Consider the following 262,443-nt stretch of genomic DNA (forward strand, 5'->3'; position numbering starts at 1 on the left):
CAAAGGAAAGGACTTCCTAAAAGTTCTGGTCTTAAGCATTGCTTACAAAGAGCTTTCTTAGGGCCTTAATGGTGACCTGATCAAGTGCACATGGTTCCACATTGCTCTGCAAATCCAGCTACTGTGGGAAAACATTGTGCAAGGGCCCTTGCCAAAGCCTTTCAGACCAACACACATGCTGAAGGGGAGTGGGGGCGCTGGGCCAGGCCCGTCCCAGGTGCTGTTGGGAGCAGGAGGTGCAGCCAAAATGCCTGACTCAGGAACCAGTGGTGGGTCCCACACAGGAGGATCTTCATGATGCCCCAGGAATGGCAGCAGCTATGGGTGCCATCAGGTGGGTGTGTGGCTGCCACATGTGCCCGCCTCGGGGAAAGGCTCGGTGGCTCCACACCTGGTCCCGGGGCTTTCCTTCTTCTCTCTGGACAATCCGAATCCCCTTCCATTTAATCTGCTTCATGCTTCACTGCGTGTGCAGTCACTTCATGTTCTGGCTGGAAGGTCACGGATGCAGGGGCAGGTCTGGAGGACACAGACCCTCCCCAAAGAAAGGGCCTAGCACCTGGAGCATCGCAGCAGCTCTGCGAAGGGCAATGGGGTGAGTGGGAAACCTGGGGCAGGTGGTGGGCGAGCGCCTGCCAGAAGCTCTGGTCCTGGCCCGGCTGCTCCTGGCGCTGGCCTGAACTTAGAAACGCGGACCAGCACTGACTATGTCCACACAGGACCGCAGGCCCCTCAGCATTTGAGGCTGATTCCAACCCCACCGGGTGCTCAGGACAGAGGACCATGCGGGTCAGGTAACCGCCCAGCTGAGAGCACATTTTGGAAGTTTGCCAAAACTTACAAATTTTAACAAATACTTTCAGAGTAGCTTGAAAACTGCACTGGAAGGAAATCCTATTAGTGTAACTAACGTACATGTAAGCCTGCTGCAAATGAAGTCACATACTCCCCAAAACTCATAGTATTAAAGAAGTTCTCTAAGCTTTTGACATATTTGTTCATTATCAGTACTCATTCTTTTTTTGTTAGTTTCTTTAAATTGATGCTTTAGAGCAGCCGTGGGCAAACTACGGCCCACGGGCCGGATCCGGCCCGTTTGAAATGAATAAAACTAAAAAAAAAAAAAAGACCGTACCCTTTTATGTAATGATGTTTACTTTGAATTTATATTAGTTCACACAAACACTCCATCCATGCTTTTGTTCCGGCCCTCCGGTCCAGTTTAAGAGCCCATTGTGGCCCTCGAGTCAAAAAGTTTGCCCACCCCTGCTTTAGAGTGAGGAAGGCAGAAAGAAGAAGAGGGAAACATTGATGTGAGAGAGAAACACTGAAGGGTTGTCTTCCCTGTGCCCTGACTAGTAATGTACCCTGACAGGTATTGAATGAATAGGCTCTACACGCCTGTATATTCTTTTTAAAAATATATTTTATTGATTTTTTACAGAGAGGAAGGGAGAAGGATAGTTAGAAACACGGATGAGAGAGAAACATCGATCAGCTGCCTCCTGCACACTCCAACTGGGGTTGTGTCCGCAACCAAGGTACATGCCCTTGACTGGAATCAAACCTGGGACACTTCAGTCTGCAGGCTGACGCTCTATCTACTGAGCCAAACTGGTTAGGACCTCTTTTAATTTTTCAACTGCACTTGATATTCACTTATATTCACTATTATTTTAGTCAATAAGTATTTGCCGTGTATTTGTACATAGTTACTGTTCACTAAAGAGTCCCCTTGTGTATTATATTCATGTTTGTGTGTTGCTTTTGGCTGGGAATTGTGCTATTGAGTTCACATTAAGGAGAGAATATTTTAGTTTGTTTTTCTCCTATTTTGTCCTGCCAGTCAAGAATTTTCTCAAAACAGCCAGCCACTGCTTTCATTCCATTGATGTTGGGTGTAAGCTTTACAGTTGTTCACAATTCAACATTAAAGATCCAGCATAGGTTGGCTTTTCCTGCAAGCCCATAAGTGTCCACCAGGCAACAAATGTAGACTGTCATGGTTGAGGCTGTTTTCTGAAGGGTATGCACTGTTCTCTAGATTACATTTGCTTGAGGTCTAATTTGACTAGTAATCATCTTGTCCTGTTGGTACTATTGACTATGATTCAGATGCCACTGTGACAGCTGCAATGGTGCAGTGCCAAGGAGCCATGTGCCAGTTTGTTCTTGTACCACCCTCTGCAGTGAGGGCTCTGAGCCAGTCCTCCCATGTGAGAATCGGCACTTTCCTCATTGCAGGCAGACTCTGATGTGGGCTGTCACTCAGAGCTGAGCCTAATCTCTCAGTGTTTTCAGTTATCTTGGGTTGTATGTGATTAAAATTATGTGCATTTTTTTCTAATAAATGCTTCTGTAACTTAAAAATTTTTTTTTTATTGATTTCAGAGAGCAAGGGTGAGGGAGAGAGAGATAGAAACATTAATGATGAGAATCACAGATCAGCTGCCTCCCCTGCTGGGGATCAAGTCTGGAACCCGGGCATGTGCCCTTGACTGGAATCAACTCGGGATCCTTCAGTTTGCAGGCTTACGCTCTATCCACTGAGCCCAACCATCGAGGACAATGCTTCTGTATTTTTAATGAAATAGGAACTGTTTCTCAACCACTCTTATGCTAAGACATGTTATGGGTGTTTTTTTTTAAAATTTCCTGAGGATGTATTTAATTATCCCATAGTAATTATGTATTTTCAGATCAATTTGTCATTTTATCCATTTTATCATTATACATTCTGAGTCATAAGTGTCATGTGTGTACAAATTCGGATATGGTTTCCTCATAGAAAACATATTTTTTATTATCATTATACTTATATTGTCTGGCACAGACTAGTTTCTTATTCTTTCAAAGTATTAAAAACTTTCGTCATGTATTTTTTAGTCCCCTCCAGCCAAAGATCAACACAATCACATCTGTAGTAAAAGTGAAATGAGATGGAATGAATTGAAATAATAAGCATGATCAGAAACCATAAAAGCCTGGGATGTAACAGTAACAGCAGCCTTTAAATGATTTCTTGTTATATTTTGCCTTGTGAGAGACAATTTGATTTCCATCCAAGGAAGCCATGCATTTTTCTGCATTGAATTCTGTGAGGAAATGAACTTCATTCTATCTTGCATAATGATAATCATTTTTCTTTAGAATGCAGAAAAAAATCAAGCTAAACCAAAATTGTAAGAAGCACAAATCATATTAGTGAGAAAAGCAATATTTGTTATTTTTATTCCTTTGAAACCTGTTTTCCTTGATCACATGTGCAAGCATGAATGCCTTTGCTTTTATCTTGATTCATTGTGGTCATGGAGTAGCTCTGTGTGATGATGGATGTGTGACATTTTCTTTTCAACAGAGTATAAGGCCAGGAACCAGTTGTTGAATAGCATTTGCCTTTCTTGTTACCTAAATACTGAAATATTTACTTTGCTGTATTGGGTACATTTCCAAAAAGTACCTCAGTTAAGTATCTATATTACATATATATTAATATAAAAGCATGTGCTTCTTAACAAGATATGTAACTGATGAACTCCTCTATGGGTTAGCAGAGGTTTATAAATTTGGGAATATTGTCAACGAACACAAACCTAGCAAGAAAACAAAGTTAGGATCTCTCTTCCAAGAAGCTGTCCTTGCTGACAGAATTTCACTGTATTTCCCCCCGCCACACACACACACTTTTAAAAGAAAGTTGATTTGAAAGAGAAAGAGAGAAGCATCAATCTGTTGTTCCAGTTATTTATGTAATTATTGGTTGCTTCTTGTGTGTGACCTGTGAACGAACCCACAAACTTGGCATATTGGGGCAACGCTCTAATCAACTGAGTTGCCTGGCCAAGGAGAAGTATGATCATAATGATAATGTCAACATCCCACACGTGCCAGGCAATTTACATGGAAAACATGCCCAATTTAGCAAACCTGTCCAAGTCATCATATACAGGCATGAAAGGAAAAAGTTCTTGCATTGCTGGTGCTTAGCTTTTGTGGGAAAGGAGATAATCCTATATATAGAAAGCCAGGGCCGTCATGATGAAATAACCGGATGGAGAACTGAACAGCACACTGCGTGGGGTGACCAGGCCGGCAGGGGTGGCTGTTGGGGGTGACCAGGCCGGCAGGGGTGGCTGTTGGGGGTGACCAGGCCGGCAGGGGTGGCTGTTGGGGGTGACCAGGCCGGCAGGGGGGCAGTTAGGGGTGACCAGGCCGGCAGGGGTGGCTATTGGGGGTGACCAGGCCGGCAGGGGTGGCTATTGGGGGTGACCAGGCCGGCAGGGGTGGCTATTGGGGGTGACCAGGCCGGCAGGGGTGGCTGTTGGGGGTGACCAGGCCGGCAGAGGGGGAAGTTATGGGTGATCAGGCCAGCAGGCAGAGGTGGTTAGGGGTGGTCAGGCTGTCGGGGCAGTCAGGGGCAATCAGGCAGGCAGGCAGGTGAGCAGTTAGGAGCCAGCAGTTCCGGATTGTGAGAGGGATGTCCTATTGCTAGTGTAGGCCCAATCCGACATCCTCCGAGGGGTCCTGGATTGAAGAGCGTGCTGGCTGGAATGAGGGGATCCTCCCCTTCTGTGCACTAATTTCATGCACCGGTCCTCTAGTGGTTAAATAAAAAAGCTTTGATTTCTTAGAAAATGAAGGTGTTGCCAGGTGAGTGTGGCTCTATAGTTGAGCATGGTTTGATTGATGGTCGGGCCACATGCCCAGGTTTGGGGCTCAATCCCCAGTAGGAAGTATGCAGGATGCAGCTGATGTATGTTCATTCTCTTTGATGTTTCTATCTCACTCTGCCTCTCAAAAAAACAAAAAATAAATATCTTGAAAATAAAAGAAAAATGTTGATAATAAATGCAAACACTGACGAGAGTTAATTGGGAATGAGGGTGGATTACATATCTTCATTATGGATGGTAGGGGCCTCAGTAAATGGGGGTGTCATCATTGATCATCTTTCCTCCATGTAATACTTCTTAAAGAGTTGTGGATCTACTAGAGCAGTGATGGCGAACCTATGACACGCGTGTCAGAGGTGACACGCGAACTCATTTTTTTGGTTGATTTTTCTTTTTTTAAAAAAATATATTTCATTGATTTTTTACAGAGAGGAAGGGAGAGAGATAGAGAGTCAGAAACATCGATGAGAGAGAAACATCGATCAGCCGCCTCCTGCACACCTCTTACTGGGGATGTGCCCGCAACCCAGGTACATGTCCTTGACTGGAAGCGAACCCGGGACCCTTCAGTCCGCAGGCCGACTCTCTATCCACTGAGCCAAACCGGTTTCGGCTGATTTTTCTTTGTAAATGGCATTTAAATATATAAAATAAATATCAAAAATATAAATCTTTGTTTTACTATGGTTGCAAATATCAAAAAATTTCTATATGTGACACGGCACCAGAGTTAAGTTAGGGTTTTTCAAAATGCTGACACACCGAGCTCAAAAGGTTCGCATCACTGTTCTAGAGTGTAGATTTGAACAATGGGCAAACATCCCCAAAATTCTGCCTTCCTGGGATTCACATCAGTGGTTTTCCAGAAAGCTCTAAACATGGGTTTAGGTTTCATTTGATTAAGAATATGGACATGGGTATGTGACATGAGGGACTTCTCACTGCTTTAAAACCAATGGAAATAATTTGAAAGTCATTTTTGAAATGGCATACTATTTTGCTGCTATTCAAATGGAGTGACACTTTTTTTGAGTTCCTCCCAGTTGAAGAAAGTTCTGGTCATCTGCACATCATGGGTTTTCTGTAATTAGAGTGATTCCTGTGCATGTCTAAGGTGGTTTTCTGATTAAAACACCAGGAAGCCATTGCTGTTCAGAGGATAATGATGTAAAGAAAGTTTAAGGTGACCTGCAGGCAGAGTATCAGCAAAGCAAGTATATTTGATATCCCCAATGAGGGACATTTTCTGTGCCTTTGATAAGAGGAGTAGCTGAAAGTTTTTTGTTTCAGGAGAAGGCACCAAGCCGTCCGTGCTCATTTTTGCTGTTTTCAGGGATCATTTCCATGTTTACACTTCCAGGAGATGTTATGAAACATTGGGAAGAAGCTGTTGCTTTTATTTCTTTAAAGAGCTAAGGACGTCCAGACTTGGTCCCTCTTCTTTCTTTCGGTGCTAATTTATGTTTTCTTAGCGGTGTACATATTTTATGATATAATCATTGGTATCTCCTATGATCCCCTGCCCCCATCATCCCTCCCCCCATGCAAATGAAGACAGGCAAGCAGAAATCTTGTCCAGATTTACATAACTCATAATAGTAGAATCTCCATTTTTGAAGTCCTAATGTGTGCCGCATTGTCCAAAGTCAAAAACTTTCACTCAGAAGAGCGCTGCCAGCCTTGTATAATTCTGTACCATTGCAAATGCAGTGTCAAAGTTTATAAACAGGACTTAAAAGACCACATGGTGATCCACTGCGTGACATTCCGGAAAAGGTCCAGGGTCGGAGGAACCTGTAACAAATCCCTGTTCAAAGGGGATACAGTATAAACCGCCACCACAACTGTGTTCCTTTGGGTTGATGGAGTGCTTTCCGTCTTCATGGTGGTGTAACTGCATTCGAGAAAACTCATAACTGCTCTTGAAACAGTATGTGCACATATTAAAAAGAATATGAAACAATAAAAGTGTTAAACTTGGTCTGCATGTGCAACACTTTCTTCCACACCTTGGCGTCCATCTGATAAAGAACTGAGAACACAGTCTGGAGAAGAGCACAGGCCACAACAGGACATTTGTTTGTTTAACTTTAAATCAGTTTATTGACACTGTAACACAGCACACTTGCCTTCCGAACACCCCCACCCCCTCACCCAGATTAGACCTCTCGCCCTTCCTCTCCCTTTAGAACAAGATGTACCTTGAAAACAGAAAAGGGCAGGCCACCTCTACAACCCCAGGCGCTGAGTCGCCATTCCTCTTCCTCTCCGCTCTTTGTGACCCTAGGAAGGAGATGCTGGGGCCTAGGCCGTGCAGCCAGTAGCAAGAACTGGCCATGATCTGAGAATTGGACTTGAGTAGTGTTTTATAGGGGCTCAGGCACCCCAAAGAAAGCCCTGGTGGTGGGAGTGAACTTGAATGTCCCTCTGCAAAATGCACTGATAACATTTCACAGATGAAGCCAGTTTAACCAAATGCCAGAATAGCACTAAGCTGTAAAGAAAGAGGGTCACGTGTTCGCAGCCTCCATCGCTCTCCAATGCCTGCACCGCCTCCAGCTCGCCGAGCTCCAGCTGAAGGAGAAGGGGGGTAAGTGAAGAGGTCTCTGTACCATGGATCCTTCCAAACAGACTGCCCTGAATTCAACAGGGGACAAAGTGCCAAGGATGCAGCTGGTTACCAAAGCCGCTCAGAAGAGTGTGCCCTCCACCAGAGGGGTGAAGAAGCCTCATTGTTACAGGTCTGGTACTGTGGCACTTTGTGAAATTAGACGTTATCAGAAGTCCACTGAGCTTCTGATTCGCAAACTTCCCTTCCAGCGTCTGCTGTGAGGACTGCAAGACAGACCTGCGCTTCCAAAGTTCAGCAATTGGTGCTTTGCAGGAGGCAAGTGAGGCCTATCTGGTTGGCCTTTTTGAAGACACCAACCTGTGTGCTATCCATGCCAAATGTGTAACAATTATGCCAAAAGATATCCAGCTAGCACGCCACATACACGGAGAACGTGCTTAAGAATCCACTATGATGGAAAACATTTCATTCTTTAAAAAAATTGTTTTCCTTTTATTTGTAGTTCTAAACATTAGGTTGTTGTTTTTTTCCATGGGCTCAAAAGGTACCTAAGTATATGATTGCAAGTTGAAAATAGGGGACAGAAATCAGGTATTGGCAGTTTTTCCATTTTCATTTGTGTGTGAATTTTGTAAATATAAATGTGGGGACATGAAGCATTAATGCAAGTCAAATGTTTCAGTGAACAAGTTTCAGCAGTTCAACTTTATCACAATACTAGTGGCCCGGTGCATGAAATTTGTGCTCAGAGGGGGTGGGGTTCCCTCAGCCCAGCCTGCACCCTATCCAATTGGGGACCCCTTGGGGATGTCCAACTGCCGGTTTAGGCCCACAGGGATCGGGTCTAAACTGGAGGTCGGACATCCCTCTCGCAATCTGAGACCGCTGGTTCCTAACCATTCACCTGCCTGCCTGCCTGGTCACCCCTAATTGCCTCTGCCTGCCTGCCTGATTGCCCCTAACTGCCTCTGCCTGCCTGCCTGATCACCCCCAACTGCTCACCCCTGCCCACCTGATTGCACCCCCAACTGCCCTTCCCTGCTGACCTGATCACCCCTAACTGCCTGCCTGATCACCCCTAACTGCCCTCCCCTGCCAACCTGATTGCCCCCAACTGCTCACCCCTGCCCGCCTGATCACACCCCCAACAGCCCTCCTCTGCTGACCTGATCTTGCTCCCAACTGCCCTCCCCTGCTGGCCTGGTTGCCCCCAACTGCCTTCCCCTGCTGGCCTGATCTTGCCCCCAATTGACCTCCCCTGCCACCAATTTTGGTTCTGATTGGTCGGTTTCTATACCAGTCAGCATCAAAAAGTCCACCTCCTAGGCAGCCATTAGCTCCTCACAGTTGACCCAGATTTGGTTCTGATTGCTCGGTTTCTACGCTACTAAGCGTCTCTGGGCCTATCAATGGGGCCTGATCAGAAAGGTGGGGCGGATCAGCAGCCCAGGTGGAGGCCTGGAGAGAAATGGAGGCAAGGCTGCTGGCCAGGACCAGAGAGAAAGAGAGAGGCAAGTGCTGACCAACAGCTGCCACAGAGGCTACAGATCAGACCCTACTTCTCTCTTCAGGCCTCTCTCTGGGCCCGATTCGCAGCCCCATCGGGAGTCAGTGCTGGGTCACCTCGCCTGCAGCCACAGCTGACTGCAGGACTGACTTCTGGTTAGTGGAGCCTCTGGTCTTTGTGGATGTGAACAACCAGGGTTTTTATATATTAGGATAAATAAGCCTGTTAAATTTTTCTGGACAATGCCAGCATTTGGATTTTTTTTAAAAACAAGTAAATTTCTTATTGATGGCAAATAAATGGTGTTTGTAGCATTTTTATCTTACAGTAGATTCCACCCATTTACTATACTTTGCTAACTTCGTTGTCCTACATGCAAGTACATGTTTTTAATGTTGTCTGTTTTCTGTACTGTTCCTGTAAGTTTGCTATTAAAATACATTAAACTGAAAAAAAAAAATGAAAAGAAAAGAAAGAGGGTCAGACATACTTTCTCCAGGCCGGACACAAATGCACACAGAAGCCCAGGTGGGGCTTCAAAAAACAACTCGAGGACACGGCTGCCCATGGGGCTGCACAGCCTATTCTCAGGAGCTCCTGGGGTGACAGGAAGCAAGGAAAGGAAATACACAAGTCTTAATAGCTGGGGAGCCTGAGGCTGACAGTGCTACCCACCACCCCTCCAGGTCTTGCCCCAGACCCAGATAGTCCCTCCCCCTCTAGGCAATGTCCTTCCCGTAGGCCAGATAGAGCACATCGCACAGCGCAGTTTAGAAAGCTTCGAAGGCCACTTCATAAACATCTTCATTTACTACTGGTGGTCACATGTGAATAATACGTTTATACTGTTCCTTACGGAAAACAATTTCAACGAGTCAACACCAAGAATACAGTAGGCAGCCCTCGCCCTGAGCCCCTCAGCGTCCTTCCCTAGTCAGCGAGGAGCCCCCTCCTCTGTCCCAGGGCTGCCTAACCCCCTCTTGTCCCCACTGTGGCTCTTGGGCAAAGCATCCTCTGACCGTTAGTGCTCATGGGACAAGTTCTGGTCCAGCGGGTAAACCATGAACATCACATCTGGCTGAGAGGGTACACAGGGATGGCCTGGCCGTACAACCTGAAAGCCCAAGAAGCTGAAGGTCTTCAGGAGTGGAGCTCTGTCTTCCCAGCCTTTCCTGATGCAGATGGAGACACAGTTCGCTTTCATCTTCTCTTCGGCAAACTCCAGCAGTGCTGACAGCCCGTCTTTGCTCCCACCAGCTAGTACTCCACCTGGGATCTTTATAAAAAGGCTCTGGCTGCACAGGACTGCATCCCAGGGAGAGGCCTTCCCCTCGTGACCTCGTACTGGAAGCGGACGATGTGAGGTTGTCCATCGTTCACGGGAGGTCCTGTCACAGTGAGCTTCTGGTCCTTAGTTATTAGAGCTGAGAGAGAAGGATCCCTGCCGCCCCTTGCCCCACGGGGATCTTCCTCAGTGGGTGACGGGCACCAGGAGCAGCACTAAGGCCCGGGAACAATGTGCCTGTAGCACTGGAGCTGGGTAAGAATACAGGGCAAGACCCAAAGTGTAAAAGAACATTTAATGGTTAATTACAGAGGTAGGAGAAGTATGTCTTAGAGGAAATGGGCTTAGGAAAGGAGTTAAGGAGGTAACAGAAGTGCCCTTGAAGCTTGGGAGCGCAAGCTAATGGTAACCTGCCTGGGGGAGGAGGAGAAGGAGGGGAAGGTACAGATGTGCTCCAGGGAGGGAGAGCGCACTGGGTCATCCTTTGTAAAGGTTTTAAGGGTGGAGATTTCAGGGGAGGTCCCAGGGGAAGAGCTGAACGGAATATTCTGTAGCTTCCAGGTGTGTCCATTCAGGGATGTGGCCTCCACTGATGGACAGGCTGGCACCAGGCCAGGGGTCATTATTCAATGCAGCTGGTCCTGATGTCAGCCCTGGCATTTTGCTGCTTATCTGGGCCTGGAGCTAGAGGAGGAAAAGTCACCCTGGGGACCAGGCCCCACCCTACAATTGGTTGTCCATTGCTAGACACCTGAGCCTTCCACCCTGGCGACCTCTGTGCCTGGCCCATATCCTTGCTCTGGGTAGGTCTGTGAAACTGCCCACAAGATAACCACAGTAAGGGTGGCTCATGGCCTCAGAGTAGTGTGACTGAATCACCTGTGGGAACATATTTTTTCATGTGAAAAACACTTGCTTAAAGTTAACCATTCTAAACATGCAGAAGTCACTTTTCACGCTGGAAATCATGGCTTGTTTCTGGTTTCAATGCTCTTGTTGGGAATCTGATTGTGGTTCTGGAAGGATAACACCCTAAGGCAGGGGTGGGCAACCCCTGGCACGCGTGCCAAACATGGCATGTCAGTAACTTTTGCTGGCACGCGAAACCCTCTCTTATAATCTTCCATTTACAATTTTTGTGAACATTTGAATGACTTAAATGTTAAATTTCAAGGAACTGTCAAGACCCTTGATGTTATATTTGGTTACATAAAGGCTTTTGAAAAGAAACTGGAAGTCTTTAAGAGGGATGTGGATGGTGAGAGATTTAGATATTTCCCAAACCTCAAGAGGCACATCAAAGACCTCCCAAAAGATGACAGAACAGACTGTCAAAGCCTTCAAAAGCTGTTTTTAAACATCATCAAGTCAACTGTTGAGCAGTTCTTCTCAAGATTTGCGAAATTCAGAGTACTGGAAGAGACAGCAAAATTCATGAGGTTTCCAGACAGCATGAAACTGAAGGAACTAAACTTACAAATGTTTTCATGGATAGACATGGCTGACTTTGAAATGCAGTTGATTGAATTTCAGAGTAGCTCAATTTGGAAGCAGAAATTTATTGACCTTAGAGTTGACTTGGAAAACATTGAAAAAAAAAAGCGATTAGAGATAGGAGTACCAGAGAGAAATGCCAAAAACGAACTATTGAAGACTTGGAATGCCATTCCAGAAAATTTTTTCTGTTTAAAAAGCTTTGCAACAGCGTTACTCTCCATGTTTTCATCCACATACGCTTGTGACTCTTTGTTCTCAGTGATGAATTTTGTTAAGTCTCGTAATAGGAGTAGCCTGACGGATGAAAGTAGTAGCTCGTGCATATCTCTGAAGGTCACGAAATATAAACCTGATGTAAAATCTCGGTCATCAGTGATGCAGCAGCAAAAGTCCCACTGATAATATCAAACGGAGTCCTAAAGTTTTCTGTCGAACTATCAGTGTACATGTATACATTAAAAAATAAATTTATTTTTCATCATCATATACTGTTTTAGTCGCTCGAATGAATTTTATTATTTCTTCAAGGTTCTTCACATACGTACACCTTAAGAGATATCAAGTAGGCGTAACATGTTCTCAAAAAATTAGGGTTGGCATGCAGAAGAATTTTGAGTCAGAGATTTTGCTGGTTTTGGCACGCACTCACAAAAAGGTTGCCCACCCCTGCCCTAAGGCATCCCTGATCCCTCAGCCTGTGCGCCTTTTTGCAAATCCACACGTCAGACTCCAGGTGTCAACAAAGATGAAAATGGAGCCAGATTCATTAGGTGCCTTTTCAGTGTGTGTGTTTGCAAGGAAGGACCACTGTTCCCTGGGGACTCTCAGCGCTGCCTCTCCGTGCAAAGGTCCCTGGACAGGAGATCTGGCTGCTTTGGGCTCAGGCCTGTGCACCTCAGGCGCTAGGGGGCGATGTCGTGAGAAGTGTCTGTCCTTTCGGGAGCTGCGCGCCAGGTGGGTGGGGCTATTGGGGGTCAGGTGGGTGGGGCTACCCTCTGCTACTATGCGGAAGTTCACTCACGTCACATCTTCCTTGCACTTCCGCCATTGGTCCATCTGCGACCAGTAAGGTGGTGGGAGCTTCAGGCGGGACTCGGGAGGCCCAGGAACCAAAAATGGTGAGTGTGCGGCCGGGCGCGGGGACGGGGAGGAGGCGCGGGTGGAGCCGCCGTGGCGGGAGCGTCTCCCCACGGTCAGGTCCGGAGCCCGCGGACCCGAGGCGCCGGGGGCTCCGCTGAAACTGCAGGCCCCTCGGGCTCGCAGGGCGGGGCCCAGCCGGCACCCGGGCGTCCAGTGTGTCCCCGGCTCCGCAGTCGGTGCGGTGACCACGTGGAGGGTCATTGGAGGCAATGGGGACTCGGTCTCCGCGGTTCGTTCATGGGAGTGTTATAATGTACCCCGCGAATCACAGAAGGACGCCTCAAGAAGTTGAATTAAAGAGTCACATTTATTGCAATCCGGGACTCCTAGGAGGCATTTTGCTCTCCCAAATCTCTAAGTGATAAGATGGCCGCAACACCAGATTTATATAGGCAAAAATCACAAAGGTATTGATTACTTCCCAGGGTTTGGAATGAGGAACCTAGTTCGCAAAAAAGCAGTTTACAGAAGCAGAATTAAGCATGTTAATTATAGTTTTGGGTCTCCGGATCACTGAGTTGACAGGAACACATTATCTAAAGCCCTTGGGTCTTGAGACCACTGAGTTACCAGGAACACATTATCTAGAGCCATTGAGGCAATTTAGAGTAATTGTGCTGTCCTGGTCTTGGGACCACTGAGTTGACAGGGAAGCATTATCTGGAACCCCCAGGTCTTGGGATAATTGTGCTGTCCTGGTTCCCAGGTACAAAGTAATGTGCTTTCTAAAACCAGTAAGATCACAATCAATGGGATAATAACATTACAGTCAATAAGGTATTCAATCAAATGGGATGATTTATACAATTCAGAAAATCAAAGTAACTTTTCTATTGTTAAGCCAAACAGCAGGGTTAGAGTTAAACTACAGTGTCTACCTGAGATGATTGCTACCATACTTTAGGATGAGCTGTGGTCTGTGGGGTCCCCTGTCCCTCCTTCTCCCCAGAAGGACCCCGTTTTCTCCTGAGTTTTGATGTTTGTGGAACAGGCTCTCAAGTCCACCCCCTGCCCCCCAGGCCTAGCTCTGCAGCAAATGCCTGCATTTCCAGTCTCTCCCCTGAATCCTAACCGCCATCTTCCCTTCTCTGAGTCACAGCATGTTTATCGGCTATTTGTTTTGCGCTGCTTTTCAAACGGTTAAAAACAAACTTCAGCTGCGTAAGTTGGAAGGTTAACTGGCTTGATTCCCGTTCACGAATTGGGCCTCATCCCATCTAGTAAATAGAATCTCAGAGCAGCTGTTCATGATGGAAGGCTTTTACAATTGGCAGAAAGGAAGTGGCTTTGAGAGGTAGAGAGGATTGCTTCAGGCAGGGTCACCCTTGCTTAGGGGAAAGAACAGCAGGAGTCTTTTAGACCAGTGGTCGGCAAACTTAGACTCACGAGCCACATGAGGCTTTTGGCCCCTTGAGTGTGGCTCTTCCACAAAATACCACATGTGGGCTCGCAGGTACCGTGCGATTGAAACTTGGTGGCCCACGCGCAGAAGTCGGTTTTCGGCCTGGGCGAGTCTATTTTGAAGAAGTGGCGTTAGAAGAAGTGGGGGATGGTGGTCGGTGGGGCGACGGGAGACGTGTGCCATATATGCACGCGTTGAGTGAGTGAGTCAGTCAGCAGTCTCATTGTGCAGTGGTTAGTGCTAGCGATAGACGAAACAAGTATACAAGACGAGTGTGGATGGGAGAGTTGGAAGGGGTCAACCTCAGCGAGCATACCTCAATCAGATTGAGGACATTTTTAGCAAAGGCCAGTTTAGGAGTACCCTAATTAAGTTAATAACCATATACCTACCTATATAGTTTAAGTTTAAAAAATTTGGCTCTCAAAAGAAATTTCAGTTGTTGTCCTGTTGATATTTGGCTCTGTTGACTAATGAGTTTGCCAACCACTGATGTAGGGCATGTGAGGCCTGTGTGATTTAATCAATTTCATTTTAACATTTCTTTCTACCGACTTCTTATAACTTCCATGGACATTCTTACAACTTTCAGAAACATTCTTATAACTTTCAGAAATAACCACCTTTAGAAACCACCTTCTTTTTCATTCAAAATGCATAACCATGCCTCATAACTTTCATTAAGTATTTCTACTCTAATATTCTTTCTTTTAAAAAAATTTTTTTCAATCTTTAATGTCTTTATTGGTTAAGGTATTACATATGTGTCCTCATCCCCCCATTAAACACCCCCCCCGCCCCCCCCCCCCCCACACACACACACTCATGCTCTCATCCCCTTGTTGTCTGTGTCCATTGGTTGGGCTTATGTGCATGCATACCAGTCCTTTGATTGATCTCACCCTTTACTCCCACCCTCCTTTATTTTTTTTCTGAGGTTTGACAGTCTGATCGCTGCTTCTCTGTCTCTGGATCTGTCCTGTTCATCAGTTTATGTTGTTCATTATATTCCACATATGAGTGAGATCATGTGATATTTATCTTTCTCTGACTGGCTTATTTCACTTAGCATAATGCTCTCCAGTTCCATCCATGATGTTGCAAATGGCAAGAATTCCTTCTTTTTTACTGCAGCATAGTATTCCATTCTGTAGATCAGTGATGGCAAACCCATGACATGCATGTCAGAGGTGACATGAGAACTCATTTTTTGGTTGATATTTCTTTGTTAAATGGCATTTAAATATATAAAATAAATATCAAAAATGTAAATCTTTGTTTTACTATGGTTGCAAATATCAAAACATTTCTATATGTGACACGGCACCAGAGTTAAGTTAGGGTTTTTCAAAATGCTGGCATGCCGAGCTCAAAAGGTTAGCCATCACTGGTGTAGATGTACCACAGTTTTTTTAAAAAAACTCAGTTTATTTTTATTTTTATATATTTTATTGATTTTTTACAGAGAGGATGGGAGAGGGCTAGACAGTTAGAAACATCAATGAGAGAGAAACATCAATCAGCTGCCTCTTGCACACCCCCTACTGGGGATGTGCCCGCAACCCAGGTACATGCCCTTGAGCGGAATCGAACCTGGGACCCTTCAGTCCGCAGGCCGACGCTCCATCCGCTGAGCCAAACCGGTTAGGGCAACATTTTAAAATATTATATTTTAAAGTTACCCTGCTAAATATTCTGATGTAGTTTAAGAAGCACTCAGCAACCTCATTCTGCCAGGCTCAGGGACAAAAACCTCTTGCTTCCCCGCTTATAAATAAAAGCCTCCACCCCTTCTTTCTTTCTTTCTTTTTTTCTCTCCCCTCCCATTTTACCTCAGGTGGGAAAGATAATGGTTTGTTAATCATAGGCCGGCTTGGATTTAGCTGGCCTTTGTTTAAACTTCCCTGGGTTGTGACCTTCATAAATTTTACATTTTCAAATTAATTTTAGAATCTTAAAATTTTAGCACAGCACAGGAAAATCATGAATCAGAGAAAGGCAAATTAAAATTACAATACAGACGCCGAGACCGGTTTGGCTTAGTGGATAGAGCGTCGGCCTGCGGACTGAAGGGTCCCGGGTTCGATTCCGGTCGGGGGCATATACCTGGGTTGTGGGCATATCCCCAGTGGGGGATGTGCAGGAGGCAGCTGGTCGATGTTTCTCTCTCATCGATGTTTCTAACTATCTCTCTCTCCCTTCCTCTCTGTAAGGAATCAATAAAATATATTTTTAAAAAAAAAATTACAATACAGACATGTAGACAGAAATCTCACTAACTAAGAGTTTTTGGTGGCCTGGGAAGAAGAGAAAGAATTCTTGGCAGCTGCTTGGAAATTCCTTCAATTCCTTCTATGAGGTTTATCCCACTACAAGTAGCTTCAGCCTCCAGTAAAGTGAAATATGAAGTCGCTTTCACTTTCGGCCATAATGGCAGGGCGGCTTCAAGCAAAACATTTCTCATTTTCTGAGTCATCCCGCTCACGGTGACGCTTGTCCCTCTCCACCTCAAACTCTATCTCCTGCTCATAATTAGGAGGTAAAACTTTATCAGGCGGCTCTTGACTGTGGTCACAGGAGCAATGGGAAGAGGAAGAGGTGGTGCAGAAGTGGCAGGTGGTGTTTTTAGAGATTCACACTCTACTATAGGCTGTAAAGTCATGGCCACACCCTGCTTAGACATCCTTAAATTCTTCTGCGCTGGATCAAGGCAGTCATGAATTAGAGACCATAGTGTGAATGTAGGAATAGGAATCTTCCCTGTACCTTCTGCTGTGTATTGGTCACGCAACTGCTTTCCGGCATTTTTCCAGGTTTGAAAGTTGATGGTTCCCTCAGCAGGAACCCAAGGACAAGTTTCATTAACAAAATTTAAGAAATCAAGAATTTGACTATGCTTACCAGAGCATCCTTGAGCTTTGACCATAGTTTGAAGCATTTGAGAGTAGAGATCCCTTTCCTGAGACCCTGAATTTCCCATGTTTTACACCCAGCTATTTCAATCCATTACTTACCTTACTTCTTGAGTTTGTTGTGCGTCCACTCCTCGGAGCCATCCCCTCACCTGACGTTTAAGAGTTTCCCTGTATTCAGGTCCCTGTTCGGGCACCAGATATGAGTGTTCTCTCATAGCTGCAGCCAGCACGGCTAGAGAGTGGACGAGTCCTGAGTAGGGGTGACTGGGAATTGAGAAAAAGAAAGAGACAAACACAGGGATAGTAGGGAAAGCTGAGACCAGGTGGGACACTGTTCTCGGATGGAGAGACAGTGACCCAGAGCTAGTGCAGTGTGTTTGTTATATACAGCATGATACCAGAAAGTTTTACTACAGTGTAAAACAAAGGAAATTATGTGAAATCATGCTTAAAGATCAAGCTGCAATATTCATTCTTGTGGAGTCTCATAATCGTCAGGCCTGACTGGACCCTGATAATTGCATCTGCACCTGGCACCTGGCTGAACTTAGATAATTACACCCACCCCCTGGCACCTGAGCTAAAGGTCAGGACTGATGACATCCCTGCCTTTGGCAAGGTATATCTGTAGGACAGTGATGGCGAACCTATGACACGCGTGTCAGAGGTGACACGCGAACTCATTTTTTTGGTTGATTTTTCTTTGTTAAATGGCATTTAAATATATAAAATAAATATCAAAAATATAAGTCTTTGTTTTACTATGGTTGCAAATATCAAAAAATTTCTATATGTGACACGGCACCAGAGTTAAGTTAGGGTTTTTCAAAATGCTGACACACCGAGCTCAAAAGGTTCGCCATTACTGCTCTAGGACATGGCTTTGCTGATGCTGCTGGACTCAGACGTCCACCCACAGCTCAGGCACTCTGTACAATAGTCATTAAAACTTTATGCAGATATGACAGTATGCTTCATGGACTGCTGTATCAAATGGTGGTTATAATGGAGATGAGTCTTCTCACAAGGAATCGATAGGCTTAAAATAGGAGTATTTTAATTTATGAATATAGAAGTTGTTCAAGGTGCTCTTTACCCTGACATTAGAGAACAATGAAGACTTGAAGTGATCACAATATCAATAAATTCCATGTGTTCATGAGGAAGTGAGTGTGGCAAATAAATAATAGTCTTATAATCAAGTCATAGATTGAATGTTGGGCACCACGTGTCCTATGTGAACGTCTTATGAATTATGTATAGATTCCCCAGTGCTGTCTGTCTCACCCATGGTCCTATATGCGTATGTGGGATGCTTTAGGACTTGGTGGCCTTTGAGGATGTTAATGTGGAGTTCACCATGGAGGAGTGGGCTTTCCTAGATCCGACCCAGAAGAAACTCTACGCAGATGTGATGCTGGAAACCTTCTGGAACCTGGCATCAGTAGGTAGGTATCACAAATTCTTTTTTTAAATAATATTTTTATTGATTTTAGAGAGGAAGGAGAGGGGGAGAATGAGAGAAATATCAATGATGAAAGAGAATAATGATTGGCTACCTCTTGTGCCCCTCACACTGGGGATCTAGCCTGAAAACTAGTCCTACTGGGATTTGACCTGTGACCTCCCATTTCATAGGTTGACCATCAACCACAGTGTGAGTCTGCCCTGCAACAATTTATTACTTATTTAGTCAATTAGAAAATTAGTGTTGCTTGCTCATCAATGCTGTTTCAAGAACTAAAATATGGGAAGGGAATACATCCTATATAATAAAGAGGTAATATGCAAATTGGCCATCACTCCAACACAGAAGATGGCCGCCTCCATGTGGTCAAAGGTGGCCGCCCCTATGTGGACATAAGATGGCCACCACAAGATGGCTGGCAGGGGAGTGCAGTTGGGGCTGATCAGGCCTGCAGGGGAGGTCAGTTGGGGGAGACCAGGCCAGCAGGGGTATGCAGTTGGGAGTAATTAGGCCTGCAGGGGAGGGCAGTTAGGGGTGACCAGGCCATTGGGAAGGCACTTAGGGGCAATCAGGCTGGTAGGGAATGGCAGTTAGGGGCGACCAGGCTGACAAGGGAGGGAAGTTAGGGGTGACCGGCCCAGCAGGGGATAGCAGTTGGGGGTGACCAGGTCTGCAGGGGAGGGCAGTTGGGGGCAACCAGGCTGGCAGAGGAGCAGTTAGGTATCGATCAGGCTGGCAGGGGAGTGGTTAGGCGGTGATTAGGCTGGCAGGCAGAAGCGGTTAGGGGTTATCAGGCAGGAAGGCTGGCGAGCAGTTGGGAGCCAGCAGTCCTGGATTGTGAGACGGATGTCCCAGATTGGAGAGGGTGCAGGCTGGGCTGTGGGACACAACCCCACCACCCCCCGTGCACGAATTTGATGCACTGGGCCTCTAGTTGGTAAATAAATTAGGAATGATCACAGCTCATTGTGTACCTACAACTTAATGATTTCTTATATTCCTTAATACTTTATAATGCTTTTTCTAGCATGTATTTTAGAAGAAAAATGTGAAGGTCCTGACAGTGAAGATCAGTATGAAAATCATGGTATGAGTCTTAGGTGAGTCGCATTGACATGAGAAAGCATTTAGAGCATCTTTTTTTTTAATAGGTTTTTATATGCAGTGGGGCCTTGACTTATGAGTTTAATTCATTCCAAGACAGAGCTCATTAAGGAGCTCATTAACTCAAGTTACTCTATCAACTCAATGCAAAAAATCGGCCGAGAGACAGCTGGTATCTCAAAAAACTTGTTAGTCGGGACACTCATAAGTCAAGGCCCCACTGTATTTATTTATATATTTAATATGTTTTTATTTATTTCAGAGATGTAGTTAGAGGGAGAAAGAGAGACAAACATCAATGACGAGAGATAATTATTCACGGCTGCCTCCTGTACACCCCACACTCAAAATTAAGCCCAGAACCTGGGCATGTGCCCTGACTGGAAATCCAACTGTGACCTCCTGGTTCAGAGGTCAGTGCTCAACCCCTGAACCACACCAGTGGTTCGAAAATATGTTTTTATTAATTTCAATGTATGGAGGTGAGGGGGAGAGATAGAAAGATTGAATGGCTGCCTCCTGCATGCCCTGTACTGGGGTTAATAAGTCTGCAGTCTAGCCTTGGTTTCTTTTGGGGAATTGAACTTGTAACCCCCTGGTGGGTGGGTTCATGCTCTACCACTTAGCCACAAAACAATCTTAAAAACAGGTAATCCAGTTATATCAGCCTAGTTTGAAATTTATTGAATCTTAGAATAATCTCATCAAAATGTTTTTTTCTGAAGTATGACCTAATGTTTATTGTATAAAAAAATAATTACACTTGGAAACAATATACAGAAGTACCATCAATGAATATAAGTGTTTTCATAATATCTATGACCTAGTCTATTTCAGAGGTTTTAGGATATCCACTTTTAAAAATCAGAATGTACAGAAACCTGGCACTTTCCTTAAAAACAGTAAAAATGTCATTGTCATACTACTAATAAATATTAAATTGTTAAGAGAGTATTAATAATATGTTTCTAATTTTTACAGCAGTCATATGGAAGAGAGACGTTGTACAAGGAAGGATGATAGTCAATACAGAGAAAACTTCAGGCAGGTACCAAATCATAATGAAAAGAAGGAAACACCTACTGAGATAAAGCAACCTAAATCCAGGTTGTGTAGGCAAATCTTCATGCATTATTTATCCTTGAATAACCACCTGAGCTCTCACATTGGACTCAAACTATACCTGTGTCAGGAATATGAAGAAAACCCTTTTAATTGTAAGGAACCTATGAAAGCTTTCAAGCATCACCAACATATTCAAAGCCATGAAGGCAGACCCAGTGGGAAAGCTTTCCACTATTCAGATTCCCTTAGAAATCATGAAAAAATGCATATTCCTAGGAAACCGTATGAGTGTAAGCAATATGGGAAAGTCTTTATTTGTCTCAGTTACTTTAAACTTCACAAAAACACTCATAGCAGAGAGAAACCATATCAAAGTAAGCAACGTGGCAAAGTTTTCAGTTCGCCCAAGTACTCTGGAGAAAATGAAAGAGCACACACTGCAGAAAAGCCCTATCAATGTCAGAAATCTGGGAAAGCTTTCAGTTCCACTTGTCTAAGAATTCATGAAAGAACACATACAGGCGAGAAACCTTATGAATATAAGGAATGTGAGGAAGCCATCATTTCTCCCAGCTCTCTTGGAACACATAAAAGAATTCATGACAGAAAGAAGCCTCATGAATGTAAGGAATGTGGTAAAACTTTCTCTTATCCAAGTGACCTCCGATATCATGAAAGAACTCATACTAAGGAAAAACCCTATCAATGTGACCATTGTGATAAAGCTTTCTCTTATCGAAGTTCCCTCCGACATCATGAAAGAACTCATGAGGAAAAACCCTATGAATGTAAGCAATGTGGGAAAGCTTTCAGACATTCCACTTTTCTTAGATATCATGAAAGAATGCACACTGGGGAGAAACCCTATGAATGTAAGCAGTGTGGGAAAGCCTTCAGTTCTCTCAGCTCTCTTGGAAAACATGAAAAAAATCATGATGGAAATAAGCCTCATGAATGTAAGGAATGTGGTAAAACTTTCTCTTATCCAAGTGACCTCCGATATCATGAAAGAATTCATAATAAGGAAAAACCCTATGAATGTGACCATTGTGATAAAGCTTTCTCTTATCGAAGTTCCCTCCGACATCATGAAAGAACTCATAATGAGGAAAAACCCTATGAATGTAAGCAATGTGGGAAAGCCTTCAGTTTTCTCACCTCTCTTGGAAAACATGAAAAAAATCATGATGGAAAGAAACCTCATGAATGTAAGGAATGTGGTAAAACTTTCTCTTATCCAAGTGACCTCCGATATCATGGAAGAATTCATAATAAGAACAAAACCCTATGAATCTAAGGAATGTGGTAAAGCTTTGTCTTATCCAAGTTCCGTCCAATATCATGAAAGAACTCATAATAAGGAAAAACCCTATTAATGTAAGCCAGAGGGGAAACCCTTTATTCATCCGAGTTACCTTCAAATCCACAAAAACACTTCTAGTGGGGAGAAGTCATAATGAATGAAAGAACTCACACTGGCCGAAACCGGTTTGGCTCAGTGGATAGAGCGTCGGCCTGCGGACTGAAGGGTCCCAGGTTCGATTCCGGTCAAGGGCATGTACCTGGGTTGTGGGCACATCCCCAGTGGGAGATGTGCAGGAGGCAGCTGATCGATGTTTCTCTCTCATCGATGTTTCTAGCTCTCTATCTCTCTCCCTTCCTCTCTGTAAAAAATCAATAAAATATATTTAAAAAAAAAAAGCTGAGTTCCTTGTATAAAAAAAAAAAAAGAAAAGAAAGAACTCACACTGAAAATAAGTCCTATCATGTAAAGATTGTAGAAAAGCCTTTGATCCTAATTTTTTTTCTTTTTTAACCCTCACCTGAGGACATTTTTCCTTTGAGAGTGGAAATTAGAGAAAAAGACAGAGCGATATTGATGAGAGAAACACATCAATTGGTTGCCTCCTGCACACACTTAGACATGAAAGCACACACAGTGGAGAAAAGCTCTATGAATGTAAGGGATGTGGTAAAGCTTTTCGTTTATCCAAAACTCTTAGAAAGCATGGAAGAACACATACTGTGGAAAAACCTTATGATGTAAGCAATGTGGGAGAACCTTCAGCTTTGTTACACATCTTGGAAGACATTATTGAAGACATGATGGAGTGAAGCCTAATGAGCTGGCCTCGCCTGGAGCACAGCATTGCAGGAGGAGGCACTAGGGTGGGGTGGTGTCCTGTCCAGCTGGCTTCTGCCTTATTTTCCCAGGTATGCTCCAGGGTGGGCTGCTGGGTGGTGGCTACTGAGGTGCCAGAGCCCATGGAGGTGCCCAGCCCACATGCAGAGCACATCTGCTCCCAGAACTGAGCGCTTCACCTGACGTGCACCTGGCCTCACAGTCCTGGCTCTGTGTGCATCCTGCTGGGGCACATGGGGCAAATCTCCCCTTCTTGCAGGTCTCCTGCCTCGGCTCTGAAGGGCTGTGGTACCTGGAGCACTGCAACAGGCAGGCCAGCTGCCAGCATCCCATTGACAGACCTGTGGCTATCATCACCAGGAAACCGACTTTTTTTTTTTAATTTTATTTTTTAATTAAATCTTTATTGTTCAGATTATTACATTTGTTCCTTTTTCCCCCCCATAACTCCCCTCCAACCAGTTCCCACCCCACCCTCTGCCCTCACTCCCCACCCACTGTCCTCATCCATAGGTGCATGATTTTTGTCCAGTCTCTTCCCGCATCCCCCTCACCCCTTTCCCCCCCAAGAATAGCCAGTCCATTCCCTTTCTATGCCCCTGATTCTATTATAATCACCAGTTCATTCTGTTCATCAGATTATTTATTCACTTGATTTTCAGATTCACTTGTTGATAGCTGTGTATTTGTTGTTCATAATTTGTATCTTTATCTTTTTCTTCTTCTTCCTCTTCTTAAAGGATACCTTTCAGCATTTCATATAATCCTGGTTTGGTGGTGATGAACTCCTTTAGCTTTTTCTTGTCTGTGAAGCTCTTTATCTGACCTTCAGTTCTGAATGATAGCTTTGCTGGATAAAGTAATCTTGGTTGTAGGTTCTTGGCATTCATCACTTTGAATATTTCTTGCCACTCCCTTCTGCCCTGCAAAGTTTCTGTTGAGAAATCAGCTGACAGTCGTATGGGTACTCCCTTGTAGGTAACTGAGTTTCTTTCTCTTGCTGCTTTTAAGATTCTCTCTTTGTCTTTTGCTCTTGGCATTTTAATTATGATGTGTCTTGGTGTGGTCCTCTTTGGATTCCTTTTGTTTGGGGTTCTCTGCGTTTCCTGGACTTGTAAGTGTATTTCTTTCACCAGGTGGGGGAAGTTTTCTGTCATTATTTCTTCAAATAGGTTTTCAATATCTTGCTCTCTCTCTTCTTCTGGCACCTCTATAATTCGGATGTTGGTACGCTTGAGGCCCTCCCAGAGGCTCCTTACACTATCTTTGTATTTTTGGATTTTTTTTTTCATTTTGCTTTTCTGGTTGGGTGTGTTTTGCTTCTTCGTATTTCAAATCGTTGACTTGATTCTTGCAATTCTCTAGTCTGCTGTTAGGAGTCTATATAATATTCTTTATTTCAGTCAGTGTATGCTTAATTTCTAGTTGGTCCTTTATCACAACCTCGAGGATCTCATTAGATTTCTTGTAGATCTCATTAAGTTTATCGGCAGTTTCTAGAAAATTATTGAAAAACCTTAAAGTGTGGTTTTGAACTCTATATCCAGTAGTTTGCTTTCCTCCATTTCTGTCATTTGTGACCTGTTTCTTTGTCTCCGCATTTTATATGCTTCCCTGTGTTGATAAAGTGGTTTTCTGTGCTACGTGTCCTCTAGGGCCCAGTGGTTCAGCCTCCCCAATTTCCTGAGGAGGACCCTCTTGGTGCACCCCCTTGTGGTCTTTGTGCACAGTCTTATTGTAGTTAAGCCTTGATTGTTGTAGGTATCACTGGGAAGAATTGACCTCCAGGATAATTGGCTGTGAGAATCAGCTGTGTCTGCAGTGGGAGAACTTCTGTGCTGGAGACACCCCTCTGGGGCAAGACTTGCTTCAAGGGGGCTTTGGTGCTCACTGAGTCTGCCCCCTGAGTGTGTCCTTTATGGTTCCACGGAGCTGCAAACTGGATGGTCCTACTGTGACCTCTGGATTTCCTGGCTCCTGGATCTCTAGGGAGGTGCTAATCTAGCCTTTGCCTGAGGCTATCCAGCAAAAGCCTCCCTGCAGGGCTTGGGCGGGGCGGGTCCCACGGGATCAACAGGGCGGGGCTAGCTGTTATGGCTGCTCTCAGTCCTACCCTCAGAGGCTCTGCTTCTCAATGTCCCAGTAATCGATGAAACCCCCTCAGAGAGAAAGCTGCCCTCGAGTTCCGACCGATGCTAGACAGTCCAGCTTCTCCCATATGAGTCTGGGTCCCTAGAGACTCACCCGGAACTGGAGCTCAGAGCCTGAGACTCCCTCCTGATTGAAAACGACAACCGCGCCCTCAGCCACCAGCCCTCTCCGCATGCACCTCCGCACCTTAGCATTTTACTTCCACACTGCGCCTCCTCTGAGTCTCGGTATGCTTTTCTCTTTCCTTCTAATTGTAGAATTTCCCCTCAGCCAGCCTTCCTGTGGTTCTGCATGATGTCCGTTCTGTCTTTTAGTGTATTTTTGAAGTGGTTGTTCAAGGCAGCAAACTCCGGTGTTTACCTATGCCTCTATCTTGGTTTCTAGGAAACCGACTTTGGAGAAAAACAATGGGTTGTTTTAAATTTAGGCAGGTATGGTAGGAATGAAAGAATTTTTGAGTCTCCTTCCTTAGATGGTTCCAAAGCAGATTACTAGAATACAGTGCCCTATTTTACAGTGTATTGAGCAATAGCATAATTGCAAAAAAATCTTTTCTTAAAAATATTGCAACATTTTTAGTGGAAACATATTTATGCCTAGATTTAACTGAGTTACCCTGATGGCACAAAATAAAATGAGTGACCATGAAAAATCCAAAGTTGAGAGACATTAAAAACTCATTTTGATTAATAAATTAACAGAAATATTGTGATTTTGTCACTGAATGAGGTCCATCAGGCAAGACTTGAAACACAATTCCAACCCTATGAGGGCTTAGATGGTAAATAGTTACCATGGAGCCCTAGCTGGTTTGGCTCTGGATGGAGCATTGACCTGTGGACTAAAGGATCCCAGGTTCAATTCCAGCCAAGAGCACATGCCTGCATTGCAGGCTTGATCCCCCGCCCAGTAGTGGACTTGCAGGAGGCAGCCCATCAATGATTCTCTCTCATCATTGATGTTCCTATCTCTCTCCCTCTCTGAAATCAATTAAAAAATATATTTAAAAAATTACCATTGTTCAATTAATCTTGAGTAAATAATGATGAAACAATTCCTAATAAGACTAAAAATTTCTCCTTTTTTACCTGGAAGTAGATTTGAGACTCATTTAAAGACAATGTGGCCCTGGCCAGGTTGGCTCAGAGGGTACCAGGTTTAATTCTGGTCAAGGGCACATGCCTGGGTTGTGGTCTCCAGTTGGGGTCGTGCAGGAGGCAGCAAATCACTAATTCTCATTATTGATGTTTCTATCTGTCCCTCTCCCTTCATCTCTGAAATCAATAAACATATTTTTTAAAAGCGTATCTCTGAGAGAACGAAATAAACTTTAAAGACAATTTGATTCTAAATTTTTAAGTGTGGCATTCATCAACTGACAATATATGGAAATAAAATGAATAAGTAAATTGAGAGACTTACAAAAATGCATGCAGTAAATTGTTCTTTTTTTATTATTTTTTTTCTTAAAACCTACTTCATTGATGCTAAGCTATCCCATAGTTCTTGGATCTGTAGCAACAGTTACATAGCTAAATCACTTTCAATCTGAGCAAGTTGCCTGCTTTGGTATTTTATGGATATGAATTCTACCATTCAGTAAATAACTAAAAATGATCTGCCATGCCATAGGGCCAGACACTTCAATGACTTCAAAAAGTTGAAGGCTTTTTAGTGGAGGTTAATTGTTTGCAAGCAGTGAAACCAACTCTGGCTAATTTAAGGATGGCAGGCATTTCTCTGAAATGGGACAGATGAACACAGGCCTCTGAAAGAACCCAGCAGGGGCAGCTCAAGTCCTGTCAGGGTTTGCCCTGGAATTGATCTGCGTTAACCAGGGTCTCCCTTGGCTTTACTGCCGACAGAGTTGAATTGCCCAGATCTTTTTAGTTCCATGACGAACCCAAGGCCAGAGGAGGGTGAAGAGTATTGAAAGATGTTCCCATTGAGACTTAATATAGAGGTAGATGGTGGGTCCCCAACGAAAATAGAGTTATTGTCACAAAAGAAGAGAGGACATATGGTGTGGGCAAAAACAAGAGATATGTTCTACAGGTAGGAAATGAAATTATTTGTATTTGGAAGGCATCTGCCCTGTCACTTGCAGATGTGAATTAGAAAATGATGGGGTTCTATTCATATGAATTTATTATATTTCCTGTCAGATCCCTTAGACAGTGTATATGATACAGACATTATGTATTTATTGAACATCAAATGGGAGATAGAAGACAGTATATTGTAGGCCCAAGCCCTTCAATGTAGTCATGCAAAATAAGACAAGGTAGCATGAGAAATATTGCAACTAAATATTAAGGGTATTATGTTTCATAGGAGTTTTAAAGTAGAAAGAAAACACTTTTCTGGATAAGTTTTACAGAGAACAAGTTTTGTTTGGCTGGGATCCTGAAAGATGAGTTGAATTCTAAAAAGAAATGAGTCTTTTTGTGGGGCACTCCAGAAAACTCAGTCAGGCTAGAAGAAGAGCATGAAAGGGAAGTCGTGGAAGATAGATAAACAGCCATTCCACGTCAGTCAGCCCAGTGCACTCTACTACCTTACTTAGTAGGTCTTTGAATGTGGAATTGTACTTGGAAAATGCGGTTATATTAGCACTGAGTTTCTTTTCAAGAGCCTTTTCTTCATCAGCTAATCTTGAAAGATCTGCTTCTTGATCATGTTCTAAAAACTGCCTCAGGTGCTCAAATTCAAAGAGCAATTCCAGCCTTTGGTTTTCCACCTTCTCTCTCAGTTCTAAGAGTTTTGTTTATTTTTTGCTTTGAATGCTTATTAATTTCTGAACATCTGCCACCTCTGCTTCTTCAGGGGCTCAATGTAACTGTGGAGCCTTTGCCTATGGTGAGAGGCAGCCTCCTCCATGGGCCTCACCTGGTAGCCCTGGTGGTCAGGGGGCTGAGTGCACAGGGAACACAATGTCTCTAGGTCCTCCTCAGAAGAGGGTCATGACCTTGTTGTACTTGTCCTACAAGCACTTCTCTTCCTGCCTCTTCTTGCCCCTGGTGGTCTGGAGGAGCTTGTTGATGTCAACCATCCTTCCAACCTGGCTGCTCCTCACATGCCTCTCTTCGCATGGATGATGGCACACAGGGCAAGGGAACCTGTCCTGTAGATCAGCCCAGGGCAGCTGGATGCAGGAGTGATAGACATTTTGTCCACTTTCAATGGTGACAGGGCCTCTCAGGTCATCCAGTCAGACGGGATAGTTGATTTCTTCTAAGAGTCCTGCCAGAGCTTCTTCAACTGCCAGTGGGCCCTGAATGAAGGACTGGACTGAGGTGGGTTTCTTCAGGAAGCTGGGCTCTGCACTGAGAAGTGGATGCCCTGGAAATCTCAGTCCTCACTTTTCTGGTGGCCTATGAGTCCTGCTGGTCTCCTGACCTTTGAATTCCAGCTGCCAAGAGAAGCCCATTTCCCTACCTGCAGCCAGTCACAGCTCAGCTGGACAACTGCTCCTCCAGATTTGGAAGGTCAAAGAAAATGAAGGCAGCTAAGCAGCTTCTTGGTCAGAAAAACAGTCCTTACCTGAAATCATTAGTTGCTGTTTCTGAGAAAATATTTCTTCCTTCAATCCCTGAGTTTACTTCAAACAGATTTCTCTCTCCTAACCCCAATCTTCCATTCTCATGCTTTTATCATCAAGCCCATCTACTTCCACCCACTGGACACCACCACCCATGAAACCCAACTACTATCCATTCACCCACCTGGGGCTATGGAAAGGGCACCGGTTCTGGGACAGAAGGATGGACCACACCCATATTACAATGCAGCCTTGGTCACCTATGCATGTAGCATGAATAATTTATTTTACATCCTGAAGGGGTTCAGAACATGCCACCTCAAAATATTCCATTGAAACTCGAAAGTTGGACTGGAATGTGTGGTGTTTTTCTGGACAGCATGATTCCCAGGTCCTTGTCCAGGTGGAGTCCAAAAATGAAACCATGGACAACAGATGGTATAGTAAAGGATGGAATTTTATTGAGCAACAAGCACAGACTCCCATGTGGGGAGGGGGAGAGAATCCAACTATGTCCTTTTTTCTATGGCTTATAAAGGGTGTACTTCTTTGTGCCTTGATATCCCCTCTGATTGGTCACTATCCCCTCTGACTTGTCACTATAGCAACTCCAGAGCTCAAACCGCATGTGAGGTACCTGAGGTTCTCCTTTTCTCCCTTATTGTTTTCCTAGTCCCTTTGGGCTTTCCTCGCCCCTCTCTGAAGGAGGGGCTCCCTTCCCTTTATTTTTTATTTTTATTTTTATTTTTTTAAAAAAATATATTTTAATTGATTTTTTTACAGAGAGGAAGGGAGAGAGATAGAGAGTCAGAAACATCGGATCAGCCGCCTCCTGCGCATCCCCCACTGGGGATGTGCCCGCAACCCAGGTACATGCCCTTGACCGGAATTGAACCTGGGACCTTTCAGTCCGCAGGCCGACACTCTATCCACTGAGCCAAACCCGTTTTGGCAATTTTGTAAGTGTATTTCTTCTGCAGCTCTGGGCTCCCTTATTCTATGGCAATGTGTTCCTTCTGGCAGCTCCCTTATTCTGTGAATGTATACTTATTGCAGCCCAGTGCTTTCCCTATGGAACCCTTCATTTTAAAAAATTTCCTAAACCTGTATCATCTAATATCATCAACAACACAGTGACCAAGGTTTTCTGCCAGGAAGGGTGGTGGATACAGGGGAGGGGCGACCGGAGGACCAGCAGGAATGGCGCCAGATTCTAAATACTCAGCGACCTAACAGAACCAGGACCCGACACATCACTTCCCGCTCATGAATCCCACCAGCACAGCCTTCCAGGGAGGGGGGGTCTGCTGTGATTCCCAGAAATGTAACTATGGGCGCAGGTTGATGAAACCGGCCCTCCGTTTTGGCCCCTGCCCCCTCAGGCACCTGAGTAGTTGCTCAGGAAGGGGAACGTGCACACTCTCCGCAGGAGCCTTGCGTCTGAGACATCCTGAGCCAAAACCTGCTGCCGTGAGGAGAGATGCATTGGACGTGGGGTTAACGCTGTTGAAAGTGACCGGACTGCGTGAGCGCACATTAAAAAGCAGAAGAGCGATTAAATAAAAAATAAATAAAAGTGTCTCCAAACTTACCCAGACGTGGGGGAGGGGTGGGGGGTGGAGCACAGGCCTCCAGGGGGGGTGATGGAGGGGACCCTCTGAGGTGGGGCTGGCCAGGTGCTGAGCTGGAGGAAACAGCAGCTGCAGGCTGCCCTAGGGAACTGCTGAGCCCCAGGGGAGGAAACGGCTCAGGGAGGGATGGAGGGACTCTGAGCCCTGATAGGGATGCCTGTGGTCCAAGCCCTTCCCTGGGTCCGAGGGAACCAGGGCACCTGTCACTGACCGAGGTCTGTCCCTCATGCGGGCTTTGGCGGGCAGAGCTGAGAAGACAGGCATCGCTGCCCAGGGTGGGACCTCCGCTTCTCACCCTCTGCTCCTCCAGCAACGCCTGCCGCTTCCTGGGCTCCCGGTCTCCCTGGCTGTGCTGAGAGCTGGACATAGAGGGTCTGGGGGTGATGGGATGGGCAGTGCAATTGGTCCTGGCATCTTGGGTCCAGGTGTTTTAGTTGGTGCACAGTACGCCCTCTATTTATTGGACTCGATTTAATGGACATTGGTGTTTTTTTTTTAATAATATGTAATTTTTTAATTGATTTCAGAGAGGGAGAGAGTGATAGAAACATCAAAAATGAGAATCATTGATCAGCTGCTTCCTGCAGTCCCCCTACTGGGGATCGAGCTGCAATACTGGCGTGTGCCCTTGACCAGAATCAAACCCAGGACCTTTCAATCTGCAGGCTGATGCTCTATCCACTGAGCCAAATCGGCTAGGTCTGACTAGCCAAATCGGCTAGTCAAAATTTCTGGTCCTTTGTCATATGTGAAAATTAACACCCTGTTAATTTTAAAATGCTCTCAACCAAGATTTGTTTATAATTAAATCAACTGGTTATTTTTTTTTTTATTATTTCCCTGGGCGCCAGTGGATGCCGTCAGGGTGAGCCTCTGGTGGTTACTGAAAATTCTTTGCCCCCACACGCTGAGGTCCTGCCCAGTGCTTGCACCTGCTGCCAGCACCAGCCCCACTTGCACCTGCTGCCGGCGCCAGAGCTGCTGCATGCACTCACTGCTGGTGCCCAGTGCCAGCCCCAATTGCTAGGTGCCATCAGTGGGTGTGACCGGCAGTGCCGGCCCTGATTGCCCCTCAGGGCTTCTCCACCTCTCCCTGCTCCCGAGGGGCAATTGGGGCAGCAGCTGCCACTTGCATCTCCTGGTGGCGCTGGCCCCACTCACACCTGCTACTGGAGTTGGCCCCAATCACTCCGCGCCTTCATTGGGTGTGAGCCTGGCCAGCACCTTCAGTGCATTGGAGCAGTGGCAGCGGGATTGGAGGTGCTGGCACACAGGGGGCCAGGGGGCCAGAGGGTCGCAGCGGGAGGGGCCAGGCAGGGGCGAGGAGGATGGGCTGAGATCCGCCCCTGTGCCTACCACAGCCTCACGGCCATAGTTCCTTTCAAGGTGCACGATTTTGTGCACTGGGCCCCTAGTATTGTAATAACTGGTTATTTTTTTTTATTATTTCCCTGGGTGCCAGTGGATGCTGTCAGGGTACTAGACTTATTGAGGGGATCACTCTTTTAATTATATGAATGTCTAACCACTATGTGATATACCTGAAACTATTATAAACTAATACTGAATTATATATATAATTATATATATTATATATAGTATATATAATATATAATATATAATATAATATATAATCATGTAAAATGGCTAAAAAGAACCTAAAGTGAATGTAAAAGGTATTGGGGAAGACAGAGCCCAAATAAGCAAGAATACAGTTTATAGGGGACATCTAAACATAAATAAGATAGACATCATCAGAACACCATTTTGTAAATGTTAAAAGAACGCTAACACTCTAGCTGGTTTGGGTCTGTGGATAAAGGGCTGGTGTGCTGACTGAAGGGTCCGGGATTCGATTCCCATCAAGGACACATGCCAGCGTTGCAGGCTGGAACTCCAGTGTGGGGCATGCAGGAGGCCAATGATTCTCTTTCATCATTGATGTTTCTATCTCTCTCTCCCTCTCACTTCCTCTCTGAAATCAATAAAAACATGTATATATAAAAAAAAGAGCCGAGACCGGTTTGGCTCAGTGGATAGAGCGTCGGCCTGCGGACTGAAGGGTCCCGGGTTCGATTCTGGTCAAGGGCATGTACCTGGGTTGCGGGCACATCCCCAGTGGGAGATGTGCAGGAGGCAGCTGATCAATGTTTCTCTTTCATTGATGTTTCTAACTCTCTCTATCTCTCTCCCTTCCTCTCTGTAAAAAATCAATAAAATATATTTATTTTTAAAAAAGGAAAACTCACATCAAACCAGAATTCTATACCCAGAAACAATATTGGCCAAAATAAAGATGCCTTAGGAAACACTTTAAAATGCAACACTTGTTAGCCAACTAATTAGAAAAAAATACGCAAGTGAGTTATTAAGTACAAAGGAAAATAATCCCAGATTGAAAACCAGGAATGCAGAAAGGAATGAAGGAAAACATAATTTATAAGTAAATACAAGTACATTCAGTTCTATGAAGCAATTCTTGAAATCTCTCACGAAGATGAAAATATATGTAGAATTAAAATGCATGACAACAGTAGTGCAAAAGTCAGGAAGCTTAAAAATAGACTTGAAAGGGTTCTAAGATATTGTATTTGGGGTGGTGGGAAAAGTAATTAATTGTAGTATAGTATGTTAAGTAAAGGATGCATGATTTAATCATTAATGTAATTACACAAAGATTTGTACATGGTTGCAACTAACAAGTTAAGAGAGGGAACAGTGGAATAAAGTAGTTAAATCAATGTCAGTGAAGTATAAAGTAAAGGAAGATTTTCTAATGAGGTTAAAGGGAAGGAAAAGAGTAAGATGGTTGAACAATCTCAAATTTATCAGAAATTAGGTGAAATGCAAATGTACGGAATATTAGTTTACTTTTTGTTGGTGTTGTTCCTCCTCACCTGGGACTATATTTTTTTCCATTGATTTTTTAAAAAGAGAGAGTAGAAGGGAAGCGAGAGACAGAGAGAAACATCAATGTGAGAAGGACACATGGATTGGTTGCTTCTAGTACAACACTGACTGAGGCCTGAGATCAACCCTGCAACCTAGGTATATGCCCTTGAGTGGAATGGAACCCTCAACCCTTCAGCCCGAGGGCCAATGCTCCAACTCCTAAGTAAAACTGGATTAGAGCTATTGGTTTACTAGGAATGGCTGTATCATATAGAATTATTAATAAGTATTTTGGATATTCTCTTAATAAACATTTAAACAGTCTCTATGCTCTTCTATTAAGACACAAATTGCATGAAAGTGTTTGTGCAAAGAAACTTCCATTCCTGTTCGTTTTAAAAAGAACACGTAAGAATTATTTGATTCATTTTTTTGAATATATTTTTATTGATTTCAGAGAAAGGAGAGGGAGAAATCAGTAATGAGAGAGAATCGTTGATTGGCCTCTGCCTCATGCTCAATCCCCACATGTCCCCCACTGGGCATAGAGGCTGAAACCTGGACATGTGTCCTGACTGGAAATCGAGCTGTGACCTTCTGGATCATAGGTCGACCCTCAGCCACTGAGCGATACTGGCCAGGTCCATTCTGTTCATGTGGAATGTAGCCATAGTGGGTCATAAAATCATTCAAATGTTGATAGGAACTGCAACTACCATCCCATCCACAAGTGCATTACTCTTTGAAAACAGTAACAGTATTGAACAGTGTCAATAATCCCATCTTTTCGTTTTTGTATAAAGATTTAGGAACAAGGTGGATATGAGACAGGTTTATCTGCTGATGGGATTACCCACTCCCTTCCTCCATAAAAGGGGAAGCAGAGGAGAAAGCCACTGCAGTTTTGAGCAGGCCACAGGCTGTGTGCATGTCAGGAGTGGGCCAGCAACACAGCTCAGCAGCCCTGGGGGAGCCTGGATCAATCATGAAGACAAACCAGCCTTCTCTGGTGCGTACAGATTCCCTATCAGCAGCCAGACTGTCTGCTGTATATTTTTCCTTTAGTGAAACCTCGGGAAATTAGTAGACTGTTGCTCTTAAATCAAGAAAGTGTCTTCCTCAACGCCATTTCTTAGGTGTTAATGTTTGTTAAGTAATGTTCAAAGTCTTGTACTTTTTTGTACATAAAGCTTCCTTGGGTTAATAGGCCTGATGTTTTGCTTTATCTTGGCTTTGTGTTTCATTGGTTGATTTTTTTTTTTTTCTTGGGAGAGAGAGAGAGAGGAGAGTGTGATCAATTGGTTGCCTCCAGTCACAGGGATTGAACCCACAACCTAGATATGTGTCCTGACTTGGAATGGAACCCACAAACTTTGGTGTATAGGACCATGTGCCAGCACCTGGGCCATGGCAGCCAGGGGTGGTTTTGCTTTGTAGTTTTTGTTGTTGTTGTTATTTTAAAAAATATATATATTTGTATTGATTTCAGAGAGGAAAGAAGGAGAGATAGAAACATCAATGAGGAGAAAGAGGGTCATTGATTGGCTGCCTCCTGCATGCCCACACCGGGAATGGGCCCACAACCCAGGCATATGCCCTAACCGGGAATCAAACCATGACCTCCTGGTTCATAGGTTGACGCTCACCACTAAGCCACACAGGCTGGGCTTTGCTTTTTTTTTTAAACCAACATCCATTTCACTATAAATTGGAAGTAGTTTTTGACCCTGCACCGTTTAAATTGTGCCCATCTCTGGAAAATGTTTGCATACAATATGCTTGGTCATTTAAACCAAAATGTAGGCCCATGCTGGTTTGGCTCAAGGGATAGAGCCTCGGCCTGCTGACCCAAGGCCCACCATAATTCAATTCCAGCTGAGGACATGTTACAGTCCTACTTGGCCCGGGCCCTGGTCGGGGTGTGTGCAGGAGGCAATTACCGATGTGTTTCTCTCACATTGATATTTCTCTCTGTCTTTCCCACTCTCTCTAAAAATCAATGGAAAAATATCCCCAGGCATATTAAAACGAGAGGATTAAAAAGATAAGTAAATAGCCCTGGCCGGTTTGGCTCAGTGGATAGAGCGTCAGCCTTCAGACTGAAGGGTCCCAGGTTCGATTCCAGTCAAGGGCATGTACCTTGGTTGCGGGCACATCCCCAGTAGGGAGTGTGCAAGAGGCAGCTGATCGATGTTTTTCTCTCATCGATGTTTCTAGCTCTCTATCCCTCTCCCTTCCTCTCTGTAAGAAAATCAATAAAATATATTTTTAAAAAAAGATAAATAAATAAAATCAGTTCTGTAATCAGATAACATGTAATCAGTTAGTTTTTCCTTAATCTCTTTGGCATCAATAATTGTAGTTCTTTTCTTCTTTTATCCCTCCTAAAGCAATGAATGCACAGGGCTGGCGCTGGCTTAGCATAAGTGGGAACATGGGCCTTCACCCATTAAAACTGCTGCAGAAAGTCACCCCACAAGACAACAGAACCAATTACCTTGTGTAAAGTAGTGGGATCATGTGCTAATCATTCGGTGAACACTGTTGACCAGCAGTGATTCTTAGATTTAAATATGAAGACTATCATTGTAGATATGTAGTATTTTTTTACGTTGGTAAAATTGATTTAGTGTTTTTTCCAACATTTGGCCTATTCACTAGTGATAGGGGACGTTGACTCGTTCTGACTGCTTCCAGCTGACCAGGGACTTCGAGAGGGGGTTTTAAAGGCCAGGGTCAGGCAGAGGCAGGTCAGAGGGGAGCCGGGTGTAGGGATGGAGCAGGAGCTGATTCACTTGAGGAGGCAGGGCGCTAGGAGAAAAAAGACACAGATGAGAATCAGGGGCCCTATCATGGGTAGGACCCAGGTAGCTAAGGGGCTTTGGAACCAGCCGAAAGGAGAGTTGTCCTGGGAGTGTCTTGCATGTAGTTCTTCACTCAGCTTAGTCAGGGTCTGCACGTTTTGTTCCACTACTCCGGACTTGATGAAGTAGCAGCATTCTTCCTGAAGGAATATGGAGGTTCCTCCTTTTTCTGCAGTCAGAAGGTCTGAGGTGTGCTGGTTCTGTAGGGATACTTGGGTTACTGATGTTACCTGTTGCTGTAGGGAGGCTAAAGAGGCAGTAGTGGACTCCAGGGCTAACTGGAGCTTGTCATTAAAGTCCTGAGCAGTGACCAGACTGTTCCCGAGACCCCTCCCACCCCCACCCACGCCGCGAGGTCTATTGAGGTAGCGATACCCCTAACATGATAACATGACAGGCAGGAAGGCGGCCAGCAGGTCCAGGGGCGGGATGGAGGGAGCAGCCAGGCGAGCTCTGACTCTCCATATAAGGTTAGCTGGGGAACTACCGTGAGCACGAAGCAAAGGCCCAGGGTCAGAGGAGTTCATGTAGTTGCTTAAGGTGCCGTTGCGCCAAAAGAAGGTACCCGGGCCGGCCTTGGTGAGACTGGCTGCGGTGTGGTTTTGGGTACAGTTCCAAGTGACCCGTCGCCCAGTTACCGGATTACTGGTCCGGCAGCACCTATTTACAGAAGTCATGCTGCTCCGGGGTCCTCTTGAGCCTGGGGAGGTGGTGCCACGACGGGTCGCCGAGCAGCTTGGCCGCGGCGGGGGCTGTGAGGATTCCAGTGTGAGGTCCCATCCACAGAGGCTCCAAGGCTTGTGGATGGAGGTTCTTAAGGAGGACCGAGTCACCAGGTTGAAGGGCTGGTCCTCGGGAGTCCTGGCCGGTTGGCTCTGGTTTGGGCAGAAACCTGTTCTCGTGTTCTGGGAGCAATTGCCTGGGTAAGATACGGAAGATAAGTACTCAGGGGAGGGGGATCAGAAAGGAGATGGTGGTTGAGCAAGACGGGTCAAAAGCTGTGGGCTCAGGCCTGTGTACCTCAGGCGCTAGGGGGCGATGTGGTGCCAGTGTCTGTCACCTGAGTGGGCGCCAGGTGGGTGGGGTTACGGAGGGGGCGGGTGGGCGGAGCTACGCTCTGCTAGTAGGCGGAAGTTCACTCAGATCGGATCTCTCTTCTTCCGTCCTGTAAGGCGCTGGGAGCTGCAGGCGGGACTCGGGAGGCCCAGGAACCAGAAATGGTGAGTGTGCAGCCGGGCGCGGGGACGGGGAGGAGGGGCGGGTGGAGCCGCCGTGGCGGGACCGTCTCTCCACGGTCAGGTCCGGAGCCTGCGGACCCGAGGCGCCGGGGGCTCCGCTGAAACTGCAGGCCCCTCGGGCTCGCAGGGTGGGGCCCAGCCGGGAGCCGGGCGTCCAGTGTGTCCCCGCGGCAGGGCCTTGGGCTGCGGAGCGCGTCTGGGCAGCTCTGCACCCTCATCCCCGCGGCTCCGCAGTCGGTGCGGTGACCACGGGGAGGGTCATGGGGACAATGGGGACTCGGTCCCCGCGGTTCGTGCATGGGAGGAGCTGTGGTCTGTGGGGCCCCCTGTCTCTCCTTTCTCCCCAGAAGGACCCCGTTTTCTCCTGAGTTTTTTAAAAAATATGTTTTATTGATTTTTTACAGAGAGGAAGGGAGAGGGATAGAGAGTTAGAAACATCGATCAGCTGCCTCCTGCACACTCCCCACTGGGGATGTGCCCGCAAACAAGGTACATGCCCTTGACCGGAATCGAACCTGGGACCCTTCAGTCTGCAGGCCGACGCTCTATCCACTGAGCCAAACCGGTCCGGGCTCTCTTGAGTTTTGATGTTTGTGGAGCAGGCTCTCAAGTCCACCCCCTGTCCCCCAGGCCTAGCTCTGCAGCAAATGCCTGCATTTCCAGTCTCTCCCCCGAATCCTAACCGCCATCTTCCTTCTCTGAGTCACAGCATCTTTATCAACTATTTGTTTTGTGGTGCTTTTCAGACGGTTAAAAACAAAATTCAGCTGAGCGAATTGGAAGGTCTGACTGGCTTGATTCCCCATTCACATGTTAACGAAAAAACACACACATTCAAACCTGTTGTTAACGTAAAAAAACCATTGAAACCTGTAAAGAATTTTTATGAGTTTATTTGAGCCAAACTGTCGACATATGCCAGGAAGCAGAACCTCAATGAACTGAGATAATTCTGGCGGGTTACATTTGTATTTATACATTGCAATCAAGGGAGGGACGTAGGTGGGTTACATGAAATTCATTGGTGATAGATTAAGGAGGAGGGATAAAGAAACCCCTGGGATTGGATAAAAAGTAAAACGATGGACACATACTTAGGTGGGTGCAGGATCAATTAACATGATAATGAAGGAATTTGTGGTATCTGTTCTGGTGCCCAACCAATTTGGTTGTGCCCCAGGGGCTCCAGAAAAAAGGGAAGTTACAAGTTACCCAGACAGTTCAAGAGTTTGTTATCATAGATGCAAAAAGACAGGCTCAGTTAAGGTAAAGGTTGACCTTGTCAGTGAAGATTCTGGCCTAGGAAGTAACTGCCCACCATAACTGCTTTAGTTAAAGTTTAATTTCAGACCATCCTTTGTGGTTACTTTAGGTCTCTGAGTTTGCAAGATTGCCATGCAGGCCTCCCCTGAGCTTGTCAGGTCAGCATGTGGCCCCTTTTGTTCACACTGTTAAGAATTTTCGTGAGTTTATTTGAGCCAAACTGTCAGCAATATCAGGGAAGCAGTATCTCAATGGGTTGGGATAATGCTCCAGGGAATGGCAGTTTCTCTTATATTTTTATATTTTGAAATCAAAGGAAGGGACTTAATTGGGTTACATGAAATCCATTGGTGATTGATTAGAGAGGCGGGAGAAAGCAAAGGGCGGGGGGACTCTGGGATTGGATAAAGTGTATGATAATGATGACGGAATTTGTGGTATCTGTCCTGTTGCCTAGGCACTTTAAGTTGTGCCCCAAGGGGTCTGGAAAAAGGGAGGTTACAAGTTACCCAGTCATTTCAAGGATTTCTATAATAATAAAAGTATAATATGCTAATTAGACCAGACATCTTTCCTGAGGACATTCCAGACGAAGCCAGGGCTGAAAGAGAAGCCTGGGTCCCAGGTGCCTGCTGGTAGCGGGAGGGAAGCCTGGGCCCCAGGTGCCAGAGCGAAGCTGGTGTTGGCAGCCGGGGAAGGGAGCCCTACTCTTGCACGAATTTCTTGCATCCGACCTCTTGTGTTATTATAGATGCAAAAAGACAGATGGGTTCAGTTAAGGTAAAGGTTTACCTTGTCATCAGTGAAGATACAGGCCTAGCATGTAACTACCCACCATAACTGCTTTTAGTTAAAGTTTAATTTCAGACCATCCTTTCTGGTTACCTTAGGTCTCTGACTTTGCAAGACCACCATTGAGGCCTTCCCTGAGCTTGTCAGGTTGGCATGTGGCCACTGTAGCCCACACATGAATCGGGCAGTATCCCATCTAGTAAATGGAATCTCACAGAAGCTGTTCAAAATGGAAGGCTTTTACAATAGGCAGAAAGGAAGTGGCTTTGAGAAGTTATTAGCAAAAGAAAAGAAAGGATTGCTTCAGGCACGGTCACCTTTCCTTAGGGGAAGGAATAGCAAGAGTCCTTTAGACAGATTAGTGTTGAACAGCAAGTTGCAGAGTAACTGGGTTAAAATTTTATTCCTGGGAGAAGTTGGAACTTCAGTTACATACAGTCATGCACCCCTGAACCTGGGGAGGACATCCTGAGGCAATTTTGTTGTTTTCAGTTCTCTTACACAAACCTGCATGGTGTAGCCTGAAAAATCAGACAGAGGCCGAAAACCAGGACTACAGGCTTTATTAGAAGGAAGCACCTGCAGGGCTGTCTGGCAAGGGGAGAACAGCAGCATGTGCAGAGGTGGGCGCGCAATGGGAAGGGGTGGGGGGTTAGTGTACTTGGCGCACACTGATTGGTAGCTTACTGTATGGTCCATATAGGAACAAGGGTTTAGGGTATTTGGCAGGTGTGGATTGGTGGTCCAATGTATAGCCAGTGTAAGGTACATGGTTAGACACTCCGGTATTTCCGGGCTGCAGGTTACGTCGTACTCCGCCCACCAGTTGAGGGAAGGAAGGATCTATCATAGCCTACTACACACCTAGGTTATGTGGTATGGCCTGTGCGTCCTTGACAACAGACCTGTACAACATGCTACTGTTCTGAATACTGTAGGCAATTGTAATGCAACGGTAGTTAGCATTTATCAGAAGGTGCAGTAAAAATGCGGTGTGCCTGATAAATGGTACATCCCTGTGGGGCACTGACTCCTGCTCTGCAGGAGTCAGTGATTGGTGAGTGATTATGAAGACCTACGACATTACTGTACCCGACTGTAGAATTTATGACACTGTATACTTAGGCCAGGAAATTTACAAAAAACAGATTCATCAAGCCCAGGAGGCAATGATGCAATCAGAAGGCACAGTCAACACAAGACCTCTGAGGCTGCTGCCCGCATAAAACTGTTTCACAGCAAAGTTTTCTTTCAGTAAGTAGACTTTTATGGTTTCATGACTTACATTTAAGTCTTTTATCCATTTTGAGTTTATTCTTGTGTATGGTGTAAGTTTGTGGTGTAGTTTCATTGTTTTCCATGTGTTTGTCCAATTATCCCAACACCATTTATTGAAGAGACTCTGTTGACTCCATTCTATGCTCTGGCCTCCTTGGTCAAATGTTAATTGAGTGTAATGGCTTGGTTCGATTTCTAGGTTCTCTGTTCTGTTCCATTATTCTAGTACTAGAGGCCCGGTGCACAAAAATTTGTGCACTCGGGGGGTGGGGGTGGGGTCCCTCAGCACGGCCTGTGCCCTCTCACAGTATGGGACCCCTCAGGGGATGACCATCTGCTGGCTTAGGCCCGCTTCCCGGGGGATTGGGCCTAAGATGGCAATCAGACATTCCTCTGGCAGCCCGGCAGCCCTCGGGAGATGTCCACTTGCCAGCGGGGAGCAGACCTAAACTGCAGTCGGACATCCTTAGTGCTCCTGAGGAGGCAGGAGAGGCTCCCACCACCACCGTTGTACTGGCACCCATCAGCCTGGCTTGTGGCTGAGCAGAGCTCCTCCCATGTGAGAGTGTCCTGACCACCAGAGGGCAGCTCCTGCATTGAGCGCCTGCCCCCTGGTGGTCAGTGTGTGCCATAGTGACCAGTCATTCCCAGTCCTTCTGCTGTTAGGGTCAGTTTGCATATTACCCTTTTACTATATAGGATAGAGGCCTGGTGCACGGGTAGGGGCTGGCTGGTTTGCCCTGAAGGGTATCCCGCTTGGGTGCCTGGCCAGCCTGGATGAGGGGCTGAGGGCTGTTTTCAGGCTGGCGGGTGACTGAAGCTCTCAACCTCTCCTTTTTTTCTTCTTCTTTTTTTTTTTATTCTGGGATTTATTTACCTTCTATGGCTGTCACTGGAACTGAGAGCCGGCTTTAGCTCTGAGGCCGGCTCCAGCTCTGAGACCTTGGCTGCTGAAAGCAGGTATCTGGTTTTGTTTGGCTTCTATAATTGAAACACTGTTGCAGCTCCAGCTCCCAGCCCGGCTGGCTGAAAGCAGGTTTCTGGGGTTTGTTTAGCTTCTATAATTGCAGCATTGTTTCTTATTGAGTGCAGCTCAGAGGCTGGCAGCGGCAGGCAGGGAACCTTGGCTTCCTCCATCACTGGAGCAAGCAAGCCTCCTGTTCGCTTCAGCTGCCTGGCTGCCAGCCGCCATCTTGGTTGGCAGTTAATTTGCATATCACCCTGATTAGCCAATGGGAAGCGTGTTGGAGGCATGGTCAATTTGCATCTTTCTCTTTTATTAGTGTAGATATGCCTATTCTTGTGTCAGTACCAGGCTGTTTTTGTTCTGAGATGGGACTCTTGTAGACAGAATATAGTTGAATCATGGTTTTGTATCTGTTCAGCTGCCCTATGCCTTTTGATTGGAGCATTTAATCCATTTACATTTAGGGTTATTATTGCCTGGTAATTATTTATTGCCATTTTAAATATATACTTTATTGCTATTTTTACAGAGAGGAAGGGAGGGGGATAGAGTTAGAAACATCGATGAGAGAGAAACATCAATCAGCTGCCTCCTGCACACCCCTTACTGGGGATGTGCCCGCAACCAAGGTACATGTCCTTGACCTGAATTAAACCGGGGACCCTTGAGTCTGAAGGCTGATGCTCTATCCATTGAGCCAAACTGGCTAGGGCTTTATTGCCATTTTAATTCTGCATGCCTAGGTTTCTCTTTTTCTTATTATAGCAATCCCTTTTGCATTTCTTTTTCTTTTCTTAATTTAAATTCTTTAGTGTGTGAGTTATTACATATATCTCCTTTTTCCCCCACTGACCTCTCCCCAGCTCTCCTATCCCCAGCACATACCCTCACCCCCCCGTCTGTGTCTATTGGTTACGCTTATATGTATGCATACAAGTCGTTTGGTTGATGTCTTATCCGCCTCCTTCCCCTGCCAACTCTCTGAGGTTTGACAGTCTGTTTGATGCTTTTATGTTTATAGATCTGTTTTTTAAAATACTTTATTGATTTTTATAGGGAGGAAGAGAGAGGGATAGAGCTGTTTCCTGCACACCTCCTACTGGGGATGTCCCCGCAACCAAGGTACATGCCCTTGATTGGAATCGAGCCTCGGACCTTTCAGTCCGCAGACCAGCGTTCTATCCACTGAGCCAAACCAGTTAGGGGGCTGCAGATCTATTTTTGTTCATCAGTTTATGTTCATTATATTCCACAAATGAGTGAGATCATGTGATATTTATCTTTCTCTTACTGGCTTATTTCGCTCAGCATAATGCTCTCCAGGTGCATCCATGTTGATGCAAATGGTAAGAGTTCTTTTTTTTTTTTTTTTTTTTTTTTTACAGAGAGGAAGGGAGAGGGACAGAAAGTTAGAAACATTGGTCAGCTGCCTCCTGCACACCCCCTACTGGGGATGTGCCCACAACCAAGGTACCTGGCCTTGCCGGGAATCAAACCTGGGACCCTTGAGTCTGCAGGCTGACGCTCTATCCACTGAGCCAAACCGGTTAGGGCTTTTTTTTTAAAATTTATTTTATTTTTATTTTTTAATTGTTTTATTGCTTAAAGTATTACAAAGGGTATTACATATGTCTCCTTTTTTCCCCCGCCCTTGACAATCCCCTGGCTTCCCCTACCCCCCAGTGTCTTATGTCCATTGGTTATGCTTATATGCATGCCTATAATTCCTTCGGTTGATCTCTCACCCCCCCCCCCCCCCATTCTGCCCCCTTTTCCTCCCCGGCCTTCCCGCTGCAGTTTGACAGTCTGTTTGAGGCAGCTCTGCTTCTGTATCTATTTTTGTTCATAAGTTTATAATGTTCTTTATTATTCATGAATGAGTGAGATCATGTGGTATTTTTCCTTCATTGACTGGCTTATTTCACTTAGCATAATGCTCTCCAGTTCCATCCATGCTGTTACAAATGGTAAGAGTTCCTTCTTTTTTATAGCAGCATAGTATTCCATCGTGTAGATGTACCACAGTTTTCTAATCCATTCATCTACTGATGGGCACTTAGGCTGTTTCCAGATCTTAGCTATGGTGAATTGTGCTGCTATAAACATACAGGTGCATGCAAGGCCGGCGTGCCCCCCTCCCCGCCCGCTCACGGGGACTCAGGGAAGGGGTACCGGGGGCCTCCCACTTATTCTACACCTCTCATGTGTCTTCACCATGCCAAACTAGAGTCAAGTTCAACAGGGTCTTCTTTCCCCGCTGATTCTGCCAAGCCTATTCCCTTGGTGTGGTTTCGCTGGATAGTAGGTAAGGACAGTGGGAATCTTGTTCATCCATTCATCTGTGTCACTAATTAGATGATGAGGCATTTGGCTACCTTAAGAGAGTCATAGTTACTCCTGCCATTTACCCGCGCTTCATTGAATTTCTTCACTTTGACATTCAGAGCACTGGGCAGAAATCACATCGCGTCAACACCCGCTGCGGGCCTTCGCGAACGAGTTCTTTTTTTACAGCAGCATAGTATGCCATTGTGCTGATGTGCCACAGCTTTTTACATATTATTTATTATTATTATTATTATTATTATTATTTTAAATATATTTTATTGATTTTTTACAGAGAGGAAGGGAGAGAGACAGAGAGTTAGAAACATCAATGGGAGAGAAACATCGATCAGCTGCCTCCTGCACATGTCCTACTGGGGATGCGCCCACAACCCAGGTACATGCCCTTGACCGGAATCGAACCTGGGACCTTTCAGTCCGCAGGCTGATGCTCTATCCACTGAGCCAAACCGGTTTCGGCTATTATTATTTTTAATAAATTTTTTATTAATTTCAGAGAGGAAGGGATAGAGGGATAAAAGCATCAGTGATGATAGAGAATCACTGATTGGCTGCTTCCTGCATGCCCCCTGCACATGCCATTGATTGGAATTGAACCTGGGACCTTTCAGTCTGCAGGTGGATGCTCTATCCACTGAGCGAAACTGGCTAGGAATACCACAATTTTTTAATCCACTCATCTGCTGATGGCCACTTAGGCTGTTTCCAACTCTTAGCTATTGCAAATTATGCTGCTATGAACATAGGGGTGTATATATTCTTCCTGATTGGTGTTTCTGATTTCTTGGAATATATTTTTAAAAGTGGGATTACTGGATCAAATGGGAGTTCCATTTTTATTATTTATTTATTTATTTATTTATTTATTAAAATATATTTTATTGTTTTTTTACAGAGAGGAAGGGAGAGGGATAGAGAGTTAGAAACATTGATGAGAGAGAAAGATCCATCAGCTGCCTCCTGCACGCCCTCCCTGGGGATGCGCCCACAACCAAGGTACATGCCCTTGACCGGAATCGAACCTGGGACCCTTCAGTCTGCAGGCCTACGCTCTATCCACTGAGCCAAACTGGTTTGGCGAGTTCCATTTTTAAATTTTTGAGGAAGCCCATACTGTTTTCCACAGTGGCTGCACCAGTATCCATTCCCACCAGCAGTGCACCATCCTCGCCAGCATTTGTCATTTGTTGATTTTTTTGTTGGTAGCCATTTCAGGTGTGAGATGATACCTCATTGTCATCTCTCGATGATTAGTGACTTTGAGCATGTTTTCATATGTCTATTGTTCTTATTTATGTCCACTTCCGAAAAGTGTCTATTTAGGTCTTTTGTCCCCTTTTGCATTTCTTGTAATGCTGGCTTGGTGGTGATGTACACCTTTAGCCTTTTTTTTTTTTTTTTTTGGTCTGGGGAGCTCTTTATTTGACCATTGATTTTGAATGATAGCTTTAGTGGATATAGTAATCTTGGTTTCAAGATGCTTGCTTTCCATTACCTTGAGTACTTCATGTCATTCCCATCTAGCCTGTGGAGTTTCTTATGAGAAATCAGGTGTCAGCCTTATGGGAACTCCTTTGTAGTTAACAGTTTGCTTTTCTCTTGACTTTAAGATTCTCTCTTTGTCTTTAAGTCTTGGCAATTTAATTATGTGTCTGGGCGTGGGCCTTTTTGGGTTCTTCTTTCTTTAGTTCTCTGTGCCTCCTGAACTTGTGTGACTTTTTCCTTTTCCAGGTTAGGGAAGTTTTCTGCATTATTTCTTCAAACATGTTCTATATCCATTTCTTCCTTTCTGCCTCTTCTGGCAGCTATTCTAATATTGCTACATTTCACTTTGTCCCACAGCTCACTTAAGCTATCCTCCTTTTTTTGTTTTAATATATTTTTATTGATTTTAGAGAGGAAGGAGGAGGGAGAGAGAGATAGAAACATCAATGATGAGAGAGAATCATGGATCGGCGGCCCCCCACAAGTCCTCCACTGGGCATCGAGCCCACAACTTGGGCATGTGCTCTTAACCGGAATCGAACCTGGGACACTTTATTTCACAGGCTGACGCTCTGTCCACTGAGCCAAAGTGGCTAGGGCAATCCTCCTGTTTTTTAATCATTTTTTCTTTTCTAGTTGAGTGATATATTCAATTCTGTCTTCTAATTCACTGATTCCATCCTCAGTTTCCCTTAATCTGCTGTCTATTCCTTCCAATGTTCTTTATTTGTGTTATGCCATTCTTTATTTCCAACTGTTCTTTTTTTCAGTTACTATATCTTTTTTCATGTTGTTGAGCATCTTTTTTTTTTTTTATTGATTTTTTTTTTACAGAGAGGAAAGGAGAGAGATAGTCAGAAACATTGATGAGAGAGAAACATCGATCAGCTGCCTCCTGCACATCTCCTACTGGGGATGTGCCCACAACCCAGGTACATGCCCTTGACCGGAATCGAACCCGGGACCTTTCAGTCCGCAGGCCGACACTCTATTCACTGAGCCAAACCGGTTTCGGCCATGTTGTTGAGCATCTTTATCTTCATACTCTGAGCTCTGTTACAGATACATTTCTTATTTCTGCTTCATTTATCCCTCTTTCTGGAGAATTTTCTTGTTCTTTCATTTGGGGGTTGTTTCTTTGTCTCCTCATTTTAGCTATTTGTGACTATGTACTAGGTAGATACTCTACACCTCTCAATTTGTGGTTCAGGACAGTGTTAAATGTTGTTTCTGACTAATTAGATCAGGCAAAGACTCATTCTCCAGAGACAGCTTGTACCTACAGAAGGATAGGATTTGGACTTGACTTGTGGCCCCAGGCAGTGGTCCTGAGGTATGGTGAGAATTTTCCAACGTGGTGGGGCAGTTGCTTCTGCCTGGAGGGTAACTGTTTTGTTTTATTTTTTATTTTTTTAGTTTCTTAAGTGGCCTCAGGGCAAGGTGTTTTCCAATAGGGAATGTCCACTGTCTTCCCCCGAAACAAGGCAAATTTCTATGTGGGACAGATGTCCTCTGCTGTGTGAGGGAATGACTCACCCCAGGAAACTGGGGATTTCTGACTTCTGAGCTCTACCCTCTGAGTCCCCAATCCTGGCTTCTGCTCACACAGCTCCAGTCCACTCCACTCTCCCTCTGCCAGAGCACAAGGTGGGTGGCTCCACAGGGAATTTTTTGCATTGACCCTTTCAAGGGTGGCTTAATTTTCAGTTGTGCTCTGTACTAGGGGGCCCATCTTGGGGATTAGGTCCCAGAGATCTCTGTGGCAACCTGCCATAGCTGAGATATCTCTGCAGAACTTCAGTTGTTGTCTTCAGTTGCATGGCTGAGCCTGTTGTGCCTCACTTCTATGTACCAGAGTGGGCAGTTTCATGCATTTCTAGGCAATAGGCAGGCAGAGTATGGTATTGTACCCACTTTATTTTTTTTTTTAATTAAAAAAATTTTTTTAAATTAAATCTTTATTGCTCAGATTATTACATTTGTACCTCTTCCCCCCCCCCCCATAACTCCACTCCACCCAGTTCCCACCCCACCCTCCGCCCTCACTCCCCACCCACTGTCCTCATCCATAGGTGCACGATTTTTGTCCAGTCTCTTCCCGCATCCCCACACCCCTTTCCCCCCCAAGAATAGTCAGTCCATTCCCTTTCTATGCCCCTGATTCTATTATAATCACCAGTTCATTCTGTTCATCAGATTATTTATTCACTTGATTTTTAGTTTCACTTGTTGATAGATGTGTATTTGTTGTTCATAATTTGTATCTTTACCTTTTTCTTCTTCCTCTTCTTAAAGGATACCTTTTAGCATTTCATATAATACTGGTTTGGTGGTGATGAACTTTAGCTTTTCCTTTTCTGTGAAGCTCTTTATCTGACCTTCAATTCTGAATGATAGCTTTGCTGGATAAAGTAATCTTGGTTGTAGGTTCTTGGCATTCATCACTTTGAATATTTCTTGCCACTCCCTTCTGGCCTGCAAAGTTTCTGTTGAGAAATCAGCTGACAGACGTATGGGTATGCTCTTGTAGGTAACTGATTGTTTTTCTCTTGCTGCTTTTAAGATTCTCTCTTTGTCTTTTGCTCTTGGCATTTTAATTATGATGTGTCTTGGTGTGGTCCTGTTTGGATTCCTTTTGTTTGGGGTTCTCTGCGCTTCTTGGACCTGTAAGTCCATTTCTTTCACCAGGTGGGGGAAGTTTTCTGTCATTATTTCTTCAAATAGGTTTTCAATATCTTGCTCTCTCTCATCTTCTGGCACCCCTATAATTTGGATGTTGGTATGCTTGAAGCTGTCCCAGAGGCTCCTTACACTATCATCGTATTTTTGGATTCTTTTTTCTTTCTTTTTTTTTTCTTTTTTACAAAGAAGGGAGAGGGATAGAGAGTTGGAAACATCGATGAGAGAGAAACATCGACTAGCTGCCTGCTGCACACCTCCTACTGGGGATATGCCTGCAACCAAGGTATATGCCCTTGACCAGAATCGAACCTGGTACTTTTCAGTCCGTAGGCTGACGCTGTATCCACCGAACCAAACCGGTTTCGGCTTTGGATTCTTTTTTCATTTTGCTTTTCCGATTGGGAGTTTTTTGCTTCTTCGTATTTCAAATCGTTGACTTGATTCTTGTGAGCCTCTAGTCTGCTGTTGGGAGTCTGTATAATACCCTCCATTTCAGTCAGTGAATACTTAATTTCCAGTTGGTCGTTTACCATAACCTCGAGGGCCTGACTAGATTTCTTGAGGATCTCACTACATTATCGGCAATCTCACCAGCCTTTTTGAGGGTCTTACTGAATTTATCGGCAGCTTCTAGAAAGCTCTTGAAAAACCTTAAAAAGTGTGGTTTTGAATTCTATATCTAATCGTTTGCTTTCCTCCATTTCTGTCATTTGTGTACTGTTTCTTTGTCTCCATATTTTTTATGCTTCCCTGTGTTGATAAAGTGGTTTTCTGTGTTAAGTGTCCTCTAGGGCCTAGTGGTCCAGCCTCCCCAATTACCTGAGGAGGACACTCTTGGTGCACCCCCTTGTGGTCTTTGTGCACAGTCTTATTGTAGTTAAGCCTTGATTGTTGTAGGTATCACTGGGAGGAATTGACCTCCAGGCCAATTGGCTGTGAGAATCAGCTGTGTCTGCAGTGGGAGAACTTCTGTGCTGGAGACACCCCTCTGCGGCAAGACTTGCTTCAGTGGGGCTTTGGTGCTCACTGAGTCTGCCCCCTGAGTGTGTCCTTTATGGTTCCACGGAGCTGCAAATTGGATGGTCCCACTCTGACCTCTGGGTACACCAGCTCCTGTATCTCTAGGGGGGTGCTAATCTAGCCTCTGCCTGAGGCTCTCCAGCAAAAGCCTTTGGGTGGGGCGGATTCCAAGGGATCAACGGGGGGGAGAGGGGGGCTAGCAGTTATGTCTTCCCTCAGAGGCCCTGCTTCTTAGTGTCCCAGCAATTGCTGCATGCACCTCTGAGCGAAAGCTGCCCTCGAGTTCCAACCAATGCCAGACAGCCCCGCTTCTCACGTATGAGTCTGGGTCCCCAGAGACTCGCCCGGAACTGGAGCTCAGAGCCTGAGATTCCCTCCTGATTGAAAAAGACAACCACACTCTCAGCTGCCAGCCCGCTCCGCATGCACCTCCGTACCTTTGTATTTTACTTCCGTACTGCACCTCCTCTGAGTCTCAGTATGCTTTTCTGTTTCCTTCTAGTTGTAGAATTTCCACTCAGCTAGCCTTCCTGTGGTTCTGGATGATGTCCATTCCGTCTTTTAGTTGTATTTTTGAAGTGGTTGTGCGAGGCATAAAACTCCGGTGTTTACCTCTGCCACCATCTTGGTTTTCATGAGGTTCTCTGTCTTTTATTTTTCTATTGTGCCCTCTTTAAAGTGGTCCTGGAATCATTTGCTCTGGCTCTTCCAGTTAAATAAATGTGTGACCAAATATAGCAGGCTAATTTTTAAGTTGATGATATTGTATGGTCCATGAGTGATGTCATAACTATCCAGATGGTCCTCGGTAGAAATAAGGTTCCCAACCCCTGCTCTGTAGAGAAAAATAATCAGGGCTCAACCAGGCAGCTTATGTTACTCCTTCCTCTCCCTGGACCTAAGACAAGAGAGGTTTTCCTGTTTTGTCATTACTCTACTGAATAAATCATTGTTTTTTGTTGCATCACAAGTGGTGATTGGGAACCTTTTCTCTGTTTCCTACACAGTTGTTATTTCTGTCTTTCTGGCAGCAGTATTTAGGGGAATTATGCTGTTGGGTATGTCATAGGCCTTGGATAGACTGTCTTGCTGTTGGAACTCACAGGAGAGAACAGTTGGGAGAAGAGCCTCTAGAGTAGCATCAAGTTTTTGGAGAAAATCACTTTTGTAATTTTTATGTCTTTAAATTATAAAATTATTTTTAACCTATTGGGATGACATTGGCTAGGAAAATTATATAAGATTCAAGTGTACAAGTATATAATCCATCATGTGTATATGTTATTGTGTGTTCCCCACCCAAAGACTCCTTCCATCACCATTTAATCCTCCACTTTACCCTCTTTTACCTCCTCACACCCCCCCTTTTCCTTTGGTAATCCCCATGCTGTTGTCAGAGTCTAAGAGTTTATTTGTTTTGCTTAATCCCTCCCCAGAATGAGTTATTTATAAGTTCTTGATAAATTTTGGGTATTAACCCCTTTTCATCCAGTCTACCAACAACCATCCCTCTGACAGCTGTCAGTCTGTTCTCTATATGTGAGTCTTTTTATACTTTGTTAGCTTTTTTCTTCCTTAGATTCCACAGGCAAAGGAAATCATGTGATATTTGTGTTTTTCTTACTAGTTTATTCACTTAGCATAATGCTCTCTGCATTCATCCGTGCTGTCACAGAGGGTAAGATTTCCTTCATTTTTACAACTGAGTAATATTCAGTTGAGTTGGACCACAGCTTTTTATCCACTCACTTACTGATGAGCACTTAAGCTTTTAAATTGGGGCTGTTGCAATTAATGCTACAATGAACACAGGGGTGCCTATTTTCCTTGCATTAGCGTTTTCATTTTATTCAGTATATTCCCAAAAGTGAAATCGCGGGGTCTGGAGGCAGTTGCATTTTTAAGTTTTGAGAAACTTGATACAGACACTTGTCAGTTGTGCCTTTATTGATGATAGGCATTCTGACCAGTGTGAGGTAATTTTTTAGTGTGGCTTTAACTTACATTTCTCTGATGATTAGTGTCAGAGTGCATCTTTTCATATGTGTATTGCTTATCTGTATGCCCTCTTTGGGGAAGTATCTATTCAGGTCTTTGCCCATTTTATTTATATATATACACACATATACACTGAGTGGCCAGAGTATTATGACCGGCCAGATTATTATGACCACCCCATTAGTACAATGAAGTGAATTAGTTATGCAAATAGTAATAATAATAAAACCTTGAGAGTATTTGCTTAGGAAGTTTTCAATATTCAGTATTTTTGGAAGTGTCAATGAAGTACTGATGGTGTGGTCATAATAATCTGGCTATATATATATATATGTGTGTGTGTGTGTGTATATATATATATACACACACTCACACACACACACACACACACAAGAGGCCCAGCATGCACGAAATTGTGCATGGTTAGGGTCCCTAGGCCTAGCCTGGCCTCCGTCACATGGCCTCTGCCTCCCTGTTACACTACAAGAAGCTCCCTGCCCCGGGACACTCTGCGATGCTCGTAGCCCCTCGACTGCTCCTCGAGGCTCTCCCTGCCCTGCCACACTTTGCGAGGCTCCTCTTGCCCTGCTATGCTCTGTGAAATTCCCCCTGCCCCGCCATTGTTCTGGGACCCAGGGCTGACTTCCGCTGCGGGTGGCTGTGGCCCAGAACAGCAGTTCAGCCCGCTCACCAGTCCCTGCCCACCCGAGCCTGCTGCACATGCTGCCTGGCGTTTGGTCATCCATTCAGTCATTTTGGATGTTACAGACCCTGGCTCTCTCTAGATATAGATATAGATTAGATATAGATATAGATACGTTGGGTGCTTTCCTTTTTTTATTTCATACTTTTAAATCCTCACCGGTGCGTATGTTTTTATTGATTTTAGAGAGATAGGAAGTGGGAGCGGAGGAGGGGAACATTTATTGGTTGACTCCCTTTCATATCCCAGTTGGGAATCAAACACTAAATTGGGACTGGGGCCTGACTTGAAACCGAACCCACCAACTTTGTGTGTGTGTGTGTGTGTGTGTGTGTGTGTGTGTGTGTGTGTTTAGTTATATAAATTCTTTATAAATTTTGGGTATTAACCCCTTTTCAGATATTTCTTTTCAATTATTTCATTGATGAATATGTTCTCCCTTTTAGTTGCTTGCCTTTTTATTTTGTTGATGGTTTCCTTTTAGTTCGATGTAGTTTCATTTATTTATTTTTTCTTTTGTTTCTCTTTCCCAAGGAGATATATGAAAAGTGATATTGTTAGGAGAAATATCCAAGGTTTTACTGCCATTGTTTTTATCTAGGATTTTTATGGTTTTGAGTCTTACATTTAAGTCTTTCATGCATTTTTCTGTATTCTGGTGTAGGTGTAAGAAGCTGTTCTAATTTCATTTTTTTGCATTTTCCCAGCAACATTTATTGAATATACTATCATTATTGTATGTTCTTGCCTACTTTGTTAAGTAAGTATTCCTTCACTGTAAAGGCATGTGTTTATTTCTGGGCTCTCTGTTCTGTTCCACTGATTTATATGCTGTTTTTATGCCAGGACCATGCTGTTTTGATTACTATGGCCTTGTAGTAAAGTTGGATATTAAGTAGTATGATTCATCCACATTTGTGCTTCTTTCTCAAGATTGCTATTGCTATTCAGGGTGTTTTGTGGTTCCATATGAAATTTTTGAGTATTTGTTCTAGTTATGTGAAATACACCATTGGTATCTTGATAGGAATTACATTGACTCTATAGATTGCTGTACGTAGTATGGACATTTAGTGATATTAATTTTTCCTATCCACAAACAACATATATGCTTCCACTTATAATTTACATTTAATTTCATTTTGTATGTTTCAGGTGTAGAACATAGTGTTTAGACAAATATTGCAGAGTTTTCTGCCTGATATTTTCAGTACCCCCCGCCTCCTAATGTATTTTGTCATCATGTGCCGTTTCAACATAAAAATGTAGCGGATTTTAATAAAGGCCTTATACATGCCAAGTTTTAAATTGTTCCTCAGGGCCAGGCCCTGGTTACATTGTTAAATTTTGCCAGAAAGACTTTTTTGCGTGTGATTTATGGTTTCAATATATGTGTCTATATGTCCTAAAAATCATGTGTAGAAGACTTTTGTAGAGGGCTAAGTTGTCCTGTTTTGCTCATGCCTGAGCTCTAACTCTTATCTTCTTATCTCCATGAAATGAAAGAGGAAAAAGAAGGTCAGAGTTACTAATATAAAAACAAATGATCATTCATACGCCTCCACAAGAATATTTTCATTCATTCACGTGTATCTACTTCTAATAATCTGGAGTACTTCAGTACAATATGGCCAGGCACATTTTGTTCCATGTTGAATTTCCACACACTGCTTGGCCTCTCCTGTTTGGTGATGAGAATGGAAGAGAAAGCTACCAGGCCTTTATTGTATTCAAAATCATGAAAACTTTATGCAGACATGACACTATGTTTCCTAGACTGCTGCATCAAATGGTGGTTATAATGATGAATTTTCACATAAGGAATCGATGCTTTCAGTATAGATGTATTTGAGTTAATTATATAGAACTTGTTCAAGGTGCTTTTTACCCTGACATTAGAGAGCACAGTAAAATCATATCAATAAATTTCATGTGTTCTTGAGGAAGTGAATGCAGCAAATTACTAATAGTCTTACAATCAAGTCATAGACTGAATGTTGGGTACCACATGTCCCATGTGAACTTCTTATGAATTATGTATAGATACCCAGTGCTGTCATACCCATTCTTCTATATGCATATGTGGGATGTTTTAGGACTCAGTGGCCTTTGAGGATGTTAATGTGGAGTTCACCATGGAGGAGTGGGCTTTCTTGGATCCGACCCAGAAGAAACTCTACACAGATGTGATGCTGGAAACCTTCTGGAACCTGGCATCAGTAGGTAGGTATCAAAATTCTTCCTTCCTTCCTTCCTTCCTTCCTTCCTTCCTTCCTTCCTTCCTTCCTTCCTTCCTTCCTTCCTTCCTTCCATTTTTATTGATTTCAGAGAGGAAGGAAGAGGGAGAGAGAGAGATAGAAGTATCCATGATGAGAGAGAATCATGGATTGGCTGCCTCCTGCAAGTCCCCCACTGGGGATCGAGCCCACAACCCGGGCATGTGCCCTTGACTGGAATCGAACCTGGGAACTTTCAGTTCGGAGGCCAACCCTCTATCCACTGAGCCAAACCAGCTAGGGCACAAATTCTTTTTTAAAATATATTTTTATTGATTTTAGAGAGGGAGGAGAGGGAGAGAAATAGAGAAAAATCAATGATGAGAGAGAATCACTGATTGGCTGCCTTCTGTGTGCCTCACACTGACAATCTGCAAACCAGTCCTACTGGGAATTGACCTGTGACCTCCCGGTTCATTATGTTGATTGTCAACCACAGAACGACTCTGCCCTGCAACAACTTGTTACTTATGTAGTCAATTAGATAACTAGAGTTGGTTGTTCATCAATGCTGTTATGCTATTTCAAGAACTGAAATTTGGAAAAGGAATACATTGGTAATTAACTGGGAATAATCACAGCTCTTTGTGTACCTAAAATCTAACCATTTTTAATATTCTTTAATAGTTCATAATGCTTTTTCTAGCATGTATTTTAGAAGTAAAATGTGAAGACCGTGACAGTGGAGATCAATATGAAAGTCATGGGATGAATCTTAGGTGAGTCACTTTGTCATGAGAAAGCATTAAGAGCATCTTTGTGTTTTTTTTTAATGTTTTTATATATTTTATTTATTTATATACTTAATACTTTAAAACAATAATTTCAGAGAGCTAGGGAGAGGGAGATAGAGAGACAAACATCAGTGGTAAGACAAAATTATTGATTCCTGCCTCCTGCATGCCCCACACTCGGAATTAAGCCCAGACCTGGGCATGTGCTCTGAATGCAAATTGAACTGTGACCTCCTTGTTCAGAGGTCAGTGCTCAAGCACTGAGCCATGCCAGTGGTGTAAAATATGTTTTTATTGATTTTAGAGTGTGGAGGTGAGAGGGAAAGGTAGAAACATTGATTGGTTGCAACCTGCATGTCCTGTAGTGGGGTGAATAAATCTGCAGTCTGGCTGTTTCCTTTTGGGGAATTGAACTGGCAACCCCCTGGTGTGTGGGTCCATACTGACCCACTGAGCCACATGGGCCCAATGCAAACAGAATCTTGTATCAGCCCAGTTTTAAATTTATTGATTCTTCAAATAATCTCAACATGTTTTTTTCTGAAATAAGACCTAATGTTTAGTGTATAAAAAATAATTGCATTTGGAAACAATGTACAGAAGTACCATTAACCCTTTTCGGTCCAACATGGAGGCTGACTCGACAGACCAGGTGCTAGGAGCAGGTCCAACATCAAGGCTGAGGTCAACACCGCAAACCGGTTCAACATTCAATCCCATCAATTAATTTGGACCAGACTGTTTGAATTCCAAAAATAAAATTGGACCGCAAAGGGTTAATGACTGTAATTGTTATCATAATATCTATGATCCAGCCTATTTCAGAGGTTTTAGGATATCCACTTTCAAATAATAAGAATGTACAGAAACCCTGAACTTTCTTTGAAAACAGTAAAAATGTCATTGTCATACTATTAATAGATATGAAATCATTAACGAAGTATTAATAATATGCTTCTGACTTTTACAGCAGTCATATGGTAGAGAGACTGTGTAAATGGAAATATGGTTGTCAATTCAGAGAAAACCTCAGCCAGATTCCAAATCATAATGAGAAGACGGAAACTCCTACTGAAATTAAACAACCTAAATCCAGGTTGTGTAGGCAAATCTTCATGCATTATTTATCCTTGAATAACCACCTGAGCTCTCACATTGGACCCAAACTACACCTGTGTCAGGAATATGAAGAAAACCCTTATAAATGTATGGAACCTGAGAAAGCTTTCAAGCCTCACCAACATATTCAAAGACATGAAGGCAGCCCCAGTAAGAAATCTGTCCACTATTCAACTTCCCATAGGAATCATGAAAGAATGCATATTCCTGGGAAACCGTTTGAGTGTAAGCAATGTGGGAAAGGCTTTAGTCGTCTCATTTACTTTAAACTTCACAAAAATACTCATACCGGAGAGAAACCATATCAAAGTAAGCAACGTGGCAAAGCTTTCAGTTCTCCCAAGTACTCTCAAGAAAATGAAAGCACACACACTGGAGAAAAGCCCAATCAGTGTAAGAAATCTGGAAAAGCTTTTGGTTCCACTTCTCTTAGAAATTCTGAGAGAACTCATACTGGTGAGAAACCTTATAAATGTAAGCAATGTGGTAAAGATTTCTCTCATCGAACTTCCCTGCATTATCATAAAAGAACACATACTGGGAGAAAACCCTATGAATGTAAGCAATGTGGTAAAGTTTTCTCTCATTCAGCTACTCTCCAAAAGCATGAAATCATTCATACTGGGGGGAAATCCTATAAATGTCAGTATTGTTATAAAGATTTATCTAATCGAACTTCCCTCCTACGTCATGAAAGAACTCATACTGGGGAAAAACCCTATAAATGTCAGCATTGTGGCAAAGCTTACTGTGATCAAGGTGCCCTCTGTCGTCATGAAAGAACTCATACTGGGGTAAAACCCTATGAATGTAAGCATTGTGGTAAAGGTTTCAATTATCCATCTTCTCTCCAAGAACATGAAAGAATTCATTCTGGGGAAAAACCCTATGAATGTAAGCATTGTGGAAAAGCCTACAGTTATCCACAGTCCTGTCAAAGGCATGAAAGTACACACACTGGCAAAAAGCCCCATGTATGTCAGAAATGTGGTAAGGCTTTCAGTTTTTCTGCATATCTTAGAGATCATGAAACAGTACATACTGGGGAGAAACCTTATGACTGTAAGCAATGTGGGAGAGCCTTCAGATATACCAGTTCTCTTCGATATCATAAAAGAATGCATAATCGGGAGAACCCCGACAAATGTAAGGAATATGGAAACCATGAAAAATTTCATCCTTGGGGAAAACCCTATGAATGTATCCATTGTGGTAAAACTCTCTCTTCTCTAAGATCCCTCCAATATCATGAAAGAACACACACTGGAAAAAAGCCCCATGTATGTCAGAAATGTGGTAAGGCTTACAGCCATTCTGCAACTCTTAAAGATCATAAAACAATACATACTGGGGAGAAACGCTATGACTGTAAGCAATGTGGGAGAGCTTTTAGATATTCCAGTTCTCTTAGAAATCATAAAAGAATGCATACTGGGGAGAAACTCTACAAATGTAAGGAATGTGAGAAAGCCTTCTATTCTGCCAGATGTCTTAGTGGCCATAAAGTATCTCATCATGGAAAAAAGCCTCATGAATGTAAGGAATGTGGTAAAACTTTCCTTTATCCCTATTTGCTTAGAAATCATGAAAAACGTCATGCTTAGGGAAAACCCTATGAATGTAACCATTGTGATAAAGCTTTCTCTTATCCAAGTTCCCTCTAACATCATGAAATAACTCATAATAAGGAAAAACCCTATGACTGTAAACCATGGGCCAAACTCTTTATTCATCCCAGTTCCCTTCAAAATCACAAAAACACTAATAGTGGAGAGATATCAAAATGAATGAAAGAACTCACACTGAAAATAAGCCCTATTGTTTAAAGATTGTAGAAAAGCCTTTGACCATCCTAGTTTATTTCCTTTTTTTTTTAAATACTCACCTGAGGATATTTTTTCATTGAGAGAGTGGAAGTCAGAGAGAAAGACAGTTCCAGGATACACTCTGGTTACCCAGACTCAAACAGGGAAAAACTGGACTGTCTGGCATTGGGTCAGAACGTAAGGGCAACTTTCTCTTGAGTTGCTCACAGTGATCATTGTTCCTGTGGTTGGGGGGGGGGGGCGGCGCGGGATGTGGAGATACGGGGACCTCTCGGGTGTAGAGCTGACTGGCAGCTATTGCTGTTTGCCCCGCCCTTGTGATTCTCTGAGTACTCACCCCACCCAAGTTACAACCCCACCCAAGCTGTGCGCCGTGGCTTTTGCCTATGAATTGCCTGTCTTTTCTCAGCCTGGAACCTATCAAAGGGCAGCTGGGTCAGAGAGCACCAAAGCTTACAAAAGAAGGCCTAAGGCTTGGCAGCAGCCTGCATTACTACACAGCTGGGCCTCATCCAGGCACCTCCAAACCCCAAAGAGGAGGAATCTGCAGATGTCTCTGTAGCTCCTGCTGGGTGGCCTCAGGCAGTGGCTGACTTTGCACCTCCGTGGAGATCCAAGTCCCAGTGTACCCAGTGGTCAGTGTGAGACCATACCAGATTATAACTATTCACATCCATAAGCGACACACTCAAGTGGCAGAGTGAGTGAGCACCAAAGCCTCACTGAAGCAGTCCTGCCCCATTAGGGTGTCTGCTGCATAGCAGTTCTTCCATTGCAGATACAGCTGGTTCTAACAGCCAATTGGCCAGGAGGTCAATTGCTCCCAGTGATAGCAATAGCAATCAAGGATTAACTACAATAAGACTGTGAACCCATCCCACAAAGGAGTGCACCAAGAGTGTCCACCTCAGGTGATTGGGGATGCTGAGCCAATGGGCATTATAGGACACCTACCACACAAGGCCACTATCAACACAAGGAAGCAGCCAAAATGCAGAAAGAAAGAAATGTCACAAAATAAATAAATGGAGGAAAGTAAACTACTGGGTATATAGTTCAAAACCATGGTTCTAAGGTTCCTCAAGATTCTTCTAGAAACCTCTGAGGAACTGTGTTCTATTATAGTTTCTACGCATTATATAGTCATTGTGTCTATTTTCTCTACCATATTATAGATGAAGGAAATGATCCTCACTTGAGGTAGTAATAGCTATCATGTAATGTGTTCTCTCCAAGTTCCAGGCACTGTTTTTAAAAATTGGCATATATATATCCCAGTCAGTGTAGCTCAGTGGTTGAATGTCAACCTACATACCAGGAGGTCATGGTTGGACTCCTCCTCAGGGCATATGCCCTCTTTGGCGTCTTGATCCCCAGGATGCATCCGATCAATCATTCTCTCTTATCATTGATGTTTCTATGTCTCTCTTCCTCTCCCTATTTGAAATCTACAAAAATATATTTAAAAGATATAAGAGAGCCCTACCCAGTTTGGCTCAATGATTAGAGTGTCAGCCTACAGAACAAACGGTCCCTGATTTGATTCCAGTCAAGGGCACATACCTTGGTTGCAGACTCCTCTTTGGCAGGGCTCATGCAGGAGGCAACCAATCAATGTGTTTCTCTCACATTGATGTTATGTCTTTCCCCCTCTCTTCCATTCTCTAAAAAAATCAGTGGAAAAATAAGAAAATAAAAAAGGTTAGTTTGGTATTTCTTCTTTTTGTCCTATGGCCCCCCATGGGAAGCATTGAATGAATGTGCCTCACCTATATTCTACCTTAACAGAAAAGTGCCTTTCAGTGACCCAAAGAGGTTTACTCCATTTTCTTGTCAATAAATGTTTCTGTAATATTTCAATTGCAGTTGGCATTCAGTATTATTTTAATCAATAAATATTTGTTTTCTATTTGTAAGTTTGTAAAGTGCACTGTAGAGTCCAGTGTGAGTTATTTTCATCTATATCCTTGTCACTGCTTTTGGCTGGGTTTGGACTATGAAGTTTGCATTAAGAGGAGAATACCTGTGATAGGACAATAAGATCTAGAGTCAGAGATGACCCTGACTGTTAGGTCAATGTGAGGAATGTTGTGAACTACATTTTGCACAATCTGGTGCTTCTATGGTTCTGTGTTAGAAATCACCGAGGCCTCACTTCCATGTAACTTGAATGCAGAGGTGAAATAGGATTAGATTGGTTTTGAATCCTCTTGTATAAAGGAGATGGCCAGAAGCATAGAGCTTTTGTGTACATTTGCTTTGAGTTTGTTTTCCTCAGTCTTTGCCCAGCCAGCCAAGAATATCCTCAAAACCACCAGCGACTGCTTCACTTCCCTTGATGTTGGGTGTAAGCTTTACAGATGTTCACAATTCAACATTATAGACCCAGCATAGGTTGGCTTTTCCTGCAAGCCCATAGGTGTCCACCAGGCAACAAACATAGACGGTCATGGTTGAGGCTGTTTTCTGAAGGGTATGCTCTGTTCTCTAGATTGCATTTGCATTAGATCTAATTTGACTAGTAATCATCCTATCCTGTTGGTTCTACTACTGACTGTGATTCAGATGCCACTGTGACAGCTGCAATGGTGCAGTGCCATGGAGCCCTGTGACAGTTTGTTCTTGTACCACCCTCTGCAGTGAGGGCTCTGAGCCAGTCCTTCCATGTGAGAATCAGCACTTTCTTCATTTCAGAGACTCTTCATGGTGCTGTCACTCAGAGCTGAGCCTAATCTCTCAATGTTTTCAGTTATCTTGGGTTGTATGTGATTAAGGTTATGTGCATTTTTTCTCTCTAATCAATGCTTCTGTACATTTTAAAGAAATATGAACTGTTGTCCAATCACTCTTATGCTGGTAGCTACTGCATTTTATTGTTTCCTGAGATATGTTTAAATGTCCCAATGTAATTATGTATTTTCAGATCAACATCTAATCTTTTTCATTTAATCATACAATCTGAGTTACAGTTATCACGTGTGTATAAATTCAGACATGTTTTCTCAAGGAAAATATTTTTTTTATATTTATTTGATACAGACTGCTTTCTTATTTGTTCAAAATATTAAAAACTTCCATCCTGTTTTTTTGTTTGTTTTTACTTTGTTATTGTATTTTGCCTTGTGATAGATCGTTTGTTTACTATTCAGGGAAGCCAGACATTTTTCTGCATTGGATTCTGTGATATTCTTTAGAAACCTGTTCTCATCAGGAATACAGACATGAATGCCTTTTTTGTGTGTGTCTTGATTCATTGTGGTCATGGAGTAGCTCTGTGTGATGATGGACATGTGTGACCTTTTCTTTTCAACCGTGTATGTCTAGGGCTGGCGGGGAGTGCAAGGCCTGCAACTCCTCTGGAACAGCTTTTGCCTTTCTTGTTATCTGAACACTGAAATATTTCCTAGAGGGTATTGGGTGCATTTCCAAAAAGTTTATATATATATTTTAATTATTTACTCCTTGAAAAGTTATCTCCTCTATGGGTCAACTGGAGTTCATAAATTTAGGAATATTGTCAAAGAATACAAACCAAGCAAGAAGACAAAGTCAGGGTCTCTTCCAAAGAAGCTGTTCTTAGTGACAGAGTATGACTTACTTTTACAGTTTATTTTTAAGTATATTTTTATTGATTTCAGAGAGGAAGGGAGTGAGTGAGAGAGATTGAAACATCAATGATGAGAGAGAATCATTGATTGGTTGCGTCCTGCCCACCCCCTATTGGGGATCAAGCCTGCAACCAGGGCATTTGCCCTCAACTGGAATCTTACCCAGGACCCTTTAATCGGCAGGCCAACACTCTCTCTACTGATCCAAACCAGCTAGAACTCTCTTACTTTTTTCTTTTTTAATATAATTGATTTGAGAAAGAGAGAGACAGAAATATCAATCATTCTATTTATTTATATTCATTGGTTTATTTTTGTGTGTGACCTGGGATTTATCCTACTATCGGCATATTGGGATGATGCTCTATTCATTCGAGCTTCCCAGCCAGGTTGAAAAACAACATGGTGATCCACTACATGACATTTTGGAAAAGGCAAAGGATTGGCCTGGCTGGTGTTGCTCAATGGGTAGGCGTCAACCTATAAACCAGGAGGCCATGGTTCAATTTCCGGTCAGGACACACACCTGGGTTGCAGACTTGATTTCCAGTAGGGGGTGTGCAGGAGGCAGCTAATCAATGATTGTCATCATTGAGGTTTCTATATCTCCATTTCCCTTCTCTTAAGTCAAAAAAAATATTTCAATAAGAAAAGAATAGGTAAAGGTTTAGAGGGGCAGTTCTCAACCTGTGGGTCGCGACCCCTTTGGGGCTTGAATGACCCTTTCACAGGGGTCGTCTAACACTATCGGAAAACATATACTTACATACTGTTTTTGTGATTAACCACTACGCTTTACTTGTGTTCAATTTGTAACAATGAAATTGGGGGTCACCACAACATGAGGAGTTGGCAGCTGAGTGAGGACATGTGACTCTTTGTTATCCTCCCTGAGCTTCCAGTGGGGAAGCAAAGTGACGAAGGGCCCGTGCTTTGTCTCAATTGAGATGATCCTGTAATCTTTGAGGTTTATTCTATTAATGGTATGTTACATTAATTCATTTTCAGATGCAAAACCAACCCTTCTTTCCTGGGTTAAATCTCACTTGGTCATGGTGTATAGGTCATGTTAGATATTGCTCAGTTCATTTTGTTCGTATTTTGGTAAGGCTTTTGCATGTATATAAAAAGTGTTCTCTGATCCTAGTTGGTTTGGCTCAGTAGTTAGTATGTCTGCCTGTGGACTGAAGGGTCCCAGTTTCGATTATTTTTCTTTTTTTGAAGTATATTTTATTGATTTTAGAGAGGAAGGAAAGGGAGATAGAATCATCAATGATGAGAGAGAATCATTGATTGGCTGCCTCCTGTACACCCCCCTACTGGGGATTGAGATTGCAACCCCGGCATGTGCCCTGGGTCGGAATCAAACCTGGGACCTTTCAGTCCACAGGCCGACACTCTATCCATTGACCAAAACCAGCTAGGACCCAGGTTTGATTCTAATCAAGGACACATGTCTGGATTGTGGGCTCAGTTCCCAGTTGAGGGTGTACAAGAGATAGCTGATCAGTTATTCTCTCTCATCATTGATGTTTCTATCTCTCTCTCCCTCTCCCTTCTCTGAAATGAATTTAAAAAAACTGGTCTCTGTGTATTATATTATAATGTACTAGCGGCCCAGTGCATGGAGTTCATGCAAGGGTCTTGACCCTTGCAGCCCCGGCTACGTCTGGAAGGTCGTTTTTCCACCCAGTCTAATTAGCTTATTATGCTTTTATTATAGATTATCTAGAGAAAAATTACTATGTACTAGAGGCCCGGTGCACAAAATTTGTGAACCTGGGGGGGGGGAGGGCGGTGTGTGTGTGTCCCTCAGCCCGTCCTGCGCCCTCTCACAATTCGGGAGCCCTCAGGGGATGTCTCCCTGCTGTGGAGGTGGGAGAGGCTCCTGCCACCACTGCTGGGCTCACCAGCCATGAGCCCAGCTTCTGGCTGAGCAGCACTCCACCTGTGGGAGCACACTGACCACCAGGGAGCAGCTTCTGCATTGAGTGTCTCCCCCTGGTTATCAGTGCATGTCATAAAGACCGGCTGTTCCCTGTTTGGTCTATTTGCATATTAGCCTTTTATTATATAGGATAGTGTGTATCTATATGCATCTGTGTATGTATGTATGTATGTAGAATGTGGTGTATTTAGTATATTTTATAATGTTGGTAATATATAGTACAGTAAGATATCTTAGCATATATTTTGGATCATTAGAAAAGTTATATAATAAACATATAATTTATTTTACAGGGTTTCGTATAGCATAATTTTACAGAATAGTATTGCAGTCTTCTCAGCCTACAGTGTAGTGGGTGTCATTTCCATGTCTGTGCACAGAAATATTAACAACCCTATTACATCCTCCCATGAAGCACAGGGACACCTCGCTGTCTTGATACTACAACCTCGGGTTCCCTCACCCCTGTTTTTCTCTCTACTTCTGAGTGCAACTGAAGTGTCATTGTGTTTCAGAAACTTGCACTAATTTTTCTGGCTATGATGGAAATGAAGCCCTGCGGTTTCATTTGTCCCCCGTGCAGAGATGTGTGGCATTCCCTTCTTTTTGAGTAATTATGAGTAAAGTTATTCCAGAGTGCTTTATCCCAAAGGGTGATCTTCGATTAGGAGTTGTTGCTCTTGGTGCTAGACAGCCAGACCATTGGCAATGGCCTAAAAATTGTAAAAATGTGCAGATGAGGTCAACTATTTGCCAAGGCATCCTGTGGCATGATTGCCTGGAGGGTGACTAATCTTGCTGTTCATTGGGTCCCATTTCAGAGCAGGGATGGCTGGGTTAGGGTCAGTCGCAGCAGCTCTCCAGGGATCTCTTCTCCATCACGTCTGCTGGTGGCACAGAATCATGGACATGATAATTAGAGCAGGATTTGTTTTTAAATGAACGAGAGAGGAAAAGCATATTTCAAAACATCTGTGGAGAGAGAACAGTATACTTTACATGGTGTCCTTTTGCATGAACACTGAAAAGATTGAAAAGAAATAAACTCTATTGCTCTCTATAAGGAAACTAGCCCCCTTTGTTCAAGGATAAGCTAGAAGTGTTTCCTCAGGCACACTTTTCAATCTCAGCTTTAGTTTTTGACACTTGATCTTAAAATAAACAATTGATGATGGAAAATGTTGTATTACCCATACTGTACTTCTGATTTATGGGTTAACATTCAACCACTGAACCATGCCAGCTGGGCCACTCCTGAGTTTTAAGTGGCAGTTTTTAAAAAAATATATACATATTTTATTCGTTTTTTACAGAGAGGAAGGGAGAGGGATAGAGAGTTAGAAACATCCATGAGAGAGAAACATCGATCAGCTGCCTCCTGCACACCCCCCACTTGGGATGTGCCCACAACCAAGGCACATGCCCTTGACCAGAATCGAACCTGGGACCCTTCAGTCCACAGGCCGACGCTCCATCCACTGAGCCTAACTGGTCAGGGTTAAGTGGCAGTTTTAATAAATAAAGGAATTTCTATACCAGGGTGGTCTTGGGTGGACAGAAGAGGAGTAAACCTCCACTCTGCCCACCAGATAATTCAAAGTTTACCTAATCGCCTTCACTGGGTCATGTACACAGTTCAGGTGGGGTCAGCAACACATTGGTCTCTCAAAGCTGTGTCCTTTAAATGGCTTTAGTTCTCCATCCATGGGCAGAACATATATCCCAAGGACAAGGGTGGGAGGAAGGAATCTCATCGCCCAGCTCATGGGTTGACCAGCTGTCACGTTATCTCAGTGACCCTCCCACAGAGCAGCTGCTTGAACCTTGTGTAACGCTTTCCATTAGAGCCATATGCCAAGGCTACGGGGGAAATCTCTCTGTACATACAAGGAACTCCTTGTGCCTTTTCAGTGGAGCTCTTTGACTGAAAAGACCATCTTGTAGGGTGAGTCTTGTGACCTCATGGTTTCCATGGTGCAGGTGGATGCAGCAGCACTAAGTCTATTCTGGCCCTTGTGTTTGCCAGGTGAGCAGCATGAATTGGCCTCAGCAAAGCGACCAGCTTTGATGTGAGAAGTGGAGCATTCTCTACCCAGATGGGGTCACAGCTGGAACTATACGATTCCCACAGGTGCAAGTACCAGCAGGGTGTGGAAGGGCAGGGATGGGATGTAATTTCTGCAGCAGCAGGTTCCTGAAGTTCAGCCATGTGAGAGAAGAGACCAAACATGGGCATCTTCCCCAGTGAACTCGAATTCTTAGTAGGAGGTCATTTATTTGAGGTTGAGATGAGAGCAAAAACAAAACAAAAAACCAGAGGTATTCCAAACTAGAAAATCAGAATGATTTCTAGAAAAAATGCCCCGAGACTATTGTTTTTGAGATAGCTGTGAAAAGGAAGGTGAAAAAAAGGTGATGAAATGCAAGTATATTCTCCATCTCAGTTCTTCATGGTGAATACCCACAGACCTTTTTTTCCTGCTGTGTATGGTGATTGATGCTGCTCCTCCCCGTGTGGTCCTCCTGGTAAGCTGAGTCCTGGGTGAAACGTGTGCCCTCCTTTTCTCTCTCCGTTGAGGTCACCTGTGGTTCTGTGGCTCTGCCCTCAGGCTGCCTGTGTCAGATGGCCTCCAGGTTCTTCTGTGTCCCAGGCTTGATGGGGTTATTGCTGCAGTTTGGGTGGGGCTGTTTGAGCATTTCCTCAGGGACTGGAGAGAGGCAATGGTCAGAGCCAGAAAGCTGTGCATTCTCTATGGAGAGGATGCCTGGCAGGGAGTGCTTCCATCATGGTTAGAATGAATGTTATGCTAGTATCACAGACTCACCAATCAGGGGGATTATTATTGAGATTGGGGATGAAAAGAGTCCACATGCTAACCTGCCACGTTCAGGGAAGGCCTGTGTGTGATGGCCTTGCAAATTAAAAGACCTAAAATAACCACAAGAGATGGTCTGAAATGAAAATATTTTAACTAGAGGCAGTTTATGATAGGTAGTCATGTTCCAGAGTAGAATCTCCCTAACAAACGCAGTCTTTCCTTTCCCTATGCTTGTCCATTGTCTTTCCCATATATGGTTACATATCTTGGCATTGTCAGGGTAACTCCCCCTATTTCGGACCTTTCAGTGCTCAACCAATGCAGAAGAAATGAGACCATATCTCCTCTCATTGTTATTATGTTAATCATTAACTATTACCTACTTTGTACCCACCTATGTAAAATATATATGTATGTCTATCATTTTACTTTTCATCGTACCCCCCGGGTACCCTGCTTTACTTTCTTCCAGCTCCCTAATCTATCACCAGTGGATTTCATGTAACCCACTTGAGTCTTCTCTTTTGATTGTAATGTATAAAATAAAGCACCAAACTGCCATACTCCGGACATTATCTCAATTCATTGACACTTTGCTTCCTGACATGAACTCATAAAAATACTCTATAGTATTTACATTTATGGGAACCAATTTTCAGTTAAATTTCATTATTGCTGGATTAAACCGTGGAACGGTGGTGGCAGCAGGAATGGCACCAGGTGTCTGATTGCGCTCAGACCAAATGTGAGTTCAGCAGCCTGGGTATTTGGGTTTTGGTAGAAAAGAATTCAGAGCAAGACCCAAATTGTAAGAGAACATTTACTGTTAAATTACAGGGGTGTGAGAAGTAATTCTTGGAAGAAATGGGCTTAGAAAATGAGTTAAGGAGGTAACGAAGCGCCCTTAGAGCTTGGGAGTGCAAGCTAATGGTAACCTGCCTGGGGGAGGAGGAGAAGGGGATGGAGGGAAAGGTACAGGTGTGCTCCAGGGAGGGAGAGCACACTGGGTCCTCCTTCCTAAAGGCTTTAAGGGTGGAGATTTCAGGGGAGGTCCCAGGGGAAGAGCTGAATGGAATATTCTGTAGCTTTCCAGGTGTGTCCATTCAGGGATGTGGCCTCCACTGATGGATTGGCCGGCACTAGGACAGGGGTCATTATTCAATGTAGCTGGTCCTGATGTCAGCCCTGGCATTGCTGCTTATCTGGGCCTGGGGCTAAATACAATGAGACATAGATGTTATCTCTAGGGAGGAAGATCAGGGGGTTCAAACCGCAGGACCAGAGATCTGCTAGAGGAGGAAAAGTCACCCTGGGGACAAGGCCCCACCCTACAATTGGTTGCCCATTGCTAGGTACCTGGGCTCTCCACCCTGGTGACCTCTGTCCCTGGCCCATCTCCTTGCTCTGGGTAGGTCTGTGGAACTGCCCACAAAACAACCACAAGTAATGGGTGGCTCATGTCCTCAGAGGAGCGTGACTGAATCACCTGTGGGAACACATGTTTTCATGTGAAACACATTTTCTAAAGTTAACCATTCTAAATGCACAGAAGTCACTTTTCGTGCTGGAAATGATGGCTTGTTTCTGGATTCAATGATCTTTTTGGGGAATCTGGCTGTAGTTCTGGAAGGATATCACCCTAAGGCATCCCTGCTCCCTGAGCCTGTGCACCTTTTTGTAAATCCACACACGTCAGACTCCAGCTGTCAACAAAGATGAAAATGGAGCCAGATTCCTTAGGTGCCTTTTCAGTGTGTGTGTTTGCAAGGAAGGACCACTCTTCCCTGGGGACTCTCAGCGCTGCCTCTCAATGCAAAGGTCCCTGGGCAGGGATCTGGCTGCTTTGGGCTCAGGCCTGTGCACCTCAGGGGCTAGGGGGCGAAGTCGTGCAAAGCGTGCGTCCTATGAGTAGAGGTGGGAGCGGACAGGTAGGACTACTTTCTGCCACTACGGCTGTTCCTTTGCTTCAGCTGCATTGGGGTCTCATCTCCCTTGTTCTGTCCTCATCTGCGATCTGTAAGGCGGTGGGAGCTGCAGGCGGGACTCGGGAGGCCCAGGAACCAGAAATGGTGAGTGTGCGGCCGGGCGCGGGGACCGGGAGGAGGGGCGGGTGGAGCCGCGGTGGCGGGACCGTCTCTCCACGGTCAGGTCCGGAGCCTGCGGACCCGAGGCGCCGGGGGCTCCGCTGAAACTGCAGGCCCCTCGGGCTCGCAGGGTGGGGCCCAGCCGGGAGCCGGGCGTCCAGTGTGTCCCCGCGGCAGGGCCTTGGGCTGCGGAGCGCGTCTGGGCAGCTCTGCACCCTCATCCCCGCGGCTCCGCAGTCGGTGCGGGGACCACGGGGAGGGTCATGGGGACAATGGTGACTCGGTCCCCGCGGTTCGTGCATGGGAGGAGCTGTGGTCTGTGGGGCCCCCTGTCCCTCCTTTCTCCCCAGAAGGATCCCATTTTCTCCTGAGTTTAGATGTTTGTGGAGCAGGCTCTCAAGTCCACCCCCTGTCCCCCAGGCCTAGCTCTGCAGCAAATGCCTGCACTTCCAGGCTCTCCCCCGAATCCTAACCGCCATCTTCCTTCTCTGAGTCACAGCATCTTTATCAGCTATTTGTTTTGTGGTGCTTTTGAAACGGTTAAAAACAAAATTCAGCTGAATAATTTGGAAGGTCTGACTGGCTTGATTCCCCATTCCCTAATCCGGCCGCATCTCCTCTAGTAAATAGAATCTGAGGGTCTGTACAACAGGCAGAAAGGAAGTGGCTTTGAGAGGTTATTATTGAAAGAAAAGAGGGGATTGCTTCAGGCAGGGTCACCCTTCCTTAGGGGAAGGAACAGCAGGAGTCTTTAGACAGATTAGTGTGGAACAGCGAGTTGCAGTGACTGGGTTAAAATTTTAGTCCTGGGAGAGGTGAAACTGCAGTTACCTACAGTCCTGCACCCCTGAACCTGGGGAGGACATCTGGAGGCAGTTTTGTTGTTTTCAGTTCTCTTACAAACCTGCAGGGTGTAGCCTGCTACACACCTAGGCCATATGGTGTAGCCTGTGGGTCCTAGGCAACAAACCTGTACAACATGCTACTGTACTGAATGCTGTAGGCAATTGTGATGCAGTGGTAGGAAGCAGTTATGAAAAGGTGCAGTAAAAATGTGGTGTGCAAGGTAGGAAATGGTACATCCGTGTGGGCACTGACCCTGAATGGGCTGCAGGACTGGAGGCTGCTCTGCAGGAGTCAGTGATCGGTGAGTGAATATGAAGGCCTAGGACGTTACTGTGCACGACTGTAGACTTTATCACACTGTACACTTAGGCCAGGAAATTCACAAAAAACAGATTCATCAAGCCCAGGAGGCAATGATGCAATCAAAAGGCACAGTCAACACCAGACCTCTGAGGCTGCTGCCCGCATAAACAGCATACTGCTTCACAGCAAAGTTTTCTGTCACTAAGTAGAAAGCACACAAAGATAAAGAGGATAGTATAGCAAATACATAAACCAATTTCTCATCATCAAGTATTCTATGTAGTGACTGTAACTGTATGTGCTGGACTTTCATAGGACTGGCAGCATAGGAAGCTTGTTTACACCAGCATTATCATAAACATCTGAGTAATGCATTTCCCTATGACATTGTAATGGGTATGACATCACTAGGTGAGTGCTATTTTTCAAATCCACTGTAATCTTTTTTCTAGAAGGGATTTTATTATTGTTTATTTCTTTTTTAAAAAGTAGTTTATTGATTTTAGAATAGAAGGGAGAGGGAGAGCTAGATAGAAGTATCAATGATAAGAGAGAATCATGGATTGGCTGCCTCCTGCATGCCTCACATTGGGGATTGAGGCCACAACCCGGGCATGTGCCCTGACTGGGAATCGAATCCTGACCTCCTGGTTAATAGGTTGACACTCAACCACTGAGCCACGCGGGCTGGGCTCCTTGTTAAATTTTTATATGGAAGATCTATCCAGTGAAGTCAGTGGGGTGTTGAAGTCTCGTTCTATGACTGTATTATTGTCAATATCTTTTTTAAGTCCTCCAGAAGTATTTTTATGTTTTTAGGTGCTCCTATATTGGGTGCATATATGTTTAACAGGGTTATATGCCCTTTTTGGACCGATCCCTTTGGTATTGTGCAGTGACATTTGTTGTCTCTTGTGATGGCCTTCATTTTTAAGTATTTTGTTGGATAGGGTTATTGCTACTTCAGCATTTTTCTTTTCCATTCGCATGGAAAAATTTATTCCATTCCTTCACTCTCATCCTGTGTGTGTCTTTTGTTCTGAGGTGGGTCTCTTGTAGATAGCATATAGTTGTGTCATGTTTTTGTATCCATTCTGCTACCCTATGCCTTTTGATTGGAGCATTTAATCAATTTACATTTGGGGTTATTATTGCTAGGTAGCTATTTATTGCCATTTTCATTCTGTATGCCTAGGTTTCTCTCTCTGTTTCTTCTTCTCATTTACAGGAGTCTCTTTAGCAATTTTTTAAAATTTAAATTCTTTATTGTTCAAAATATTACATATATCTCCTTTTTCCCTCATTGAACTTTTCCTCGCTACTCCCACCCCCAGCACATGCCCCCACCCTCCTCCTTTTTGTGCCCATTACCTATGCTTCTATGCATGCATACAAGTCCTTTGCTTGATCTTTTATGCCCCACCCACCTTTCCTCTGAGGTTTGCCGGTCTGTTTGATGCTTCTATGTCTATGGATCTATTTTTGTTCTCCAAATGGCTTATTTTGCTTAGTATCATGCTCTCCAGGTCCATCCATACTGTTGCAAATGGTAAGAATTCTTTCATTTTTACAGCAGCGTAGTATTTCATCATATAGATGTGCCACTTTTTTTAATCCACTCATTTGCTGATGGGCACTTAGGCTGTTTCAAATTCTTAGCTATTGTAAATTTTGCTGCTATGAACATAGAGGTGCATATATTCTTTCTGATTGGTGTTTCTGATTTTTTGGTACATATTCCTAGAAGTGCAATTACTGGGTCAAACAGTTCTATTTTTAATATTTTGAGGAAACTCCATCTTGTTTTCCACAGTCGTTGCACCAGTCTGCATTCCCACCAGCAGTGCCCCAGGGTTCCTTTTGTCTACATCCTAGCCAGCACTTGTCATTTATTGATTTATTGATGATAGCCATTCTCACAGGTGTGAGATGGTACCTCATTGTCATTTTGATTTTCATCTTTCAGATGATTAGTCACTTTGATCATGGTTTCATATGTCTCTGGGCCTTCTGTAGGTCTACTTTGGAAAAGTGTCTGTTTAGGCCTTTTGCCCTTTTAGCATTTCTAGTAATGCTGGCTTGATGGTGATGTACACCTTAGCCTTTTTTTTTTCTTTCTTTTTTTTTGGTCTGGTAATCTCTTTATTTGACCGTCTGTTTTGAATGATAGACTTGCTGGATATGGTATTCTTGGTTTCAGATCCTTGATTTTCATTACCTTGAGTACTTCATGCCATTCCCTTCTGAGGGGGTATAGTTTCTGATGAGAAATCAGGTGTCTGCTTCATGGGAACTGTTAACTCCTTTTTAGTTAACAGTTTACTTTTGCTGCCTTTTAGATTCTCTCTTTGTCTTTAATTTTTGGCATTTTAATTATGAGGTGTCTGTGTCACAGTCTGTTTGGGTTCTTTTTCTTTGGGGTGCTCGGTGCCTCTTAAACTTGTGTGACTTTTTCCTTTACCAGGTGAGGGAAGTTTTCTGCCATTATGTCTTCAAACAAGCTCCCTATCCATTTCTCCCTTTCTGCCCCTTTGGCACACCTGGTATTTTACTATTGTTATATTTCATGTTGTACCACAGCTCCCTTAAGGTATTATTCTGTTTGTTTGTTTTTATTGGTTTTTCTTTTTGGTTCTCTGATTGAGTGATATTTTCAATTCTGTCTTCTAATTCACTGATTTGATCCTCAGTTTCTCCTAATCTGCAGTGTATTCCTTCCAATGTGTAGTTTATTAGTGTTATGTAATTATTTATTTCCAACTGTTCTTTTTTCATAGTTGCTATATCTTTTTTCATGCTGTTGATCATCTTTGACATCATACTCTGAACTTTGTTACAGATAAATTTCTTATCTCTGCTTCATTTCTCTCTTTTTTCTTGAGAATTCACTTATTTCATTTGAGGGTTGTTTCTTTGTCTCCTCATTTTGGCTATCTGTTTGGGTTTGTGACTATGTACCAGGTAGATCAGTGGTCAGCAAACTGCGGCTCACAAGCCACATGTGCTCTTTGGCCCCTTGAGTGTGGCTCTTCCACAAAATACCACGTGCAGGTGCGAATGTACAGTGTGATTGAAACTTCATTTCCCATGTGCAGAAGTCAGTATTTTGTGGAAGAGCCACACTCAAGCGGCCAAAGAGCTGCATGTGGCTTTTGAGCCACAGTTTGCCAACCACTGAGGTAGATCCTCTATGCCTCTGAAACTCTAGTGCAGGACAGTGTCAAACACTGTTTCTAACTAATTAGATCAGGCAAAGACTCAAAGTCTCCAGAGACTGCCTCTACCTACACACTGATATGATTCTGACTTGAATTGTTCCCCCAGGCAATGGTCCTGAGTTGTGGGGAGAGTATTCTTCAACAGGGTGGGGCAATGTCTTCTGCCTGGAGGCAAATTGTTATTTTTTTAGTCTCCCAAGTGGCCTCAGGGCAAGGTGTTTTCCAATAAGGTCAACTGCCTTCCCCGCAGGCAAGGCAAATGTCTATGTGGGAAAGATGCCCTCTACTGCGTGAGGAAATGACTCAGCCCAGGAAACTGGGGGTGTATGCCTTGTGAGCTCTACCTTCTGAGTCCCCAATCCTGGCTTCTGCTCACAGAGCGTCAGTGCACTCCACTCTCCCTCTGCCAGAGCACAAGGTGGGTGGTTCCACTGAGAATTTTGTGTGTTACCACTTCAGAGTGTGGCTTAATTTTCAGCCATCACTCCCTGGCAGACAGCAACTCTGTTGATTTTCACAGTCAGATATTATGTGGGTACCCTCCTCAGTTGTGCTCTCTGCTGGGGTGCCCAACTTGGGGATTAGATCCCAGAGTTCTCTGTGGCCCCCCCACCTCCCCCTCCCCCTCCACAGCTGAGATATGTCTCCAGAACTTCAGTTGCTGTCTTTGTGTGCCTCACCAGTCCTTTGCACTTCTGCCCCACCTACCAGTCTCTATGGGGTCTCCACTTTTGGTCCTCGGGTATCAGGGTTCTCTCCAGCAAGTCTTCCATTGATTATTCAGGAAGTTTTTCTATATATTAGTTGCTCTTCAAGTTTGTCCTGGGACCATGTCTGTGCAACATCAACTTACTAGTACTCTGTCACCATTTTTAATCTTACCAATTTGTATTTCTTAATTCCTTCTCCATTTCACCCATCCCCCAAACCTATTCCCTTCTGGCAACCATCAGTCTGATCTCTGAGTCTTTCTATTTTGTTTGTGCATTGATTTTTTTCTTTAGATTTCATATATAATTGGAATCATATGGTAATTATCTTTCTGTCTGACTTATTTCACTGAGTTTAACCTCTAAGTCCATCCATGCTGTTGCAAAGGTAAGGTTTCATTTTTCTTTTTTTAAAATATATTTTATTGATTTTTTACAGAGAGGAAGGGAGAGAGATAGTTAGAAACATCGATGAGAGAGAAACATTGATCAGCTGCCTCCTGCACATCTCCTATTGGGGATGTGCCCGCAACCCAGGTACATGCCCTTGACCGGAATCGAACCTGGACCTTTCAGTCCACAGGCCGACGCTCTATCCACTGAGCCAAACTGGTTCCGGCAAGGTTTCATTTTTTATTATGGCCAAGTAATATTCCATTGTATATATCTACCACTTCTTCTTTTTTTAAAATATATTTTTATTGCTTTTAGAGAGGAAGGGAGAGGGATAGAGAGATAGAAACATCAATGATGAGAGAGAATCATTGATCGGCTGCCTCTTGCACGCCCCCTACTGGGGATCTAGCCTGCAACCCAGGCATTTGCCCTTGGCCGGAGCCGAACCTGGGACCCCTCAGTCCACAGGCCGACGCTTCATCCACTGAGCCAAACCGGCTAGGGCGTACCACTTCTTCTTTATCCATTTGTCCATTGATAGACTCTTGGGTTGCTTCCATGTGTCGGCTATTATAAATAATGCTGCAATGAACATATATTCATTTGAATTAGTGTTTTGGATTTCTTCAGATATACACCCAGAAGTAGAATTGCTGGTTCATAAGGCAGTTCCATTTTTAATTTTGGGGGGAACCTCCATACTGTTTTTCTATAGTAGTTGCAGCAATCTTCATTCTCACCAATAGTGCATAAAGTTTCCCTTTTCTCCACATCCTTACCAGCACTGATTGTTTGTTGATTTATTGATGATAGCCATTCTGACAGGTGTGAGTTCATAGCTCATTGTGTTTTTTTCCTTGTATTCCTCAACCAAGGATTTGTTTATTGATGAGAGAGAGAGAGAAAGAGAGAGAAAGGAAGAGAGAAAGAGAGAAATTTGTTGACTACTGTACCATCAACTGGGGATCCAACCCACAACCAGGATATGTTCCCTGACTAGAATTGAACCTGCACTCTTTGGGGAATTATGCTCCAACCAATGGAAAAAGTTGTCATTCCAATTTGTATTTTTCTGATGAATAGTGACACTGAACATCTTTTCATATGTCTGTTGGCCATCTGTAATGTACGTCCTCTTTGGAGATTCAGGTCCTCTGCCCATCTTTTTATTTTATTTTAAAAAATATATATTTTATTGATTTTTTACAGAGAGGAAGGGAGAGGGATAGAGAGTTAGAAACATTGATGAAAGAGAAACATTGATCAGATGCCTCCTGCACACCTCCTACTGGGGATATGCCCGCAACCAAGGTACATGCCCTTGACCGGAATCGAACCTGGGACCTTTCAGTCTGCAGGCCAACACTCTAGCCCAGCCGTGGGCAAACTACGGCCCGCGGGCCAGATCTGGCCAGTTTGAAATGAATAAAACTATTGAAAAAAAAGACCGTACCCTTTTATGTAATGATGTTTACTTTGAATTTATATTAGTTCACACAAACACTCCATCCATGCTTTTGTTCCGGCCCTCCGGTCCAGTTTAAGAACCCATTGTGGCCCTCGAGTCAAAAAGTTTGCCCACCCCTGCTCTAGCCACTGAGCCAAACCAGTTAGGGCTGCCCATCTTTTTAATTGGATTGTTTGTTTTGTTGGTGTTGACTTATATGAATTCTTTATAACTTTTGGATATTAACCCCTTGTCAGATTTACTAGAGGCCCGGTGCACAAAATTTGTGCATGGTGTGGGGGGGTCCTGCACCCTCTCCAATCTGGGACCCCTCAGAGGATATCCTACTGCTGGTTTAGACCGGATCCTGGGTATCGGGTTTAAACCAGCAGTCATACATCCCTCTCATCATCCAGGACCACTGGCTCTGAAATGCTCACCTTCCTGCCTGCCTGCCTCATTGCCCCTAACTGCCACCCCTGCTGACCTGGTCACCCCAACCCCCTCCCCCATAGCCCCCAGTCGACTTGGTCGCCCCAAACTGCCCCTCCCTGATGGCCTGGTTGCCCCTTACTGTCCCCTCTGCCTGCTTGGTTGCCCCCAACTGCCCCCTCCTGCAGGCCTGGTTTCCCCTAACTGCCCGCCGCTGGCCTGGTCACCCCTTACTGCCCCCTCTGCCAGCCTGGTCACCCCCAACCCCCCCCCCCTTCCGCCAGCCTGGTCGCCCCTCACTGACCCCCTCTGCCAACCTGGTCATCCCTCACTGCCCCACCCCTACCACCGGGTTGCCCACAACTGTCCCCCCTGTGGACCTGGTTGCCCCACACAGCCTGCTGCTCGGTCGTTTGGTCGCCCCTCACTAACACCCTGCCGGCCTGGTCGCCCCATGCAGTCTTAGGTTTTCAATTAATAAAAATGTATGCAATCATTGCAACTTAAAATGAAGTATAAAAATATTTTCAAGTGTCCCCAATACAAGTGCCTCTCAGAGAAATAACACATTTTTTTGTTACATTGCATATATTAAATTATTGTTCGGCTTGTTTCTTCCCAGTGTGGATAGGAATATTACAAGGTCTATTATTTTGAGTGAGTCAAATGGATTTTTAGAGCTTACACTGGAAGTGTTGAAGTATGATTAATAGTTTATAAAACAAATTCTTGCCATGGGAACAATAATTCATTGGCATCTTTTTTTGAAATGCAATAATAGATACTTGTGGATTTTCTTGTTGAGCTAGCAAAGTGCCTTACCATTTTAATCCCTTCTTTACACATGAACACTGGGTTTAAGCCTGTTTGCTGAGTGTTCCAACACAGGCTTTGTGTCGCTTGAAACATCAGTGGTGGCCCAGAGCAACCTCAGGGGGGAGCAGAAGTCTGAGGCCAGGTGCTTTAAGCTAAGGAAGCCGCCCAAGCCCTTGAGCCTGCCGAAGGAAGTACTTGAAGGCCCACTGACCCTCCTGGGGAGCCTCTCCCTGCAGGTGTCCTACCTGCTCACACCCTCCATGGAGGGAGCCTTTACAGTGAGAGAAGCTACCGCCCTGGAGAGCTGGGGAAGCAAGTGCCCCTGCGGGAGGGGGTGATGCCCCTTCTGAGGTTTTAGTTGTGGTCCCCCTGGGCCTGTTTATAGGCATCGATTGAAGTTTTGCATCAGGGTGTGGGTGCACATTGAGAAAATCTGGGAAAGTCAGGAGTGTGTGTCCTGGGTTAGGGACTGTGACATTGGGAGTTCATTTGGGTCAGAACCTTACACTGAATCCAACTGAGCACCCCTCACTGTGAGCTGAAGCCTGAGAGAGGGAGCACGTCTGTTGGCGGAGGCATGGTGGAAACAGCACCTCATGTTAGACCCATGGGGTTGAACCGGATCTGCGTTCAGCAACATAGGTGCTTGAATTCTGGATGGGAATGAATTCAGAGCCAAGACTCAAACTATAAGAGAACATTTATTTGGGAAATCACAGAGGTAGAAGAAGTAATTTTTAGAAGGCATGGGTTTAGGAAACAAGTTACAGAGGTAATGGGCGGGCCCTTGGCTCTTAGAAGTGAGAAAGGTAGCTGTTACATGCCTGGGGGGATGGGTGGGTGAAGAGAGGTTGGGACATGCTCCCAGGAAGGAGAGCGAGCTGGGTTCTCTGTCCTAAGGTTTTAAGGGTGGAGATTTTAAGGGAGGTCCTGGGGAAAATCTCAGTAGAATATTCAGCAGCTTTCCAGATGTGTCCCTTCATGGTCTGGGTCTCCACTGATTGATTGGTTGTAGCCTGGGCCTAGGTCATCATTCAGTGCAGCTGGTCCTCAGGTCAGCCCTGGCATCGCTTTTCTGGTTTTGCTGCTTTTCTGGGCCTGCAGCTAAAAAAGAAGTGTGGCCTAGAGGTTATTTCTAGGGGGAACAGGTCCGGGGTCTAAACTGCATGGCCAGCAATATGCTACAGGATGAAAGGTCTCCTGGGGATGAGGTCCCAGCCTTCAGTTGTCTGTTGCTGGGCATGACCCTCTGCCCCTGGCCCATTCCCCTTGCTCTGCTCATGTCTGTCTAACTGCCCAGCACATTTCCATTATTCCCCAGGGAGAGGGGAGTATTGGAGCTCCCAGACTTCATTCCTGGGGTGGCTGCTCAGGTGTCCCTCCTCTGCTTCCCCAGGGACTGTAACACTCCAGGGGTTCTGTCTCGGCCGGGAGAGTGAAGAATGTGGAACCTTCTGAAAGTGGCTTTCCTCTGTCCTGTGGGAAGAAGGCTGCTCATCTGAGCTGAATCCAATGGATGTGTTTCTTTCCTTCAGATCCTTTATCCACTGACTAGGGAAGCCCTTTCACTCTAGTTTCCCTGAGAATGAAAATGTCAGTTGTTTGCAAGAGAGCCCTATCTGGTTTGGCTCAGTGGATGGAGCCTCGGCCTGCGGGCTGGGGGGGGGGGTTCCAGGTCCAGTCTGGGGCATGTGCCTTGGCTGCGGGTCGATGTTTCTCTCTCATCGATGTCTCTGATTCTCTATCCCTCTCCCTTCCTCTCTGTAAAAAATGAATAAAATATATTTAAAAAAGAATTACAAGAGAGAAAGATACAAGATGAAAAAAAGCAAGGACATTTGTGAAAGCAAATAATTTGTGTTTTTTTCCCTCTTTTATTCAAGACAAACTCTAGATGTAAAATGAATATATTTAGGATTTCAGGCACTTCTTCTTTTTTTTTAATCTTCATCCGAGGGATGAGGGATGTGACACACCACCATCACTCTCATCCACACCTCTGCAGGTGAACATAACACTTGAACTTGCTGCCAGGAACAGCACATCCCAACATTACCAGCTGCGTGGGTCTGTCTTCTGTTTCTCAGCCTTGCTCACCTGCGGCTGCCAGGCAGATGGTGCTGGAACTGTGCTGCCCCATGTGGCATTGCTGAGCCTGTTGTGCCTCACTTCTATGTACCAGAGCGGGCAGTTTCATGCATCTCAAGGCAATTGGCAGGCAGAGTATGGTATTGGGACCTCTTGAAAGTGGTCCTGGAATCATTTGCTCTGGCTCTGCCAGTTAAATAAATGTGTGACCGTCAAGGGGAGAAAAAAATAGGAGACATATATAATACTCTTTGTAACACTTTAAGCAATAAAACAATTAAAAATAAATAAATAAATAAATAGATAGATAGATAGATAGATAGATAGATAAATGTGTGACCAACTATAGCAGGCTAATTTTTTTTTTTAATATTTTATTGATTTTTTACAGAGAGGAAGGGAGAGAGATAGAGAGCTAGAAACATCGAAGAGAGAGAAACATCGATCAGCTGCCTCCTGCACACCTCCTACTGGGGATGTGCCCGCAACCCAGGTACATGCCCTTGACCGGAATCGAACCCGGGACCCTTCAGTCCGCAGGCCGATGCTCTATCCACTGAGCCAAACCGGTTTCGGCAGCAGGCTAATTTTTAAGTTGATGATATTGTATGGCCCATGAATGACGTTATAACTATCCAGATGGCCCTTGGCACAAAGAAGGTTCCCAACCCGAGCTCTGTAGAAAAAATAATGAGGGCTCAACCAGGAGCTCGTCTTATTCCTTCCTCTCCCTGGACCTAAGACAAGAGAGGTTTTTCTATTTTGTCATTGCTCTACTGCAGTGGTCGGCAAACCGCGACTCGCGAGCCACATGTGGCTCTTTGGCCCCTTGAGTGTGGCTCTTCCACAAAATACCACGTGCGGGCGCGCACATACAGTGCGATTGAAACTTCGTGGCCCGTGCGCAGAAGTCCATTTCGGCCTGGGCGAGTCTATTTTGAAGAAGTGGGGGGTGTCGGTCAGTCGGTGGGGCGAGGGGAGACACGGCGCAGGCGGGCCACAGGATACGCAGTGCGGGGGAGGCGCGCGATTCCTGCAGGAGGTGAGTGAGCCAGTTAGCAGTCTCTTTGTGCAGTGGTTAGTGCTAGTCGCGTCTGCAAATCGCGCGCGGGTGACAAAAGTACCTACTAGAAGCATAAAGTTATCTGTATTTTTCCAACCAGCTGCAAATCCTACAGGTATTTTTGTCAACAGTTTAAGAATTGTAATTCTTTTGTGTTGGTGGCTTTATTATTATAAAACGAAACATTTTTTTAGGTGCCCTGTTTGAGATGGCTACAAAGAAGAAGCAAAGAAAAACAGAAAACGAAAACCGTGAATTTAAAGTTGAATGTACCTACCTATATAGTTTCAGTTTAAAAAATTTGGCTCTCAAAAGAAATTTCAATCGTGTACTATTGATATTTGGCTCTGTTGACTAATGAGTTTGCTGACCACTGCTTTACTGAATAGATCATTGGTTTTTCTGGCATTGCAAGTGGTGAGTGGGAACCTTTTCTCTGTCCCCTACACATAGACATCAGTGGGTATGATGTCTCTCTGGGAGCAGCATTAGGGGAATTATGCTGTTGGGCAGGTCCTATGCCTGGGATAGACTGTCCTGCTGCTGGAACTCACAGGAGAGCTCAGAAATGAGACCAGTTGGGAGAAGAGCCTCTAAAGTAGCATCAAGTTCTTGGAGAAAATCACTTTTGTAAGTTTTATATTTTCAGATTGAAAAAATTGCTTAACCTATTGGGATGACATTGGCTAGGAAAATTATATAAGATTCAAGTGTACAATTCTATAACACGTCATGTGTACATTGTATTGTGTGTTCCCTACCCAAAGTCTCCTTCCATCACTATTTAATCCTCCCCTTTCCCCCCTTCTACCTCTGCACACCCCCCTTTCCCTCTGGTAATCCCCATGCTGTTGCCAGAGTCTGTGTTGCTTAATCCCTCCCCCTGTTTTCATCCAGTCTCCCTTCTGACAGCTGTCAGTCTGTTCTCTATATCTGAGTCTTTTTATACTTTGTTAGCTTTTTTTCTTCCTTAGATTCCACAGGTAAATGAAATCAAGTGATATTTGTGTTTTTCTTGCTGGTTTATTCACTTAGCATAATGCTCTCCGGGTCCATCCGTGCTGTCACAGAGGATAAGATTTCCTTCATTTTTATGGCTGAGTAATACTCAACTGAGTTGGACCACGGCTTTTTTATCCACTCGCCTACTGATGGGCACTTGAGCTTCTTCCAAATCCGGGCTCTTGTAGATAATGCTGCAATGCACGCAGGGGGGCCTATTTTCTTTTGAATTAGTGCTTTGAATTTCTTCGGTATAATCCCAGAAGTGAAGTCACTGGGTCAGGAGCCAGTTGTATTTTTAAGTTTAGAGGAAACTGCATGGTGACACTTGTCATTTGGGCCTTTATTTGATGATAGCCATTCTGACCGGTGTGAGGTGATTTTTCAGTGTGGTTTTAATTTGCATTTTTCATATGTGTATTGGCCATCTGTATGTCCTCTTTGGGGAAGTATCTATCCATGTCCTTTGCCCTTTTTTAAAAAAATATATAAGCTATTTTCTTTGTTGTTTTTTATTTCATATTTTTAAATCCGCACCGGCAGGTATGTTTTTTACTGATTTTGGAGAGATAGCTAGGGTGGGAGAGAGAGAGAGAAAAAAACATATGTTGGTTGACTCCTATTCACACCTCAATTGTGAATCAAACACAAAACTGGGGCATGTACCCTAATCGGGAACTGAGCCCACCACCTTTTTAAAATTATTTTTTTGGTGTTGGGTTGTATAAATTCTTTATAAATTTTGGGTAATAGCCCCTTACCAGGGGTGTCATTGGTGAATACGTTCTCCCACTGAGTTGTCTGCCTTTTTATTTTGTTGATGGTTTCCTTTTAGTTTGATGCAGTCTCATTTGTTTATTTTTTCTTTTTTTCCTCTTTCCCGTGGAGGCATATCAGAAGAAGTATTGCTAGGAGAAATGTCCACGATTTTATTGCCAGTTTTTTCGGCTAGGATTTTTATGGTTTTGAGTCTTACATTTAAGTCTTTTATTCTTGTGTGTGGTGTAAGATGCTGTTCTAGTTTCTTCTTCTTCTTCTTCTTCTTCTTCTTCTTCTTCTTCTTCTTCTTCTTCTTCTTCTTCTTCTTCTTCTTCTTCTTCTTCTTCTTCTTCTTCTCCTCCTCCTCCTCCTCCTCCTCCTCCTCCTCCTCCTCCTTTTTTGCATTTTCTTAGCATCATTTATTGAATATACTATCTTTACTTTATTGTGTATTCTTGCCTCCTTTGTCAAATATTCCATGACCATAAAGGCATGGGTTTATTTCTGTGCTCTCTGTTCCGTTCCAATGATTTATATACTGTTGTTATGCCTGGACTATACTGTTTTGATTACTATAGCCTTGTAGTACAGTTGGATATTAGATAGTCTGATTCATCCACATTTGTTCTTCCTCATGATTGCTGTTGCTATTCAGGGTGTTTTGTCGTTCCATATAAATTTGTTGAATATTTGTACTAGTTATGTGAGATACACCATTGGTATCTCAATAGGAATTGCATTAAATCTATAGATTGCTTTGTGTAGTATGGACGTTTTAATGATTTTCATTTTTCCTATCCATAAACACCATATATGCTGCTGCTTATAGTTTACATTATAATTACAGTTTACATTTAATTTTATTTTGTATTAGTTTCAGGTGTGGAACATAGTGTTTAGACAAATTTTACAGTTCTCTGCCTGATATTTTCAGTACCCCCAAGACCCCTTATGTATATTGGAATCATGTGCCACTTCAACATAAAAATATTGCAGATTTCAATAAAGGGCCCTGCACATGCCAAGTCTTAAATTGTTCCTCAAGGTCCAGGCCCCTGTTAGAGTGTCACAATTCTACCGGAAAGACTTCTTTTGAGTGTGAGCTTATGACTTCAATATACGTGTCTATGTGTCCTAAAAATCAGTATGAAGTAACCCTCAGGCTCAAGAGTAGAGGACTTTTGTAGAGGGCTACGTTGCCCTGTCTTGCTCATGCCTGAGCTCTAACTCTAACGTCCTATCTCCATGAAATGAGAGAGGCAAAAGAAGGTCAAACTGAGTTACTAACAAATATTATAAAAACAAATGATCATTCATACTCCTTCATAAGAATATTTTCATTCATTCAGGTGTATCTGACTACTTCTAAGAATTTGGAGTACTTCAGGACAATATGGCCAAGTACATTTTCTTCCAAGTTGAATTTCCACACAATGCCTGTTGGTGATGAGAATAGAAGAGAAAGCTACCAGGCCCTTATTGTATTCATAGTTATGAGTCTTCTCTCTTAGCCGAGACCAGCGCGGCTAGAGAGTGGATGAGTCCTGAGTAGGGGTGACTGGGTGTTGAGAAAAAGAAAGAGACAGTAGGGAGAGCTGAGACCAGGTGGGACACCATTCTCGGGTGGAGAGACAGTGAGAGACCTGAGCTAGTGCAGTGCGTTTATCATATACAGCAGGATACCAGAAAGTGTTACTACAGTTTAAGACAAAGGAAATTATGTGAAGTCATGGTAAAAGATCAAGCTGCAATTCTTCATTCTTGTGGCTTCTCACAATCCTCAGGCCTGACTGGACCCTGATAATTGCATCCCCACCTGGCGCCTGGCCGAACATAGATATACACCCACCCCCTGGCGCCTGAGCTAAAGGTCAGGACTGATGACATCCCTGCCTTTGGCAAGGTATGCCTCCAGGACATGGCTTTGCTGACTCAGCCGATGACCCTTGGCTCAGGCGCTCCCTACAATAGTCATTAAAACTTTAGGCAGACATGACAGTATGCTTCATGGACTGCTGCATCAAATGGTGGTTATAATGGAGATGAGTCTTCTCACAAGGAATTGATGGGCTTAAAATAGAAGTATTTTAATTTATTAATATAGAAGTTATTCAAGGTGCTCTTTACCCTGACATTAGAGAACAATGAAGACTTGAAGTGATCACAATAAAATAATATCAATAAATTTCATGTGTTCATGAGGGAAGGAGTGTGGCAAATAAATAATGGTTTTACAATCAAGTGGTAGACTGAATGTTGGGGACCACATGTCCTATGTGAACTTCTTTTTAAAAAAATATGTATTTTATTGATTTTGTACAGAGAGGAAGGGAGAGGGATAGAGTCAGAAACAGCCCTAACCAGTTTGGCTCAATGGATAGAGCATCGGCCTGCAGACTCAAGGGTCCCAGGTTCAGTTCTGGTCAAGGGCATGTACCTGGGTTGTGGGCATATCCCCAGTGGGGGGTGTGCAAGAGGTAGCTGATGGATGTTTCTCTCTCATCGATGTTTCTATCTCTCTATCCCTCTCCCTTCCTCTCTGTAAATATCAATAATATATATATATTTTTAAAAAAAGAGTCAGAAACTTTGATGAGAGAAAAGTATTGATTAGCTGCCTCCTGCACACCCCCTACTGGGGATGTGCCCGCAACCAAGGTACATGCCCTTGACCGGAATCGAACCTGGGACCCTTCACTCTGCAGGCCGACGCTCTATCCATTGAGCCAAACACTTTAGGGCCTATGTGAACTTCTTATGAATTATGTATAGATCCCCAGTGCTGTCTGTCTCACCCATTCTCCTATATGCATATGTGGGATGTTTTAGGACTCAGTGGCCTTTGAGGATGTTAATGTGGAGTTCACCATGGAGGAGTGGGCTTTCCTGGATCCGACCCAGAAGAAACTCTACACAGATGTGATGCTGAAAACCTTCTGGAACCTGGCATCAGTAGGTAGTTATAGCAAATTCTTTTTTTAAAAAAATATTTTTATTGATTTTAGAGAGGAAGGAGTGGGAGATTGAAAAATCAATGATAAGAGAGAATCACTGACTTGCTACCTCCTGTGCACCTCACACTGGGGATCTAGCCTGCAAACTGGGACTACTGGGAATTGACCTGTGACCTCCCAGTTCATAGATTGACCGTCAACCACATAGCGACTCTGGCCTACAACAACTTGTTACTTATTTAGTGAATTAGAAAACTAATGTTGCTTGCTCATCAATGCTGTTTCAAGAACTGAAATATCGAAAGGGAATACATTGGTAATTAAATTAGGATTGATCACAGCTCATTGTGTATCTAAAACCTAACCATTTTTTATATTATTTAATAATTTATAATGCTTTTTCTAGTATGTATTTTAGAAGAAAAATGTGAAGGCCATGTCAGTGAAGATCAGTATGAAAATCATGAGATGAATCTTAGGTGAGTCTCATTGACATGAGAAAGCATTAAGAGCACCTTTGTGTTTTTTTACACATGTTTTTACATATTTATTTTATTTATTTATATATTTAATTTTTAAAATTTATTTCAGAGAGATAGGGAGAGGGAGAAAGAGAGACAGACATCTATGATGAGAGAGAATTATTGAAGGCTGCCTCCTGTACGTCCCACACTTATAATCAAGCCAAGAACCTGGACATGTGCCCTGACTGGGAATCGAACTGTGACCTCCTGGTTCAGAGGTCGGCGCTCAACCACTGAGCCACGCCGATGGTGTGAAAATATATTTTTATTGATTTTAATATATGGAGATGAGAGGGAGAAATAGAAATATTGATTGACTACCCCCTGCATGCCCTGTACTGGGATTAATAAGTCTGAAGTTTGGCCATGGTTTCTTTTGGGGCATTGAACTGGCAACTCCTTGGTGGGTGGGTTCATGCTGAACCACTGAGCAGCAAAACATTCTTAAAAACAGGTAATCCAATTGTATCAGCCCAGTTTCAAATTTATTGACTCTTAGAATAATCTCATCAAAATGTTTTTTTCTGAAATATGACCTACTATTTAGTGTATAAACAATAAACACACTTGGAAACAATATATAGAAGTACCATTAATGAATATAAGTGTTTTTATAATATCTACGATTCAGCTTATTTCAAAGGTTTTAGGATATCCACTTTCAAAAATCAGAAGGTACAGAAACCTGGCACTTTCCTTGAAAACAGTAAAAATGTCATTGTCATGCTATTAATAAATATTAAATCGTTAACACTATTAATAATATGGTTCTGATTTTTACAGCAGTCATATGGTAGAGAGACTCTGTACAAGGAAGGATGGTTGTCAATGCAGAGAAAACTTCAGCCAGATTCCAAATCATAATGAGAAGAAGGCAACTCTTACTGAAATAAAACAACCTAAATACAGGTTGTGTAGGCAAATCTTCATGCGTTATTTATCCTTGAATAACCACCTGAGCTCTCACATTGGACCCAAACTATACCTGTGTCAGGAATATGAAGAAAACTCTTATAAATGTATGGAACCTGAGAAAGCTTTTAAGCCTCACCAACATATTCAAAGACATGAAGGCAGTCCCAGTGGGAAAGCTTTTCACTATTCAGCTTCCCTTAGAAATCATGAAAGAATGCATATTCCTGGGAAACCGTATGAGTGTAAGCAATGTGGGAAAGTCTTTAATCATCTCAGTTACTTTAAACTTCACAAAAACACTCATAGTGGAGAGAAACCATATCAGAGTAAGCAATTTGGCAAAGCTTTCAGTTCTTCCAAGTACTCTGGAGAAAATGAAAGAACACACACTGCAGAAAAGCCCTATCAATGTAAGAAATCTGGCAAAGCTTTCAGTTCCACTTCTCTTAGAAATCCTGAAAGAACACATCCTGGTGAGAAACGTGATGAATATAAGGAATGTGGGAAAATCTTCAGTTGGCTCAGCTCTCTTGAAACACATAAAAGAAGTCATGACAGAAAGAAGCCTCATGAATGTAAGGAATGTGGTAAAACATTTTCTTATCCCTCTTTCCTTAGAATTCATGAAATAATTCATACCCAGGAAAAACCCTATGAATGTAAGCTTTGTGGTAAAGTTTTCTCTTATTCAACTTCCCTCCAATATCATAAAATAACTCATAGTGGGGGAAAACCCTATGAATGTAACCAATGTGGGAAAGCCTTCAGTTTTCCCAGCTCTCTTGCAAGACATAAAAGAAGGCATGACGGAAAGAAGCCTCATGGATGTAAAGAATGTGGTAAAACATTCTGTCATCCCTATGCCCTGAGAAAACATGAAAGAACTCATATTGGGACAAAACCCTATGAATGTAATCAATGTGGTAAAGTTTTCAATATCCGATCTTCCCTCCGACGTCATGAAAGAATTCATACTGGGGAAAAACTCTATAAATGTGAGCATTGTGGCAAAACTTTCTTTGATCTAGGTGACCTCCAACGTCATGAAAGAATTCATACTGGGGTAAAACCCTATGAATGTGAGCATTGCGGTAAAGGTTTCTCTTATCCAGATTCCCTCCGAGATCATGAAAGAACTCATACTGGGGAAAAACCATATGAATGTAAGCAATGTGGAAAAGCCTTCAGGTATCCAAAGTCCTGTCGAAGTCATGAAAGAATACATAGTGGAAAAAAGCCCTATGTATGTCAGCAATGTGGTAAACATTTTAGTTTTTCCACATCTCTTAGAAATCATGAAAAAATGCATTCTGGGGAGAAACCCTATGAATGTAAGCAATGTAGGAAAACTTTCAGATATTCCGCTTCTCTTCGAAATCATGAAAGAATGCACACTGGGGAGAAACCTTATGAATGTAAGGAATGTGAGAAAGCCTTTTTTTCTACCAAATGTCTTAGAGAACATGAAAAAACTCATTATGGAAAGAAGCCTCATGAATGCAAGGAATGTGGTAAAACGTTCCTTTATCCCTCTTTCCTTAGAAATCATGAAAGAATGCATACTGGGGAAAAACCCTATGAGTGTAACCATTGTGGTAAAGCTTTCTCTTATTCAACTTCCCTCCGATGTCATGAAAGAACTCATAATAAGGAAAAACCCTATGAATGTAAGCATTGTGGGGATGACTTTCTTCATTCCAGTTCCCTTCAAATTCACAAAAATACCCACAGTGTAGAGAAATCATAATGAATGAAGGAACTCACACTGAAAATAAGCCCTATCATGTAAAGATTGTAGAAAAGCCTTTGACCATCCTAATTCTATTTCTTTTTTTTATCCTCACCTGAGGATATTTTTCCTTTGAGAGAGTGGAAATTAGAGAAAAAGACAGAGCAATATTGATGTGACAGAAACACATTAATTGGTTGCCTTCTGCACACACCCAGACATTTAAGCACACACAGTGGAGAAAAACTCTATGAATGAAAGGATTGTTGTAAAGCTTTCACTTTCTCCAAGTCTCTTAGAAAGCATGGAAGAACACATACTGGGGAAAAACCTTATGATGTAAGCAATTTGGGAAACCTTCATTTGTATCACACATCTTGGAAGACATAAAAGAAGACATGATGGAAATAAGCCTCATGAGAGGGGCTGACCTGGGCCCTGGGGTTGTAGGAGGAGACACCAGGGTGGGATGTAGTACCCATCCAGCCAGCTTCCACCTTATTTTCCCAGGTCTCCACTGGGGTCAGCTGCTGTGTGGTGGCTGCTGGGATGCCCGGGCCCAGGGAGGTGGCCAACCTATGTGCAGTGCGTATCTGCTCTGGGAACTGAGCGCTTCACCTGACCTGCACCTGGCCTCTCAGTCCTGGTTCCATGCACATCCTGGTCACTGAGCTCCACTCTATCCTGCCTGGACACATGGGACGAATCTACCCTTCTTGTGGGTCCCCTGCCTTGGCTCTGAAGGGTTGTGGGACCTGGAGCAGCTACAACAGGCAGGCCAGCCACCAACGTCCCATGGGCAGACCTGTGGCTATCATCCCCAGGGAACCGACTTTGGAGAACAATGGGATGTTTTGAATTTAGGCAGGCATGGTAGGAATGCAAGGATTTTTTGAGTCTCCTTTCTTAGATGGATCCAAAGCAGATTACTAGAATTCAGTGCCCTATTTTACAGTGTACGGAGTGATAGTGTAATTGCAAAAAATCGTTTCTTAAGTATATTGCAACGTTTTTAGGGGAAACATAGTTATGCCTAGATTTAACTGAGTTACCCTGCTGGCACAAAGTAAAATGAGTGACCTTGAAAAATGCAAAGTTGAGACATTAAAGACTAATTTGGATTAATAAATTAATAGAAATATTACTGTGATCTTATCACTATATGAGGTCCATGATGTAGTGGGATCATGTGCTAATCATTTGCTGAACGCTGTTGACCGGCAGTGACTCTTAGATTTAAATATGAAGACTAGGGAGAACCAAGATGGCGGCATAGGTTAACGCGGGAGTTTGCTGCTCTGAACAACTACTTCAAAAGTGAAACCAAAAAACGGAAGGGACATCACCCAGAACCACAGGAACGCTGGCTGAGTGGAAGTCCTACAACTAGGAGGAAAGAGAAACACATACGGACACTCAGAGGAGGCGCAGTGCTGAAGTCAAATTCTGAGGTGCGGAGTGCACGGAGCAGGCTGGCAGCGGAGGGCGCGGTTGGCGTTTTCAATCGGGAGGGAGTCGGAGACTCTGAGCTCCAGATCCGGGCGAGTCTTTAGGGACCCAGACTCAAACGGGAGAAGCGGGACTGTCTGGCTTCGGTCAGAGCGAGTGCAGCTTTCTCTCTGAGCTTTGCAGCGGGTGCTGGGACTCAGAGAGGCAGAGCCCCTGGGGACAGGACTGAGAGCCGCCATAACTGCTCTCTCCGGCCCACCCTGTTGATCCTGTGCGACCCGCCCCGCCCAAGCCCTGCACACAGGCATTTGCCGGATAGCCTCAGGCAAACGCCAGATTAGCACCTCCCTAGAGGACAGAAGTTCTCTCACTGCTGACACAGCTGATTCTCATAGCCACTTGGCCTGGAGGTCAAACCCTCCCTGGAATTAGCTACAACAATCAAGATTTAACTATAAGACTGCGAACAAAGACCACTAGGGGGTGCACCAAGGAAGCATAACAAAATGCGGAGACAAAGAAACAGGACAAAATTGTCAATGGAAGATATAGAGTTCAGAACCACACTTTTAAGGTCTCTCAAGAACTGTTTAGAAGCCGCCGATAAACTTAATGAGATCTACAAGAAAACTAATAAGACCCTCGATCTTATATTGGGGAACCAACTAGAAATTAAGCATACACGGACTGAAATAACGAATATTATACAGACTCCCGACAGCAGACCAGAGGAGCGCAAGAATCAAGTCAATGATTTGAAATGCGAGGAAGCAAAAAACACCCAACCGGAAAAGCAAAATGAAAAAAGAATCCAAAAATGCGAGGATAGTGTAAGGAGCCTCTGGGACAGCTTCAAGAGTACCAACATCAGAATTATAGGGGTGCCAGAAGATGAGAGAGAGCAAGATATTGAAAACCTATTTGAAGAAATAATGACAGAAAACTTCCCCCACCTGGTGAAAGAAATGGACTTACAGGTCCAAGAAGCGCGGAGAACCCCAAACAAAAGGAATCCAAAGAGGACCACACCAAGACACATCATAATTAAAATGCCAAGAGCAAAAGATAAAGAGAGAATCTTAAAAACAGCAAGAGAAAGAAACTCAGTTACCTACAAGGGAATACCCATACGACTGTCAGCTGATTTCTCAACAGAAACTTTGCAGGCCAGAAGGGAGTGGCAAGAAATATTCAAAGTGATGAATAGCAAGAACCTACAACCAAGATTACTTTATCCAGCAAAGCTATCATTCAGAATTGAAGGTCAGATAAAGAGCTTCACAGATAAGGAAAAGCTAAAGGAGTTCATCACCACCAAACCAGGATTATATGAAATGCTGAAAGGTATCCTTTAAGAAGAGGAAGAGGAAGAAAAAGGTAAAGATACAAATTATGAACAACAAATATGCATCTATCAACAAGTGAATCTAAGAATCAAGTGAATAAATAATCTGATGAACAGAATGAACTGTTGATTATAATAGAATCAGGGACATAGAAAGGGAATGGACTGACTATTCCTGGGGGGGAAAGGGGTGTGGGAGATGCGGGAAGAGACTGGACAAAAATCGTGCACCTATGGATGAGGACAGTGGGTGGGGAGTGAGGGCGGAGGGTGGGGCGGGGACTGGGAGGAGGGGAGTTATGGGGGGAAAAAAAAAGAGGAACAAATGTAATAATCTGAACAATAAAGATTTAATTAAAAAAAAAATGAAAAAAAAAATATGAAGACTATCGTTGTAGATATGTGGGCCGTGCCAGCACAGCCAAGGGTGATCCTGAGTGGGGGTGATGAAAGGATTGAGAAAAGACAGACAAGAGAATGAAAGCTGGGTCTCGGTGGGATGCTGCTCCCTGCTGGGGAGACAGTGGCAGCACCCACAAGCCGTGTCTTTATTTTATAGCAGATGCCACGAGGCAAAGTAGGGGCGTGATCAAGTTGTTTACAGCATTCTCGTGAGTTCCAACCCTACTCAACTACATGCACCTGAACTCTAGCACAAGGCACATGGGGCCACGTGTTCGGACCATAGGTTCAAGCTTACAACCATAGCTGTTGGCTATAATTGTGCTGGGAGTACTCTGCCCTCCAGCTCGGACTTGACGTGGACACGAGAGGACTGTGCCCTCTCATTAGTCCGAGGCTTGAACCTGTCCAAAACACTGCAGCCGTGCCCCATAGATATGTAATACTATTTACGTTGGTAAAATTGCTTCAGTGTTTTCTCCAACATTTGGCCTAGTCACTAAAATGTTGTTAAAAATAACAGTGACCCAGGCAGCGTGGTCTGTGGTTGAGCATCCACCTATGAACCAGGAAGTCACGGTTCGACTCCCAGTTGGGACATATGCCCAGGTTGCAGGCTTTATCCCCAGTGTGCAACGTGCAGGAGGCAGCCAGTAAATGATTCTCATCATTGATGTATCTATTGCTCTCTCTGTCTCCCTTCCTCTGTGAAATAAAATATATATATTATTTAAAAATAAGTGAATTAATTGTTGTGGCAGAATGCATGGGAGAATGATCAGCCAGCACTCTGAGGGGAGGAAAGTTTAACCTTTATTTTGCAGATCTGCTAGTCCAAGGGAATTCTGGATCCAAGGCCTGAAATGAACCAATGGGGAGGCTCTGACCTATATATCTCCTCCTGTGGCAGCCCCTGAAAGCCCCTCGCAGCTCCGCCCAAGTCAGTCTTGGCAGGGCCTTGGGGGCATGCCCTGCAGCTCTGCCAAGTCAGAGTGGGGAAGTGAGACTATAGTTTTAACCAGATACTGAACTAGGTTGCAAGGACCCCTGCCCCCACCCCATTTTCCTTTTCAGTTAGAATGAGTGTTATGCTAGTATCATAGACTCTCCAATCAGGGGGATTATTATTGAGATGTGGGGATGAAAAGAGGCCACATGCTAACCTGACAAGTTCAGGGAAGGCCTGTGTGTGATGGCCTTGAAAATTCAGAGAGCTAGAATAACCACAAAGGATGGTCTGAAATTAAACTATTTTAACTAGAAGCAGTTTATGGGAGATAGTCATGTTCCAGGCTAGCATCTCCCTTACCTATGCCTGTCCATTGTCTTTTGCATATAAGATCGCATACCTTGGCAATGTCAGGGTGAATCCCCCTATTTCAGACCCCTCAGTGCACAACCAATGCAGCAGCGCTGAGACCATAGCTCCTCTCATTGTTATTGTTATCATGTTAACTACTAGCTATTAATTACCCTGTACCCAGCTATGTAAAATATATATGTATGCCTATCATTTTACTTTTAATTCTATCCCAGGGATTTACCTGCTTTGCTTCCTCTCAGCTCCCTAATCTATCCGCAATGGATTTCATGTGACCCACTTGGGTATTCTCTTTTGATTGCAATGTATAAAATAAGGCACCAAACTGCCATTCTACGGACATTATCCCAGTTCATTAGATTTTGCCTCCTGGCAATGATCTCATAAAAATTCTCTGCAGGTTTGAATGATTCTTAAATTGATGGAACCCAGTTTTCTGATAAATCTCATTATTGCTGGATTAAACAGTGTAACTGTGCTGGCAGCAGCAATGGCATCAAGTGTCTGACAGGTGGGGTCAGACCCAACCTGGGTTCAGCAACCTTGGTACTTAGTTCTGGTTGGGTAAGTAAGACCCAAAGAGTAAGAGAACATTTACTGGGTAAATTACAGAGGAAGGAGAAGTAAGTCTTAGAGGAAATGGGCTTAGGAAAGGAGTTAAGGAGGTAACAGAAGCGCCCTTGGAGCTTGGGAGCACAAGCTAATGGTAACCTGCCTGGGGGAGGAGGAGAAGGAGGGGGAGGGAAAGGTACAGGTGTGCTCCAGGGAGGGAGAGCGCACTGGGTCCTCCTTTCTAAAGGTTTTAAGGGTGGAGATTTCAGGGAGGTCCCAGGGGAATTCCTGAATGGAATATTCTGTAGCTTTCCAGGTGTGTCCATTCAGGGATGTGGCCTCCACTGATGGATTGGCCGGCACCAGGACAGGGTTCATTATTCAATGCTGCTGGTCCTGATGTCAGCCCTGGCATTGCTGCTTATCTGGGCCTGGAGCTGAAATACAATGAGGCATAGATGTTATCTCTAGGGAGGAAGATCAGGGGGTCCAAACCGCAGGACCAGAGATCTGCTAGAGGAGGAACAGTCACCCTGGGGACAAGGCCCCACCCTACAATTGGTTGCCCATTGCTAGGTACCTGGGCTCTCCACCCTGGTGACCTCTGTCCCTGGCCCATCTCCTTGCTCTGGGTAGGTCTGTGGAACTGCCCACAAGACAACCACAAGTAAGGGGTGGCTCATGGCCTCAGAGGAGCGTGACTGAATCACCAGCGGGAACACATGTTTTCATGTGAAAAACATTTTCTAAAGTTAACCATTCTAAATGCACAGAAGTCACTTTTCACGCTGGAAATGATGGCTTGTTTCTGGTTTCAATGCTCTTTTTGGGGAATCTGGCTGTGGTCTGGAAGGATACCACCCTAAGGCATCCCTGGCCCCTGAGCCTGTGCACCTTTTTGTAAATCCACACACGTCAGACTCCAGCTGTCAACAAAGATGAAAATGGAGCCAGATTCCTTAGGTGCCTTTTCAGTGTGTGTGTTTGCAAGGAAGGACCACTGTTCCCTGGGAATCTCAGCGCTGCCTCTCAGTGCAAAGGTCCCTGGACAGGGATCTGGCTGCTTTGGGCTCAGGCCTGTGCACCTCAGGCGCTAGGGGGCGATGTCGTGAGAAGTGTCGGTCATCTGAGCTGGGCGCCAGGTGGGTGGGGCTATTGGGAGCGGGTGGGGGGGCACCTATAGCTGCAACCGCGTGGAAGGCCTGCTGGCTCCGGCTGAGATCCGGCCGGCACTTTTCTTGCCCTTAAAACCTAAGGTTGCTCTGCCCGCTTGTGTGGAGCTGCGATCTGTAAGGCGTTGGGAGCTGCAGGCGGACTCGGGGGGCCCAGGAACCAGAAATGGTGAGTGTGCGGCCGGGCGCGGGGACGGGGAGGAGGCGCGGGTGGAGCCGCCGTGGCGGGACCGTCTCTCCGCGGTCAGGTCCGGAGCCTGCGGACCCGAGGCGCCGGGGGCTCCGCTGAAACTGCAGGCCCCTCGGGCTCGCAGGGTGGGGCCCAGCCGGGACCCGGGCGTCCAGTGTGTCCCCGCGGCAGGGCCTTGGGCTGCGGAGCGCGTCTGGGCAGCTCTGCACCCTCATCCCCGCGGCTCCGCAGTCGGTGCGGGGACCACGGGGAGGGTCATGGGGACAATGGTGACTCGGTCCCCGCGGTTCGTGCACGGGAGGAGCTGTGGTCTGTGGGGCCCCCTGTCCCTGCTTTCTCCCCAGAAGGACCCCGTTTTCTCCTGAGTTTTGATGTTTGTGGAGCAGGCTCTCAAGTCCACCCCCTGTCCCCCAGGCCTAGGTCTGCAGCAAATGCCTGCACTTCCAGGCTCTCCCCCGAATCCTAACCTGTAGAGAGAGCCTGGGAAGGCACGTGGGCATTGTTTTTACTGTTGTCAGCTGAATCGCGTTGGCAGAGCCACGTCCTGGAAACGCGCCTTGCCAGAGGCAGGAGTGCTGAGAGCTGGACCTTCAGCCGAGGCCCCAGGGGTTGGTTTCGTTATCTAAATCCAGCCACGCACCAGGAATGACAGGGATTTGGGCCCACCCAAGAATGCACATAATCTCCTTTGTCGTGACCTTTAGTAAAACTTCCTGGGTTTTGCCGTATGAAATAAACACGCTGTATTGGCTTTGGGTCCCTATCTCTCCATCAGAGGACAGTGGTCCGACCGGGCCCCAGCATTTTCCTTCCGTCTCTGTGTCTGTCTCTTTCTTTGATTTTCTCAATCCCCAGCAGCCGTCCTACGCAGGAACTGCACCGCTTTCTAGCTGCGCTGGACGCGGAGAAGAGAGAAATATTTACACTAAACCCCATCTTCCCTTCTCTGAGTCACAGCATCTTTATCAGCTATTTGTTTTTGTGGTGCTTTTCAAACTGTTAAAAACAAAATTCAACTAGATAAATTGGAAGGTCTAATTGGCTTCATTCCCCATTCACGAATTGGGCCCCATCCCATCTAGTAAATAGAATCTGATTGGCTGTTCAAAATAGAAGGCTTTTACTATTATAGGCAGAAAGGAAGCGGGAGAGGTCAAAGTGTAGTTAAGTACAGTCCTGCACCCCTGAACCTGGGGAGGACATCTGGAGGCAGTTTTGTTGTTCTCAGTTCTCTTACAAACCTGCAGGGTGTAGCCTGCTACACACCTAGGCCATATGGTGTAGCCCGTGGGTCCTAGACAACAAACCTGTACAACATGCTACTGTACTGAATACTGTAGGCAATTGCAATGCAGTGGTAGTAAGCATTTATGAAAAAGTACAGTAAAAATGTGGTGTGCAAGGTAGGAAATGGTACATCCGTGTGGGGCACTGACCCTGAATGGGCTCCAGGACTGGAGGCTGCTGTGCAGGAGTCAGTGATCGGTGAGTGAATATGAAGGCCTAGGACGTTACTGTGCACGACTGTAGACTTTATCACACTGTACACTTAGGCCAGGAAATTTACAAAAAAACAGATTCTATCAAGCCCAGGAGGCAATGATGCAATCAAAAGGCACAGTCAACACAAGACCTCTGAGGCTGCTGCCCGCATAAAACAGCATACTGCTTCAGAGCAAAGTTTTCTTTCACTAAGAAGAAAGCACACAAAGATGAAGAGGATAGTATAGCAAATACATAAGCCAGTTTCTCATCATCAAGTATTCTATGTAGTGACCATAACTGTATGTGCTGGACTTTCATAGGACTGGCAGCACAGGAAGCTTGTTTACACCTGCGTCATCATAAACATCTGAGTAATGCATTTCCCTATGACAGGGGTGGGCAACCTTTTTGTGCGTGCCAAAACCAGGAAAATCTCTGACTCAAAATTCTTCTGGGTGCCAACCCTAATTTTTTGAGAACATATGACACCTACTTGATATCTCTTAAGGTGTACATATGTGAAGAACCTTGAAAAAATAATAAAATTCATTCGAGCGACAAAAACACTATATGTTTTTTAATGTGTACATGTACACTGATAGTCCGACAGAAAACTTTATGACTCCGTTTGATATCATCAGTGGGACTCTTGCTGCTGCATCACTGATGACAGAGATTTTACATCAGGTTTATATTTTGTGACCTTCAGAGATATGCACGAGCTACTACTTTCATCTGTCAGGCTACTCCTATTACGAGACTTAACAAAATTCATCACTGAGAACAAAGATTCACAATTGTAAATGGAAGATTATAAGAGAGGGTTTTGCTTGCCCGCAAAAGTTACTGGCGTGCCATGTTTGGCATGCATGCCAGGGGTTGCCCACCCCAGTCCTATGACATTGTGATGGGTATAACCTTACTAGGTGACTGCAGTTTTTCAGATCCCTCTAATCTCTTTTTTATAGAAGGGATTTTATTTTTCATTAAGTTACAATTGACATACAACATTATATTAGTTTAAGGCGTACAGCATAATGATTTGATATTTGTATGTATTGTGAAGTGATCATCACAATAAGTCTAATTAGCATCTGTCATTACACATATTTACAGAATATTTTTTTCTTGTAAAGAGAACTTTTAAAATTTCTTCTTAGCAACTTTCACATCTGAAATATAGTATTACTTTTTAAAATATATATTAATATATATTATATATTATATATTATTATATATTATTATATATTATAAAATATATATTAATATATATTTTTAAAATATATATTAATATACATATTAATATATATTATTGATTTTTACAGAGAGGAGGGGAGAGGGATAGAGAGTTAGAAACATCAATGAGACAGAAACATTGATCAGCTGTCTCCTGCATCCTCTGTGCCTGCAACCAAGGTACATGCCCTTGACTGGAATCGAACCTGGGACCCTTCAGTCCACAGGCCGATGCTCTATCCACTGAGCCAAACCAGTTAGGGCAAGAAATATAGCATTACTAACTGCAGTCACCATGCTGTAAGCTGTATTTCCATGACTTATTCTATAACTGGAAGTTCGTACTTTTTGACACCCTTCATCCATTTGACCCCCACCTCACCCCTGTACACCACTCCTGCAACCTCTAGCAACCATCATTCTGTGCTCTGTATCTATAGACTTGCTTTTGTAAAGGTTCCACAGATAAGAGAGAACACGTGGTATTTCTCTTTTTCTGGCTTATTTCACAAAGCATCCTGTCCTCAAAGTCCATGAATGTGTTATTACAAGTGGCAGAATTTCTTTTTCTAATGGGTGAATAATATGGTAATATGCGTCTGTGTGTGTGTATTGCACTATTTTCTGTAGCGGTCAAGCGGAAAGAAGTTAACTAGAAGAGGACGTTCTGCCAGGAAAAGGTGTGAGCCTGCAAGCGGGCCGCGTCAGAACAGTCTTGCAAGCGAGACATTGTTCCGAGGCAGAACTTTCCTTGACGTGATAAATGGTCCATGAGGGCATAGAAAGTTCAGGGGAGGGTGCACTGCTGCAGGTGGAAATAATCTTTATATAACATAGGAAATTAATAGTGTAATGTATATAACTTAGTTCAAATGATCTCACAAGCATGCCTGTTCATCATTGTTACTTGCTGTACTCCCTGAATAAAAGCCATGAGGGCTTTGGGGGCTTTTGCTATTTGCCTGAGCGAGCGGTAGCCCTCTGCTTCTCCGTATCCTGTCGTCTGACTCATCTCCGCATCTCCGTTCACAAAGAACATCAATATTTTCTTTATTTTTATTGCTTAAAGTAGTACATATATCTCCTTTTCCCCCATTGACACACCCTCCCCTGCCCCCAGGACAAGCCCCCACTGCCCAGTGTCCATGTCCATTGGTTATGCTAATTTGCATACACTAGAGGCCCGGTGCAAGAAATTCGTGCACCGGGGGTGGGGGTGGGGGGCTCCCTCAGCCCAGCCTGCCCCTCTCACAGTCTGGGAACCCTTAGTGGATGTCCTACTGACAGCCACAGTCTGGCAGCAGAGGCTGGGAGCAGGCGTCGTGTGTGTGTATGTGTGTGTGTGTGTGTCTGCTGGAGGCCTCTGCCCCCAGCCACACCATGGAGGCTTGGAGCAGGTGCCCCTCTGTGTTGATGTCTCAGGCTCCTGGCCTCCACTGTGTGTTGTTCTCTCCCTTGAGCTGTGGCCAGGGTGGGGTGCTGGCTGCAGACCGCGATTTCCTGCTCATGGATCACCGGATCGCCGGATCGCCGCAGAGACCTGGGGGCAGGCCCTACTGGGTGCTGCCTGCAGGCGGCACTTTTCTGCTCTCCAATCGCCATGGGGTCCTGGCTGGGGGCGGGGCTTAGGCGGCACAGGGGGTCCCGTCTGGGGGTGGGGCTTAGGCAGCACATGGGGGTCCAGGCTGGGAGTGGGGCTTAGGCGGCACACGGGGGTCCAGGCTGGGGGTGGGGCCACACACGGGGCCCAGATGGCAGCTAGCGCTGTCCAGCCCTGCCTGCACAATGCAAATTAGCCGCCATCTTTGTTGGTGGTTAATTTGCCTATCGTGCTGATTAGCCAATTGGAGGCATAGCAAAGGTAAGGTCAATTACCATCTTTGTCTATTATTAGATAGGATACCAGTGCTTTGGTTGACCTCTTACCCCTCTCCCACCTTGGGTGGGCCAACCTCCCTTCTTTCTGAGGTTGCACTCTCTGTTCAGTGTTTCTTAGTCTCTGGATCTATTTCTGTTCATCAGTTTATGTTCATTATATCCCACATATGAGTGTGATCATGTGATATTCATCTTTCTCCAACTGGCTTATTTCGCTTAGCACAATGTTCTCCAGATCCATCCATGCTGTTGCAAATGGTAAAAGTTCCTTCTTTTTTATAGCAGCATAGTATTTCATTGTGTAGATGTACCACAGTTTTTTAATCCACTCATCTGCTGATGGGCACTTAGGCTATTTTCAAATCATGCACCATTTTCTTTTTTAAAATTCTCACCTGAGGATATTTTTCCATTGATTTTTGGAGAGTGGGGAAGAGAAAGGGAAAGACGGAGCGAAATATTCATGTGAGAGAAAAGCATTAACTAGGTGCCTCCTGCATGTGCCCTGACCAGGGCACAGCCCCGGGAGGGGTGCTTGCATCCAAGGTGTGTGCCCTTGACCAGAATCGAACCTGGGACCTTTAGTCCACAGGCCGATGCTCTATTAACTGAGTGATACTGGCTAGGGCTTAATTTCTTTTTTTCAGTAAGTTGACACAATATATTAGTTTCAAGTGTCAACATAGTGATTACTGGTAGACATGTACATAACTTACAAAGTCTAATACCCATGAGATACCACACATAGTTAATAGAATATTATTGACTACTAGGGGCCCGGTGCACGAAATTCGTGCACTGGGTGTGTGTGTGGGGGGGTGTCCCTCAGCCCAGCCTGCCCCCTCTCACATACTGGGAGCCCTCAGGCGTTGACCCCCATCACTCTCCAATCGCAGGATCGGCCCCTTGCCCAGGCCTGACACCTCTGGCCCAGGCATCAGGCCTGGGCAGGGGACCCCCAGACCGCTCCGATTGCTGGCTCTGCCCCTTGCCCAGGCCTGATGCCTCGGCCAGAGGCATAGACCCCCATCACCCTCCGATCGCCTGATCAGCCCCTTGCCCAGGCCTGACGCCTCTGCCAGAGGTGTCAGGCTTGGACAGCGGACCCCCATCTCCCCCAGATCACTGGCTCTGGCCCCCGCCCAGGCCTGAGGCCTCTGGCCCAGGAATCATGCCTGGGCAGGGGACCCCCATCTCCCTCTGATCGCTTGCTCCACCCCCCGCCCAAGCCTGACGCCTCTGACCCAGGCTTCAGGCCTGGGCAAGGGGACCATCATATCCCTCCAATCCCTGGCTCCGCCCCCCCACCCAGGCCTGATGCCTCAGCCAGAGGAATTGACCCTCATCACCCTCCGATCACCAATCACCGGATCAGCCCCTTGACTAGGCCTAACGCCTCTGGCTGAGGCGTCCGGCCCGGGCAGCGGGGACCCGCAGCTGCAGCGGCCCCATGATTGTGGGCTTCGCTTTAGGCCCAGGCAAGGGACCCCTAGCTCCTGGGACTGCCAGCTTCGACCGTGCCCAGCTCCCATCGCTGGCTCCACCCCTACTTCCTGCTATCACTGGCCAGGGCAGAAAAGGCACCTGATTCTCTGATCATGGCTGGGGGGCAGGGCAAAGGCGGCCCTGGGGCCGCCTTTGCCCTGCCCCCCAGCTCTTAGCTCCCCCCTGGGTTTCCGATCACTGTCAGTGGCAGGGGGCTTCTTCCTGCTTTCCCTTTCGCCTCCCTGCATTGTGCCTACATATGCAAATTAACCGCCATCTTGTTGGCAGTTAACTGCCAATCTTAGTTGGCAGTTAATTTGCATATAGCCCTGATTAGCCAATGAAAAGGGTAGCGCCGTACGCCAATTACCATTTTTCTCTTTTATTAGTGTAGATATTTCCTGTGCTATTCTTTACATGCCCCTCACTATTTTGTAATTACCAATTTGTATTTCCTTTTTTAAAAAATATATTTCATTGATTTTTTCAGAGAGGAAGGGAGAGGGATAGAGAGTTAGAAACATTGATGAGGGAGAAACATCAATCAGCTGCCGCCTGCACACTCCCCACTGGGTATGTGCCCACAACCAAGGTACATGCCCTTGACCAGAATAGAACCTGGGAACCTTGAGTCTGTAGGCTGATACTCTATCCACTGAGCCAAAGCAGTTAGGGCTGTACTTCCTTTTTTTAAAAAAATAATTATTTATTGTCCAAAGTATTATATATGTCACCTTTTCTCTCCCATTGACCCTCTCTATCCTTTTCCCATCATGGCGACCCCCCTGCCCCCGCCCCCACTCCCCCACTCCAGGTCTTCAGCTCTCTGTGTCCATTGGTTATGCATATATGCATTCAAGGCCTTTGGTTGATTACCGTCCTCCCCCGTCTTCCCTTTGAGAATCCACACTCTGTTCCATGTGTCTGGATCTACTCCTTTCATCATTTTTTGTTGTTGTTGTTACTTAGATTCCACATATGAGTGAGATCATTTGATACTTGCCTTTCTCTGACTGACTTATTTCCCTTAGCATGATACTCTCCAGGTCCCTCCATGCTGTCTCAAAGGATAAGAGATTCTTCTTTTTTATTGCTGCAAAGTATTCCAAGGTATAAATGTACCACAGCTTTCTTATCCATTCATCTACTGATGGGCACTTGGGCTGTTTCCAGATCTTAGCTATTGTAAATTGTGCTACTATGAATATAGGGGTGCATACATTGTTTCTGATTGGTGTTTCAGGTTTTCTTGGGATATATCTCTAGAAGTGGGATCACTGGATCAAATGGCATATCTATATTTAATTTTTTGAGGACTCCATACTGTTTTCCATAATGGCTGCACCAATCTGCATTCCCACCAGCAGTGTACTAGGGTTCCCTTTTCTCCACATTCTCACCATCACTTGTCATTTGTTGATTTGTTGATGCTTGCCATTCTAGCATGTATCAGATGGTACCTCCTTGCCGTGTTGATTTGCATTTCTCAGATGATTAATGACTTTGAGCATTTTTTCATATGTCTCTTGGTCATCTGTTTGTCCTCTTTGGAGAAGTGTCTATTTAGGTCCTTTGCCCATTTTTAAATTGGATTGTTTGTCTTTCTTCTGTTAAGCTGTATGACTTCCTTATATATTTTGGATATTAACTCTTTACCAGATGTATAAAGTTGCAAATGATAAAAGTTTCTTTGGCTAAATATGTTCTCCCATACAGTGGGCTCACTTTTTGTTTTATTGATGCTTTCTTTTGCTGTGCAGAAGCTTTTTATTTTAATGTAATCCCATTTGTTTATTTTCTCCTTGTTTCCTTTTCCTAGGAGATGATCTAAAAACATTTTGCTAGGAGAGATGTCTGAGATTTTGCTACCTATGGTTTCTTCTAGGATTTTTATGGTTTCATGACTTACATTTAAGTATTTTACCTATTTTGAGTTTATTCTTGTGTACGATGTAGGTTGGTGGTGTAATTTCATTGTCTTGTTTGTGTCTGTTCAATTTCCCCACCACCATTTATTGAAGAGATTCTCTTGATTGCATTGTATGCTCTTGCCTCCTTTGTCAAATATTGAGTATAATGGCTTGGTTTGATTTCTGGGTTCTCTGTTCTGTCCTATTGATTTATATGCCCATTCTTGTGTCAATACCAGGCTGTTTTTGTTCTGAGGTGGGACTCTTGTAGACAGCATATAGTTGGATCATGTTTTTGTATCCATTCAGCTTCCCTATTGCTTTTGTTTGGAACATTTAATCCATTTACATTTAGGGTTATTATGGCTAGGTAGTTATTTATTGCCATTTTCATTCTGTATGCCTAGTTTTCTCTATTTCTTCTTCCCATTACAGCATCTCTTTAGCATTTCTTTGCTTCTGTTATATTCACCAGTTTATTCTGTTCATCAGATTTTTTTTACCTTAATTTTTAGATTCACTTGTTGATAGATATGTATTTGTTGTCACTTTGTTGTTCATAATTTTTATCTTTACCCTTTTCTTCTTCTTCCTCTTCTTAAAGAGTAACCTTCAGCATTTCACATAATCCTGGTTTGGTGGTGATGAACTCCTTTAGCTTTTTCTTGCCTGTGAAGCTCTTTATCTGACCATCAATTCTACATGATAGCTTTGCTGAGTAGAATAATCTTGGTTGTAGGTTCTTGGTATTCATCACTTTGAATATGTTTTGCCACTCCCTTCTGGCCTGCATGGTTTCTGTTGAGAAATCAGCTGACAGTCATATGGGTACTCCCTTGTAGGTAACTGTTTTTCTCTTGCTGCTTTTAAGACTCTCTCTTTGTCTTTTGCCCTTGGAATTTTAATTATGATGTGTCTTGGTGTGGTCCTCTTTGGATTCCTCTTATTTGGGGTTCTCTTTGCTTCTTGGACTTGTAAGTCTATTTCTTTCATCAGGTTGGGGAAGTTTTCTGTCATTATTTCTTCTAATAGGCTTTCAATATCTTTCTCTCTCTCTTCTTCTGGCACCCTTATAATTCGGATGTTGGTATGCTTGAAGTTGTCCCAGAGGCTCCTACACTATCTTCATACTTTTGGATTTGTTTTGCTCTTTGCTTTTCAGGATGGGTGTTTTTTGCTTCCTCGTATTTCAAATCTCTGACTTGATTCTTGCGATCCTCTAGTCTGCTGTTGGAACTCTGCATAATATAATTATTTCAGTCAGTGTATGCTTAATTTCTAGTTGGTCCTTTTTCATAAACTCGAGGGTCTCACTACATTTATCGGCGGTCTTACCAGACTTTTTGAGGGTCTTACTAAATTTATCGGCGGTTTCTAGAAAGTTCTTGAAAAACCTTAAAAGTGTGGTTTTGAACTCTATATCCATCGTTTGCTTTCCTCCATTTCTGTCATTTGTGACCTGTTTCTTTGTCTCTGCATTTTTTATGCTTCCCTGTGTTGGTAGAGTGGCTTTGTGTGCTAGGTGTCCTATAGGGCCCAGTGGCTCAGCATCCCCAATTACCTGAGGTGAACACTCTTGGTGCACCCCTTTGTGGGCTTTGTGTACAGTCTTGTTTTAGTTAAGCCTTGATTGTTATAGGTATCACTGGGAGGAATTGACCTCTAGGCCAATTGGCTGTGAGAGTCAGCTGTGTTTACGGTCGGAGAACTTCTGTGCTGAAGACACCCTTCTGGGGCAAGACTTGCTTCAGTGGGGCTTTGGTGCTCACTGAGTCTGCCCCCTGAGTGTGTCCCTTATGGATCTGAGGAGTTGTAATTGGATGGTCCCACTCTGACCACTGGGTACACTGGCTCTTGGATCTAAGGAGGTGCTAATTTAGCCTCTGCCTGAGGCTACCCAGCAGTAGCTGTGAAGAGATCTGCAGATTCCCCTTCCTTGTTTGGGGTTTGGAGGTGCCCAAATGAGGCCCAGGTGTGAAGCAATGCAAGCTGCTGTGGGGCCTTGGGACTTCTCTTGGAAGTTCTGGGTCTGTCTGGCCCAGCTGCAATTTGTTAGGTAATTTTCAGGTTGTAAAGGGCCAGGGCATTCATATGCAAAAGCCTCTGCTGCAGCTTTGGTGGGGCAGGGTCTCAGGGAATCAACAGAGCGAAGCAAGCAGCTATGGCTGATCCTCAGCCCTGCCCTAAGGGGTCCTGCATCTCAGTGTCCCGTGGTAATCACTGCAAGCACCTTTGAGAGAAAGCCGCCTTCGAGTTCCGAGTTCTGCCCGCTGTCAGACACTCCAGTTTCTCCCTGTATGAGTCAGGGTCCCCAGAGACTCACCCGGAACTGGAGTTCAGAGCAGTCGGGGGCTTGTGACTCCCTCCTGATTCAAAAAGACAGCCGCGTCCTCAGTTTCCAGCTCTTGCTGCATGCGCCTCCGCACCTCTGCACTTCCGCAGCTCCTCTGAGTCTCAGTGTGCTTCTCTCTTTCCTTCTAGTTGTAGAATTTCCACTCAGCCAGCCTTCCTGTGGTTCTGGATGATGACCATTTTGTCTTTTAGTTGTATTTTTGAATTTGTTGTGGGAGGCAGCAATTTCCGGTGTTTATCTATGCCGCCATCTTGGTTTCTCTCCCAAGTGTTTCTTTGTCAGCGCCAAGTCCATGGTGCCATTCTTTGTAAATAGCCAGTGCACGTCACAGCACCACCTGCATCAAGCGTCTGCCCCCAGGTGGTCAGTGTGTGTCATAGCAGTGATTTGAGGTACACTTAGCATATTACCTTTCCATACTAATAAAAGAAAAACATGCAAATTGGTGTCACTTCTACACCCACCAGCCAGTCATAGCGACTATGCAAATTAACCCAACAGAAATGGTGGTTAATTTGCATACCCAGGCGCAGAGCGAAGACTGAAGGCTCCAGCCGGAGCAAAGACTGAAGAGGCTTGGCCTCAGAGGAGAAGCCAAGCCTTGCTGCGGCTGGACTAAAGGCCTGGGTCCCAGGTGCCAGAGAAAAACCAGTGCCAGCAGCCAGGGGAAGAAAGGCCCATTGTGTGAATCTTTGTACAACGGGCTTCTAGTTTATATATATAGAAAGATTTTATTTGTCTATATGTCCTAAAAATCATGAGTTGAGGACTTTTGTAGAGGGCTAAGTTGTTGTGTCTTGCTCATGTCTGAACTCTAACTCTAACATCCTATTTCCATGAAATGAGAGAGGCAAAAGAAGGTCAAACTAACAAATATTACTACAACAAATGATCATTCGTAATCTTCAAGAATATTTTCACTCAGGTGTATTTGACTACTTCTACTACAGGGTTAGGGTTACGTCGGACTTGAAGTATGTAGTTTCATGGTTACATGGCCATCTCCCATTGATTTATAAAAAAGAAGTTCTGTCATTTCGATGTATGTACATGTGCTTTCTGTTTTTATTATTTACTGTATTTACCTGAAGTAAAGGTCAGGAATTGTTATCTTTCTTTTAAATTTTTTTCCTGTTTCACTTCCTTACTGCTGTGTATGTGCTCCATGTGAGTGATGTAGGTGCTTATGCAGGTGGGTTCCGACTTACGGCAAAAATTGTATTATGTCATGCGTCATGCCATAGGAACAGATCTCCGATGTAACCGAGGACCTACTGTCACTCTGGAGTACTTCAGGACAATATGGCCAAGTACATTTTGTTCCAAGTTGAATTTCCCCACACACCTCCTGGCCTCTCCTGATTGGTGATAAGAATAGAAGAGAAAGCTACCAGGTCTTTATTGTATTCATAGTCATTAAAATAAAGTCTTTTTAAAAAATATATATTTCATTGATTTTTTTTACAGAGAGGAAGGGAGAGGGATAGAGAGTTAGAAACATCAATGAGAGAGAAACATTGATCAGCTGCCTCCTGCACACCCCCCCACTAGGGATGTACCCGCAACCAAAGGTCATGCCCTTGACTAGAATCAAACCAGGGACCCTTCAGTCAGCAGGCTGATGCTCTATCCACTGAGCCAAACCAGTTAGGGCCAAATAAATAGTCTTGATAGTCTTACAATCAAGTCTTAGACTGAATGTTGAGGACCATGTGTCCTCTGCAAACTTCTTATGAAGTATGTATGGCTCCGCAGTGCTGTCTCACCCATACATATGTGGGATGTTTTAGGACTCAGTGGCCTTTGAGGATGTTAATGTGAAGTTCACCAAGGAGGAGTGGGCTTTCCTGGATCCGACCCAGAAGAAACTCTACACAGATGTGTTGCTAGAAACCTTCTGGAACCTGGCATCAGTAGGTAGTTATCACAAATTTTTTATTTTCTTGTAATATATTTTTGTTGATTTCAGAGAGGAAGGGAGAGGGAGAGAGAGAGAAAAAATCAGTAATGAGAGAGAATCACTGATTTTCTACCTATTGCATGCCTCACACTGGGGATGTAGCCTGCAAACCAGGCTTACTGGGAATATGATCCTTGACCTCCTGATTCATAGGTTGACTACATAGCGACTCTGGCCACAACAATTTGTTACTTATTTAGTCACTTGGAAAACTAGTGTTGCTTGCTCATCAATGCTGTTTCAGGAACTGAAATGTGGAAAGGGGAATACATTGGTAATTAAACTAGGAATGATCATAGCTCATTGTGTACCTAAAATCTAATGATTTTAATGTCCTTTAATAGTTTATAATACTTTTTCTAGTGTGTATTTTAGAAGAAAAATGGGAAGACCATGATGGTGAAGATCAGTATGAAAATCATGGGATGAATCTTAGGTGAGATGCATTGACGTGAGAAAGCATTATCCTGCAAGAGCATCTTTTTTTGTTGTTGTTGTTAATATGTTTTTATATATATTTATTTCATTTACTTATTTAATATTTATTTATTTATTTCAGATATTTAGGGAGAAAGAGAAAGAGAGACAAACATCAATGATGAGAGAGAGTTATTGATCAGCTGCCTCCTGCACACCACACATTCAGAATCAAGCCCACAACCTGGGCATGTGCCCAGACCAGGAATCGAGCTGTGACCTCCTAGTTCAGAGGCTGGCACTGAACCATGAGCCATGCCGGTGGTGTGAAAGTATGTTTTTATTGATTTTGGATTGTGAAGGGGAGAGGAAGACATAGAAACATTGATTGGCTGCCTCCTTCATTCCCTGTACAGGGGTTAATAAGTCTGCAACCTGGCCATATTCCCTTTCAGAGAGTTTAACTGACAACCCCCTGGTTAGTGGGTCCATGCTGAGTCACTGAACCACATAGGCCCAGTCCATAAAACAACCTGAAAAAAAAGGTAATCCAATTGTATCAGCCTAGTTTTAAATGTTTTTGTTATTAGAATAATCTCATCAAAAACAATATACAGAAATACCGTTAAAGAATACAGGCAGTCTTTGTGTTAAGTCAGACTCGAAGTATGTCGTTTCGTGGATATGTTGCCATCTCCCATTTATTTATAAAAAAGTTCTGTCATTTCGATGTATGTACATATGTGCTTTGTGTTTTTTATTATTTACTAGAGGCCCGGTGCACGACATTTGTGCATGGAGGTGGGCGGGTACCCTCAGTCCAGCCTGCACCCTCTCCAATCCATGACTCCTCGGAGGATATCAGACTGCTGGTTTAGGCCCAATCCCGGAGATCGGGCCTAAACCAGCAGTCGGACATCCCTCTCACAATCCTGGACCACTGGCTCCTAATAGCTCACCTGCTTGCCTGGTCGCCCCTAACTACCAACCCCCCCAGCCTGATCACCCCTCACTGCCTCTGCATGCCAGCCTGATCACTGCTAACTGCCCCCCTGCCAGCCTGGTACCCCCAATTGTCCCCCCACACCTGCCTTGGTCACCCCTAACTGCTCCCCTTTCCCCACTGGCCTGGTCACCTATTACTGCCCCCCTGCCGGCCTGGTTGCCCCTAACTGCCCCCCCAGATGGCCTGGTCACCCTTAACTGCCCCCCCTGCTGGCCTGGTGGCCCCCAAATGCCCCCAGATCTCCGATGTAACCTGAGGACCTACTGTATAAGTTTTTTCATAATATTTATGATCCAGCCTATTTCAGAGGTTTTAGGATAACCACGTTCAAAAATCAGAATGTACAGAAACACTCCACTTTCCTTGAAAATGGTAAAAATGTCATTATCATACTATTAATAAATATTAAATTGTTAACAGAGTATTAATAATATGCTTCTGATTTTTACAGTAGTCATGTGGTAGAGAGACTCTGTACAAGGAAGGATGGTGGTCAATGCAAACTTCAGCCACACTCCAAATCATAATGAAAAGAAGGAAACTCCTACTGAAATAAAACAACCTAAAGCCACATTGTGTAGGCAAATCTTCATGGATTATTTATCCTTGAATAACCACCTGAGCTCTCACATTGGACCCAAACTATACCTGTGTCAGGAATATGAAAAAAACCCTTATAAATGCATGGAACCTGAGAAAGCTTTCAGGCATCACCAACATATTCAAAGACATGAAGGCAGCCCCAGTGGGAAAGCTTTCCACTATTCAACTTCCCTTAGAAATCATGAAGGAACGGATATCGCTGGGAAACCGTATGAGTGTAAGCAATGTGGGAAAGGCTTTAGTAGTCTTATTTACTTTAAACTTCACAAAAACACTCATAGTGGAGAGAAACCACATCAAAGTAAGCAATGTGGCAAAGCTTTCAGTTCTCCCAAGTACTCTGGAGAAAATGAAAGAACACACACTGCAGAAAAGCCCTATCAATGTAAGAAATCTGGCAAAGCTTTCAGTTCCATTTCTCTTAGAAATCCTGAAAGAACTCATACTGGTGAGAAATCTTATGAATGTAAGCAATGTGGGAAAGCCTTCCGTTCTCTCAGTTTTCTTGTAAGTCATAAAAGAAGTCATGCCGCAAAGAAGCCTCATGAATGTAAGGAATGTGGTAAAACATTTCCTTATCCTTCTTTACTTAGAAGTCATGAAATAATTCATACCCGGGAAAAGCCCTATGAATGTAAGCTTTGTAGTAAAGTTTTCTCTCTTTCAAGTTCCCTTCGAAAACATAAAAGAATTCATACTGGTGAAAAATCTTACGAATGTCAGCAATGTGGTAAGCATTTTAGTTTTTACACATCTCTTAGAAATCATAAAATAATGCATGCTGGGGAGAAACCATATGACTGTAAGACTGTGGGAAAGCTTTCAGGTATTCCAGTTCCCTTCGATATCATGAAAGAATGCATACTGGGGAGAAGCCCTATGAATGTAAGCAATGTGGGAAAACCTTCCGTTGTCTCAAACATCTTCGAATACATACAAGAAGTCATGATGGAAAAAAGCCTCATGAATGCAAGCAATGTGGTAAAACTTTCTGTGATGCATATTCCCTCTGACGTCATGAGAGTATTCATACTGGGGAAAAACCTTATGAATGTAATCATTGTGGTAAAGCTTTCTCTGATCTAACTTACCTCCGATGTCATGAAAGAACTCATGAGGAAAAACTTCATGAATGTAAGCAATGTGGGAAAACCTTCAGTTATCAATGCTATCTTGCAAGACATAAAATAACTCATGTTGCAAGGAAGCCTCATGAGTATAAGGAATGTGGTAAAACTTTCTGTGACCCATATTCCCTCCGATGTCATGAGAGTAGGCATACTGGGAAAAAACCTTATGAATGTAACCATTGTGGTAAAGATTTCTCTGATCCAACTTACCTCCGACGTCATGAAAGAACTCATGAGGAAAAATTCCATGAATGTAAGCAATGTGGGAAAATCTTCAGTTCTCGAGGCTCTCTTGCAAAACATAAAAGAAGTCATGATGGAAAGGAGCCTCATGAATGTAAGGAATGTGGTAAAACATTCCTTTTTTAATATTATCTCTGACGTCATGAAGTAACTCATACTGGAGAAAAACCCTATGAATGTAAGCAATGTGCGAAAGCCTTCAGTTGTCTGAGCTCTGTTGCAAAGCATAAAAGAAGTCATCACGGAAAAAAGCCTCATGAATGTAAAGAATGTGGTAAAACTTTCCGTGATCGATCATACCTCCGACTTCATGAAAGTATTCATACTGGGGGAAAACCTTATGAATGTAACCATTGTGGTAAAGCTTTTGTTCAGCCAGCTTCCCTCCGATGTCAAGAAAGAACTCATACTAAGGAAAAACCCTATGAATGTAAGCTATGTGGCAAAGCCTTCAGTTATCGCACCTCTCTTCGAAGACATAAAAGAAGTCATGATGGAAAGAAGCCTCATGAATGTAAAGAATGTGGTAAAGCATTCCATGATCGATGTGCCCTCCGCGTTCATGAAAGTATTCATATGGGGGAAAAACCTTATGAATGTACCCATTGTGGTAAAGTTTTCTCTCATCCAACTCTCCTGCGAAATCATGAAAGAACTCATAGTAAGGAAAAACCCTATGAATGATAGCAATGTGGGAAAGCGTTTATTCATCCCAGTTCTCTTCAAATTCACCTAAATACTCATAGTGGAGAGAAAGCATAATGAATGAAAGAACGCAAACTAAAACTAAGTTCTATCTTGTAAAGATTTTAGAAAAGCCTTTGACCATCCTCATCCTTTTTTTTTTTTTTTTTTTATCTTGTGGATATTTTTCCATTAAGAGTGGAAATCACGCCATAACCCGTTTGGCTCAGTGGATAGAGCATCGGCCTGCGGACTGAAAGGTCCCAGGTTCGATTCCGGTCAAGGGCATGTACCTTGGTTGTGGGCATATCCCCAGTAGGGGGTGTGCAGGAGGCAGCTGATTGATGTTTCTAACTCTCTATCCCTCTCCCTTCCTCTCTGTAAAAAATCAATAAAATATATTTTAAAAAAATAAAATAAAAAAAGAGTGGAAATCAGAGAAAGACAGAGAGTGATATTGATGTGAGGGAAACACATCAATTGGTTGCCTCCTGCATGTGCCCAGACATGAAAACACACACAGTGGAGAAAAGCTCTATGAATGTAAGGAATTTGGTAAAACTTGTAGTTTCTCCAAGTCTCTTAGTAAGCACGGATGAACACACTAGGGGAAAACTATAAATGTAAGCAATGTGGGAAAACCTTCAGTAGCATTACACATCTTTTTGGAAGACAAAAGAAGTCATGAGAGAAAGAATCCTCATGGATAAGGAATAAAGTAAATCTCTTTTCCATGCCTTTTCTTTTATATCAGTGGTTCTCAACCTGTGGGTCATGACTCCTTTGGTGGTTGAACGACCCTTTCATAGGGGTCGACTAAGACCATCAGAAAACACATATATAATTACATACTGTTTACAGTAGCAAAATTACAGTTAAGAAGTAGCTACAAAAATAATTTTATGGTTGGGGGTCACCACAACATGAGGAACTGTATTAAAGGGTCGCGGCATTAGGAAGGTTGAGAACCACTGTCTTAGATACATGAAATGTATACTGGGAAGCAACCCTATGAATGCAAGCAATGTGGGATAACCTATAGTCACCCCAGATCCTTTCATATTCACAAAAATTCTCTTGGTGGAGAGAAGCAATGTCAATGTAAGGAATGTGGTAAAGCCTTCTGGTTCCCTACTAGTTTTTACAGACATGTGAGGGAAAAAAAAGTATTGATAAACACTGTTAATGTAAGGAATAGCAAAGAGCCTTCATTTATCTCTCAGCTCTGCCATCATGTATGATTATTCATATTGGGGATGGACTCTAGAAATGTTAGAGGGTTAGAAAGCATTCATTTCTTCCAGTTTATTGTAAAGGATGAAAGAACCCACTGAAGAGAAGCCCTGTCATGTAAAGATTGTAGAAGAGCCTTTGGCCATCCTAGTTCTTTTAAAAATCATGAAGGGACTCACACCCAAGATTAAGTATATGAACATAAGGAATGTGGGAGAGCGTTTCTTGGACATGTAAGAATACACCTGGAGAAATAGTGTATACATTTAGAGAAGGTGGGAAAGCCTTTAGCTGTCCGTTTTCCTCAGAAAGGTAATATAAAAACTTGAAGTGAAGAATTCTATTGAATGTAAAAATGTAGGAAAACCTTCATGTTGCCTCATATCCCTACAATACCATTTGAGAATGTACACTGTATAATTGACAACTAAAAAAAACTTAAAAATTTTAACAAATACTTTTAGAGTAGCTTGAAAACGGCACTGGAAGGAAATCCTATTAGTGTAACTAGCTGGTACATGTAAGCCTGTTGCAAGTTAAGTCATATATACCCCCCAAAACACACAGCATTAAAGAAGTCCTATAAACTTTTGACCTATTTGGTCATTCTCAGTATTGATTCTTTTTTTTTTTCTTTAAATTGATGCTTTAGAGTGAGGAAGACAGAGAAGTAGAGGGAAACATCAATGTGAGAGAGAAACATTGATGGGTTGTCTTCCCTGTGCCCTGACAGGTATTGAATGAATGGGCTCTACACAACTGTATATTCTTTTTAAATTTTTTTTTTGTAAAAATATATTTTATTGATTTTTTACAGAGAGAAAGGGAGAGGGATAGAGAGTTAGAAACATCGATGAGAGAGAAGCATCTATCAGCTGCCTCCTGCACACTCCCCACTGGGTATGTGCCCGCAACCAAGGTACATGCCCTTGACTGGAATCGAACCTGGGACCTTTGAGTCCACAGGCTGACGCTCTATCCGCTGAGCCAAACCGGTTAGGGCTCTTTTTTAATTTTTAATTGCACTTGATATTCACTATTATTTTAGTCAATAAGTATTTACCATATTTTTGTACATATTTACTGTTCATTATAGATTCTGCATGTGTATTATTTTCATTTGTGTGTGTTGCTTTTGGCTGGGAATTGTATATGGAATTCACATTAAGAGGAGAATAGCCGTAACTGGTTTGGCTCAGTGGATAGTGCGTCGGCCTGCGGACTGAAGGGTCCCAGGTTCGATTCCGGTCAAGGGCTTGTACTTTGGTTGCGGGCATATCCACAGTGGGGGGTGTGCAGGAGGCAGCTGATCGATGTTTCTCATTGATGTTTCTAACTCTCTATCCTTCTCCCTTCCTCTCTGTATAAAAATGAATAAAATATATATTTTTTAAAAAGAGAGGATATTTTTTAGTTTGTTTTTCTCAATCCTTGCCCTGCCAGCCAATAATATCCTCAAAACAGCCAGCCACTGCTTTACTTCCATTGATGTCGGGTGGAAGCTTTACAGATGTTCACAATTCAACATTAAAAATCCACATCAGTTGGCTTTTCCTGCAAGCCCTTAGGTGTCCACCAGGCAATAAACATAGACTGTCATGGTTGAGGCTGTTTTCTGAAAGGTATGCACTGTTCTCTAGATTGCATTTGCATGAGGTCTAATTTGTCTAGTAATCATCTTGTCCTGTTGGTTCTACTACTGACTGTGATTCAGATGCCACTGTGACAGCTGCAATGGTGCAGTGCCACGGAGCCCCGTGACAGTTTGTTCTTGTACCACCTTCTGCAGTGAGGGCTCTGAGCCAGTCCTTCCATGTGAGAATCGGCACTTTCCTCATTGCAGGCAGACTCTGATGTGTGCTGTCACTCAGAGATGGGCCTAATCTCTCAGTGTTTTCATTTATCTTTGGTGTTTGTGATTAAAATTATGTCCATGTTTTTTTCTAATAAATGCGTCTGTAATTTTAAAATTTTTTATTGATTTCAGGGAGCAAGGGAGGGAGAGAGAAAGAGAGAGAAACATCAATGATGAGAATCATTCATGAGATGCCTCCTGAACGCCCCTTGCTGGGGATCGAGCCTGGAACCTGGGCATGTGCCCTTGACAGGAATCAACCCAGGATCCTTCAGTTCACGGCTTACACTCTATCCACTGAGCAAAACCATCTAGGGCCGTGCCTCTGTAATTTTTAATGAAATATTAACTGTTTCCCAACCATTCTTATGCTAAGACATGTTATGGTGTTTTGTTACTTCCTGAGGATATAACAATAACAACAGCCTTAAAAGGATTTCTTGTTATATTTGGCCTTGTAATAGACAATATGATTTCTATTCAAGGTATAAGGTTATATTTTTAAACTGAGATTTACTTGTTTATTAGCTTTGCCTATAATGCTGTAAATTTTTCTATTAGAACTGTTATGGCTGTGTCCCCTAGATATGGGGTCATAGTCTTCTCATTTTCATTTGCCTTAAAGTACCTTTTGATTTTTTCCTTGATACCTTTGTTAACCCTTCATTGTTTAGCCTTCATGTGTTTGTGGTTTTCGGGGTTTTTTTCTTGTAATTGATTTCTACTCTTATCCCATTGTCATTTTGAACATTCTTGATATGATTTCAAATTTTGTAAATTTATGGAGACTTATTTTGTGGCCCGAGAGGTGGTGTGTCCTGGAAAATGTTCCATATGCACGTGAAAAGAATGTATATTCTGTAGTTTGGGGTGAAATGTTCTCTGTAAATCAGTTAAAACTATCGGATCTAATGTGTCGTTAGAGACCTCTGTTTCCCTGTTGATTTTCTGTCTGGGTGATTTATCCATTGATTTAAATGGAATGTTAAAGTACCTTACTAATACTGTCTTACTGTCAGTATCTCAGATTATGCCCTTCCCCCCACCAATACTCCTTTTCTGTAGTTTTTAGGTGCTTCTATGTTAAATGCAATAAAGTTTCCAAGGGTTATATTTTCTTGTTGATTGATCACTTTATCATTATGAAATGTCATTCTTTGTCTCTTGTTATAAGTTTTGTGGTAAAATCTATTTTGTCTGATGTAAGTATTACTGGACCAGCTTTTCTTTCATCTCCAGTTGCATAAAATATCCTTTTCCATCTTTTTACTTTTAGGTAGCGTGTGTTTCTTTCAATCTCAAGTGGGTCTCTTGTAGGCAGCATATGTATGTTTTGTTAAAAATCCATTTAACCATCCTATGTCTTTTATTGGAACATTAAAAACATTTACCTTTAAAGTAATTATTGATAGGAATGTCGTTATTACCATTTTGTTATTCATTATTTTTTTAAAGAAGTCCTTTTACTTTTCTTGTAAAACTGGTTTAATGGCACTTGACATCTTTAGCCTTTACTTGTCTGGGAAAGTCTTTATCTGTGTTTTTTTAAAAAATTGTGAATTATAATGTCACTGGGTAGCGTAATCTTGGTTGTAGGTCCTTTCTTATCATTACTAGGAATATTCCATGCCGGCCCTAACCAGTGTGGCTACGTTGGTTGGACATTGTCCTGCACACGGAAAAGTTTGCCAGTTTGAGTCCTTGTCAGGGTACATACCGATGTTGCTGGATCCATTCCTGGTCGGGATGGGTGTGGGAGGCAACCAATTCATGTTTTTCTCCCCCATTGATGTCTCTCTCTCTCTCTCTCTCTCTCTCTCTCTCTCCTCTCGCTCTCTCCTCTCTCGCTCTCTTTCTCTTATCAATAAAAATATTCCAGGCCAAATCCTTCTGCCCTGCAAAGTTCCCATTAAGAATTCAGCTGACACTTTTATGGGATTTCCCTTGTATGTAACCAGCTGGTTTTCTCTTACTGCCTCTGAGATGGTCTTTGTCTTTGATCTTTGGCAATTTAAATATGATGTGTCTTAAAATAGGCCTTTGGTTCATCTTGTTTGGGACTGTCTGTACTTCCTGGACTTGTGTCTATTTTCTTTTGCCAGATTATGGAAATTTTGAGTAATTATTTTTTCAAAAAGGTTCCAATTCTTTGCTTTCTTTCTTCTCTTCTGTTATCCCTATGACACGAATGTTGTTATGCCTCTTAACAACAGAGCTCCCTTAACCTATTTTCACTTTTCAAAAATTGATTTTGGAGAGAAAAAGAAAACATTGATTTGTTATTTCACTCATCTATGCATTCATTGATTGCCTCTTGCATGTGTCATGACTGGGAATCTCACCTGCAACCTTGGGGTGGCGGTACAACTCTAACTAGCTGAGCTTGATGAGGGCTGTATGCACATTTTTCTAATAAAGGAACGCATTTCCTGTTTTATTAAAATATTATATTGCCCTAGTTGGTTTGGCTCAGTGGATAGAACATCAGCCTGCAGACTGAATAGTCCCGGGTTCGATTCTGGTCAAGGACACATGCATGGGTTTTGGGCTCAATCCCTCGTGGGGGGCGTGCTGGAGGCAGCTGTTCAAAGATTCTCTCTCAGCATTGATATTTCTATCTCTCTCCCTCTCCCTTCATCTCTGAAATCAATAAAAATATATTAAAAAGAATATTTTATTAACTTGTACTAAGACATATAATGCTAAGTGTTATTGTGTTTTCACATATGAAGAGGATATACAAAATATTCCCTTCTAATATGACCTTTCAGATAAACATTGTTGCTACCTTTATTTAATTATACATTTTGAATCATTATTATCATTATTATTCAATATCTTTTTCTTCAACCAAATTTTATTTTTTATCATTTTTCTAGATGATTTTTTTTGAATCATATATGAGCGTCTATTCCAATGTTGCCGGCAGTATGGGAGAGCAGCAGGTCATCTACAAAAATCTGCTCTGCAGCCCCTCATAAGATAGCTGCTTATGTAGGGTAAGACATAGATTATTCAGGGAAATATGGATTATATGTAAGGTTTGGGGAAGCAGGGATTACAGGCATGGGGAAGTAGGCTGGGGTGGAACTCCATTGTTTGGGCAACAAGGTTGTTAATCTTTCCATGGGAATGGACCGCATTCCAAGGTTGACTCCCAGGTCCCAGGGGCATGCAACTCCCAGCCAGGTCAGCATGACCTTTCTTGAACCAATACAAGGCAATCCTGATTAACAGAGCATTAGTAATATTTCTTTTTCTTTTTTTTTTTTAAATATATTTTATTGATTTTTTACAGAGAGGAAGGGAGAGGGATAGAGAGTTAGAAACATCAATGAGAGAGAAACATCGATCAGCTGCCTCCTGCACATCTCCTACTGGGGATATGCCCGCAACCCAGGTACATGCCCCTGACCGGAATCGAACCTGGGACCCCTCAGTCCACAGGCCGACGCTCTATCCACTGAGCCAAACCGGTTTCGGCAGTAATATTTCCCATAAGCATAGCTAGTCCCCAATGTTCTATTCTTGCCCCTAACATTTCCCCACTGCTATTTCTATCATCTCATACCTATGAGGTTAGTTTTAGATGAAAAGTCTCATCCTGCTGGATTGCATCTGCTTCTGCTTGAAAGCAGTTCCCAGGGATGGAATACACCAAATGCAGGATCTTGGATGTGTTTTCTATCAACTGAGAACTGTCAGAAACATTCCTTTACAGCCCTCATAACCCTGGTTATGCTGCAAGTAATCTCTTGCTGCCCGATTTTCTAGAACTGCCTCCCTGACCTGGCTCAGCTCTGGATTTCTCCCAGGTATAGCCCTGGAGGTGGCATTCACGGCTTTTACCGTGCTACAAGCCAGTCGGGTCACTTGTACATTGAGGGAGCCTACCATGACCGGCATAACAAAATGGTCAAAGCAATGTATGCAGCAGGTTCTAGATGATTTTGAGGGCAAATTAATTAAAGCTGGGGACAGTGAAACAAGGAAGGGACTAAGATAGAAGCAGCAGGAAAGAGCCTGGGCAGGGCTGCGTTGGCTCACTGGAAAGTCAGACAAAAGGGGCCCTTGGCACAGGATCAGGGGGTGAGCCTTGGATGACCAGCCACTGCCCATGGCTCCCCTGGTTGCAAGTCTCATGGGAACCTTAGAATTTAGGAGATGCTTGCGTGCGGGGGAAGAACAGGAGGGAGTGAAAGGCAGACGCATGCACCTGGAAGGAGGAGGGCACTACCACATCTTTATTTACTCACCCTGCTGTTTCCATATCTTGGTGATTGTAAATAATGCTGCAGTGAACATGGGGGTGCATATATCTTCTCAAGACAGGGTTTTCTTTTCTTTTTGTCAAATAAATACACAGAAGTGGAATTGTTGAATCTTATGGTATCTCCATTTAAAAATTTTTAACAATAACATCCATACTTTTTTTCATCATGGCTTCATCAATTTACATTCGCACCAACAGTGCACAAGAATTCTGTTATCTCTACATTCTCACCCACATTTGTTATTTCATGGTTGTGGATCTTTATTAAACTTTTAATAATGTTTGGCACTTTTCAGAGTCTTTATTTTCTACTTTTATTAAAATTACTCCCATTTGTTCCATTTGATTCTATCACAAATAGCTTTCTTTAATTAATTTCGTTATCAGATTGTTTTCATTGCAGTGTATAGAAACAGTTTATTTTTATATACTGATCTTGTATCATACCAATTTGGTGTACTAAATCATTAGTTCTAATAGCTATTTTTAGTGGGCCCCTTAGAGTTTTCTGTATAAAAGATAAGTCATAGCAAATGAAGGTAGTTTTACTACTTTCCATTCAATCTGGATACATTTTATTTCTTTTATTGTCTATACTAGAGGCCCAGTGCATGAAAATATGTGCACGGGTGAGGTCCCTAGGCCTAATGGGCAATCAGAGCTGATCAGGGCCAGGCCAGTCGGGGCCTAAAGGCCCTGGCGGGGTCAGGAGAGGCGGTGACTGTCTCTGGGATGGGAGGGAAGGAACAGAAGGCAGACACTGATGCTGCCCTGGGTGCCCTGCCACCCTGCAGTTCCCCACCTACGCCCCTCCTCCTTCCCTTAGTGATGTGCAACCACCAGGGCCTGCTGGCCAGGGAGGGCCAGGGGGAAGGCCCAGGGGCGGTTTCGATCCCCAGTTTGGAACATGCAGGAGGCAGACAATCAATGATTCTCTATCATCATTGATGTTTCTATCTCTATTTCCCTCTCCGAAATCAATCAAATATATATTTTTAAAATGTAAGGTTTTTAGAGGAAGAAAGGTAGGGCAAGGGAGCTATTGACAGGGGCGCATTTGAGATCTTGCTCACATTTCAGATAAGATAACATATGATGGTCCTCAGGGGGTGACAGGTGAGGATTGGCAGTGGGTGGAGCAGGGCACGGTGGGCTGAGGAATGCGCTGTAATGACTGGGAATGTCTGTGGCAGTGACACCGAGTGTGTGTTGGGGCCATCGCTGGGATCATTCATCCCCAAGAGGTTTGAATTCCAGACGGGAGGAGAAACATGGAGATCAGTGGGCCTTTCTTAGCCTAGAACAGTGGTTGGCAAACTGTGGCTCACGGGCCACATGCGGCTCTTTGGCCCCTTGAGGCAGCCCCTACCTGGACTTTTCCAGACAAGTCTGATTCCCGGGGTATTTTGCTAGAATCTCTATGTTTAGTCATTTAGACCCGACCTTGTAGAAGCAAGTGCTTTCTCAAGGATGCTTACCTTGCTGATTGTATCTAGAGGTTAATTTTAGCTCAAGCTGTTATGACAATAAAGGCCAAAGGAAGCAGGTGAATGGGGCTACCTGGCGGCCATGGCCAAGTAGTGCCTTAGCCCTCTCTTTCACAGAAATGTGTGTCAGAGCAATCATTCATCCATCACTCACGGGCTGCTGGACAACCACGCCAAAGTGGTCCTCCCATGAGGAGCCAGGAATACAACGAAATATGACGGAACCTACGAAAACTAAGCTAAGAAAATGAACATGACTGCGCAGTAAGTCATTGGAGCCCGCTTGGGATTTCCAAGTTTGAGGGAATTTTCAGCTAAGGAATTCACGATCTCTGTTATGATTCTTAAGAATGTCAATATGTTTTCTATTAGAAAAATAAACCTATTTCTAAAAGTAAGAAAAAAAGTTTTTTCCTGTATTTGCCTAGGAAGCAAAGGTTTTATATATATTATTAAAATAATTATCTTATGGCAATCAGAAACTTTATTACTTTAATACTGTTTAATAATAATAATAATAATAATAATAATAGTAATACTCCTATGTAATAAAGAGCTAATATGCAAATGGTTATCACGCCATCACACCGTCACAATCCATCACCAAGAGGCTATCCGCACAACAGGCACATGTGGTGGGTGGGGCTGCGTGCATGTGGAACTGTGGAGGCGGGTCCCGGAGGCTACGGCTCTGCAAGGTGAGACTGGGGGTCCCCATGAGGCCATGCCCCTCACCCCAGTGGGCCTTAACCGATGTGGGGCTGGCCAAGTCTTGGTGTCACTCAATGGGAGTGGGGCCAGCCAGACACTTCTATTATATAGAAATGGCAAATAGCAATATTAAAATATTTCCTCTAATTAATTCCCTTTTAATGTGGATGAATTTCGTGCTCCGGGCCACCAGTTATATATAATGTATTTGACTACCTTCCCAGTGTTTGAAGTTTAAGAATTACTTTCTCTCCATAAATGAGTTTCGTATTTAAGGTATATGGAAAATTCTGTCAAATAAGGAAATAATAATTATATTCTATTTACATTTGCATATTAAGTAGATTCTAAATATACTTTCATTTGTAACTAATTGTTATAAGTTATAAAGTTATAACTAGACTTAATATAGTAAATAAATGAGTCTTTAATAAAAACGAGAGTAATTTTAGGGCAAAAAATTATTTCAACAGGAAATTATTAGAAACTGTTCTAACTTTTGTCCAATAATCCTAAATTTTATAACACAGTGTGTCTCCACCAGATTACAAGCCCTACTTTAAACCTAGGGAATACCACCTCTAGGCACCATTGCCACCTCATTCTGTGCCCAGGTCTCATCGTCCCTCTGGCAGAGAGCAAGGATCTCTTGGCTCTGAGAAAGACCTTCAACCTGCCTCAGTAGGAAGTAATTACAGAAGAAATCCGGCTTCTCCTTTCCCTAAAAGAATTCCCTAAAAGATCCTTGAGGGGGATATAGTAGGCAGTTAGACAGACATGAGCTGAGCAAAGACAATAGGCCAACTAGAGAAGAGATAGACTCTGAGACATACTTCTCACCACTCCAACTGCTCTGAAGCTAGGAATAGAGGAACCTGTGTAGAACTAACCTTTAATCATAACTAATTAGAAGGAATTTATAGTTTTCATGTAATAAAAGGTATAAAGACAAAGGGAAAAGAATGTGAAGTAGACAAACTGAAAGGGTATGTGTAAGTTACAGAAAGTAAGTGTAAGTTACAAAATGTATGTATAAGTTACAAAAAATATCTATCTATCTATCTATCTATCTATCTATCTATCTATCTATCTATCTATCTATCTAGAGCTAGGGGCTGTCACATCCGAATCAACTGAATGGACGACCAAACAGGCTGAGTGGGGCGACAAGACTGGCAGGGAGGGTTAGTGAGGGATGAACAAATGACTGAGCAGCAGGCTGCGTGGAGTGACTAGGCTGGCAGGTGGGTTAGTGAGGGACGACCAAACGTTGAACGGTAGGCTACCAGTGGGGCAACCAGGCCAGCTGGGGGGGCAGTGAGGGGTGACCAAATGACTGAACATCAGGCTGCATGGGGTGACCAGGCTGGCAAGGAGGGCAGTGAGGAGCAACCAGGCCAGCAGTGGGGGAAAGTTGGAGGCGACCAGGCCAGTGAGGGGCAACCAGGTCGGGGGGGGGGGGGAGCAACTGGGGGCAACCACGTCAGCAGGGGGGCACTTAGGGGCAACCATGCTGGCAGTGGGGGTAGTGAGGGGTGACCAGGGTGGCTGCAGGGGGAGGAAGTTGAGGGCAATCAGGCCGGCAGGGGGGCAGTTGATGGTGACTAGGCCAGCCGGGGATGAGCAGTTGGGGGCAACTAGGCAGGCAGGGGTGGCAGTTGGGGGCAACCAAGTCAGCAGGGGGGGCAGTGAGGGTGACCAGGCTGGGAGAGGGGGGCTGTTGGGGGCAACCAGGCCAGCAGGGGGGCAGTAAGGGGTGACCATGCTTGCGGGGGTGGCAGTTAGGGGTGACAAGGCCAGAGAGGGGGCAGTTGGGAGAGACCAAGTTTGCAGGGGGGCAGTTGGGGGTGAACAGGCCGCCAGGGGGGGCAGTTAGGGGCCATCATGTCGGCAGGCAGAGGCGGATAGGGGTGATCTGGTTGGTGGGGGGCGCAGTTAGGGGCGATCAAGCATGAAGGCAGGTGAGCAGTTAGAAACCAGCGGTCCTGGATTGTGAGAAGGATGTCCGACTGCCGATCCCCAGGATCAGACCTAAACTGGCAGTTGGACATCCCCTGAGGGGTCCCAGATTGGAGAGAGTGTAGGCTGGGCTGAGGGGACCCCTCTCCCATGCATGAATTTCGTGCACCGGGCCTCTAGTATCCTATATAATAAAAGCTTAATATGCAAATACACCGAACAGTGGAACGATGGGTTGCTATGATGCACACTGATCACCAGGGGTCAGACAACACAGGAGCTGCCCCCAGCCCGCAGGCCCCAGGCAAGCCAAGGTGGGTGCCAGTGGGGGTCCCCTGATTGCCCTGCTGGTCGCCTTGCAGACGGAGGCAACCGCTGGTGGCAGTGGGGGGCAGGGCTGGCAAGCGGGTGGTGCTAGGCTGGCCAAGGCAGGTGCCAGCAGGGGCCCCTCCAATCGCCCTGCCAGTCGCCCCACAGATCGGCCCTGATCGCCAGCCAGGACTAGGTACCCTACCCCTGCACAAATTTTGTGCCCTGGGCCTCTAGTATAAATTATAAAAGGTATGTATAAGTTACAAAGCGTCTATAGAAGTAAAAAATAAATAAAGTTGAGGAAGTAAAAATTGTGGGAAGGGATATAAAGAAAGAAATATCACAGGAAAAAAGGAAATTAGAGTAGGAATACTTTGTGAAAGTTATAAGAATGTTTATAAAGGTCATAGAATGTTTATAAAAAAATCTTAAAAGGAATTAGAAATATACTAAATAATAAATCTAATAGACAGAGCACCTGAATTCATCTGAAAAGTAATCATATTCTTTTAAATCTTAGAACACATGTATGTGAGTAAGGGATTAAGTTTTTCTTAAAGTTTTCTTTTCAAGGCCTGTATGAAGTAATTAGGGAAGTAACTCAGCTGTGAATCCAGCAAGCAGAACGGATAAGCATGGTCAGACCGACCCACCAGGAGTCAACATCATCTCATCAACATCACATCATTGCCTAACAATAGCTGATGCCTACAGATGCCAGGCCTGCAGGTAGCTACATTCCTCACCCTAGCCCTTTCCCCTTTATAATCCTGTCCCCTACACCTTGCTAGATGTCAAGATTTAATGCTTGTAAGCACCCTGTCTTCTTAATTACACTAACCATTGCTGTCATTGTAATTCCCTTTTATTTTCTTATAGTCTAAAAATCAGAACTCGAGCAGTGAACTTGCCTCACAAACCCTGACCTTCCAAAGCAGAAAGTTCACTGCCTCCCTCTGTCTTGTACAGCCAACAAAAGAAAAAGGGGGAGCTGTGGGGGAGCATAGGACTTGGTTGAAATGTCTAAAGGAGGATTCTCTGAAGGATGGGGGGGTCTCTGAGGGAACCTTGCTGAAGGTGGCAGCCCCTACCTTGCCTTTTCCAAACAAGTCCGATTTTCCAGGGTGTTTTGCTAGAATCACTATGTTTAGTCATTTAGACCCTTCCTTGTAGAAGCATATACTTTCTCAAGGATGCTTGCCTTGCTGATTGTATCTATACCAGGGGTCCTCAAGCTTTTTAAACAGGGGGCCAGTTCACTGTCCCTCAGACCGTTGGAGGGCCGGACTATAGTTTAAAAATAACTATGAACAAATTCCTATGCACACTGCACATATCTTATTTTGAAGTAAAAAAACAAAACGGGAACAAATACAATATTTGTATTTGCATGTGTCCCACAGGCCGTAGTTTGAGGACCCCTGATCTAGAGGTTAATTTTAGTTCAAGTTGTTATGACAATAAAATTCAAAGGAGGCAGGCAAAGGGGGCTACTTGGCAGCAATAGCCAAGTAGTGCCTTAGCCCTCTCTTTCACAGAAATGTGTGTCAGAGTAATCATTCATCTGTCACTTAGGGTCTGCTTGGTCAGCCTCGGCATTTAGACAGTCATATACTATAAAAGTGTTTGCGTCGTAAAGTGTCTTGATTATTATGTTAGCATTCCTGTTCCTATTCTCATTGTCATTGTTGTCATTATCTTATAAACACTAAAACAGTTGCCCAAACAGTGTTTTTCAGTGGTTAGACATCAGCCCTAGCACCAAGAGATTGCTGGTTTGATTTCTGTCAGGGCACATGCCGGGTCCCCAGTGCAGGAGGCAGCCTACCTATGTTTCTTTTTCATTGATGTTTATATCTCTCACTCCCTCGCCTTTCTGTTCTGAAAAAAAGGAAAATATGTATATACTAGTATATATACATATAGACATACATTTATATCATTTTTTAAATATATTTTATTGATTTTTTACAGAGAGGAAGGTAGAAGGATAGACAGCTAGAAACATTGATGAGAGAGAAACATCGATCAGCTGCCTCCTGCACACCCCCAACTGGGGATGTGCCCGTAACCAAGGTACATGCCCTTGACCAGAATCGAACCTGGGACCTTTCAGTCTGCAGGCCGACGCTCTATCCACTGAGCTAAACCGGTTAGGGACATTGATATCATTTTTAAAACGTAAATTGAAACTGGCCTGTAAAATAACTATGAAGTAATGCTTTTAATATAATTCTGGATGACTGTTTTGATTTCATCTATTGGTGGTTATTTTTCCTCCTCTGAAATCTTCAAAATACATGCTGTGGTTAGGATGTATTGCCTTCTCAACTAGATAGAAAAATGTCATCTATTCTACCACTACTATATGTCTATATTCAAACATCATGTCTATATTTCAGTCAGACCACAAGGAGAAACCATTTTTAAGTACAAACAAATATCTGTTCTTCTGCCATTTAAAGGTACTTCATGCTTCTGCCACAAAAAGGATCCATTGCTTCCTTATTTTCGCTCAGATATAAGAGATGCTGGAGTGCAACTTGGGAGTTCTCCAGTGAACACTGAAACTGGCCCCCAAACATGAAGAAAAAGGAAAGACCAAAGAAAGAGACAGACCAGTCCAGATTTTTAAGTGGCAGTTCTAATACGCAAAGGAACTTGCATACCAGGGTGGTCTTGGGTGGCCATTAGAGCAGTAGACCTCCACACTGCCCACCAGAATCTTCAAAGTTTACCTAGAAGCCTTCACTGGGTCACCGGGTCAGATGGGGTCAGCAGCATTGTCCTCTCAAACCTCCGTCCTTGAAATGGCTTTAGGGAGGATGCGACTGGGGAAGCTCGTGGAGGCTGTTCTCCCGCGGTGAGGGTGAAGGTGCAGACGCGGCCTGCGATGTTGGCGCTGTGCCCACGGGAGTTAATCATGTAACGCAATGCCTGTTAGTGCCCAGAACCGAGCACCCGGCACCGTCTGCAGAGATTTGGGCAGTCCAGCAGGAGCTCTTCCACAGAAACTTTCCGTCTGCCAAAGCAAGTAAAGGTCGACCGGCAGTCGTTTGTTTGAGGACCCGCTTTGGGCGGAAACCTGGCTTCTCTGGGTCTGATAAGGAGCCTGGGTTGCCCACCTGGAAAACGTAGATAGCCTGAATGTGCGGCCCCGCCAAGTGCGGTTATGACCTTCTACAAACCCACGACAGCATGTTTATTAGGGGGACCGCCAAACATGGAAACACAGTAAATCACCCCATTCTGCAGGCAAGGTCTTTTATTGTGTTTTTGCTATAAAATTGCATTAAAAGGAAATAAACAAACAAATAAACAAACAAATAAATAAATAAAATGGCTTTAGTTTTCCATCAGTGGGCAGAAAATATATCCCAAGGACAGGGGTGGAAGTGCCAGAGGCCAATTCCAGCATGTCATAATTTCAATAGTTTCATTAAAAGGTTGGAGAAACCAAGATGGCGGCATAGGTTAACGCCGGAGATTGCTGCCTCGAACAACCACTTCAAAAAACAACTAAAAGACGGAACGGACATCATCCAGAACCACAGGAAGGATGGCTGAGTGGAAATTCTACAACTAGGAGGAAAGAGAATATCATACCCAGACTCAGAGGAGGCGCAGTGCTGAAGTGAAATACTAAGGTGCGGAGTGCACGGCCCGTTTGAAATGAATAAAACTAAAAAAAAAAAAAAAAGACCGTACCCTTTTATGTAATGATGTTTACTTTGAATTTATATTAGTTCACACAAACACTCCATCCATGCTTTTGTTCCGGCCCTCCGGTCCAGTTTAAGAACCCAATGTGGCCCTCGAGTCAAAAAGTTTGCCCATCCCTGGAAGGCATTTCCCCAAACCTGAATAGGATACATTAAATAGATTGTGGCTGCCAGACAGCTAAAAGGCATCTTAATCTGTTATTGCCTCCTACTGGCCAAACACCTGAATAGTCGTAGGCTAATTCCCCCATTCTGACAATGGACTCTGTACCAAACCCTGACCCTTTGAAGTGTATAGCTCTGCCACACTAGATAGAAAAATGTCATCTATTCTACCACTACTATATGTCTATATTCAAACATCATGTCTATATTTCATTTCATTTTTCTATATTTTATTTCTATATTTCATGTCTGTATTTCATTTCTCAGTGCCTGAGGACAAACTGTGTTAATAAAAAGCATGGGGTCTTGGGGATGGGGAGAACCTAAGACCTTAGACTTAACATCCTGGATCTTAGCTCCTTTAGTTAAGCTCCTCTGACCCGCAATGCCTTTCAAAATTATATCTCATCTTTGGACTCATTATTAGTCTCTGGATTCCTATTTAACATCTATGCACAGCCTTCTTCAGATTCCTGAACCCTTCTTCATGCTGGGACAAGAACCCCGGCAAGGAAGGAATCTGATTGTCCAGTTATAGCTCATTGGTTAATCAGCAGTTGCATCTTCGCAGTGATCCTCCCACAGAGCAGCTGCTTGAACCTTGTGTGACTCTTTCCATTAGAGCCATATGCCAAGGCTACGGGGAAAATCTCTCTATACATACAAGGAACTCCTTGTGCCTTTTCAGTGGGGCTCTTTGGCTGAAAAGACCATCTTGTAGGGTGAGTCTTGAGACCTCATGGTTTCCATGGTGCAGGTGGATGCAGCAGCACTAAGTCTATTCTGGCCCTTGTGGAGACTACAGGAACCACCCACTCTTACCCCCAAATGTATCACAATGGATTTCATGTAACCCACTTGGAACCTTTCTTCTGATTGTAATATATAAAACTAGAGGACTGATGCATGAAATTTGTGCAAGAGTAGACCTTCCTTCCTAAGCTGCCGGTACTGGCTTCACTCTGGCACCTGGGACGCCCAGCTTCTCTCTGGATGCTGACAGGCACCCGGGACCTTAGCTTCACTCACAGCCCTGGCTTCGTTCAGAAGGACATCTGGTCTAATTAGCATATTATGCTTTTATTATTATAGATAAGGTACAAAACTGTCATTCCCTGGAACAATATCTCAATCCATTGACATTTTGCTTCCTGACAATAAACTCACAAAAATTCTTGTGAGGTTTGAATGATTCTTACATTGACAGATGGAACCCAGTTTTCTGATGAATCTCATTATTGCTGGATTAAACAGTGTAACTGTGGTGGCAACAGGAATGGCACCAGGTGTCTGACTAGGTTCAGACTAAACATCGGTTCAGCAGCCTGGGTACTTGGGTTCTGGCTAGGAAAGAACCCAGAGCAAGACCCAAAGTATAAGAGAACATTTATTGTGTAAATTAAGGAGGTAAGAGAAGTAATTCTAAGAGGAAATGGGTTTAGGAAAGGAGCTAAGGAGGTAAAGGAAAGCCCCCTTGAAGCTTGGGAGTACAAGCTAATGGTAACCTGCCTGGGGGAGGAGGAGAAGAGGGGGGAGGGAAAGGTACAGGTGTGCTCCAGGGAGGGAGAGCGCACTGGGTCCTCCTTTCTAAAGGTTTTAAGGGTGGAGATTTCAGGGAAGGTCCCAGGGGAAGAGCTGAATGGAATATTCTGTAGCTTTCCAGGTGTGTCCATTCAGGGATGTGGCCTCCACTGATGGACAGGCCGGCACCAGGCCAGGGGTCATTATTCAGTGCAGCTGGTCCTGATGTCAGCACTGGCATTTTGCTGCTTATCTGGGCCTGGAGCTAGAGGAGGAAAAGTCACCCTGGGGACAAGCCCCCACCCTACAATTGGTTGCCCATTGCTGGACACCTGGGCTTCCCACCCTGGTGACCTCTGTGCCTGGCCCATCTCCTTGCTCTGGGTAGGTCTGTGGAACTGCCCACAAGACAACCACAAGTAAGGGGTGGCTCATGGCCTCAGAGGAGCGTGACTGAATCACCTGTGGGAACACATGTTTTCATGTGAAAAACGTTTTCTAAAGTTAACCATTCTAAGTGCACAGAAGTCACTTTTCGTGCTGGAAATGATGGCTTGTTTCTGGTTTCAATGCTGTTTTTGGGAATCTGACTGTGGTTCTGGAAGGATACCACCCTAAGGCATCCCTGGTCCCTGAGCCTGTGCACCTTTTTGGAAAATTCACACGTCAGACATCAGCTGTCAACAAAGATGAAAATGGAGCCAGATTCCTTAGGTGCCTTTTCAGTGTGTGTGTTTGCAAGGAAGGACCACTGTTCCCTGGGACGCTCAGCGCTGCCTCTCAGTGCAAAGGTTCCCTGGACAGGAGATCTGGCTGCTTTGGGCTCAGGCCTGTGCACCTCAGGCGCTAGGGGCAGGTGGTGCGAAGCATCTGTCAGCAGAGCTGAGCGCCAGGTGGGCGGGGCTGCGGTACGGAGTGGGGGCGGGTCTAGGTGGGTGGGGCTACGCTCTGCTACTACCCGGAAGTTCAGTCAGATCGCATCTCTCATCTGCGATCTGTCAGGTGGTGGGAGCTGCAGGCGGGACTCGGGAGGCCCAGGAACCAGAAATGGTGAGTGTGCGGCCGGGCGCGGGGACGGGGAGGAGGCGCGGGTGGAGCCGCCGTGGCGGGACCGTCTCTCCACGGTCAGGTCCGGAGCCTGCGGACCCGAGGCGCCGGGGGCTCCGCTGAAACTGCAGGCCCCTCGGGCTCGCAGGGTGGGGCCCAGCCGGCACCCGGGCGGCCAGTGTGTCCCCGCGGCAGGGCCTTGGGCTGCGGAGCGCGTCTGGGCAGCTCTGCACCCTCATCCCCGCGGCTCCGCAGTCGGTGCGGTGACCACGGGGAGGGCCATTGGGGACAATGGGGACTCGGCCCCCGCGGTTCGTGCATGGGAGGAGCTGTGGTCTGTGGGGCCCCCTGTCCCTCCTTTCTCCCCAGAAGGACCCCGTTTTCTCCGGGGTTTTGATGTTTGTGGAGCAGGCTCCCAAGTCCACCCCCTGTCCCCCAGGCCTAGCTCTGCAACAAGTGCCTGCACTTCCAGTCTCTCCCCGGAATCCTAACCGCCATCTTCCCTTCTCTGAGTCACAGCATGTTTATCGGCTATTTGTTTTGCGGTGCTTTTCAAACGGTTAAAAACAAACTTCAACTGAACAAATTGAAAGGATTAATTGGCTTGATTCCCCTTTCAGGAATCAGGCAGCATCCCATCTAGTAAATACAATCTGAGCTGCTGTTCAAAATGGAAGGCTTCTACTATTTTTTTTTTAATTAAATCTTTATTGTTCAGATTATTACAGTTCCTCTTCCTCCCCCTTCCCCCCCCCCCATAGCTCCCCTCCACCCGGTTTCCACCCCACCCTCAGCCCTTACCCCCCAACACACTGTCCTCATCCATAGGTGCACGATTTTTGTCCAGTCTCTTCCCGCACCCCCACACCCTCCCCCCCCAGAATAGTCAGTCCATTCCCTTTCTATGTCCCTGATTCTATTATAATCACCAGTTCATTCTGTTCATCAGATTATTTATTCACTTGATTTTTAGATTCACTTGTTGATAGATGTGTATTTGTTGTTCATAATTTGTATCTTTACCTTTTTCTTCTTCTTCCTCTTCTTAAAGGATACCTTTCAGCATTTCATATAATGCTGGTTTGGTGGTGATGAACTCCTTTAGCTTTTTCTTATCTGTGAAGCTCTTCATCTGACCTTCAGTTCTGAATGATAGCTTGGCTGGATAAAGTAATCTTGGTTGTAGGTTCTTGGTATTCATCACTCTGAATATTTCTTGCCACTCCCTTCTGGCCTGCATAGTTTCTGTTGAGAAATCAGATTACAGTCATATGGGTACACCCTTGAAGGTAACTGACCTTTATTCTCTTGCTGCTTTTAAGATTCTCTCTTTGTCTTTTGCTCTTGACATTTTAATGATGATGTGTCTTGGTGTGGACCTCTTTGGATTCCTTTTGTTTGGGGTTCTCTGTGCATCCTGGACTTGTAAGTCTATTTCTTTCACCAGGTAGGGGAAGTTTTCTGTCATTATTTCTTCAAATAGGTTTTCAATATGTTGCTCTCTCTCATCTTCTGGCACCCCTATAATTCTGATGTTGGTACGCTTGAAGCTGTCCCAGAGGCTCCTTACACTATCTTCGTATTTTCGGATTCTTTTTTCATTTTGCTTTTCCGGTTGGGTGTTTTTTGCTTCTTCGCATTTCAAATCTTTGCCTTGATTCTTGCGCTCCTCTGGTCTGCTGTTGGGAGTCTGAGTATTTCACTTCAGCACTGCGCCTCCTCTGAGTCTGGGTATGATATTCTCTTTCCTCCTAGTTGTAGAATATCCACTCAGCCAGCCTTCCTGTGGTTCTGGATGATGTCCGTTCCGTCTTTTAGGTGTATTTTGATTTGGTTGTTCAAGGCAGCAATCTCCGGCGTTAACCTATGCCGCCATCTTGGTTCCCAGGCCCCCCTTTTTTGTTTTACCAGCATACCCTTCAGGTTACCTTGGGCACGTTCAGTGGTGGCCTGTCCTTGTGGATGTAAGGGATTCCCGTGGAATGCTGGATGGACAAAGTTCTGCAAAAGGTGGTGAAGCCAAGGCTGCTATAAGCAGGCCCATTATCAGTTTATCTTGATATAGCTACATTGGAAACAGGTCTTATTGAATTCATGCAAAGAACTGTATTGCTATTTATTAAGAATTGCCAAATACTGGAGGGACAGGTAAGAGAGAAATATATAATTTACCAAATTGCTTTTAAAATGCTTTCTTATATCTGAAACACAAAAAAGTTTAAGAATCAGTAATACTTGCAAATGACATGGAATCTTGTCCTTTCTGCAAGACACAATATTCTTGAATAACAGAGCTATAAATGAAAGCATAATATAGTTATTATTTGACAAAGCTTCCCGTGTTCTTTAAGGAGAAAATTTTCCTTCATGAGAGAGAAAACAAATACTCGAGGCATTCCAGAGCCAATTGGAGTGATCTAAAGCCAATTCTAGGTAAAGAAAAAGTTTCTTAAAATTCAAACTCTGGAAGGATTGTCAAATTTATTTTCCAAAAGTTCATGTATTGAAGTGTATTAGGTACAAACATGGGCTAGGAAACTTCAGTTTCCATGATTAAAAGATGGCTTTTAAGAAAATTCCTGCTTAATACAACATATAACCATTTTAATAATTTATAGAACTTTTGCTTCCTGGGTAAAAAACAGGAAAGATCTTTTCCCCTTTAACAGACTAGAAAAGGACTACCCAAAAAAGGATTTATTCTCTAACTTCATTCGTCCTTGGGTGTGGTCAGCAAATGACACTAATTGGATTTCTGCTACCTGTTTCCCGGAGTACATTGATATAAGCTGTTTACCATCTGGATATACCCTCTGGTTAGGGAGTCAAAATGCAAATCATTTACTCTTAAGTGTCCTTGGTTTAGGGAAGATAGAATTTACGAGATGGCTCCAAATTGCTGTTTAGCCATCTCAGTTTCCTATTCCACCTGTCGTGCTTACTGGCTTGTGTCATTTATACAATTTCCTTTTCACATTTCTCTTCACAAAATTCCACAACTTCCACAAACTTTCTACAACTTTCACAAATATTTCCTCAGACACCTTACAAATTTCAGAAATAACCAACTTTAGATTCCATTTTCTTTTTCCTTCAAAATGTATCTCCATGCCTCATGCCTTCCATTACACAAAGCCATATTTACTTTCCAATTAGTTAGAATGCTTCACCCTTAAAAATCTTCTTTAGGTAGCATGTAAGTAATTAACATTCCTCAGATTGGCAGTACATTCACATTTTAAGAGCTGTTTCAAAGAAAATACAAGACTTATTAACAAATTCAAATCCATCCTCTAGATTCTCCACATGAGGCAAATTCAGATTAATATTTCAGTATCCTGTTATTTCAAAATATCTAGATATTTAATAATTTTTTACAATTTAATTCAGCAAACTCCAAAGTTTTAAGTTTCCAAAGACTTTGGAAAACTGTGTTTAGGCAAATATAATTACCACTGAAAAAGCTTTATCATATACCTTTAATTATATTTATTTTGCCTTATCAACTTTTGAGATTTTAAAGCCAATTATTATTACTGAAGGCATTTCTTGGTAAATTTTTAATAGCGATAACTCGTTGGCCTTTAGTGGCTTTAATGATATTATTATTTTTTTTTTACAAAAATGGGAGTGGCCTCCCCCTCAACCCCTACCCCCACTGGGCTATTTCTGCAGCCTACTGGAATCCTCCTAGGAAAAAGACTTGGGGAGGTTAAAAAAAAAAAAAGACTTGGGGAGGTTTGAATGATTATTTCTCATATTTTTTTTCTTCTGAGTAGTCTAACAACCTGAAATCTTACATATAAGAAGAGAGCTTAGAAACAGAAAAAATCCTACAGTAAATAAATGGGTACTCATAAAAGGGTGGACTGGGACATTAGCCTTAGAATCTTCTCTCACACTGACCCAGCACAGCAAATGGGTTCTGAGTAGCATAAACCCAAACAACAGAGACAGAGGATTTATTACTGAACTCTCTGTTCCGTTCCACTGACTTATATGCTGTTTTTATGCCAGGACCATACTGTTTTGATTACTATGGCTTTGTAGTACAGTTGGATATTAGGTAGTGTTATTCATCCACATTTGTTCTTCTTTCTCAAGATTGCTGTTGCTGTTCAGGGAGTTTTGTGGTCCCATATAAAATTTTTGTATATTTTTTCTAGTTATGTGAAATACACCATTGGTATCTTCAAAGGAGTTGCATTGAATCTATAGATTGCTTTGGATAATAAGAACATTTTTTTTTATCTTTAATTTCTTTATTGGTTAAGGTATTACAAATGTGTCCTCATCCCCCCATTAACCCCCAACTCCCCCACCCCCACTCATGCTCTCATCCCCCTGTTGTCCGTGTCCATTGGTTTGGCTTATATGCATGTATACAAGTCCTTTAGTTGATCTCTTCCCCTTACCCCGATCCTCCTTCTTTTTTACAGCAGCATAGTATTCCATTGTGTAGATGTACCACAGTTTTTTAATCCACTCATCTGCTGATGGGCACTTAGCCTGTTTCCAAATCTTAGCTATGGTGAATTGAGCTGCTATGAACATAGGGATGCATATATCCTTTCTGATTGGTGTTTCTGGCTTCTTGGGATATATTCCTAGAAGTGAGATCACTGGGTCGAATGGGAGTTCCATTTTTAGTTTTTTGAGGAAACTCTATACTGTTTTCCACAGTGGTTGCACCAGTCTGCATTCCCACCAGCAGTGCAGAAGGGTTCCTTTTTCTCCACATCTTCTCCAACACTTGTTGTTTGTTGATTTGTTGATGATAGCCATTCTGGCGGGTGTGAGATAATACTGCATTATCATTTTGATTTGCATCTCTCGTATAATTAGTGACTTTGAGCATGTTTTCATATCTTTCGGCCTTCTGTATGTCCTCTTTCGAAAACTGTCTATCTAGGTCCATTGCCCATTTTTTGATTGGATTGGTTATCTTCCTATTGTTAAGTTGCATGAGTTCCCTGTAAATGTTGGAGATTAAGCCCTTATTGGTGATATCATTGGCAAATATGTTCTCCCATGCAGTGGGCCTTCTTGTTGTTTTGTTGGTAGTTTCCTTTGCTATGCAAAAGCTTTTTATTTTGATGTAGTCCCATTTGTTTATTTTCTCTTTAGTTTCCATTGCGCTAGGAGCAGTATCAATGAAGAAATTGCTTCGGCATATATCTGAGATTTTGCTGCCTGTGGATTCCTGTAGTATTTTTATGGTTTCCAGTCTTACCTTTAAGTCTTTTATCCATTTTGAGTTTATTTTTGTGTATGGTGTGAGTTGGTGGTCTAGTTTCATCTTTTTGCATGTATCTGTCCAATTTTCCCAACACCATCTATTGAAGAGACTGTCTTGTCTCCATTGTATGCTCTTGCCTCCTTTGTCGAATATTAATTGGGCATAGTGGTTGGGGGCGATTTCTGGGTTCTCTATTCTATTCCATTGATCTATATGTCTGTTCTTGTGCCAGTACCAAGCTGTTTTAAGAACAGTGGCTTTGTAATACAGCTTGATATCTGGTATTGAGATCCCACCTACTTCATTCTTCATTCTCAGGATTGCTGCAGCTATTTGAGGTCTTTTTTTATTCCAGATGAATTTTTGGAACGTTCGTTCTAGATCTGTGAAGTATGCTCTTGGTAATTTAATGGGGATTGCATTGAATCTATAGATTGCTTTGGGTAGTATGGACATTTTGATGATGCTGATTCTACCAATCCATGAACACGGTATGTTCTTCCATCTATTTATGTCTTCCTCTATCTCTTTTTTCAGTGTCCTGTAGTTTTTCGCATATAAGTCTTTTACCTCCTTAGTTAAGTTTATTCCTAGGTATCTTAATTTTTTTGATGCAGTGGTAAATGGGATTGCTTTTTTAGTCTCCCTTTCTGTAAGTTCACTATTGGTGTAAAGAAATGCCTTAGATTTCTTGGAATTAATTTTGTATCCTGCTACACTGCTGAATTCATTTATTAAGTCTAATAATTTTTTGATGGAGTCTTTAGGGTTCCCTATGTACAGTATCATGTCATCTGCAAATAAGGACAGTTTTACTTCTTCTTTTCCAATTTGGATGCCTTTTATTTCTTCTTCTTGTCTGATCTCAACGGCTAGTGCTTCCAGTACTATGTTGAACAGGAGTGGTGAGAAGGGTCATCCCTGTCTTGTTTCTGTTCTTAGGGGAAATGGTTTTAGTTTTTGCCCATTGATTATGATGTTGGCTGTGGGTTTGTCATATATGGCTTTTATTTTGATGAGGTATGATCCTTCTATTCCCACCTTGCTGAGAGTTTTTGTCAGAAATGGGTGTTGGATTTTGTCAAATGCTTTTTCTGCATCAATTGATATGACTATGTGGGTTTTATCTCTCAATTTGTTTATGTGTTGTATTACGTTTATTGATTTGTGGATATTGTACCATCCTTGAATCCTGGGATAAAACCTACTTGGTCATGGTGTATGATCTTTCTGATGTACTGCTGGATCCGATTTGCTAGGATTTTGTTGAGGATTTTGGCATCTATGTTCATGAGGGATATTGGTCTGTAATTCTCATTCATTGTTGTCTTTATCTGGTTTGGTATTAGGGTGATGCTGGCTTCATAGAATGAGCTTTGGAAGTGTTCCTTCCTTTTGAATTTTTTGGAATAGTCTGAGGAGGATAGGTTTTAGTTCTTCCTTGAATGTTTGGTAAAACTCCCTGTGAAGCTGTCTGGCCCTGGGCTTTTGTTTGCTGGAAGCTTTTTGATGATTGCTTCAGTTTCTTCCATAGTTATTGGCCTATTGAGATTTTTAGATTCTTCCTGATTGAGTTTTGGAAGGTTGTATTTTTCTAGGAATATATCATTTCCTCCTGGTTGTCTAGTTTGTTGGAGTAGAGTTGGTCATAGTATTTTTTAACAATCCTTTGTATTTCTGTGGGGTCTATTGTTATTTCTCCTCTTTCATTTCTGATTTTGTTTATTTGGGTCCTCTCTCTTTATTTCTTGGTGAGCCTGGCTAGAGGTTCATCAATGTTGTTTATCCTTTCAAAGAACCAGCTCTTGGTTTTGTTGATCTTTTGTATTGTTTTTTTTTTTGGTCTCTATGTCGTTTATCTCCACTCTGATCTTTATTATTTCCTTCCTTCTGCTTACTCTGGGCTTTTCTTGTGGCTCTCTTTCTAACTCTTTGAGTTGTAGGGTTAGGTAATTTATTATCATTGTTTCTTGTTTTTTGCAGTCGGCTTGTAGAGCTATGAATTTCCCTCACAGGATTGCTTTCATTGTGTCCCATAGGTTTTGGATTGTTGTCTTTTCATTGTCATTTGTTGCCAGGATGTTTTTTATTTCTTCTTTGATCTCCCTGGTAACCCAGTCATTGTTTAATAGCATGCCATTGAGTCTCCATGTGTTTGATTTTTTTTGTATTGTTTTTATTGTAGTTGATTTACAGTTTTATGCCATTGTGATCTGAGAAGATGCTTGATATGATTTCTATCTTCTTGAATTTGAAGAGACTTTGTGAGCCAATATATGGTCTATCTTTGAAACTGACCCATGTGCACTTGAGAAGAATGTATATTCTGTGGCTTTGGGGTGAAATGTTCTGAAGATGTCAATTAATTCCATCTGATCTAGTGAGTCATTTAGGATTGATGTTTCTTTGCTGATTTTTTGTTTAGAAGATTTGTCCAATGGTGATATTGGGGTGTTAAAGTCCCCTACTATGATTGTATTGCTGTCAATCTCTCCCTTGATCTCCTCCAGAAGTTTTCTTATGTATTTGGGTGCTCCTATATTGGGTGTGTATGTTTACCAGAGTTATTTCTTCTTGTTGGATTGATTCCTTTAGTATTATGAAGTGGCCTTCCTTATCTCTTTTTATGTCCTTCACTTTGAGATCTAATTTGTCAGATATAAGTATTGCTACCCCAGCTTTTTTTCATTTCCATTTCCATTTGCCTGAAAAACCCTCACCATCAGTCTGTGTGCATCTTTTTTTCTGAGGTGGGTTTCCTGTAGAAAGCAGATATATGGGCCATGTTTTCTTATCCACTCAGTTACCCAATGTCTTTTGATTGGGGCATTTAATCCATTTACATTTAAAGTTATTATTGATAGATACTTGTTTGTCGCCATTTTTATTCTTTACCAGTGTTCCTTCTTTGTTTCTTTTCTTTCCTTTTTTTTTTTTTTTTACAGAAGGCCCTTTAGCATTTCTTGCATTTCTGGTTTGGTGGTAATAAACTCCTGTAGTCCTTTTTTGTCTGTGAAGCTCTTGATTTGACCCTCAATTTTGATTGATAGCCTTGCTGGGTACAGTATTCTCGGATTCAAACCCTTCCTTTGTATGACTTTGTATATTTCATTCCATTCCCTTCTTTCCTGATGTGTTTTTGTTGAGAAATCCATCGCTAGTCTGATGGGGGATCCTTTGTAAGTAACTTTCTTTCTCTCTCTGGCCGCTTTAAAGATTCTTGCTTTGTTGTTGGTGTTTGCCAATTTAATTACAATGTGCCTTGGCGTTGGTCTTTTGGGGTTCATTTTGTTTGGGACTCTGTGAGCTTCTTGGATTTGTGTGAGTTTTTTCTTCCCTATATCAGGGAAGTTTTCTGTCATTATTTTTTCAAACAGGTTTTCTATTCCTTGTTCAGTTACCTCTCCTTCTGGCACCCCTATTATGCGGATGTTGTCTCGTTTCATGTTTTCCCAAAGTTCTCTTAAGCTCTCCTCCTGCTTTTTAATTTTTTTTCTAGAAGCTGCTCTGCTTGGGTATTTTTTCCTATCTTGTCTTCTAGCTCACTGATGTGGTTCTCTGCTTCTTCTAGTCTACTATTGATGCTTTCTATTGAGTTTTTTATAGCATTGATGTCATTTTTCATTTCCTCTTGGTTCTTACACATATTGTTGAATTTGTCTTCCATTCTTTTCATCCACCTTATGACCATTTCTCTGAATTCTTTCTCTGACAGGTTGCTTGCCTTCATTGCCTCCATTTCATTTACTTCCTTTTCTGGTGATGGCTGTTTTTCTTTCATATGCGGGCTGTTTCTTTGTCTCCCCATGATCTCTCTTCTCCAGGTGTTTGGTTATGTAGTTCTCTCTCTGCTGCATTGATTTAAAGGCAAAAAATACAACACAACAAGGCACAACGCACAAGACACTGAACACAAATGTATTCACGATACTAGTAACCCCAAATAAAGGTGACCACCCGATCAAAGAGAATTAGGGGATAAAGAAGAAAGAAGAGAAAAAGAAAGAACAGAAAAAGAAAAAAAAGTGAAAGGGCAAGGGCTAAGCCCTCCATCTTTCCCCAGGGCGAGGGCTATGCCCTCCATCTTACCCTGGATCCTCCATTTTTGGGCAGCAGCCATTAGCCATGTGCTCAGCAAGGAGCTTCTTCCCGGAAGCACAAGCCTCTGCTAGCCACACCTAGGATTTCTTTAAACTAACCAATGATAATGAAGGGAAGTGCACGCCGTAGATACGACCACATCCTGTGTAACAAGACACCGACTTGCGCTTGGCCAATCGGCAGGGCCCGCAGTCCTCTCTCCTCCCCTTACTCCAACCCCCCTATAAAACCCATCTCCACACAGAGCTCCCTCTCTCTCTACCTCCTGCCGCTGCATCGGTGAGTGTGGTGGACGGGGAGCTCGAGCTAGCTCGAATAAAGACTCTTTTCTTTTGCATCGGACTCGGCTGGCTCCCTGGTGGTCTTTTGGGGATCCTGAAATCTGGGCATAACAAAAGGAGTACAAAAATGAAATTGGGAAAAGGAAAAAAATAAGAGAGAAAAGAAAGAGAATGAAGTAGAAGAGGGGAAGAAACTATTTATATGGGGATAAAACTCCAATAGAGCATCCACTAATCCCAACAAATTCCAGCAACAGATCCCTGGAGATGAATGCAAGCTACAAACAACAACTAATATCAAGCGAGGTGAGGGAAAACAGAAGCAAAAAAATAACCGGAAAAATAACCAACAGAAAAAGCAAAAGCAAAACAATCTCACAAACAAGCATAAAAAAACCCCCAATATACTCAACAATCAAGCAAACAACAACAGAGAGAAAAAAAACGTTGGATAGTGAAGAAAGAGAAGAGAGAGGTGTATATGGATTTAGAGCAGGGGATTGGAAATTAGATATATAAGTAGGGTGAAATTTTAATGGGGTAAAAATAAGGAATAGGGAAAATCTAAAGCAGGGATAGGGTAAGAGAAACAGGACAACAAAAGGGGGAAAGTGAGGAAGAGAGTTTTTGCATAAAGGTAAAGTTGAGGTAGAGTAAAAGGATGCTAAAGGAAAGATGAAAATAGAATGTAGAACACTAATCCCAAAATATTCACCTTAGCAAGACATGACCCACGGCACTGATAACCCCAATATAAGAAACCACCTGAGAAAAGATAATTAGGGGAGAGAAAAGAGAGCACAAATGATATCTAAGAGAGAGAAAAAAAGATAGGAGAGAAAAAAAAAAAAAGGAGAATATATATTTATGGAGAAAACACCACAGAGCCAATAGATAAACCAAACAAATACAAACACCAAACACTCAGTAGAGAGGGTGGGGGCAGAATATATAGAGGCTGAGCTGATATACAGGAAATAAGGTTAAGAATTGGATAAATATGGGGAGGACCTCAATTCAGTATAGAGGAAGTATAAAGGGATGAGTGGATAAGAAGAGAAAGAAGGGGAACAAAATAATATATTTACAAAAAAATTGATTTAAAAATGGTATAAAAATAGAAAATAGCAAGTAAAAATAAAATTAAATGATGAAGAAATAATGTGAAAAGAAGTAGAAAATAAAGTAACAAACAAAAAAGGCAAAAAAAGAGCAACAAACAAAAAAGGAAAACAAAGAGAAAAGCAAAATAAAAGCTAACAAAATAATAATATAAAAATGGAAAATTGAAATGTCAATCCTTTGGCTGGCTTAAGATCCCAGTTTTCTGGAATGTCTGTGATTTCTTTATTTTTTTCTTTTTCTGGGACTGAAGGCCAGACCTTGTTAACTCCCAGGGACTAATCAGATTATTTTATTCCTTTGTACCATTCAGGGTGGAATCTGGGTGTGGCTGTATTCCTTACCTGGGGATGGAGGGAGGGGTTATAACTTTAGGAAAAAATGACTGCCCAGGTCCTGGGCTTGGGCGTGACTCAGCACTCAATTTGCTGCCACCTCTCCTAGTCCCCTTCTTTCTCCAGCCTCTCCCCAGAGTCCACTTGTCTGCACCTTCTCCCGCTCCTCAGCATGGGTGAGTGTTGGTATCTGAAATGTCCTATGAACAGGGTTCAGTGAAAACAAACAAACGCCAGCCACAGAAACGGGGAAGACTGAGTCTCTGGGAGCTCTTCTTTTACCGGCACTGCATGGTCTGGTCAATGCTTCAGGCTGCCCCTTCTGGGCTCAGTCTTTCGTAATTATGGCACCCAGATCTCAAATCCCCTGGCGCCAACAGTCCTGCAGATATCCTTTCCCCCCCTCAGGCTGAGCCTGTCCCAAGGGATGCAGCTGGGTGCCACAAGGTTTCCCTCTGACCCTCTGGGCTCAGAGATCTGGCAAACTTTCCTGCCCAGAACCCTGGTTTTTACCTTTCCAGGGGAACTCTGCCCTTCCCGGCTGTAAACTATCTCACCAGCTGAGTCTGCTTCGCCAATTCGGGGTAGATATTATTCGTTTCAGCTCATTCTGTTTGCTCCGGGACAAGTGTTGGGACACTTCGGCCTATTCCACCGCCATCTTGTCTCTTCTCTCGATAATATGAACATTTTAATGATCTTAATTTTTCCTCTCCATAAACACCATATATGCTTCCATTTATAGCTTACACTAGAGGGCTGGTGCACAAAATTCATGCAAGGGGGGGCGGGGAGGGTATGTCCCTCAGCCCAGCCTGCACCCTCTCCAATCTGGGACCCCTCGAGGGATGTCCGACTGCCCGTTTAGGCCCGGGCCTAAACGGGCAGTCAGACATCCTTCTCACAATTCAGGACTGCTGGCTCCCAACCGCTCGCCTGTCTGCCTGCCTGATTGCCCCTAACTGCTTCTGCCTGCCAGTCTTATCAGCCCCTAACCACTCCCCTGCCAGCCTGATCGACACCTAACTGCTCCCCTGCTGGCCCAGTTGCCCCCAACTGCCCTCCCCTGCAGGCCTGGTCTCTACCAACTGCCCTCCATTGCTGGACCAGTCACCCCTAACTGCCCTCCCCTGCAGGCCTGATCATCCCCAACTGCCCTCCCTTGCAGGCCTGGTCCCTCCCAACTACCCTCCCCTGCTGGTCTGGTTTCCCCCAACTGCTCTCCCCTGCAGGCCTGGTCCTCTCTTGCTGCCCTCCCATGCAGGCCTGGTTGCCCCCAGTTGCCCTCCCCTGTAGGCCTGATCTTCCCCAACTGCCATCCCATGCTGGCCATCTTTGACCACTTGGGGGCGGCCATCTTGTGTGTTGGAGTGACGATCAATTTGCATATTACTATTTTATTAGCAAGGATTCCAATTATAGTTTACATTTAATTCTATTTTGTATTAGTTTCAGGTGTAGAACATAGTGTTTAGACAAATTTTACAGTTTTCTGCCTGATATTTTCAGTACCCCTAACCACCCCTATGTATTTTGGAATCATGTGCCACTTCAGTATGAAAATATTGCAGATTTCAATAAAGGGCCTTGTACATGCCAAGTCTTAAAATTGTTCCTCAATGTCCAGGCTCTGGTTACAGTGTTAGAGTTCTACTGGAAAGACTTCTTTTGAGTGTGATCTTATGATTTCAATATACGTGTCCATGTGTCCTAAAAATCAGTATGAAGTAACCCTCAGGCTCATGAGTAGAGGACTTTTATAGAGGGCTAAGTTGTCCTGCCTTGCTCATGCCTGAGCTCTAACTTCCTAACTCCATGAAATGAGAAAGGCAAAAGGTCAAACTGAGTTACTAACAAATATTATAAAAACAAATGATCATTCATACTCTTTCACAAGAATATTTTCATTCATTTAGATGTATCTGACTACTTCTAATAATCTGGGGTACTTCAGGACAATATGGCCAAATACATTTTGTTCCAAGTTGTATTTTCACGCACCTCCTGGTCTCCCCTGTTTGGTGATAAGTATAGAAGAGAAAGCTATAAGGCCCTTATTGTATTCATAGTCATTAACACTTTATGCAGATATAACAGTATGTTTCATGGACTGCTGCATCAAATGGTTATAATTGAGATGAGTTTTCTCACAAGGAATTGATGGGAATAAAATAGAAGTATTTTAATTTATTAATATAGAAGTTGTTCAAGGTGCTCTTTACCCTGACATTAGAGAGCAGTGAAGACTTGAAGTGATGGCCCTGACTGGTTTGGCTCAGTGGATAGAGTGTTGGCCTGCAGACTGAAAGGTCCCAGGTTCGATTCCAGTCAAGGGAGTGTACCTTGGTTGCGGGCACATCCCCAGTTGGGGATGTGCAAGAGGCAGCTGATCGATATTTTTCTCTCATCGATGTTTCTAGCTCTCTATCCCTCTCCCTTCCTCTCTGTAAAAAAATCAATAAAATATATATATTTTTAAAAAGAATACACTTGGCATAAAGCACAAGTGGGCAACTCAGCTAGCCTGAGCGCCCCACCTGATTGGTGGGGGTTCAAGGGTTTAAAAAAAACAAAACGACTTGAAGTGATGAAAGTAAAATCATATCAATAAATTCCATGTGTGCCCTAGTTGGTTTGGCTCAGTGGATAGAGTGTCGTCCTGTGGACTGAAGGGTCCCAGGCTTGATTCCGGTCAAGGGCACATGCCCAGATTTCGGGCTTTGTCCCCAGTGGGGGTGTGTGCAGGAGGCAGCGGATCAATGATTCTCATCATTGATGTTTGTTTCTGTCTCTTTCTTCTCCCTTTATCTCTGAAATAAGTAAAAATATATTTAAAAAATAAATAAATAAATTACATGTGTTCTTCTGGAAGTGAGTGTGGCAAATTCATAAAAGTCTTAAAATCATGCTATAGACTGAATGTTGGGGACCATGTGTCCTATGTGAAATTTCTATGAATTAATGTGTAGATCCTCAGTGCTATCTGACCCATTCTCCTCTATGCATATGTGGGATGTTTTAGGACACAGTTACCTTTGAGGATGTTAATGTGGAGTTCCCCATGGAGGAGTGGGCTTTCCTGGATTCGACCCAGAAGAAATTCTACACAGATGTGATGCTGGAAACCTTCTGGAACCTGGCATCAATAGGTAGTTATGACAAATTCTTTTTTTTTTAAATATATTTTTATTGATTTTAGGGAGGAGAGGGAGAGAATGAGAGAAAAATCAATGATGTGAGAGAGATTGGCTACCTCCTGTGCACCTCATGTTGCAAAAGACCAGAGAAAAACTAAGCAACGCTTTAGAGAAAAAGAATTATACTGTTTATTTACGCTGGTGGACTCAGGGAATAACTTTCCAAATCTGAGTAAAGTAACACGCAGGGGGCTTCTCTTTTATATCTTTCTGGAGTCTTTGTCCCGAAAATATGGATTATGCTTCTGGTCCTTTTCATGGGCTTTGCAAGAAGGCCCCCAGGTGTTGGGGGTCTCCAGGCCATATCTGATGGTTTGGCCTGGCGCCAGCATTAATAACCCTCCCTTCTGGGGCAGTGCACTGTCCTCAGTTTTATGGCCTCTGTAACAGGTTCTGCAAGACCAGTTTCTGTGAAAGAGGTAGTGAATTATAGGTTATCAAGAATGTACACTGGGCTGGCTGGAATGGATTCAGATTGCTAGTCGCCACCCTCCAAATATCAGGGTTACATTGGAATTAGCCTTTTAGCCTCCTCACTCACACTAGGGATCTGGCCTGCAAACCAGTCCTACTGGGAATTGACCTGTGATCACCTGGTTCATTGGTTGACTGTCAACCACAGAGCTACTCTGGCCGGCAAAACCTTGTTACTTATTTAGTCAATTGGAAAACTAGTGTTGCTTTCTCATCAGTGCTGTTTCAAGAACTGAAATATGGAAAGGGAGTACATTGCTAATTAAACTAGGAATGATCATAGCTCATTGTGTCCCTAAAATTTAACCATTTTTTATATTCTTTAATAGTTTATAATGTTTTTTCTAGCATGTATTTTAGAAGAAAAATGTGAAGACCATGATAGTGAAGATCAGTATGAAAATCATGGGATGAATCTTAGGTGAGATGCATTGACATGAGAAAGCATTAAGAGCATCTTTGTTGTTGTTGTTTTTTTAATGGTTTTATATACTTGTTTTATTTATTTATTTAATATTTTAAAATTTATTTCAGGTAGGTAGGGAGAGGGTGAAAGAGAGACAAACATTAATGATGAGACAGAATTAGTGGCACCTACCTCCTGCATGCCCCTCACTTGGAATCAAGCCCAGAACCTGGGCATGTGCCCTGACCAGGAATCAAACTGTGACCTCCTGGTTCAGAGGTTGGTGCACAACCACTGAGCCACACTGGTGGTGCAAAAATATGTTTTTATTAATTTTAGATTGTGGAGGTGAGAGGGAGAGATAGAAACATTGATTAGCTGCCTCCTGCATGCCCTATACTGGGGTTAATAAGTCTACAGTCTGGCCATGTTCCCTTTTGGGGAATTGAACCACCAATCCCGGTGCGTGGGTCCATGCTGAACCAGTGAGCCACATGGGCCCAGTCCACAAAACAATCTTATAAACAGGTAACCCAATTGTATCAGCCCCATTTTAAATGTATTGATTCTTCTAATAATCTCTAAATGTTTTTTTTTCTGAAATATGACCTAATGTTTAGTATATAAAAATAATTACACTTGGAAACTATATACAGAAGTACCATTAATGAATATAAGTGTTTTTATAATACCTATGATCCAGCCTATTTCAGAGGTTTTAGGATATCCACTTTCAAAAATTGGAATTTACAGAAACATCACACTTTCCTTGAAAACAGTAAAATGTCATTGTCATATTATTAATAAATATTAAGTCATTAACTGAGTATTAATAATATGCTTCTTATTTTTACAGCAGTCATACAATAGAGAGACTCTGTACAAGGAACGATGGTAGAGAATCCAGAGAAAACTTCAACCAGATTCCAAATCATAATGAAAAGAAGGAAACTCCTACTGAAGTAAAACAACCGAAAGCCACGTTGTGTAGGCAAATCTTCATGCATTATTTATCCTTGAATAACCACCTGAGCTCTCACATTGGACCCAAACTATACCTGTGTCAGGAATACGAAGAAAACCCTTATAAATGTAAGGATCCTGAGGAAGCTTTCAAGCATCACCAACATATTCGAAGACATGAAGGCAGCCCCAGTGGGAAAGCTTTCCGCTATTCAACTTCCCATAGAAATCATGAAAGAATGCATATCGGTGGGAAACTGTATGGGTGTGGGAAAGGCACTAGTCGTTTCATTTACTCTAAAATTTACAAAGATACTCATAGTGGAGAGGAACCATATCAAAGTAAGCAATGTAGCAAAGCTTTCAGGTCTCCCAAGTACTCTGGAGAAAATGAAAGAAGACACAGTGGAGAAAAGCCCTGTCAGTGTAAGAAATCTGATAAAGCTTTCAGTTCCACTTCTCTTAGAAATCATGAAGGAACATATACTGGCGAGAAAACTTATGAATGTAAGCAATGTGGGAAAGATTTCTCTCGTCGAGCTTCCCTCCAACGTCATGAAAGAATTCATACTGGGGAAAAGCCCTATAAATGTCAGCATTGTGGCAGAGCTTTCTGTGATCTAGATGCCCTCCAACGTCATGAAAGCATTCATACTGGGGGAAAACCCTATAAATGTGAGCATTGTGATAAAGATTTATCTAATCAAACTTCCCTCCGACGTCATGAAAGCATTCATACTGGGGAAAAACCCTATAAATGTGAGCATTGTGGCAAAGCTTTCTGTGATCGAGGTGCCCTCTATCGTCATGAAAGAACTCATACTGGGATAAAACCCTATGAATGTAAGCATTGTGGCAAAGGTTTCGATTATCCATCTTCTCTCCAAGATCATGAAATAATTCATACTGGGGTAAAACCCTATGAATGTAAGCATTGTGGAAAAGCCTTCAGTTATCTACAGTCCTGTCGAAGGCATGAAAGAACACACACTGGAAAAAAGCCCCATGTATGCCAGCAATGTGGTAAGGCTTTCAGTCTTTCCATGTATCTTAGAATTCATGAAAGAATTCATACTGGAGAAAAACCCTATGAATGTAACCATTGTGGTAAAGCTTTCTCTGATCCAAGTTCCCTCCGACGTCATAAAAGAACTCATAATAAGGAAAAATCCTATTAATGTAAGCAATGGGGGAAATCCTTTATTCATCCCAGTTCCCTTTGAATTCACAAAAACATTCATAATGTAGATAAATCATAAGGAAAGAACTCACAGTGAAAATAAGCCCTATCATAAAGGTTGTAGAAAAGCCTTTGAGTATGCTAGTTATTTTTTTTATCCTCAACCTGAGGATGTTTTTCCATTGAGAGAGTGGAAGTCAGAGAGAAAGACAGAGAACAATATTGATATGAGAGAAACACATCAATTCGTTGCCTCCTGCACATGCCCAGACATTAAAGCACACATAGTGGAGAAAAGCTCTATTAATGTAAGGAATGTGGTAAAGCTTTCAGTTTTACCAAGTCTCTTAGAAAGCGTGGAAGAAAGAACACATACTGGGGGGAAACCTTATGAATGTAAGCAATGTGAGAAAGCCTTCAGTGGTCTCACACATCTTGGAAGACATAAAAGAAGTACTGGAAAGAAGCCTCCTGAGAGGGGCCGGTCCTGGGTGTAGGGTTGTAGAGGAGGCACTAGGGTGGGGTGGGGTCCCTGACACACTGGCTTCGGCCTTATTTTCCTGGGTCCCCACTGGGGTGGGCTGCTGAGTGGTGGCTGTGCAGGTGCCGGATCCCAGGGAGGTGCCCAGCCCACATACAATGTACATCTGCTCCGGGAACTGAGTGCTTCACCTGACGTGCACCTGACCTCACAGTCCTGGCTCTGTGTCATATTGGACGCCCGGCCACTGGGCTCTGCTCTATCCTACTGGGGCAAAACTACTCTCTTTGCAGGTCTTCTGCCTTAGCTCTGAAGGTCTGTGGGACTTGGAGCGGCTGCAACAAGCAGGCCAGCCACCCGAATCCCATGGGCAGACCTGTGGCTCTCATCCCCAGGAAACTGACTTTGGAGAAGAACAATGGGATGTTTTGAATTTAGGCACACATGTTAGGAATGCAAGGATTTTTGAGTCTCCTTTCTTAGATGGATTCAAAGTAGATTACTGGAATACAGTGCCTTACTTTACAGTTTAGGAGTGAGGGCATAATTGCAAAAAATATTTTCTTAAGTATATTACAACATTTTTAGTGGAAACATTTTTGCCTAAGATTAACTGAGTTACCCTACTGGCACAAAGTAAAATGAGTGACCTTGAAAAATGCAAAGTTGAGAGACATTAAAGCACTAGTTTGGATTAGTAAATAGAAATATTACTGTGATCTTATCACTGAATGAGGTCCATCAGGCAAGACACGAAGCATTTCTAGCCCTATAAGAGATTAGATGGTAAATAGTTACCGTCGTTAAATTAATCTTGAATAAGTAATGACCAAACAATTCCTAATAAGACTAAAAATTCCTCCTTTTTTACCTGGAAGTAGATTTGAGACCCATATTTAAAGACAATTTGGCCCTGGACAGTTTGGCCCAGTGGATAGAGCATTGGCCTGGGGACGGAGGGTACCAGGTTTAATTCCTTTCAAGGGCACATGCCTGGGTAGTGGGCTCTAGTAGGCGGCTTGTAGGAGGCAGCTGATCAATGATTCTCATTGATATTTCTCTCTTTCTCCCTCTCCCTCTCTGAAGTCAATAAAAAATATATTTTTTAAACAGTATATCTTATACAGAATAAAATAAACTTTTTTTTTTTTTAACACCAAGCAACCTACAGGGCTGCTGCTTCTATCTATCATTCTTAAAGCAAATAACAAGTCGGAAATTTGCTATTACTGAGGATTATCTTCAATGTTTAGTGCAACTCCAAAAACAGAAATATTCCACACAACATCAGCACTTTGCTTTTTAAGTTGATTACTCTTAATGCAGTCACACTCATTGCCTATGCTTGCCATAAAATGAAATTACTGCCTGTGACATCTCATAATTGATAAAGTTGGAGAGTGAAGCTGTTTACATAACTCCTAGTTATATCTCTTTTAAGACTCTCCAAGAGTGAATGAACTAATATATGATGCAATTTACTGAAAGGAAAAAATAAAAACAACAAAAAACCCTTTATGGTCTTTCATTCATTTCATCAATTAGAACGCACAAGGCAGCATCTTTCTCTATAATCTGGTCTTTCCGATGACCTGAATTTTCTCTTTCTTATTCATTCTGTCCAGTACAATTGTTGCTATCATCAGCATCCATTGGTTCAGTTTTTACTCTTATCCCTGCTTCTGACTGAGGCAAATCATCAGGCAAAGAAGCCAAGCAATTTTGAATCATCTCAATGACTCTTTCCAGATGCTTTTGAAACCTCTCAGCTGTTTCAAGGCGTTGACGTTTCTGCACCTCCATCATGACCCTGAGGGTCTCTCTTGCTTGGTGAGGTCGGTATTCATTTATGAGATGATGAACATGTACAAAAAGCAGCTTAAGATCTTCCAGTTTCTCTTCTCGTTTTATACTCCCAGGGCTCCTTATCAAGATATCTAAGAGGTCTAAGAAATTAATAAGGATAGACATATTCAGTTTTCTCAGTTCTTTCTTGTGATCAAACTGCATAGGATGAAGCCGTTCGATGCCCTGACTTTCTAAAGGGCGGATGATAAGATCATCACACTGGAACTGGTTGCCAAACATCATATAACTGTCTTTTATTGGAGGTGGAGGCTTGGGAGCTAGTCCTTCCTGAATATTTTCATCCGTATACTCCTTGATGTATTGCATCGGAGGTGGTGGAAGAGCACTCACTTGCTGTGGTGTCAAGAACCTCAGGACTGCGTTTACTCTGGTAACGGCCTCTCCCACGGCTCCAGAATAAAATAAACTTTAAAGACAATTTGATTGTTTCTAAATTTTTATGAGTGGGATTCATGAACTGACAATGTATGGAAATAAAACGAATAAGTAAAGCGGGAGACTTAGAAAAATGAATGCAGTAAATGGTTCTGCTTCTTGGTTGATGCTAAGCTACCCCAGAGTTATTGCATCTGTAGCTTTAAGTTTTACAATGAGTACAATCCTAGATACCTGTTTCACCAACAATTACATAGGTAAATCACTTTCAATCTGAGCAAGTTGCCTGCTTTGGTATTTTATGGATATGAATCGTACCATTCAGTAAAAAGCTAAAAATGATCTGCCATGTCATAACCCAGACACTTCAGTGACTTCAAAAATGTGAAGGCTTTTTAGTGGAGGTTAATTGTTTGCAAGCAGTGAAACCAACTCTGGCTAATGTAAGGAAGGCAGGCATTTCTCTGAAATGGGCAGATGAACACAGGCCTCTGAAAGGGCCTAGCAGGGGCAGCTCAAGTCTTGTCAGGGTCTACCCTGGAATGGATCTGCGTTAACCAGGGTCCCCCTTGGTTTTACTGCTCACAGAGTTGAATTGCCCAGATCCCTTTAGTTCCACGACCACCCCTAGGCCACAGGAGGGGGAAGAAAGAATATTGAAAGATGTTCCCATTGAGACTTAATGCAGAAGTAGACGGTGGGTCCCCCACGAAAATGGAGTTGTCACAAAAGAAGAGAGAAGCGATATGGTGTGGGCAAAAACAAGAGATATGTTCTACAGGTAGGAATATAGTTATTAATGGTGAAAATGAAGAAATATTGGTATAAAGAAGCATCTTCCTTTCACTTGCAGATGTGAATTAGAAAATGATAGTGTCCTATTTGTATGAATTTATTATATTTCCTGCCTGTCAGATTCATTGGACATTGTATATGATATAGGCATTATGTATTTATTGAACATCAAATGGGAGACAGAAGAAACTGTATTGTAGGCCCCAACCCCTTCAATGTAGTCATGCAAAATAAGACAAGGCAGAGTAAGAAATATCACAACTAAATATTAAGGGTAGTACAGTATGTTTCATAGGAGTTTTAAAGTAGACAGAAAATACTTTTCTGGACAAGTTTTATAGAGATTAAGTTTTTTGGGCTGGGATCTTGAAAGATGAGTTGGGTTCTAGAAAGAAAAAACTGTATTTGTGGGGCACTCCAGAAAGCTCATTCAGGCTAGAGGAGGAGGAGCATGAAATGGAAGTTGTGGAAGATAAATAAACAGCCATTCTACTTCCGTCAGCGCAATACACTCTACTACCTTTCTTAGTAGGTCTTTGGATGTGGAATTGTACTTTGAAAATGCAGTTATATTAGCGCTGAGTTTCTTTTCAATAGCCTTTTCATCAGCTAATTTTGAAAGATCTGCTTCTTAATCATGTTCTAAAGTCTGTTTCAGGTGCTCAGATTCAAAGAGTAATTCCAGCCTTTGGTTTCCCACCTCCTCTCTCAGTTCTAAGAGTCTTTTGCTTTGAATTGTTGTGTCACAAATCAACAAGCTAGACAAGACACCTTAATGAGCCAATTAGTTAGGAGTCAATTTATGGCACGCAGATTCAGCGCAGATTACCTCTGTCAAATTCTGAACACCCAAAGGAGGAAGCATTCTCTTTTTATATTTTTAGGGCCTTTGTGTAAGTTATTTTTGTAGACAGCTTATAGCCTTACTACATATCATATCTAGCAAACACCTGTCATATCTATAAAGACAACTTGTAACCTCGAGTATCATATCTCTATAGGCACCTAGCATCAATATCAGCGTAGAAGTCCCTTTAGATGGCTAGCTTGCAAGGTCAGACAATTAAGTTTATCTTTTCTATTATTCAAGCTAAAAAACAAAGTTATTTTACAGTCTAAAAATAAGAGAATTTCAAAACAGCAGAGAATTCTAAAACAGCAGTTTTCCCTAAGGAGGGATTATTACTATGCTTCATTCCCTACTGATTTTATGTAAATGAGTCAAATCATTGACTTGTGGGTTACTGTTGGGTAGGAAGTCATATCGGCTCCTGAGGACCATAAGCTTGATGGAATTAATTTTCTGTTGAATAAAGTTAATAAACCAGTTTATAAGACAGGGGTCCAGAATGAGGGCCAGGAGTACGTGCGAGTGACTCTCAGCTTTAGTGGGTCTGATGAAGAGTTCTGGATTCTTTATTCTGCTGGGGCTGCCTTAACCCTTTGAGTACCAACCAATATCCTAGGAACTATGCTAAAATTGCCAAGGCATTTTGATGATTTTACAGCAGTTTAGGAAAAAAATTACGAATCGCAAGTAAATGAAGTTACATATTCAAAAACTTAAGTAAACCTTTACTACATTTGTTTTCATCTTTGACATATATTGTTTGCTGATTGTATTATAAAATTCTAGTAGAAAAAAATTTGACTTAGAACTGGACACCATTTCGAAGCTTTAGGGCTACAAAATCTGAGTAAACTTCATAAAATCGTAGTACCTGTAAAAAATTAGGCAGATAAATGCCAGTGGTCAATTTTAGAACTACAAACATTTGGCATCATAAGTAATCTGCACTTAGATGCCATCTGTCAATAAAGAGTGAACTACTAGCATCTAATAGTGACACTGCAGGAGGAGCACAATAGCGCTCCCGGCACTTTTGGCACTTTTGGCAAAAGATAGGAGGAACGCTATCGCGCTCCCCGGCACTCTAGGGGTTAAGCTGGGTGTGATGAAGCCGTATCAAAATCCTATTGACCTTGACTGCTGAGGGGTGGTCAAGATGATGGTGTGTGGTCCTCTCCAGGTAGGAGTCAGACCGTGGGTGGTAAACTTCTTTACCCAAAAAGAGTCACCAGGGTGGAAGGGATGAACCAGATCAGACATTGGTACAGGCAGCGCATCTCAGGCATACTTCTGGATTCTTTCTGGGTCAACTATAAAGCCTGTAAGAACTTGAGTAAAGATTGGTTATGGATTTTAGCTTTTCTAGATTGGGTTTCTGTGTAAGCTGGTGAGGTGGGTAGGTCAGGGTCTGGAAGAGTCACTAGAATCTGTAGAGGCCCCACTGGTTTTTAGGGCAGCCTCCTGGGTTGCCTCATCTGCAGCCTACTTTTCTCTTGCTTCTGGGGAGTCCCCTTGTCTCACATAGGTAGAGGTGGAAAGAGTTACATTTGGTAGTGCTAGTTGGCCCATTCTCCTTGCTCTGCTCATGTCTGTCTAACTGCCTAATATATTACCTCAAGGATCCTGGCTCTGAATTCTTTCGGAAAATGGACGTTGGATTTCTTCTGTAATTACTTCCTGCTGAGGCAGGTCAGAGGTTTTTTTCAGAGCCAAGAGATCCTTGCTGTCTGTCTGAGGGATGAGACCTGGCCACAGAAGGAGGTGGGCTTGTACTTGTTGGAGACAAACTATTATAAAATTTAGTATTATTGAGCAATTAGAATAGCAAGAGTTATAACAAAGGGTCTGGTGGAAGGGAAAGAAAACATTTCAGTTTTAATAACTTGTATTGAAATAGAATTTTTCTCCTTAAAATTATTCCTCTGTTTATTAAAAGAGCCAAATCAAGACTAATTTATTTATTGCATTTAATTTGGTCTGATTGTTTGCATATACACAATAAGAATGGTAACTGACCACCTTTGCTGGAATTTCATAATTGAATCTTAATGTGCCCCATAGGGCCAGGAAGCCAAGCTATCCAGCTGCCATCAAGCCTGCCTGCAGTATCTATTGAGTTAGGTGAATCTCTCACCTGCAGCAACTCCACTCGGGCCCACGCCCTAGGCTTCAAGGCCCATCTCAGCAGCCCTCCTACTCATTGCAGCCTAGAGTGCATGGGGGTCCACGGGGATGCAGAGGCGCCCTTATTGCTTCCCTTCTTCTCTAACTGCCAGTGATGGTAGGGTATGGACTTGATGCTCCAGCGCCAGCTATTTTCAGGGCTACTAAACAGGACACCAGACTTTTTCCGTGGCACTTTTATTGGCTTCAAGTCTTCAGAGTTTAGACAGGGCTCTTTAAAATATGACACTCCAGTCCAAGTTTTTGGTCAATGAAACCACTATTGGAAAATAGTCTTAATTGAATTTATGCAAAGAAATGTTTTGCCATGATTTATTAATTAAGTATTGCCAAATTTGGGGGGAATTATATAAGGAGAAAAATATACTGACCTGCTTTAAGATCTTATGATTTCCCTTATCAGTCCTTTTCATGGACTCTTCAGAGTAATATAACTGTCTTCAAATGGAAAGAAAAAATTAAAAATGTGTCTGTATTCAAAGAGTTACAGTTGTCCCTGTAGCAGGGTTCCCTCTACTTGACTTGTCCTTAAACTACATATGGTCTCTGGGAGGGGTGACACCCTCTCATAATGGACTAAGGGAGTTCTAACCCTTTACATGTCACAGGACCTCACAGGGTCTGTAATTTCTGTGACAGAGGCTGGTACTCTACTTTTCTCCGTTCTAAATAGGCCTCTCCCACTTTCCTAAAGTTGAGGTTTTTGTCACCCCTGACATGTGCATGGTCACACAGGCCTGCAAGGCAGTATACAGGCTGCCAACTGTCTCTCAATAGAGACCAAAACCTGATGAGTATTTTTCCTTGCCCATTTGGGCACCTGCCCTTTTGGTAACTGCATTCAAATCTGTAAGAGAATTAAAGGTTAATACAGTATTATTAAAACAATGACGTACAATATTGGCACTGTGGCCACCTTAGGTAGCCAAATATCCTGCTACTAAACATGACACATGCTAGGGCTACACAAACATCCTAGGGGGAGATGACTAAAGTCCATTTTTTACCTTCTTTGTCTTTCTGGAGCCATGTTCATGAGAAGAAGGCATTAGCCAACTCCATCATGTAGGGCAGGGGTCCTCAAACTACGGCCCATGGGCCACATGCAAATACAAATATTGTATTTGTTCCTGTTTTGTTTTTTTACTTCAAAATAAGATATGTGCAGAAGAGAACCAAGATGGCGGCATAGGTTAACGCCGGAGTTTGCTGCTTTGAACAACTACTTCAAAAGTGAAACCAAAAAACGGAAGGGACATCACCCAGAACCACAGGAACGCTGGCTGAGTGGAAGTCCTACAACTAGGAGGAAAGAGAAATGCATACGGACACTCAGAGGAGGCGCAGTGCTGAAGTCAAATTCTGAGGTGCGGAGTGCGTGGAGCGGGCTGGTGGCGGAGGGCGTGGTTGGCGTTTTCAAACGGGAGGGAGTCGCAGACTCTGAGCTCCAGATACAGGCGAGTCTTTAGGGACCCAGACTCAAACGGGAGAAGCGGGACTGTCTGACTTTGGTCAGAGCGAGTGCAGCTTTCTCTCCGAGCTTTGCAGCGGGTGCTGGGACTCAGAGAGGCAGAGCCCCTGGGGACAGGACTGAGAGCCGCCATAACTGCTCTCTCTGGCCCACACTGTTGATCCTGTGCAACCCGCCCCGCCCAAGCCCTGCACACAGGCATTTGCCGGATAGCCTCAGGCAAACGCCAGATTAGCACCTCCCTAGAGGACAGAAGTTCTCTCACTGCTGACACAGGTGATTCTCATAGCCACTTGGCCTGGAGGTCAAACCCTCCCTGGAATTAGCTACAACAATCAAGATTTAACTATAAGACTGCGAACAAAGACCACTAGGGGGTGCACCAAGGAAGCATAACAAAATTCGGAGACAAAGAAACAGGACAAAATTGTCAATGGAAGATATAGAGTTCAGAACCACACTTTTAAGGTCTCTCAAGAACTGTTTAGAAGCCGCCGATAAACTTAATGAGATCTACAAGAAAACTAATGAGACCCTCGATCTTATATTGGGGAACCAACTAGAAATTAAGCATACACGAACTGAAAAAATGAATATTATACAGACTCCCGACAGCAGACCAGAGGAGCGCAAGAATCAAGTCAATGATTTGAAATGCGAGGAAGCAAAAAACACCCAACCGGAAAAGCAAAATGAAAAAAGAATCCAAAAATGCGAGGATAGTGTAAGGAGCCTCTGGGACAGCTTCAAGTGTACCAACATCAGAATTATAGGGGTGCCAGAAGATGAGAGAGAGCAAGATATTGAAAACCTATTTGAAGAAATAATGACAGAAAACTTCCCCCACCTGGTGAAAGAAATGGACTTACAGGTCCAAGAAGCGCGGAGAACCCCAAACAAAAGGAATCCAAAGAGGACCACACCAAGACACATCATCATTAAAATGCCAAGAGCAGATCAAGAATTTTTAGAGGAGAACCAAGATGGCGGCATAGGTTAACGCCGGAGTTTGCTGCTTTGAACAACTACTTCAAAAGTGAAACCAAAAAACGGAAGGGACATCACCCAGAACCACAGGAACGCTGGCTGAGTGGAAGTCCTACAACTAGGAGGAAAGAGAAATGCATACGGACACTCAGAGGAGGCACAGTGCTGAAGTCAAATTCTGAGGTGCGGAGTGCGTGGAGCGGGCTGGTGGCGGAGGGCGTGGTTGGCGTTTTCAAACGGGAGGGAGTCGCAGACTCTGAGCTCCAGATACAGGCGAGTCTTTAGGGACCCAGACTCAAACGGGAGAAGCGGGACTGTCTGACTTTGGTCAGAGCGAGTGCAGCTTTCTCTCCGAGCTTTGCAGCGGGTGCTGGGACTCAGAGAGGCAGAGCCCCTGGGGACAGGACTGAGAGCCGCCATAACTGCTCTCTCCGTCCCACCCTGTTGATCCTGTGCAACCCGCCCCGCCCAAGCCCTGCACACAGGCATTTGCCGGATAGCCTCAGGCAAAGGCTAGATTAGCACCTCCCTAGAGGACAGAAGTTCTCTCACTGCTGACACAGGTGATTCTCATAGCCACTTGGCCTGGAGGTCAAACCCTCCCTGGAATTAGCTACAACAATCAAGATTTAACTATAAGACAAAGACCACTAGGGGGTGCACCAAGGAAGCATAACAAAATTCGGAGACAAAGAAACAGGACAAAATTGTCAATGGAAGATATAGAGTTCAGAACCACACTTTTAAGGTCTCTCAAGAACTGTTTAGAAGCCGCCGATAAACTTAATGAGATCTACAAGAAAACTAATGAGACCCTCGATCTTATATTGGGGAACCAACTAGAAATTAAGCATACACGAACTGAAAAAACGAATATTATACAGACTCCCGACAGCAGACCAGAGGAGCGCAAGAATCAAGTCAATGATTTGAAATGCGAGGAAGCAAAAAACACCCAACCGGAAAAGCAAAATGAAAAAAGAATCCAAAAATGCGAGGATAGTGTAAGGAGCCTCTGGGACAGCTTCAAGCGTACCAACATCAGAATTATAGGGGTGCCAGAAGATGAGAGAGAGCAAGATATTGAAAACCTATTTGAAGAAATAATGACAGAAAACTTCCCCCACCTGGTGAAAGAAATGGACTTACAGGTCCAAGAAGCGCGGAGAACCCCAAACAAAAGGAATCCAAAGAGGACCACACCAAGACACATCATAATTAAAATGCCAAGAGCAAAAGATAAAGAGAGAATCTTAAAAACAGCAAGAGAAAGAAGCTCAGTTACCTACAAGGGAATACCCATACGACTGTCAGCTGATTTCTCAACAGAAACTTTGCAGGCCAGAAGGGAGTGGCAAGAAATATTCAAAGTGATGAATACCAAGAACCTACAACCAAGATTACTTTATCCAGCAAAGCTATCATTCAGAATTGAAGGTCAGATAAAGAGCTTCACAGATAAGGAAAAGCTAAAGGAGTTCATCACCACCAAACCAGGATTATATGAAATGCTGAAAGGTATCCTTTAAGAAGAGGAAGAGGAAGAAAAAGGTAAAGATACAAATTATGAACAACAAATATGCATCTATCAGCAAGTGAATCTAAGAATCAAGTGAATAAATAATCTGATGAACAGAATGAACTGGTGATTATAATAGAACCAGGGACATAGAAAGGGAATGGACTGACTATTCCTGGGGGGAAAGGGGTGTGGGAGATGCGGGAAGAGACTGGACAAAAATCGTGCACCTATAGATGAGGACAGTGGGTGGGGAGTGAGGGCGGAGGGTGGGGCGGGAACTGGGAGGAGGGGAGTTATGGGGGGAAAAAAAAGAGGAACAAATGTAATAATCCGAACAATAAAGATTTAATTAAAAAGAAAAAGAAAAAAAAATATGTGCAGTGTACATAGGAATTTGTTCATAGTTTTTTTTAAAACTATAGTCCGGCCCTCCAACCATCTGAGGGACAGTGAATTGGCCCTCTGTTTAAAAAGTTTGAGGACCCCTGATGTAGGGCATTGCTCTAATGCCATGCAGGGTGATCCATGCTCTTGGCTACAACCAGCACCTGGGAGTGTAGTAGGGGAGTCATGCTGCACAGTTCTCTGTAAGCTACTGTCAGGGCTTGTGTGCAGCTGTCAGTTCTTTCTAGCCATAAACACAGTCTGTCCAATTTTTCTAGAATGCGTTCTGGCATGGGAGAAAGTTGTTTTACTGTACACAGGCAGCTTAACCACTTTACAACTGGGCTTGGATTTCTGCCTCGCAAACTGCAGTCTATAAGTTCAATATGCAGCCTCTGGTCCTCCTAACCCAACGGGGTCTCGGCCAGTCCCTCAATTAGACTCCTCCTCTCAGAGAGTCTGAAAGTCTTGAGCTGCTCTTTGCTAATGCCTTCCCTCCGCCCTCTCCTGTTAACCCTGTTTATCAGTTACAGGGCTTTGCTATCCCTATCTCTTACTACTGCTTGGTTCCTAGTGGCGAGCCAAACACAGCCAGGGCTGCGGGGAGAGACAAGTTTGCACATAGCTAAGCGCTCCAGTGATGGCTTGGACATCAGGCCCTTGCCTTCCCACCTGTCTTCTTTCCAGGCAGAGACCGCGGCCTCCTCTGCGGGCTCCCTTGCCAGAATGTGGCATCTAGCCCCCGCTTAACCAGATGTCTTGGCCCACCCCTTGGTCTAAGAGGTTAACTCTCTCTACTGCTCTGGGAGAGTTCAAAGTCCTGAGCCCTCCATCTCAAAGGAGTATCCTTTTTCCCATTTCTTGCAGTACCACAAGCTGCCACTGAAGTCTTATCTTAACCCTTTCAGTACATTTGCAACCAGGAAACTTTTACCAGCTCTACCTGCTGCCTTTACAGATCCCGGGCTCACTGCTCTATTCCTGAGGCTTCTGGAAGGCTAATAGTAGTCACTGGCTTCTGGTTTAACTGCTGTAGCAGGTAAGCCAAAGGCCTAAGTCTTTTATTGCTTTCTGTAAAATGCTCATTACTCACTGGGCAGCAGTTGTGCAGCTCCAGTGTCAGGTAAATGTCTGCTCTTCTCCATTTGCCACTGTTGCTGCTGTTTGGCTTTTGGGTGTCTGACCTCCCCTCCCACTTGCTGTCCTTACCCCCCTTACCCACTCTCACTCTAGGCAAGAGTTTCTACTGGGGCTGAGGGATGTCTGGATTGCCTGACTGCAGCTTAGATATTTGGCCCTTCTACCTTCTTTTGCCTGTTTTTGCTTCTCTAGAGAAGGTCTTTCCCAAGCCTCCTACTCCCCACTGCTCTTTGGGGATCTGGTTCCAAGTCCACAAGGGGTGGGGAGCCAACATGATCTCCCGACAGGGTACTTATCCCTAAAGCCTTGTCCTGACACCTAGTGTTGGGAGCACTGGCTCCTGCTAGGACCCGTACATCTTCTAGATCCTTCCAGCAAAGCCAAGTGTCAGAGCAGCAGGGGCACAGCTGCTCTGAGTTCCTATAATTTTTAAAAGATTTTTATTGATTTTTTGCAGTTATAACCTTTTAACTAGTAAGCCAACTGCTTAAGATCTTTATTGTTTTGTAAAACACTTATGATTTACTTGAGGCCCAGTGCATGAAATTCGTGCATGGGGGGGTGTGTGTGTGTGTGTGTACCTCAGCCTGACCTGCACCCTCTCCAATCTGGGAGCCCTCAGGGTATGTCCTACTGACAGCTTAGGCCTATTCCCCGTGGTTCTCTGCTCTCTGCAGGGCCTGCCTGCTCCACACCACAGCGACTGCCAAGCAGGCCATGCTGGGTGCTGCCTCCTACCTGCTGTCAGTCTCCACGGAGGTGATGAGGTTAATTTGCATACTCATTCCCGATTGGCTGGTGAGCGTAGTGGAGGGATGGTCAATTTACATGTTTCTCTTTTATTCTATATGATTGGCAGCAGCTTGGGTGTCAGGTCACTTGCCTGGCATCCCCCACTTTCTTGCTGCTGCTGCTGCTGCTGCTGCTGCTGCTGCTGTGTTTTTTTCCGGTGGCTGCAGTTGGCTTGGGCATCCAGCCCCTCTGCCTTCTTTCACCTGGCTCTCAGAGGCTCAGTCTCTCGTCTGGCTGGCAACAAGGTCTAAATCACCAGGATGGCTGTGGACTTCAGCTGTACCTGTCCACTACCTGATTCCTGAGAGTTCAGTTTTTTCCAAGCTATGCCTGCTCCTGTCCTGAGTGTTTCTTTTCTGTCCATTACACGAAGTGCAACAAAGGCTACATTTTTAATGGCGGTCTTGCAAGATTGGGTGTCTGGTAGGCAGGCATAACCCCCCATGTTCCCACCCTGTGGTTACAAGAAGCAAGTTATCCCCAGTGCACGGAATCCCTCCTCATTGGCTGAGTACTTTGGGGTGCACAATCTTCTCCAACCTCGCCTAAGTTTCATTATTTCCGATTGGGTTATTTTAAAAGTGGACTGTGGGCTGTTTCGTTGTCTCCACCTCCCCTTGTCTCTTTGTGGCAGAAAGGCCTTCCTGGGGTATGTGCTTTCTGACATGCCTACAGTCTTTTTTTTTTTTTTTTTAAATATATTTTATTGATTTTTTACAGAGAGGAAGGGAGAGAGATAGAGAGTTAGAAACATCGATGAGAGAGAAACATCGATCAGCTGCCTCCTGCACATCTCCTACTGGGGATATGCCTGCAACCCAGGTACATGCCCTTGACCGGAATCGAACCTGGGACCCCTCAGTCCGCAGGCCGACGCTCTATCCACTGAGCCAAACCGGTTTGGGCACATGCCTACAGTCTTTACCCACTTCCTCATTTCGTCATAGTTAGCTCTTTCTGACATCCTGTTTGCTGGGGGGGGGGGGGGGGGGGGGGGGCTTTCCAGGTGCATGAGCCTCCCTGCAAGCAAACTACCAGTAATTTCCCATTCAGGGCTAAACGCCTGGTCTTGAAAATGGACCACCACTGACTTTATTTCTAACAATCTGGAAACGAAACCGGGATTCCCTGTGCATATCTGTGCCCTCTCCTTCACAAAGAGCTGCGGACAAACAATACAAGCAGCCCAGGAGTAGAAAAAAATCTGTTTATGCTAGGTCGGGCACACAAGCGAAAGCAGTTTCAGAGGTGCCGGCGACTCCCGCGGGCTGTCACTGAGGCACGAGGGGGGCGAGGCCTTAGAATGTGTCCAATCAGGCGCACCGCTGCGGCAGGTGGGTGGGGCTATGCTGCGCACTGGCGTGGACAGTTCAGATCCCTCCAGGGGGTGGGGTCAGGGTCTGGTGTCCCTCCCTTTACCGGCCCCTCGTGGCTCTGTCGCCTCCTCTGTCGTGTTTGATCTGCACCGATCGTGGGAATTGTAGGAAGGACTCAGGGACACCCGCGAAACCTAGACATGGTGAGTGTGCCACTCCGAGCGGGGCGGCAGGGAAGACGGGCGCGTGGACCTGCCTTGGCGGAGCCCGGCCTCCCGCGGTCAGGTCCGGAGCCCGCCTCTGGACTCAGCCTCCGCCCGTGGCGCCCCGCGGACCTCCGTCCCCTCCGCTCGCAGCCAGGGGTCTGGCCGGCTGCCGGGACCCGGCGTCCTGTCCCGTCACTGCGCGGCGGCTTCGGCTCCGGAGCCCCAGTGAGCAGCTCCGCGCCCGCACCCCGCGTCTCCCCGGAATGTGCGGTGACCCCTGGAAGGGCCATCAGGGGACCCTGTGCCTCGGCCTCCCGGGATCGTGCGTGCGAGCAGCTGTGTTCTGTGGTCCCCAGTCCCTTCTGTCTACCCGGGGGCGCGGCGGGGACGCCATTTCTTCCAAGTTTTCCAAATGTTTGGGAAACAGGGGCTGACATGCATGACCCTACTCCCACCCGATCTTGCTAGGGGTGACGATAGTCCCTGAATTTCCAGTTCCCTCAGGCACTCCCTAAGGCCAATGCCCCCTCTCCGATTCTCAGAATTTTATCCCTTTTTGTCTTATGGGGTGCATTTCAAACAGATCCAACATTTTAATTGTTTATCTCCCCTCCCCACCCTTCACCCCTAGAGCCTTGCACATGCTCTTTTAAAAAGATTTATTTTGTAGATATTTTGCGTGAGAGGGAACCCGACAAGAACCACCTGCAAGACGTTGTTCCCCTCCCCCAGGATCTTTCCTGGGCACAGACATCCTATGGGAAGTTCTTTGAGTGGAGGTTCGTCTTTGGAGACTTTCGTGGGTGTTGTGTCCTGTCAGCACTGTCCCTCCCTGGGTTTGTCTCTTGAAAACATTTATTTATTTTAAAATATATGTATTTTGCCGAAACCGGTTTGGCTCAGTGGATAGAGCGTCAGCCTGCGGATTGAAGGGTCCCAGGTTCGATTCCGGTCAAGGGCATGTACCTGGGTTGCGCGCACATCCCCAGTGGGAGGTGTGCAGGAGGCAGCTGATCGATGTTTCTCTCTCATCGATGTTTCTAACTCTCTATCTCTCTCCCTTCCTCTCTGTAAAAAATCAATAAAAAATATATTTAAAATATATGTATTTGTATTGATTTCAGAGAGGAAGAAAGAGAGATAGAAACATCAATGCTGAGAGAGAATCATGGATTGGTTGCCTCCTGCACGCCCCCTACTGGGGACCGAGCCTGCAACCTGGTCATGTGCTCTTGACCAGAATCGAACCTGGGACCCTATAGTCCGCAGGCCAACGCTCTATCCACTAAGCCAAACCAGCTGGGGTGAAAACATTTATTAAGTAGAATATATTTAATCAACAGAGCTTGAAACAATATAAAATAGTTCAAAACAGGCATGAAAGACTTGAATTTAGGAAAAAAAAAATCCCAGTATTACATTCCATTTTTATAACGTTCGTGCTTTCTTCCTGTGCATGTGTAGTAAGTTTCACAGGTTTGTTTTACTTTTGGGTGTTGTACAATTCCAGGGCTTAGCCTTGCAGAGAATTGTTCAAGGGTGATTATGAATTACCTACTTTCCCTGGAAATACAATTAACTGACATCTTTTTCTTTAAAAAAAAATATTTGTTTTTCAGTCGAACTAGTAAAAGTCCTTTACAATTTTCTTCCTTCCTTTCTACGTAAATACTGTGTTTAAGTGATTTTGGTGGATTGTTCAAACTCTGGGTTTAAAATGTTGATAAATGGTGGCAACTCCAGCAGAGGCCTGTGGTCAGGGACTCAAGCCAAGGTTCCTTTGAACCTGTAAAGTGCTGACCTAGCAAACAAACAAAAAACATCTTTCAAAGTGAGCAGCAGCAAGCATCTATTTGAGATCAAGAAGGCTAGCAATCTGGAAAGCACTGATTCAGACAGAAGCTCAAGTCATGTTCCACTTAGGAGCGAAAGGAAGAGGTATTTCTGAGAAAGGAAAGCGGAATAAGTACATCCATAGAAGGAGGCGCATCTAGTGGTGCAGGTGATGTAACACAGCGTTTTAAATGTTCGGTTAGGCAGTCATCAGTCCAGTAGTCATAATATCTGCTTTCTTGCTACCCTTGCAAGCAGTTCTCTGGGACACAGTGTTGCTTTAGGTCCCGTCTAAGGGTTATTTGTGCCCTGTTTTAACATTCCAAGGTTTGAGGCATAAGACATGCACGGCAGTTCCTCTGGGATGGCAGCTCCAACTCCACTTTAATGTGGTTCCGTTTATTTGTTTTACAAAGTGCTCGAAGGCCCAGTGGTTTTACCTGGAGAACCTCCCCCTGCAGGCGTCCTACCTGCACATACCCACCACAGAAGGAGCCTTTGCATTGAGAGAAGCTACAGCCGTGGAAAGCAGGGGGCACGGGGAGGGGGGAGGGCGCAGGCGCACATGTGTTTGGGGTAGAAGGGGAGGGCAGGAATGATGCCCTTTCTGAGGTTTTGGTTGTTTAGGCCTAGACATTTGTAGATCTTGTGTTTGAGTTTTGTGAGTTTTACATCCATCGTGTAGGTAACCTGAGTGTAATTTGTGCACAGTGAGATTCTGTGAAGATCAGATGTTCTATCTCATGGACAAAGGGTTTATATTGGGAGTTCATTTGGGTCAGAACTTAAACTGAATCAAGAGAGGTTTCTTTTTTTTTTTTTAATTAAATCTTTATTGTTCAGATTATTACAGTTGTTCCTCTTTTTTCCCCCCATAGCTCCCCTCCACCCGGTTCCCACCCCACCCTCTGCCCTTACCCCCGCCACCCACTGTCCTCATCCATAGGTGTACAGTTTTTGTCCAGTCTCTTCCCACACCCCCCACACCCCTTTCCCCCCGGGAATAGTCAGTCCACTCCCTTTCTATGCCCCTGATTCTATTATCTTCACTGGTTTATTCTGTTCATCAGATTATTTATGCACTTGATTTTTAGTTTCACTTGTTGATAGATGTGCATTTGTTGTTCATAATTTGTGTCTTTACCTTTTTCTTCTTCCACTTCTTAAAGGATACCTTTTAGCATTTCATATAATACTGGTTTGGTGGTGATGAACTCCTTTAGCTTTTTCTTATCTGTGAAGCTCTTTATCTGACCTTCAGTTCTGAATGATAGCTTTGCTGGATAAAGTAATCTTGGTTGTAGGTTCTTGCTATTCATCACTTTGAATATTTCTTGCCACTCCCTTCTGGCCTGCAAAGTTTCTGTTGAGAAATCAGCTGACAGTCGTATGGGTACTCCCCTGTAGGTAACTGATTGTTTTTCTCTTGCTGTTTTTAAGATTCTCTCTTTGTCTTTTGCTCTTGGCATTTTAATGATGATGTCTCTTGGTGTGGTCCTCTTTGGATTCCCTTTGTTTGGGGTTCTCTATGCTTCCTGGACTTGTAAGTCTATTTCTTTCACCAGGTAGGGGAAGTTTTCTGTCATTATTTCTTCAAATAGGTTTTCCATATCTTGCTCTCTCTCTTCTCCTGGCACCCCCATAATTTGAATGTTGGTACGCTTGAAGTTGTCCCAGAGGCTCCTTAAACTATCTTCATATTTTTGGATTCTTTTTTCTTTTTGTTTTTCCAGTTGGGTGATTTTTGCTTCTTTGTATTTCAAATCTTTGACTTGATTCTTGCGATCCTCTAGTCTGCTGTTGGAACTCTGCATAATATCCTTTATTTCAGTCAGTGTATGCTTAATTTCTAGTTGGTCCTTTTTCATAACCTCAAGGGTCTCACTAGATTTCTTGAGGGTCTCACTAAATTTATCGGCGGTCTCACTAGATTTCTTGAGGGTCTCACTAAATTTATCAGTGGTTTCTAGAAAATTCTTGAAAAACCTTAAAAGTGTGGTTTTGAACTCTATATCCAGTAGTTTGCTTTCCTCCATTTCTGTCATTTGTGACTTGTTTTTTTGTCTCCTCATTTTTTATGCTTCCCTGTGTTGATAGAGTGGCTTTCTGTGTTAGGTGTCCTATAGGGCCCAGTGGCTCAGCCTTCCCAATTACCTGAGGTGGACACTCTTGGTACACCCCTTTGTGGGCTTTGTACACAGTCTTGTTGTAGTTAAGTCTTGATTGTTGTAGGTATCACTGGGAGGAATTGACCTCCAGGCCAATTGGCGGTGGGAATCAGCTGTGTCTGCAGTGGGAGAACTTCTGAGTTGGAGACACTCTTCTGGGGCAAGACTTGCTTCAGTGAGGCTTTGGTACTCACTGAGTCTGTCCCCTGAGTGTGTCCCTTATGGATCTGAGGAGTTCTAATCTGGATGGTCCCACTCTGACCACTGGGTACACTGGCTCTTGGATCTCTAAGGAGGTTCTAATTTAGCCTCTGCCTGAGGCTACCCAGCAGGAGCTATGGAGAGACTCCTCTTCTTTGTTTGGGGTTTGGAGGAGCCCAGATGAGGCCCAGCTGTGAAGCAATGCAAGCTGCTGTGGGGCCTTGGACCTTCTTTTGGAAGTTCTGGGTCTCTCTGATTCAGCTGCAGTTTGTTAGGTAATTTTCAGGATGCAAAGGGCCAGGCCTTTCATATGCAAAAGCCTCTGTGCACAGCTTGGGTGAGGCGGGGTCTCAGGGAATCAACAGGGCGGAGCACCTCAGCTATGGCTGCTCCCCAGTCCTACCCTAAGAGGCCCTGCATCTCAGTGTCCCGGTAATCGCTGCAAGCGCCTCTGAGAGAAAGCCGCCCTCAAGTTTGGCCTGATGCCAGATAGTCCAGTTTCTCCCCGTATGAGTCTGGGTCCCCAGAGACTCACCCGGAACTGGAGTTCAGAACAGTCGGGAGCTTGAGACTCCCTCCCAATTGAAAAAGACAACGGCATCCTCAGCTGCCAGCCCTTTCCACATGCGCCACATCCTCAGTTGCCAGCCCTTCCAGCGTGCACCTCTGTACCTCTGCACTTTACTTCCACACCTCCTCTGAGTCTCAGTGCTTTTCTCTTTACTTCTAGTTGTAGAATTTCCGCTCAGCCAGCCTTCCTGTGGTTCTGTATGATGTCCGTTTTGTCTTTTAGTTGTATTTTTGAAGTGGTTGTGCGAGGCGGCAATTTCCGGTGTTTACCTATGCCGCCATCTTGGTTTCTCTGTGAGAGGTGTCTTTGTTTTTGTTTTTCAGTTGAATTTTATACTCAACCAGTATTGTCTTCAAGAAGTGCAATAGTTGCCGAAACCGGTTTGGCTCAGTGGATAGAGCATCGGCCTGCGGGCTGAAAGGTCCCAGGTTCGATTCCGGTCAAAGGGCATGTACCTGGGTTGCGGGCATATCCCCAGTAGGAGATGTGCAGGAAGCAGCTGATCGATGTTTCTCTCTCATCGATGTTTCCAACTCTCTATCTCTCTCCCTTCCTCTCTGTAAAAAATCAATAAAATATATATATATATATATATATATATATATATATATATATACATATATAAAGAAGAAGTGCAATAGCTTTATTCAGTTTCACTTTCTTGATATTTCTGAGAATCTGGGAATGCTTCCATTTCCCACAAATCCACAAATCACATGGTGAGATGGTATTCTATTTTCAATTATCTCCCATTTCTTCTCATTCCAGGGAGGAAAGCCCCAGGTGGTTTCTAATACCCTTTGAAAAGTTCTCTAGCATGTGTCAACAAGGAAGAAGCATGAGAGAGAGCAGGCAACAAGTATCTAGCTTGAGTTTAATTATAGCGTTTTGTTTTCCTTGTATTTATTTATAAATATTTTTTGTTGATTTTAGAGAATAAGGGAGAAGGAGAGAGAGCTAAATTAGAAACATCAATGATGAGAGAGAATCATTGGTCGGCTGACTCTTGCACGCCCCACACTGGGGATCGAGCCTGCAACCCAGGCATGTGCCCTGACTGGGAATTGAACTGTGACCACCTAGTTCATGGATCGATACTCAACCACTGAGCCAGCTGGGCTTCAGTCACACATTTTTTTAAAATATACTTTTTAAAAATTGATTTCAAAGGGAGAGGGAGAGAGAGAAACATCAATGATGAGAGCCATTGATCAATTGCCTCCTGTACACCCCCTACTGGGAATGGAACCCAAAATCTGGGCATGTGCCCTTGACTAGAATGTGCCCAGGACCCTTCAGTCTGCAGGCCAATGCTCTATCCACTGAGTCAAACCGGCTAGGGCTACCCTGCTACAGTTTGGTCATAAAGAGCTCTCCTGGCCCATTCTCCCACTCTTCTAAAATTGGTTGGAAACATCCCTCAGCACATGAGTATAGGGATTTTGCGGTCTAACTTGTCATGCTTCTTCTTTGTGTCTGAGCTGTAAGTTTTAAATAACTTTCCAATCTCATTACACTGGACAGAGAGAGAAGGAAGCACTGAGTCTGATAAATACTGAACAAGTCGCAACAGTGCTTCTCCACAGCATATTTATGCCGAGCCAGCTGCCCCTGATTAGGGAAAAGGCCCGGAGGGCTGTAGGACACACGGCCAGCTGGCTTTGTTGGAAGTTGATTTTCATGGACCTCCTGGATTCTCATGTTTGGTGATGGATAAGAAGGAAAGACTTCCAATTTTTCACTATACTTTATTCATTAATCCTTTATACACATTTTGCCCTCTGCCTCCTGGTCTTGTAAATGGTGGGTAATAAGGAAGAAAATGAAAGAAATTTCTTTCACAAAGAGTCAGTGGTCTTAAAATGACAATATATGTTTCATCTGTATAGCATTTCAGTTATTTTCCTACATGCTCAGGACCCTAACAGTGGAGATAAATAAGATGTAAAGTGACCACAGGAAAAAGGTGTAATTTCCATGTGTTAATGATGGTATTAAATTTATGAGAAAGTCAGCATGGACACAGAATACATTTTTGATGATCAAATCATAAATGAGATGTTTGCAGATGAGTCAAACATAACCTTCCTATAAATGGAGTCTAGGTGTCCAATTCTCTCGGTCTCACTCATCCTTCTGTACACATATTGGGGTGTTTTAGGTCCCAGTGGCCTTTGAGGATGTGGCTGTGAACTTCAGTTTGAAGGAGTGGGCCCTATTGGAGCCTTCACAGAAGAAACTCTACAGAGATGTGATGAGGGAAACCTTTAGGAACCTGGCCTCCATAGGTAAGGATGAGGACGTTTCTTCAATTGTCAAGTAGAGAACAAGTGTTTCTTGTTCATCAGCATAATTCCATGATGTGTAATGTATAAGGGAGCATGGTAAGTAAGCTGGGCATGGTCTCTGCTCATCATAGATCTAGAAGCTGATAATTTTTTTATAATTATAATGATTTGGAATAATTTTTCTGGTTCTGAATTTTAGGGGGAAAATGGAAAGATCTGTACTTTGAAGATCCGTTCAAAAACCTGGGAAGAAAACTAAGGTGAGTTGCACAATAGAAAGCAGTGTCTCATGTGAGAATTCTCATTTGTTATGAAATCTTAAAAAGAAGCAAACGAAACTAAATAAATCTTGCTTAAAATGTCTTTCTTAGAAAGGTTTTACTGAAACTACTTTCTTAAATGTAGCATACATGTTCAGTTTGCAAATTTTATCACTTGGAAGCTGTATTAGTAAACTGTATATATGAATATCACAGTTTGATAATAGCATGGGTGAAGTTTTCTTGGAGAGCATTTAATACATTCGATTTCAGACAATTTAGACAAGAAAGGATACCTGAACTTTTCCTATAAATCATAATAAATATAATGAATATGAAATCAATATGTACTTCTTGATTTTTATAGAAGTTATATGGCAGAGAAACTCGGTGAAAGTAAAGAGAATAGTGAATGTGAAGAAAACTTCAACTTTACTTCAAATTTTAATCAAAAGAAGAAGAAGAAGAAGACTACTGGAGTAAAACCATATGAGCACAGTCCATGTGGAAAAGCCTTTATGTGTCATTCATCCATTGATAGACTTACTAGATGTCACACTGGACAATATGAGTACCTGAAATACGGAGAGAAGCCATATAAATGTAAGGTATGTGGGAGAGCCTTTAGTTATCTACAGTGCTTTGAACAACATGAAAGAAATCACAATGGAGAGAAAACCTGTAAATGTAAGGCATGTGGGAGAGTCTTCGTGTGCTTCAAAGCCCTTCGAAAACACATGATAACACACACTACAGACTCTTCTTATAAATGTAAGGAACGTGGAAGAGTCTTCAGTTGTTCAAATTCATTTCTATTACGTGAAAGAATGCACACAGGAGAGAAACCCTGTGAGCGTGAACAAAGTGGGAAAGCTTTCAGTATTTCTAGCTCTCTTCAAATGCATGAAATAACTCACAGTGGACAGAAACCCTATGAATGTAAGGAATGTAGAAAAGCCTTCAGATATTATCAGAGTTTTCAGACACATAAAAGAAATCACACTGGAGAGAAACCCTATGAATGTAAAAAATGTAGTAAAGCATTTAGATGTCTCAGTTATCTTCAGATACATGAAAGAAATCACACAGGAAAGAAACCCTATGGATGTAAAGTATGTAGTAAAGCATTCATATATTCCAGTTATCTTCAAAGACATGAAAGAACTCACACTGGAGAGAAACCCTAGGAATGTAAGGAATATGGAAAAGCCTTCAGTTATCACACAAGCTTTCGAAGACACCTGGCAATGCACACAGGAGAGAAACCATATAAAAGTGTAGAATGTGAGAAAAGCCTCAGTTATCCCAGTTCCTTTCAAACACATGAAGGGACTCGCTGGATAAAAGCTCTGGAATGTAAACAGCATGGAAAAGACTTGAATTGGCCCTCATCCTTACATGTGAAAATTCCCTTGGAGAGAAATAAACATGTAAGTAACATGAGAAAGCTTGATAGAAGTTAATCCACGTATAAGGTGCCAGAAAACTTTCAACATGAAGAATTTTTTCTTGAGGTTGTAAATACATTGTATTTATTAAACCTCTTTTTGAAGTGCATTATTGGACCTTGGATTTCTACTAATTGCTTTCAGCAATGAATACTCAGGTGAGATAATTCTAAGAGTTGTCGTTCAACAATAGTACATAAGATTAATAGTGCTTTTCCCTTAAGCCCTAGCCAGTTTGGCTCAGTGGATAGAGCGTCAGCCTGTGGTCTGAAGGGACCCGGGTTTGATTCCGGTCATGGGCACATGCCCAGGTTGTGGGCTCGGTCCCCAGTGATTCTCTTTCATCACTGATGTTTCTATCTCTCCCTCTTCCTTCCTCTCTGAAATCAATAAAAAATATATATTAAAAAAGTAGTACTATTCCCTTAAAATGTTTAATATTTTTCTTCACGTTGAAGTCTTTTAGATCCATAGATATTTGAAGTATATTTCTTATATGCAGTTAGGTTAATTTTTTGTTTACAATGTTTCATTGTTCCGTGTTAAGGAGCCATTTTAAAAAGAACAGTTTGCTAAATTTTTTTAACAGTTTGCTAATTTGATTTTCTTAGTGGTCTTGTGGCAATCCTTTATATTCCTAGATTATTATTATATAAATTCTATTTTCCCTCAGACAAAGCTCCTTTTTGGAGGGGATGGGTATAAGGGCCTTTCCCATTTTTATACTAATAAATATTTAGAATAAATTTTATGTATCACAATTTTATTAAATAAAGTGGTTTTATGTGAATACTATTTTTATATTTGTGCCTTTGATTTTTTAAAATTTAAATTTTTTATTGTTTAAAGTATTACATGAGTCTCCTTTTCCCCCCATTGACCTCTCCCCAGTCCCTCCCACCCCCCTAGCAATGCCCTCACCCCCCAACTGTCTGTGCCCATTGGTTATGCTCATATGCATGCATACAAGTCCTCTGGTTGATCTCTTAACCCACACTCGTCCCCACCCTGGCTTCCCTCATAGGGAAAATAAACAAATGAGACTACATCAAAATAAAAAACTTCTGCACAGCAAAACAAATAGTCTCATTTGTTTATTTTCTCCTTAGTTTCCATTGTCCTAGGAGCTGTATTGGTAAAGATATTGCCATGCTGTTGCAAATGGTAAGAATTCCTTCTTTTTTTTTTTTTTTTTTTTTACAGCAGAGTAGTATTCCATTGTGTACATGTACCACAGTTTTTTTTCTTTATTGATTAAGGTATTACATATGTGCCCTTATCCCCCCATTACTCCCCTAGCCCTCACTCATGCCCTCACCCCCCTGGTGTCTGTGTCCATTGGTTAGGCTTATATGCATGCATACAAGTCCTTTGGTTGATCTCTCTCCCTTACCCCCACCATCCCCTATCTTCCCTCTGAGGTTTGACGTCTGATTGATGCTTCTCTGTCTCTGGATCTGTTTTTGTTTATCAGTTTATGTTGCTCATTATATTCCACAGATAAGTGAGATCATGTGGTATTTATCTTTCTCTGACTGGCTTATTTCGCTTAGCACAATGCTCTCCAGGTCCATCCATGCTGTTGCAAATGGTAACAGTTCCTTCTTTTTTACAGTGGCATAGTATTCCATCGTGTAGATGTACCACAGTTTTCTAATCCACTCATCTACTGATGGGCACTTAGGCTGTTTCCAAATCTTAGCTATGGTAAATTGTGCTGCTATGAACATAGGGGTGCATATATCCTATCTGATTGGTGTTTCTGATTTCCTGGGATATGTTCCTAGAAATGGGATTACTGGGTCAAATGGGAGTTCCATTTTTAATTTTTTAAGGAAACTCCATACTGTTTTCAACTGTGGCTGCACCAGTGTGCATTCCCACCAGCAGTGCACGAGGGTTCCTTTTTCTCCACATCCTCGCCAGCACTTGTCTTTTGTTGATTTGTTGATGATAGCCATTCTGACAGGTGTGAGATGGTACCTCATTGTTGTTTTGATTTGCATCTCTCAGATGATTAGTGACTTTGAGCATGTTTTTATATGTCTCTTGGCCTTCTGTATGTCCTCTTTCGAAAAATGTCTATTTAGGTCCTTTGCTGATTTTTTATTGGATTATTTATCTTCCTTTTGTTAAGTTGTATGAGTTCTCTGTAAGTTTTGGAGATTAAGCCCTTATTGGACATAACATTGGCAAATATGTTCTCCCATGCAGTGGGCTTTCTTTTTATTTGATTTAGTCTCATTTGTTTATTTTTTCCTTAGTTTCCATTGCCCTAGGAGCTGTATCGGTAAAGATATTGCTACGATATATGTCTGCTATTTTGCTGCCTATGGCTTCTTCTAAGATTTTATGGTTTCCTGACTTATGTTTAAGTCCTTTATCCATTTTGAGTTTATTTTTGTGTATGGTGTAAGTTGGTGGTCTAGTTTCATTTTTTTGCATGTATCTGTCCAATTTTCCCAACATCATTTATTCAAGAGACTGTCTTGACGCCATTGTATGCTCTTGCCTCCTTTGTCAAATATTGATTGTGCATATGTGCCTTTGATTTTTGTCCTTCCTTCGGACTGATATTTGGTGAATTGACTTTGATTAAGAGGATGGACCTATAATAGAGCAACAACATCTAGAATTGGAAATAGTCCCCTTGTGGGTAATGTTAGGAACTTGATTTTCCAGAATCCCTTTTCTTTATAATTCCATGTTAGAATTTGTTAATAGCCTTACTTGTATTAGATTTGGAAGTCAAAAACAAAGAAGGCATTAGTCAGATTTTGGAGAACCATTTGGACAAATAAGTACATAGAAGCTTCAAGAACACCATCTTCCAGCCCATTTTTTAATTCTTTGATTTGTCAAGACTATCATCAAGCCCAGCCAGTATGGCTCAGTGGTTGAGCATCAACATATGAACCAGGAGGTCATGGCTCGATTCCTAGTCTGGGCACATGCCCAGGTTTTGGGCTTGATCCCCAGTAGGGGGTGTGCAGTAGGCAGCCAATCAATGATTCTCTCTCATCATTGATGTTTCTCTCTCTCCCTTCCTCTCTGAAATCAAAATTTTATACACACACACACACACACACACACACACACACACACACACAGCTCGCGGCTACAGTGTTTTGGCCAGGTTCAAGCCTCGGACTAATGAAAGGACAGGGTCCTCTCATTGCCATGTGCAAGTCCCACCTGGAAGGGCAGGGCCCTCCCAGCACAATTATAGCCAACAGCTATGGTTGTAAGCTTGAACCTATGGTCCAAACACGTGGCCCCACGTGCCTTGTGATAGAGTTCGGGTGCATGTAGTTAAGTGAGGTTGAAACTCACGAGAATGCTGTAAACAACTTGATCACATCCCTATTTTGCCTCGTGGCATCTGCTATAAAATAAAGACACAGCTTATGGGTGCTGGCGCTGTCTCCTCATCAAGGAGCAGCGTCCCACTGAGACCCAGCTTTCATTCTTTTGTCTGTCTTTCCTCAATCCTTTCACCCCCCGACTCAGGGTCACTGAACCAGGCTGAGCTGGCATGGCACATAAGGCGCCCTGGGGCTGAGTATGCCATGGCCGTGCTGTCTCTCTCTCTCTCTCTCTCTCTCTCTCTCTCTCTCTCTCTCTCTCTCTCTCTCTATATATATATATATATATATATATTAAGAAAACATAGAATTACCATATATTCAAGCAATTAACTCCTTAGGTATATGCCCCCCAAAATGAAAATCTATATCCAAACAAAAACTTGTACATGTATGTTTATTGCAACATTCATTATTCAGAATAACCAAAGGCTCGAAACAAACTAAATGCCCATTAATAAAGGAATAAACACAATGTGCATTGTTCATAGAATGGAATGACATTTGGCCACAAGAAAGAAATGAAGTATTCATACTTCTACATGCTACTATGCTACTACATGGATGTTCCTTGAAAAAATATGCTAAATTACTAAAGTCAGTTACAAAGACAACATAAATCAAGAACAGGAAAATCTATAAAGACAAAAAGATTAGAGGTTGCCTAAGACCTCGGCTTGGAGGTGGAAAATGGAAAGATGGAGAATTGATAAAGGGCACAGCGCCCCCTTTTTTTGTGTGTTAACCCTCACCTGAGGATATTCTTTCCATTGATTTCTAGAGTGAAGGGAGGGAGGGAGGGAGAGAGAAAGAGGGAGCAAGAAAGAAAACATCAGCCCTGGCTGGTTTGACTCAGTGGACAGAGTGTCAACCTATGGACTGGGGGGTCCCGGGTTTGATTCCGGTCAAGGGCGCATGCCCAGGTTGCGGGTTCGATCCCCAGTGGGGGACGTGCAGGAGGCAGCTGATCAATGATTCTCATCGTTGATGTTTCTCTCTCTCCCTCTCCCTTCCTCTCTGAAGTCAATGAAAAAATATATATTTTTTAAAATATATTTTATTGATTTTTTTACAGAGAGGAAGGGAGAGGGATAGTTAGAAATATCGATGAGAGAGAAACATTGATCAGCTGTCTCCTGCACACCCCCTACTGGGGATGTTGTCCCCAACCAAGGTACATGCCCTTGACCGGAATCGAACCTGGGACCTTTCGGTCCACAGGCCAACGCTCTATCCACTGAGCCAAACAGGTTAGGTCCAATGAAAATATATTAAAAAAAGAAAAAAAGAAAAGAAAACATCACATGGATTGGTTGCCTCCCAGGCCTGCCCCAACCTTGACCTGCCCGGGATAGAACCTGCAAACCAGGAACCTGCTCCTTGATCAGGAATCGAACCTAAGACCCTTTAGTGTCCTGGCTGATGCTCTAACCACTGAGAACACCAGCCAGGGCTAGTCCCTTCTTTTTAAGATAACAAAAATGTTAAAAAATTGTGATGATTGCACATTATCTGTGAATATACTAAAAAACAACCCCGTTAAATTATATACATTAAAGGTATGCATTCCTTGGTAGGTGTATGTATATTAAGCTATTCAAATAAATAAATTAGATATTTGAACCAATGTGTTAAGTATATTGAGTTTTCAGGTACATCTCACGTTTCCAAATCTTTTTGTTATATTGGTGAAAATAGGAATTCATTTGCTTTAGGGATATTATGGCCATTTTATGTTTCAACATTTCTAAGGACACAGTCGAAAACTAAGGAACATTTCCTTTGAGTGTAAAATGTACAGCTTATGGTTGGTCGGGAAGAAGTCCTGCCCCTAGGTGACGCTGCCATCAGAACCGGCCACTTGGGAGGTCCCGGGACCCTAAAGCGCCACAGGTATGGAGGTGGAGGAGGGGTTGATGAAGGTCTCAACCTGCCAACATTCAAAGATCAAATGGAGCCAGACTGTTTACGTTACGTTAAATGGGTTTGTAAACAAGCTCCATCTGGAAACCGGGTCTGGCGTTCCCTTCGCACACCTGTGTCCCCACATTCAGAAAGCGGGGCAGGGAGAAGCCAGGGCCCCTGCAGAACCAGGACAAAGTGGTGTTAGAAGTATAAACGGCCCTGGCCGGTTTGGCTCGGTGGATAGAGCGCCGGCCTGCAGACCGAGGGGTCCCGGGTTGGACTCCCGTCGGAGGCAGATAGCTCGGCTGCAGGCTCCTCCCCACCTGGTCCCTGGTCAGGGCTCGTGCAGGAGGCCACGAGTCGATGTGTTTTTCTCACATCGAAGTTTCTGTGTCTTTCCCTCTCTCTAAAAATCAATGGGAAAATAGGATTAAAACAAAAAGAGAGTATAAACGGTTTTGGAAGGGACAGGCCCCGCCCACCAACCAAAGCTGGTTCTGCCGAGCGTTGACCTGCACCGCCCGCCCCCCCACCTTGTCACTCAGGGATAAGGAAGGCAGAACCGTCCAATCAGGGAAGGTGGGTGGGGCCACGCCTGCAAGCAGCGTGGGTTCTCCTGTCCCGGGTGTGCTCCCGGCAGCGATAGCCTCCCCAGTGTTTTAAACGGTGTCCGACCCTGCGAGCCGTCGGAAAATGGTGAGTGTGCGTGGGGGTGTCCTCAAACGCGCTGGGTGGACTCGACTGTGGAGAGCCCTGGCCGCCACGCCAGCAAGTGAGGAGTCTGCGGCCCCGAGTCCGCGGTGGCGGCGGCTCTGCTGGGTCTCGGACCCCTCGGGCGCTCCCGGTACCCGCGGACGCTCTCCGTCCCCCTCCCCCCCCCCCCCCGACGCCCTCCGTCCCCCCCCCCCGACGCCCTCCTTCCCCTGGCGCTCTCCGTCACCCCCCCCCCACCCCCGGTGCTCTCCTCCCCCCCACGCCCTCTGTTCCCCCCCCCCCCCGGGCGCTCTCCGTCCCCCCGACGCCCTCCGTCCCCCTCCCCCCCACGTCCTCTGTCCCCCCGGGCGCTCTCCGTCCCCCCGACGCCCTCCGTCCCCCCGGGCGCTCTCCGTCCCCTCGGGCTCGCAGCGCGGGGCGGGGCGGGCAGCCTGGAGCCGGATGCCTTGTGCCATCGCGGGGCGCGGGGACTTCGGTCCCGGAGCCTCTCCGGGCAGCTCTGCACCCACAGCCCCGCGTCTCCTCGATGGTGCGGGGACCACGGGGAGTTCGCAGGGGTCATTGTGACTCGGCCTCCGGGGGTTCGTGCGTGGGAGGAGCTGTGGTCTGTGGTCCCCGGTCCCTTCTTCTCAGAGACCTGAAGTTTTTGAAATGTTCGGGGGGCGGGGTCTCAAACCCACGACCCTTTCCCTCCGGCCTGGCTCTTCTGGGACTAGCAATACATCCATAAATGTTCATTATTTCTGCCTGCAGTCTCAAACGCCGCCTTTGGTCTCCGATTCAGAGCATCAATTGTTTCTCTTCCAGCGGGCATTTCTAAAACAGATATATATTGATTATCATTTTTCTACATTCAATGGATGACTCACTTGAAAGACTTATTTATTATTTTTTGTCGTTGCCCTGCCCGAGTCGCTCAGTTGGCTTCAGCGTTGTGGGTTCGATCCCAGGTCAGGGCACACAAGAAGCAACAAACGAATGCATAATAAGTGGAAAACAAATCTCTCTCCCTTTCTCCCACACCCCCCTCTTCCTTTCTAAAATCAATTTTAAAAATAAATATTTATTTTTTGTGTGTAGTTGTGTTTACATGAGAGGAAAGCTGAGGATCACCACCTGGAATACGTTGTATGAAATCCCTGTCCCCCTGTCCCAGGACCCTCCCTGGGCACAGACATCCTTGGAAGTCCTTGGGTGGAGATCCTCTTTGGAAACTTTTCTGGGTGTTCGGCCCATTCCCTGGGATTGTCACTTAAAAAGACTTATTTACTTTGTTTTTGGTGTCCATTTGTCAATGAGTATAAAATGTATTTAATCAATAATCTTGAAAGGTGATATAAAATAGTTATTTCCAAAGAGGTATGAGAGATCAATTTCAGGAAAAAAAAAATTCCAGTGTTACATCGAATGCGTTTGAATTTCGTGTTTCTCATTTTCCTCCCCTGAGCGGTGTCTATAAATTTCTGTACTTTTCTGAAGTGCCTTCATTCTTTTGTTTTGAGGAGGGAGGGTGCTCAAATGGAATTCCAGAGCTTAAGATTTGAACATCAGAAGTGTTCAAGTGTGCTTAATTAAGAACTTTCTTCTTGTCATAGAAATAACAAATCATTATTTTCTGAAAGTAATAAATACTTGTGGTTTTTCTTTTTTTTCTACAACACATCACCTGTCCACTGTATTGTGTGTTAGCCTCCCCAAGTCAAGTCTTTGCCCAAAATAATTTATCCCCCCTATATCCTCCTCCACCTCCCTCCCCCTGGCAGTACCAGTGTTGTCCCTGTTCATGAGTTTTTTTCTCTTTTTTTTTCTTTTTTGCTCAATCCCTCCATACACCCCTCCCAACACCCCCTCTTGCCCGCCCACCCGCCTCCCCTCCCCCAGTGGTTTTTCTTGTTGAACTAGAAATATGGCTTACAGCAGTGGGGCCTTTACCACAGGTTCTGAATTAATTTTGTCATGTCCTGTGATGCACAAAACTTTATACGAGTAGTCAGTACTAAGTTTCAAATTACAGTTATGTTAGGATCACACAAAATGTAAATAAGGTGCCCCGAGTAATGTTAGTGGGTTACTGAATATAAATAGGGAACAATTGGGCATGTCTCACGCTAACCATCAGACAACTCTTCTCTTACCATAAGTTACCCTTGGTCATAGCACCCATTGTTCTAAAGTTTCCCATAGTGACCAGGAAGACTCTGTACCAGTGATTCGTAAACTAAAATTAAATCTTTGCCACTTCCATATTGGGTTGACAAGAATGGACCCCCATAGACTTCACCTCCAGTGTACTTACATAACATGTTTCAATGTAAAGTAGACAGCCATGAAGGACTGAAAACCTTTATACAAAACTTTTTAAAAATATATTTATTTTTATTGATTTTAGAGAGGAAGGAAAAGGGAGGGAGAGAGAGAGAAACATCATCAATGAGAGAGAATCATGGATTGGCCGCCTCCTGCACGCCCCCAAGTGGGGATCGAGCCCACGACCCAGGCATTTGCCCTTGCCCAGAATCGACCCAGGACCCTTCGGTCCGCAGGCCGACACTTTATCCACTGAGCCAAACCAGCTAGGGCATACAAAGCTCCTTTAGTGAGGGGGTGATTCTCCCTAGTGCAATTTTTTAACAGCTAAATTTGGCTTGTTCTTTTTTATTTTTTTTTTAAATATATATTTTATTGATTTTTTACAGAGAGGAAGGGAGAGAGAGAGTTAGAAACATTGATGAGAGAGAAACATCGATCAGCTGCCTCCTACACACCCCCTACTGGAGATGTGCCCGCAACCAAGGTACATGCCCTTGACTGGAATCGAACCTGGGACCCTTCAGTCCGCAGGCCAACCACTGAGCCAAACTGGTTACGGCTGGCTTGTTCTTTTTTAAAAAATTATTTATTGATAGATTTTAGAGAGAGAAAGCGATTTGTTGTTCCACTTATGCATTCATTGGTTGATTATTGTATGCGCACTGATTGGGGATCGAATCCGAAACTTTGGTGTATGGGGACCTAACCAACTGAGCTACCCGGCCAGGGAAATTTGGCCTGTTCTTAAACCTGCAAAGAATGGCTAAACCTCAAGTGGATTAACTCAACCTGGAAGCTGTGTCTGCATCAAATAAGCCCCTCATACACAGCACCCTATATTTCTGATTTTGATAATTTGAACCTTTTCTCCTTTTTCTAAGTCTAGCTAAGTCTCCTTTTTCAGTTTGGTTTGTATCTTCAAACCAAGTCGTAGTTTCTTTAAGCAGTTAGCTCTGTACTTTCATGTTTCTGATGAGCATCCTTTCATTTCAGCGTGAAGATTCCAGTAGCATTTCTTATAAATCAGGTGTGGTGATGTGTTCCCTCAGCTTTGGTTTGTGTGCAGAAGTCTCCCTTTCATTCATTTTTGAAGGGAAGATTTGCTAATATATAAAGTGTTCTTGATTGGCAGTTTCTTTCAACATTTTGTGCATATCATGCTACTCTAATGTCCTCGAGGTGTCAGTTGAGAAATGCAGAAACGGGGGTTTCCTTGTATGTGATGCATCACTTTTTTCTTGCTACCTTTCTGTCGTAAAATGTTTCCCTCCACGTCCTGCGTGGTTCAGGGTTCGGGTCTGGAAGAGGAGCCCCACACAAATGAAAGAGAAGACGAGATAATTTGGAAATATTGGGGGACCAGGCAGGTAAGTCCAACTCAAGAGGAAGGACTTCCACCCGTGCTCAGGCCGCACCGACCTTTTATAGACAGAGGTAAACAAGGCAGTGGTTACAGTAGTTACATAGTTCTTGTGAGTTTCACCTGTTTTGATCATGTTTACACTCCCTGCACTTACCTTCCCAGGTAAGATCTGGGGAGTGCTATAAGATCAAGCCTAATTATGCTAAGAGGACCTAGCCCTCTAAGCTGGTACTTGTTTGTGACTTTGCCAGCAGGTCAGTCGCAGGCTTAACCCTATATCGGTTTCCCACACCTTTCAAAGTTCTTTTTTTTTTTAAAAAAAAAAAACATTTTATTGATTTTTCACAGAGAGGAAGGGAGAGAGATAGAGAGTCATTAACATTGATGAGAAAGGAACATTGATCAGCTGCCTCCTGCACACCTCCTACTGGGGATGTGCCCGCAACCATGGTACATGCCCTTGGCCGGAATCGAACCCGGGACCTTCCAGTCCGCAGGCTGACGCTCTATCCACTGAGCCAAACCGGTTAGGGCTCAAAGTTCTTTGTCTTTGATTTTTGATAATTTGCTAATAATGCAACTTGGTGAAGTCTCCTTTTGGCTCAACCTGTTTTGGGGTCTTTGAGCTTCATGCATCTGGGTGTCCATATCTGTGTTCTTTTTGATTTTCTGCCTGCTGGAACTCTTAATTACTAATGGAGCAGGCGTTGATGTCTCCAACTATAATGATGGATTTATCTGTTTCTCTTTGCAGTACTATTCTCCTCCTGCTCTCCCCCCCCCCCCCCCCTTCACCCCGCCAAGCATTTTGTCCCTCTGTTGTTAAGCACATACCCACCAAGGACTGCTATGTCCTCTTGGGGAACTACTCCTTTATCATTATGTGATTGCCCCTGTTTTTCTCTCTGAATTTTTCTTCCTCTGAAGTCTGCTTCCTCTGAAATTATAGTACAGCTATGCCAGCTTTTGTTTTGGTTTGGTGTTGGGATGATATATGTTTCTCCATCTTTTACTTTTTATCTATATCTTTTTATCTAAAGTGTGATTCTTGTAGGCACTATTTAATTGTTATTTTATCTGCAATGAAAATGTCTTTCATGTGTTGCATTTAGACCATTGATATTTCAAGTAATTATTGATATGCAGTTATGCACAATATAACGGCATGACAGACTGCATACACAACAGTGATATTCCACGTAGCCTGGATGTAATAGAATAATAGGCTCTACTGTCTAGGTTTGTGTAAGTGCACTCTGTGATATTTGCACAATGACAGAATTGTCTAACAACAAATTTCTCAGAACGTATTCCCATCATTAGCAGCACATGATTATCGTTGGATTATTATCTACCATATTTTACTAGTTTCTATTTGTTGCCTTTGAAGTAACTCTATTACTCCTTCACTGGATGTACAAGTTCCTCAAAAGAGTATTCCCAATTCTTCCCTCCCTGTCCCTTCTAACATTGCGCTTATTCATTGACTATGTGGTAGCTGTTACCACTTGAACAAAATGTTCTCTGTTAGATTAAATAACAAAACCAAATAATTTTATTTAACCTTCATTTATTCATTCATAGCACTCTCCCTTTCATCATTACCTTCTTCCGGACAAATTTAATATTTTTTGCAAGGCAGGTGTACCAGGAACAGATTTTCTTGATTTTTATTTATCTCAGAAAGACTTTATTTCTCCCTCATTTTTGAAGGATAATTTTGATTGACACACAATTCTAGTTGGGTAGTTTTTGTTTGAACACTTCATTTCACAAAACTTTCTTTCTGCTTGCATAGTTCCTAAAATAAGTCTGATTTGATATTTTGTAAATATATTTTTTATTGATTTCAGAGAGAAAGGGAGAGGGAGAGATAAAAACATTAGTGATGAGAGAGAATCATTGATTGGCTGCCTCCTGCACATGCAGGAGATAGAGTCCACAATTCGGGCATGTGCCCTAACCAGCAATTGAACCATGGCCTCCTGGTTCATAGGTCGACGCTCAACCATTGAGCCACACTGGCGTGGCTCTTATGTGTTTGATGTTTTTATTGATTTTAGAGAGTGAGAAAGGGAAAGGGGAAGAGAGAGAGAACACTGATGTGAGAGAGAAACATCGATCAAGATTGCCTCCCATACTTACCCCGACCAGGGACGGAACCTGAAACCTGTGCACGAGCCCTGACTGGGAATCAAACCGGCGACTGTTCAGTGCACAGGACAATGCTCAACCCACTGAGTCACACCAGCCAGGGCTCACGTGTTTCTGAGTGTCTGCGCACAGCCTCAACTTGGGTCGGGGAGAACATCTAGAAGGGTCTCAAATTGGCAATTTCCCTCCCCATGTCAGTTTGATGCTGGTAAAATTCCAGTCAGGCTCTGGTGAAACGGAATCTTTGAGAACAGGCCTCACTAAAGAGAGCAGAATATTGTAGGCATATTTCAGCCTGGTTATCTCTGTCTCTTTCCAATTCTGAAGGTGGTGGGTTGCCCTGTGACCTTAATTCTGTGACAGATCTTAGAAGAGTCATTGATTTTAAGTTTCCTTGCTATTTTCTTGTGAGAATGGGCTCCATAGTGCTACATGAAAAATCAGAGGTCTCTGACTCCACGTTTCAATGTTTGACTGCTGATGTGTTGGAAAAACCCAATATTCACCCTGAGTAGGGAAAACCCCAGTTCTTCCCTCTGGCAAGTCTTTACTTTCTCTCTCTCTAACTTTCACTTCTGACAGTTCTAGTCATCAAATGTGTGAAAGGTTTTCTCACAACAAGCAATTCTCAGTGATCCCAGCTGGGTGTCCTACACCTTAACTCAAATAACACTATCTTCCCAGAAAAATGTCAGATCCCGCTGGTTAAGGGCTCAGTCCCATAAGACATTCTCCCTCCCACCCCCCAAACAACTTCAGATAACTATTGCAGGTAGTATGTCCCAAGTTTTCTCTCAACTTCTGTCCAAATCAAAGGTTCCCATAACTTCCTGCTTGGGTTCAATTAATTTACTAGAGTGGCTTATAGAATTCAGAAAAAAGGCACACAGTTACATTTACCAGTTAATTACTAGTAGAGCAGCGGTCGCCAACCGTTGGTCCGTGGACCACTGGTGGTCCATGAGGTCCGACAGATCGTCGACCGCTGTATTAGAGGATATGATAAAGGATCCAGATCAATAGCCAGATGAAGAGTAAGACTGAGTGAGGTCTGTTGGGGTGCCTCAACCTCCCACTACATGGATGTGCTCACCAAACCGGAGGCTTTCCGAACTCCATCCTTACTGGGATTTTATGGAGATTTCCTTGTGTAGGCATGATCAGGTATTAACTCCATTTTTAACCCCTCTGCCCTCTCTGCGGGATGGGAGTGGGGCTGAGAATTCCACACCCCTAATTATGGTCTGGTCTTTTTGGTGAGAGCCCTTATTCAGATCCCCAACCAGGGTTTATTCACTGGAACAAAATGTGCTCCTAGTGCCCTTTGGAATTTAGAAGAGTTTTAGGAGCTCTGTGCCAGGAACTTGGTCCAGAGACCGAGATGTATTTTCTATTATTTGACAACCCTTTCATTTCCCCGTGTGTCCCACATTTGTACAAGGTGATATAAAAACCTGGCTGCTCACTCCTTTGGGGCTGCAAGAGCTCCAGCCCATAAAAGCCCCCTCTGTGTCTGTGTATATGAACTCTCACCCTAGCTCACCTCTAACCTCAATCAAAACCCCAGGCCAGCCCAGCCGACATGGCTCTGGTTGAGTGTCCACCTATGAACCAGAAGGTCATGGTTGGATTTCCTGTCAGGGCACATGCCCAGGTTGTGGGCTCAAGCCCTAGTGTGGGGTGTGCAGGAGGCAACCAGTCAATGATTCTTTCTCATCATTGATGTTTCTCTCTTCCCTCTCTCCTCCTCTCTGAAATCAATAAAAATACATTTAATTTAAAACAACAACAACAAGAAAAAAACAACAGGCGGGGCTCCTTTCCTTGCTCTCTCAAGGCAATTTGCACCAGCTTGTGAGGCCTGCCCTGCTTTCCACAAGACTCCGCCTCAGTTATGTAATCATAAACCCCTTCATCCTGTTAGGCGTGTGTTAGTCTCCACAATCAACCAAACCTTGGATGGGGCCGGGGGTCTCATCTTTCTCTGCAGGTTATAAGAAATGTCACATGGCATATATATTGCAATTATTTGTTCTATTGGCAAATCCTCCAGATATTTTCATTATCAATAACCTTGTTTTGAAATAGTATATATGATGATGAGTTTATGTAACCCATTCTTTTTAAAGACACTTGGCTTGTTACCAGTTTTTCTGTCAGAACCATGAATAAAACCTCAGATTGCCACATTACAGGACAAACATAAAAATTATGTTCTTTTCCAACCTTAGTTACTTCTTAAATTTTTTTCATCAAATATATTCAGAAAAGATTGTACAGCCCTGGCCAAGTGGCTCAGTTGGTTGGCGGGTCATCCTGTACACCAAAAGATTGCAGGTTTGGTTCTCAGTCAGGGCACATACCTAGGTTGTGGGTTTATTCACAACCTCTCTCTCTTTCTCTCTCTCAAATCAATAAACATATCCTATAAAAATAATAAAAGACTGTACAACCTGTATTGGGGTAAGACTTAGTAATAACAATATGAACACCTTTGGAATCGTCAAGATTTATAAACGGCCTGTGGGCAGTGGTGAGGGTTTCCTAGTGTTCCCGTCTTTGACTCATCTCTGTCCTGCCCCATAGATGACCACTGTCTCTATTCTTTATTCTTTTTTTAAACATCTTTAATATCATGGGTCCCCCTTTTAAAAAATATGTTTTTTATTTGTTTGAGGGTAAAGGGAGAGAGCAATAGAAACATTGATTGGCTGCTTTCTGCACTCCCCCTACTGGGGATCAAGCACACAATGTGCCCTGACCAGGGATCAAACCAGTGGCTTCTTGGTGCACAGGTTGATCCTCAACCACTGAGCAACACTGGCTGAGCTCCATTCTTTATTCTTCATAAAACCTTGAAAATGACCTGCAGTTCTGGCTGCCTGCTGCCATGAAAGCCAAACTTGGGAGACAGGTTCTGGTTGAGAAGTAATGAGGTTTATTCAGGTGTTGACAACCTGAGAAAATGGCAGGCTCATGCCTTCAAAACCATCTTAGCATCTCAGTGCAGGCAGGGTTTTTATATATAGAGAGAGAAGTTATGTAAAAGATGCTGGTGGGCCACCATTTCCCACCATGGCAGGAGAGTTAAACCAAGGAAGTATTCATACCAAAAAAGAGATCAGGTGGAGGGGATGTGGATGTGCAGGCAGTGTCCTTGGTAGTTCCTATATGGAACTTTAATGTCAGCATACAGGAATTGGTTAGTGCTAGTCAAATCTGCATATTACAGATTTGTTACTACTTTAAACCATATAATTTCTTCATTAGTTACTACTTTATCAGTCCATCCAGGAAATGAGACCAGCCACTAACTTGTACAAGCTATTTATTCAAGTAGCTTGACATGTTCCAGGATACATTCTTGATGGGGATGAATATACTTCTTTATGTTTTTTTTTAAATCTTTATTGTTCAGATTATTACATTTGTTCCTCTTTTTTCCCCTCATAACTCCCCTCCTCCCATTTCCCGCCCCACCATCCGCCCTCACTCCCCACCCACTGTCCTCATCTATAGGTGCACGATTTTTGTCCAGTCTCTTCCCGCATCTCCCACACCCCTTTCCCCCCCAAGAATAGTCAGTCCATTCCCTTTCTATGTCCCTGATTCTATTATGATCACCAGATTATTTATTCACTTGATTCTTAGATTCACTTGTTGATAGATGCATGTTTGTTGTTCATAGTTTGTATCTTTACCTTTTTCTTCTTCTTCCTCTTCTTAAAGGATACCTTTCAGCATTTCATATAATACTGGTTTGGTGGTGATGAACTCCTTTAGCTTTTCCTTATCTGTGAAGCCCTTTATCTGACCTTCAGTTCTGAATGATAGCTTTGCTGGATAGCATTCCCTTCTGGCCTGCAAAGTTTCTGTTGAGAAATCAGCTGCGAGTCGTATGGGTACTCCCTTGTAGGTAACTGAGTTTCTTTCTCTTGCTGCTCTTAAGAGTCTCTCTTTGTCTTTTGCTCTTGGCATTTTTATTATGATGTGTCTTGGTGTAGTCCTCTTTGGATTCCTTTTGTTTGGGGTTCTCCGTGCTTTCTGGACTTGTAAGTCTATTTCTTTCACCAGATAGGGGAAGTTTTCTGTCATTATTTCTTCAAATAGGTTTTCTTTTTTCTTTTTCTTTTTTTCCATCTCCCTGTTTTTTTATTTTGTTTTGTTTTGTTTTTTATTCTTTTTTTTTAAATTAAATCTTTATTGTTCAGATTATTACATTTGTTCCTCTTTTTTCCCCCCCAATAACTCCCCTCCTCCCAGTTCCCGCCCCACCCTCCTCCCTCACTCCCCACCCACTGTCCTCATCCATAGGTGCACGATTTTTGTCCAGTCTCTTCCCGCATCTCCCACACCCCTTTCCCCCCCCAAGAATAGTCAGTCCATTCCCTTTCTATGTCCCTGATTCTATTATGATCACCAGATTATTTATTCACTTGATTCTTAGATTCACTTGTTGATAGATGCATGTTTGTTGTTCATAGTTTGTATCTTTACCTTTTTCTTCTTCTTCCTCTTCTTAAAGGATACCTTTCAGCATTTCATATAATACTGGTTTGGTGGTGATGAACTCCTTTAGCTTTTCCTTATCTGTGAAGCTCTTTATCTGACCTTCAGTTCTGAATGATAGCTTTGCTGGATAAAGTAATCTTGGTTGTAGGTTCTTGGTATTCATCACTTTGAATATTTCTTGCCATTCCCTTCTGGCCTGCAAAGTTTCTGTTGAGAAATCAGCTGCGAGTCGTATGGGTACTCCCTTGTAGGTAACTGAGTTTCTTTTTCTTGCTGCTCTTAAGAGTCTCTCTTTGTCTTTTGCTCTTGGCATTTTAATTATGATGTGTCTTGGTGTAGTCCTCTTTGGATTCCTTTTGTTTGGGGTTCTCCGTGCTTTCTGGACTTGTAAGTCTATTTCTTTCACCAGGTAGGGGAAGTTTTCTGTCATTATTTCTTCAAATAGGTTTTCAATATCTTGCTCTCTCTCATCTTCTGGCACCCCTATAATTCTGATGTTTGTACGCTTGAAGCTGTCCCAGAGGCTCCTTACACTATCTTCGTATTTTTGGATTCTTTTTTCATTTTGCTTTTCCGGTTGGGTGTTTTTAGCTTCTTCGCATTTCAAATCTTTGCCTTGATTCTTGTGGCCCTCTGGTCTGCTGTTGGGAGTCTGTATAATATTCATTATTTCAGTCCGTGTATGTTTAATTTCTAGTTGGTTCTTTATCATAACATCGAGGGTCTCATTGGATTTGTTGAGGATCTCAATAACTTTATCGGCGGCTTCTAGACAGTTCTTGAGAGACCTTAAAAGTGTGGTTCTGAACTCAGTATCCTCCATTGACAGTTTTGTCCCGTTTCTTTGTCTCCGCATTTTTTATGCTTTCTTGGTGCACCCCCTAGTTGTCTTTGTGTGCAGTCCTCCTGTAGTTAAGCCTTGATTGTTGTAGTTAATACTAGGGGGATTTGACCTCCAGGCCAGCTGGCTGTGAGAATCAGCTGTGTCTGCAGTGGGAAAACTTCTGTCCCCTAGGGAGGTGCTAATCTAGCCTTTGCCTGTGGCTATCTGGCAAATGGCTCTGCGAAGGGCTTGGGCGGGGTGGTTGGTCGCTCGGGCTCGGGATCAACAGGGTGGGCCGGAGAGAGCATTTATGGCGGCTCTCAGTTCCGTCCCTAGGGGCTCTGCCTCACAGAGTCCCAGCAACTGCTGCAAACCTCGGAGAGAAAGCTGCCTTCAAGTTCCGACTGAAGCCAGACAGTCCCGCTTCTCCCGTTTGAGTCTGGGTCCCTAGAGACTCGCCCAGATCTGTAGCTCAGAATCTGAGACTCCCTCCCGATTGAAAGCACCAACCACGCCCTCCGCCGCCAGCCCGCTCCGTGCGCACTCCGTACCTGAGTATTTCACTTCAGCACTGTGCTTCCTCTGAGTCTGGGTATGATATCCTCTTTCCTCCTAGTTGTAGAATTTCCACTCAGCCAGCCTTCCTGTGGTTCTGGATGATGTCCGTTCCGTCTTTTAGGTGTATTTTGATTTGGTTGTTCAAGGCAGCAATCTCCGGCGTTAACCTATGCCGCCATCTTGGTTCTCCTGAGACAATTCTTTTCATACTTCTTTGGTTATACCCGCCTGCCATGGTGGGGAATGGTGGCCCACCAGCATGTTTTACATAACTTATCTAAAACATTGATAATTATAGTTCCACAAAACTGCTACTTTGCTTGCTAATCTGCAAAAACCTTTAGAATCTCTATCTAAAGTTGTCATAGAAAATAAAATTGCCATCCAGCCAGGGCTATTATTTCTTTATTTGACAAAGCTGCCTACATACTTTAAACATATCAAATAGGCCTAATTAGTTTAAACTTTCTTTTTTAGAAAGGAGAGAACAAATCCGTGAGATATTCCAGGAGCCCATTGTAATGATTCAAAGCCAATTCTAAGTCAAGAAAAAATCTCTTAAAATTTAAAACCCAGGCCCTTGCTGGCTTGGCTCAGTGGATAAAGCATAGGACTGAAGGGTTCCGGGTTCAATTCCAGTAAACGGCACATGCCTGAATTGTGGTCTTGATCCCCAGTAGGGGACCTGCGGGAGGCAGCCGATCAATGATTCTCTCTCATTATTGATGTTTCTATCGCTCTCTCCCCTCTCCCTACCTCTTAAATCAATAAAAAAAATATTTTTAAAAAATTTAAGACCCAGGAAGGTTGTGAAACATACTTGGCAAAAAGATTGTATGTCATTATGAAACAAATTATTTACCCAAGTAACAACAATAGGAATCACACACAAACACAGGCTAGCAAAACTTGACTTCTTAGGATTAAAGAGAGAGGTTTTTAAGAAATCAAGTACCTGATTAACACAATATGACATATGATTATTTAATGATATCTAGAATCTTTGCTGTCTAGGCAGATATAGGAAAAACTTTTTCCCTTTTAACAGACTGAAAAAGAACAAAACAAATTCTATATTAGCTTACTTTTGATAGATTCATTTACCTAATTAAATTCATTACCTATATATTTCCCTCAAGATCTTTCTTGAAAGCTTGTTTGGAGGTTCTAGCAGGGGAGCGCAGCTACTCGTATACCCTTGACCGAAGACCGGTCCTCTCCTCAGGGGGAAGGTCGTGCAGCTTCGGGAGGGATCCACATGGATCGGTGAGGGAGGAGGGGGACACCCGCCTAGCCAGCCAGATCAGCCGAATCAACCCTGGCGATCAATGGGGTGACAGATGTCGCAGCCAGATCGCCCTCACATCCAAGATCTTTCTTAACAAACCTTCTTATCCATTCAGAAACAACCAGCTTTAGAGCAATAAATATTTCATATTTTATATCTTCTACCAAACCATATAATTTCTTTCCACTTTAATTATAATTGTTAACTCAGAAACCTTGATCTTTCTTAATGACAACTAAAAGCAATCAATTAACATTCTTTAGATTGATATTTTATGAATACGTTCCATAATTTCTGGAAAGAGGCAAAACACACTCAGATTTTCAAGAGACATATTTCAAATAAAATGTAAGATATATGAACAGATCTAAATCTGCCCTCTAGCTTCTCTGCAACAAGAAGCTTCATCTACTCTACTGTTGATTCCTTATGTATTCTGCATTTCTGACTGCGGTCTATCTCCACTTTTGTTTTCTATCTCTTCGTTGAAATTCTCACTTAAGTATACCTACTCTTCCTCTATGTTCATTGAGCATTTTTATGACCAATGTTTTGAATACTGCATGTGGTAGATTGCTTGCCTCCATTTCGTTGAGTTCTTTTTCTGGAATTTTGTCTATTCTTTCATTTGGGACATGTTTCTTTCTCTCCTCATTTTGGCTGCCTCCCTGTGTTTGTTTTTATGTCTCCCGATCTTGGTGGAGTGGGCTTATGTAGTGGGTATCCTGTAGATCCCAGTGAAACAGTCTCCCCAGTTACCTGAGCTGGGCACTCCAGATGTTCCCTTATTTGGGCTGTGTGCACCCTGGTGGTATAGTCTAGCCTCAGTTGGGGTTGGCATGTCAATGGGAGGATTTACCCTCAGGCCAATTGGCTAAAATATCTGGCCTCAACCACAGACTGCCCCTTGAGTATGTCGCTCATGGAAGTGGTTGCATGGTGCTCTGGCATAGTCTAAAGCTGGCCACCAAAAAAATAAAATAAAAATAAATTAAAAATAATAAAGCTGGCCACCAAGTGCGCTGTCTCTGTGGCCTCATTGGAAGTGCAGGCTAAGATCAGCTGCCATCTGTACCCTGCCCAAGGCCACTCGGTATGAACTACAAAGTGATCTGCAGATGTCTGCTATTGTGCTGGGCTTGGAGGTGCCTAGGAGAGGCCACGATGCAATCTGGTGGTCTACCGCTAGTGTCAGGTCTGGGACCACTTAGCAAGAGGTATGGGGCACGTTGAGGCCAGATGCTTTGGTGGTAGTGGGGAGGGGGGGGGCGGGGGGGGGGGAGGAGTGTTGTGAATCTTTGAAAGATTTTAGGAAAGTCTGTAGCATGATCCAAGACAGGCTTTTGTGTGGAAAATTCACTGGAAACAGTTTGGCTGGACCTGCAAGATGAGTGGGGCAATGTTTCAGAGAGTCACCAGGGCAGTTTATCCAGGTTGATGGAGACTCAGGTATGGCCACCTACAGGCTCTATGGGGAAAGGTTCAGCAAAGAACAATGGCTTCTTCCAGCATTTCTGTCTTGGAAAAAGCTGCTCCTCTAGCTCTTGCCTTAAATCCAGACAATTCAGTTCTTCCCTCCTGGTGTCTTTTTAAAAATATATATATTTTATTGAGTTTTTACAGAAAGGAAGGGAGAGAGAGTTAGAAACATCGATTAGCTGCCTCCTGCACACCTCCTATTGGGGATGTGCCCGCAACCAAGGTACATGCCCTTGACTGGAATCGAACCTGGGATCTTTCAGTCCGCAGGCTGATGCTCCATCCACCGAGCCAAACCGGTCAGGGCCCTGGTGTCTTTTGAGCTGCTGACTCAGCAGTGGAACTCAGATCAAGTGAGTCTGAGTAAGTGCATGCACAGGACCTTTAGGAGGAATACTTAGGACTCCAGCAGCCCTGTCTCACTCAGCCTCCATCCCCACTGGCTTTCACAGTCAGATGTTATGGGAACTTCTTTTCCCAGCGCTGGGAGCTCTTGCTCCTCAGGGGGGGACTTCTGTAGCTGAGATAGCCCTCCTAATTTTTAACCACCACACAAGGGTGAGAGAACAGCTCATTGCGTATTTCCACCCCTTATCAGTCTTCTTTTTTATATTCTTAGTTATAGGAATTTTGTTCAGCCAAATTTTAGGTGATTCTCAATGATGGTTGTTCTATAGTATAGTTGTAATTTTGATGTGCTTGTGGGAGAATGCAAGTACAGCATTTACCTACTTCACCATCTTGACTGGAAGCCCTCAGGGTGGAAGTCTTAAAAATTATAATATTTGTTTTATTTGAATAGCATTTGTCATTTCTCATCATGCTCTGACCCCTGCCATTAGAGAAAAATAAGATGTAATGTGGTCACTGTAAAGTATTAATTTTCATGTGTTTATGATAAGGTTAAATTTATACAGAAGTAAATGTGAACACAATGTTTTGCTGATAAACGTCATAGACTAAATATATGGAGAAAACAGAATTAGATGTACCTTCCTGTAAATGAAGTCTGGGTGTCCAGTGCTGTCAGTCTCATGTACTGTGCACATATTTGTACTGTTTTAGGACTCAGTAACCTTTGAGGATGTGGCTGTGAACTTCACTCTGGAGGAGTGGGCTTTAATGGATACTCCACAGAAGAAGCTCTACAGAGATGTGATGTGGGAAACCTTCAGGAACCTGGCCTCCGTAGGTATGGATGACAACTTTCTTCACCTTGTTAATTAGAGGACAAGTGTTTCTTGCCATCAAAGTTGTTCTAATGTGTATAGTGTGGGAAGGGAGGACACTGATAAATAAACCGGGCGTGGTCACAGCTCATCATAGAAATAGAATCTAATGTTTCTGTAATTTCTACTACTTTTGGAATAAATTTTCTGGGTCTGTATTTTAGGAAAGAATTGGAAAAACCATGACATTGAAGATCTGTACAGAAACCAGAGGAGAAAACGAACGTGAGTCACACTCAATAGAAAACACTGTTTTACATGAGAAACCTGTTATGCTATGAAATTTTAAAAAGAAAGAAACAAACAAAAAACCCTGCTTCAAATTTGACCTCTCAGAAAATTTCCACCAAATTACTTTCTTATATATGACAAAGGCATTCAGTATTTGAAAACTAGTTCAAATGAAGAACAGCGTTAATAAACCCTGTATATGAATGTCACTGTTTGATAATAGCAAGGCTGAAGTCTTCTTGCACAGCATCCCGTTTATTCAATTTAAGCCATTTAAATAAGGCAGAAAACCTACTTTTTTGCTATAAATCATAGAAATATGGTTCAAATATTCTAATAAATATAAAATCATAAGTAAATCATGAAGAATATGCTTCTTCTTTTTTCCAGAAGTCCTGTGGTAGAGAGAATCTGTGATGGGAAAGTGGGTCGTCAGTTTGAAGACAACTTCATCCCTATTTCAGATCTCAATCTGAATGAGAAATCGCTTGGAGTAAAGCCATGTAAATACAGTGTGTGTGGGAAATCCTCCATACAACATTCGTCTCCTAATGGGAACGTCAGATGTCACACTGAACATAAGCCATGTAACTATCAGAAGTATGGAGAGAAGCCATATAAACGTTATCTCCAGTGTATTAAAAAACATGAAAGGAATCACAATGGAGAGAAACCTTTTGAACATAATGTATGTGGTGAAGCCTTCAGTCCCAGCTATGTTGAAGTAGATGAAAAAACTCATACTGGGGAAAAACTTTTTAAATATAAGGAATGCAGGGTAGCATTTAGTGATCTCTCAATTCTTCCAGCACACGTGACCATTCACACTGGAGATGAACTTTATAAATGTAAGGACAATGAGAAAGCATCCATTTCTCGCAGTTTATATCAAATACCTGGAAGGAGTCACACTGGAGAGAAACCCTATGAATGTAAGCAATGTGGTAAAGCCTACAGAGATCACAGTTCCTTCAAAACACACGAAAGAAGTCACTCTGGAGAGAAACCCTATGAATGTAAGCAATGTGGTAAAGCCTACAGAGATCGCAGTTCCTTCAAAACACACGAAAGAAGTCACTCTGGAGAGAAACCCTATGAATGTAAGCAATGTGGTAAAGCCTACAGAGATCACAGTTCCTTCAAAACACACGAAAGAAGTCACTCTGGAGAGAAACCCTATGAATGTAAAACATGTAGGAAAGCATTCGCTTGTCTCAGTTACCTTCGAAAACATGAAAAGATGCACACAGGAGAGAAACCCTATGAATGTAAGCAATGTGGCAAAGCCTTCAAATATTGCAGTTCCTTACAGTCTCACAAAATGAGTCACACAGGAGAGAAACGCTATGAATGTATGGGATGTGGTAAAGCTTACAGTGGTTCCACTGCCTTAAAAACACACCAAAGAATTCACACAGAAGAGAAACCCTATAAATGTAAGGACTGTGGATCAGCCTTTAGATATTACAGTTCTTTACAAATACATGAAAGATCTCACACTGGAGAGAAACCCTATGAATGTAAAACATGTGGAAAAGAGTTCAATTATCTTAATAATCTTCGAAGACATGAAAGAGTTCACACAGGAGAGAAACTCTATAAATGTAAGCAATGTGGTAAATGTTACAGCGATCACACTTCCTTCAAAACACATGAAAGAAATCACATGGGAGAAAAGCCCTATGAATGTAAAACATGTAGTAGAGCGTTCGGTAGTCCCAATTATCTTCGAAAACATAAAAGGAATCACACTGAAGAGAAACCTTATGAATATAGATGGCATAGTAAAGCCAGATATTACACTACCTTAGAGTCACATGAGTGAATTTACATAGCAGAGAAACACTATGACTGTAAGCAATGTGGTAAAGGTTATAACAACCACACTTCCTTAAAAACACACAAAAGGAGTCACATTGGAGAGGAACCCTATGAATGTAAAACATGTGGAAAAGAGGTCACTTGTCTTAATTATCTTTGAAGACATGAAAGGACTCACACATGAGAGAAACCCTATGAATGTAAGCAATGTGGTAAAGGTTATAGTGATCACACTTCCTTAAAAACACACAAAAGAAGTTACACTAGAGAGAAACATTATGAATGTAAAACGTGGAAGAGTTCAGTTGTCTTAATTATCTTAGAAAGCATGAAAGGACGCACACAGAAAAACCCTATGAATGTAAGCAATGTGGCAATGGTTACAGCGATTTCACATCTTTAAAAACACACAAAAGTAGTCACACTGGAGAGGAAATTTATGAATGTAAAATATTTAGAAAAGTGTTCAGTTGTCTCAGTTATTTTCAAAAACATGAAAGGACTCACAGGAGAGGCACACCATGAATGTAAGCAATGAGTTAAAGCTTTCCATTCTCTACAAGGTTTTCAAAGACATGAAAGAAATCACACTAGAGAGAAACTAAATGTAAAAAACGTGGGAAAGCTTCCATTTTGCACACAAACTATTGAACAGAAGTGAGCATGCACTGTTCTAGCCCATCCTAATTTTTTTTTCTATGAGCCAAGTGGTATCTATACAAGCCCAATGTTTTTCCCCAATGGAAACACCAAAAAGGAAAGGGAATGCATCTGTGAAGGCAGCCATCCAAGTATTAATTTGATTGTATTAAGTGACCTGTAGGGAGAGGGTATCACTTTGAGTAATGATCATAATTTAGTATAAAAGGAGATATGGACCCAGCTGGTATGGCTTAGTGGTTGAGCATTGACCCATGCAACGAGGTTGCCAGTTTGATTCTCAGAGCACATACTCAGGTTGTGAGTACGATCCACAGTGGGGAGCATGCAGGAGGCAGCCAATCAACGTTGAAGTTTCTGTCTCATTGATGTTTCTATCCCTCTCCCAGTCTAAAAATCAATAAATTTTAAATAATAGATATATAAGGAAATGTGGGAAATTTTCAGATACACTATATCTGAATGTGGGGAAGACTTAAGTCATCCCAGTTCCTTCCAAGAGCATGAAAGGAATCACTGGATAAAACCTTTGAACATAAGCAGTGTGAGAAGGGCTTTAGTATACACACATCCTTACATGTGAAAAGTCTCAGGGAAAAGAGATAAAACTACATGTGACATGAGAAAGCTTGATGGAAATTAATCCATGTAAAATGTTCCAGAAAACTTTCAACATGAAAGAATTCATCTTAAGTTTGTATATACATAGTGTTTATCAAGCTTGTTTTGTAAAATGCACCATTGCAATATAGATTTATAACTTAAGAAATAAATATTGAGGTGAGATAACTGGGAGTTTTCTTTCAGCAATAGTACATAAAATTACTAGATAACACTTTTTCCTTAAATGAATTAATATTTTCTTTCCATTTTGAAGCCTGTTAGATCCCTGGGTGAACTGAAGTGTATTTCTAATGTGCAATTAGATTAAATTTTTATACTGTTTTATTTTTCCTGTGTGAAGGTACCATTGTAAAATGACAGTTTGGTATTTGTTGGAATTTTCCTATTGGCTTTGTACAGTTCTGGGTATCCTTAGTCCACTAATATAGTCTACCTTTTTTTTTTTTTTTTTTTTTTTTTTTTTTTTTTTACTGAAGAAGCTCTTTTTCTGGAGTGACAGGAGTAAAATATTGAACACTTGGAATAACTTTTATGTATGGCAAGTTTATGAAAGAATATAGTTTCATATAAATTAATATTTTTACATTTGGGTCCTTATTGTTCTTTATTCTGACTGGTTATTTGTTGAATAGACTTTAATTTAAGAAAAGACATAAAAAGAAGAAGAGAGACCTGTAGAATGAAAAAAAATCTAGAGTTGGAGATATTCACTCCGCTGTCAGTAATGTTAGGACCTAGATTTTTTAGAATTCATCTCTTTTATGGTTCCATCTTAGGATTCACAAGTAGCCCCACTTGCATGAGACTGAAAAGGAGAAATGAGTAACACATCAGATTTTGAAACCACCACACAGGGAAGAGACAGTTGTATCAGACTTTTGAGTCTTTGCCCTTCCAGTTAAGACTATCCTCATAACCACCACCAGTTATTTGACTTATACTTTCTTAGAGGTGTAGGTTTCCACTGATGTTTTCTCAAGATTCACATCAAAGATCCATTAATTTGGATTTTTCTGTAAGCCATCATGTGTCCATCTGGAAACTTATGTCTGAATCCCCTCTTCTCTAGATTACATCCATATAAGATGTAATTTGTATAGGAAATACGCTGTTAACAGTGCTAGGATGTGTTCTTTATTGACCATGACATCTACAATGTTGCAGCCAAAAAGGACCCAGGAGTTTGTTTCTCTGCTGCCTGTGCAGTGGCTGCCTTCACCTGGTCCTTCCGTGTGAGATCCGCCTCTTCCTCCTGTCAGGAAGACTGGGTGTTTCCTGTTACTTAGAGCTGAGTGAGTCCCTCAGTATGTTTCCAGTTATGTTTGATTGTATGTGATTAAAAGTCTGTGCCTGGCCAATGTGGCTCAGTGGTTGAGCGTCAGCCTATGAACCAGGAAGACACATGCCTGGGTTGTGGGCTCGACCCCCAGTAGGGGGTGTGCAGGAGGCAGCCCATCAGTGATTCTCATCATTGATGTTTCTATCTCTTCCTCTCCCTCTCTGAAATCAATAATTTTTCTAAAAATTTTAAGTATGTGCATTTTTTGTCAAAATAGCACTTTTGTAGTTTTATAGGAATATTTTATTAACCATTTTCTAAACTGTTGTATGTCACCAAACAATTGTTCTTAATTTCCTGAGGGAATACATGAAAATGTCTCCTTATAATTATGAATATCTAAATAAACTGCAAATCTCTTCTTTAATGATTGTACTTTGAGTCAAATTTATCATGTGCATTCAAGTTCAGGTAATTTTTCCTCAGACATATTTTACTTTAAATTCTTTTATAGTTACAATTTTGTCATGAAAGTCTCATTGATTTTTTAAAAATATTTTTAAAATTGATTTCAGAGAGGAAGGGAAAGGGAAAGAGAGAAACAATGATGAGAGAGAATCATTGATTGACTGCCTCCTGCACACCCCACACTAGGAATCGAGCCCACAATCTGGGCACGTGCCCTGACAGGGAATCGAACAATGACCACTGAGCCACGCTGGCTGGGCTTAACTTACATTTTATTTTATTTTTTATTTTTAAAAAAACTTTATTGTTGCCGAAACCGGTTTGGCTCAGTGGATAGAGCATTGGCCTGCAGACTGAAGGGTCCCATGTTCGATTCCAGTCAAGGGCATGTACCTGGGTTGCGGGCACATCCCCAGTAGGAGATGTACAGGAGGCAGCTGATCGATGTTTCTCTCTCATCGATGTTTCTAACTATCTCCCTTCCTCTCTGTAAAAAATCAATAAAAATATATATATTAAAAAAATCTTTATTGTTGAAAGTATTACATAGGCCCTCCATTTACCCCCATTAACCTCTTCCAGCCCACTCCTGTCCTCACCTCCCCATTGTCTGTGTCCATGGGTTATGCATATATGCATACAAGTTCATTGGTTGATCTCTTCCCACCCACTCTCCCCTGCCTTCCCTCTGGGGGTCAGTAGTCTGTTCATGCTTCTATGACTCGACTCTGGGTCTATTTTTGATCACCAGTTTGTTTGGTTCATTAGATTCCACATATGAGGGGGAGGCCTGGTGGTATGGGGAAGTTGAACCTTAGTTCTGATAAAACAGCCTGTCTTCCACTTACTGGTTTCAGCATAGGAGAAGAGCAGGAAAATTCCTAGGCCAGGAAGCTTCATTTTATGGCTTTTTTTTTTGGTCCCCCAGACTGTAGGGTCACTTGAATGAGGCAAAGGGCCCCTACTATTAGTGGAAAAGAGACACTCCTTCAGCACAAGTTTTCACTGGTGTGATGGTGCTGTTGGACATGCTTTTTTCTTCCATGTGTTACGCCGGGAAACCTATTACCAGGGTGGCTGATGCTGTAGTCAGGGCCCTCAAGGGCCTGTGACAGACCCTCAGGATTGTCACAGGATCATCAGTCCGAGGCCAGGTCATGAGGGTGTCATAGCCAAACTCCTTCTGCACACCCAAAGGGTATTTGTTCCACATCTGTGGTCTGCTGTTGCCTCCTTCCTCTTCACTGAGGCTGTTGTATTCATCAGAGCCTCTGGAATCTTCATCTCCGTCACTGCTCGCCTCCTCGGGGTACTCATGGCGCCAGTTATTCTCACTATACCCATCATCTTCATCTTCATAAATGTCCTGCAGTTGTTTATGCATTCATTGGTTGATTCTTGTATGTGCCCTAACAGGGGATCGAACCTGCAACCTTGGTATATAAGGAAGACACTCTAACAAACTGCTACTTGGCCAGGGTACATTTGTATTTATTTTATTTTTATTTTGAAATATATCTTTATTGCCCTAGCCCAGTGATGGCGAACCTATGACACGCATGTCAGAGGTGACACGCGAACTCATTTTTTAGTTGATTTTTCTTTGTTAAATGGCATTTAAATATATAAAATAAATATCAAAAATATAAGTCTTTGTTTTACTATGGTTGCAAATATCAAAAAATTTCTATATGTGACACGGCACCAGAGTTAAGTTAGGGTTTTTCAAAATGCTGACACGCCGAGCTCAAAAGGTTCGCCATCACTGCAGCCCGTTTGCCTCAGTGGATGGAATGTCCGCCTGCGGACTGAAGGGTCCCAGGTTTGATTCTGGTCAAGGGCACATGCCTGGATTGTGGGTTGCAGCTCAATCCCCAGTAGGGGGCGTGCAGGAGGCAGCCGATCCATGATTCTCGCTCATCATTGATGTTTCTATCTCTCTCTCCTTCTCCCTTCCTCTCTGAAATCAATAAAAATATATAAAATATTGAGCCCGAAACCTGAGCATGTGCCCCGACCGGGAATCGAACCTTGACCTCCTGGTTCATAGGTCGATGCTCAACCACTAAGCCATGCTGGCCAGGCCATTTATATTTAAAGAGAATCTTTTTCTGGCCTGGAGGTGACACCTTCCTTCTCCTGCAGTTTCTTTGTGAACTCAAGGGCACCAGTGCACACAGGAAATTTCCGATTCTGTCTCAAGATGGAGCAAGTACAGCTATGAGGCTGGGCAAGGCCAGATCACCCTGACAATGGTCCTGGAGGCAATGGAAAGAAATGATGCTGATGCACATGACGGAGGATGTCCCCAGGCAGAACCCACTTGGGATGTTCTTTTATGTTTCAGAACCACAGTCCAGAGATCTGTCCAATGAGACTGGGTGTTTATTTTCCATACTTCCAAATCTTTAAAATAAATACTGAGATTGTTATCTACGGTAGCTCATGCTTTCCCCACAAGATAGAAGAATGTGGTTGATTCTCTCACTACTACCTCAAACGTTATGGTACTATTTCAGTCAGACCATGAAGAAAAAAGTAGTTTTAAGTACAAACACATATATTGATGTCCTGCCACTTAAAGGTACTTCATGCTTTAGAACGCAAAAAGAATGAATTTCCTCCTAATATTTTCTCAGAGCCAAGAGCACTTTCTAGAACTTTAGATAATTTATTCCATTAGCATCATTTTCCAAGGTCATGAGAAAAATCTTTCTCTCTCCATGTGTACAAAAGACTCCCTGAGCTCCACTGGAGCTCATTGGCTGAGAAGACCATCTTGTAGGATGCCTTGAGTTCTCGAGGGTTTGCCGTGTTGCAGGTGGATATACGGACACTCTAAGCATATTCTGGCCTTTGTGTTTGCCATGATGAAGATCACAAGAAACACATGCTTTTTCCAAGATAGCATGTCTACAATGATGACCACAGTGATTAAAGGACCTTTGACAAGCAGAACAATTCGTGGCACTCAGTGCAAGGAGCACTGCAGCATTTTCTGCCCAGATGGGGCCACAGCTGGAACTGTACAATTCCCACAGGTGCAAATAAGAGTAAGGTGTGGAAGGGCAGGGATGCAATGTAATTTCTGCAGCAGCAGGTTCCTGAAGTTCAACCGTGTGAGAGAAGAGACCAAACGTGTATCTTCCCCAGTGAACATGCATTCTTAGTAGGAGGTCATTTATTTGAGGCTGAGATGAGAGCAAAAACAAAACAAAAAAAGCCAGAGGTATTCCAGAGTAGAAAATCAGAATGATTTCTAGAAAAACTGCTTGGAGACTATTGTTTTTTGAGATAGCTGTGAAAAGGAAGATGAAAAAAAAAGATGATGAAATGTAAATATATTCTCCATCTCAGTTCCTCATGGTGAATGCCCACAGACCTTTCTTGCTGCTGTGTATGGTGACTGATGCTGCTCCTCCCCGTGTGGGCCTCCTGGTAAGCCGAGTCCTGGGTGAAACGTGTGCCCTCCTTTCCTCTCTCCATTGAGGTCACCTGTGGTTCTGTGGTTCTGCCCTCAGGCTGCCTGTGTCAGGTGGCCTCCAAGTTCTTCTGTGTCCCAGGCTCGATGGGTTATTGCTGCAGTTTGGGTGGGGATGTTTGTCTCAGATGATACTAAAGGTGAGCATTTCCTCAGGGACTGGAGAGAGGCAATGGTCAGAGCCAGGAATCTGTGCATACTCTATGGAGAGGCTGCCTGGCAGGGAGTGCTTCCATGTCCAGAACATTTTTTTAAAAATATATTTTATTTATTTTTTACAGAGAGGAAGGGAGAGGGATAGAGGGCCAGAAACATCGATCAGCTGCCTCTTGCACAGCCCCTACTGGGGATATGCCCTCAACCAAGGTACATGCCTTTGACGGGAATCGAACCTGGGACCCTTCAGTCCGCAGGAAGACGCTCTATCCATTGAGCCAAACCAGGTAGGGCGGGAACATTTTCTAAAGTTAACCATTCTAAATACTCAGAACTCATTCCTGTCCTCTCTCCCGGAAAGATGGCTTGTTTTTGGTTTCAGTGCTCTTTATTGGAACCTTTTTTTACAAATGTCAGACTCCAGGTGTCAACAAAGATGAAAATGGAGCCAGATTCATTAGGTGCCTTTTAAGTGTGTGTGTTTGCAAGGAAGGACCACTGCTCCCTGGGGACTCTCAGCGCTGCCTCTCAGTGCAAACGTCCCTGGACAGGAGATCTGGCTGCTTTGGGCTCAGGCCTGTGCACCTCAGGCGCTAGGGGGCGTGTGGTGCACAGTGTCTGTCATCTGAGCTGGGCGCCGGGTGGGCGGGGCTACGCTCTGCAACCACCCGGATGTTCCTTTCCCTTCAGACGCCCTGGGGTCGCATCTTCCTTGTTCTGTCCTCATCTGTCCGTCTGCGATCTGTAAGGTGGTGGGAGCTGCAGGCGGGACTCGGGAGGCCCAGGAACCAGAAATGGTGAGTGTGCGGCCGGGCGCGGGGACGGGGAGGAGGCGCGGGTGGAGCCGCCGTGGCGGGACCGTCTCTCCACGGTCAGGTCCGGAGCCCGCGGACCCGAGGCGCCGGGGGCTCCGCTGAAACTGCAGGCCCCTCGGGCTCGCAGGGTGGGGCCCAGCCGGGACCCGGGCGTCCAGTGTGTCCCCGCGGCAGGGCCTTGGGCTGCGGAGCGCGTCTGGGCAGCTCTGCACCCTCATCCCCGCGGCTCCGCAGTCGGTGCGGGGACCACGGGGAGGGTCATGGGGACAATGGTGACTCGGTCCCCGCGGTTCGTGCACGGGAGGAGCTGTGGTCTGTGGGGCCCCCTGTCCCTCCTTTCTCCCCAGAAGGACCCCGTTTTCTCCTGAGTTTTGATGTTTGTGGAGCAGGCTCTCAAGTCCACCCCCTGTCCCCCAGGCCTAGCTCTGCAGCAAATGCCTGCATTTCCAGTCTCTCCCCGGAATCCTAACCGCCATCTTCCTTCTCTGAATCACAGCATCTTATCAGCTATTTGTTTTGTGCTGCTTTCAAACGGTTAAAAACAAAATTCAACTGAATAAATTGGAAGGTCTAATTGGCTTGATTCCCATTCACGAATCTGAATGGGCAGCATCCCATCTAGGAAATAGAATCTGAGGAGCTGTTCACAATGGAAGGCGTTTACAACAGGCAGAAAGGAAGCGTCATTAAGAGGTTGAATAGTATCTCAGGCAGGGTCACCCTTCCTCAGGGGAAGGAACAGCAGGAGTCTTTAGACGGATTAGTGTTAAACAGCAACTTGCAGATTGATGGGGTTAGATTAGAATTTTAGTCCTGGGAGAGGTGAAACTGCAGTTACCTACAGTCCTGCACCCCTGAACCTGGGGAGGACATCTGGAGGCAGTTTTGTTGTTTTCAGTTCTCTTACAAACCTGCAGGGTGTAGCCTGCTACACACCTAGGCCATATGGCGTAGCCTGTGGGTCCTAGGCAACAAACCTGTGCAACATGCTACTGTACTGAATGCTGTAGGCAATTGTAATGCAATGGTAGGAAGCATTTATGAAAAGGTGCAGTAAAAATGTGGTGTGCAAGGTAGGAAATGGTACATCCGTGTGGGCACTGACCCTGAATGGGCTGCAGGACTGGAGGCTGCTCTGCGGGAGTCAGTGATCGGTGAGTGAATATGAAGGCCTAGGCTGTTAGTGTGCACGACTGTAGACTTTATCACACTGTACACTTAGACCAGGAAATTCACAAAAAAACAGATTCCTCAAGCCCAGGAGGCAATGATGCAATCAACAGGCACAGTCAACACCAGACCTGTGAGGCTGCTGCCCGCATAAAACAGCATACTGCTTCACAGGAAAGTTTTCTGTCACTAAGTAGAAAGCACACAAAGATAAAGAGGATAGTATAGAAAATGCATAAACCAGTTTCTCATCATCAAGTATTCTATGTAGTGACCGTAACTGTGTGTGCTGGACTTTCATAGGACTGGCCGCATAGGGAGCTTGTTTACACCAGCATCACTATAAACTGCATGGTCCTATGATGTTATGGTGGGTATGACATCACTAGGTGATCAGAATTTTTCAAACCCATCATAATCTTTTTTTTTTTTTAATATATTTTATTGATTTTTTTACAGAGAAGAAGGGAGAGAGATAGAGAGTTAGAAACATCGATGAGAGAGAAACATCAATCAGCTGCCTCCTGCACATCTCCTATTGGGGATGTGCCCGCAACCCAGGTACATGCCCTTGACCGGAATCGAACCTGGGACCTTTCAGTCCGCAGGCCGACGCTCTATCCACTGAGCCAAACCGGTTTCGGCCCATCATAATCTTTTTTAAAAATACTCCAAGATACCCTGACCGGTTTGGCTCAGTGGATAGAGCGTCGGCCTGCGGACTCAAGGGTCCAAGGTTCGATTCCAGTCAAGGGCATGTACCTTGGTTGCGGGCACATCCCCAGTAGGGAGTGTGCATGAAGCAGCTGAATCGATGTTTCTCTCTCATCGATATTTCTAGCTCTCTATTCCTCTCCTTCTCCCTTCCTCTCTGTAAAAAAATCAATAAAATATATTTTTTAAAAAAATACTCCAAGATATGTTTTCATTGATTTTAGGAAGAGGGGGGGGGGGGGGAAGAGAGAAATGAACATTGATGTGAGAGAAACATCAAATGGTTGCCTCTCATACCCCCCCCCCCCCCCCCCCCCCCCCCCAGAGATCAAACCTGCAACCCAGGCAATGTGCCCTGACCTGGGATCAAAACTGCAACCTTTTGTTGTATGAAATAATACTCCAACCAACTGAGCCACTCAATTGGGGCCAAATCCATTATAATCTTATGGGACCACCATCCTATATGTGGTCAGTTGTTGACCATAGGTTCATGACTGTACTGGTTTTGATGGTGTGACTTATACAAGTGATCCATTGTGGGCCTGCTGTCTCTTATTGATTGATCGATTGTATATTTTTTATTGTTGATAGTATTATAGATATCTCCCATTCCCCCCCCCCCCATACTCCCCTGCTCCCATTCCCTACCCACCCACCCACAGGTCTTCACTACCCTATTGCCTGTGTCCATGGGCTATGCATATAAGTATATTAGAGGCCTGGTGCATGAAATTCGTGCACTTGGGGGTCCCTCAGCCCAGCCTGCACCCCCTCGCCGTCCAGGAGCCCTCGGGGGATGTCCGACTGACACGAGGAGTGCACCTAAGCCAGCAGTTGGTCATCCTTAGCACTGCCACGGAGGGAGGAGACGCTCCCGCCCCTGCCGCTGTGCTCACCAGCTGTGAACCTGGCTTCTGGCTGAGCGGCACCCCCTCTGTGGGAGCACACTGACCACCAGGGGACAGCTCCTGCATTGAGTGTCTGCCCCCTGGTGGTCAGTGTGCGACATAGTTCTGCCATTCAGTTGATTTGCATATTAGCCTTTTATTTTATAGTATAGGATAAGTTCTTTGGTTTATCTCTTCTTGACCCTCCAACCCCACATTGAGGTATGTCAGTCTGTTCCATACCTCCATGCTTTGGGTGTTTTTTATTTGTCAATTCATTTTGTTCATTAGATTCCACAAATAAGTGAGATTATGTGATATTTGTCTTTCTCAGATTGGTTTATTTCACTTAGCAGGTCCATCCATGCTGTCCCATAGGGTAAGAGATCCCACTTTTAGAGAGAGAGGAAGGGAGAGAAACATGGATGTGAGAGCAGAACATCAATTGGCTGCCTCCTGCACACTCCTTATCAGGTATCAAGTGTGCAACCCAAGCATGCACCCTGACAGGCAATCAAACCAGCAACCTTTCAGTGCATGGGAAGACACTCAGCCAACTGAGCAACACTACCCATAGCCTGTTCTCTCTTTTTCTTTTTTAAAAAAAAATTTTGTTGAGAGTATTACAGATGTCCAGTTTCTTATCCCATACTGCCCGCCTCCACCCGGTTCCCCCTGCCCCAGGCCTTCACCACCCTATTGTCTGTGTCCACAGGTACGATCTTTAATTAATCTTCCCACCTCCACTCCACCCTTCTCTCTGAGATTCTTTTTTTTTTAAATATATTTTATTGATTTTTTACAGAGAGGAAGGGAAAGAGATAGAGAGTTAGAAACATCGATGAGAGAGAAACATCGATCAGCTGCCTCCTGCACATCTCCTACTGGGGATGTGCCCGCAACCCAGGTACATGCCCCTGACCGGAATCGAACCTGGGACCCTTCATTCCGCAAGCCGACGCTCTATCCACTGAGCCAAACCGGTTTCGGCCCCTCTGAGATTCTTTAGTCTATTCCAGGGGTGGGCAAACTTTTTGATTCGAGGGCCACAATGGGTTCTTAAACTGGACCGGAGGGCCGGAACAAAAGCATGGATGGAGTGTTTGTGTGAACTAATATAAATTCAAAGTAAACATCATTACATAAAAGGGTACGGTCTTTTTTTTTTTTAGTTTTATTCATTTCAAGTGGGCTGGATCCGGCCCGCGGGCCGTAGTTTGCCCACAGCTGGTCTATTCCATGCTTTCATGCATCTGGTTCTATTTTATTCATCCAGTTTACTTTGTTCATTTATTTTGATTTTTAGATTCAATTGTTGGTAGATATGTATTTATTGCCATTTCATTGTCTCCTCCTTTTCTCTCTTCTTAAAGAAGACCCTTCAACGTTTCATGTAATACTGGTTTGGCGGTGATGAGCTCCGTTAGCTTTTTCTTGCTTGTGAAGCTCTTTATCGGACCCTCACTTCTAAATGAGAGCTTTGCTGGGGAGAGTCATCTTGGTTGTAGGTCCTTACTATTCATCATTTTGAATATTTCTTGCCACTCCCTTCTGGCTGCAAAGTTTCTGTTGAGAAATCACCTGCCAGTCATATGGGTGCTACCCTGTAGGTAACTAACTGCTTTTCTCTTTCAGCTTTTAAGATTCTCTCTTTGTCTTTAGCCCTTGGCATTTTAATTATGATGTGTCTTGGTGTGAGCCTCCTTGGATTCTTCTTGTTTGGGACCCTGTGCTTCCTGGACTTGTAGGGGAAGTTTTCTGTCATTAGGTAGGGGAAGTTTTTTGTTATTCCTTCTTCAAATAGGTTTTCAATAGCTAGCTCTCTCTCTTCTCCTTCTGGCACCCCCATAATACAGATGTTGGTATGCTTGAAGTTTTCCCAGAGGCTCCTTACACTGTCTTCATATTTTTGGGTTCTTTTTTCTTTTTGCTGTCCTGTTTGGGTGTATTTCAGTTAGTGTATGCTTAATTTCTGACTGGTCATTTTTCATATCTTTGACATTCTCACTAAGATCCTTAAAAATCTCATGAAGATCCTTGAGTAACCTCATAACCATGGTTTTGAACTCTGTATCCAGTAGTTTGATTGCTTCCATTTCTTTCACTTGTGATGTTTCTTTGTCTCTACATTTTGGCTGCTTGCTTCCCTGTGTTTGTTTCTATGTACTAGGTGAAGGGGATTTATCAGGGTAGGGCAAACAGTATGCTCCAGACTGAAGGAGACTCAGATATGGCTGCCAGTCAGCCCTGCCAAAGGGGAGGTCCCAGCACAGAAACAGTGACCCCTGCCAGCACCCCGTTTGGTAGAGAGCTGCCCCCAAGTTCCTGCCCTGATGCCGGATAACCCAGTTCTTCCCCATGTGTGTCTAGGTCCCCCAGCACTGGAGCTCAGAAGAAGCAGGACCGTGTAAGTTTGTGCATGGGCCCTTTAAGAGGAACACCTGGGATTCCACCAACCTCCATGTCACTCAGCCACAATCCCCACTGGTTTTTACAGCCTTTAGTTGTGGGGACTTCTCTTCCCAGCTCTGGAACCCTGGGCTGGGGGTCTGGTGTGGGGCTGCGACCCCTTGCTCCTCACGTGCGGCCTCTGCAGAGATGATCTCCTTCCTGATTAAAACGATGGCACACGTGTGTGTCAGATCAGCTCATTCCACGCCTCCACCCCTCCTACTTGTCTCAATGTGCTTTCTTCTTTACTCTCTAGTTGTAGGACTTCCATTCAGCCAGCTTTCAGGTGGTTCTGAATGATGGCTGTTCTGTATTTTAGTTGTAATTTTGATGTGGTTGTGGGAGATGGCGAGTACCAGCATTTACCTATGCCGCCATCTTGGTTCTCCCTGTTCTCTCCTTTTTAATAAAACAGACTTAATATTTTTTTAAAAAACAATTTTTTAACGTATTTTATTGATTTTTTACAGAGAGGAAGGGAGAGGGATAGAGAGTTAGAAACATCAATGAGAGAGAAACATCGATCAGCTGCCTCCTGCACACCTCCTACTGGGGATGTGCCCGCAACCAAGGTACATGCCCTTGACCGGAATCGAACCTGGGACCTTTCAGTCCGCAGGCCAATGCTCTATCCACTGAGCCAAACTGGTTAGGGCCAGACTTAATATTTTAATTGTTTATCATTTCCCACAGTCAATGAATGGCTATGTTTAAAACGTTTATTGTATGTGTGTGGATATTTTACATGAGAACAGTAGCTGGTAACTACCTGGACCTACTTGCATAAAGTCTTTGTGCCTCTCTTTCGAGAACCTTTCCTGGGCACAGACATCCTATGGGAAGCCCTTTGAGTGGAGGTTCCTCTTGGGTAACCTTTCCACGTGTCCTGGGTCAGTGCTGCCTCACCCTGAGTTTGTCACCTTTAAACGTTTATTCATTTTATGCTAGTCTGGGGTTTATAATGAATAAAAATGTATTTCATCACTGCAACTTGAAACACAGTATAAAATGTTTTTAAATATGCTAGAGACAAGTGGCTTTAGGAGAAATAAAATATTCATTGTTACATCTCATGTATTAAAGTCTTGTTCCCTAGCCAGTTTGGTTCAGTGGGTAGAGCATGGGCCTGTGGACTGAAGAGTCTTGGTTTTGATTCTGGACCAGGGCACATACCTCGGTTGCAGGCTCAAACACTGGCCTTGGTGGGGCGCATGCAAGAGGCAAGCAATTGATAGTATTTCTCTCACTTCAATGTTTCCCTCTCCCTGTCTCTTCCTCTCCCTTCCACTCTCTCTAAAAATCAATGGAAAAATATCCTTGGGTGAGGATTAATAAAAAAGAAATAATAAAGTCTTGTTTCTCTTTTCCTTTTGAGTGTGGGTAGGAATAGTAAAAGGGCTATTCTTTTATTTTGAGTGAGTCAAATGGATTTTCAGGGCTTAGAACAGATGTATAGAAGTATGATTAATAGTTTATAAAATGCCCAGCCAGTGTAGCTTGTGACCAGGAGGTCACAGTTTGATTCCTGGTCAGGGCATATATCTGGGTTTCAGGGTCGAGCCCCAGTAGGGGGCATGCAGGAGGCAACCAGTCGATGGTTCTCTCTCATCACTGATATTTCTCTCTCTTTTTCCCTCTCCCTTCCTCTCTCTGAAATCAATACAAACATTTTTTTTATGATGAAAAATACATTTATTTTTTAATGTATACATGTACACTGATAGTCCGACAGAAAACTTTATGACTCCGTTTGATATTATCAGTGGCAAACATTTTTCAAAAATAGTTTATAAAACACAGTCTTGCCCTGGCTACTGTGACTCAGTTGGCTAAGCATTGCCCCATGCACCAAAAGTTTGGGGGTTCCATTCCCAGTTGTGGTGTTTATGGGAAGAAACTGATCAGTGTTTCTCTGTCACATTGATGTTTCTCTCTCTCCCTTCCCCTTCCTTTCTCTCTGAAAAAAATCAAAAACATTTTTAAAAATCTTGCCATCCTATATAATAAAAGGCTGATATGCAAATTGTCCCCTCGGGAATTCAACTGACCAGGAGTTTGACCGCTCACTATGACATGCACTGACCACCAGGGAGAGGTGCGGAATGAAGGAAGGCCCCGGCCAGCAGCTAGGGGAAGGAAGGCCGTAGCCATCAGATGGGGGAAGGAAGGCCCCAGCTGGCAGTGGGGGTGAGGAAGGCCCCAATCGGCCTAAATCAGCCCTGACTGCCGGCCAGGCCTAGGGACCCTACCCTGCATGAATTTCGTGCACCGGGCCTCTAGTGGAAACAGTAAACAATGAACTTTTTTTTTTTTTTTTTTTTTTTGGCAATGCAATAGATATTTGTGGATTTTCTTGTTGAGCTAGAAAAGTGTCTTACAATTTTTTTCTCTCCTTGACACATAAACACTGGTGGAGTATTTTTAAAAATATATTGTTGGTTTTTTTAAATTTATCTGCATTGTTGAAAGTATCATTGATGTCCCCCTTGTTATTTTATTATTTACTAGAGGCCTGGTACACGAAATTCGTGCACTTGCGCGGGGGGGGGGGGCTCTCAGCCCAGCCTGAGCCCTCTCGCAGTTCAGGACCCCCAGGGGGTCCTTAGCACTGCCACAGAGGTGGGAGAGGCTATGGCTGCACTCAACCAGCCGTGAGCCCAGCTTCTGGCTGAGCGGCTCTCCCCCTGTGAGAGTGCACTGACCACCAGGGGGCATCTCCTGCATTGAGTATCTGCCCCCTGGTGGTCAGTGCATGTCATAGCGACCATCTGCCCCCTGATGGTCAGTGTGTGTCATAGTGACCAGTTGTTTCACTGTTCAGTTGATTTGCATATTAGCCTTTTATTATATAGGATTTCAGAGAGAGAGGGAGAGGGAAAGAGAAAAAAACATCAATGATGAGAGAGAATCATTGATTGGCTGCCTCTTCCATGCCCCCTACTGGGGATGGAGCCCGCAACCCAGCATGTGTCCTGACCAGGAATCAAACCGTGACTTCCTGGTTCATGGGTTGACACTCAGCTACTGAGCCACACCTGCCAGGCTAAATACCGTGTTTAAATGACTTTGCTAGATCGTTGGAACACTGGCAATGTGTCATTTAAAATATCAGTGGTGGCCCAGAGCAATGTCATGGGGAGCAGAGGCCTAAGGCCAGTTACTTAAAGCTCAGGAAGGTTCCCACCCCAGGCCTCCAAAGGGAAGTAGTTGAAGGCCCCTGATTTTTTCTGGGGAGCCTCTCCCTTCAGGTGTCCTACCTGCTCAGACCCACCATGGAAGAAGCCTCTACTGTGAGAAGCTACAGCCCTGGGAAGCTGGGGAAGCAAGTGGACTTGAGGGAGGGTATGATGCCCCTTCTGAGGTTTTAGTTATGGTTCCCTGGGGCCTTTTTCTAGACAGATTGGATTTTGTATCCACAGTGTAATTGCACTGAGTGTATGTAATTTGTGTACATTGAGAAAGTCTGGGAAAGTCAGGGGTCTTTGTCTCGGGTTAGGGATTGTCACTTTGGGAGTTCATTTGGGTCAGAACCTTACACTGAATCCAGCAGTGTTTTCTCACTATGAGCTGAAGCCTGAGAGAGGGAGCAGTTTCGTTATTCCCTGGGAAGAGAAGCTCCCAGAGTTCATTCTGTGGGTTGCTCAGGTGTCCTTCCACCCCTCCCCCAGTGACTATCCCACTGTTTTCAGACAAAGTGGAAGGTCCTCTTCCCCACTGGCTGCTGCCAGGAGTTGAGTTCTTATGATATCTCAAGAAAAATAACTTTCTGAGACTCATGGGGAGAACAAGTGATTTTTTTTTATTTTATTGATTTTTTACAGAGAGGAAGGGAAAGAGATAGAGAGTTAGAAACATCCATGAGAGAGAAACATCCATCAGCTACCTCCTGCACACCCCCTACTGGGGATGCGCCCGCAACCAAGGTACATGCCCTTGACCGGAATCGAACCTGGGACTCTTCAGTCCACAGGCCAACGCTCTAGCCACTGAGCCAAACTGGTCAGGGCTCTATCTGGGTTTCTAAAGTCCCATCTCCCTTAATCCAGTCATAGAAGAAGTGTAGCTTGGGTTTCAGTAAAGCTAGAAGCAAAGCCACTATCCAGAGTTTCCATTCCATGTTGCAGCTGGATCCAGTACAGCATTAGGCTAGCTGCAGTCCACTAGTCCATTGTGGGTGAGGGTCCACATGGCTGTGGGCCACATAGGAGAATGCCAGAGAGCACGCTCCAAGCAACAGGAGCCCCAGGGGTCCTGAAGTTACAAGAGAGGGAATTTCTCTGTTCAGGGATGTTCAGGGGATTAAATATCCCAAATCTTCATGTGCTTGCAGTGGCCATGCCCATTCTGGCCAATGACCTTTGTTCCCAGGTAAGACTGACAGACAAGTACCTTTCCTATTTCACCCCAACTTTACTGGGTATGCATCTATCTTCCCTTTGTCCAGTCCCCTTTCCTCAGGATATGCCTATAATGCCTGGCCTTCCCTTCGTATTATTAATAACAATGGTTATTACAACAGTATCATTCCCCCCCCCCCAACCCTCCCACCCCCGAGAGAAAAGGAACCTCTTTGTAATCTTACAAAGCAAAAATGGACTAAGGTCTCCATCTCTTGTAACTGCATACTGCTGTGAAGGGACATAGTCCTGCCTATCCCAAGGCTCAAAGGTTCTCCCTGTCTGACCAGGAAGGAAGTAGCTAAAGAGACAGCGAATCTTCATGTAGGGATTCTGTAAAGTCCAGGTCATTCTGGTGTCCCTGGGAGGTGACATAGGCAATGTCTAGGAGGGTGGTTCATTGGACAAGCTGGCATTCTTGTTCTGTTCTAGAAATGACAGACTTGACAAGAAGGTTAACAGGCACAATTCAAAAGTGAGGAGACTAAAACATCTAGTGACAGGTAAGAGCCCGTGTGGTAAAGGGAAAGATTAACTTACAGTGTCCCCAGTTAGGTTGGGGGAATAACTTCTTCCCTGGAGGCAGGTGTGTCGCACCTGTCGGAAACTTTTGTCCATCATACATAACACATTGCGGACGGATCCTGAGAATTCTCGTGTTTCTGTTCTAAGGCTTGAGGCCAATCACGAGAACTCTTTAAAAAGATATTAGCTTGTAAGAATATGTAATAAATAACTTAAAAATGCAATGGGTATTTAATTTTAAAGCGTGCCTTTAACATTTATGTAAAACATTTTTTGTACTCGTTCAATATAAACTTACCTGGCCACTGGGTAAAGCTAGCAATAAAACTACTGGTCCGCAATGAGTTAACTCACATTAAGCTAAGGGAAATCTTCTAAGATTTACCTAGTGAGAAACTATGAGCCTTTTCTGTCTGAACCCTTTGGACAGAAAAGGGAACGTAGTTTCTAGTGAAGCCGATAGACTGTCCATACTTCATTGACTCAGCTATGAGTCCAAACCATTGACTCTTATTTTCAGGACGCAGTGATTCAGATGGCTTCTAAGAGAGGCCTATATTGTGTGAGCAAGTAATCAGGTAAATAAGGACATGGGCATACATTCTATGAAAATAGAAGAACACAAAACACAGCGTTAATGCATACAGCAAATCTAAACTAAGTGAAAAGATTTCCAGATACAAGGCTTCTGCTGGGATTAAATCACACCATGACAGTCTGATAGACTGTCTGAAGGTAAAACATCTCTGGTGATGTCATCAGGGCTGAGGCCTGTATGGCAGTGGTCGGCAAACCGCAGCTCACAAGCCACATGCGGCTCTTTGGCCCCTTGAGTGTGGCTCTTCCACAAAATACCACGTGCGGGCGCGCACGTACAGTGTGATTGAAACTTCGTGGCCCATGTGCAGAAGTCGGTTTTCGGCCTGGGCAACTCTATTTTGAAAAAGTGGTGTTAGAAGTAGTGAGGGTTATCGGACGGTCAGGCGAGGGGAGACGGTCAGGCGAGGGGAGACGTGGCGCAGGCGGGGGAGGCGCGCATGATTCATGCACGAGTTGAGTGAGCCAGTCAGTCAGCAGTCTCATTGTGCAGTGGTTAGTGCTAGTCGCATCCACAAATCGTGCGCAGGTGACAAAAGTACCTACTCGAGCCGTAACCGGTTTGGCTCAGTGGATAGAGCGTCGGCCTGAGGACTGAAGGGTCTCAGGTTCGATTCTGGTCAAGGGCATGTACCTTGGTTGCGGGCACATCCCCAGTGGGGGGTGTGCAGGAGGCAGCTAATCAATGTTTCCCTCTCATTGATGTTTCTAACTCTATCTCTCTCCCTTCCTCTCTATAAAACATCAATAATATATATATATATATATATATATAATATATAATATATATATATATTTTAAAAAAAAAAGTACCTACTCAAAGCAGTTACCTGTATTTTTCCAACCGGCTGCAAATCCTACAGGTATTTTTGTCATCAATTTAAGAATTGTAATTATTTTGTGTTGGTGACTTTATTATTATTTTAGCAAAGGCCAGCTTAGGAGTACCCTAATTAAGTTAATAACAATGTACCTACCTATATAGTTTAAGTTTAAAAAATTCGGCTCTCAAAAGAAATTTCAATCGTTGTACTGTTGATATTTGCTCTGTTGACTAATGAGTTTGCCGACCACTGATGTATGGCATACGCAAACATAGCCTTAAAAACAATACTTTGAAGACAGTTCATTGCATTGGAGTCCAATATTCCCAATTGTGATGTCCACTGAAACACAATTTTTCTCCCTAAGATTACTCTCATTTTCAAAGAGATTGCATTAAGTCCCGTTTTAGTTTGGCCTGATTGTTTGAATAAGCACAACAAGAATAGCAACTGATCAAATCAATAACATGGGCTCTTTCAAATTTGCTTTGCTTGATTTTTCACAAGGAATCTTTAAATCAGCGGTTCTCAACCTGTGGGTCGTGACCCCTTTGGTGGTCAAACGACCCTTTCACAGGGGTCACCTAAGACCATCCTGCGTATCAGATATTTACATTACGATTCATAACAGTAGCAACATTACAGTTATGAAGTAGCAACGAAAATAATTTTATGGTTGGGTCACAACATGAGGAACTGTATTTAAAGGGCCAGAAGGTTGAGAACCACTGCTTTAAATTGACCTTTAGTGAGCAGTCAGCCCCTCAGGAGGAGAAGTCAAGCCACAGTTGGCATTAGGCTGAGCCTGAAATACCTGTAGGTTTGGGTCAAGTCCTCAAGTCCTTGATGTCCACGAAGGTGTCTTGAGGTTCCTTCCCTGCCATCTTTCAGGAAAATAACCTTCATACTTTACCTGGAAAGACTGTGATGAACCACATGACCAAGCAAGGTATTAGGCCATTTCTCCATGTGACTTTTGATTGACCGATCAGCTTCAAGAGTCAGTCTCAATTCCTTAAGGCTTTCTGGTGACATCCAGAATCCAGGCATGTCTCTCTTGGACATGGCATTCCAAAGTCTTGGTTAATAGGGCCACATAGTTTGGAACTGGTCTTATTGGATTAATGCGAAGAAATGTACTGCCATGACTCACTCATTAAGAATTGCCAAAATCTGGAGGGATCAGGTAGGGAGGAAAAAAGGTAAAAGTAAGCAATTAGCATTCCCTAAATTGGCAAACACATTTTAGCCTGGCCAGCATGGCTCAGTGGTTGAGTGTCAGCCTATGAACCAGGAGGTCCTGTTTCAATTCCTGGTCAGGGCATATGCCCATTTGCAGGCTCAATGCCCAGTGCAGGAGGCAGCCAATCAATGATTCTATCTCATCATTGATGTTTCTATCTCTCCCTCCCCTTTCCTCTCTAAAATCAATACAAATATATATTAAAATACAAATAAATAAATAAATAAATATATTTTTTTAAAAAGATGAGTTTTCTCACAGGAATTGAGGTACTTAATATAGGAATATTATGTTATTTCAATTTTTTCAAAGTGATCTTTACTCTGACAGTAGAGAGTAATGAAGACTTTAAGTGATCACAATAAAATATCAATAAATTCCATGTGTTCATGAGGAATTGAGTGTGGCTAATAAATAATAGTCTGACAAGCAAGTCATAGAATGAATGTTGGGGACATCGTGTCCTATGTGAACTTCTTATGAACTATGTATAGATCCCTAGTGCTGTCTAACTCACCCATATACATATGTGGGATGTTTTAGGACTCAGTGGCCTTTGAGGATGTTAATGTGGAGTTCACCATGGAGGAGTGGGCTTTCCTGGATCCGACCCAGAAGAAACTCTACACAGATGTGATGCTGGAAACCTTCTGGAACCTGGCATCAGTAGGTAGTGATGACAACTTCTTATTTATTTAGTCAATTAGAAAATTATGTTGCTTGCTCATCAGTGCTGCTTTAGGAACTGAAATGTGGAAAGGGAATACATTAATAATTAAACTAGGCATGATCACAGCTCATCATGAACCTAAAGTCTAACCATTTTTTATACTAGTATTTTTAATAATTTATGATGCTTTTTTTTCTAGCATGTATTTTAGAAGAAAAATGTGAAGATCATGACAGTGAAGATCAGTATGAACATCATGAAATGAATCTTAGGTGAGTCACACTGACATGAGAAAGCAATGTTCCACAAGATAATCTTAATATATGATCAAATATTCCCAGTCAAGGGCAGATACCTGGGTTGCAGGTTCAATCCCTGGCCCTAGTCAGGGTATTTGCGGGAGGCAACCATCGATGGCTCTCTCTCACATCTATCTTTCCTCTCTCTCTTCCTCCTTTCCTCCCTCTTCCTCCCTACCTTCCACTCTCTCTAAAAATGAATGGGGAAAAAAATCCTTTGGTGAGGAATAATAATAATAATAATAATAATAAATAATAATAATAGATACACATGGGCCCTTGTGGGGTGGCTCAGTTGATTGTAGCATCATCCAGTATACCAAAAGGTTGCAGGTTTGATTCCCATTCAGGGCACATACCTAGGTTGCAGGTTTGATCCCTGGTAGGGGCACATACAGGAGGCAACCAATTGATGTTTCTTTCTCACATTGATCTCTCTCTCTCTCTCTCTCTCTCTCTCTCTCTCTCTCTCATCTCAATAAACATATATTCTTTCGGGTAAGGATTTTTTAAAAAGTACATTAGGAACACTATTCAAAACATCATTAATGACTATGACTATTTTCATAATATCTATGATTGAGTCCACCTTCAAGGCTTTTAGTATATCCACGCTCAAACAACCTGAATGTGCAGAAACCCCATACTTTCCTTAAAAATGGTAAAAATGTCACTGTCATACTAGTAATAAATATAACATCATTGATAAGCAAAGTATTAATAACATGCTTTTGGTTTTTACGGCAGTCATTTGGTGGAGAGCCTCTGTAAATGGAAGGATGGGAGTCAATTCAGAGAAACCTTCAGACAGATTCCACATGATAATGAAAGGAAGAAAACTCCTACTGAAATACAAGTACCCACGTCCAGGTTGTGTAGACAAGTCTTCATGCATTATTTATCCTTTAATAACCTCGTGAGCTCTGACACTGGACCCCAACTATACCAGTGTGAGGAATATGAAGAGAAGCCTTATAAATGTAAGGAATGTGGGAAAGCTTTCAAGCATCTCCGATATATTAATGTACATGAAAAGAAACACAGTAGAGAAAGGCCCTATGAATGTACAAAATGTGGTAAAACCTACAGGTATTTAAGTAACTTATGTCGACATGCAAGAACTCATACTCAGGAGAAATTCTATGAGTGTAAGAAGTGTGGGAAAGCCTGGAGTTCTCTCCTCATATTTCAAAGACACATGATCAAGCACACTAGAGATGGACCTTTTAAATGTAAGGAGTGTGGGAAAGAATTCCGATGTCCAAGAAACTTTCGACATCATGAAATGATACACAATGGAGAAAGGCCCTATGAATGTAAGGAATGTGATAAAGCCTTCAGTTCTCTCAAATATCTTAAAAATCACACAAGGACTCATGATGGAAAGAAGCCTTATGAATGTAAGGAATGTGGTAAAGCTTTCCGTTACCCCACTTCCCTTAGAAATCATGAAATAGCTCATACTGGGGAGAAACCCTATGAGTGTAAGCAATGTGGGAAAGCCTTCAGTCGTCTCAGTTACTTTCAAGTTCATGAAAAAACTCATAGTGAAGAGAAACCATTTGAGTGTAAACAATGTGGCAAAGCTTTCCGTTCTCTCAAGTCCTCTCGAGTACACGAAAGAACACACAGTGGAGAAAAACCCTACGAATGTACAGAATGTGGTAAAATCTTCGGTTACTCAAGTAGTTTACATAAACATTTGAAAACACACTCTAGAGATAAACCCTGTTAATGTAAAGAATGTGTGAGAGCCTTATTTATCTTTCAGCTGTGCAATCACATAGGATGCTCCAGATTGGGGATGGGCCCTAGAAATGTCAGGAGTGTTAGAAAGCATTCATTTCTTCCAGTGTATTCTAAAGGATGAAAGAACTCACACTGAAGAGAGGCCTTGTCAGTATAAACATTGTAGAAAAGCCTTGGGTTGCCCTAGTTCTTTACAAAATCATACCCAAGAATAAGTGTATGAATATAAGGAGTGTGGGAGAGCCTTTCTTGGACATGTAAGAACGTACATGGAGAGAGCATATAAATATAGAGAATGTGCAAAAGCCTTCAGCTGTCCCTTTTTCTTGGAAAGACCATGAAAAAAAATTCAAAGCGGAGACAATTCTATTGAATGTAAACGATGTAGGAAAACCTTCATTTAGCCTCATATCCCCACAATGCCATGTGAGTATGTACACTGAATAGGTATTGTATAATGCTAGTGAAGACAAACTTTTAACAAATACTTTCAGAGGAGCTTGTAAACTGCACTGGAAGGCAATCATATTGCTGTAACTAGTACATGTAAACCCAGTGCAAATTAATTCCTATACTTCCAAAAATTCACAACATGAAAGAAATGCTATAAGCATTTAGACATTTATGGTCATTAACACTGACTTATTCTTAAAGTGATTCTCTGTAGTACAGAATTCTACTTTTGCAAGTAGAGGTTATATAATTCTGTAGAGACTTTAAGCCAGAGTTTGTAAGTTTAACAGGTGTTTTTTTTTCCTTTTAGTCCGATAATAAACAATTATTACATCCATGGGTGAATGGAAGTGGTTTACTAATATGCAAGTAGGTTTAACTTTTATATAATTTTTGTAATTGTTCTGTAAGGAAAGGTACATTGAAAAATGGTACTTGGGTACTTGTTCTTTTTTTCCTACTGGCCTCCTGTGACAAGTATTGAATGAATATGCTTCACCCATATATATAATCTATTTTGACAGAAAAGTGCCTTTTCATTGGCTTGAAGAGCCTTACTCCATTTTCCTGTAAATACATGTTTTTTAGTTTTTCAATTACAGTTGACATTCAGTATTATTTGTCAATAAATATTTGCAATATATTTGTACATATGCGAAGTTCATTGTAGAGTCCCATGTGAATTTTTTTCATCTATATCCTTTGCTTGTTATCATTGCTTTTGGCTGGGTTTGAACTATGATGATTGCATTAAGAAGAGAATACCTGTGATAGGACAATAAGATCTAGAGTCAGAGATGATCCTTCCTGACTCTGTTAGGTCAACGTGAGGAATGTTGTGCACTGTATTTTCCACAATCTGGTGCCTTAATGGTTCCGGTTCCGTGTTAGAAATCACTAAGGCCTCACTTCCATGAAACTTGAATGCAGAAATGAAATAGGATTAGATTGGTTTTGAATCCACTTGTATAAAGGAGATGGCCAGAAGCATAGAGCTTTTGTGTACATTTGCTTTGAGTTTGTTCCCTCAATCTTTGCCCAGCCAGCCAAGAATATTCTCAAAACCACCAGCAGCTGTGTCACTTCCCTTGATGTCAGGTGTAAGCTTACAGATGTTCACAATTCAACATTAAAGACCCAGCATAAGTTGGCTTTTCCTGCAAGCCCATAGGTGTCCACCAGGCAACAAACATAGACGGTCATGGTTGAGGCTGTTTTCTGAAGGGTGTGCACTGTTCTCTAGATTGTATTTGCACGAGGTCTAATTTGACCAGTAATCATCTTGTCCTGTTGGTTCTACTACTGACTGTGATTCAGATCCCACTGTGACAGCTGCAATGGTGCAGTGCCATGGAGCCCCGTGACAGTTTGTTCTTGTACCACCCTCTGCAGTGAGGGCTCTGAGCCAGTCCTTCCATGTGAGAATCGGCACTTTCCCCATTGCAGGCAGACTCTGATGTGTGCTGTCACTCAGAGCTGAGCCTAATCTCTCAATGTTTTCAGTTATCTTGGGTTTTATGTGATTAAAATTATGTGCATTTTCTCTCTCTAATCAATGCTTCTGTACTTTTTAAAGAAATATGAACTGTTTGCCAAGCACTCTTATGCTAAGAACTATTATTGTTTTTATTTCCTGAGGATATATTTAAGATTCCAATGTAATTATGTAATTTCAGATCAACCTGTAATTTTTCCCATTTAATCATTATACATTCTGAATCACAATTATCATGTGTGTACAAATTCAGACATGTTTTCCTGAGCCAAATTACATTTTTAATTTGTTTACTTATAGTTTTTGACATGAACTTCTTTCTTATTCATACAATTAAAAACTTCAGTCATTTTTTTTTTAGTCCTCTCCAGTGAAAGTCCAAGAAAATCACATGTAGTAAGAGACATGTAATGGAATGAATTCAAATAATAAGAATGACCACAAACCATAAATGATTGAAGGGTGTAAGAGTAACAGCATATTTAAAAGGATTTCTTTTTTATTTAATCCTATATAATAAAGAGTCTGCCCCTTGAGTGTGTCTCTTATGGATGTGAAGAGTTGTAATCCAGTATGGTCTCACTCTGACCACTGGGTACACTGGCTCTTGGATCTCCAAGGAGGTGCAAGGTCAGCCACTGTCTGGGGCCACCACAGAGACATCTGCAGATTCCTCCTCTTTGTATGGGGTTTGGAAGTGCCCAGACGAGGCCCAGCAGTGAAGCAAGGCCAGCAGGGCCTTGGGCTTCTTTTGGAAGCTCTCTGACCCAGCTGCAGTTTGACAGGTTGTAGGCAAAAGGACAGGCCATTCATATGCAAAAGCTGATGTCCACAGCTTGGGTGGGGTTGTAAATTAGGTGGGGCGGGATCTCTGGGAATCACTAGGGTGGAGCAAACAGCAATGGCTACGAGCCTTGAACTGGAGAAGTCCCTGGTTCTCTGCATCCCGTGCCCCGGTGATCGCTGCAAACCCCTCTAAGAGAAAGCCGCCCTCACGTTCCTGTCCCGATGCCAGACAGTCCAGGTTCTCCCCGTATGTGCCTGGGTCCCCCAGAGTCTCGCCCGGAACTGGAGTTCAGAGCAAGCAGGAGCTTGTATCTCCATCCCAATTAAAAGAGCAGCGCATCCAGGTGCCAGCCCTTTCCACGCCTCCGCACCTCCTACCAGTCTCAGTGCGCCTTGTTCACCTCTCTAGTTGTGGAACTTCCACTCAGCCAGCTTTCCAGTGGTTCTGGGTGGTAGTTGTTCTGCCGTTTAGTTATGGTATTGATGTGGTTATGAAAGGCAGCAAGTACAGGCACTTACCTATGCCGCCATCTTGGTTCTCTCTAAACATTTTTCTTTTTTTTTTTTAATAAATATTTTATTGATTTTTTACAGAGAGGAAGGGTGAAGGATAGAGAGCTAGGAACATTGATGAGAGAGAAACATCGATCAGCTGCCTCCTGCACACCCCCTACTGGGGATGTGCCAGCAACCAAGGTACATGCCCTTGACCAGAATCGAACCTGGTACCTTTCAGTCTACAGACTCTATCCACTGAGCCAAACCGGTTAGGGCTCTAAACATTTTTCTTGATATATAATTCAGACACTATAACATTCACCCTTAATAATTCAGTGGCTTCAGTACATTCAGAGTTACATAACCATGACCATAATCAATTTCAGAACATTTTCATCAATTTCAAAAAACACATCCCCATCAGCAATCACTCCCCAGGTCCTCCCAACTGCCCCATTCTTCCCCCATCATCATTGATGTTTCTCTCTCCCTCTCTGAAATCAATAAAAATATTGAAAAGAAAGGGAAAAAGAGAAAAGAAAAGAAAGAGTTCTGGTCATCTGCATAGTTGTACCCATCATGGGTTTTCTGTGAGTAGAGTGATTCCTGTGCAAGTCCAAGGTGAGTTCCTGGTTAACATGGCAGAAAGCTATCGCTGTTTACGATGATCTAAGGAAAAAATGAGGTGAACTGCAGACACAGTATCAGCAAAGCAAGTAGATTTGATATCGTCAAACTGGGAAATTTTCTGTGCCTTTGATAAGAGGAGTAGCTGGAGGTTTTTTGTTTCAGCAGAAGGCACCAAGCTGTCCAGGGTCATGTTTGCTGTTTGCAGGGGTCATTTCCATGTTTATACTTCCAGGGGATGTTATGAAACATGGGGGGAAAGGTGATGCTTTTATTTCATTGAAGAGGGAAGGAAATCCAGACTTGGCCCCTTTTCTTTGTTTCAGTGCTAATTTATGTTTTCTTAGCGTGTAGAGCTCAAATGATTTTATAGTTATTGCTATCTCCTATGATCCCTTGTTCCCATCATTCCTCCCACTGTACAGATGAAGAAAGTTAAGCAGAAATCTTGTCCAAATTTACATATAATAGTGCAATCTCTCCATTTTAAAGTTATAATGTGTGCTCCTCTACTGTGCAATGTCAAAAATGTGAACTTCAGAAGAATGCCACCAGGCTTGTAAATTTTGTACCTTTACAAATGTGGTGTCAAAGTTTCTGAACAGGACTTAAAAGGCAACACTTCTTTGATATTCTGGAAAAGGTAAGGATCTAGGTGAAAGGGTTAATCAAGAAACAGGGCTAACTTAGCAGCTCGTTCTGCAATCCTAAGCCTGGCACAAACATGCTCCCTTTGAGTGGTTATTTTACATAAATTCCTGAAGACCATAATTCTTGTACAGCCCCCCAGAGGAAGGACGTCTGGCACCAGCGGAAGGACAAAGGGCAAGGCCGTAAAACTATGGTCCTGATACGTGTGTCAAGCTGAAGCCCCGTCTGTAGTTCTCCCTGGGCACATAAAAAGCCTGCTCCCTCCCCATTCACCACTGGTTTATTTTTCGGAATCAGTCCACCTGCATCCAGGTGCCTTGAATAAATATCATATTGATTACACTGAGTCTTGAGTCTGTTCTGTGTAACCCGGCCCTACCCCGAACCTTTCACTTGGAACCTCAAACAGACCTGGGTTTAAAGGTGGTGACGCATGGTGGTCCTTCCTTTGGAAAACTGCTGTTTGAACTACTCTGTTATTTTTAGACAGTCTCTTATTCTATAAAATATAACTTTGTTTTTTAGCTTGAATAATAGAAAAGATAAACTTTACTGTCTGACCTTGCAAGCTAGCCATCTAAAGGGGCTGATACACTGATACTGATATTAATTCACATATTCTCATGCTAAGTGTTTGCTCATCCAAGGTTACAGGTGTCTATATAGATCTGATATGTACTCAAAGTTACAAGTTGTCTGTATAGATATGACAGGTGTTTAATTAGGTATGATATGTACTCAAGGTTACAAGCTGTCTTACACAAAGAACTGGAAGGATATAAAAAGGAAATACTCCCTCCTGTGTTTGTTCAGAATTTGATAGAGGTAATCTGCTCTGAACCTGCACGCAATAAAGATGACTCCTAACTAATTGGCTCATTAGGCGTCTTGTTCAGCTCGCTGATTTGCGATACAACAGTGGGTACAGTATAAACAGGCACCCCGATTGTGCTCCTTTGGGCTGATGGAGTGTTTTTCGTCCTGATGTTGGTGTAACTATGCATTTGTGAAAATGCATAGCTACTCATGGAACTGTATGTTTAAATACTAAAAATAATATAAAACAATAAAAGTTTTCACATGCTGTAAATAATCAAATGACTAATTTATTTTTAATGGGAAGCCACATCTGTATGCATTCACCCACTGAACAACAATTCTTTGAAGTGTGCATTACCTTTTCACAAAACTTAATGCATTTTTTCACTGTATTTACCTATAAAACGACAGGTGATACTCCCTCCTGTGGTTCCATTGTACAGCATGCCAATCCGGAGAGCACCTTCTGATATGGACAGTCTGTTAAATGCATCCAGGTGGTGTGATAATCCAAGGACTTCCACTGACCCACTCCCCCGTGCATCTGTGAAAACTATTTTTAAAACAACCATTGAATCCTCTGGAAATTGTCCTAAAGACAAACAGCAAATGAGGAGTATCTACTAAAGAAAATTAGTGGATTTTCTGTGAGAAAGGGGAGAGTCTGTGGAATCTGAATCATGCTTACTCCCCCCCCCCACCACCCTCCCCCTGCCTCTGAACTCAGCAAGTGGATGTTCCCCTCCAGAGTGCTGTGCCCGGAAGCAGCATACAACTTACTCTCTCCCCAAGTTACCAGAACTAGGCCTTTTCCTAGGAAGAGCAGGATTTCCCATCACCCATCCTGCCCTCATCCGCCTATTGCTGAATTTAAGTCTCTGGGTTCACGTGAAAAGTGGGAATACCCAGCTCCTTCTCAGGATAGAGGCTCTGCCAAGGCCATGCTTTGCTGGGAATTCTAGGGCACCCATCACCCTTTTCCCCAGCTCATGAGGTGGCTGTAACATGAGTCAACCATGAGGCGCCCGAGAGACAGTCCAGGGGACCACCTCTCCCCTCACTGAGCATTCAGCTCCTAAAATGGGATTGTCACCCAGAGAGAGGCTTTCTATTGTCCCCACTGCCGCTCCAGGGTCCTGAGAGTTGTTTTGCCTGAATATGGGAAAGAAGACAGCCATAAAACATAAAGTTCTCAATACCTTCCCAAAGGAATTAACTTGGCTAGAAAAAGATCATGAAAAGTTCAAGGGAAAGGACCGACTCAAGAAAATAAGAATAAGGTGGACGGCAATTAAGAGTAGTTTTGTTATTTGATGAAGATACAGCCAGGACTATAGGCTGACTAGGTTTTGGATAGAGCCTGGAATTCGACTTAGGAGAGTAGGTTTCCAAGGGTGAGGACAAATACCAAACAGTGACTTCAGAAGGAATTTCTACAAAGGATCCAGAATTTTATTGGATTAATGGTGGAGCAAGGGTTGACCCTCAGGGTATTAATAATTCCCAGTCAGCCGAGACCGGTTTGGCTCAGTGGATAGAGCGTCGGCCTGCGGACTGAGGGGTCCCGGGTTCGATTCCGGTCAAGGGCATGTACCTGGGTTGCGGGCACATCCCCAGTGGGAGATGTGCAGGAGGCGGCTGATCGATGATTCTCTCCCATCGATGTTTCTGACTATCTCTCTCCCTTCCTCTCTGTAAAAAATCAATAAAATATATTAAAAAAAAAATAATTCCCAGTCAACAGGCCAATGCTCTATCCACCGAGCATAACCCACCAGAGAATAAAAACACTTTAAAAAATATATATGTATATTTCTTTATTGATTTCAGAGAGGAAGGAAGGAGAGATAGAAACATCAATGACGAGAATCATATAATCAGCTGCCTCCTGCACGCCCCATACTGGGGATCGAGCCCGCAAGCTGGGCATATGCTCTAGGCCAGAATCGAACTTGGGACCTTTCAGTCCGCAGGCTGATGCTCTATCCACTGAGCAAAACTGGCTAGGGAATGAAAACACTTTTGTTTTATATTGTTTTTAGTATTTATACACACTGTTTCAAGAGTTTCCCCAAATGCAGTTACACTACCATCAAGACAGAAGACACTCCATCAACCAAAGAATACAATCATGGTGCCTCTTTATGCAGAATCTACATTTATACACAGGTCTGTTCTTCTACCTTTACCTTTTCCAGAATGTCATCAAAGTGGATGACCATTTTGAGTTTGTAGTCCTGTTTAGAAATTGTGACACCACATTTGTAACAGTACATAATTATACAAGCCTAGCAGGTTCTTCTGAGGTTAAAGTTTTTAACATTCTACAGTAGAGGAGCAAACATTCTGACTTGAAAATGGAGAGATTCCTTTATTATGAGTTATGTAACTTTGAGTAAGATTTCTGCTTATTGTTCTTCATTTACATGATGAAAGCAATGACATAACAGGACATAAAATCACATCAGCTCCACACACTAAGGAAATATAAATTAGCGTTGAAAAAAGCAAAGGGGCCAAGTCTGGATGTCCATGGCTCTTGAATGAAATAGAAGCCATCACTTTGCACCCCATGTTTCATCTCCTGGGAGTGCAAACACATGGAAATGATCCCTGCAAACAGCAAAAAACGAGCATGGAAGGCTTGGTGCCTTCCCCGGATACAAAAAAATTCCAGCTACTCCTCTTATCAAAGGCACAGAAAAGGTCCCAGTTTCACGATATCAAATCTACCTGCTTTGCTGATACTGGCTGTCTGCAGTTCACCTTATTTCTTAGATCATCATCCTCTAAACGGCGATAGCTTGCTGCCATGTTAACCAGGAACCCACCTTGCACTTGCACAGGAATCACTCTACTCGCAGAAAACCCATGATGGGCTACAACTGTGCAGATGACCAGAACTTTCTTCAACATAAGGAAACTCAAAGGTTTCGTAAGGTACACAAATTGCTCACTCAGTTTGAATAGCAGCAAAATGATATGCCATTTCAAAAGTGAATTTCAAATTATTTTACATTGCTATTAAATAGAAAATCAGTACCAAAAAGTATTATGTCCTAAAGCAGTGAGAAGTCCCTCATGTCACATACCCATGTCCATATTCTGAATCAAAGAGCACATGCTCAGAAACTTACAACCATATCCATACCTTTCTGGAAAACCATTGCTGCCAGTCCCAGGAAGACAGAACTTTGGGTAATGTTGTCCATTGTTTAAGTCCACATTCAAGCAGCTCCACAACTATTTAAGATGTTTTAGGTAGAAGAAAAGATGATCAATGATGACTACCCCATTCACTGAGGCCCCTACCCCCCTGTGGAAGATATATAATCCTCCACAGTTCCCTATTATCTCACTTGTCCATGTTTCCTTACCTTCAACACCTTAATTTTGTTAGAAACCAAAGCTTTCTCATTGAATCATCACTCTTTTCCCACAAAAACATAATCACAAGGACTGCAAGAACTTTTTTATTTCATGCCTATATATCACAGCCTATAGTGACTTGAATAGGGGCCAATCTGGATTTCCTTGGCTCTTGAATGAAATAAAATGTGATCACTTTTTACACCATATTTTATAACTTCTCTTCTTGTGCTAAATTTGGTATGTTTTCCATTTAAACTGCCTGGCCTGAGCAGGATGTTGAAAATTAACATCAAGATCATACTATTGCCCTGGCCAGATAGGTCAATTGATTAGAGTGTCATTGGCAAAAACCAAGGTTGCAGGTTCAGTCCTGGGCCAGGGCACACACAAGAATCAATCAATGAATGCATAAATACGTGGAATAACTCACTGGTTTTTCTCTCTTCCTCTCTCCTTTTTTGTTCTTTTTTTTTGTTCTCTCCTTTTTTGTTCTTCCTCTCTCTTCTAATTTTGTTCTTTTCCTCACCCAAGTATATTTTTATCTCTGATTGTTGAACAGATTTGGAAGGAGTGGAGGTTAACGTGCCTGAGAGAAACATCAATGTGAGATACCGATTAGAAGCCTCCTGCACTTGCCCCAACTGGAGACAGGGATGTAAGGCGCAACCAAGGTATGTGCCCTTGACCAAGAAGTGAACCTGCAAATATCCAGTCCTCAGGCCAACACTCTAAACATTGACCCACACCAGGAAGGGCTCTCTCTAAAATTAATATTAAAAAAAATATATCATACTCTCTCAGTAGGAATGGCTTCATTATAAGAGATGCTAATGTTTTTTCTTGCTAGGTTTGTGTTCTTTGATAATATTCCTAAATTTATAAACCTTAGGTAACTCATAAAGGAGATAACAAGTCTCATATATCTTGTTAAGGAGCATGTGATTTTATATATATTTCACTAAGGTACTTTTTGGAAATGCATCCAATACATTATAGTACATATTTCAGTATTTAGATAAGCAAGGCAAGCTATTCCAGACACCTGTTTGCTGGCCTTGCACTCCTGCCAGCCCTAGATATACCTTGTTGAAAACAAAAGGTCACACATGTCCATCATCACACAAAGCTATGCCATGACCACGATGAATCAAGACAAAGGCATTGATGTCTGTATATTTGATGAAAGAGAACAGGTTTCCAAAGAATAAAAATAACAAAAACTCCCCTTTTCTCACTAGTATGATTGTGCTTCTTACAATTTAGGTTTGGCAAATCATATATTCTGTGCTCTATATAAAAATGGTTATCATTACCCGAGGTAGAATTAAGTTCATTCCCTCACAAAATGCAGCGCAGGAAAATGTCTTGTTTTCCTGAATGGCAATCAAATCAACTATCACAAAGGAAATGAAAGAAATCCATTTACGTGTGCTGTTACTGCTGCATCCCAGTCATTTTTGGTTTGTGGTCATTCTTTTTTACAAAATTCTCACAGAGGATGTTTATTGATTTTCTTCTCTTTTTTTGTACAGTAGAACCTCAACTCTCAAACTTAATTTGTTCAGGAAGGCTGTTTGAGAAGGAATTTGTGCGAAAACGAATCATTTTCCCCCCATTAGAAATCATGTCAACTGAATTAATGTTTAGACACCAAAAATGATTCCATTAAAACCTTTCTTATATACTGCACATGTCTAATCTATAAACACTTCTTTTGTTCAATTTATCCAACCACTGCCCACTAACTCAAAGGAATCACTTTTAGCATTCAGATGAAGGGTGTCTTTCAGGTCAGTATGTAGCATCTTTACTTGTTCCATTGCCTCCAAAATGGCTGTCACTGGCTAACTGCTTTCCCTTTATCCAAATCGACAAGTTTTAATACCTCTTCAGTGGCCCGTGATCATTGTTTCGCTCACACCTTTTTTTAAAAATATATATTTCTTTATTGATTTCAGAGAGGAAGGAAGAGGTAGAGAGAGAAATAGAAACATCAATGATGAGAGAGGATCATTGATTGGCTGCCTCCTGCACGCCCCCTACTGGGGATGGAGCCCACAACCCAGGCATGTGCCCTTGGCCAGAACTGAACCTGGGACCCTTCAGTCTGCAGGCCGACGTTCTATCCACTGAACCAAACTGGCTAGGGCTCGCTCACACCTTTAACAACATTAGCACTCCTGTGCTAATCATTGATTCTTCCCCCCCTCCCCCCAAAAAAAAGCACTCTCTCCTTTGTTGCCTAAAAGAAGCTTTTAGTCATGCTGAGGTATCAGCTTGAAGACTGTCAGTTACAAAATTGAAGTTTGGTTCCTCCATAAACACATTTTTTCTGTGTACAATTTAGTTAAGAACAGAATTTTTCGAGATGAGAGGCATTTGAGAAATGATGTTTGACTGTACATATTTTTATATTTATTTTTATTGTTGAATATATTACAGATGTCCTCCTTCCCCCATCCACCGCTATTTATTGATTTTTTCCAAGAGAAAGAAACATCTATGTGAGAGAAACATTGAAAGGATGCCTTTCCTATGTGCCTGAACCAGGGACAAAAACCAAAATCTGGTTTTGTGCCCTGACCCCAAATGGAACCCATGACATTTCAGTGTACGGGAGGATGCTCAACTGAGCAATACTGGCCAGGGCAGTTTATAGTTATTTATATTATTTGAATACATTTAATTACATCCCTTTTAAAAATAAGGATGTGATTTTGTTGATGTTTGGCTAGAAGGAACTTTAAAACTGTCCCGTGGTTCCTTTGCACTGCATCATTGTAGCTGTCACAGTGGGATTTGAATCACAGTCAATATTAGTATCACCAGGACAGGATGATTACTAGTCAAATTAGACCTCATGCAAATGCAATCTAGCAAACAGTGCATACTTTTCAGAAAACAATCTCAACCATGACAGTCTACATTTGTTGCATGGTGGACACCTATGGGCTTGCAGGAAAAGCCAACCTATAGTGGATCTTTAATGTTGAATTGTGAACATCTATAAAGCTTACACCCGACATCAATGGAAGTCAAGCAGTGGCGGGCAGTTTTGAGGATTTCTTAGCTGGCAGGACAAAGATTGAGGAAAACAAATTAAAATATTCTCTTCTTAATGTAAACTTCATAGCACAGTTTCCAGCTAAAAGCAACACAAAAACCAATCATGAAAATAATTCACATGGGACTCTCCAGTGAACTGTAAGTACAAATATATGGCAAATACTTATTAGCTAAAATAGTAGTGAATTTCAAGTGCAATTCAAAAATTAAAAAAGAACATATATGTGTGTAGGGCTTATTCATTCAATACCTGTCAGGGCACATCACTGGGTAGAAGAGTCTATCCCTGGTCAGGCACATGGGAAAACAACCCATCTATGTTTCTCTCTCACATGAATGTTTCTCTCTACTCTCTCTCTCCCTTCCTCACTTTAAAAAAGTAATATAAAAGCTAACAAAAAAAAAGAATGGGTACTGATAATGACCAAATATGTCAAAAGTTTATAGAACTTCTTTAATGCTGTGAGTTTGGGGGAGTATATGACTTAATTTGCAACAGGCTTACATGTACCAGTTAGTTACACTAATAGGATTTCTTTTCAGTGCAGTGTTCAAGCTACTTTGAAAGTATTTGTTAAAATTTTAAAGTTTGTTTTAATTGTCAATTATACAGTGTACATTCTCACATGGTATTATAGGGATATGAGGCAACATGAAGGTTTTCCTACATTTTTACATTCAATACAATTCTCCACTTTGAGTTTTTTCATGACCTTTCCAAGCAAAAGGGACAGTTGAAGACTCCCATCTTCACTATATGTGTACACTATTTCTACAGGTGCATTTTCACATGTCCAGTAAAGGTTCTCCTACATTCCTTATGTTCATACACTTATTGTTGTGTGTGAGTCCCTTCATGATTTTGTAAAGAACTAGGATGGCCAAAGGCTCTTTTACCATCTTTACATGACAGGGCCTCTCTTCAGTGAGTTCTTTCATCCTTCATATTAAATTGGAAGAAATGAATGCTTTCCAACCCTCTTATATTTCTAGGGTCCATCCCAATATGGATTATAGTACATGATGTACAGCTGAGAGATAAATGAACCAGGATCGAACCCAGGACCCTTCAGTCCACAGGCCGACACTCTATCCACTGAGCAAAACTGGCTAGGGCACCAGTATGAGTTCTTACATGACATCGAAGGGAAGCTGGATAAGAGAAAGCTTTGCCACAATGCTTACATTCATAAGGTTTTTCCCCAGTATGAGTTCTTTCATGATTTCTAAGGTAATAGGGATAAAGGAAACTTTTACCACATTCCTTACATTCATGAGACTTCTTTCCATGGTGAGTTATTTTATGTTCCCTAAGACATTTGGTAGAGAAAAAGGCTTTCTCACATTCCTTACATTCATAGGGTTTCTCCCCAGTATGCATCCTTTCATGATTTCTAAGAGAAGTGGAATGTCTGAAAGCTTTCCCACATTGCTTACATTCATAGGGTTTCTCCCCAGTATGCATTTTTTCATGATGTCTAAGAGATGTAGAAAAATTAAAAGTCTTACCACATTGCTGACATTCATAGGGCTTTTCTCCACATTGTGTTCTTTCATGTTCTCGAGAGTACTTGCGACTATGGAAGGCTTTGCCACAATGCTTACATTCATAGGGTTTTTCTCCGGTATGAGTTCTTTCATGATCTTGGAGGGGAGCTGGATAAGAGAAAGCTTTGACACAATGCTTACATTTATAGGGTTTTTCCCCAGTATGAGTTCTTTCATGACATTGGAGGTAAGTGGGATAAGAGAAAGCTTTGCCACAATGCTTACATTTATAGCGTTTATCCCCAGTATGGATTCTTTCATGATCTCGAAAGTAATAGGGATCATAGAATGTTTTACCACATTCCTTACATTCATGAGGCTTCATTCCTTCATGACTTTTTTAATGTTTTCCAAGAGAGCTGAGCCTACTGAAGACTTTCCCACATTGCTTACATTCATAGGGTTTTTCCCCGGTATGAGTTGTTTTATGATTTTGGAGGGAAGTTGAATATGAGAAAACTTTACCACAAAGCTTACATTCATATGGTTTTTCCCCGGTATGAGTTCTTTCATGACGATGGAGGGAAACTACATAAGAAAAAGCTTTGCAACAAAGCTTACATTTATAGGGTTTTTCCCCAGTATGAATTCTTTCATGACGTTGGAGGGACGTTCGATGAGAGAAGTCTTTATCACAATGCTTACATTCATAGGGTCTTGATCCTGTATGAGTTCTTTCATGATCTCTAAGGGAACAGCAGTCACGGAATGTTTTACCACATTCCTTACATTCATGAGGCTTCTTTCCATCATGACTTTTTTTATGTTTTCCAAGAGAGCTGAGCCAACTGAAGACTTTCCCACATTGCTTACATTCATAAGGTTTCTCGCCAATATGTGTTCTTTCATGATTTCTAAGAGAACTGGAACTGAAACTTTCAACAGATTGCTTACATTGATAGGACTTTTCTCCAGTGTGTGTTCTTTCATTTTCTCGAGAATACTTGGGAGAACTGATAGCTTTGCCACATTGCTTACTTTGATATAGGTTCTCTCCATTATGAGTGTTTTTGTGAATTATAAAGTAAATGAGACGACTAAAGCCTTTGCCACAGTGCTTACACTCATATGGTTTCCCACCAATATGTGATCTTTCATGATTTCTAAGGGAAGTTGAATAGTGGAAAGCTTTCCCACATACCTTACATTCATAGGTCTTTTCTCCACTGGGTCTCCCTTCATGTCTTTGAATTTGTTGGTGATGCTTAATAGCTTTCTCAGGTTCCTTACATTTATAAGGGTTTTCTTCATATTTCTGACACAGGTATAGTTTGGGCCCAATGAGAGAGCTCAGGTGGTTATTAAAGGATAAATAATGCATAAAGACTTGACTACACAACCTGGATTTAGGTTGTTTTATTTCAGTAAGCGTTTCCCTCTTTTCATTATGATTTGGAATCTGACTGAAGTTTCCTCTGCATTGACAACCATCCTTCCATTTACAGAGATTCTCTACCATATGACTGCTGTAAAAATCAGAAGCATATTATTAATACTCTGTTAATGATTAATATTTATTAATAATATGACAATGACATATTTACCATTTTCAAGGAAAGTGTGGGGTTTCTGTACATTCTTATTATTTGAAAGTGGATATCCTAACACCTCTGAAATAGATTGGATCATAGACATTATGAAAACATTTATATTCATTAATGGTACTTCTGTATATTGTTTCCAAGTGTAATTGTTTTTAATACACTACATATCTAGGTCATATTTTAGAAAAAACATTTTGATGAGATTATTCTAAGAATCAATACATTTAAAGCTGGGCTGATAAAATTGGATTGCCTGTTTTTAAGATTCTTTCGTGGATCAGAACCAGGTGGCTCAGTTGTTCAGTATAGACCCATACACCAAGGGGTTGTCAGTTCAATTCCCCAACAGGGAACATGGCGAGGTTGCAGGCTTATTAACCCCAGTACAGGATATGCAGGAGGCAGTCTATTCATGTTTCTATCTCTCCCTCTCACCTCCACACTCTAAATCAATAAAAACATATTTCCACACCACCAGCGTGCCTCAATAGTTGAAGTTTGACCTATGAAGCAGGAGGTCATGGTTCGATTCATGGTCAGGGCAAGTGCCCAGATTGTGGGCTTGAATCTGAGTGTGGGGTGAGCAGGAGGCAGCTGATCAATAATTCTCTCTCATCATTGATGTTTCTCTCTTTTCGTCCCTCTCCCTATCTCTCTGAAATAAATAAAATAAATGTTTAAAAAATAAATGAATAAAATAAATATATAAAAACATATTTTCCAAAAAACAGATTCTCTTATGAGACATTGCTTTCTCATGTCAATGCCACTCACCTAAGATTTATCCCATGATTTTCATACTGATCTTCAATGTCATGGCCTTCACATTTTTCTTCTAAAATACATGCTAGAAAAAGCATTATAAACTATTAAGGAATATGAAAAATGGTTAGATTTTAGGTACCCAATGAGCTGTGATCATTCCTAGTTTAATTACCAATGTACTCTCATTCATACTTCAATTCTTGAAACAGCACTGATGAGGAAGCAACACCAGTTTTCTAATTGACTAAATAAGTAAAAAGTTGTTGCCACCCAGCGTAACTCACTGGTTGAACATCAACCTATGAACAAGGAAGTCACAGGTCAATTCCCCGTAGGCCTGGTTTGTAGGCTATATCAGTGATTTTTCCTCATCATTAACTTTTTTTCTCTCTCTCCCCCTCCCTTCCTCTCTAAAATCAATACAAATATATTTAAAAACAAAGAATTTATCATAACTACCTACTGATGCCAGGTTCCAGAAGGTTTCCAGCATCACATCTGTGTAGAGTTTCTTCTGGGTCGGATGCAGGAAAGCCCACTCCTCCATGGTGAACTCCACATTAACATCCTTAAAGGCCACTGAGTCCTAAAACATCCCACATATGCATATAGGAGAATGGTTATGACAGCACTGGCAACCTATACATAATTCATAAGAAGTTCACATAGGACACGTGGTCCCCAACATTCAGTCTATGACTTGACTGTAAGACTATCAAGACTATTTATTTGCCACACTCACGTCCTCATGAACACATGGAATTTATTGATAAGATTTTACTGTAATCACTTCAAGTCTTCATTGCTCTCTCATGTCAGGGTGAAGAGCACCTTGAACAACTTCTATATTAATAAATTAAAATATTTCTATGTTAAGTCCATCGATTTTTTGTGAGAAACTTCATCTCCTTTATAATCACCATTTGATGCATCAGTCCATGGCACACACTGTCATATCTGCATAATGTTTTAATAACTGTGAATACAATAAAGGCCTGGTAGCTTTCTATTCTCATCACCAAACAGGAGAGGCCAGGCAGTGTGTGGAAATTCAACTTGGAATAAAATGTACTTGGCCATACTGACCTGAAGTACTCCAGATTCTTAGAAGTAGTCAGATACACCTGAATGAATGAAAATATTCTTGTGGAGGAGTATGAATGATCATTTATTTTTATATTATTTGTAAGTAACTCAGTTTGACCTTCTTTTGCCTCTTTCATTTCATAGAGGTAGGACATTAGAGTTAAAGCTTAGGCATGAGCAAGACAGGACAATTTGGTCCTCTACAAAAGTCCTCTACTCATGAGCCTGAGGGTTACTTCATACTGATTTTTAGGACACATGGACACATATATTGAAATCATAAGATCACACACAAAAAAGTCTTTCCGGTAGAATTTAACACTGTAACTGGGGCCTGGACCTTGAGGAACAATTTAGGACTTGGCATGAAAGGGGCCTTTATTGAAATCCGCAATATATTCCTGTAGAAATGGCACATGATTACAAAATACATAAGGGGTTAGGGGGGTACTGAAAATATCAGGTGGAAAACACTGTAAATTTTACTTAAACACTATGTTCTACAACTGAAACATACAAAATAAATTAAATGTAAACTGTAATTGCAATGTATACACTGTAAGTGGAACATTATATATGTACACTATATATGTTGATTATGAATAAAAAAATTAATATCACTAAAATGTCCACACTACCCAAAGCAATCTACAGATTCAATGCAATTCTTATCAAGTTACTATCCTATCAAGTATTTCACATAATTAAAACAAATATTCAAAAATTTTATATGGAACCATAAAACACCCTGAATAGCAACAGCAATCTTGAGAAAGAAGAACAAATGTGGATGAATCACACTACCTAATATCCAACTGTACTACAAGGCCATAGTAATCAAAACAGCATGGTCCTGGCATAAAAACAGCATATAAATCAGTGGCATGGAACAGAGAGGCCAGAAATAAAGTCAAGCCTTTATGGTGAAGGAATAATTGACGCAGGAGGCCAGAATATATAATAAAAGTAGTATATTCAATAAATGATGCGACTACATCAAACTAAAAGGAAACCATCAGATGAGAAGGCGATCTGGCTGCGATATCTGTCACCCCATTGATCGCCAGGGTTGATTAGGCTGATCTGGCTGACTAGGCGGGTGTCCTATTCCTCCCTCACTGATCCATGTGCATCCCTCCCAAAACTGCGCGCTCAGACCTTCCCCCGAGAGGAGAGGACCGGTCTTTGGTCAAGGGTATACAAGTAGCTGCGCTCTCCAGCTAGAACCTCCAAAAAAACAGCTCTAAAACAGTGGTTCTCAACCTGTGGGTCGCGACCCCTTTAGGGGTCGAATGAACCTTTCACAGGGGTTGGCTAAAATCATCGGAAAACACATATATAATTACATATTGTTTTTGTGATTAATCACTATGCTTTAATTATGTTCAATTTGTAACAATGAAAATATATCCTGCATATCAGATATTTACATTACGATTCATAACAGTAGCAAAATTACAGTTATGAAGTAGCAACGAAAATAATTTTATGGTTGGGGGTCACCACAACATGAGGAACTATATTAAAGGGTCGCGGCATTAGGAAGGTTGAGAACCACTGCTTTAAAAGGAAACCATCAACAAAATAAAGACAGACAACTAAATGGGAGAACATATTCATATTCATCAATGAAACATCTGAAAAAGGGTTCCTACCCAAAATTATAAAGAATTTATACAACTAAACAACAAAACAAAAGATTGTGGGTTCTGTTTCAGGTCAGGGCACTTGCCCCAGTTTTGTATTTGATTCCCAAACGAGGTATGAATGGGAGTCAACCAACAGATGCCCTCCACCCCCCCCACCCCCCCCGCCTCCCAGCTTCCTATCCCTCTAAAATTAATAAAAAACATATCCGCTGGTGAGGATTTAAAAAGATGAAATAAAAGAAAGTATATATATATATATATATATATATATATATATATATATATATATATATATATATATTAGAGGCCCAGTGCATGAAATTCGTGCACAGATAGGGGCCTTAGGCCTGGCCAGCAATCAGGGCTGATTGGAGCCTTCCAGCTGCCGGCCGGGGCCTTCCGTTGTTCTGCGACATCCCCTGGTAGTCAGTGCATGTAATAGCAAATGGTTGAACTCCCGGTTGGTCAAACTCTCCAGGGGATAATTTGCATATTAGCCTTTTATTATATAGGATATATCCTATCTAATAATAGACAAACATGGTAATTAACCATACCTCCGACACGCTTCCCATTGGCTAATTAGGGTGATATGCATATTAACTGCCAACCAAGATGGCGGCCGGAAGCCAGGCAGCTGAAGCGAACAGGAGGCTTGCTTGCTCCAGTGATGGAGGAAGCCAAGGTTCCCCGCTTGCCACTGCCGGCCTCTGAGCTGCACTCTAAGCAACTATGTTGCAATTATAGAAGCTAAACAATCCCCAGAAACCTGCTTTCAGCCAGCCGGGTCTCAGAGCTGGAGTTGCAACAGTGTTTCAATTATAGAAGCTAAACAAAGCCCAGATACCTGCTTTCAGCAGCCAAGGTCTCAGAGCTGGAGCCAAGCCTCAGAGCTAAAGGCTGCTCTCAGCTCCAGTGACAGCCATAGAAGGTAAATAAATCCCAGAATAAAAAAAAAAAGAAAAAAAGGAGAGCTTGGGAGCTTCAGTCACCCGCCAGCCTGAAAACAACCCTCAGCCCCACACCCAGACTGGCCAGGCACCCCAGTGGGAACCCCTACCCTGAAGGGGCTGTGACCAGCTGCAAACAGCCATCAGCCCCTCATCCACGCTGGCCAGGCACCCAAGCGGGACCCCCACCCTGATCTGGGACACCCTTCAGGGCAAACCAGCCAGCCCCCTCCTGTGCACCAGGCCTCTATCCTATATAGTAAAAGGGTAATATGCAAACTGACCCTAACAGCAGAAGGACTGGGAATGACTGGTCACTATGACACACACTGACCACCAGAGGGCAGACACTCAATGCAGGAGCTGCCCTCAGGTGGTCAGGGCACTCTCACATGGGAGGAGCTCTGTTCAGCCACAAGGCAGGCTAATGGCTGCCAGTACAGCGGTGATGGTGGGAGCCTCTCCTGCCTCCTCAGCAGTGCTAAGGATGTCTGACTGCAGTTTAGGCCTGCTCCCCGCTGGCAAGTGGATATCCCCCAAGGGCTGCCGGGCTGCCAGAGGGATGTCTGATTGCCATCTTAGGCCCAATCCCCAGGGAGCAGGCCTAAGCCAGCAGGTGGCCATCCCCTGAGGGGTCCCAGACTGCGAGAGGGCACAGGCCGGGCTGAGGGACCCCCCTCCTCCCCGAGTGCACAAATTTTTGTGCACTGGGCCTCTAGTACACACACACACACACACACACACACACACACACACATATATATATATATATATATATATATATATGTATATATATATATATAAATAAAAGGGTAATATGCTAATTAGAGCAGAAGACTGAACATCTTCCTAAGGGCAATAGTTGTTTGGCGTAAGGTGTAAGAAAGCAGTTCAATTTTTTATTGACTCGTTTGGCATATAGTTCATATGGCTGGCTATCAGTCCAGATATAGAGATTATGTATTTTTGTCTGCCAAGAGCATCTCCTCCTGCTGAAAAAGGCTTCCCCTTCCCATTTAAACAATCCTATCCTATATAATCTATCTATACTAATAAAGGAGTAATATGCTAATTAGACTGAGTCGACCAACCATCTTCTGGATGTCCTACTTCCTTCCGGACAAAGCCATGGGGGTGGGGGCTGAGGCTGAGGTTGGGGGTGAAATCAGACCAGCAGGGGAGGGCAGTTGGGGGCAACCAGGCCAGCAGGGGAGGGGAGTTAGGGCAGATCAGGCAGGCAGGCAGAGGCAGTTAGGGGCGATCAGGTAGGCAGTCAGAGTGGTTAGGGGCAATTAGGCAGGCAGGTAGGTGAGTGGGCAAGATCAGGCCAGCAGTCCCAGATTGTGAAAGTTATGTCTGATTGCTGGTTTAGGGATCGGGCCTAAACCGGCAGTCGGACATCCCCCATGGGGTCCCCGATTGGAGAGGGTGCAGGCTGGGCTGAGGGAACCCCTGCCCCCATGCACAAATTTCGTGCACCGGGCCACTAGTATATATATAAAATGGGTAAAGACCTGAATAGATACTTCTAGAAAGAGGACATACAGATGACCAATACACATATGAAAAGATGCTCTCTATCACTAATCATCAGAGAACTGCAAATTAAAACGACACTGAAAAATCACCTCACACCTGCCAGAATGTCTATCATCAATAAAGGCACAAATGACAAGTGTCAGTATGAAGTTTCCTCAAAACTTAAAAATACAACTGGCTCATGACCTATCGATTTTACTTCTGGGAATATACCAAAGAAACTCAAAACACTAATTCAAAAGAAAATATGCACCCCTGCATTCATTTAGCATTATTTACAACTAGAGGCTCAGTGCACGAATTCGTGCACATTGAAAGGAAATTAATTAGAAGAAATATTTTAGAGGCCAGGAGAGACTGCAGAAGATCTCCAGGGCATGTCTGGCTGTCTTACCCAGTCCTGATTGGCCAGACCCCAGCAGCAAGCTAACCTACCGGTTGGAGCGTCTGCCCTTGATGGTCAGTGCGCATAATAGCAACTGGTCGAGTGGTCACCCGAATGGTCAGATACTTAGCATATTAGGCTTTTATATATATAAATAGCCCAGATTTGGAAGAAGCTCAAGTGCCCATCAGTAGGCAAGTGGATAAAAAAGCCGTGGTACAACTCAATTGAATATTACTCAGCCATAAAGATGAAGGAAATCTTATTCTCTGTGACAGCACAGATGGACCTGGAGACCATTATGCTAAGTCAATAAGCCAGTAAGAAAAAGACAACTATCTTATGATTTCATTTACACGTGTAATCTAAGGAAGAAAAGAAGCTAACAAGGTATAAAAAGATTCATAGATACAGAAAACAGACTGATAGCTGTCAGAGGTGAGGGACGCTTTGCGGAAACTGGGGAGGGGTGGCGGGGTCACCCTGGGCACAGAACCTAGGTGCTGGGAGACTGGATGAAAAAAGGGGGAGGAATTAAGCAAAACAAATAAACCCTTAGACTCTGACAACAGCATGGACATTACCAGAGGGAAAGCGGGGTGTGAGGAGGTAGAAGAGGGTGAAGGGGAGGATTAAATGGTGATGGAAGGAGACTTTGGGTGGGGAACACACAACACAATGTACACATGATGTATTATACAGTTGTACACATGAAACATACTTTTATTAGCCAATGTCATCCCGATATGTTAAAGAAGTTTTTCTTTTTTCTATTTAAAAACATAAAACTTGCCCTGACCGGTTTGGCTCAATGGATAGAGCATTGGCCTGCAGATTGAAGGGCCCCAGGTTTGATTCCAGTCACGGGCATATACCTTGGTTTCGGGCACATCCCCAGTAGTGGGTGTGCAGGAGGCAACTGATCGATGTTTCTAACTCTCTATCCCTCTCCCTTCCTCTCTGTAAAAAACCAATAAAATATATTTAAAACACACACACACAAACATAAAACTTAAAAAAGTGATTTCCCCCCAAAAACTTGATGCTACTCTAGGGGCACTTCTCCCAACTGGTCTCATTTCTGAGCTCTCCTGTGAGTTCCAGCAGTAGGACAGTCTATCCCAGGCATAGGACCTGCCCAACAGCCTAATTCCCCTAATGCTGCTCCCAGAAAGACATCATACCCACTAATGTCTATGTGTAGGGAACAGAGGAAAGGTTCCCACTCACCACTTGTAATGCCAGAAAAACCAATGATCTATTCAGTAGGGCAATGACAAAATAGGAAAACCTCTCTTGTCTTAGGTCCAGGGAGAGTAAGGAATGAGATAAGCTCCCGGGGGAACCCTATTTATTTTTTTCTACAGAGCAGGGGTTGGGAACCTTTCTTCTGACAAAAACCATTTGGATATTTATAACATCATTCATGGGCCACACAATATCAGCAACTTAAGAATTAGCCTACTTGCCAAGGCTGCCGCGGTGCCGGGAGGAGTCCGCGTCCTCGGTAGAGGCAGGGTGGCTCCAGGCCAGGTTTTGGCGCCACCAGCTGCTGCCTCCTGAACTCCAGCCCCCGATCAGCCTCTCACTCCGTCTCAATATGTCTCCAGATGGCGGCCAATGTGGGATCGATGTTTCAATATTGGAAGCGCTTTGATTTACAGCAGCTGCAGGCCAGGCTTGCCCCGGGGCCCCAGGCTGGGTACGCGGAAAGCCAGACCGAGTCGGGTTCACGTCCCTCTCTCTCTCCCCGGCCCCCGTTGGTAACTCGCTTGATCAGAAATTGATAGTGTTCAATTCATTGATCAGCCCAAGGTGGCGCTGGGATCCACCGCCACTGCTGCCCCCGGGGTCGCCCCCCCCCCCCCCCCCCGGTCCTGCGCCACCACCATGGGACTGGGGAGGGGAGGCCCCGGCAGTGCCCGGGGTGCCGCCAGCGAGCAGGGGGCTGTGGTAGGTCGGTGGCAGCCGTATTTCTGGGGAAAGTTTGTGGGGAGTTGCTGTGGGGGGCGAAGCGCCTGGCCTCTCCAGGAGCCTCCGCCTCCACTGCCGGGCGGAGCTGAGTTGAGCTGGTGACGCAGTCGGTGCGGGCTTTCGCAGCTGCCCCCAGCTGTCAGCGGGCGGGTCGCGCGGCTGCTCCCGCATTTGGTGTCATTTGGTGTCGGCTCCTAAAGCGGACCCCAGGGTTTGTTTACGTCTGGGCGGGAGCCCCGGGGCCACCACAGACCCCCGCAACGCCCTGCTCTTCTGCTTATCCAAGTGGCGCTGCCGGCTCCTCCGCGCTGGGACCCAGCTAGGGACGCTTTGGGGAAACTTGGAGGGGTGGCAGGTCCGGGGAGCCTGGGTGTTAGGGTGCCCGGGAGCTCTCGGAGGTCGGGTGTGCAGGCAGGCGCCTGAGGGCAGGTGCGTGTGGGTCTGTAACCTTCTCCAAGCAGCAGCCCCCCCTCTGGCCCCCGCGCTGTTTCCCTGTGCGGGGGGGGGGGGGCCGGGGGAGGTGCCACCTCGCCGCCACCTGTCCCAGCAGCTCACCGGAGCCCAGGGTTTCCTGCGGCCCCTAGTAACCCTCCTACTCCCCTTTGGCCCTCTCTTCCCAACTAGTTCCGGGGTTACGATGGAGCGCGCCCCAGGTCGGCACCGAAATGCCTTCTCGGTTTGAGTTCTTGAAAGCAGAGCCCGTGGGGACCCGTGGAACTGTGGCGTGTGGGGCCGTGGTCCACGCGCTGAGCCCGGGGCGCCGGGGCTCCGGGCTCTCCATCCGGCGCCAAAGCTGTCGCCGTGCCCAGGGGGTGCGTTCTTGTGGTCCATCTCCCCCACCCCCAGGAGCAGGGCGCCCTCAGAGTGTGCCCCAACCTGCCAGCTCCATGCTCCCCGCGCCTGGACAGCCTCAGGACTCTGCCAGGTGGATGTTGTGCGTAGCGGGAGCCAAGTTGAAGGTGAGCGGCGTGTGAGCCAGAAGCGCCATGAGTGCTGGGGACCCCCTGCAGCTTAAAAGGGCTCAGGGCGTCCTGGCGCTCCCGGGGTCCCTCAGCGTCTCTGAGGACTGGGTGCTGCTCACAACTGTAAGGTGTGCGTGATGGTAAACTTGGCCCAGCTTTCCTAACCCGGAGGACTGGTGACTGTGACCTACAGTACTTTTAGGAGGAAAGCAAATGAAATCCAGATGCAGGCTAATACGAAATGAAGCAGATTAGATTAAAACAGATGTAAATGGAGTCTGACAACTTTAATTGTATACGCTTGTTTCTGCCCTTGACTACGTTAAGAACTTGGTAAGCAGACTCAGCATCGTTATGAAATCTCTTCAGATGTCTCGCTTAACTAGGAAGACTATGTGAAATATGTGTTTCCGATAAGATTAAAACTTAAAGGAGTTTGAGTCTGTATTGACTAAAATAGATTACTCCAAAGTGTCTATTGTGTACATTCCTGAATATACTGAACATAGCCAAATGGCATTTTTGATATGTTGGTCTACCCTGTTTTATTAAAAATAGCTCCTTTTCACCATTTAAAAAACAATTGCCTGCTAAATTTGGTCAAACATTTATTTAACTGGCAGAGCCAGAGCAAATGATTCCAGGACCACTTCAAAGAGGGCCCAATACCATACTCTGCCTGCCAGTTGCCTAGAAATGCATGAAAGCTCCGGCTCTGGTACATAGAAGTGAGGCACAACAGGCTCAGCAATGCCACATGGGACAGCACAGCTCCCAGCACCATCCGCCCCGGCACCCAGCAGCCACAGGTCAGCAAGTCTGAGAAACAGAAGACAGACCCACACGGCTGGTAATGTAGGGATGTGCTGTTCCTGGCAGCAACTTCAAGCGTCATGTTCACCTGCAGAGGTGTGGATGAGAGTGATGCTGGTGTGTCACACCACTCACACCCACACCAGGAGAGCAGGACAAGCCTTAGGACTCACATAGAGGTCTCAGGAGGGCCGGGCTGGCCTCTCAAGCAGCTGAGACCTGGCTTCAGAGCCAGAAATGGAGCCTGGTGTGGTCATGTGGGGCCTCGAAGATGGGTCCTGGGCAAGAGTTCTGCACAGGCAGGGATTCTGTGGTTTGAATCACCTGCCTGCTGTATAGGAGACACCACCCAGGCTTTCTTACCAGCTTGTTCAAGTGCGAGGCAATAGGGACAAGAGTGGCTGAGGCTCAAGCTGTCATCAGGCAACCACCAAAAAATGAAGTTTGGTGTGGAAACCACATGGCTCAGTGGTTGAGCATCCACCTATGAACCAGGTCAAAGACCTGTTCAGGGCACATGCCCAGGTTGCGGGCTTAATCCCTATTGAGGGGGTGTGCAGGAGACAGCCGATGGATTATTCTTCCCATCATGCATGTTTCTAGCTCTCCCTCTCCCTTCCTCTCTGAAATTGTCCCCTTGGGAGTTCAACAGGGAGTTCGATCGCTCGCTATGACCTGCACTGACCACCAGGAGATGGCACGGAAGGAAGGAAGGTCCTGGCTGGCAGCCGGCAGCTGGAGAAGGGGGCCCCCCGGCTGAAAACCTGAGACTAAAATATATATTAGTCTGCCTGGGATCCAAAAGGTCCCGGGTTGGATTCTGGTCAAGGGCACGTAACTTGGTTGCAGTATCCTCCCTGGTCCGGGCCCTGGTCCGGCTCCTGCAGGAGGCAACCAATCAAGATGTTTCTCTCTGTCATTTCCTCTCTCTTCTACTCTCTCTAAAAATCGATGGAAAATATCCTCAGGTGAGGATTAAAAAAAAAATGCCTGAAATCCTAAATACTTTCACTTTACATCTGAAGTTTGTCTTGCCTAAAAGGGGGGGAAAAAACAAACTATTTGCTTTCACAAATTTCCTTGATATTTTTTTTTTCATCTTGTATCTCTCTTTCTCTCTTTTTTTTCCTACCTTGTATTTTCAATCAACTGACATTTTCATTCTCAGGGAAACTAGAGTGAAAGGGCTTCCCCAGTCAGTGGATAAAGGATCTGAAGGAAAGAAACACATCCATTGGATTCAGCTCAGATGAGCAGCCTGCTTCCCACAGGACAGAGGAAAGCCACTTTCAGAAGGTTCCACATTCTTCACTCTCCTGGCCGAGACAGAACCCCTGGAGTGTTACAGTCCCTGGGGAAGCAGAGGAGGGACACCTGAGCAGCCACCCCAGGAATGAAGTCTGGGAGCTCCAATGCCTCCTCTCCCTGGGGAATAATGGAAATGTGCTGGGCAGTTAGACAGACATGAGTAGAGCAAGGGGGAATGGGCCAGGGGCAGAGGGTCATGCCCAGCAACAGACAACTGTAGGCTGGGACCTCATCCCCAGGGAGACCTTTCATCCTGTAACGTATCGCTGGCCATGCAGTTTGGATCCCTGGACCTTTTCCTCCTACAAATAACCTCTAGGCCACACTTCTATTTTAGCTGCAGGCCCAGAAAAGCAGCAAAACCAGGAAAGTGATGCCAGGGCTGACCTCAGGACCAACTGCATTGAATGATGACCTGGGCTCTGGCCACAAACAATCAATCGGTGGAGACCTAGACCGTGAAGGGAAACACCTGGAAAGCTGCTGAATATACTGCTGATATTTTCCCCGGGACCTCCCTTAAAATCTCCACCCTAAAACTTTAGGACAGAGAACCCAGCTCGCTCTCTTTCCTGGGAGCATGTCCCAACCTCTCCTCACACACCCATCCCCCCAGGCATGTAACAGCTACCTTTCTCACTTCTAAGAGCCAAGGGCCCTTCCATTACCTCTGTAACTTGTTTCCTAATTCCTTTCCTTCTAAGAATTACTTCTTCTACCTCTGTGATTTCCCAATTAAATGTTCTCTTATAGTTTGAGTCTTGGCTCTGAATTCATTCCCAGCCAGAACTCAAAACCGAGGTTTCTGAACCCAAATCCGATCTGACCGCAAGGTTCTAACACGAGGTGCTATTCCCACCATGCCTCCGCCAACAGACGTGCTCCCTCTCTCAGGCTTCAGCTCACAGTGAAGGGTGCTCAGTTGGATTCAGTGTAAGGTTCTGACCCAAATGAACTCCCAATGTCACAGTCCCTAACCCGGGACACACACTCCTGACTTTCCCAGATTTTCTCAATGCGCACCCACACCCTGGATACAAAACTTCAACTGATGCCTAGAAACAGGCCCAGGGAGACCACAACTAAAACCTCAGAAGGGGCATCACCCCCTCCCGCAGGTGCACTTGCTTCCCCAGCTTTCCAGGGCGGTAGCTTCTCTCACTGTAAAGACTCCCTCCATGGAGGGTGTGAGCAGGTAGGACACCTGCAGGGAGAGGCTCCCCAGGAAGGTCAGTGGGCCTTCAAGTACTTCCCTTGGCAGGCTCAAGGGTGTGGGCGGCTTCCTTAGCTTAAAGCGCCTGGCCTCAGATCTCTGCTCCCCCCTGACATTGCCCTGGGCCACCACTGATGTTTCAAGTGACTCAAAGCCTGTGTTGGAACAATCCGAAAACAGGCTTAAACCCAGTGTTCATGTGTAAAGAAGGGATTAAAATGGTAAGGCACTTTGCTAGCTCAACAAGAAAATCCACAAGTATCTACTATTGCATTTCAATAAAGGATGCTAATTAATTATTGTTCATATGGCAAGAATTTGTTTTATAAACTACTAATCATACTTCAACACTTCCAGTCTAAGCTCTAAAAATCCATTTGACTCACTCAAGATAATAGGCCTTGTAATATTCCTACCTACACTGGGAAGAAGCAAGCCAAACAATAATTTAATACATGCAGTGTAACAATAAAATGTGTTATTTCTCTGATAGACACTTGTGTCCAGAACACTTGAAAATATTTTACACTTTGTTTTAAGTTGCAATGATTTTTTTAAAAGTATTTTCTTATTTATCTCAGAGAGGAAGGGAGAGGGAGAGAGAGATAGAAACATCAATGATGAGAAAGAACCATTGATTGGCTGCCTGCTGCATGCCCCACACTGGAGATGAAGCCCGCAACCCAGGCATGTGCCCTTGACCGGAATCGAACCTGGGACTCTTCAGTCTGCAGGCTGATGCTCTATCCACCGAGCCAAACCGGCTAGGGCAATTGCATACATTTTTATTCACTGAAAACCTGAGACTAAAATAAAGTGAAAAAATGTTTCAAGGTGACAAACTTGGGGAGAGGCAGGGCTGATGTACAACATCCAGAAAGTTACCCAAGAGAAACCACCCAAAGGACTTCTCATAGGATTTCTGTTTCCCAGAGTAGATCCTGGAAAGAGAGGCACAAAGATTTTATGCAAATTATTTCCAGGTGGTTATAGCTACCTGTAAATACACAAACTGTCTAGGGCGGGGGGATAAAATGGACACATATGTAATACCCTTTGTAATACTTTAAGCAATAAAAAAACAAACAAACAAACAAACAAAAAAAAACAGGCATTCATTGACTCTGGGAAAATAGTAAACAATTAAAATTTTGTGTCTATTCTATTAAAAAAGGGGACAACGGGTGCACAATGAATCACTTGTGTAAAGTCACATCACCAAAAACAAAACTTAGTACAGTCATAAGTCACATAACAATCTGTGGTCAACAACAGACCCCATATAGGATGGTAGACCCATAAGATTAAAATGGATTTGGAATAAAAAATAAAATCCCTAGGAATAAATTTAACCAAGGAGGTAAAAGACCTGTACTCAGAAAATTATAATACACTAAAGAAAGGAATTGAAGAAGATACAAATAAATGGAAGTAAATACTATACTCATGGATAAGAAGAATTAACATCATTAAAATGTCCATACTACCCAAGGTGATCTATAGATTCAGTGCAATTCCTATCAAAATACCAATGACGTTTTTCACAGGACTAGAACAAATAATTCAAAATGTTGCCCTAGCTCAGTGATGGCGAACCTATGACACGTGTGTCAGAGGTGACACGCGAACTCATTTTTTTGGTTGATTTTCCTTTGTTAAATGGCATTTAAATATATAAAATAAATATCAAAAATATAAGTCTTTGTTTTACTATGGAAGCAAACATCAAAAAATTTCTATATGTGGCACGGCACCAGAGTTAAGTTAGGGTTTTTCAAAATGCTGACACGCCGAGCTCAAAAGGTTCGCCAGCACTGCCCTAGCTGGTTTGGTTCAGTGGATAGTGTCAGCCTTCGGACTGAAGGGTCCTGGGGCACATGCCTGGGTTGCGGGCTCAATCCCCAGTGAGGGGGGGAGGGCATGCAGGAGGCAGCCAATCGATGATTCTCTTTCATCAATGTTTCTGTCTCTCCCTCTCCCTTCCTCTCTGAAATCAATACAAATATATTTTAAAAATAATTCAAAATTTCATATGAAACCACAAAAGACCCCAAATAGCCATAGCTATCTTGACAGAGAAGAACAAAGTCAGAGATTCCACCTTACCTGATATCAAACTATACTACAAAGCTATAGTAATCAAACCAGCATGGTACCAGCATAAAAACAGACAGATAGACCAATGGAAGAGAATAGAGAGCCAAAATATAAATCCACACTTATGTGGTAAATTAATGTATGACAAAGGAGACAAGTACATACAATAGAATAAAGAAAGTCTATTCAATAAATGGTGTTTGGAAAATGACAATGCATGCAAAAAAAATTGTAAACTAGACACATTCTTACACCATATACAAGAATTAGCTCAAAATAGATTAAAGACTTAAATGTGAAACTTCTAGAAGGTAACATTAGCAGTAAAATCCCTTAACATTTCTCTTAGCAATATTTTTCTGACATGTCTTCTCGAGCAAGGCAAACAAACAAACAAAAAAAATTAACAAACGAGACCAAAATAAACAAAAGTTTTTGCAGGGCAAAGGAAACTAACAAAATGAAAAGACAACCTACTGAATGGGAAAAGATATTTTATACATCTGATAATGGGTTAATACCAAAGAATTCATACAACTCAACACCATCAAAACAAACAATCCAATTAAAAAATGGGCTGAGGACCTGAATAGCTACATCTCCAAAGAGGAGGTACATTTCAGATGGCCAACAGACATATGAAAAGAAGTTCAGTGTCACTATTCATAAGAAATACAACTTAAAACTACAATTGTTTCCATTGGTTGGAGCATCATCCCTAAAAGATTTCAGGTTCAATTCTGGTCAGGGCACATACCTTTGTGGTGGGCTCAATTCCCAGTAACGGTACGGGAGGCAACCAATCAGTGTTTTTCTCTCTGTCTCTCATCAATAAACAAATCCTCGATTGCGGGTACCCCGCCCCATGTGTGGCCCCGGCCTGCGGGGCTCAGGAGGCGCGATCAGCGAAGCGGGACTGGGGATTGGCGAATGGGCGCAAGGCAGACCTCCTGGTCCTTCCCCGCTGCTGGCAGGCTCCTATCAATCTTTAGTTTCTACTGAAAGGAATGTGGCACCTCCACTGTGCAGCCTCCCAGGACTCGGACTCGCAGGCTCTGGAGTGGAGACTTCAACAAGGACTTCAGCACCTGCTCAGGAGAAAAACTGCCACCTCCCTACTCCACAGCTGTTTCTGTGTCTGCAAGAAACTGCACATGCTCCTCCCTGTGACATGGGCGGGGCCAGAGCCTGAGTTGAGCGGTTCCACGATAGCGATAGCAGCTGGACCAGTGCAGGGATGGAGGGAGGAAGGGCAGGGAAGGAGCAAGGGGGAAGCCCTGGTTCCCTGCTCTCCCACAGGCATGGCCCTTGCTGCTGTTATGATAAAAGGAGTTGTGTTTTTCTAACTCTGTCTGGGCAAAGGAAACAAGTGTCTGTTGACTTCTGATCTTACTGTCTGAGCTGCCAGTTAATCCCTCTGGATGCAGCATATCCAACCTCCAAAGGATCCGAGGGGCAGGATCAACCTTCGTTCCACAGTTGAGGAAACTGACCAATAAACACATGTGTCTCATGCCTCAGTGTCAACTCCCACAGAAATCTCCGGGTAATGACTCAGATTCTATATCTAAGGGTATATTTTCTTCTGTTTTCATGTTTAATTCAGCCCCAGGAATCAAATACTACGATAAAGAATAAAATGAGTTCAGAGGGCTCAGCATTGTATTCCGAGGGCATTTGGTCCCACACAAACTGCAGAGCTCAGTTATCCTGAGATGAAAGGAAAGGAAAGAGAAACTTGGAAGGTTTCCCAGCTCAGTCACAGACACATCTCATAGCCACATATTAAGGACACGACATTAACTTAGGGGTGGAAAGGACACAAATGGAATAGAAGATGGAGCCATTTGGAGTGAGCAGGCCAGCAGGGGGGGCAGTTGAGGGCAAGCAGGCCAGCAGAAGGGGGGGCAGTTAGGGGCAAGCAGGCCAGAAGGGGGGCAGTTAGGGGTGATCAGGCTGGCGGGGGGGCATTTGGGGGCGAGTAGGCTGGCGGCAGGGGGAAGTTGGGGGCAAGCAGGCTGGCAGGCAGAGTGGTTAGGGGCAATCAGGCAGGCAGGCAGGTGAGTGGTTAGGAGCCAGCAGTCCCAGATTGTGAAGGGATGTCTGACTGCCAGTTTAGGCTCGATCCCTATAAACTGGCAGTAGGACATCCTTCCAGGGGTCCCAGATTGGAGAGGGTGCAGGCTGGGCTGAGGGACACTCCCACCCCCACCCCCAGTGCACAAATTTTTGTGCACCGGCCACTAGCACTAACATAATATTCATTCTAACCATGATGGAAGCACTCCCTGCCAGGCAGCATCTCTACAGAGAATGCACAGATTCCTGGTTCTGACCATTGCCTCTCTCTAGTCCCTGAGGAAATACTCACCTTTAGTATCATCTGAGACAAGCAGCCCCACCCAGACTGCAGCAATAATTGAGCCTGGGACACAGAAGAACCTGGAGGCCATCTGACACAGGCAGCCTGAGGGCAGAGCCACAGAACCACAGGTGACCTCAATGGAGAGAGGAAAGGAGGGCACACATTTCACACAAGACTCAGCTTACCAGGAGGACCACATGGGGAGGAGCAGCATCAGTCACCATACACAGCAGGAAGAAAGGTCTGTGGGCATTCACCATGAAGAACTGAGAGATGGAAAATATATTTTCATTTCATCATCTTTTTTTCACCTTCCTTTTCACAGCTATCTCAAAAACAATAGTCTCTAGGCAATTTTTCTAGAAATCATTCTGATTTTCTAGCCTGGAATACCTCTGGTTTTTTGTTTTGTTTTCTCTTTCATTTCAACATCAAATAAATGACCTCCTACTAAGAATGCATGTTCACTGGAAAAGATGCATATGTTTGGTCTCTTCTCTCACACGGTTGAACTTCAGGAACCTGCTGCTTCAGGAATTACATTGCATCCCTGCCCCTCCACACCCTGCTGGTACTTGCACCTGTGGGAATTGTATGGTTCCAGCTGTGGCCTCATTGGGCAGAAAAAGCTCCACTTCTCACATCAAAGATGGTCGCTTTGCTGAGGCCACTTCATGCTGTTCTCCAAGGTGCTTGAATTACTGGGTTGTGTGTGGTAAGAGGAGGTGGTTCTGTGATCTCTATCATGGCAAACACAAAGGCCAGAATAGACTTAGTGTTGCTGCATCCACCTGCACCATGGAAACCATGAGGTCTCAAGACTCACCCTACGAGATGATCTTTTCTTCAAAGAGCTCCACTGAAAAGGCACAAAGAGTTCCTTGTATGTATAGAGATTTTCCCCGTAGCCTTGGCATATGGCTCTAATAGAAAGAGTTACACACGGTTCAAGCAGCTGCTCTATGGGAGGGTCACTGAGAAAACCTGACTGCTCATCAACCCATGAGCTGGGCAATGAGATTCCTTCCTCCCACCCCTGTCCTTGGGATATATGTTCTGCCCATGGATGGAGAACTAAGAGTCATTTCAAGGACACAGCTTTGAGAGAACAATGTGTTGCTGATCCCATCTGAACTGTGTTCATGACCCAGTGAAGGCTTCTAGGTAAACTTTGAAGATTCTGGTGGGCAGTGTGGAGATCTACTCCTCTTCTGTCCATCCAAGATCACTCTGGTATAGAAGTTCCTTTGCTTTTTTAAAACTGACACTTAAAACTCAGGAGTAGCCCAGCTGGCATGGCTCTGTGGCTGTCAACCCATGAATCAGAAGTAAAGTATGGGTAATACAACATTTTTTATCGTAAATTGTTTATTTGAAGATCGTGTCAAAAACTAAAGCTGAGATGGAGAAGTGTGCCTGAGGAAACACTTCTAGCTTGTCCTTGAACAAAGGGGGCTAGTTTCCCTATAGAGAGCAATGTAGTTTGCTTCTTTTCAATCTTTTCAGTGTTCATGCAAAAGAAAACCATTTGAAGTATAGTGTTCTCTCTCTGCAGGAAGCCATCCATTGTCAATACTATCATGAGAGTGCATCAAGGAACTGATGAACCTTGAGCTTTAGCAGGGCTAAACTTATGCACCGATTGTTCTGTGTTGAGATAGCGATGGCTCAAAGCAACTTCCTGACCTGATAGTCTCAAAGTAAATCTTTACTAACCTTTGAGATGGTCCATCTACTATCTGTTTGCCATGCTTTACTAAGGGCAAGATGTGTATCTAAAACTGAATAAAAAGTGGACCGGCCAGAGTTTCAGTATGTGCTCTTCATGAGAGAGACACCCCTGGCCCCCAATGCCTTCTAAATTCATAATTCTTGTATAGCATTTTCATTTGTGCACAGCCCCTTCTTCAGATCCTGAACCCTAGCCATAAAAGATTGCAGCATCTCTCCACTTTGATATGCACAGGAGATATTTTGAAATATGCTTTTCCTCTCTCGTTCATTTAAAAATAAATCCTGCTCTAATTTTCATGTCCATGGTGCTGTGCCACCAGCACACGTGATGGAGAAGAGATCCCTGGAGAGCTGCTGCGACTGACCCTAACCTGGCCATCCCTGCTCTGAAATGGGACCCAATGAACAGCAAGATTAGTCACCTCCAGGCAATCATGCCACAGGATGTCCTGGCTAATAGTTGACCTCATCTGTACATTTTCACAACTTTTAGACCATTGCAAATGGTCCAGCTCTCTGGCACCAAGAGCAAGAACTCATAATCGAAGATCACCCTTTGGGATATAGCGCTCTGGAATAACCCTGCTCATAATTACTCAAAAAGAAGAGAATGTCACATGTCTCTGAACATGGGACAAATTAAACCACAGGGCTTCATTTCAATCACAGCCACATAAATTGGTGCAGGTTTCTGAAACATACTGACACTTCAGGTGCATTCAGAAGCAGAGAGAAAAACGGGTGAGGGAACCTGAGGATGTAGTATCAAGACAGTGAGGTGTCCCTGTGCTTCATGGGAGGATGTAATAGGGTTGTTAATACTTCTGTGCACAGACATGGAAATGACCCCTGCTACCCTGTAGGCTGAGAAGACTGCAATACTATTCTGTAAAATTATGCTATATGCTACCCTGTAAAATAAATTATATGTTAATTATATAATATATTCTAATTATCCAAAACATATGCTAAGATACACTACTGTACAATATACTACCAATACTATATGAATATACTACATACATTACATATACTACATTGTACATTATATATACACTAGAGGCCTGGTGCACAAAATTCATGCACAGGGGGGTTCCCTCAGCCCAGCCTGCACCCTCTCCAATTGGGGACCCCTTGGAGGATGTCCAACTGCCGGTTTAGACCCCATCACACAGGGATCAGGTCTATATTGGCAGTCAGACATCCTTCTCTCAATCTGGGACCGCTGGCTCCTAACTGCTCACCTGCCTGCCTGCCTGATTGCCCCTACCCCCTCTGCCTGCCTGCCTGATGGCCCCTAACTGCCTCTGCCTGCCTGCCTGGTCTCGTCCCCAACTGCCCTCCCCTACTGGCCTGACCACCCCTAACTGCCTCGGCCTCAGCCCCCACCACCATGGCTTTATCTGGAAGGAAGTCGGATGTCTGGAAGATGGTGCGTTGACCAGGTCTAATTAGGATTTTACCCTTTTATTAGTATAGATTGATTATATAGGATAGGATTGCTTAAAGGGGGGGGGGGCTTTTTAAGCAAGAGGAGATACTCTTGGCAGACAAAAATACATAATCCCTATATCTGGCCTGAAAGCCATCCATATGCACTATACTGCCAAACCGGTTATTAAAAAAATTAAACTGCTTTCTTATACTTTATACCAAACAGCTGTTGCCTTTAAAACCTCTTTTCAGCCCCCACATTAGGTTCTGTCCTCGCAGTTCACCCAGTTAGGTTCTAATTGGTCAGATTCTATGCCAGTGAGCATCAAAAGCTCCGCCTCCTAGGCAGCCATTGGCTCCTCGCAGTTCACCCAGATTTGGTTCTGATAGATCGGTTTCTATGCCAGTAAGCATCAAAAGCTCTGCCTCTTAGGAAGCCATTGGCTCTTCTGGGAAATCCAGAATGGCCCAGCTGACAGCTATCTCTCTCTCTGGGCCTATCTCCGGGCCTGATCTGTAGCCTCACCAGCAGCTGCTGCGCCTGAGGATCAGGCCCTGCCTCTCTCTCCAAGCCTCTCTCTGAGCCTTCTCTGCAGCTGCAGTGCCTGCCTTGCCCCGCCCACCCCCCAGCTGCCCCGCCAGTCACCAGCCTTGCTATGATAGGAGCCTGTGGGTCACCGGGGAGGGACTCAGAAGTGCTCCATTCACTTCCTAGTGACTGGTCATTCGTCTGGTCATTTAGGTCATGACAGCCCTAGGAGATTAGTTGTATAGATACACAGATACACATAGATACACACTATATGTAATAATTTTGCATTATATAATACATTACACAGAGAACACTTAAAACTTCTTAATTGTTTTCAGAGAGGAAGGGAGAGAGAGAGGGAGTTAGAAACATTGATGATGAGAGAGAATCATTGATCAGCTGCCTCCTGTATGTCCCCCACTGGGAACCAAGCCCACATCCCAGGCATGTGTCCTTGACCAGAATCCAACCTGGGATGCTTCAGTCCGCAGGCCGATGCTCTATCTACTAAGCAAAACCAGCTAGGGTCACAGACCACTTTTTATGTAGATGCAAAAGCCTTAACGAAATACAAACAAACTGAACTGAGCAATATACAACACGACCTCTACACCATGACCAAGTGAGATTTAACCAGGAGAGAGGGTTGGTTTTGCATCTGGAAACGAATTAATGTAACATACCGTTAATAGAATAAACCTCAAAAACGACAAGATCATCTCAATAGATACAAAGCACGGGCCCTTCCCTCACTTTGCTTCCCCACTGGAAACTCACGGAGGATAACAAAGGGTCGCCTGTCTTCACTCAGCTGCCAACTCCTCACCTGCAGGTTCATGGACAAGGTGTCCACCACCTCCCTGAGGTCTCCCCTGTGCACTGGTCTCCCTGGGTCAGCCCCCCCGAGCCTGTCCTCACCCAGCCTTTCATCTCTGCCTCTCACTGAATGTCCCTTGATGGGGATGGGAGGTAGCCTGGGGACCTTGAACCACAAACAGGTGGCCTTGGGGACCCAGGAAAACATGAGAAGTGGTTGCAAGACCATGGAGGAGTTTGGGCTCATTTCACACTCTTCCTGCAAAAACAGGGAGTGGCTCCAGCAAGGGGACCAGGAGCCACCTCCTGTGCCTGCTCACTTCAGGGAAGAGGCAAAATTCTTGGCATTCTCAGCCTCTTATTAGATGTGGTGCTGCACTGCATTCTGGGAGCCAAGTGAGGTGAGAGGGGATCCCACAGGGATGCTGATTTCCTGGCTGGGATGTTATTTCCCTCAGCCCATGGGGCTGACATTCTGCAGGGGGAGTCCTGTTCCAGAAGAGTAGGCACCAGATTTGGTGGGTGGGCTCCACACTCACTCTGGAGGCAGCTCTGAGGGGGGTCGGGTGTGGTCAGCTTCTTCTCTTCTCAAATCACAGGGTTGATGGCCCGCAGGATCAGGGAAGGTGCTTTAGGGACGGCCTGGTTCCTGAGGGACTCCTAGAGCTAGGACAGGCAGGACATCTCCTTTTCACATTGTTGGGGGGTTTGAGACTCCTGTGCAATGTGCTTCTTGGCACAGGAGTGATGGTCACGCAACAGTGGGGATCTCTGTGTTTGAGGGGCCTGCTCCTCGTGACATGGGCTCTGGGTTCTATCACTGTTTCACCACAGTCACCTGAGGTGGCAACAGAAAATTTCCAGAGTCGGACTGACGTTGCCTATAAACACGTTACCCAGAGAGCAGGCAGAGTCGGCTTGAGATGGGAAACTTAAGAGCTGGAAACAGGCTCAAGACCTGCTGATGCCCAAGGATTAGATTAGGACATTCCCAGGCTGACCTCACCTGTGCTGACCAGTTGGTTTCCCCATTTCAGATCATAGCATTTCCTGAATAGGACTCCAGAACCCTAGCATCACCTCAAAGGTGGGGGCCAGGAGCCTATCGCTGTCTCAGCAGTTGTGTGAATGAGGGCGGAGGTTGCCCGAGAGGGTGCTTCCTGAAATTCAATCCTGTTGTGTCCTCCCCCAGACCTCTCAGTTCTTTATAAGAACCCCAAGGCGGGGGAAGGAAGTGTTACACATGTAGTGCTCCAAGTTCAGGACAGTTCAGCATTCTCCTAGCAGAGGAAACACTTTTGTCATTTCATTTATTTATTCATAGATATAGTTTTATTGCTTTCAGAGAGGCTGGGAAAGGGAGAGGTAGAAACATCAATGATGAGAGAGAATCATTGATCGACTGCCTCCTGCACGCTGCCTGTGGAGATCGAGCCCACTTTGGGCATGTGCCCTTGAATAGAATTGAAACCGGGACCCCTCAGTCACAGGTCAGTGTTCTCACCACTGAGTCAAACCAGCGAGGACCAATTTTGTTATTTTATATTGTTTTTAATGTTTGCACACAGTTTCTGGAGTAGTTATGAGTTTTCAGTAATACAATTACATCACCACCAAGACAGAGATCTCTCCATCGACCAAAAGGAACACAATTGTGGTGGCCGTTTACTGGATTTGTTACAGCTTCCTCTAAACCAGTGGTTCTCAACCTTCTGGCCCTTTAAATACAGTTCCTCATGTTGTGACCCAACCATAAAATTATTTTCGTTGCTACTCTACTTCATAACTGTAATGTTGCTACTGTTATGAATCATAATGTAAATATCTGATATGCAGGATGGTCTTAAGCGACCCCTGTGAAAGGGTCGTTCGACCGCCAAAGGGGTCGTGACCCACAGGTTGAGAACCGCTGCTCTAAACCTTTACCTTTTTTCTTTTCTTTAAATATTTTTTTAATTAATTTCAGAGAGGAAGGGAAATGGAGAAATAGAAACCTCAATGATGAGAATCACTGATTGGCTGCTTCCTACATACCCCATACTGGGGGTCAAGTCTGCAACCCAGGTGTGTATCCTGACCATAAATTGAACCATGGCCTCCTGGTTCATAGGTCAACACTCAACCATTGAGCCACACCAGCCAGACCAAACCTTTTCCTTTTCCAGAATGTCATGTAGTGGATCACTATGTTGTTTCTCAACCTGGCCGGGAAGCAAAGATGGTTAGAGCATCATCTGAATGTGCCGATAGCAGGTTAAATCCCAGGTCACACAAAAATCAACCAATGAATGTAGAAATAAGTAGAACAATTGATGTTGCTCTCTCTCTCTCTCTCTCTCTCTCAAATTAATTATATATATATATATAAAGTAAAAGAAGCCCTAACCGGTTTAGCTTGGTGGATAGAGTGTTGGCCTGCAGACTTAAAGGTCCTAGGTTCGATTCCGGTCAAGGGCATGTACCTTGGTTGCAGGCACATCCCCAGTGGGAGTGTGCAGGAGGCAGCTGATCGATGTTTCTCTCTCATCGATGTTTCTAACTCTCTATTCCTCTCCCTTCCTCTCTGTAAAAAATCAATAAAATATATATTTAAAAAAGTAAAAAAAAAAAAAGTAAAAGAAAGCTCTTGCTGGTTTGGATCAGTAGATAGAGCATGGGCCTGCCGATTAAAGTGTTCAGGGTAAGATTCCTGTTAAGGGCAAATGCCCAGGTTGCAGGCTTGATCCCCAGTAGGGGGAGTGCAGGAGGCAGCCAATCAATGATTCTCTCTCATCATTGATGTTTCTAACTCTCGGTATCTCTCCCTTCCTTTGTGAAATCAATAACAATATATTTAAAAATAAAAAGTAAAAGAAAGTCATACTCTATCACTAAGAACAGCTTCTTTGGAATAGAGTTCTAACTTTGTTTTCCTGCTTGGATTGTATTGTTGGACAATATTCCTAAATTTATGAACTTCAGGTGACTCATAGAGGAGATAACTTTTCAAGGAGTAAATGATTCGAAATTATATATAGATCACTTTTTGGAAATGCACCCAATACCCTCTAGGAAATATTTCAGTATTTAGATAACAAGGAAGGCAAAAGTTGTTCCAGAAGAGTTGCAGGCCTTGCACTCCCTGCCAGCCCTAGACATACCTGGTTGAAAAGAAAAGGTCACACATGTCCATCATCACACAGAGCTACTCCATGACCACAATGAATCAAGACACACACAAAAAGGCATTCATGTCTGTACACCAAATGAAAGAGAACAGGTTTCCAAAGAATATCACAGAATCCAATGCAGAAAAATGTCTGGCTTCCCTGAATGGCAAACAAATGACCTATCACAAGAAAACGACAGCAAAAAACTAAAAAACAAACAAAGAAAAACATGGTTGAAGTTTTAAATATTTTGAACGAATAAAAAAGCAGTCTGTTCCAAACAAATATAAACAATATAATTTCCCTGAGAAAACATGTCTGAGTTTATACACACATGATAATTGTGACTCAGATTGTATGATTAAGTGGAAAAGATTACATGTTGATCTGAAAATACATAATTACAATGGGACATTTACACATATCTCAGGAAACAATAAAATGCAATAGCTATTAGCATAAGCGTGATTGGCAAACAGTTCATATTTCTTTAAAAAGTACAGAAACATTGATTAGAGAGAAAAAATGCACATAATTTTAATCACATAAAACCCAAGATAACTGAAAACATTGAGAGATTAGGCTCAGCTCTGAGTGACAGCACACATCAGAGTCTGCCTGCAATGAGGAAAATGCCGATTCTCACATGGAAGGACTGGCTCAGAGCCCTCACTGCAGAGGGTGGTACAAGAACAAACTGTCACATGGCTCCTTGGCACTGCACCATTGCAGCTGTCACAGTGGCATCTGAATCACAGTCAGTAGTAGAACCAACAGGATAAGTTGATTTCTAGTCAAATTAGATCTAATGCAAATGCAATCTAGAGAAGAGAGCGTACCTTTCAGTAAACAGCCTCAACCATGACAGTCTATGTTTGTTGCCTGGTGGACACCTATGGGCTTGAAGGAAAAGCCAACCTATGCTGGCTCTGTAATGTTGAATTGTGAAAATCTGTAAAGCTTACACCTGACATCAAGGGAAGTGAAGCAGTCGCTGGTGGTTTTGAGGATATTCTTGGCTGGCAGGGCAAAGATTGAGAAAAGAAACTCAAAGCCAATGTACATAAACGCTCTATGCTTCTGGCCATCTCCTTTGTACAAATGGATTCAGAACCAATCTAATCCTATCTCACCTCTGCATTCAAGTTTCATGGAAGTGAGGCCTTGCTGATTCTAACATGGAACCATAAAGGCACCAGATAGTGCAAAATGTAGCTCACAACATTCCTCACGTTGACCTAACGGAGTCAGGAAGGGTCATCTCTGACTCTAGATCTTATTGTCCTATCACAGGTATTCTCCTCTTAATGCAAACTTCATAGTCCAAGCCCAGCCAAAAGGAATGACAACAAGCAAAGGACATAGATGAAAATAGCTCACCTGGGACTCTACAGTGCACTTTGCATACTTACAAATAGACGGCAAATATTTATTGACTAAAATAATACTGAATGTCAACTGCAATTGAAATATTACAGAAACATTTATTGACAAGAAAATGGAGTAAGCTTCTTCTGGTCACTGAAAAGGCACTTTTCTATTAAGGTAGAATATATATATGGGTGAGACACATTCATTCAATGCTTGCCGTGGGTGGCCAATAAGACAACATGAAGAAATACCAAAGTAACCTTTTTCTTATTTTTCCATTGATTTCTTAGAGAAAAGAAGAGAGAGGGAAAGAGAACATTGTTGTGAGAGAAAGATACCAATTAGTTGCTTCCTCAAGAGCCCTGACCATGGCCCAGCCAGGGAAGAGCCTGCAACCAAGGTACCTGCCCTTGACTGGATTCTAATCCAGGACCCTCTGGTCTGTAGGCCAACACTCTAATCCTTCAGCCAAACCGGCTAGGACTGTCTTACATCTTTTAAATATATTTTTGTAAATTTCAAATAAGAAGAGACAGGGAAAGAGATATAGAAACATCAATGATGAGAGAATGATTGATTGGATGCCTTCAGGGGATCGAGACCCCAAGCAGAGCATATGCCCTGAGGACTCTAACCATGACCTCATGGTATGTAGGTTGACATTCAACCACTGAGCCACACTGACTGGGCTGTATATGCTAACTTTTTAAAAACAGTGCCTGGAACTTGGAAAGAACAAATTACATGATAGCTATTACGACCTCAAGTGAGGATCATTTCCTTCATCTAATATGGTAGAGAAACTAGATACAATGACTCTATAATAAAACACAGAAACCTGATTATTTTTTCTGTGACATCACCTTCCAAAATTAAAAAAAAAAAATTTCCTAGACCAAGAGAAGTAAGGAATCTATTTCTTTGTCTCCTCCCCTGTCAAGTAGAAGCCATTTGTCTTTTACCTCTTTACCAATGCGCTCAAATAATTTCCAAATATTACCCAAGATTTTGGTTTCTAGCACTCGAATAGTTTTTTATTTACATGTTTTTATTGATTTCAGAGAAGGGAGAGATAAAAACATCAATGATGAGGGAATCATTGATCAGCTGCCTCCTGTAATGCCCCTAATGGGGATCATCTCCGCAACCGGGCATGTGCCCTTGACCAGAATCTAACCTGGGACCCTTCAGTCCCCAGGCTGATGCTCTATCCATTCAGCAAGACTGGCTAGAGCTTAGTATGTCTTTTTATTACAGGAATTTCTCAGCTCAGAACCTAGGAGGGTAGAGGGACAATTGTATTTCCTTATACAATATACTGTAGAGGAGTAAGGTTGAAAAAGCAAACTGAATTTGGTAAATGTGAATTTGGAGCCATTATAAATACTGTCTCAAGACCAGGGCTTTCTTAAACTCCTATAGTCTCATAAAACAAAAAATTATAGTGATATTATTATTCTTATATACCTTACTCTAAAGAGTTTGGGATTGTATGGGAGGAACAAATTTCCCATATACCATTCTAGGCTGGTCTAAGAATTGAATGGACATAAGAAACATTTGTTGCAGGAAATGGGAACAACAACAGATGTCTGACTGGTATGGTCAGATAAAACCTGGGTTCAGCAACCTCGGTACTTGGGTTCTGGCTGGGAAAGAATTAGGAGCCAACACCCCAGACTGTAAGAGAACATTTATTTGGTAAATCACAGATAGAAGAAGTAATTCCTAGAACAGATGGGCTGAGGAAACAAATTAAAGAGATAAAGGAAGGTCCCTGGGAGCTTGGGAATGAGGAAGCGAATGGTACCGTTCCTGGGGCCGGAGGGGGCTAGGCAAGGAAAGATGAAGGAAAAGTGATGGGGATGTTCTCAGGTTTTTCAGACCTAAGAGTTTTAACGGTAGAGATTTAAAAATACATATATTTTTACTGATTTCAGAGAGAAACACCAATGATGAGAGAATCATTGATCAGTTGTTTCCTGCATACCCCCTATTGGGAGTTGAGCCCGCAACCCAGGTATGTGCCCTCGACCAGAATCACACCCAGGACTCTTCAGTCCACAGACTGACACTCTATCCACTGAGCCAAACTGGTTAGGGGAGGTCCCAGGGGATGAGCTCAATTGAATATTCTGCAGTTTTCCAGGTGTGTCCTTTCAGGGTTGAAGTCGCCACTGATTGATTGGCAGGCACTAGGGCAAGGACTCATTATTCAATGCAGCTGGTCCTCAGGCTGATTTTATTGCTTACCTGAGCCTGGACCTGAAATAATACTGAGGAATAGAGGTTGTCTACAGGGAGGAAAGGTCAAGGGGCCCAAACTGTGTGGATATGCAGGGTGAGGAAGTCACCCTGGGAGAAGGGCCCCACCCTACAATGGATTGTTCCTTGCTTGACATCTGGGGCTTTTTTACCCTGGTGACCTTCAGTACTGGCCCTTCTTCCTTGCACCCCTCATGCCTAACTGCCTAACACGGGTTATGAAGAAACAAAAAAAAAAATTTCATTAGGATTTTTTACATGCAGAAATTTCACAAAGATTTGAGACTTAACTGGCAGTCAGAGAAGTGAGACTTCTATGCCATCTGGAGGTGAGCAAGGTAGGGGTCTGGAGCTTCTGGGGTTATGGGAGACAATTCACTTGAAGGTGAGAGGAAGCAATGTTTGTTAAGCAAAGGTGGTCCAGTTAATAGGCAAGTCTCTTAGGTGAAAAAGTTATCTATACTAATAATAGAGGAATACGCAAATTGTCTGGGACGCCCTCACACGTAACAACCAGAACAGCAGGTTGCCTGGGGAGACCAGGCCGGCAGGGGGTTTACTGAGGGACGACCAAATGCCCAAACAGCAGGCCATGTGAGGTGACCAGGCCGGCAGGGGTGTTAGTGAGGGACGACCAAACGACTGAACAGCAGGCTGTGTGGGGTGACCAGGCCAGCAGGGGAGCAGTTGACAGCAACCAGGCCAGCAGAGGGGGGCAGTTGAGGATGACAAGGCTGGTGGGAGGGGGGGCAGTTGGCAGCAATGAGGCTGGCAGGCAGAGGTGGTTAGGGATGATCAGGCTGGCGGGGGGGGGGGGTAGTTAGGGGCTATCAGGCAGGCAGGCAGGTGAGTAGTTAGGAGCCAGCGGTCCCGGATTGTGAGAGGGATGTTCGACTGCCGGTTTAGGCCCATTTCCTGATTGGGCCTAAACCGGCAGTCATACATACCCTGAGAAGTTCTGCATTGGAGAGGGTTCAGGCTGGGCTGAGACCCCCTCCCATGCACAAATTTCGTGTACCGGGCCTCTAGTCCTATATAAAAAGAGCTAAATATGCACATTTTCCCTCTGAAGGAGTCCGACCGGGAGTCTGACCATTCGCTATGACGTGCACTGACCACAAGGAGGCTGCACGGAACATGGTAGGCATCAGTGAGGCGGCACTGGCAGTGGGTGGCAGTGGAGGCACTTCCTGCCCCGATGGGCCCTGAAGAGAGCAGGACCAAGGCGCCATGCCAAAGCATGTGTGAGCAGGTGCCTGATCGCCTCGTAGATGGAGGCCAGCGGTGGCCACGGGGGTTGAGGCTGGTACCCGGCTCCCAGGTGCTGAGGGAGCCAGGAGAGGCTGCGGGCGCATGCTGGGGCTTCGAGCTTGGGGGTTGATCCCCACAGAACACCCCAAGGGACCCACTGGTGCACACATTTGTGAATTGGGTCTCTAGTGTCTGACAATAGTTCTCTTCCAGATACAAAGGCCCCAATTCTAGTGTAAATTTCCTTTATAATTGCTGATTATCTCACAAATGGGGAATGTTATACTTTCTTAGGTTTGGGGGGCAGTGCAGGAAGAACTAAGGGCTTTTCCTGAGTCTATTGGGTTTTGATTGCCTTCAACTCAAAATAAGCCACATCCAAAATGGTGAACGGAGCTTTTGGGGGCAAAATAGGCAGGTTTAGGAAATTTTAAAAAATGAAGGGTTCCATAGGGAAAGCACACGGCTGCAAAGACCATACATTCACAGAATAAGGGAGCTGCCAGAAGGTACACATTTCCATAGAATAAGGGAGCTGAGAGCTGCAGAAGAAATAGATTTAAAAATAAAGGGAAGGAAGCCCCTTCTTCAAAGAGGGAAGAGGAAAGCCCAAAAGGAACTAGGAAAACAATAAGGGAAAAGAAGAGAACCTCAGGTACCTCACCTGTGGTTTGAGCTCTGGTTTGGCTATATTGACAAATCAGAGGGGATAGTGACCAATCAGAGGGGATAGTGACCAATCAGAGGGGATATCAAGGCCCAAAGAAGTACACCCTTTATAAACCATAGAAAAAGGGACATAGTGGGATTCTCTCACTCTCCCCACATGGGAGTCTGTGCTTCTTTCTCAATAAATTTCCATCCTTTATTATACCATCTGTTGTCCATGGTTTCCTTCAACTCCACTTGGACAAGGACCTGGGAATCATCCTGCCCAGAAGGACACCATGCTTTCTAGTCCAACTTTTGTGTTTCAATGTTTTGAGGTGCCATGCTCTGCACCCCTTAAGGAGATAAAATAAATTCTTTCAAAATATATGGATAGGTGACGAAGGCTGCATTGTAATTTGGGTGTGGTCCATCCCTCTGTCCCAGAGCCTGTGCACTTCCCATAGCCCCAGGTGGGTGAATGGAAAGTTGATGGGATTCATGGATGGTGGTGCTCAGTGAGTAGAAGTAGATGGGCTTAATAATAAAAACATGAGGCCCTGGCTGGTTTGGCTCAGTGGATAGAGCGTCAGCCTGTGGACTCAAGGGTCCCGGGTTCGATTCCGGTCAGGGGCATGTACCTTGGTTATGGACACATCTCCAGTGGGGAGTGTGCAGGAGGCAGCTGATCGATGTTTCTGACTCTCTATCCCTCTCCCTTCCTCTCTGTAAAAAATCAATAAAATATATTTAAAAAATAAAAAAATAAAAACATGAGAATGAAAGATTGGGTTTAGGAGAGAGAAATCTGTTTGACTGGAACCACTTGAAATAAACTCAGGGATTGAAGGAAAAAATACTTTCTCACACACAACAACTAATGATTTCAGGTAACGACTGTTCCTCTGACCAAAAAGCTGCTTAGCTGGCTTCATTTTCTTTCAGCTCCCAAATCGGGAGGAGCAGGTGTCCAGCTCAGCTCTGACTGGCTGCAGGTTGGGGGAAGGGCTTCTCTTGGCAGCTGAAATTAAAAGGTCAAGGGACCTGCAGGACTCATAGGCCACCGTCTAAGTGAGGACTGCGATTTCTGGGGCATCCACTTCTCATTGCAGAGCCCAGCTTCCCGAAGAAACCCACCTCAGTCATGCCTTCTTTCGGGGCCCACTGGTGGTTGAAGCAGCTCTGGCAGGACTCCTGGCAGAAATCAACTATCCCGTCTGACTGGATGACCTGAAAAAGCCTGTCACTATGGAAGGTGAGCACAACGTCCGTCACTCCTGCATCCAGCAGTCCTGGGCTGATCTACAGGACAGGTTCCCTTGCCCTGTGTGCCGTCACCCATGCAAAGAGAGGCATGTGAGGAGCAACACCCAGCTGGGAAGGATGGTGGTCATCACCAAGCTCCTCCAGACCACCAGGGGCAAGAGGAGGCAGAAAGAGGTGCTTGTTGCACAGGCACATGGTCCTGACCCTATTCTGAGAGGAGGACATAGAGCTGTTGTGTCACCTGTGCAATCTGCCCCCTGACCACCAGGAGAGGCCCATGGAGGGGGCTGCCTGTCATCACAGGCAAAGGCTCAGCAGTTACACTGAGCCCCTGAAGAAGCAGGTGGCAGACGTTCAGAAATTCATAAGCATTCAAAGCAAAAAACTCTTAGAACTTAGAAGGAGAAAACCAAAGGCTGGAATTATTCTCTGAATTTGAGCACCTCAGGCGGTTTTTAGAACATG

At 43.6% G+C, this 262,443-nt stretch overlaps 9 protein-coding genes, 1 long non-coding RNA gene and 3 pseudogenes across 13 annotated transcripts; 10 read left to right on the top strand and 3 right to left on the bottom strand.

Moving 5' to 3' along the window:
• The first annotated feature begins 5,371 nt into the window (after window positions 1–5,371).
• LOC118659322 lies at window positions 5,372–8,025 on the top strand (annotated as a pseudogene).
• Window positions 8,026–9,773: 1,748 nt separating this feature from the next.
• Window positions 9,774–12,582, bottom strand: LOC118658552 (annotated as a pseudogene).
• LOC118659313 (zinc finger protein 709-like) lies at window positions 12,582–22,226 on the top strand. Its single transcript, XM_036315596.1, is given in 5 exon segments — window positions 12,582–12,652; window positions 18,313–18,439; window positions 19,487–19,559; window positions 20,545–21,907; window positions 21,909–22,226. Coding segments are annotated over 5 exon segments (1,743 nt in total). The 5' UTR covers window positions 12,582–12,649; the 3' UTR covers window positions 22,086–22,226.
• Window positions 22,227–36,960: 14,734 nt separating this feature from the next.
• LOC118659312 (zinc finger protein 14-like) lies at window positions 36,961–58,120 on the top strand. 3 transcript variants are annotated; one of them, XM_036315592.1, is made up of 4 exons: window positions 36,961–37,070; window positions 53,719–53,845; window positions 54,545–54,617; window positions 55,603–58,120. In XM_036315592.1, exons 1-4 carry the CDS (start codon window positions 37,068–37,070, stop codon window positions 57,353–57,355), a joined length of 1,956 nt encoding a protein of 651 aa, XP_036171485.1. In that variant the 5' UTR covers window positions 36,961–37,067; the 3' UTR covers window positions 57,356–58,120. The 3 variants fall into 3 exon arrangements, with proteins under 3 accessions (XP_036171485.1, XP_036171487.1, XP_036171488.1); XM_036315594.1 differs by lacking the exon at window positions 36,961–37,070 and having other exon boundaries at window positions 53,725–53,845; window positions 54,526–54,617; XM_036315595.1 differs by lacking the exon at window positions 36,961–37,070 and having other exon boundaries at window positions 53,729–53,841.
• On the top strand, window positions 54,546–88,586 carry LOC118659311 (zinc finger protein 709-like). 2 transcript variants are annotated; one of them, XM_036315591.1, is made up of 3 exons: window positions 54,546–54,617; window positions 83,946–84,549; window positions 85,378–88,586. In XM_036315591.1, the coding sequence occupies exons 2-3, from the start codon at window positions 84,464–84,466 to the stop codon at window positions 87,254–87,256; spliced, it is 1,965 nt and encodes a 654-aa protein (XP_036171484.1). In that variant the 5' UTR covers window positions 54,546–54,617; window positions 83,946–84,463; the 3' UTR covers window positions 87,257–88,586. The 2 variants fall into 2 exon arrangements, with proteins under 2 accessions (XP_036171484.1, XP_036171483.1); XM_036315590.1 differs by lacking the exon at window positions 54,546–54,617 and adding an exon at window positions 67,531–68,021.
• A 4,895-nt stretch (window positions 88,587–93,481) lies between these two features.
• Window positions 93,482–109,109, top strand: LOC118659319 (zinc finger protein 709-like). The gene is given in 5 exon segments (XM_036315602.1): window positions 93,482–93,648; window positions 105,807–105,933; window positions 106,340–106,412; window positions 107,851–108,807; window positions 108,810–109,109. Coding segments are annotated over 2 exon segments (1,128 nt in total). The 5' UTR covers window positions 93,482–93,648; window positions 105,807–105,933; window positions 106,340–106,412; window positions 107,851–107,885; the 3' UTR covers window positions 109,016–109,109.
• Window positions 109,110–116,060: 6,951 nt separating this feature from the next.
• On the top strand, window positions 116,061–122,612 carry LOC118659323. Its single transcript, XR_004968493.1, has 3 exons — window positions 116,061–116,146; window positions 119,025–119,171; window positions 122,450–122,612. It is a non-coding gene; the product is annotated as an uncharacterized LOC118659323 (long non-coding RNA).
• A 5,637-nt stretch (window positions 122,613–128,249) lies between these two features.
• Window positions 128,250–147,636, top strand: LOC118659316 (zinc finger protein 709-like). Its single transcript, XM_036315598.1, has 4 exons — window positions 128,250–128,347; window positions 142,445–142,571; window positions 143,442–143,514; window positions 144,356–147,636. The coding sequence occupies exons 1-4, from the start codon at window positions 128,345–128,347 to the stop codon at window positions 145,638–145,640; spliced, it is 1,488 nt and encodes a 495-aa protein (XP_036171491.1). The 5' UTR covers window positions 128,250–128,344; the 3' UTR covers window positions 145,641–147,636.
• On the top strand, window positions 128,286–169,578 carry LOC118659320 (putative zinc finger protein 833). Its single transcript, XM_036315603.1, is given in 4 exon segments — window positions 128,286–128,347; window positions 166,949–167,171; window positions 167,275–167,335; window positions 167,703–169,578. A coding segment is annotated over 1 exon segment (1,089 nt). The 5' UTR covers window positions 128,286–128,347; window positions 166,949–167,171; window positions 167,275–167,335; window positions 167,703–167,709; the 3' UTR covers window positions 168,799–169,578.
• On the bottom strand, window positions 147,712–148,325 carry LOC118659321 (mediator of RNA polymerase II transcription subunit 7-like). Its single transcript, XM_036315604.1, has one exon. It carries the CDS (start codon window positions 148,296–148,298, stop codon window positions 147,732–147,734), a length of 567 nt encoding a protein of 188 aa, XP_036171497.1. The 5' UTR covers window positions 148,299–148,325; the 3' UTR covers window positions 147,712–147,731.
• Window positions 169,579–190,227: 20,649 nt separating the features above from the next.
• LOC118659314 (zinc finger protein 709-like) lies at window positions 190,228–194,244 on the top strand. Its single transcript, XM_036315597.1, has 3 exons — window positions 190,228–190,446; window positions 190,648–190,708; window positions 191,105–194,244. The coding sequence occupies exons 1-3, from the start codon at window positions 190,377–190,379 to the stop codon at window positions 192,537–192,539; spliced, it is 1,566 nt and encodes a 521-aa protein (XP_036171490.1). The 5' UTR covers window positions 190,228–190,376; the 3' UTR covers window positions 192,540–194,244.
• Window positions 194,245–199,860: 5,616 nt separating this feature from the next.
• LOC118659318 (zinc finger protein 136-like) lies at window positions 199,861–215,539 on the top strand. Its single transcript, XM_036315600.1, has 5 exons — window positions 199,861–200,000; window positions 205,163–205,199; window positions 213,373–213,499; window positions 213,699–213,771; window positions 214,546–215,539. The coding sequence occupies exons 1-5, from the start codon at window positions 199,876–199,878 to the stop codon at window positions 215,531–215,533; spliced, it is 1,350 nt and encodes a 449-aa protein (XP_036171493.1). The 5' UTR covers window positions 199,861–199,875; the 3' UTR covers window positions 215,534–215,539.
• An 11,031-nt stretch (window positions 215,540–226,570) lies between these two features.
• On the bottom strand, window positions 226,571–230,965 carry LOC118659251 (annotated as a pseudogene).
• Window positions 230,966–262,443: the final 31,478 nt, after the last annotated feature.

Source organism: Myotis myotis, unplaced genomic scaffold, assembly GCF_014108235.1.
Source record: "Myotis myotis isolate mMyoMyo1 unplaced genomic scaffold, mMyoMyo1.p scaffold_m19_p_6, whole genome shotgun sequence".
Taxonomy (NCBI): domain Eukaryota; kingdom Metazoa; phylum Chordata; class Mammalia; order Chiroptera; family Vespertilionidae; genus Myotis; species Myotis myotis.

Coding starts and splice junctions, on each gene's coding strand:
- LOC118659314 (XM_036315597.1), top strand. CDS start 190,377: ATGGATACTCCACAGAAGAAGCTCTACAGAGATGTGATGTGGGAAACC. Junction 190,447..190,647: donor CAGGAACCTGGCCTCCGTAG/GTATGGATGACA, acceptor TCTGTATTTTAG/GAAAGAATTGGAAAAACCAT. Junction 190,709..191,104: donor AACCAGAGGAGAAAACGAAC/GTGAGTCACACT, acceptor TCTTTTTTCCAG/AAGTCCTGTGGTAGAGAGAA.
- LOC118659312 (XM_036315592.1), top strand. Junction 53,846..54,544: donor CTGGAACCTGGCATCAGTAG/GTAGGTATCAAA, acceptor TGCTTTTTCTAG/CATGTATTTTAGAAGTAAAA. Junction 54,618..55,602: donor AGTCATGGGATGAATCTTAG/GTGAGTCACTTT, acceptor TGACTTTTACAG/CAGTCATATGGTAGAGAGAC.
- LOC118659316 (XM_036315598.1), top strand. Junction 142,572..143,441: donor CTGGAACCTGGCATCAATAG/GTAGTTATGACA, acceptor TGTTTTTTCTAG/CATGTATTTTAGAAGAAAAA. Junction 143,515..144,355: donor AATCATGGGATGAATCTTAG/GTGAGATGCATT, acceptor TTATTTTTACAG/CAGTCATACAATAGAGAGAC.
- LOC118659321 (XM_036315604.1), bottom strand. CDS start 148,298: ATGCAATACATCAAGGAGTATACGGATGAAAATATTCAGGAAGGACTA.
- LOC118659311 (XM_036315591.1), top strand. CDS start 84,464: ATGCTTTTTCTAGTATGTATTTTAGAAGAAAAATGTGAAGGCCATGTC. Junction 84,550..85,377: donor AATCATGAGATGAATCTTAG/GTGAGTCTCATT, acceptor TGATTTTTACAG/CAGTCATATGGTAGAGAGAC.
- LOC118659318 (XM_036315600.1), top strand. CDS start 199,876: ATGTTCCTTTCCCTTCAGACGCCCTGGGGTCGCATCTTCCTTGTTCTG. Junction 205,200..213,372: donor CTCAGAAGAAGCAGGACCGT/GTAAGTTTGTGC, acceptor GGGATGTTTTAG/GACTCAGTGGCCTTTGAGGA. Junction 213,772..214,545: donor CATCATGAAATGAATCTTAG/GTGAGTCACACT, acceptor TTTTTACGGCAG/TCATTTGGTGGAGAGCCTCT.